This window comes from Oncorhynchus tshawytscha, linkage group LG09 (assembly GCF_018296145.1).
Source record: "Oncorhynchus tshawytscha isolate Ot180627B linkage group LG09, Otsh_v2.0, whole genome shotgun sequence".
NCBI classification, from domain to species: domain Eukaryota; kingdom Metazoa; phylum Chordata; class Actinopteri; order Salmoniformes; family Salmonidae; genus Oncorhynchus; species Oncorhynchus tshawytscha.
In genome coordinates this window covers 68,114,202-68,402,559 of record NC_056437.1, presented here as the reverse complement: position 1 = coordinate 68,402,559, position 288,358 = coordinate 68,114,202, and the positions used below count along the sequence as shown (strand labels likewise).

General features: G+C 42.1%; 1 protein-coding gene across 1 annotated transcript; it reads right to left on the bottom strand.

Annotated features, from left to right (window-relative positions):
- Positions 1–116,054: 116,054 nt before the first annotated feature.
- crhr1 (corticotropin releasing hormone receptor 1) lies at positions 116,055–266,474 on the bottom strand. Its single transcript, XM_024432904.2, has 14 exons — positions 265,148–266,474; positions 232,537–232,624; positions 221,671–221,724; positions 211,901–212,020; positions 189,644–189,726; positions 172,121–172,227; positions 153,313–153,433; positions 144,473–144,626; positions 144,297–144,357; positions 142,943–143,015; positions 140,598–140,683; positions 133,598–133,736; positions 133,342–133,383; positions 116,055–120,207 (listed from the first exon to the last, which is right to left on the bottom strand). Exons 1-14 carry the CDS (start codon positions 265,169–265,171, stop codon positions 120,067–120,069), a joined length of 1,293 nt encoding a protein of 430 aa, XP_024288672.1. The 5' UTR covers positions 265,172–266,474; the 3' UTR covers positions 116,055–120,066.
- Positions 266,475–288,358: the final 21,884 nt, after the last annotated feature.

Below are 288,358 nucleotides of genomic sequence, written 5' to 3'. Positions count from 1 at the left end.
TCAACTCTTTTATGATGACTTTGAGACTGCTAATCCATTGGGATCAAAAATGGGTATTCACAAGTTGGGGGGTATAAACTTTACTTTGAGAAATTTTACCCCAAATGTTTATTACATTTTGGTAAATATTCACTTATGTGCACTCTTCCATATCCAGGACCTTAACTTATAGATTTGATTCCATTCTTGAGCCAATAGTAAGCGATTTGAAAGTGCTTGAGACTGAGGGGATTGAAGTTCCCTTCTTCAGTGGTCGTATACATGGCAGTATCGTCCAAGTAACTGGAGATAATCTTGGTATACATTGCCTGTTTGGTTTTGTGGAATCTTTTAGTGCTGGTTTTTGTTGAGGTTTTTGCCTCACCGAGAAAGTGGATTTTCAAACTGTTCTCTGAGGATGATCCAAGAGTGACTTTACGAACAAAACACATGCACTCAGACCATTGTCAAACTATTCAGTCAAACCCAACACTACCTCATGTGTACGGTGTGAAGTATGCCTACTTACTGAACTCTCTGCAGTGCTTCAATACGACAGACACTTTTTCCGTTGATATAAGGCATGACATTTTTAGAAGGAGTTGCACAATTTGAGGTAAAACTTGTCTTACAGTAAGATGATAAATACTGGCAGCTACTTCTGTTACTACTACTACTACACATTGTAAATATTGACTATCTGTCTGAAGCAGTTAATTGCTGAACATCATAGGCTTTTCAAGTATCTGTTTCCTGACAGAAATCTGTTTACCGAAACACCACTTCACGATACAATATCCTCATTGTATAAGGAATATTGGGCCCATTCTTCACTCGTGTATGCGCTACAAGCGCTACAAGGCAAAACATAATTGTAGAGTTTTAAGAATGTCACTATGAACTTAGCCAAGGAACACCAAAATCACATGGCATATGGCACGTTCAGCCAGGATAGACTAGCTTCAGATCAAGGCTTAATGACCTGAAAGAAGGCCATGAGATCGCTGCCAAGTTGAATGTCTCAGTGTGCACAAATGTTTTGTCCGTTAAATGGGTAAAGCCCCATGGTATAGAATATAGTCTTGATTTGGTCATATGTGGTGAAGTAGCCATTGAAATGGCAGTATTTTACAAGATTACGGCTATTGTTCTGAAAGAGGAAAATGTTGTTTTGGGTTGGGTCAGCTCTTGAAGCATTATGTTTTGATCATTTGCATGCATTTACAGTTGTTTTGAAGCAAAGTCCACCATTCAAGGTATTTCATGTAAATGACATCATGTACCACAAACCTTTTAATTTGCTCATGTCATATGGAGCAATGGATTTTCTTGACTACATTGTCCCCTACTGTGACTTGATAACAGTTTAAGCCAGGGCTGAGATTTATGGATAGGTTGTGAGAAACATATTTGAATGTTGAAACAGCTTTGCTTGAGTTTATTGTGAAATTCCAAGTGATTTTACAAAACATAATTTATTTACTCTTCCCCCATGTAAATGGAAATTAACACTGAATAATAAACACATTGTTACTCTAATGGGAGATCAACACTAGTGAGTGTCACTATAACACTCAAAGTGTTGATTACCTCTTTGTGTTACATTTTATCAATGCCGGCCAGGTGTTGATTTAACACTTTCAAATTTACTGTGTAGTACTTTTAGGTGTCAGGGAACATGTATGGAGTAAAAAGTACATGATTTTCTTTAGGAATGTAGTAAAGTAAAAGTTGTCAAAAATAGTAAAGTACAGATACCCCCAAAAACGACTTATGTAGTACTTTAAAGTATTTTTGCTTGATTTCTTTATACTACTGATAATGGAGGAAGCGAGGAAACCTTTCTTTTTGAAAATCTGAACACAAAACATTCACCACAGGATGTATCAAAGAAACAAATGAGTTAAAAATGAAAGAGAACATGAAGGAAACCATAAAACTATCACATTTTGTCAAATGGAATGACTGTGCCAGTTAAACAAGCAAGCTCACCTCCCACACGGCGTCCATTGAGCCATCAAAGAAGAGAGGGGGAAGAAAACATGGATTGAGTGTGGATTGTTTATGGATCGGGGAAAAACACAGGCAGGGGGTGAGCTGAACAAAAACATGCATGGCACCATCCGCTTCCATGATGCATTCAGATGCTCCCCGTGACTGACTGACATGCACGTGCACATGCAGATTCACACGGCATGTCTTTCTCTCCACACATTCTAATCCAACGCAGGGGACCTCTCTTCCCTTTAACATTTTTCATTGTCAGTTGGTTTAACAAAATATAAAAATTAAGTTTTGCCCTCTGGGGGAGCTTGCCCATTCTCCATCTGCCCAGGGTGCACTTGTTACATTTTGGATGTTAAAAAATATGTAATGAAAATAAGAAACCACGTGTTCAAGGGATGGCTGCCAAAAGGAGTTTTAACATTATGCAGTTAACCACCTTATTGAATGTAATGATGCTTTCCCTCAACTTCCCCCTCAGCATCTTACATTCTCTTAGAAAAAAAGATTCCAAAAGGGTTCTTCAACTATCCCTGTAGGAGAACCCTTTTGGTTCCAGGGAGAATTCTTTTGGGTTCCACATAGAACCCTTTTGGGTTCCATGTAGAACCATCTGTGGAAAGGGTCCTACATGGAACCCAAAAGGGTTCTATCTGGAACCAAAAATGGTTCTTCAAAGGATTCTCCTATATGGACAGCAGAAGAACACTTAGGTTCAGATAGTTCCTTTTCTAAGAGTGTACAAGCACAACACATTCATTTTCATTAGTGGGCACTTTGCAGATCACTGCTCTGACACACCTGGGTCTCCTTATGGCCTGTTAGAGAGTCTATGGACAGCACTCTGACAATGCTGCCCTCATTCCTCAGGTGCTCTGGGACACACACACACACACACACACACACACACACACACACACACACACACACACACACACACACCGGGCTGTGATGTTCTTTGTGTGTATCTATGGACAGCACTCTGACAATGCTGCCCTCATTCCTCATGTGCTCTGGGAGAGGGAGAAGACAGTATATCTCAGCTTCCCTATCAAATCTGAAAATTTCAAGTAATCTTAAATTAAATGATAAAATATACAGACTACAAATTCAAATAGGCTTTTAACCAAATTACCATATGACCACGTATTCACCCTGCACACTCTAATTGACAGACAAACAAAACAAAACCAAGGCAAAGGGTTCTCGTGCTTTGTTGATTAAAAAAAATCTTTAGAGTCAATTTGGCATGAGGGTCTGCTATACAAATTGATGGAAAGTGGTGTTCGGGGAAAAACATGCGGGAAAAACATGTAAACATTTCTTTACACAGGGCCGGGGATAAGATAGTGGGGCTTAAGCTGTATCCCTCTCTTCAAAATATATATCAACAAATTGGCGAGGGCACTTGAACAGTCTGCAGCACCCGGCCTCACCATACTAGAATTTGAAGTTAAATGTCTACTGTTTGCTGATGATCTGGTGCTTCTGTCCCCAACCAAGGAGGGCCTTCAGCAGCCCCTAGATCTTCTGCAGAGATACTGTCAGACCTGGGCAGTGACAGTACATTTCAGTAAGACATCAAATTACAGATATACTCATCATAAAGATTGTTGAAAAATACAAGTTTATACATAGGATTAAAGATAAACGTTTTGTTAATCCAGCCGCTGTGTCAGATTTCAAAAAGGCTTTACGGCGAAAGCACACCACGCATATATGTTATGTCAGCTCCTAGCCACAAAAAACCATACAGCCATTTTCCAACGAAGGAGAGGTGTCACAAAAGTCAGAAATGGCGTTAAAATGAATCACTTACCTTTGATGATCTTCATCTGGTGGCACTACCAGGTCTCCATGTTAGACAATAAATGTTTGTTTTGTTCGATAATGTCTCTCTCTATGTCCAAAAACCTTCACAGAAACATGTCAAACGATGTTTAAAATCAATCCTCAGGTTGTTTTTGACATAAATAATCAATAACATTTAAACCGGACATAAGCTTCGTCAATAGAAAAGGAGAAACAAGAAAGGCGCGCTCCCGATCACGCGCTGGACTCATGTCTGGAAATGTCCACTGTCCACTCATTGAAAGTGCTGTATCTCCCTCATTTTTCAGAGTAAAAGCCTGAAATAATGCCTAAAGACTGGCCACATGTAGAAGAAGCCATAGAGATCGTGAACTGGGTTTTCGCATGCCATATCAGTTCTGTTATACTCACAGACATTATTTTAACAGTTTTGGAAAATTTAGAGTGTTCTATCCAAATCTACTAATTACAGTGGAACAAAAAAGTATTTAGTCAGCCACCAATTGTGCAAGTTCACCCACTTAAAAATATGAGAGAGGCCTGTAATTTTCATCATAGGTACACTTCAACTATGACAGACAACATGAGTAAAAAAAATCCAGAAAATCTCCACCTCTTTCTTTCAGACATTTAAGAGTGCTCCCACCTTTGACCTGTGCTAATGAGTCCTATGGGTGGGTCTCGTCTGCAGTCACTCTTGAATGCACCACTGATGGCTCATGTAGAGTGTCTTCATATTAACGCCGCAGCACAGATCAATGATGTTGTACATTGTTGAGAAGCGTTGTCAGCGTGTTGTCGTTGAGCGCTGTGGCAAACATCCCCACCAAGTCAATTACATTGTCAGTGTTTCCCTGTACCATGGCTCTCTCAAATATTTGCACACACACAAGGATCAGGGGATTTTTGGTCTGTTGCGGTGACCGTATTACCGCCACACCGGCAGTTATGACTGCAGGCAAACTCTACTTTAAATTTAGTCATGGTAATCTCCTTTTATGCACTCTGGACATGCGTTGGTAGTACCCAACTCTCTAAGACTGTCAGGTCATTAATGGCCTGGTACTCAGCACTCTGTTGTCACTCTCTCACTCCAACATCATTGCAAATTAAGTCAAAAATCACATTTAACACTAGTCAAAACAGTATCATGCTTTTAAAACTCAGCTCACTGTGATTGATAATTTTGAAGAAACTGAGTGGAAAACATGGTTGTTGTGGATATTGTTTCAAAGCCAAACATAACGAAATGGACAGCGCTTTCTAAGGTGATGATTAATTCAAAACACCTAAAGGCATATTAAAGCTTATATCAGGTATGAAGGTAAGACCCAGATGCAGACACGTCAAATTAACAATGGTTTAATAATCCAACAGGAGCAGGCAATAGACAGGTCAAGGCAGGCAGGGGTCAATAAACCAGAGGTGAGGCAACGATACCAGACGGCAGGCAGGCTCAGGGTGGGCAGAGGTCAATAATCCAGAGGTGGGGCAAAGGTTCTGGCAGGCTCAGGGTCAGGCTGAGTGGTCAGGCAGGCGGGCTCAGAGTCAGCACAGGCAAGGGTCAAACCAGGAGGGCGAGAAAAAGAGAGACTGGGAAAAGCAGGGGCTGAGAACAAAAACGCTGTGTGCCTTGACAAACAAGACAAACTGGCAACAGACAAACAGAGAACACAGGTATAAATACATAAGGGATAATGGGGAAGATGGGCGACACCTGGAGTGGGGTGGAGACAATCACAAAGACAGGTAAAACAGATCAAGGTGTGACCGCTTATGCATACGCATAACTGAATTACCACATATTACACATGGCAGAAAAAAACTGATTTAAGATGTCTTTGGTACATAATTGGTCTAGTCTACACTCAAAATTAAACAAATTCTAGTAATTGCCTTTGAGTGTGGACTGTATTATTATGCATGCTGGATGGACTGATACCTCATGCTACACTCCAAACTTTCTATAGAGTCTGGGAGAAAACGTATAGGCCTAGGCGATGCTGTTGGTTCAGGGATTGTGCAGGGTGGATTACAGAGTTAGTTGTATTTGATTTTTAATAGCCTAGTAATGGGGAATTGTAATCTCTGACATTTCCATCTCCTCCTCTATCTCCTTCATTCCTTTCTCAAGTGCATAGAGAGAGGGGCTGTCAACAGTTTAATGAAATATGTTTTAGTTGTGAAAACATGTTACTATAGACATTCCCAAACAGATTTCACTTGGTTTCTAAAATGAAGCACTGGGTAGCTGCAGGAACAAGGGTTGGAGAGCCCATGGCCTACAGAGTTTGTGCTGAATATCACCTGTCGAGTAGCGAGAGGCTGCAAGCTCCTCAAACAGTGGTTGATGCGTGGAGTGAAATAGGTGAAGTGTTATTATAAGCCCAGATATTTCTATATGCAATCCCGTGTGAATGCAGAGTGTTGATGGTTGCCACTGAAAAGATGAGGATCCCAGCTGCTACTATATTTATTTCTCAGCTGCTAATATTAAGCAAATGCTCTTCTATAAAACTCTCTAAACTGCTGGAAAGCGCCTCGATTCGCTATTTGAGTGAATACAGATGATGTCTTGTCTTTTCCCCCTGCCCCTGTTCCTTCACATTTGATAATGGGCCATTCTAAATCAAAACTAATTTTACATATTAGAAAAGACTAAATTAAATTGAGAATAGCGTGATAGGTGAAAATATGTGTTCACTTGATGAGAACCGCACATGCAGCCTGAGGCAAGGAACAGTGTAAGCTTTTTTTTGTGACTTTTTCCAATGATCAATATCCTATAATCGCATCATGCAGCTCATAAATGTTTTGATTTCTAAGACATTCTAAGGTTTGTATCATTCACAACTAAAGTTGCCAAATAACTCAACATCTAGCATATAGAACCTGTTTCAAATGATCACTTTTAAGCTCAACATAGCTACTTCGTATGGGCACTCGCTCCTGAATGGAAAAAATATACTTTATATTTTATTCAGCTAAGTTCAATTATATTCTTCTTACTATATTATCATACATACTCTTAGAAAAAAAGGTTCTGGATACAACAAAAAAGGGTTATATTGCTTGCTTCATATATGGCACCCTTTTTGTAGTTTTTTTTGATTAGAACCCTAGAGGTTATTTTTCACTCTACCAAAATTGGTTTCAAAATAGAACCCTTGGGTTCCAGTCATGTGCATGACAATAACCGTATGACAAAATGCCATGACCACCACAGCCCTAGTCACGGTTTGTCTTACTTACATTCGCCCTTTGGCTGCCTCTGTCTGACTAAAGCCTCTGTCTCAATTGGAATCTGAATATGAGTTGTGCCAAGTCAGTGTAGTCTGTAAAGGTGTTTAAGCTGGGAGGGGTGCTGAAAGGCGATGAAGGGCTCACCTCTGAGAGGAAGACGTTTTTTTGAAAAGGGAGAAGCGTTTTGGAATCCAGAAGAATCCTGTCTTTTGCAACTGTTTGTTCAACTGCTGCTTCTCTGAAGTGCATGCTGTGCGTTAGACAGGTGCACAGATATATCATTATACTCATACTTGTCGTCGCATCATCAAATCAATTATTCACTCTTTATTTGAACATCTTCCAACAACCCTGCATGAACAATTTCGATAATTGCAGCAAATCTTTTTAACAGCATGGTTTGTTGCAATTTGGAGAGCTAGCATGGACCCTCTGTGCTATGCACAATGCAGAGCTGACACCTTCAGCACATGCAACTGTGAAGGCACTTAAATCATACAAATAACATCCCTGTCACAACAAACACAACAAAGGATGTTTCTCGCTACTGTAGGGACGAAACAACACCTACTGGGGAACTGCCTTCAGAAAAACAGCTGGTTGAGTCTCATAAAATAAACACTATTTAACCATAAACTAACTTTACACACACACTGGTGAAATGTCCCCACTTGTACAAATTTGCCTCCGGTTCCCATAAGGATAGTAAAACCAAAAGCGCACACACACGTTAAGGCTGTCGAAGTGGAACTGAGTGTCACAGTGACTGTTTGGCATTTCCTACCCACCTGTATATCTAGCCAATCAACACAGTAGGTGGCTAACTTTACCTAGGCTAGGGGTTAAGATTATGGGTTAGATAACATGCTAGCTCAGTAGTAAAAGGGTTAAGTTTAGGGTTAGAAGTTAGGTTAAAGGGTTCAAGTTATGGTTGGGTGAAGGGTTAGCTAACATGATAAAGAGTTGCAAAAGAGCTAGAAAAGAAGTAAGTAGTTGCAAAGTTAGTTAACTAAATGTGTCCATGATTAGATTTAAACACGTTTGCGTTACAAGCATACCCTCCCTACTATAGTTTGTCTGAAGTAACCTACTGTCTTTATCTGTGATTGAAATTCACTGTATTTAAAATAGTGTACTGCCCCCAATTTTTAAAAACTTTTGTGTGCCTGTCACCAATTTCCAATAAGCAATTCATGCCTTTTTCACAAAACTCTGTGATACTGGGTTGGGACAAGCCTCCTGAAGTTTGACATACAAACAAAGATGCCCACAGATACAGATGTCAAGGTTTTTACACTTGGTTAAACTTGAGAATTTCGTGGGAAACTGGAAATATTTTTTTGGGTTGTAAAGAAAACCACAAAATCCAGAATTCATAGTGATTTCAGGACGTGGAGGACCTCCCCCTGGAGGTGTATGTGAGAAATATCAAAATCTCTGTTTGTAGCCAGCACTTTCAGCCAGATGATTTTGAAACGGAACTGAAGCCTCAATTCACAGGGTTGCTATGTTGTCGAACGTTGAAAAGTGATGCTATTCCATCGATTTTCCTCTTCCCTTCAAATTTACTGAAAAAAATATCAACAGTTTTAAAGATTTTACTGAGTTACAGTGCATTCAGAAAGTATTCACACCCCTTTACATTAAAGTCTTATTTTAAAATTGATTTTAGTTTTCTATCATCAATCTACACACAATACCCTATAATGACAAAGCGAAAACAGGCTTTTACAATTTTATTACAAATATAAAACAGAAATACCTTTTTTACATAAGTAAGACCCTTTTGCTATGAGACTCGAAAATTATCTCAGGTGCATCCTGTTTCAGTTGATCATCCTTGAGATGGTTCAAACACTTGGAGTCCACATGTGGTAAATTAAATTGATTGGAAATGATTTGGAAAGGCACACACAATTATCACAATTCCAGTGGGTCAGAAGTTACATACGCTAAGTTGACTGTGCCTTTAAACAGCTTGGAAAATATCAGAAAATGATGTCATGGCTTTAGACGCATCTGATAGGCTAATTGACATAATTTGAGTCCATTGGAGGTGTACCTGTGGATGTATTTCAAGGCCTACCTTCAAACTCAGTGCCTCTTTGCTTGACACCATGGGAAAGTCAAAAGAAATCAGCCAAGACCTCATAAAAAAAATTGTATACCTCCACAAGTTTGGTTCATCCTTGGGAGCAATTTCCAAACGCCTGAAGCTACCACGTTCATCTGTACAAATAATAGTACGCAAGTATAAACACCATGAGACCACACAGCCGTCATAATGCTCAAGAAGGAGACGCGTTCTGTCTCCTAGAGATGAACATACTTTGGTGCGAAAAGTGCAAATCAATCCCAGAACAACAGCAAAGGACCTTGTGAAGATGTGGAGGAAACAGCTACAAAAGTATCTATATCCACAGTAAAACGAGTCCTATATCGACATAACCCGAAAGGCTGCTCAGCAAGGAAAACGCCACTGCTCCATACATCGATAAAAAAAGCCGGACTACGGTTTGCAACTGCACATTGTACTTTTTGGAGAAATGTCCTCTGGTCTGATGAAACAGAAATAGAACTGTTTGGCCATAATGACCATTGTTATATTTGGAGGAAAAAGGGGATGCTTGCAAGGTGAAGAACACCATCCCAACCATGAAGCAAGGGGTGGCAGCATCATGTTGTGGGGGTGCTTTGCTGCAGGAGGGACTGGTGCACTTCACAAAATAGATGGCATCATGAGGCAGGGAAATTATGTAGATATATTGAAGCAACATGTCAAGACATCAGTCAGGAAGTTAAAGCTTGGTCGCAAATGGGTCTTCCAAATTGACAATGACCCCAAGCATACTTCCAAAGTTGTAGCAAAATGGCTTAAGGACAACAAAGTCAAGGTATTGGAGTGGCCATCACAAAGCCCTGACCTCAATCCTATAGAAAATACGTGGGCAGAACTGAAAAAGTGTGTGCGAGCAAGGAGGCCTACAAACACGACTCAGTTACACCAGCTCTGTCAGGAGGAATGGGCCGAAATTCATCAAACGTATTATGGGAAGCTTGTGGAAGGCTATCCGAAATGTTTGACTCAAGTTAAACAATTTAAAGGCAATGCTACCAAATACTAATTGAGTGTATGTAAACTTCTGACCCACAGGGAATGTGATGAAAGAAATAAAAGCTGACCTAATGTTACGGTTTTCTTGCGGTGAAGAAGAGGAGGACCAAAATGCAGCGTGGTAACACGAACAATACAAAACAAGAAACGTAACGCGAAAACCGAAACAGCCTATTTTTTTATAAAAAATAATGTATTACCTTCAATACCATTCATTCTTTACAACTCATAATTTTCATTAATACTCCAATAATGGTATTTTAATTTAACTAAACAAAAACCCCAAACAAAACCTCAGGGGAGCATCTTCCCTCCCCGTCATCCTACAAACTACCTTTCCCTATCTCCCTGTCCCTAATCTATCCCCTTACAAATCTAAATGACACCCAGCCCTAAACCCCCCTTCCACCTCTCCCGAGCAGCATGCTGCCCCCACTTCCTCTCCTCCCTCTTCATCCTCCCCCTCAAATCTCCTTCCACCCTCCTCACTATCCCTTCCACCCCCCAATCTCTCCCTGTCTTCACCATGTTCTGCCTGGCTTCCCACAGCCCCCGTTTAAAGAGACTCATGAGAAGCCAGAGCAGAAACCTGTCCCTATCCGTCCCTCTCGCTCTCCCTACACCTCTCTCTAACCTGGCCCACGTCAATACAAAATTCCCCCTTACCAAACCTAATAACACCCGTGCCCTAGCCCATACTACTCCGGCAAAGGCACAGTCCCAAAATACATGGCACACAGTCTCCTCCCTGCCACAAGAGGATCTTGGACAGGTGGGGGATTGCGCCAAACTATGCCGGTACATGATGGAACATACCGGCAAGCACTTATGGAGGCTCAACCAATTCAGGTCCTTGAGCCTGTTGTCCAGACCCCGCGCCTGCACTCCCTCCCAGACCACTGCCGAGATTCCCACGACAGGCGGCGGACTCCCTGCCTGTCTGACTTCCTCGTACAGGTGCCTGTGATCTAAACCTACTCGGGCAACTTCAACCTCAGGGTGCGCACGCAGCCACTTGGCCGCATGACCAAAGTGCCACGGCAGCTGTTCCACCCGAGGACCCGTGTTAGACCACACCATTACGCTTCTCACCTGATACGAGAAGAACACCCGCAGGAGGTAACCGGACGGGTGTATCACTGGATGAGCAAGCTCCGTTAACAAGAAAGAAACAAAAATTGCGTCCAGCCTGAGTGGGAAATGTGGTACCCCCCTACCTCCCTCCCCGATGGGACAGAGCATGCGTGCCCTGGCGACCCACTCGCACCTGCCACTCCACATGACACAAGCCTCACTAGAGGCCTCCTCAGACAAGCCGGCAATGGGTAGATGTACGCCAAATACAAAAGAGACGGCAACACATCCACCTTTAGGACCAGGACTTTGCCCATAAAAGACAAATACCTAGCCTTCCACATTGCTAGCTTCCTCTGTACCACTGCGATACGCATGTTCCAGTTTAGCGTCGCTGAGCCGGAGGTCTCAAAATGGACCCCGAGAATCCTCAGGGCCCCCTCACAGAGAGATAACCCCCCGGGCACATCCGTTCTACCGCGCCATCTTCCGAAAAACTTGACGGAAGTCTTTGCATGTTCCAGAACTGCTCCCGACGCTCGGGTGAAATCCCCAAAGATGGCAAGGGACCTTGTCAGGCACGAGTCCTTGCACAGCAGCAAGGAAGTGTCGTCGGCGTACTGCGTCATCTTAACACGCAGCCCACCACTTCCAGGGATCAACAAGCCTTCCACCCCTGTGTCTGCCCTAATGGCAGCCCCCAGAGGCTCCATGTACAGAACGAAGAGGAGAGCCGAGAGTGGGCACCCCTGCCTGACCCCAGACGAGAGGTCAAAAACGTCACCCAAGTGACTATTTACACTAACTCGGCACCCCGCTCCGACATATAATGTACGAATCCATCCTATGAACTTCTCCCCAAATCCTAATCGACCTAACATTCTGAATAAAAAGGATCTATTCACGCGATCAAAGGCTTTCGCCTGATCTAGCGCTGCTACCATTAAAGGCAGTCCTCTATCTTCAACCCAAGTGATGGAGTCCCTGATTAACTCTAGGTTCCATCTAATTGAGCGGCCCTCTAACCCGCACGTCTGATCCTCATGGACGACGTAGGGAAGGGCTGTGCGCAACCGGTCTGCTAAAACCATTGCAAGTAGCTTGTAATCTACACACAGCATGATCAACGGCCGCCAGTTGCCAAGGTCTGTTACTTCCCCCTTCTTATATAAAAGTGACAGCACACCAACAGCCATTGATCCCCCGGGACCCCCGTCTCAAGGATGGCCTTCAAGACTTCGAGGACCACTGGTCCAAGTATACCCCAAAACTTGAGATAAAACTCAGCCGGCAGCCCATCCATCCCAGGCACCTTCCCTTTTCCCATCCTCCTAAGAGTGCTCTCAACCTCTTCTAGTGAGATCTGGGCCTCCATCACTTCTCTAATGTCCTCCGGCAACCGCCTGGACAAGTGTTCTAAAAACACATTTCCCTGCTCTACATCTATTTCCCTTTCCTTAAATAAACCTTGGAAATGATCAGTTGTCACCCTGACCATATCCTCTGGTTCTCTAACTATACTACCATTTTCTTCCCTAACACCATGCATTACCTTCCTACTCTGTCTGGCCCTAACCGACTTAAAGAACATAGCAGAACAAGTCTCATTGTGTTCTATAAAGCCACTATGCGCACGCTCCAGGAAAGCTCGAGCCTTCCGCTCCTGCAACTCCCTGAGCTGCGCCTTTAGGGTTGCGGATCTCTCCCAGTCAAACGACCCGCCGAGGTTGCCTGCCTCGTACTCGAGTTCAATTAACCTTTGGATACGATCCACCTCCCTCCTCTCCTCCCTTTTTTCCCTCTTGCAATACCCTATTATAAAAGCCCTAATCCTCACCTTAACTAATTTCCACCACTCTAACACCCTCTCGCACATGGACCGGAGGCCTTCAAGCCTCCAAAAGAAACCAAAAAACCCGTCAACAAAAACCTGCTCCTCCAGCACATCCCGATCTAACTTCCAGTACCCCCTACCAAAGAGGCAGACTGGTGACCCCACCTGCAGGAGCACCCCGTCGTGAGCCGAAAAGAAAACAGGCAACAGCCGCCCAGACAACTTACCCAAAGACCTGGGTACAAAAATATAGTCGAGCCTCCGCGTAACCCCCTGGAGTTGCGCCATGTAGGACCGGCCATTTTCGGAGTAGTGTGCAGGCCACCATCAACCAGACCATGGCAAGCCATTAGCCCGGTGATGGCGCCTGCACTGCTATCCCCCCCTATTCCTAAATCTGTATTAAAATCCCCCCCTATCACTAATTTCCTATTTGTGACACACAGGGGCGCCAGACAGTCCACCATCTCCCTCCTGTCTGCCACCACCTGTGGCCCATACACCACCACTAATCTAAATTTACAATCCCTTATCGTGACATCCACCCCCATAACCCTCCCCTGCATCACCACAAAAGAACCCTCCACTTTTACCTCCCTGTGCCCACACAAAATCCCTACCTCCGATGAGTGCACCCCCCCAATACCCCAAACCGACTCCCCCTTGTCCCACTCCCTCTTAAACCTACTAATATTCCCTCCATCCCTCAGGTGAACCTCCTGTAAAAAACAAAAATCAAACCACACACCCTCCAAATAACTAAAAACCGCCCTCCTCTTAACAAAATCTCTTAAACCCCTTACATTTAAACTAACAAAAGTAAAATTAGACCCCATGAAAGAATAAAATAAAAAAGATGTAATACACTCAAATACTAAACCCAGACAGAAAAAAAACAGGAGACTCACCCGATGCTCCCCTGCTCCATATCTACCGGTGATAACACCATCCGTACTCCCGACGTCTCTTCCTCCATCTCACCAACCCAGGATGCAGGAATAATGTTTGGTTCCGGGGTGCCCTGCACCCTGGGTCTACTCCCACACTCCTCCCCAGCGGTGCAGCTGGTTTGGAAAAGAATAGGGGAGGCTGAGTCCCCAAACAAAAAACTCCCCACCTCCTCCTGTACCCAGTCCTGGGTCTTGTTAGGTGTGTCCCCACCCAACAGAAGTTGAGGGCCTGGGGAAACCAGCAGCAACCCAGAGGTTTCTCCCACCCCCATCGCTCTCTTGGCCATCCCCTCTCTCTCACTGTCAACCAATCGCACCCTCCTCTTCACTCTCTTCTTTGGTGATGGTGGCAGTGGAGAGATACCACCCTCCCCCCCGCCAGCTCCTCCACCATACCCCTCATCTCTTCCACCAGGGCACTTTCCCCCCACTCCACTTGCTCTTCCACCGTCTCCTTCTCCACCACCCCTCCCTCGCTTTCTTCTCTCTCATGCTCCTCCACTCGGTTGCCTTCTTCCGCCGCTTTTCCTGGTTCTCCTACTCCCGTGCCTTCCGTTTCCTTCTCTCTTCCATCCGCCGCTTCTTGCTCCTCCTCCTTCCTTGCGGCCTTCCCCTCTGGACCTGTACTCTGGTCATGAGGCGTGCTTCCTTCCCCTCCTCTTCTTCCCCCATCCCCCGCTCCTGCTCCCCCCCCAGCCGCAGACGCGTATGACCTCTGACGAGCCGGGCACCCCCACCACAGGTGTGCTGACGAGCCACACCCGTGGCACGCCTTAGGCTTGTCACAATCCTTCGCCTCGTGTTCCCCAGATCCACAAAATCTGCATTTTCTTGTGCTGCACGAGGCGAAGATGTGGCCGTAGGCCATACAGCGCCTGCAAAATGGGGGCTGACGTGCATAAAACAATGTCCCCCTGTCAGCCCCTAGGGAGAACATAGCAGGAGGATGGAGGTAGCCACCATGTCCCTTTGGGTCCTCCCTGAGGAGGGCCTGGAAGCCTCTCCTCCCATTCCAAAACCCAAGGGAGTCTTTGAGGTGCCTTGCTGAGGAGATGTTATCCATGTATCTCCCCAGAAAGGCCCTCACCTCTTCGTCCTTAACGTATGGGTTGTAAATGTTGACAGTTACAACCCTAAAGTTGTTCCTCGCCAGGCTTGTTATTTCATAGTGGCTCATCGGCCTCTCACCTCCCACTGCTCTTGCCCTTCTCAGGATATCATCGTGTTTCTCCTCTGTATGTAGTGCCACGTCGTATGCTCCCTCCAATGAGTTGCCCTGGAAACAAAACACGTCCTTCACCGTCAGCTTTAGAATCCCCATCAATATTATCCTTCCAAAAGTTTCCAGTCCTAAAGGCTCCAACTCCTTTTCCTTCCAAGCAAACCGAATCGTGTTGGCCAACCCAATCCCAGGGACCGACCGTGTTGCTGGATTTTGCACCATCTCCGCAAGGAGAATGGCGCACCCGGCTCACGTTCTCTTCTCTTCCAAAACAAGGAAAAAAGAAAATCCAAAGTGACTGAGCCTATACTGGTGCAAACTAACACAGAGACAGGAACAATCACCCACGAAACACTCAAAGAATATGGCTGCCTAAATATGGTTCCCAATCAGAGACAACGATAAACACCTGCCTCTGATTGAGAACCACTCCAGACAGCCATAGACTATTCTAGATAACCCTACTATATCACAATCCCAATACCTACAAAAAAACAAGACTAAACACACCACATAATAAACCCATGTCACACCCTGGCCTGACCAAAATAATAAAGAAAACACAAAATACTAAGACCAGGGCGTGACACCTAAGACAAGGCATTTTTACTAGGATTAAATGTCAGGAGTTGTGAAAAACTGAATTTAAATGTATTTGGCTAAGGTGTATGTAAACTTCCGACTTCAACTGTATAAGGTCCCACAGTTGACAGTGCATGTCAGAGCAAAAACCCATCCATGAGATCAATGGATTTGTCCATAGAGCTCCAAGACAGAATTGTATCGAGGCACAGTTCTGGGAAAGGGTACCAAAACATTTCTGCATTATTGAAGGTCCCCAAGAACACAGTGCCCTCCATCAATTTTAAATGGAATAAGTTTGGAACCACCCAGACTCTTCCTAGAGCTGGCCGCCTGGTGCACAATGAGCAATCGGGGAGAAGGGCCTTGGTCAGGGAGGTGACTCACTCTGACAGAGCTCCAGAGTTCCTCCATGGAGATGGGAGATCCTTCCAGAAGGACAACCATCTATGCAGCACTCAAGTCTGGATTTTATGGTAGAGTGGCCAGACGGAAGCAACTCCTCAGTAAAAGGCACATGACCCAATGGAGTTTTCCAAATGGCACCTAAAGGACACAGACCATGAGAAACAAGATTCTACGGTCTGATGAAACCAAGATTGAACTCTTTGGCCTGAATACCAAACGTATAGTCTGGAGGAAACCTGGCACCATCCTTACGGTGAAGTATGGTGGTGGCAGCATCATGATTTGGGGATGTTTTTCAGTGGCAGGGACTGGGAGACTAGTAAGGGTGGAGGGAAAGATGAACGGAGCAAAGTACAGAGAGGTCCTTGATGAAAACCTGCTCCAGAGCGCTCAGGACCTCAGACTGGGGTGAAGGTTCACCTTCCAACAGGACAACCCTAAGCACACAGCCAAGACAACCCAGGAGTGGCTTTGGGACAAGTCTCTGAATGTCCTCGAGTGGCCCAGCAAGAGCCCGAACTTGATCCCGGTTGAACATCTCTGGAGAGACCTGAAAATAGCTGTGCAGCAACACTCCCCATCCTACCTGACAGAGCTTGAGATGATCTGCAGAGAAGAATGGGAGAAACTCCTCACATACAGGTGTGCCAAGCTTGTAACATCACATGCAAGAACTCGAGGCTGTAATCACTGCCAAAGGTGCTTCAACAAAGTACTGAGTAAAAGGTCTGAATAGTTATGCAGATGTGATTTCTTGTTATTCAGTTGCAAAAACGTGTTTCTTTGTCATGACTTTACTTTCATTAATCTGATGACTTATTTATTTAATCCATTAACTATGTTTAATTTTTAGCCGATTAAAATAATAATGTAACGACAACTCATTAGGAATTTGGGGCACCACGGACGAGGTTGTTTAAGTAGTTACCATCTCCTGAATGAATCTCTAACTGTTATGTTGATAAACAGTCATTTTTATTCATCATTACCTCTTATCATATCATTCTGAATGGTCGTAACCTCATGCATTTGCTAAAATCCCAGCCTTGCTCATTATTAAGTACTACACATGTTTTATTATTTATTTACTTACTAGCTAACTGATTAATTAAATAATAAACTTACACCCTTTACATGAGACAAAGGTCTCTAGTGAACTGACAAAATATGACGGCTTGTTACAACATAGATGGAGTGGGAAAGGCACACTTATCGTCGAGACATATCAGAATGGTTCTCACAGTAACGTTAATCATATAGTTTGCACACAAACTGCCGCCTGTTTGGAATGAGAAATCATGAATGTATTTACGTGTGTTTTATCTCTGTCGGAACCAAGCCTTCTTGTAAAGGGTTTGTTTGGGCCTTTCTGCGGCCCACTTGTACATGCTCTGATTGTCCACCAGAGGTCACAATGTCCTTCTTCTTAGTTGTCCGGTCTCCATGGGTGTTCATTCCTCAGGACAGCTACTTAGCTGTACCAGTGATCTCCTCTCTTCATAGTCAAAGTTCCAAACCACTTTACACGCACAGCTGCAGACTGGCAGCTTGGATTAATTAGCTAACGACATGCCATTGGAACACAGGAGTGATGGATGCTGATAATGGGCCTCTGTACGCCTATGTAGATATTCCATTAAAAAAAAAAATCTGCCGTTTCCAGCTACAATGGTCATTTACAACATTAACAATTACCTACACTGTATCTCTGATCAATTTGTTGTTATTTTAATGGACAAAAAAAATATTTTCTTTAAAAAAACAAGGACATTTCTATGTGACTTCAAACTTTTGAACAGTAGTGTAGGTTTGAATGTTTTTTGGGGGGGACCCCAGTGATTTTACCCATGCACCGCTACTAGATTCCATGGCACATGGATTATGAACTGATACGTTGGATTCAAAACGGACCATTTTTCAATTAAAATGATTAACCAAAGTTCTTGCAACCAATATAATGTTGTATCGGTTGCAAGAATTATTGAAACATGTTCTTAGAACGTTATTTAATTACTTTCAAGTAACGTATAATTTCAGTTCTCAGAACGTTAATAAAACCTCCAAGGAATACTCTCAGGGAACTATAGTAAAATGTTCTCAGAACCTCCCTGCAACCTAAAAATGTACATTCCCAGAAAAGGCAACATTTTCACTTCCGTTTTCAGAACATTTAAAAAAACATTCAGTTTTACCAGTCACCAATCTTACGGCTTTGTTCCCAGAACTAATGGAAAAACAAACTTCCAATGTTCCAAATGTGCTAGCTGGGCAGCATGCTCGGCCAATTACAATTTAGAGCCGGACATGGACAGGTGCTGTTGCCGGGTAGACTCTTTCATTGTTTAAACGTTCTCTCTCTCTGAGGGCCTTTTTCACCTTTTGAGTAAGGATCTTAGTGATTTCATTACAGGTGCCAATTCACATTCTAGATTTTATACACTGTGGTGTTTCTAGAACATGTATAGTGTCATATGGGATAAATTAGGAGTATGAGGCAGGAGGGTGTTGTCTGTGTCAGTGGCTCTCTTGAATCGTGTCTCTTCTGTGTTACACCACATTCACTGTATACCTTGGAAATACATGTTATACTGTACATGTGCTATGAGCATAACCAGGTTTGTAAAACCATGCAGAAATGCTGTTATCGTTCCTTCATATTACTTAACATTAGCAAGAGGTGTAGAACAGTGATGTTGGTATCATGTTAAGTTGGACCCCTGTAAGAATTCATCACTCTGCATTTTTAAATACCAAACCCCTTCCTGTGAGTTAGTGTTATTTAATTACAGAGAACAAAAATGACAGAGCATTTCTCAACACTAGGGCAATATCATTAAGATGGCGCCGGAGGGGATGGCTTTATGGGCTCTTAACCAACCCTACTATTTTGTTAGCTCTTTTGCACATACTGTTGCTACTACCCTCTCTTATGACCAAAAGAGCTTCTGGACATCAGAACAGCGATTACTCATCTTGAACTGGAAAAATCATTTTTCTTAAATGAGTCGGACGAGAGGGATTTACTCCAAACACCCGAACAGGCCCTCATCACCGTCTTTTGAAGGAGAAAGAGACGGAGGTATCATGGAAGGAGATTGGGATGCCTTGTGAGGATCCGGTGACAAGTGGCTAATCTGCCTTTGCCATTGGTACTATTGGCCAAAGTACAATCGCTGGATAATAAAGTGGACAAACTACAGTCACGTATATCCTACCAACGGGACATTAAAAACTGTATCTTATGTTTCACTGAGGCGTGGCTGAACAATGACATGAAAAACATACAGCTGGTGGGTTATACAATGTATCGGCAGGATAGAAGAGCAGCCTCTGGTAAGACAAGGGGTGCCGGACTATGTATATTTGTAAACAACAGCTGGTGCAAGATATCTAAGGAAGTCTCAAGGTTTTTCCGCCTGAGGATATAGTATCTCATGATAAGCTGTAGACTACACTATCTACCTAGAGAGTTTTTGTCTATATTCTTCATAGCTGTCTATTTACCGCCACAATCCGATGCTGGAACTAAGACTGCACTCAATGAGCTATGTACGCCCATAAGCAAACTGGAAAACGTTCTAACCCGGAAGCTTGTAAGAAATGTCACTATGCCCTCCGACGAACCATCAAACAGACAAAGCATCAATACAGGACTAAGATCGAATCGTACTACACCGGCTCTGACACTTGTCGGATGTGGCAGGGCATGCAAACTATAACAGACAACTAAGGGAAGCACAGCCAAGAGCTGCCCAGTGACACAAGCCTACCAGATGAGCTAAATTACTTCTATGCTAACTTTGAGGCAAGTAACACTGAAACATGCATGAGAACTTCAGCTGTTCCGGACGACTGTAAGATCACGCTCTCTGCAGTCGATGTGAGTAAGACCTTTAAACAGGTCAACATTCACAAGGCCTCAGGGCCAGATGGATTACCAGGATGTGTACTGGTGGCAAGTATCTTCTCTGACGTTTTCAACCTCTCCCTGTCGGAGTCTGTAATACCAACATGTATCAAGAAGGCCACCATAGTCCCTGTGCCCTAGAACACTACACATGTGCCCCAGATGGATTACCAGGATGTGTACTCCGAGCATGCGCTGACCAAGTGGCAAGTATCTTCTCTGACGTTTTCAACCTCTTCCTGTCGGAGTCTGTAATACCAACATGTATCAAGAAGGCCACCATAGTCCCTGTGCCCTAGAACACTAAGGTAACCTGCCTAAATGACTACCGACCTGTAGCACTCACGTCTGTGGCCATGAAGTACTTTGAAAGGCTGGTCATGGCTCACATCAACACCATTATCCCAGAAACCCTAGACCCACTCCAATTTGCATACCGCCCCAACAGATCCACAGATGATGCAGTCTCTATTGCACTCTACACTGCCCTTTCACACCTGGACAAAATGAACACCCACACCTTGCGTGCTGCCGCAGAATTCTATGGCACGTTATTTAATTGTCAGCCATTGTTGCCATTAATGCTAGTTAGTGCTAGTTTGACCAGCAGCGGGCATCTTTGAGAAGCATTTGACAGTCTTCAATATTGGCTGTACCAGAGAATTTAACATCTTAAGGATCCACACCTAAAATGACATACCCAAATCTAACTGCCTGTAGCTTAGGACCTGAAGCAAGGATATGCATATTATTGATATCATTTGAAAGGAAACACTTTGAAGTTTGTGGAAATGTGAAATTAATGTAGGAGAACAACACATTAGACCTGGTAATAGATAATACAAAGAAAACAACATAGGCCCATGTGCACCTTGATATTGGGGTTGCACCACGGGGCCATGCCTAATGGGGAAAGAGGCACGGTAGTATGGCACACCCCAACGGGGAAAGGGGGGATGGAGCTGGTCGGGCGCAACCCAGGCGACATGGAGATGCAGGGATCTGAGCTCGGGTGAATGCCGACGCCACCCTTCCGGCCCAAAACCCAGCTCAGAGGGAATGGAGAAGCGGAAGGCGTGGGCTCCCTACCCTACCCAGTCCTCAGAGAGTCATAGATAACCCTCTACATACACATTTCTTTACCGAATCTCTAAATGAAAATACTGTCAGATCCACAAAATGTCCTTGCACAGTAGTAGATCTAATTAAATTTGGAGAATTCTGAATGAATATCTAAGGAGCTTTTATACAATTATAATGCAGGGTAAAATAGTTGACTGAAATAGTTGACTACACGCAGGTAGGCTATTGGGGGGGGATTTTCACACAGTAGCCAGGCTATTAAACTAATCCAACAGAACGGCTCTCAGAACTCATTAACACGCGTTACTGTGTGTGTTTCGATATTCTCTCTCTCTCTCACTCTCACACACACACACACACACACACACACACACACACACACACACACACACACACACACGCACACACACACACACACACACACAAACTTGCTGTCTTGACTTGTGAATGCTCGGCAATGAAAAGCCAACTAACATTTACTCCAACACTCGAAAAAGGTTCCTTGAGTATCCTTTAGGGGTTCTTCAAATTGAAACTTTGGGGGAACCCCTATAAATTCTTCAAAGAACCATTGAAAAATATTATTCAAAGCACCACTTATAATGGTTCCTCGAAGAACCTTTTTGAGGCAAATTTTTTATAATAATTATACAAATATTGACAATATTGATTTAAATATTGAATTGTTTATTTAGTGGCACAACAAATGTGAATTAATATTTACAAAGTAAGTTACCAAACAAAACACATGACAAATTTGCAAAAATAAAAGTAACCTTTATTTAACTGGGCAAGTCAGTTAAGAACACATTTTTATTTACAATGATGTTCTACTCCGGCAAACCCAGATGACGATGGGCCAGTTGTGTTCCGCTCTATGGGGCTCCCAATCACGGCCGGATGTGATACAGCCTGGATTCAAAGCAGGGACTGTAGTGATGCCTCTTGCACTGAGATGCAGCCCCTTAGACCGCTGCGCCATTTGGGAGCCATGACCAATAAATATATTTATTTTCTTCAGAACATTAACCATGTGTGTTCTCTTGTTTTGTACTGTTCTGTAGTTTCAACCCAATGATTTGTCTGACAAACAAATACATTTGCGTCCTGCAGGCCCAGGCATGGATCAAAGCTGGCGAGAGTATTTGTATCATTATTTTATTAATGAAAGCATAAAGATGTTGATGAAAAAGCCACATTTGCCTCATTTGCCATCCCAGTTGGTATTCTGTGGAACCATGCATTTTTTCGGTGTGGCCCGTTGTCCAGCCCTTTGTCCACTGATCTCCACGGATGGTTGTCGGAATGGTTTTTGTAAGATCTGTTTCCAACTCACACTGTCAAACACATAGATTCCCTGAACACAGCTCACTCTCCAGATCCCAATCACCTGAATTATGATCACCTGTTCACACAGCTGTATGTCATTTTGTACACCTTCTATTTGGAGGGCTGTTTATTTCCATATTAGTCCTCCTGTGTACCGTAGTTTTGGCCATCCTCACTAACAACATACTTTTGCCTATCTGATATCCTGTCATCAATCTCTTGCCTGATCTCCCGGACTACGTTATAAGCCTTTCCCCCTGCCTGTACTGTTACCTTTTTGGATTCCCTGTGTATGACCTTCTGCCTGTCCATGGACCCTGCTACCTGCCTCCACCTCTGGTCCTTTACTAAATAAACACCTGCTGCACCCTGCACTTGAAACCAGCACTCTGTCTCCCATCATACTCATTACAGTTATATGCTCGGTAAAAACACATTCACGTTTTAAGTACACAATCATCGATTTTATTACACAGTATGCCTACACATTGATAGGCTATATAAAACAAATGTTTTCATAAAATGCACTGAAACCAAAATACTTTAAGTTTTGGAGATCCTCTCAGCTGCGGCTCATTTTCAAGTCCTCTGTTGGTTACAGTCCTAACCCTGGAACAGGTCGCACCAAAATAAATAAAGTAAAGATCTACAACACCTACGGTAGGCCTACAGTATATACATTTTTTTTTTCATCACTACATGTATTTGTGCCGTTTTTAAACCTGATCGAACTTGTTTGGCATCAACTGAAAACAATTCTCCCCGTAACCCTCCTTCTTGGCAAGAGTCTATTGTCCTGCAAATAGCCCATAATGGGTGGATCGAAGGCTTCTTTTTTATTCCAATGTATTGAACAAATGTATTAATTAGTAATGTACCATTCTCGGCCTGGAAACGTTGTTTGAAGTTCACAATCTCATTTTCAAGTCCTTGTTTAAAAAATAACGACATTTTGGAGTTGATTTTGTTTTCAAGTAACCGAAAGTGAGCAGTTGTAATCGGAATAAAAGGAAAAAGTCTATTGTTCTCACGTTCTGACCTTTATTTCCTTTGTTTAATCATTATTTAGTATGGTCAGGGCGTGAGTTGGGGTGGGCAGTCTGTTTGTTTTTCTATGATTTGGGTATTTCTATGTTTCGGCCTAGTATGGTTCTCAATCAGAGGCAGGTGTCATTAGTCGTCTCTGATTGAGAATCATACTTAGGTAGCCTGGGTTTCACTGTGTGTTTGTGGGTGATTGTTCCTGTCTCTGTGTTTGCACCAGATAGGGCTGTTTTGGGTTTTCACGTTTCTTGTTTTTGTATTCAGTTGTTCATATGTTCATTTACGTATTAAAAGAACCATGGACACTTACCACGGCGCATATTGGTCCTCTGATCCTTTTCGCCTCTCCTCTTCGGAAGAGGAGGAGGAAATCCCTTAGAATTGTCCTGCTAATAGCCCACCCTAGAAACGTTGTTTGCTGAATTCACAGCCTGCTAAGCTTGTTTTCTCTCCCTGTTGTGCGTCACCTCAGGGGTCTACCAGTCGCAGCCAGCATGGGTATTGAACCAGCATCTGAAGCAACAAAGTTTGCACTGCAATGCAGTGTCTTAGACCACTGGCACCACTCGGAAGATGCCACCCACAAAGTTTTTAATGCTGATCAATTGCCTTGCACATAGTATCAAAATACTAAAACACGCATAATTTATACAGCCAACCTAACTAAGAAATACATTTGACGATACAATTCTCCCCCTACCCTCCTTCTTGGAAAGATTCTGTTTTCCTGCTAATAGCCCATATTGGCAATGTACAATGTGACTGGTCGAGAATAGGTTACAGCACTACAGTAAGAGCAAAATAATCCTAACATTTCCACAACCTAATTGTAGTCTAACCAATACCCAAACGGAGATTCAGTGAAAATAAAAATCTCATTGATTTATCAAGACCAGTCCCCATGCTTGTTTCAAAACAGCGCTGTCTTGATCTCTGAATGTTGTCTTTTTCCCCTTCCACTTGCCTCTTCCATTAATTTTGAAAGAGTATTTTCCAGTAAGCATAATCAGTGTTCTAACTCTACTGTGCGCTGGTTTGGAGCAGTGACGCAGGGTACTGTACTAAACCACCAATTACCTCTAAGTCCCGCAGTATAATCTCAAAACTTTTAGTTGAGCAGCCACTGTATGTGAGAACTCTATTCATTGACTGCAGTTCAGCATTCAACACCATAGCAGCCCTCAAAGCTCATCACTAAGCTAAGGACCCTGGGACTAAACACCTCCCTCTGCAACTGGATCCTGGACTTCCTGGTGGGCCGCCCCCAGGTGGTAAGGGCAGGTAACAACACATCCACAATGCTGCTCCTCAACACGGGGGCCCCTCATGGGTGAGTGCTCAGTGCCCTCCTGTACTCCCTGTTCTCTCATGACTGCACGGCCAGGCACGACTCCACCATCATTAAGTTTGCCGATGACACAACAATGGTAGGCCTGATCACCGACAATGATGAGACAGCCTATAGGGAAGAGGTCAGAGTCCTGGCCATGTGGTGCCAGGACAACAACCTCCCCCTCAAAGTAATCAAGACAAAGGAGATGATAGTGGACTACAGGAAAAGCAGGGCCGAGCACGCCCCCATTCTCATAGACGGGGCTGTAGTGGAGAAGGTTGAGAGCTTCAAGTTCCATGGTGTCCACATCACCAACAAACTAACATGGTCCAATCACATTTGACGATACAATTATCCCACTACCTTCCTCCATGGCAAGTCTATTGTCATGCTAATAGCTCATAATGGCGCTGTACAATTTGAACGGTCGGGAGTAGGCTACACCACTACAGTAAGAGCAAAATAATCCTAACATTTCCACACCTTAATTGTAGACTAACCAATACCCAAACAGAGAGTCGGTGAAAATAAAAGACTGATTGATTTGTCAGGAGACTTGGCATGGGTCCTCAGGTCCTCAAAAGGTTCTACAGCTGCACCATCGAGAGCATCCTGACAGGTCGCATCACTGCCTGGTATGGCAACTGCTCGGCCTTCGACTGCAAGGCACTACAGAGGGTAGTGCGTACAGCCTAGTACATCACTGGGGCCAAGCTTCCTGCCATCCAGGACCTCTGTACCAGGCGGTGTCAGAGGAAGGCCCTAAAAACTGTAGAAGTCTCCAGCCACCCTAGTCATGCTTGCCATGCTATTGCATGGCAAGCAGTACCAGAGCACCAAGTCTAGGTCCAAGAGGCTTCTAAACAGCTTCTACCCCCAAGCTATAAGACTCCTGAACATCTAATCAAATGGCTAGCCAGACTATTTGCTTTGTTGCTGCCTCCCCCCCTTTTATGCTGCTGCTGCTCTGTTATTATCTATGCATAGTCACTTCAATAACTCTACCTACATGTACAAATTACCGCGACTAACCTGTGCCCCCACACAATGACTGTACCGGTACCCCCTGTATATAGCCTTTCTATTTTACTGCTGCTCTTTAATTATTTGTTACTTTTATTTCTTTAGGTATTTTTCTTAACTGAATTATTGGTTCAGGGCTTGTATGGAAGCATTTGTTGTATTCGGCACATGTGACAAATAATATTTGATTTGATTAACAGACAACTTGGGGCTTGGATTTATTTTCCTGTTGGGTGTCCATATGAAAAAGAGAACAACCTGATTAATCAAATTACTGCACTGCTAATTTACAACACCTTCCTAACATGGGCCCCATTAGAAACCATGGTTCCTAACTGCTACTGCTGCCTCACATTACCAGAAGCTGTACTTGGACAGTCTGAGAATGTACACAGCCGTGAAATTGCCTTTCTTTGGACTGCGCCGGCATTCTAGCTTGTTAGCAGTGCTAAAACCTGCACTGAACAAGAGCCTGTGGCGGTAATGACTGTCCAATGAGGGCGTACAGGAGGGAATGACCTGCGTGGGAAGATACCCTCAATGGGATTCCTTCAGTGTAGCCCTATATCACAATGCTAACGTCCAATTACACAAACAGATGTAAGATGAGAAGCAAGAGGGAGAGGGGCATCTGTAATTACATGTTCATCGGAGAAGTCAGGGAAATTGTGTGCTGAAGTCGTCCGGTTACTGTGTGTTTTTATAGACTAGAAGAACTTGTGTGCTGTGAGGGACTGGTAATGGCTTTGGCTTTGAAAACAACAACAACAACAACCAGTGGGTTTTTGTTTTGCTCAATCAAAAACATTGAAAATACGATTGACTTTTGCAATGGCCACCTGACAACTTGCTTCTCCCTGGCCTATCCCTTTAGTCCTTCTCCAATCTCTTCACCAGTCCAGCTCTCGATAGCCTGGTTGACAGTCTGTTTAGCTTACATTCGTCTCCAGGCATAAGCGACATAAGCGGTCACTTGGGGCCCGCTGCAGTTTTCTTTTTTTTTTTTTGGGGGGGGGGTCGGGGTCTCAAGAGTTACAATAGTAGAATACACAGGGTCAAATTTATGCATTTGGTTGTGCATCAGCAGTTTCTCTTGTTATGTCAGTCACTGACTGTTACTCAGTGTCAGCAAGTTAGTCTTGTCAGCTATTTAAAGTGGAACTGACAGCGTTTTAACTACTTTGCAGATATGAAACAGACCATCATAACATCAGTCAAAACTATCACATCTCCAGTTCATTCTACAGAACCAGCTTTATAAAGAGGTTTTGACTCAATATTCCATGACATGGAGTAGGTCATTATTGACAGAAGAGATGGATGCAGTTCAATGCATGATTAATAATTCACCAATACATGTATTTATATTCCAACAAATATTGCTATCATGTTGTAAATCACAGCTGGTCTAGTACATTATTTGCTACCTCCAGCCATTTAGGATGAACTGTTTCAGTTTCAATTACTCAATATTTTGGACAAAAACTGATGAATCTGAATACTGGGTGTAACGGTCTGAGTGTAGTGGGTGAGGAGTCAGGCGCAGGAAGCAGAGAGTTCAGAGGAGTGCTATTTTAATGCACTGAGAAACGCTGAACATAAGCCAACCCTCACAAAACACAGGGCGTACTGAACAAACAAATGCCCCAAACAGGGGGACTTAAACTGTCCAGGGAAAACACACAAAATGGGAAAACACAAAACCCATAGACGTGCACACAAGTACACCAAACAGACGATCACAATAATTAATCCCGCACAAGGAACCCTGCGGGCCGGCTGACTAATAAAGCCTTACTACCTAACTCAAAACAGGTGCACACAATCAACACATAAGGAGGGGGAGGAAATAATCAGTAGCAGCTAGTAGGCCGCGACGACGACCGCCGAGCGCCACCCGAACGGGAAGGGAGTGTCCTTCGGTCGGAGTCGTGACAGTACCCCCCTTGACGCGTGGCTCCCACAGCGCGCCGACACCGGCCTCGAGGTCGACCCGGAGGACGAGGTGCAGGGCGATCCGGATGGAGGCGATGGAAATCCCTCAACATTGACGGATCCAAAATGTCCCTGGTGGGTACCCAGCACCTCTCCTCCGGACCGTACCCCTCCCAGTCCACGAGGTACTGCAGGCCCCTCACCCGGCGTCTCGAGTCCAGAATGGCCCGTATCGTATATGCCGGGGACCCCTCGATGTCCAGAGGGGGAGGAGGGACCTCCAGCACCTCACCGTCCTGTACGGGACCAGCTACCACCGGCCTGAGGAGAGACACATGAAACGAGGGGTTAATACGATAATAGGAAGGGAGTTGTAATCGATAACACACCTCATTTATTCTCCCCAGGACTTTGAACGGCCCTACACACTGCGGCCCAAGCTTCCGGCAGGGCACGCGGAGGGGCAGGTTTCGGGTCGAGAGCCAGAGCCTGTCCCCTGGTACAAACACGGGGGCCTCACTGCGGTGGCGGTCAGCACTCCTTTTCTGCCGTCCACTAGCCTGTTGAAGGCATTCCTGGACGGCCCTCCAGGTTTCTTTGGAGCGCTGCACCCATTCCTCCACCGCAGGAGCCTCGGTCTGGCTCGGATGCCACGGTGCCAGGACCGGCTGGTACCCCAACACACACTGAAAGGGGGACACATTAGTAGAGGAGTGGCGTAATGAGTTCTGGGCCATTTCCGCCCAGGGGATGTATCTCGCCCACTCCCCTGGCCGGTCCTGGCAGTACGACCGCAGAAACCTACCCACCTCCTGGTTTACTCTCTCCACCTGCCCATTACTTTCGGGGTGATAACCGGAGGTCAGGCTGACCGAGACCCCCAGACGCTCCATGAACGCCCTCCATACTCGGGACGTGAACTGGGGACCCCGATCAGAAACGATGTCCTCCGGCACCCCGTAGTGCCGGAAGACGTGGGTAAATAATGGCTCCGCAGTCTGTAGGGCTGTTGGGAGACCGGGCAACGGGAGGAGACGGCAGGACTTAGAGAACCGATCCACAATCACCAGAACCGTGGTGTTGCCCTGAGACAGGGGAAGGTCGGTCAGGAAATCTACGGATAGATGTGACCATGGCCGTTGTGGAACGGGGAGGGGTTGTAACTTCCCTCTAGGAAGGTGCCTAGGAGCCTTACTCTGGGCGCATACCGAACAGGAGGAGACATAAACCCTAACGTCCCTAGCCAAGGTAGGCCACCAATACCTCCCCGAAGGCTCCCTACTGTCCTCCTCACCCCAGGGTGACCCGAGGAGGGTAGGACGTGAGCCCACCGAATCAGTTGGTCCCGAACACCAAGCGGCACGTACCTCCGCCCCGCCAGACACTGAGGAGGCGCTGGTTCAGCCCGTAACGCCCGCTCGATGTCCGAGTCCACCTCCCATACCACCGGTGCCATCAGCTTTGAGGCCGGAAGGATGGGAGTAGGTTCGGTGGACCTATCCTCCGTGTCGTAAAAGCGGGACAGTGTGTCCGCCTTTGTAACAGGTTAAAGGAAATATTCATAGCCTGTTATACATTAAAAAGTATTAGTAAGTTCATAGTATGTGAGGATCTTAAAACATCTAAGGTTAAGAAGATGCATTCAGTATTAATTGATAGAGATTGATAACATTCATATAATTGTGTTAAAGTTCAAATCTGTCAAAGGGTACGAATTGTGAGAGTAATGTGTAAACGTTATATTGATTACTTTATTTTGTGGTGCCTAAAAGTGTTCATCTGTCATCTACGAAATGCTCTTAATCTATGAGCCGGAGATCGATTGCTCTGGTCTCCACCCATATTCCTGGGGAAAATCGCGGTCTTTTCTCATTGAACTAAACGCTAAATTGAGAATACAACACCGTATCACTCTCGTGATTATTTCTCCCCTGTTTTCAGGTACTTTATTGATGATAAAAATAGTAATTTAAATGTTATAACTCACTAACATGTCAAGAGTGTTTAAGGTGTGTCTTAGTAACGTCTTGAGGAAGTTAGAGTTAAGTTTGAAGAGAGTAATATTAGCCCTGCTCGGTTGAAGTGAAGAATAGCATCGTACTGAGAGTAGCTGCCATTTTATGTCGATTGTGAATGAACATGTACGTTGTTAATAAGATATTTTGCTGTGTTATTTGTATAATGGGTTTTCTGTTGTTTTGTAATGTGTTACTTTTGTGAAATGATTGAACTAAACGTTGAATTGAGAATACAACACCGTATCACTCTCGTGATTATTTCTCCCCTGTTTTCAGGGGCGTAACACCTTCACGTTCTGGGAGCCCGGTCTATATGATAAAGTGAACCGGAATCGAGTGAAAAACATGGCCCACCTTGCCTGCCGCGGGTTCAGTCTCCTAGCTGCCCGAATATACTCCAGATTTTGGTGGTCGGTCCAGATGAGAAAGGGGTGCTTAGCCCCCTCAAGCCAGTGTCTCCACACCTTCAGATCCCTGACCACCGCTAACAACTCCCGGTCCCCCACATCATAGTTACGCTCCACTGGGCTGAGCTTACTCGAGAAGAAAGCGCAGGGGCGGAGTTTTGGTGGCGTACCCAAGCGCTGTGATAGCACGGCACCCACCCCAGCCTCGGACTCGTCCACCTCCACTATGAATGCTAGAGAGGGGTCCGGATGCGCCAACACGGGTGCATCCGTGAACAGCGCCTTCAACCTGTTGAAAGCTCTGTCCGCCTCTGCTGACCATCGCAACCGCACCGGGCCCCCCTTTAGCAGTGAGGTAATTGGAGCCGCTACCTGGCCAAAACCCCGGATAAACCTCCGGTAGTAGTTGGCAAAACCCAAAAACCGCTGCACCTCTTTTACCGTAGTTGGAGTCAGCCAATTACGCACAGCCTTACTGCGGTCACCCTCCATCTCCACCCCCGAGGTGGAAATGCGATAACCTAGAAAGGAGACGGCTCGTTTGGAGAACACACACTTCTCAGCCTTGACGTATAGGTCATGCTCCAGCAGTCTACCAAGCACCTTGCGTACCAAAGACACATGCGCGGCGTGAGTGGCTGAGTAGATCAGAATGTCATCGATATAAACAACCACTCCCTGACCGTGCAGGTCCCTGAGAATATCGTCTACAAAGGATTGAAAAATGGCTGGAGCATTTTAACCCATACGGCATGACGCAGTACTCATAGTGGCCCGATGTGGTACTAAATGCGGTTTTCCACTCGTCTCCCTTCCGAATACGCACCAGGCTATACGCACTCCTGAGATCCAATTTTGTGAAGAACTCTACTCCCTGAAAGGATTCCACTGCCGTAGCAATGAGAGGTAGTGGGTAGCTGAACCCCACTGTGATGGCATTTAGACCTCTATAATCAATACACGGACGCAATCCTCCCTCCTTTTTCTTCACAAAAAAGAAACTCGAGGAGACGGGTGAAATGGAGGACCGAATGTACCCCTGTCCCAGAGACTCCGTGATATATGTCTCCATAGCCAACGTCTCCTCTTGGGACTCTTGGGTACACGTGACTCTTGGGAAGCGCAGCGTTTACCTGGAGATCTATCGCACAATCCCTTCCCGGTCGATGTGGTGGTAATTTAGTCGCCTTCTTTTTACTAAAAGCGATTGCCAAATCGGCATACTCGGGGGGAATGCACACTGTGGGACCCTGGTCTGGACTTTCCACCGAGGTGGCACCGACGGAAACTCCCAGACACCTTCCAGAACACTCCTCTGACCACCCCTGGAGAACCCCCTGTCTCCACAAAATTTTAGGATTGTGCCGGGCCAGCCAGGGAATCCCTAACACCACAGGAAACACAGGCAAATCAATAATATAGAGACTGATACGCTCCCTATGATTCCCCTGCGCTACCATGTCCAGTGGGATCGTGGTCTCCCTGACCACCCCTGACCCTAATGGCCGGCTATCTAGGGAGTGCACGGGAAAGGGAGAATCTATCGGCACAAGCGGAACACCTAATTTAATAGCAAGTCCGCGATCCATAAAGTTCCGAGCTGCGCCTGAATCGACTAGCGCCCTATGCTGGGAAGAGGGGAAAAAATTAAGAAAAAAAATCAAGACAAACATGTGACCAACAGGGGGTTCTGGGTGAGTTTGGTGCTGACTCACCTGGGGTGATCGAGAAATGTTCCGCCTGCCATCTCGACTCCCAGATGGACCCCCCAGCACCGATCGGCCGTGTGTCCTCTCCGACCACAGTTGGTGCAGAGGGAGCCTCCTCCTCCGGTACCCCTCGACAAAGCCCCTCCCAACTCCATCGGAACAGGAGTGGAGGTGCTGGGTGCTGGAACACACAGGACCCTCTCCGAACGCCCGCGGGCAGCCAGCAGATTGTCCAGTCGGATGGACATGTCAATTAAGCTCATTCAAGGAAAGAGCGGTGTCCCGACACGCTAGCTCCCTGCGGACGTCCTCCCTGAGACTACACCTGTAGTGGTCGATAAGGGCTACAGTGGCTACAGCTAGAGATGCAGGTGTTATTTGGTTAGCTTGCAAGAACTGTGAATCACTTTGCTAGGTAGGTATACTGAACTTGAATAAGTGTTATCCACGGTTAGCATATCTCTTAGTTGTCAATCAAATGTATTTGGCATCGATCACATGGGCAGGCAGTCAAGTTCCCACTCAGTTGTCAAAACTTGGGTTGCAACAAGTATGCATTGGCAGGCAATTCAGTGCAATTCTGACGGCCAACTAAGAGCTGAAAATGTTTGAGAAGGTTTTTCTATTGTTCCATTGTTAGGTTTAAGCTAATTTCGCTCTTGCTAACATTAGTTGTTCATTTTGTTGTTGATTATGATGATGTGCATAGATAATTGAGAGAGAGAGAGATGGTCTACCTATTCATGGTTGTTTGATCAATAGGACTATAAAGTTCCCAAATCCAAGAAGACACCTGTGATATTTACATATTTGAAGAAATCCATTCAGGTGTATTTTGTGACTTTTGGCGAATACTTTCTAATGATCTGAAGTCACACTGTTGCTACTGCAAGGGAATACTTTACACTGTCCAGTTCAAATTGAATGATGGTAGGCCCGTGTGGCAAATGCCATGTTTGCATATAGGCCTACTGCAGCTCTGATTGGTTATGGCTCACCGGCCTAGGTAGAGTCCAATCCTTGACAAGACAGTTTTTATTAGGTTTTATTTTCTGCAGTGCCTATTAATTGTCCAAAGACATGGTCTCTTTCCCACTATAGTATATTGTTATTGCATTTTCACAAATGCCTTAGTATACGTAATTCCCAAGCATTTTATGAAAACGTTAAAATTACTAATTTCTCGCTTGTCAAATAAAAAATGTAAAAAGCAACATATTCTTCGTGGGGGTGTAAATGAATAGATGTCATGTTGCTAAAAAGCTGTCAGTTCCACTTTAAACTTGAAGTAATCATGGCCGAATACTGATCGGGCATGCAAGGCAGGTGGGCCAGGGGCCCTGACCTCCAGGGGACCCCCACTGATTTTGTTATTAAATCTCACTCTGATATCATAAACTCTTGGCAAAATGTATAGACTTGCAGGAAATTAGCTTTAAAACTGCAAAGATTTCTCTCCACCCCATGACAAAATTACTAGAAATCTGTTGTAAAACTGCAATTTCTTTCTCTCTTGCCCATGGCAAAATGTGTACAATTGCAAAAAGATTCCTTCCTTTAGAGGCATTGGACTGTCACTCACGTTACATTTTGGGAACATGCCTCGGCTCGGTTCGACAGCACCACCCATTAATTGGAATGGACAACGACCCTGGCTCTAATTTATTGCCATTGACGTGCGTCCAATGCCAGCCAATGCTGCATGTTCTCCAGCATACAGCAGCAGCTGTCACCCTCTGCGCATGTCACATCAGGCATAATTATAACAACCGCAGCCTGACCCAGTCTTTGGAGTCTGGTTTTAAGCAGACGTGTACAGAGAAGATACATTGTGTAAGGGGTTATATGTGTGTCACTGAAGGAGTTGTCACTGACTATTTCATAATTTGAAAAGGTACAGTAAAGGAAGCAATGGCTCAATGAGCTTTCCAGTACCATGTCTCACTTCCATGCATTTAGGCAGTTGGCTGTCTCACACAAGGTGTGTGTCCATCAGCAGTGTTTTGCTACAGGTTTAGGATGTTCATTTGATTTGTAGCTGAGAATTTTCCTGTGCCTGAAATCAAAATGTGTCTTGTTATTTAGATAAATTCCCTTAAAACCTGCAGGTCTCTTTCTCTCTCGCTCGCTCAAACGCTAAAACACCAGACAGAATAAATGTCCTACTTCTGCAAAAGGAATTTCCTGTTAGGAATGATCACTTAAATGTTTTTTTATTATTATAATAATAATCCTGCAGGATTATAGAACGAAACTAGTAAAATAAGATCCTAAAACATCTGTATGTCGTCTAGTCTCCCTTCACTCATCTCTTAATTATTTATATGATTCAGACCTACTTTAATGACTTGAAGCAATAGTAACATACACCAGAGCAGGGTTTCCCAAGCTTGGTCCTTGGGCCCCCTGGGGTGCCCCAGCACTACACAGTGGTTTCAGAACCAAGTTTGGGCAACCCTGCACTAGACTAGGACTCTACAACCCTGTTCTTGGGGAGCTACCGTCCTGTCTGTTTCCACTCCAACCCCAGTTATAACTAACCTGATTCAGTTTATCAACCAGCTAATTATTAGAATCAGGTGCGCTAGATGAAGGTGAGAAAAAAACTGGTTCGTGCTAAACAGAATACTTGGGACATCCCTACCCTAAATCTAACCTTAACTTACCCTAACCTTAATCATAACCATAAACCATTTTAGATTTCAACTTCAATGGGTTAGGGATGTCCCCAGTGGTGATTTTAGCATGTAAATCTTGGTGGGGCAAAAAGAAAAGTGGGATGCATGCCAGCAAAGCGACTACACTACACAACACAATACTAAACAATACATGAATTGCACTATAATGGTGACCAACGGTGCCCACAAATGACCTATACATAAAGCTGTCCCAACAGCTGTCCCAACATCTTACCAGTGCTACACATGGCAGAGCCTTGTCTGGCAGTGAAACAGTTAATTCAGCCTCATTTACTGCCTTAAAAAACATAGCTAATATGACTGACTTGCTTAAACAAATGTAGTTTCTAATGACAATTGAGATGTACAAACTATGGCATAATGGGATGACAAGTGGATAAGAGGCAATCCGTAATTTCGATTAAGACATTAATGAACGAGCTAGAATGGACTTAGGCAATATAACTATTTGTTTAGCACTTTTGAAACGTGTGTTCTCCCTGTACACCAAGTCAGAACCGTAGGATAAATAAAGGGGGATTTAAGCAGACAATAAAAGCTCTTACAATATTTGATGATTACATTTCTCTAAAACAGGTTATAGGCTAGATGTGCACCACCAAGTCAGAACACTAGTCAAAATGAATCAGGGTAAATCGACCAAATTATTAGGGTGAGGCACATGGTCTACTAACATCTTACTACACAACATACACTCAGTACTGCTTTCTTAGCAACAGTATACATACCTTCCTGGCATATTACAGAATTTATGCAGCAGCATAAAATACATTTTTGGACTCACCTTGTTGTGCTTTGTGGGTCAATGTTGTCATCAAAGTCTGGCATTCTATGGATTAATGGTGCTTTCAAAACAACTAGGAACTGTGAAAAAACAAGATTGAATCATGATAGCATCAATGACCTTCCGGTCGTAGCTCTAGAAAGAGGCCAGATTTACAATTCCGAGTTGGATGACCATTCAAACGTATTTTCCCAGTCAAAGCTTGTTTATTCCCGACTTCCCAGTTGTCTTGAACTCACTGAAGTCAAGTTTTTGCAGTTCCGAGTTAACAGTTGTTTTGAGAGCAGCACAAGTCATGCTTCATTGATAGCATAACCAGTGTTGAATGTTTATCATTTTAACAGCCCCTTAATCCCATATTTGGGACAACACAGCCACTCCATTGAATAGCAGGCTATTAGCCTGTCACTAATTCCTTCCAAATTCATTGTTGAATTTGCAATTTCCAACATGTTGTGTAATGTTTACGTCCAATGGCCGATGAGCACCGATATGTTTTATCTATAATTTCTCTTCTTTATTTGTCTTCATATGACAAGGATTAAAAAGGATTTGCCAGTAGCTTGTCGACTTGATTCATGATGATGACTGCTAGCTAAGATTTTGAAAGTATGATGTTGACATCAGTCCAATCAAAGCTATTATACATATAACGTGATTTGAAGTCATTTTATCTGTGGCCAATGACTTTGCGCCTTCTTGGATGGGCACTTCTAATTTAACTCTATGGCAGCACCCAAGGGGCTAGAAGAGTGTGCAAAGCTGTCAAGGCAAAATGTGGCTATTTTGAAGATTCTCAAATATGTTTAAGACTTTTTTTGGTTACTACACCATTACATATGTGGTATTTCATATTTTTGATGTCTTCACTATTATTCTACAATGTAGAAAATAGGAAAATAAAGAAAAATCCTTGAATGGGTAAGTGTGTCCAAACTTTGACTGGTACTGTAGACAGGTGTGCCTTTCCAAATCATGTCCAATCAATTGAAGTGACCACAGGTGGACTCCAATCAAGTTGTAGAAACATCTCAAGTATGATCCATGGAAACAGGATGCACCTGAGCTAAATTTTGAAACTCATAGCAAAGGGTCTGAATACTTATGTAAATAAGGTATCTGTTTTTTATTTTTAATAAATATCCAAACATTTCTAAAAACCTGTTTTCAATTTGTCACTGTGGGGTATTGTGTGTAGATTGCTGAGGATTTAATTTAATTTCATACATTTTAGAATAAGGCTGTAATGTAACAAAATGTGGAGAGAAAAAAATCAAGGGATCTGAATACTTTCCAAAGGCACTGTAAACTGGGTAAATCAGTTGAAGAATAGTGAAGAAATGAGTAATATACTTTTAGGTCATGTTTTTCAGAATGGAAATGTTTGTCTGTTTTTTTCCTCCAGAAAATGCATTTAGTCCTACCCACTAATTTATTAAACATATCTTAGAATAAAATGAAGTTAAACATTGCAAATGTATTAAATCAGTCTATAAAACATCTGTTTAAGAGTATTGTATTGTGTAATCCACTTGACTCTTTATCTGTAGTACAGGAGGCAATCACTGACAGAGAGAAGGAACACAGAAAGAACAAAGTAATTCCCTGTCCGCATAAATTGAATAATCACTTGAGAGGAAACGTAATAGAGACAGACAATACAAGCGCAGTGAATGCAGGTATCAAAAACACACAGTGATTTCCAAAACAAGCTACAAATTGGCTATGGTTTTATTTTGACAATGCAGGCAAGGTACAATAATTGCTTTCAGAGGGCTTTTGATAGCGAACAAGTCTTGCTTATTGATAGAGGGTCAAGATCAGTGAAATCGAAAATAGACACTGGCTTTATTCAATAAAACATTGCCGTTTGTGTGTGTGTGGTTGTGTGTGTGCATCATTTTAGAATTACAATAAATTCTAAGCTGTAATAAAAGACTAGGCAACCCCCCACACCAAAAAAAGTAACACAATATATAATGAGTCAATCACACTGTGTTGGTTCGATCATTACTGGAGTGAGTTTGGATTGTTGATGCTTAAGTTGAGATGGAGGAATGTCTGGTGTTTTGAACATACTGCGAATCTTACTTACAGACTGAATCCCACGGCTTTGTCGCAGACAGACAGCAGCTCATGATACTGATACACCAGAGGAGCAGCTTGAGGAGCTCATTGGCAAACACTTGTGGTTAGTAAGCCCTGAGCATGCAGGCTAAGTAGCGGCAGAGGATGTTTAGAGAGTCTGACTGTTTTCCCAGGCATATCGACGGGTCCCTTTGACCCTTTCTTCCCAGTGTACATCCATTTCAACCCTCCACTTGCCTCCCTCCGGCCCCTCTGCATCCACTCACTAGCCCGCATCCAACTCAATGCAAGTGAGCTAGGAAGACAGTACTCTGGAGAGCTGCACAGCACTCTCACAAGAGACACTCTGAAAGTGGAGAAGCATTGATGTTTCATAGCAATCTTCTCCCAGAATCGATCTATAGTGACCAAAAGAGACTTGGCTCAGAAAGGACTACCGATTAAAATGCTGAGCTTGAATGGTGGCCGTTTAAATAGAATAGGTAGTATTCAATTCAATTCAAGGGGCTTTATTGGCATGGGAAACATGTGTTAAAATTGCCAAAGCAAGTGAGATAGATAATATACAAAAGTGAAATAAACAATAACAATTAACAGTAAACAATACACATACAGAAGTTTAAAAACAATAAAGACATTACAAATGTCATATTATGTATATATACAGTGTTGTAACAATGTACAAATGGTTATTCTAGAATAGTATTCTATTCTAGTATTCTGGTAGTGAAAGAGAGTCGGAGACACTGTAATCGAGCCCTAAAACATTAAGGTAGTACAGGACAAGAGTGAAAGTGTGTGAAAGCCATCTCATCTAAGAAAAAGGTAATTATAAACACAGTCACTGAATCAATTCATGAAAGGACGCTTTAGGACTCGGGGAGCAACGCCTGAAATCTTGCTGGTCGTTTAAGTGAAAGTATCTAATGGGCTTGTGGTAATGCCATATGAAAAGGTGTCATTTTTTGAAAGCCTACTACCTTTGCACGACAATTCAGACTAAAAGCAGTGGGGTCCCTCAGGGAGGATTTCTGTAGATAACCTCTGCCTGCCTGTACAGCTATGCCACGCTAGGCTACAGCCCCTTAGGTTACATAACACTGTCATCCTGTGTTACACATCGATAATTTGCATTGCAAAACACTCCTCTGTGCTATTGCTCTTCTGTGATAAAGCTAATCAATTACAAGGAGATGCTGATAGGGTATAGATTTTTTTGCATGATAAAGAGACAGAGAGGAGATTAGAACTGCTGAGGTGCATTATCATAAATCAGGAAGTGCACAGTAGACAATAATTGTTATTTGAATAGAGGAAAAGTAAAGTGGCTGATCTGGGTGTGAGTCAATACTGTGCACTTCCGAACACTTCCAATTTTAACTCGCTCCAGTGTTCATTTGAACACTTTTGCTGTATGTATATGTGTTCACTCTCAACAGAGTGAATTTCACACTTTCAAAAGTACTCTACAGTAGAGTGAAATATAATGAAATTGTGTGTGTTGTAAAGCCTATTATGCATATTTCCCAAGGTTAATTTTCTTTGAGTGAATTATAGAATTAACACCCATGACTGTATTTGTTAGTGACACAGACAAGGTGGTTGAATTCTTTCATTTAAAAGGCCTGTGGCATTCACCAGGTGAGTTCCTAGGCAAATGTTATTATTAAAATGAAACTATGACTATATACATAACATATATCACAAGGCCTTACTTTGATGGCATAGTTTTATCCTAACTTAGTGGTGATAGGAAACACCTGGTTTGCAAGTCACACAGTAGAGGTTCTTCAGAGGAGGAAGGGGAAGACCATCCTCCTCAGTGAATTTCATAAAAATAGTAAAACATTGAAAAGTTATCCTTTATAGACAAAACTATAATAAATATATTCACATCAAATAATTTATTAAAACACTGTTTTGCACTGAAGGTCCACAGCTAGCTTCCGTCCTCCTCTCAATACATTGACTTCAATACAACACCTAGGAGAATCTTGGTTCTCACCCCCTTCCATAGACTTCCACAATAATTATGACAACTTCCGGAGGACGTCCTGCAACCTATCAGAGCTCTTGCAGCATGAACTGACATGTTGTCCACCCAATCAAAGGATCAGAGAATGAATCTAGTACTGAAAGCATAAGCTACAGCTAGCTAGCAGTGCATAAAATGTGGTGAGTAGTTGGCTCAAAGAGAGAGAAAGACAATAGTTGAACAGTTTTGAACATGTTAATTTCTTCAAAAATTGAGAAGCAACTTAGCTAGCAAATGCAGCTGGCTAGTTTAGTTACTCAAACACCCAGCTCAAACAGAGGGATGCTATGTTAGCTAGCTGGCTATGACTATCCAACACAACACTGGAACTCTTCCAAGTCAAGGTAAGCTTTTGGTTTTATTAATTTATCTGCACATCTATCACTCCAGTGTGTAATTGCTCAAATTAAATTATTTTGCCACTATGGCTTATTTATTGCCTTACCTCCCTAATCTTACTACATTTGCACACACTGTATATAGAATTCTCTATTGTGTTATTGACTGTACGTTTGTTTATCCCATGTGTAACTCTGTGTTTGTGTCGCACTGCTTTGCTTTATCTTGGCCAGGTCACAGTTGTAAATGAGAACTTGTTCTCAACTGGCCTACCTGGTTAAATAAAGAAATAAAAAATAGCCAAATAAATAAATAACTCTTACAAATGAAGCACAAAGACTTTGGATTGCCATTATTAAGACTTTCTCAATATCAATTTTCAGCCAGACCGCCCAGCCAGCATGAGCCACCTGCAGGCCCGGACCCCACCAGTCTCGTCAATAACATAACTTTCTTCCCATTTTTTTTTTTTGTCTCAATGAAAGGTTTGGAAAACAAAAGTTTTATAAAAAACACATACAGTGCCTTGCGAAAGTATTCGGCCCCCTTGAACTTTGCGACCTTTTGCCACATTTCAGGCTTCAAACATAAAGATATAAAACTGTATTTTTTTGTGAAGAATCAACAACAAGTGGGACACAATAATGAAGTGGAACGACATTTATTGGATATTTCAAACTTTTTTAACAAATCAAAAACTGAAAAATTGGGCGTGCAAAATTATTCAGCCCCCTTAAGTTAATACTTTGTAGCGCCACCTTTTGCTGCGATTACAGCTGTAAGTCGCTTGGGGTATGTCTCTATCAGTTTTGCACATCGAGAGACTGAAATATTTTCCCATTCCTCCTTGCAAAACAGCTCGAGCTCAGTGAGGTTGGATGGAGAGCATTTGTGAACAGCAGTTTTCAGTTCTTTCCACAGATTCTCGATTGGATTCAGGTCTGGACTTTGTCTTGGCCATTCTAACACCTGGATATGTTTATTTTTGAACCATTCCATTGTAGATTTTGCTTTATGTTTTGGATCATTGTCTTGTTGGAAGACAAATCTCCGTCCCAGTCTCAGGTCTTTTGCAGACTCCATCAGGTTTTCTTCCAGAATGGTCCTGTATTTGGCTCCATCCATCTTCCCATCAATTTTAACCATCTTCCCTGTCCCTGTTGGATATTTCAAACTTTTTTAACAAATCAAAAACTGAAAATTTAGGTCAACATTGGATCATTCAGAGATCCTCACTGAACTTCTGGAGTTTGCTGCACTGAAAGTAAAGGGGCTGAATAATTTTGCACGCCCAAATTTTCAGTTTTTGATTTGTTTGTTGCTTGTTTTGTGTCATCGGGAAAAGCCTCTATCACCCTTGATACAGTTTGGAAATCAACTTTAGAGGTCTCTCAGACTGCCTTAAAATAGTTTCCATCTTTGAAGTTTCTTGCTTGTCCAGTGTTTGTTGCACAGACAGAATAAAGTATTGCATCTGCAAAAGTTCACCTCCACGCTGTCACAGATTGGTCATCCCTGGCTACCTGACCCTAATGAGACCCCTGTCACCCTCTGATCCTGCTAAGACATGATGAGCATAGTGTTGTGTGCTGACTGAGCATCATTAACGTGAAGCCTGTAGAGCCGTTTATACCGTGTCAGTGTGAAAAGTAGGGAATTGGCTAGGGAAACTGACAGATCAATAACATTACATTGCTATAATGACTAACAACTCACATTGCGCTGAAAAACTGGCCACCAGTTTCATCATTTGATTCAGGTCAAGTGTGATCGAGGCAAAAATAATAGCTAAAGTTAGTGAGCTAGCTAGCTAGCTAACATTAGCCAACTAGAAAACATCCTACCCAACCGCTATAAGGCATCCACATGGTCATGTCCTCCATGTCCCCAGTGAAAGTTGCACCTATGTGTGACATACATAGACGGGTAACCTAGGATCATGTTTTCATGTTCTAAAAAGTGGAGATAAATTAGTTGTAGAATACTTCTCCTCAGTAATCAATATGCCAGGGTTCTTACACACACAATTGTGAACTCAAGCAATTGTGAATTAATCATCGATTTTAGTCTAATCACCTCTTTTGCTCTTTATTCATATCCTACCTCCTCACCCTTTTTTTCAATAATTTGAGGAAATGTATAATCTCATGCCATGTGGTCAAGCAATCAAGCTTCGCTCGTTACAACTTAATGTTCAATTTGACTGCTTCAGCATCTGACTGAGCCCCCTATCCTTCTCTACCTGCCTGCCATTACTCTTAGAGTTAATACCCTTTTCTAATTACAATGTCCTTTGGGATATCATAATTATAATTTCAAAATTAAATCATCACTCGATTGGCACGCGATGAAAAGGAATGATGCAGATGTGCCAAAGATGAAGTGTACACAGTTTGAATTATTATTAGTGTTACTGATGTTATAGACGGATGTAAAAATAACCCAAACAGACATATTAAAAGTACATTATTCAAAACATATGGTTTAATAAGTATATTTGGAAAGTCTTTATAGGGGCTGTCTTTGAGTATAATGGTAAGTTGTTGATATCGCGCTATACTGAGTATTCGTTAATTTGGAACTTCCAAAATGATATGTTCTTATTACAGACATGTTCCTGTTACGGGCTTTGGTTTTTCCATTTATATTTCGAGGTTGGACGTTAGCACGTGGGGCGGATCAATTAGTGTCACCTTTGTTAGTCACTATGTGTTACACCTGTGCTGGTTTGTCATCTCGTTAGTGGGAAGATGTTTCACCTGTGCTGGCCCAGGTTATATTTAAGAGTGGCTGGCTCAGTGCTCTTGAGAGATGTGGCGGGTTAACACCTTTAGTTGGTGCTCCCTATTTGGTGTGCCCTATTTTCTAGAAAAACATTCCTCTGTCTGATCTTCCCTATTTTCATTTTGCTCCACTTTTTGGTTTGCTTCCTGTCTTTAAGTTTGGCATGGGTTTTTATTTTGTTTGCCTTTTAGTGGGCAAATGTAGTTTGTGCTCATGGTGGATGTCTTTTAGGACCCAGTTGTTGCTAGTCAACGTTCAGTGGACACCCCCATGAGTATCTTTCAGAACCCCTCCTAAAACCCCACTTGTTTTGGTTGTTGTCAGTGACTCTTTGTTAGTTCCATTTTCTGTTTGAGTGACATTTTTGGTTTTCTTGCTGGGGAACACAACAGTTCAGTTGGACTTATCCCAAGATAAATTTGATTATACAATTATCCTGTAACTATTACAATATGTGTTTCATTCTGGGATTGTTTTGCCTCGTTAAAATTTATTTACAAACCTTATTTTTTCCCCTTGGGGACGGTACTGTAGTATTGGGCGGATGGAAGAATGCCTGAGGGAGGTTGGAAGAAATGTGAACAGTTCACATGTAGTGGTTAGCAGTATTGGACACATTAAAATGGGCTCTTATAAGGCCAGAGCAAGAGGTACTCCAATATTTCAATATCTCAGTATCGTTCTAGCTAGATGAGTAATGGACATGGATTTGGCCTCAAAAAACAGTATCAAACAGTTCTGTTGTGCACTTAAACACTCTTGCACGCAGTTCCTTGAAAATCCACTTGATGAAACCATGGTTGAAGAATTCACTCTGACTTCTCCATCTGCCCATTCACTGCCCATAGCCCAGTGACTGGTTCCATGGAGTGCATTGAGCCTCTGGCAGATCTGATAACAGATGGGACCTGGACTGGGTTCACGTTATGATAATAAACAGGGGTTGGAACCAAAGTTATTTTCCAAATGTTTTTGTTCTGAACAGAACCATTATTTTATTTTGTTCCACTTTTCTGACCAGCAACCATTTCTGAACCCGTTTAAACCCCAAAAAGTTATGGTTTTATATTGTTCCTTTTAAAGTCTGAAATATATATTTTTTACATTTAGTTCAGCATGAAATTACTTCACCAATAGACGCTGTCAACAGGTCAATCAAACTCGACCAAAACAATGGAATTGCCATAGAAATGTTATGGGGGAAAAATCCCAACTCTCATTGCTCTGTAGCAAAATTTGCCTACATTTAGGCTATTGTTTATATGTGTATTTCATATTATGTTGAGGTAAAAATTGGAGTATAATGCTTGTATGAATGTCATCCCCAACATGATGTTCATGTCATTGTCACCAATCAAATGCATTACAGTTAAAAAATAACTGGCTACCACCACTGATTTCGGTATGCTAAACCAGCTTGTACTGTATGAACTGGAGTTAGCATTTAGCAGTCACTTCTAAACCTGAAAAGGGATACCTTCTAAATGTTCTGCAGCGATAAAAACAGACACAAATCCAAATCAGACTTAAGTAACCACTTTCTGGCGCTAATTTCAGAATCACGATTGTAATGTCAGTAGGCTACTAGACTATGCTTCGGTTGGGAAGGGCAGGTTGCCTACATGCGCGCGCACACACTGACTGGCAAAGATTTTCAGCTGGCAGGCGGACAGACATTGGAATACATTTCTGAGTGACTAGGGCTGTTGGGTAGACCGTATTACCACCACACCAGGGTCATGAGTCATGAAAGCAATCAAATTTCACGTGACCGGTTAGTCAAGATAATTAGGCTTCTCCAAGCTCTGATGCTGCTGATGGTCATTAATAGCTTACCAAACTTGCTTAACTGCCTGGTACTCAGCACTCACATGTCCATCTAATCACTCTGACATCAATGCAAATGTCATCAAAAATCTAATCAAACACTTAATGAGAGCCCATGACCTCATGTTGCGCAACATTTCTATAGGCTCTGCAATTACGAGCGAAAACAGAGTGATGGCCTCTTAAAAAGAGGCTAGGTCTAATATATTTATTTCCCAAATTTTCCTAATATTAAGCACATTGCTTATCTTTAAGATAGGAGTATAGCCTACCTGGCTGGCATGAAAATGAACCACTGGAAAAGCATCCTCCATTCGCTATTTAAGTGCAGAGATTACGTATTTTTCCGCCCTGTTTCAAGACAAGTGCACAATAATGGTCCATTCTAAATCAAAATGAATTTCACATATATTATTTAGTATATGTAAAGACAATATTAAATCAAGAATAGCCTGATGGGTGACAATATTAGCTAATTTGTGAATTATATATTATCACTTGTGAATGATGCCCAGCTAAAGGCAAGAGACAATGGCTTTTTCAAATCAAGTCTCACACCTCAGGTAGCCTAGCACATAGGCCTATATGTTTGATAAGGTTTGTATCACAACTAAATTGGCCAAATAACTTCTTAAAATGAAGCACATTAATTAACCCGCTTTACAAGGGGTGCAGAGCATAATTGGCATACATAGGTAGTACGTGAGTTTCATGTTTGCACTTTTTGTACTAAAAGCATTACATGCATAATTGCATTTGCGGTCACTTTTGATAATGGTGTTTTCATGCTATGGAACATTCGTGCTTATAGCCTACTGCTTTGTATGCATTGCTGCGCTTATGTGAATAGCCTAATAGTGTATAAACATTTTAAGCTTAACGTTCTGGTCTGTTAAGTCAGCCTCGTTGCATAAAAAAGTTTGTTTGATGCTAGTGGTTGTACTAATTTGGGATCTATTGCATCCCACAACAGTCCCAGACAATGTTTGGAATATAATTTTTTTTGGACAGAATAGGTCAACTTTGTACTATGAGGGATAGTAGATTGACATAGGCTAGTGCTTTTGCTGTTCGTTAGGTTTACTCATCTTGTTGGCTGATGAAAAGTAGATGTGGACAGTTCTTCCAATATCTTCAATATGCACCTTGGGAATTGAATAAGGACACGCAGTTGCGTCTCAGATGTGTCTGTTTTCACTTGTAAGCCTGTGAGAAAGACTCGATCACGTGATGGAGAGCCATGTGAGTGAGATGAGGGGAGCAGGCAGGCATTTTTTTAGGGTGCATTATGGCCACACAAAGGGGATGCCTGTCACGACCTCTGCCGATGTCGGTTCCTCTCCTTGTTCGGGCGGTGTTCGGCGGTCGACGTCACCGGTCTTCTAGCCATCGCCCGATCCATTTTCCATTTGTTTTGTCTTGTTTTCCCACACACCTGGTTTTCATTTCCCTCACTACGTGTTGTGTATTTAACCATCTGTTCCCCCCCCATGTCTTTGTGTGGTATTGTTTGTTGTAAGTGCTTGTGCACACGTTGACTGGTGCGTGTTGGGTTTTGTACCCATGTTGTTATTTTCTTGATGCCGTTGGTTTTGGAAATGAACTGCTCCGGCTATTACCTAGTTCTGCTCTCCTACATCTGACTTCCCTGCCACCAGTTACGCACCCCCTTACAATGCCATAGGGACATTAGAGACATTATCAAGTGCTTCTTAAATTGTGAATGAGAGTCTGACGAACTATATACAGCCTGCGCACATTTTTTATTAATTAATTAATGCCTTTCAAATAACTTTTTTCAAATCATCATGCAGCCTTACTGTCACACCCTGACCATAGTAAGCTGTTAATTCTCTGTGTTTGTTGGGGCGTGATAGTGACTTGGGTGGGTCATCTAGGTGTTTTGTATTTCTATGGTGGCCTGATATGGTTCCCAATCAGTCAGCTGTTTATCGTTGTCTTTGATTGGGGATCACATTTAGGTAGCCATTTCCCCATGGTTATTCGTGGGATCTTGTCTACGAATAGTTGCCTGTGTGCACCAGTAGCTTCACGTTTCGTTTGTTTTGTTTTGCTGAGTTTCAGTTTATTAAAAATATGTGGAACTCTACTTACTCTGCGCCTTGGTCTACTCATTACAACGAGCGTGACAGAAGATCCCACGGACCAAGCAGCGGACCAAGGAGGACTGGACCTTTGAGGAAATCCTGGAGGGAGCAGGACCATGGACAAGGGCTGGGGAGTATCGCCGTCCGAAGGATAGGAGGAGTTAGCTCAATGAAGTAAGCATGAGAGGCAGCCCCAAAACAGTCAGGGTTCAGACCTGAGCCAACTCCCCGTGCTTACCGTGGGGAGCATGTGAACGGTCAGGCACCGTGTTATGCGGTGATGCGCACGGTGTCTCCAGTGTGCATTCACAGCCTGGTGCGTTCTGTTCCAGCTTCCCGCAGTTACCGTGCTAGAGTGGGCATTCAGCCAGGAAGTATTGTGCCGGCTCACTGCTCCTGGTGTCCAGTACGTCTCCTCGGTCCAGCATGTCCTGCAATGGTTCTACGCACGGTGTCGCCAGTGCGCCTTCACAGCCCAGTGCATCCTGTGCCAGCTTCCCGCATTTGCCGGGCTGGAGTGAGCATCCAGTCAGGAAGAGTTGTGCCAGCTCTGCACTCTAGACCTCCAGTGCGCCTCCACAGTCCAGTGCGTCCTGTGCCTCCTCCCCGCACTCACCCTGAGGTGCGTGTCACCAGCCCGGTACCACCAGTGCCGGCACCATGCATCAGGCCTCCAGTGCGCCTCCACAGTCCAGAGCTTCTGACTACAGTTCCCAGTCCAGAGCTTCCGGCGACAGTTCCCAGTCCAGAGCTTCCGGCGACAGGTCCCAGTCCGGAACCTCCAACGACGGTCCACGGTCCGGAACCTCCAACGACGGTCCACGGTCTGGAACCTCCAACGACGGTCCACGGTCCGGAACCTCCAACGACGGTCCGGAACCTCCAACGACGGTCCGCAACCTCCAGAGACGGTTTGCGGTCTGGACCCCCCGGAGGCGGTCCGGAGCCCCCGGCGACGGTCGGTGGTCCGGAGCCTCCGGCGATGCGCCCCGCACCGGAGCCGCCCTCGACGCCCTGTGTCATCCATCGTAAATGCCCACCCGGACCCTCCCCTATTGAGTTTTGCGGTCGGAGTCCGCACCTTTTGGGGGGGTACTGTCACGCCCTGACCATAGTAAGCTGTTTATTCTCTATGTTGGTTGGGGAGTGAGTGACTTGGGTGGGTCATCTAGGTGTTTTGTATTTCTATGGTGGCCTGATATGGTTCAGAGGCAGCTGTTTATCGTTATCTCTGATTGGGGATCATATTTAGGTAGCCATTTACCCATGGTTATTCGTGGGATCTTGTCTACGGATAGTTGCCTGTGTGCACCAGTAGCTTCACGTTTCGTTTGTGCTTGTTTGTTTTGTTTTGCTGAGATTCGGTTTATTAAAAATATGTGGAACTCTACTCACGCTGCACCTTGGTCTACTCATTACGACGAGCATGACACTTCCTCTCTACAAGGGAGCCCTCTGCTATCTCAGCACTGCAGTCCTCTCACGCTTTGGGTGGTGAAACAAGTTGTCTCAAAAATCTATCTTTTGAATGTAAACAGTCAGCTGGCTAGCTTAAAACCAAAATGTCCTTTTTCTAAATCCAAGATTACCAAAATAATTCAATTAAGTTGCTAGAGTTTGTTCCCATAAAAAGGTCAATCCATAAAGATTACAACACATGAAGTGTGTGTGCCCTCAGGCCCCTACTCTCCTACCACATATCTACAACACAGAAGTTTGGAACCACCAAGACTCTTCCTAGAGCTGGACACCCAGCCAAAATTGGTCGGGGAGGTGACCAAGAACCTGATGGTTATGCTGACAGAGCCCTAGAGTTCCTCTGTGGAGATGGGAGAACATTCCAGATGGTCAACCGTCTCTGCAGCCTTCATGGTAGAGTGGCCAGACGGAAGCCAATCCTCAGTAAAAGGTACATGACAGCCCGTTTGGAGTTTTCCAACAGGTACCTAAAGACTCTAAAACCATGAGAAACAAGATTCTCTGGTCTGATGAAACCAGGATGGACTCTTTGGCCTGAATGCCAAGTGTAACGTCTGGAGGAAAACTCAAGCTGTGTGGATGTTTTTTAGAGCCAAGGACTCTAGTCAGGATCGAGGCAAAGATGAATGGAGCAAAGTACAGGGAGATCCTTAATGAAAACCTGCTCCAGAGCCCTCCGGTCCTCAGACTGAGGTGACAGTTCACCTTCCAACAAGACAACGACCCTAAGCACACAGCCAAGACAACACAGGAGTGGCTTCGGGACAATTCTCTGAATGTCTTTGAGTGGTCCAGCCAGAGCCCGCACTTGAACCCGATCGAACATCAACATTCCCCATATAACCTGACAGATCTTGAGAGGATCTGCAGAGAGGAATGGGAGAAACTCCACAAATACTGGTGTGCCAAGCTTGTAGTGTCATACCCACTACTCAAGGCTGTAATCACTGCCAAAGGTGCTTCAAAATCAAATCAAATGTATATATATATAGCCCTTCGTACATCAGCTGATATCTCAAAGTGCTGTACAGAAACCCAGCCTAAAACCCCAAACAGCAAGCAATGCAGGTGTAGAAGCACGTTGGCTAGGAAAAACTCCCTAGAAAGGCCAAAACCTAGGACGAAACCTAGAGAGGATCCAGGTTATGAGGGGGATTATAACAGAACATGGCCAAGATGTTCAAATGTTCATAAATGACCAACATGGTCAAATAATAGGTCTGGGACAGGTAGCACGTCCGGTGAATAGGTCAGGATTCCATAGCCGCAGGCAGAACAGTTGAAACTGGAGCAGCAGCACGGCCAGGTGGACTGGGGACAGCAAGGAGTCATCATGCCAGGTAGTCCTGAGGCATGGTCCTAGGGCTCAGGTCCTCCGAGAGAGAGAAAGAGAGAATTAGAGAGAGCATACTTAAATTCACACAGGACACCAGATAAGACAGGAGAAGTACTCCAGATATAACAAACTGACACTAGCCCCCCGACACAAACTATTTCAGCCTAAATACTGGAGGCTGAGACAGGAGAGGTCAGGAGACACTGTGGCCCCATCCGATGATACCCCCGGACAGGGCCAAACAGGAAGGATATACCCCACCCACTTTTCCAAAGCACAGCCCCCAGACCACTAGAGGGATATCTTCAACCACCAACTTACCATCCTGAGACAAGGCTGAGTATAGCCCACAAAGATTTCCGCCACGGCACAACCCAAGGGGGGGCGCCAACCCAGACAGGAAGATCACATCAGTGACTCAACCCACTCAAGTGACGCACCCCTCCTAGGGACGGCATGAAAGAGCACCAGTAAGCCAGTGACTCAGCCCCTGTAATAGGGTTAAATGCAGAGAATCCCAGTGGAAAAAGGGGAACCGGCCAGGCAGAGACAGCAAGGGCAGTTTGTTGCTCCAGAGCCTTTCCGTTCATCTTCACACGCCTGGTCCAGACTACACTCAATCATATGACCCACTGAGGAGATGAGTCTTCAGTAAAGACTTAAAGGTTGAGCCCAAGTTTGCGTCGCTCACATGAGTAGGCAGACCATTCCATAAAAATGGAGCTCTATAGGAGAAAGCCCTGCCTCCAGCTGTTTGCTTAGAAATTCTAGGGACAATTAGGAGGCCTGCGTCTTGTGACCGTAGCGTACGTGTAGGTATGTACGGCAGGACCAAATCAGAGAGATAGGTAGGAGCAAGCCCATGTAATGCTTTGTAGGTTAGCAGTAAAACCTTGAAATCAGCCCTTGCCTTGACAGGAAGCCAGGTTAGGGAGGCTAGCACTGGAGTAATATGATCACATTTTTGGGTTCTAGTCAGGATTCTAGCAGCCGTATTTAGCACTAACTGAAGTTTATTTAGTGCTTTATCTAGGTACCCGGAAAGTAGAGCATTGCAGTAGTCTAACCTAGAAGTAACAAAAGCATGGATGAATTTTTCTGCATCATTTTTGGACAGAAAGTTTCTGATTTTTGCAATGTTACGTAGATGGAAAAAAGCTGTCCTTGAAACAGTCTTGATATGTTTGTCAAAAGAGAGATCAGGGTAAAGAGTAACGCCGAGGTCCTTCACAGTTTTATTTGAGACGACTGTACAACCATTAAGATTAATTGTCAGATTCAACAGAAGATCTCTTTGTTTCTTGGGACCTAGAACAAGCATCTCTGTTTAAAAGTAGAAAGTTTGCAGCCATCCACTTCCTTAATGTCTGAAACACAGGCTTCTAGCGAGGGCCATTTTGGGGCTTCACCATGTTTTATTGAAATGTACAGCTGTGTGTCATCTGCATAGCAGTGAAAGTTAACATTATGTTTTCGAATTACATCCCCAAGAGGTAAAATATATAGTGAAAACAATAGTGGTCCTAAAACGGAACCTTGAGGAACACCGACATTTACAGTTGATTTGTCAGAGGACAAACCATCCACAGAGACAAACTGATATCTTTCCGACAGATAAGATCTAAACCAGGCCAGAACTTGTCCGTGTAGACCAATTTGGGTTTCCAACAAAGTACTGAGTAAAGGGTTTGATGTTTTTAATTCCATTCCACTCATTCTGCTCCAGGCATTACCATGAGCTAGTCCTCCCCAATTAAGGTATCACCAACCTCCTGTGATGCATGTTTTTTTTCTTTTTCACACACACCAATTCTTACCCAAAAGACCCCTCTTGCACTTAGCCATCCCGGATCCGGGATCGTGAATACAGCCTCAAGCTCATTACCATAACGCAACGTTAACTATTCATGAAAATCGCAAATGAAATGAAATAAATATGCTAGCTCTCAAGCTTAGCCTTTTGTTAACAACACTGTCATCTCAGATTTTCAAAATATGCTTCTCAACCATAGGAAAACAATCATTTGTGTAACAGTAGCTAGCTAGTGTAGCATTTAGCGTTAGCATTAGCGTTAGCATTCAGCAGGCAACATTTTCACAAAAACCAGAAAAGCATTCAAACAAAATAATTTACCTTTTGAAGAACTTCAGATGTTTTCAATGAGGAGACTCTGTTAGATAGCAAATGTTCAGTTTTTCCTGAAAGGTTATTTGTTTAGGAGAAATCGCTCCGTTTGGTGCGTCACGTTTGGCTACCAAAAAAAAACGAAAATCCAGTCATAAAAACGCCTAACTTTTATCCAAATTAACTCCATAATATCGACTGAAACATGGCAAACGTTGTTTAGAACCAGTCCTCAAGGTGTTTTTCACATATCTCTTCGATGATACATCGTTCGTGGAAGTGTGCTTTCTGTCCTGAATCCCAGGAGAAAATGCCCGCAACTGAAGATTACGCACCAATTTAGACAAAGGACACCGGGCGGACCCCTGGAAAATGTAGTCTCTTATGGCCAATCTTCCAATGATATGCCTACAAATACGTCACAATGCTGCAGACATCTTGAAGAAACGACAGAAAGCGCAGGCTCGTTCCTGGTGCATTCACAGCCATATAAGGAGACATTGGAAAACAGCTTCAAAAATTCTGCCCATTTCCTGGTTGAAGTTTCATCTTGGTTTCGCCTGTAGCATGAGTTCTGTGGCACTCACAGATAATATCTTTGCAGTTTTGGAAACCTTAGAGTGTTTTCTTTCCAAAGCTGCCAATTATATGCATAGTCGAGCATCTTTTCGTGACAAAATATTGCGCTTAAAACGGGCACGTTTTTTTATCAATAAAATAAAAGAGCGCCCCCTATATCCAAGAAGTTAAAGTGACTTGTGTAATTTTGACCAATCAATAGAATTTTCACTCTGTGGCACATCATTCATGCCATTGTAACGCTTAATGAGTGAATGGGTGTGTAGTCAGGCGCAGAGAGCAAAGGATGCGAGAAAAAACACGCTTTAATGTCCAAAAAAATCACAGGAACAAAATAGTATACCCAAACACGGGTGTAACTATAAAACAAAATAGTACCCTATTGTGAAATACCAGGACAGCGAGAAAACACTAACCACTCTCACAAATACAGATGAACAAGCCCGCACAAACAGAAGCGGGCTAAACGAACTTAAATAACCCCACCCTAACAACCAAACAAGGAACAGGTGAAACCAATTAGACAAAACCAAACGAACACAGAACAAAGGATCGGTGGCAGCTAGTAGACCGGCGACGACGACCGCCGAGCGCCACCCAAACAAGAAGGGGAGCCACCTTCGGTAATATTCGTGACAGTCATGGTATTGTCATGTGGTCTCCCGATTTTAAATTGGCGGATGGTGAAGTCGATGTGGTTGTTGTTCATATACCGGAAAAGTTGAGCTATCTTGCAATTCCATAAACAATTTCCCCTTAGGTTTACATGCATAACATTTAATTCTATAGCACATGTGGAGACGTTACAAGCTAGCTAAGCAAACTTAATAATTTCAATTAAATGAATGGCTCAAGCTTCCTCTTTAGACGTTAATTTAAAAAATGTCTAACAGAGGCAGAAACACATAGGCTACTTCTGTATGATTTGAGGATAAAACTGCATCTTGGGTGGTGATTGGTGAAACTATGTCTCACGGAGGCGTTATATACTATTCATCAGCTAACACTTAAACTTTACACATGTTAAGGTTTTGGAATAAGTCCTATCAACTTTGAACATGTCTTAAATCTCCTCAATGCTGACATATTCATTTCCTTGCCATAAATCATCCCCCGATGGCTACCGCGCTGTGGAATCATCATGCATGAGGTGTCAGCCAGTCGAATACATGCTGCCTGTATTACACTCATTGATCTCTGGCAAGGTCACACCAACTGCTCACTATCAGATAATAAGGGCTGCCAAATAGCTTTTACATTGTGCTGCTGATATATGGGGATGGATTCACACTAGTCCACTACACTGGGTGCTGGTGGTGTGGAGAAGAGGTGTGATGACTGAGATAAAGGAGTTGGTGGTCGTAGAGGCTATCTGTAGCTAATGAGAAATAGTGGACAACCATGGGGAAAAAAGGGATTGATAAAACGTGGTAAGGCCGTAGTCAGCAGGTCACAAAAATGTAACCCGGAGGGTTTACCTTAAATTGTCTGATGCTTTAACATTGCTAGACACACATATGCGCGCACACACACACACACTAGCTGGATTCCCCAGCCCCACACCCAACACCAAAGTTACTTGGGGTAGCAAAGGCTGTTTCGCCTTTTTAATCTCAGTATCCTCAAACACAGCGGCTCCCGAGAGCCTGTGTAATAAAGTCGAATTGCAGACTCTGGCTTGACTAATCTCTCTGTACCCACTCCACTCCACCCTCCCTGCTAATTGTTATTAGGGGAGCTATGCCAGCCTCAAGGCAGAATCGAACTCTCTCCTTTTATCTAAGATGTTTTTCAATCAGAGGTGAGGAGATGGTCAGTGTGGGATGCCGATGATAACCTGAGAGGCTGTTTCCGTTCCTATTGGGAAGGAGGGAATTAGTTCCATGGATTTGGCAACGGGAACCGGCAACACAAGCAAAATAACCCTCCAGTGTAGCTCTTAACAGAACTGTTTGTACGTTTCTCAGAAGTTGTGGTGAGAAAGTCGGGATGTCAGTGAGGCTCTGCCGTCTCTTTAAGTCACAATTATTGACTTCCTCAATTGATTGGTTGTTTTCTTCTCACTCCTACTGTACTAAGTTGTTTTGAGCATTTGTAATGAGTTGTATGGTCAAGGTTTAAACAAGGAGAATTGAGAGCTGCACTCAAGTGAACTGTTTTCCTCTACTAGCATCCCCATGACAATTTAGCATAATTAGTAAGTAAATAATGTAATTTGTGTTGCTTTACAAAGTTTGAAAAAGCTTCCTGGACTCAAGTTGCTTTCTTTCGTTTGCTTGAGTGCACAAAACTATATTGTTCTGACTCCCTAATTAAAATGTTTTTGACAAGATTATGATACATTAAAAGGTAAGAAATGTCTGCCAACCTGCTCTCTGTGAGAGATCCATAATGGGATGGTGCTGTACAATGTTGTTCGCATCAGTTCACCCTTTCAGGAAAATCAGTGAGTCAAAATTGCTTTGCATCCAATTATATGTTTCTGAGAGAGGTTCAGAAAGGTTGATAATGGACGACAAGCATACGCAATATTTCCATTTCCTTTCCATTTCTTGGAAATATGATTTATTACATTGAAAATGAATAATTCAAGGGATAAGGGAGGAGTGGATGATAGAGTTGAACATCTTTAACATCATTCATCGATCTTCCGCAACCATCCAATCGACCTTGCGCAGTTATGCCTTGAGGTTATAGTATACAGTATCTTCTGACAGTGTGCTTGAGACAGTCGTATATGAGTGCTGTCTCAGCCATTGGTACTTTAGCATGTTTTGTTACTTGGCTGGTTGACAACCAAGATGGCTAAATGTATCATTCCCTGTGACTTTTACACTGAAGAAATGCATGATTTTGTTTGATATCCAAAATGGATGATGACTGCTTCCCTTCACAGTGAATTGAATGGTTCATGAGGGGAAAATAAGATGCTTCAGCCCATCCAACATTATGTAGGGGAAAAGTCTTCTCAGATTGTAAAATGGTTTGGGAAAACAATGCTGGAAATGTTCTGAGGTGAGTTTCCCAAAAGCTATTTGGCACAATCTCTCTCAACAATGCAGCTGCACAGCCGCAAGAGTGTAACAAAAATGGCAAGACAATCATAAATGAACAAAATGATTCAAATGGAGCACTGCACTGGTCTGGGTCTTTGAGAGAAACAAAGTACCACATTAGCAACAAAGATTTTAGGAAACTCAAACTAGTTTTGACCAGCTTGTTTAACACCATATGATCGGTTGGGGGTAAATAGTGTGCACATACAGGTATCTGCCAAAATAATGGAAACAATTGAGTAAATTAGAGTTCTGGCAGCTCTCATGGTGTGGGGTGCATTTTCCTGGCCTGGTTTAGGTCCTCTCATCCCCTTAGAGGGAAAGCTAAATGGCAATAAATACACAGCCATTCTGAGCGATCACCTTCAACCTAAGGTGAATAAATTCTATCCAGATAGGAGTGGTCTCTTCCAGACTGACAAATCATTCAGTGGTCACTGAATGATTTGGTGAGCTTGAAAACTATGTAAACCATATGCCGTGGCCGTCTCAGTTACCAGCTCTCAACCCAATTAAATAATCTGGAGTGGCGCCTGAGAATTTCTTGAGGAAGAATGGTGTCGTATTCCCCCAGTAGAGTTCCAGACAATTGTAGACTCGATGCCAGGGGACATTGAAGCTTTTCTGATGGCTCGTGGTGGCCCAATGCTCTATTAAGACACTATGTTGTTTCCTTTATTTTGGCAGCTACCTGTATGTCAAATGTGATTATATTTCTTAACTGACCATTTGTCACGGCTCTTGTCGTAATGAGGATCGGACCAAAGCGCAGTAAGTGTAAATGATTATATTAGATCACAAAACACTCGAACAAAATAAACAGTACCATGCCTGACCAGTAACACGCTCCCTACGGTAAGCATGAGGAGTTGGCTCAGGTCTGAACCCCGACTGCCACACTCCCCGTGTGCCTCCCCCAAACATTTTTTTTGAGCTGCCTCTCGTGCTTGCCTCGTTGCCGTGACTCCTGGTATCGCCGCCGTTCCTCCCTTGCTGTTTCCATGGCAGGGTCTTGTCCCCTGCCATGCCCATGAGGTCCTCCACTCCCTCTTCTCCTGGGCCCAGGATCCCTGCTCCTCCTGGCCACGCTGCATGGTCCTTTGGTGGTGGGTAGTTCTGTCACAGCTCTCGTTGCAATGAGGATCGGACCAAAGCGCAGCGTGGTAAGTGTTCATGATTTTATTAGATTACAAAACACTCGAACAAAATAAACAAGAGGTAAAACCGAAACAGTTCTGTAAGGTGCATAAACTATACAGAAAATAACTACCCAGAAAACACGTGGGAAAAGGGCTGCCTAAGTATGATTCCCAATCAGAGACAACGATAGACAGCTGTCCCTGATTGAGAACCATACCCAGCCAAAACATAGAAATAAAGAAACTAGAATGCCCACCCTAGTCACACCCTGGCCTAACCAAAATAGAGAATAAAAACCTCTCTATGGCAAGGGTGTGACAACATTTCAATTACTTTATAAATAGGCTTTGTTTGAATATCCTACAAAACTCTCACTTGTCTTCTGATATGAAAGAATAATGGATAAATATAATCGTTTGACCTCATCCAGGCCCTAAGGCTAGGAGGCAGATGAGGACATAGGCAAGGAAACTTCTATAGACAGTTGACCTGGCCCATGGCCGCAGGAAGATATTTTGGGGTGGGGGTGCTGTCGACAGGGGGATCATTTTTGTTGGGACGTTCACATGTGTACAGTTTCCAGCTTTTGAAGCAAGCTTGAAGAGAGATTTGCTATGTGAATTTCATGGTGAAATGTGGAAAAAATCTATTTGATTCCTGGAGCATTTAATATTCAATGGTTATTTGTATGACTTATTGAAAACTGTCTATGAATGGCTGCAATAATACATAGCCTCATTTTCAAAGACCAAAGTAGGCATATCAGATTTGAAGTATATGATTATACTGACAAAATTGGGAATAAGTGGAATAATAAAATAAGTTTGGGGAAAAACAGTAGTTCTTTCTGACAAGCAGAGTAAATACCCTATATTTTAGGGTAAGGCCTGGGTTTGATCCTGGGCTGTATCACAGCCATCCGTGACTGGGAGACACACAAGGCGGTGCACAATTGGCCCAGCGTCGTCTGGGTTAGGGGAGGGTTTTTCCTTGTGCTCTAGTGACTCTTTGCGGTGGGTCGGGCACTTGCAAGCTGACTTCGGTCATCAGTTGTACAGTGTTTCCTCTGACACATTGGTGCGGCTGGCTTCCGGGTTAAGCGAGCAGTGTGTCAAGAAGCAGTGTGGCTTGGCAGGGTTGTGTTTTGGAGGATGCACGGTTCTCGACCTTCACCTCTCCCGAGTCTGTATGGGAGTTGGAGCAATGGGACTAAACTGTAGCTATCAATTTGGATATCACAAAAAACAGGTAAAAGTTAAAAATAAAATAAAATAAAAGATTAATAATTCATTAATAATCAGACTAAATAAAGTAAATAGATAAAATCTTGTAAAGACAAGATGACAAAAATCCATTCATAGTCCCCCCCTCTAGAATGAAACTTTTCTGACAAAATTAATTTCACAGGTACAAATAAGGTCACGCTAAAAAACATGATGTAGGTCTGTCTGCTGCCTTTTCGTTGTCACAGCCTAAATGCCAATCACCAAATGAGGGGCTAATGCAAGTGTGGAATAAATCGACTTTAGTACATGCTGTCAATTGGCTGCATTCTGCAATAGGGATGGGAGTAACAGCAAACTCATTTTGTTGACAACATTGTACATAAAACAGCACTACCGTGCTGCTCATTTTATAATTTTATAAACTCCGAAGAACATTCTCTCTCCATTCAGTGCCACTCTGATCATTTCATTAAAACATGCATCCAATCCCCTTGATCACTTACATAACTAGACCAATCATATGCTTCAATGTGCTGCGGTTCACAGTTCTGTGGCAAAACAGGACAATGATACAGGTTCTGCTCGTGATGTCAAATTGCAGGCGCAGATGCTCCGATTTCTAAACGATTTGGAGCACAGTTGAAAAGTTAACTATACAATGGATTAGTTAGAAAAATGTATGTTTTTTAACTTTTCAAAGGTGTGCTGTAAGAGCTCGAGACGAGAGTCAAATGCGTGTGTCTCAGGGCCAATGTGTGAGAGTTGGCAGTTCTGAGTTTCACATGTGGAATCTCTGTTTTGTCATGTCAAGCTTAAATTTCACACGTGAAACCATATTTCACATGTATTACATTTAGAGTTTACATGTTAACACCACCTTTTCACATGTGAGGAGAAAACAACATGAATAGTAGTTTCACATGTGAGAATCTTGTCCATCTTTGGTTGTTACCCTAGTCTTTGCTTTCACTGACGTTTTGGCACATTCATTCCAGCAACATAGCACCCTGCATCCTACTGCTGGTTTGCCTCTGAAGCTAATTAGGGTTGGTCCTTGGATGGGAGACCAGATGTAGCTGGAAGTGGTGGGGAATTTGTCTTTTCACAGGTGATACAACTGTGTGGAGGGAAAGCCGTCATGGTGTAATAATATGACAGAGCTGTTTATTCTGTGTGAGAGCGAGCCCATTGGAATAGGTGTCCATTGACCAACTCATTACTTCAGTGTATTAAGGTTTCTAAACAGCCTATCATGCTATAATATCGTGTTACTACAGGAAACTGCCAAAATAAAGGAAACACCAACATAGTGTCTTAATTGGACCTTGGGCCACAAGGAGCCGCCAGAACATAGATTCTACAAGTGTCTGGAACTCTATTGGAGGGATACGACACCATTCTTCCATGAGAAATTCTATAATTTGTTTTTTTTGTTGATGGTGGGGGAAACGCTGTTTCGGGCGCCACCCAGAATCTCTCATAAGTGTTTAATTGGGTTGAGATCTGGTGACAGAGACACATCGACACTGCAACTCAATGTCACGTTTCAGGTATTGATGGGGACAGATGCTAATTGACTTGTTTATCTCTGCATCGGGTTCTCTTCCTGGTCCGTTGCTATTTACCCAGACCTATTGTCCTGCTGCATCAGATAAGCTTCTCCAGGCTCGCTGTTTCTTGGAGTCACACGATGACATGTTGTGTGGTCCTCCCACTACGACTCGTGAAAGCATGCAGTTGATTAGGCTACAGACAACTTCACAGGGTGGTGAAAGTGAAAGATGATGAGCTTGATGCTCATTTCCAATAAATATTGAGGGGCTTATTCTGGTGACCGGATGGTCAAGTCAATTTGATGTAAAATGGAAAATGCACGTTTGCGGATTTTCAAATATTTGTATAAATCTGTTGCCAATTGGATGGAAACTTAGCTAGTGATCTTTGAGTTTTTGCATCTTTTACTTTAGGATGAAAATACATTTTTTTTGTTATGAATAATATATTTCACAGCAGTTTAGGTGGTACTATGATTCTCTACACAATAACTGATTGTTTTGTCACAAACTGATATTAGGTGACCGATTCGAATTTCAGTAACCAGAAAATGGCAGCACAATTTCTGCATAATGTATCTTTAAGACTGCAGAACTAGCAATGTACAAGCTTAAACTTAAATCAAACAACACCATTAACTGGCATGGCAATCCATCTAATCAGAGGCTAAAAATTAAAAAAGCCATGCCTCCAAGTCTTCTAATAGGCTACTACCTCTACAATATATTTTGTCAAAATACTTTTTTAATTGTACTTGACAGATACCAAAAACAGTAACATGCATTTAAATGACAAAAAATATATAATACTACAAACATGATACATTATCAGTCATGTAGTGAATCCATGTCTTTCATGTGCATAATATGACAAATAAACAAGCGAACTTGACGCGAGAATTGCAACCAACATCCAACGGGAAGAACTTAACGTGTACTAGGTCATTCCGTGAAATGAGTGCCTTTTGATATGTTAAGTGGAAATGATGCACCAATATTGCCTGTTTTTGAAATGAAGTGCCCTTAAGTATAGATCACATGGAGAACTCAATACATTTGATTTTCAATATGAATAAAGACTTGCTAAAGTGACAATTCAGCAATTTGACATGTCCTTCTGTGCACGTTGTGACTTCTAGGAAGATTTTAAAACACTAAACCCCCCAAAATACTCCCAAGTTCTCAACATTGTAAAGCCCTAGTTATGTTCTTGCTTTGACAGTTATTTCTGAAGATAAATCACTATTTCGCATGAAATAATTAATAATGTCTGTCCCTCATTTTAAGGTCAACCCTGTTTGAACTGAACTTTCATTTTAAATATGGTGATACTATTCTTTTTCAAATATGTATTTCAAAATAAAAATTGAACATCTAGTAGTTAAAACAGTGTAAATCCAGGTGAGCTGGTTTGACTCTTTTTGGCTATTTTCTGGGGTTTTGTGGTAAACTGAGCGTAACATGTTAACACTGTTACTCATAGACAAGTTAGAAATGTTTTAACAATTGACGTTTTTTTTGTGAATCTTGCATTCAATTGCCCATCCTTGTTGCACAAAACAAGGTTCTATTCCCACTGTCACAAGGGGATTTAATGGCTGATTTAACTAGTAATTACCAGACGGAGGGCCATCTACAGTTGAAGTCATACACCTACATACACCTTAGCCAAATACATTAAACTCAGTTATTCACAATTCCTGACATTTAATCCTTGTAAAAATTCGCTGTCTTAGGCCAGTTAGGATCACAACTTTATTTTAAGAATGTGAAATGTTAGAATAATATAGTAGAGATAATTATTTATTTAAGCTTGTATTTCTTTCATCACATTCCCAGCGGCAAAGAAGTTTACATACACACAATAAATATTTGGTAGCATTGCCTTTAAATTGTTGAACTTGGGTCAAACGGTTCAGGTAGCCTCCCACAAGCTTCCCACAATAAGTTGGGTGAATTTTGGCCCATTCCTCCTGACAGAGCTGGTGTCACTGAGTCAGGTGTGGAGGCCTCCTTGCTCGCACAAGCTTTTTCAGTTCTGCCCAGAAATGTTCTATTAGATACAGGTCAGGGCTTTGTGATGGCCACTCTAATACCTTGACTTTGTTGTCCTTAAGCCATTTTCCACAACTTTGGAAGTATGCTTGGGGTCATTGTCCATTTGGAAGACCCATTTGCGACCAACTCTAACTTCCTGACTGATGTCTTGAGACGTTGCTTGAATATATCCGCATAATTTTCATTCCCCATGATGCCATCTATTTTGTGAAGTGCACCAGTCCCTCCTGCAGCAAAGCACCCCAACAACATGATGCTCCCATCCCGTGCTTTACGGTTGGGATGGTGATCTTCAGCTTGCAAGCCTATCCCTTTTTCCTCCAAACACAACGATGGTCATTATGGCTAAACAGTTCTATTTTTGTTTCATCAGAGGACCTGTGGGCCACACCTTCTGCTAGGTTGAATATACCCAGGTTAGGACAAGAGGATTCTATTATCCCATAACTATTTGCATAAATTAGGAAGAATTCTAGACAAAGGCACCAGCGATGCTAGTTTGTAACGGCACTGGTCCCATAAGTCTGTTTATTTCCTAAAGCTTCTGCATTGGAATACGCGGTTGTACCTGCATCTTCAACCTAGACCTCCTGTCCTCCTTTGTTTGGTATCTTAGAGGTTAAATGGCTTCCAACTTCAAGCTGTTCATGGGTAAAAATCTCTGCTACTGAGCCCTTCCATTCCAAAGTGTCAAAGAACATTACTCATCACCCAAAGTTTGACTATTTTATCAGCACCAAAATCGTTAAATGTGGATTAAAGAGTTGCAAAGGGCTGCAGCCGCCAACGTGTCAGGTTGAATTTATCATGGTAGTATTTCACAACTTCAACATGCTCTGCTTTGATCCAAGTAGTTGATGTCAGATCAGTCATGAGGTTTCTGTTCCCTCTCTGTAGGGGATCAAAGAACTAGATGTCCGTGTGAAAAAGCAAATCAAGGATAAATTTTCCTGATAATATATGCTGTAAATGTCACGCCTGCTCCCGCTCTTCCCCCCTGGCGACCCTGGCGCAGTCTTCCCCCTGGAGCCCTCTTCCCCCTGGAGCCCCCTGGCGCCCTCTTCCCCCTGGCGCCCTCTGGCGCCCTCTTCCCCCTGGCGCCCTCTTCCCCCTGGCGCCCTCTTCCCCCTGGCGCCCTCTGGCGCCCTCTTCCCCCTGGCGCCCTCTTCCCCCTGGCGCCCTCTTCCCCCTGGCGCCCTCTTCCACCCTGGCGCCCCCTGGAGCCCTCTCTCCCCCCTGGCGCCCTCTTCCCCCTGGCACCCCCTGGCGCCCTCTCCCTCCCTGGCGCCCTCTTCCCCCCTGGCGCCCCCTGGCGTCCTCTTCTCCCCTGGCGCCAGGCTACCCTGCATTACACATTCTTGTCACCATTTACGCACACCTGCCTCCCTCGTCACGCGCTTCAGCGACATTGGACTCACCTGGACTCACTCAATCCCCTGTTTTTTACCGCCCCTATATTTGTCAGTTCCCCAGCTCTGTTCCCCGCTGCTGTATTGTTTGTCATATGTCCGTGTTACCAGTGTGCTGACGCTGTCCCTGTCTTGTTCTATGTCTGTTCCCGAGTAAATGTCTGACTCCCCGTACCTGCTTCTCCTGTCCGGCATCGGCCCTTACAGTAAATGGGGCTAAATGCAGCAAGATCAATTTAACGCAATGATAATATGAGACATGGCCATGCCATTTACGGGCCTGACTGAGCGGCATCCAGAGTGCCAGCTATGATCTCTGACTATCTGAAAGGAAGTAGATGGCATGTTTTTAGAAAGAGAGAGAGAGCGTGATATACATTCTCATAGAGTTGTCTCTGAGTCAGAGCGGAAAATCATTGAGCATGAAGAAACCCAATTGTTAACACCTGGAAATGAATGTGAATGAGTATGGACCAAAAAAAAGAAAGAAAAGAAATGTATCAATTTATTCACCACCACAGTTACCATAGGCAAAGTTGATTTATTTAATTCAAAATTATGAAGTCAAAGTCACGTGATAAATAAAGTTGTATTAAAATGCTGTTTGTTAGCTAGCTGGGAAAAATATAGGCTACTTTAATTAGCCACTTTACAAGCAAGCCAGCTAACTGTTGCAAATATATATTATTTTGTATTATGGAATGTGCCAAATTGAGCTACAGAACCAGCATGATATTGGCAATTAGCTCATTGTTACTTTTAGTTAATTATTTCAGATGAGGGGAATACAGATGCAGTTTCTTAATTTGATTACGCTGTTGTGGCAGGGATTTTCCTGCACAGCAAGACATGCGAACTTGTAGTGTATTCGAGATGTAAAATACATTTCTTACGTTTGTAATTCCCACTTTAAAATGTAAAAGTCACCCAGTGAAATACTACTTCAGTTAAAGAAATATTTAAAAAAAGATATACTTAAGTATCAAATGTAAATGTATGAATATGCTTAAGTATCAAAAGTATAAATCATTTCAATTTCCTTATATAAACAGACCAGATGGAACCATTTTCTAGTTTTTTACATTTATGGAAAGTCAGGGGCACACTCCAACAATCAGACATAATTTACAAAAGAAGCGTATATGTTCAGTGAGTCCGCCAGATAAGAGGCAGTATGGCTGCCCAGGAATGTTCTAGAGGTGAAAAGGTAGCCTAGTGGTTAGTGCATTGGGCCAGTTGCTGAAAGGTTGCTGGATCAAATCCCTGAGCTGACACAGTTAAATGATGTTGTTCTGCTGCTGAACAAGGCATAACCCATTGTTCCCCAGTAGGCTGTCATTGTAAATAAGTATTTAACTTGGCAAGTCAGTTTAAGTCCAAATTAAGGTTAAGTAAAAAAAATATTTAAGTCCCTGAATTGGACTTTTCCTGTCCAAGGCATTCAAAATGTACTTTTGGGTTTCAAGGAAAATGTATGGAGTAAAAAGGACATAATTTCCTTTAGGAATGTAGTGAAGTTGTCTAAAATATAAATAGTACAGATACCACCAAAAATTACTTAAGTAGTACTTTTTAATATTTTTACTTAAGTACTTTCACCACTGCATTGTACACTGTTCTTCTACATCATAATAATGACATTTTTGCAGAGTGTTTTGTCTTCATTTTGGTAGATCATCTTTATAATAAAAACAAACTCTATTCATAGATTCAGATAACAACAAAAACAGTACAATCCCAACCCCTCATTCCCTCCCTCCCTCCCTCCCTCCCTCCCTCCCTCCCTCCCTCCCTCCCTCCCTCCCTCCCTCCCTCCCTCCCTCCCTCCCTCCCTCCCTCCCTCCCTCCCTCCCTCCCTCCCTCCCTCCCTCCCTCCCTCCCTCCATCCATCCATCCATCATCCATCCATCCAATCCCCTCCCTCCCCCATCCTCTCCATCCCATCCCCTCCCCCATCCATCCCATCCCATCCCCCCCCATCCATCCCATCCCCTCCCTCCCCCATCCATCCCATCCCTCCCCCATCCATCCCATCTCCTCCCTCCAAACCACCCACCCACCAAGGCATCTATAAAAGTAATTAAATAGGAAAAGAACATACAGTAATAGAAACAAAAACAGTGATTTACAAAGATTATCAGCACTAATGGCCACTAGAACGGACATGACTGCTTACCAAGATATGCAAGTTACACTAAGTAAAAGACAGGCTTTCCAAATATTGTATTAATGGGGACCAGTTGAAGTCAAACTTTTGTTGGGACCCATACACAGTGTACCTAAACTTCTCCAGAGGCAGAGATCACATCACCTCCTTAACCCACTGCATAAAGGAGGGCGGCTTTGCAGACTACCAGTGAAAGAGGACAAGGCGGCGAGCTAGCAGCGAGGCTGATGCGTGGTAGCATTCTGGTCTAGGGGAAATACCCCAAAAATGGCAGTGACTGCGTTGGGGCTAACAGTTGAGTTGCACATATGTGAGAATGCCAAAAAATGTGGTCCCAGAGGCCACTCAAAGATTGGCATGACCAAAACATGTGTCCCACAGTCGCTGGACTCTGGTGGCACTTAGGGTCAACATTTGGGTATATTTTTGCCAATCTGTCATTTGAGTAATGAAGACGGTGCAAATCCTTAAACTGAAGAAGCCCATGCCTTGTGCAAAATGTTGACATGTTGATACGCTCAATACCTTGTTGCCATGTATCATCGAGTAGCTCGCCACCCATGTCTTGCTCCCATGCAGAATTTGTATTTGCAAAGGACGGCGGATTAATGTTCTGTATTATGTCGTATAATCTGGAGATTGTGCCCTTCAGACAAGGGTTAAGATCTAAGCACATCTCGACTGGACACTTAGTAGGCTTGAGTGGAAATGAAAGGAAATGTTTTTTGGCAAAGCTGCGAGTTTGTAGATAAAAAAGTGGGTATTGGGAATGTTATGGTTAACCCTCGGAGTATTGAATGAGACTAATTTGTTATTAACAAATGGGTCACAAATAACACCAGACCGTTCCAATGCCAGAACTGGAATGCAGTGTCAATATGCGACGCTGGGAAGAGATGATCAGATGTTAATGGAGAGAAGCCACTTGCTCGTTTAAGGGTAAAGTGATTTCGGAATTGGGACCAGAAGGGAGTTCTTAACAATGGGGTTCAAAACATGGGTACCAAGGTTCATGGGCATTGGGGAGCACAGGAGCGAGACAGGAGAAGTTGGAAGGCTTGACTGTAACTCCGTGATGCCCCAAGTTGGGCCATCCTTGTTTTCAAATGTAGAAACCCAATAAACACATTTAGAAATATTTTCTCCCCAGTAGTTTTGTAATTTTTTTTTCTATATATACCTTTCTCATTCGTGGATTTGACTTATTCCAAATGAAGTTGGAAATGTAGCTGTCCAGTCGTTTAAACATTGACTTGGAGAAAAATTGGAATCATTTGGAATAAGTACAAAAACCTAGGTAGTACAGTCATCTTAACAAAATTCCATGTTACCTGCTAATGAAATGGGAAGAGACGAGAGTTATGTTTAAAGAGAGCCTTAAATGAGCATGTGACCTTAATCCCCAAATAATTAAAGACCTGATGCGCCACCTTAAATGGGAAATTGGCATACCCAATTCCTTCTGCTAACTGATTAATGGGGAGGAGCACACTTTTAATTAGGTTTAACTTATAACCAGAGATGTCCCAAATCCTTGTAGCATGTCTAAAAGAGAGGGCATAGACTCCACAGGGTTAGAGATGTATAAAAGACGATCGTCTGCGTGTAACGACACCTTGTGAGTTATGTTGCCCCTTAAGATAGCAAGAGGCTCAATAGCCATATCAAATAGGAAAGGAGATATACAGCAACCCTGCCTGGCCCCCCTGTGGAGAGGGAAGTAGCTGGTGGTAACCTTGTTGTTGCGAATAGAAGCGACTGGGGACGAGTACAAAATCTTAATCCAGGAAAGGAATGACGGGCTAAACCCAAATCTTTCTAGTACCATAAATAGATATTCCCACTCAACTCAGTCGAAAGCATTTTACAGCATCAAGAGAGATGATGACCTCTGGGTGTAGAGTTGACTGGGCATATTATATGCAATAATTAATCGATTTTAAATAAAGATAATTGTTTGAATAAATGACCAATGAGGCATGTATGTTATATTATTCAAGAATCAATGGGTAAGTATAATTCATTTATAAGTGCAAGAATGGATGTGGCAACTGGGGATTGCCCCTTTAAACAGTGGAAACACCTGGTTAATTTGCTCACCGTCATGCTACCTGTCCCCTGTGTACAAGCTGTTTACGAAATATATCAAATGAGTTGTGAAAACTTGATTAGCTATGTGCAGTGTTTGAAGTCGCTCTGATCAAAGGTCTAACAATAGATTCAACTTTCTCACAACAACAATCATCTGTCTCATCACATACTAGTATCTGGGTTCAAAAGACCCAATTATGCCCAACTTTAAGTTCATTTTATGGCAATGTTAGAGGTCACTTTAGTTGTAATTGTCCTTTAACATTGATTTTGAGTTTGTTTTCCAGCCTACTGCTGTTTGGGCATTTTGGCTGAGGCTGCTGCCCAGTGCTAGTCACAGCATTACAGTCAAGGCCCTGTGCCCAGACCGATCAGCTAGGCTGCTTCGCACTGTTCATCTCAAATCAACTTCTCTCCTTTGTGATTGTTCATTCTCTCATTGCCATACTGCGTCTGCATGAATCTCACACACACACACAAACTACGATAAAGTCAACGAGCAAAACGAATGAGTGAGTTCTTCAAGGTTCTTAATCTCAACCTATTACAGATGTCCTCAGAAACATGCTTTTTCCATTACTCTGAGCATGTTTTTTTGTCCATCTCTCAGTGGAGGTCGACAGTTGTGTGCCTAGAGATGCTTTCTCTTTTCAATAAAAAAAGTTATTCTTGAACAAAGGGATTCAAACTTCCAGTTGAACATGGTCTCATTTGTAAGCTATGTGCTGACAGCATAATCAACAACATTCTCTCTTTTCCAAACCCGTGGGCAAGCCATTTCATACTGCCTCGCTAACTGCCACTTCTAACTTTTATGTGCCCACAACTGTAATGTTGTGCAATGGGAGTTTTGATCTCTTTTATGTCTTTTCATTTGCAGATTTAAAACAATATGGAAGTTGTTTTAATATTGGCTTCATTCATTGTCTGTCCATAGATGCCCGGCAGCGAATCTGCTACTATTCAACATTTTTAGATGTGGGAAAAACAGTCACGGTTCGTGTCTATACGTGGAAATATTTCCATTGAGAGGCATTTGCCCTAAATACAATATTCCCACTGTTTTGTATCTTAGAGATACATTACCATAATGTATTTATGGCATGTTCAGAGACCTTCACTGAGCTGCCATTTTTTTATTTTCCCACAGTGCATTATTCAATTGGATCATAAAGGAAAATCTTTTTTGACATCTTGTCAGTCTTTCGCTATTTTAGGTTTGTTGACACAGAGAAATATATAACAGTATATACTTGATCTAAGCACTTGATACTTGATACTTGATCGAAAGTAAAGTATGGTGTCAGAATACCCACGGCCAACATTCAGAATTCCTAACCAGAGACTGATTTTAAATGATTATAACTTCACACTTGCCACAATATTGTCACCGCAAGGACAGCCATGTTCTTTTAAATGAAAATTGACAGATTTTAAGTGGGGTCAAGCCAAAGAGGATCAAAGTTTTCATCAGAATATCCCTTTTCCACAACCATGTGTTTTCCCTGCCTGTCGAAAGGGAGGAAAAATACTTGTGGTCTTGGAAAACTGTAGACAAGACTCAAGTAACAGGGTTTGAAAGGTACAGCTATCATCCCTGATCTGCAGTGAGTGTTCTCACATAAATTGTCACGTGATTTGTGGAAAGAATGTGTTGACACTTGTCAAATTGTCAGACAATGTCACATGGAGATTCTTGAAATCAACTCCAGTGAAAGTTATTTTATTGTGACTACATTAACTTATGGGTGAGGAATTCAACAGCATCACTCTTGGGCAGACGACAGCGAAGTTATTGAGAGGGAGAAAAAAATAAACTGAGAAAATAATGGAAAGAGAGAAACTAATGAAAAGAGAATTACTGTTTAATAAACAGTTCACATTTTCAACCCTTGCGTTGTCTCAATTGTTTACTCTATTTAAACTTGAATACAAGGCCAGTGTTTCTTTCAAAACACTTTACCTTTTCAATATGACATCACCTACATAAGCACATACACACTGAATCTAGTCCATTCTTTGTGTGCACTCTGTCACACCTTTCGTTGATGATGATAATAATAATAATGCTTTCACATAATAATCATTGGAAACTTTGAAAATGGCTGACATATTAAAGGAAGAATCCACCCAAAAGCAATAATTGCTATAACTTGCAGTGTTAAATAACACTATGTGAGAACAATATTTGAACAAATGTTTAATTTTGTTATGAGGTTGGTAGCGTTGTGGAAATCTGTTGCAGCTCAAGTCGACTACAAAACCAATAATGCAATGCTCTCTGGGCTGGCTGGCTAGCTATAATACCAAAGTCAATATCAGCATGTGAAGTAGCTAGCTATCGATTTGAGTAATCCACTCTTTCAACGTGCAGAGAAAGGAATCCCAAAACTTTGTTAAAACAAGTCATAATACGTTTCTATTTAATCCTCAGGTACCTTAAAATGTAATTAAACTATAATAATTCACAGGAAAAGAAGTATGTAAAATTTGCAAGCCTGAAACCTTGAACAAAATCTGTTGACATCTAGTGGAAGCCATAGGGATTGCAATCTAGGAGCTGGAATTGCATAGGACCCATAGCTTTCCATTGAAAGAGCATGGGCTCTCAAAAAAAAGTGTTTTTCCGGTTGGTTTTTCTTTGGATTTTTGGCTACCATATCAATTGTTATAGTCTCTTACATTATTTTAACATTTCTACAAACTTCAAAGTGTTTCTATCCAATGGTACCAATTATATGCATATACTGGCTTCTGGGCCTGAGTAACAGGCCGTTTACTCTGGGCACGTCAGTCAGACAGGAAGTGGAGAAAAATAGACCCTAGCCTGAAGAAGCTTAGTGCAGTTTGTTTTACAGCTATCAATTTAGGAGTTTACAATCTCTCCATGATCAACCTGAAGATTGTGTGCTTCGCAGAGAGAGTTTGACGCTCGCAACTACACCATGCAATGCACCCTGGAGTAAAGAGTCAGAAAAATAGGAGAAATGTGGTGGACCCTCTGTTGAATTACACATTTCTTGAGGTAGGGATATTGCTAAAATATGATCAATGGCTCATTCGAGAGAAGACAACGTCCCGCATTGTGACATTGACCAGTATTGAAATCTGACATGTATGATAGACGTTTTCACAATCTAAAAGTCATCTTCCTATTAACTTCCAGTGTAGTGAGAGCAGCATTATCACAACGCTAGAGGGGTTATGGCTATTGACATGACTTTTGTCAGTTCCTGTACTTTATTTCCCAGAGTGCTCTCTTCTTCCGGCGATTCTAAAGTGATTTTCACATCTCATTCTGCACATAGCGAGGCTAAGCAGATGGCCTTGTGTTTGTCATTGAGACGCCACTTTTGGCTCCTCTCCCACCTAGGAACGCTTCCAGCATCAGAACTGGCCTGCTCTGCTCTGTCGTCCACAGCTCACAGACCAATTGCAGCCTGACATCACTGATAGGTTCACTGGAGTATAGCAGCATTTGAGATAGTGTAGAGAGCTAGCCACTGTCTTTGTTTATGGCCTCGTGAAATAGTCAAATTCTTCCAGGCACATGGGCTGGGGTTTATTTACCATTTTAATCTCTCATTTTTGTGATGGTTGAGCTGACATGGCTGGTGTGATGGAGGTGATAGGATGACTGACTGCAGTGGAAATGTGCCAACAGCAGTGGATGGGGGATGTTTCACCATGTAGCCACAAGAGAAACAGGGTGAGGGTCTGATTCAAGGCTTGTAGGTGGCTGGTGTGTAAATTAGTTGAGCTCAGAAGGCACTCACACTCAGAGTAGAAGATTAGTAATATATCAGCAGTAACATGCACATTATGTGCCTGAGAGTGAATATATTTGAGCTTCAGTACCTTGATTATCTTTATCGTCTTTCGATCTTCATTGAGAAAATATAATCATCTTTAAGGAGATGGATGTCAAAGGGAAGTAGGAAAGCTGCTGTTTACACTTACTGTTTAGCTGATGAAAGATCAATTACTGTATCTCTAATCAACTCATAACGACCCCTTGGAAATTATATGCTGCTGATTTTTTTTCTCATTTCAAATGCCCCCTTTGACCCTCTAAACATTGTCTAATATTACTCTCATTGGAATTCAGATCATGTCTCGGTGGTTTTAAACACGGACTGGTGACCACCCACATGTCACAATCAGACCTATTACCGTGAAACGTTAAAACACCTCCATTAAGTTATCTTTACCACTGCCTTCATAACACAAGACATCCACAAGAGAGGATTGGGTATCACAACAAATTAGTTTCTGCGTCCCTAAAATGGATTTACTTCCTCCAGGAAGAGTCAACTCTATAAAGGATATCATGACAAATTGCCACTTTTTTCATTTAACTGGTAATTAATCACTGTGAATAAGCAGCTTTGGAGATCTAATATACTTCTCCTGCATTCCTCAGGAAAGAGAGGCTGGGCTCTGGTCAAAGATAGTGCACTATATACTGTAGGGTAGCATTTGGAGCACAGACTGCCTGTGTGCGAGGTGAATAAAATGGCTGACCCGTTGGCTGGAAGGCAGGCTGTTAATTATCCTCCATGTTGGTACTCCCATGGGAGGTTCAGTCCCAGGGTGGGCTCTGACACTGGGTGATAAATTATCACTTAAAATAAAGTATGAATGACTTGAGACAGGTAGGCTAGGAATGACTTGAGACAGGTAGGAGTAGGAATGAAGGAAGACACTTAAAATACAGTGTCTTCAGAAAGTATTCACACCCTTTTACTTTTTCCACGTTTTGTTTTGTTTTGTTTGCCTGACTTTAAAATGGATTCAACTTTGATCTACACTCAATACCCCATAATGTCAAAGTGGAATATTGTTTGTAGGACATTTTTGTAATTAATAAAAGAAAATCTGAAATGTCTTGAGTCAATAATTATTCAACCATTTTGTTATGGCAGGCCTCAATACATTCAGGAGTAAAATGTGCTTAAGTTATTTTGTTAAGTTGCATTGACTCATTCTGTGTTTAATAATAGTGGTTAACATGCTTTTTGAATGACAACATCATCTCTGTACCCCACACATACAATTATCTGTAAGGTCTTTCAATAAAGTAGTGAATTTCAAGCATAGATTCAACCACAAAGAACAGGGAAGTTGTTTAATGCCTCTCAAAGAAGGGCACTGATTGGTAGATGTGTAAAAGAAAAAAAAGAAAAAAGCTGAAGCTGAATATCCATTTGAGCATGGTGACATTATTAATTAGGCTTTGAATGGCGTATCAATACACCCAGTCATTACAAATATACAAGTGTCCTTCCTAACTCAGTTGCCAGAGAGGAAGTAAACTGCTCAGGGATTTCACTATGAGGCCAATGGTGATTTTATAACTGTTACAGAGTGTAATGGTTGTGATATGAGAACCTAGGATGAGGCCACATTATAGTTACTCCACAATACTAACCTAAATGGCAGACTGAAAAGAAGGAAGTCTGTACAGAATAAAAAATATTACAAAACATGCCACATTAAGACATACTGCAAAAACATTACCAAAGAAATACAATTTGTCCTGAATAATATGTAACAGTGTGTTTGGGGCAAATACAATACGTCACTGAGTACCACTTTTCATATTTTCAAGCATGGTGGTGGCTGCATCATGTTATGGGTATGCTTGTCATCTGCAAAGACTAGAGAGTTTGTTTTGATAAAAAGAAATGGCAAATTCTTAGAGGAAAACCTGTTTCAGTCTTCTTTCCAACAGACACTGGGAGACAAATTCAGTTTTTAGCAGGACAATAATCTAGAATACTAGGCCAAATATACACTAGTTTCTTACCAAGACAACATTAAATGTAACTGAGTGGCTTTGTTACAGTTTTGACGCAAATGTGCTTGAAACTCTACGGCAACACTTGAAAATGGCTGTGTAGCAATGATCAACAACTAACTTGACAGAACTTGAAGAATTGTAAAAATAATAGGCACATATTGTACAATCCAGGTGTGCAGAGCTCTTAAACTTACCCAAAAAGACTTGCAGCTGTATTTCTTACATGTATTATCAAGGGTTTTAATACATATTTAATTTTCAATCAATGTGCAACATTTTATAAAATCATGTTTTCCCTTTTTTATTATTGTCAAATGTTTGTTGAAATTCAGGCTGTTACACAAAATGTTTAGTAAGTCAAGGGGTATCAATGCTTTCTGAAGGCACAGTACTCCCTGTTCACCCTTGACTGCGTGGCATCAACTCAATGATCACTTTTTTTTTCTTTTGCATTTTGATCTTTGACTCCTGCATACTTTGTTGACTACAAACTTTCTTTACCCAACCGTGGGACAGACTGTTTGTTCCCACACTCAGGACAATGATTCTCTGTTGGTTACACAGACATTTGGTCTCTCGCTGGCTTTGTATTCATGTTACCTGATGAAATTGCTGTACAATATGATCTTGTTGCGATCTGATGGACATTCAGATGTCATAAATCAGCACTGCAGAGCTCTCCCTGTCCTCTGCCGTGCCTTGATTGCATTACTGTTGATGATATCTGGAAATGTACATGTACACCCTGTTGCTAGTCCCAATTCTGACTTGTGCTCTGATATCTGCTCCCCTGACTTCTGCTCTCGTAAAAGCCTGGGTTTTCTGCACGTTAACACAATAAACTTATTAAGTAAAATGGATAAATTGAAAGTGTGGGTTCACAGCTCCAATCCAGATGTGTTGGTCATTACTGAGACGTGATTAAGATAGTGTTATGAATACTGATGTTAACCATTCTGGTTATAACCTTTTTTAGGTAAGACAGATCTTCCAAAGGTGGGGGAGTGGCAATCTTCACCAAGGATCACCTTCAGTGCTCGGTTGTCTCCACCAAGTTTGTCCCCAAACAACTTGATTTGCTGGTTTTCAGCATTAAACTTTCAAATAGCTCTTTGTTGACTTTTGCTGGGTGCTATTGTCATACATCAGCACCGGCTTGTATCCTACCTGCCCTAAACTCTCTCCTGGCCCCTTACACTAAGTCTGAATTTGTCCTGCTAGGTGACCTAAACTGGGACATGCTTAAACCACCTGGCCAAGTCCTAAAGCAATGGAACTCCCTAAATCTTTCTCAGATTATCACCAATCCCACAAGGTATGACTCCAAACATCAAGAAAAGGCTACTATCCTCACAAATAATCCTGATAGGTATCAGTCTGGTGTTTTCTGTAATACCTTAGTGATCACTGTTTTTCAGCCTGCGTTCGTAATGGCTGCTCAGTGAAACGACCTGTCCTGACTTGTCATAGAAGCTTACTAAAAAACTTTAATGAGCAAGCCTTCCTTCATGAACTGGCCTCTGTAAAATGGTATAGAATCAGCTTTGACCTTCTTTTTTGATATTTCAGTGGTATTGTTAACAAACACTCCCCATAAAGTGAGAATTGAAAACAGGTTCAGCCCCTGGTTCGACTGTGATATTGCAGAGTTACACCACCTCAAGAATTGCATTTGGTGAAAGGCTCGGCACACGCATACTCAAGCTGACTGGCTATCGGTCTGGCAAACTAGAAGTAAGTGCACTCAGGCTAACCGGAAGGCCAAAGTTAATTCCTTTTAAGGAGCAGTTCTCTCTCTGTGAGTCTAACCCCAAGAAGTTCTGCAAAACGGTTAAAGACCTGGAGAATAAACCCTCCTCCTCACAGCTGCCCATGTCCCTTAATGTTGATGTGGTTATTACTGACAAAAAGCATATGGCTGAGCTCTTTAATCACCACTTCATTAAGTCAGGATTCGTATTTGACTCAGACATGCCTCCTTGCCCGTCCAACATTTCCTCATCTCCCACCCCTTCTAATGTGACTATCCCGGATGCTTCTCCCTCTTTTTTCCCCTGTCCCACTACAAAGTTTCTCCCTGCAGGCAATCACTGAGTCTGAGGTGCTAAAGGAGCTCCTTAAACTGGACCCCCCCCAAAAAACACATGGGTCAGATGGTTTAGACTCTTTCTTTTTTAAGGTTGCTGCCCATATCATCGCCAACCCTGTCTCTCCTTTCTGGGGATGTTCCCATTGCTTGGAAGGCAGCCACAGTTTGTTCTTTATTTAAAGGGGGAGATCAAGCTGATCCTAACTGTTATAGACCCATTTCTATTTTGCCCTGTTTATCAAAAGTGTTGGAAAAACTTGTTAATAATCAACTGACTGGCTTTCTTGATGTCTATAGTATTCTCACGGGTATGCAATCTGGTTTCTGCTCAGGTTATGGATGTGTCACTGCAACCTTAAAGGTCCCAAATGATGTCACAATTGCCCTTGATTCGAAGCAATATTGTGTTGCTATTTTATTGACTTGGCCAAAGCTTTTGATAAGGTAGACCATTCCATTCTTGTGAGCCGGCTAAGGAGTATTGGTGTCTCTGAGGGGTTGTTGGCCTGATTTGCTAACTACCTCTCTCAAAGGGTGCAGTGTATAAAGTCAGAAAATCTGCTGTCTCAGCCACTGCCTGTCACCAAGGGAGTACCCCAAGGCTCGATCATAGGCACCACACTCTTCTCAATTTACATCAACAACATAGCTTAGGCATTAGGAAGCTCTCTCATCCATTTATATGCAAATGATGCAGTCTTATACTCAGCTGACCCTCCCCAGATTTTGTGTGAAATGTTCTACAACAAAGCTTTCTTAGTGTCCAACAAGCTTTCTCTATCCTTAACCTCTAGTGACACCCCATCCCGTGAACGGGACCGTTGTCATCATCTGACACTAATTAGCATAACGCAACGGACATAAATCTTCCTAGAAAATCTTCCTATTCATGAAAATCACAAGTGAAATATATTGGAACACAGCTTAGCCTTTTGTTAATCACCCTGTCATCTCAGATTTTCAAAATATGCTTTACGGCCAAAGCTAGACAAGCATTTGTGTATGTTTATCGATAGCCTAGCATAGCATTATGCCTTGCTAGCAGCAGGCAAACTTGTCACGAAAAGCAATCAAATTAAATCGTTTACCTTTTGATGAACTTAGGATGTTTTCACTCACGAGACTCCCAGGTAGATAGCCAAAGTTGATTTTAGACGCCTTGGGTAGAGCGTAAGCTGGTTCATAGCACATTCACAGCTCAATGGGGGCAGCGCTTTCAAAATATGGGGCACTTCCGGATTGGCAACATCAGTACTGTTATACTCACAGACAATATCTAAGTTTTGGCGTTAGAGTTTTTCCCGAAATATTATTTTTATAGGCGAAATAGCTCCGTTTGTTCTTCACATTTGGCTGAGACATCCTGAGGGTTTAGAGCTTGAGGTAGTCACCTCATACAAGTACTTGGAAGAATGGCTAGATGGTGCACTGTCTTTCTCTCAGCACATATCAAAGCTGCAGGCTAAAGTAATCTCTCCTCTTTCACCCCAGCTGCCAAACTAACCCTGATTCAGATGACCATCCTACCCATCAGCAGGTAAGGGTGCTCTCGAGTGGCTAGACGTTCTTTACCATTCGGCCATCAGATTTGCCACCAATGCTCCTTATAGGACACATCACTTGCACTCTATACTCCTCTAAACTGGTCATCTCTGTATATCCATTACAAGACCCACTGGTTGATGCTTATTTATTAAACCCTCTTAGGCCTCACTCCCCCCTATCTGAGATATCTACTGCAGCCCTCGTCTTCAACACCTGTTCTGCCAGTCACATTCTGTTAAAGGTTCCCAAAACACACATCCCTGGGTCGCTCCTCTTTTCAGTTAGCTGCAGCTAGCGACTGGAACGAGCTGCAACAAACACTCAAACTGGACAGTTTTATCCCCAATCTCTTCATTCAAAGACTCAATCATGGACACTCTTCCTGACAGTTGTGGCTGTTTTGTGTGATGTATTGTTGTCTCTACCTTCTTGACCTTTGTGCTGTTGACTGTGCCCAATAATGCTTGTTCCATGTTTTGTGCTGCTACCATGTTATGTTGCTACCATGTTGTTTTTAGGTTGTGTTGCTACCATGCTGTGTTATCATGTGTTTCTGCCTTGCTATGTTGTCTTAGGTCTCTCTTTATGTAGTGTTGTGTTGTCTCTCTTGTTGTGATGTGTGTTTTGTCCTGTATTTATTCATTTTTGTTTAATCCCAGGCCCCCGTCCCCGCAGGAGGCCTTTTGGTAGGCCGTCATTGTAAATAAGAATTTGTTCTTAACTGACTTGCCTTGTTAAATAAAGGTTAAATAAATACATTTAAAAATCATGTTTGCGGATGACACACAGTAGTAGGCCTGATAGCCTACAGGGGGGTGAGGGTGCCAGGAAAAAAAACTCTCCCTCAAAGTTAAAAAAGTGAAGGAGCTGATCGTGGACTTCAGGAGACAGCAGAGGGAGCACGCCCTATCCACATTGACGGGACCGTAGTGGAGAAGGTGAAGCGCTTCACGATCCTCAGCATACATTACGATTTTCAATTGCACAAAAAATCAAACACCCATCAAAATAAAGTTATCATTTAATACAGTTGAAATGTTTACAAATTAGATGTGCTGAAATGAAATGAACGGATTATACTGCTATTATGTCCTGCTATAATTTTTTGCAGTTCTAATTTAGTGCCTTATTGCAAAAAGGATGCATGCTTTGGAATATTTTTAATCTCTATAGGCTTCCTTTTTTCACTCTGTCATTTAGGTTATTATTGTGGAGAAACTACAATGTTGTTGATATGAGTTTTCTCCTATCACAGGTATTAAACTCCATTAACGCTGTGTAATGGTTTTAAAGTCACCATTTAATGACTTTTGTTTGTCAAGTTATGTTCAGAAATCCACAGGAAAGAGCGGTCACGACAACGCAGACGGAAATTACTCTTCATAATATCCACAGAAACATGTCAATCGTTTTTTATAATCATTCCTCAGGTAGTTTTTAAAATATATATTCGATAATATATCAACCGAGTGTGTAGGTTTTTCAATTACAGCGGGAGGAACAATGGCGGCTTTACTCTGTTGCGCAAAAACTCACTCTGAGAGCCCCCACCTATTCACTTACGCAATGTGATCTTTCACGCTCATTTTTCAAAATAAAAGCCTGACACTATGTCTAAAGACTGTTGACACCTTAGGGAAGCCAGAGAAAAAGGAATCTGGTTGATATTCCTTTAAATGGAGGATAGGCATGCAAAGGAACAGAAGGGTTTCAAAATGAATCCTGATTGGATTTTCCTCAGTGTTTCGCCTGCAATATCAGTTATGTTATACTCACAGACAATATTTTGATAGTTTTGGAAACTTTAGAGTGTTTTCTATCCTAATCTGTCAATTATATGCATATTCTAGCATCTGGTCCTGAGAAATAGGCCATTTACTTTGGGAACGTTATTTTTCCAAACATAAAAATAGTGCCCCCTAGCTTCAAGAGGTTAATGGAAGCCTCTCAAATATAATCCAGGTAGAATCAGGAATTTACCCAAGGTAGCTTTTTAGGCCCCTTACTTTTTCAATCTTTACTAATGACATGCGTTTGAGTAACACCAGTGTGTCCATGTACAGTATGTGGATGACTCAACACTATGCACGTCAGCAACACTTGACTGCAAACTTAACAAAGAGTGTGGGTAGCAAGGAATAAGTTATTCCTAAATATTTCTAAAACTAAAAGCATTGTATTTGGGACAAATTGTTCATCTAAACCCTAAACCGCAACGACATCTCATAATGAATAATGTTGAAATTGAGCAAGTTGAGGTAAACTGCTTGGAGTAACCCTGGATTGTAAACTGTCATAGTCAAAACATATTGATACAACAGTAGCTAAGATGGGGAGAAGTCTGTCCATAATAAAGCAGTGCTCTGCCTTCTTAACAACACTATAAACAAAGCAGGTCCTACAGGCCCTAGTTGTCGCACTTAGACTACTGTTCAGTAGTGTGGTCAGGTGCCACAAAGAGGGACTTAGGAAAATTGCAGTTGGCTCAGAACAGGGCAGCACGGCTGGCCCTTAAAAGTACACTGAGAGCTAACATTTAATGACATGCATGTCAATCTCTCATGGCTAAAAGTGGAAGAGAGATTGACTTCACCGAGCTGTACGGTACTGTGAAGAGACACACACAAAGGCATGCATTGTGACATTGTTGTATAGTGGTATCAAACATTTTGTATTATATATGTAGTGTAATAATGTTATTTGATGTATTGTTTTGATGTAATGTTTTATCTTTTGACTTAATGTAATGTAAGTGCTTTAATATGTTTGGACCCCAGGAAGATTAGCTGCTGCCTTGGCCACAGCCAGGAGCTAGCATATATAGCATTGCCCAATTTCATGAATGTAAACAGCTGGACCGATGTCAGCGATGCTGCATTGCAAGCAGAAACTTCCTAAAAACACTGAACTATCCCTTTAATTACTTGTCCCTCAGTGTCACAGCTACAGCGTTCCCTACTGTTCAAAAAATGTACCTTGGGTCTGGACAAACAGAAAATAATCCCATTTGGTTTAAGTGGTGCGTGAAGTGGGCACTTGATTATATGGTAAGGCTGTACATGCCGTTAAAGAGAGAGCACTTAAGGAAATCCAATAATTGGAGGGGAAAGGGATGCAAAGCAGTTAAAACTGATCGAGCTACAGTCTTCCTTAGTAGTTCAAACTGACCGAGCTACAGTCTTCCTTAGTAGTTAAAACTGACCGAGCTACAGTCTTCCTTAGTAGTTAAAACTGACCGAGCTACAGTTTTCCTTAGTAGTTCAAACTGACCGAGCTACAGTCTTCCTTAGTAGTTAAAACTGACCGAGCTACAGTTTTCCTTAGTAGTTCAAACTGACCGAGCTACAGTCTTCCTTAGTAGTTAAAACTGACAAAGCTACAGTCTTCCTTAGTAGTTAAAACTGACAAAGCTACAGTCTCCCTTGTTGGAGGAACTGTTAAAACAGGGATGAAAGGGATCTTTAACTGTGGTGACTGCCTGCTTGCTGGACACTCCAGGCAAGCTTCTGTCCCTGCCATCGCCCACTGTGTCTGGTGAATGATTCCTTGGGCCACCAACTCCTCATCTCAACCCCTAATCTGTTTAGACACCTCAGAAGGGCTACCCCGGTATCCTCTGACTGATTTATTCATCTAAACACACACACACACACACACACACACACACACACACACACACACACACACACACACACACACACACACACACACACACACACACACACACAAAAATTGACCTCTGTCTAACTTCCTCCTCTCAGCTGAACAGTAGTTATTTGGATGCGGAGAGGCTCTTTGGAAAGTAAATGTATTTGAGTTAAACGTAACAGACATGCTGACATTTCCTGACATACTTCCAGTAGCTTATTTCCAAACATATCATACAATTTTGCTCAAAGGTCGCATGTACAGTATCTGTATACAGTGCCTTCAGAAAGTATTCAAAAAAAGTATCACCCCCCCTTGACCTTTTCTACATTTTGTTGTTACAGACTGAATTTAAAATGGATAACATTGAGATTTGTGTCACTGGCATACACAATACCCCATATTGTCAAAGTGGAATGTTTTTATACACTACTGTTCAAAGGTTTGGGGTCACATAGAAATGTCCTTGTTTTTGAAAGAAAAGCACATTTTTTTGTCCATTAAAATAACATAACATTGATCAGAAATACAGTGTAGACATTGTTAACGTTGTAAATGACTATTGTAGCTGGAAAATGCTGATTTTTAATGGAATATCTACATAGGCGTACAAGAGGCCCATTATCAGCAACCATCACTCCTGTGTTCCAATGGCATGTTGTGTTAGCTAATCCAAGTTTATAATTTTAGTTGGCTAATTGTTCATTAGAAAACCATTTTGCAATTATGTTAGCACAGCTGAAAACTGTTGTTCTGATTAAAGAAGCAATAAAACTTGCCTTCTTTAGACTAGTTGAGTATCTGTAGCATCAGCATTTGTGGGTTCGATTACAGGCTCAAAATGACCAGAAACAAAGTACTTTATTCTGAAACTTGTCAGTCAATACTTGTTCTGAGAAATGAAGGCTATTCCATGTGAGAAATTACCAAGAAACAGAAGATCTCATACACCGCTGTGTATTATTCCCTACACAGAACAGTGCAAACTGGCTCTAACCAGAATAGAAAGAGTGGGAGGCTAATATCAAAGAAAAAGCCATATCTCAGACTGGCCAATAAAAATAAAATATTAAGAGCAGCACTGGACAGAGAAACTCTGCCTAGAAGGCCAGCATCCCGGAGTCGCCTCTTCACTGTTGACGTTGAGATTGGTGCCTTGCAGGTACTATTTTTTTTTAAGCTGCCAGTTGAGGACTTGTGAGGCATCTGTTTCTCAAACCATTGAAACATATATTTTTAGATATACTGTAGGCCAACTGTAGGCGACATGAGTCTCACTAGTATTGAGTAATGTGCTGTTAAGTGGTGTAGGTCTTATTTATTTTTATTGAACTTCTACCTTCCCTCAGAGTGGAGTTCTGGGCCGGGAGGCTCGACTCTCGCCCGAGCTCGGATCCCTTCATCTCCATGTCGCCTGGGTTGCGCCTGACCGGCTCCATCCCCTCTTTCCCCATAAGGCACGGCCTCACGGCGCACCCCCAATAGCAAGGTGCAGATGGGCATATTTATATAATGAATATGAATTCAGAGGGCAGAAATTATTAAATAGTAAAGCATTAGAATTTTTAAAATTGTGTATGTTCAATTATTTTTGACCTTGTGGCATTTAAAGTAAGAAGCAATAGGATATGAAGCAATAGCCTACCGGCATGTGGTCAACTATTTCAGCAGACAAGCATGGGGACTGGTCTTGATAAATCAATTATTTTTCTTTTCACTGAATCACCGTTTGGGTATTGGTTAGACTACAATTAGGGTGTGGAAATGTTATGCTCTTAGTACTGTAGCCTACTCCCGACTGGTCACATTGTACAACGCCATATTTTCCTAACAAACCAAGGCTTTTTTTTTCTTGGAATAGAAACACCACAATAATAATCAAATTAATTAAGCTACATTTCTTAATCAATCCCATATATATATATCAATCCCCCGTACAGCCAATATTGAAGACTGTCAAATGCTTCTCAAAGATGCCCTCTGGTGGTCAAACAACAATTAAATAACATGCCATAGAATTCTGCAGCAGCCCACCACGTGAGCTGCAGTATGACCCCACTTTTACAGGAGGAACCACTGTACCTGCTGCTTCCATTTGTTGAGGCAGTATTCTGTAACGTATACACTGGGAGTCAGAATGCAAGAGCAGGTGGCGAGTTTAATAATAAATGGAACATAGCCCAATACAAGAACCACGAGTAGCGTATAGACATGAAACACAGTCAATACTACCTGGGGAATGGACCAAAAGAGGTGACAGATATAGGGGAGGTAATCAGTGAAGTGATGGAGTCCCTATGTGTCTCATGATGAGACACAGGTGCGTGTAATGATGGGTGCCAGGTGCTTGTAAAGATGGTTGCCTGGGAAGGTGGTTAGTAAACCGGCGACGTCGAACCCCGGAGGGGAGCAGCGGGAGTGGACGTGACACTTTCAAAATTAAATTTCACTAAATTAATTTTCATCTTTGAAGTAGTCAACCTTGCATGTTAAATGTAATAATAAAAAGTAAATCAGTCAATTTAATGCTGTCTGCTTTACTTTGAGACAGCGGATGCTTATCACAGGAAAACATCTGCATTTGTTTACAGAGAAGCATGGTTTGGCATGGTTTGACTTAGGGAGGAAAAACTAAGGCAAGAAACGAAACATCGATTTCACAGTCAGTTTAGGGATAATAGTCACAGTATAATACGAACCAGGCCTCCAACTCTAACAGCCAGACTCCCAGGGTTGATTTTATTAACCAAAACATAAAAAGCAACTGCTGCCATAATACCTATTTAGTTTATGCCAGATTTTATTTACCAAATCTGCTGTGAGACACAGGGGTGGCTTCTAATGGCTAGATGGCTGGTCTGGTAAATATCTTGGCATAGTGTGTCCTTGCATTGATATTCTCCACATGGCTGCCTTGGCCTGGTAACTCTTTGATAGCCTGGTTAAACCAGAAAACGCACAGTGTCCAGTCTGGTTTATTCAAAATAGCTAATTGACACTAGTAGTGCACTGGGCAAGGGGAGGTCAAGGTTGACAGGTAGGAGGTAGGCACTCTAAACCAGCTTAAAGGGATAGTTCAGGCAAAATCTATATTTGGGTGAAATTGCTCTTACTTTGAGTTGTGTCTGAAGGCCCATAGTTACAGAATCCACATTATAAACTGGCTGGTTCGAGCCTTGAATGCTGATTGGCTGACAGCCGTGGAAATTCACTCTGTATACCATTGGTATGACAGAACATGTATTTTTACTGCTCTATTACATTGGTAACCAGTTTATAATAGCAGAAGTCATCTCGGGGGGGTTGTGGTATATGGCCAACGTACCATGGCTAAGGGCTTTGTCCAGGCACTCTGTGTTGCGTCACACACAATAATCACAGTAAAATAAGAACCAGGCCTCCAACTCTAACAGCCAGACCCCTGTGGTTGATGTTATTAACCAAAACATAAAAAGCAACTGCTGCCGTAATAGCTATTTAGTTTATGCCAGATTTCTACGTTAAAAGACAACTAAAAAAAACGGCCAATCATTTCAGGTCCAGTACCCTCGTTGGGCCGCCGGTGTGAAAGATTCAGAAGGCTACCGGCATTACACATCTGGCTAAAAGATTACTGTAGCTCTGCTGGAATCACTTTTATAGATAACTTTGACACCTTCTGGAAAGATACTCTACAGGAATGAAGGAGTCTATCCAAATCAACTTGGCTCCTGGGCCCTCATTTATCAATGGTGCGTAGAAAAGCTTCTAAATGAACTCATATGAAGAACATTTTGAATGTTAGCAAATACAAAAAGTTGGTATTCATCAATTGCTCTTATGCTTTATTTACACACACCTGTAGGTATTTTGCCTTGATAAATCAGACACATTCTAAAACCCTGTGCTAGTGCACGTGAAGCTTCATTTACATAAAGAACCGTACTAAATGACCATATATGGTCACAAACTCTCTCTTTATAGCTGCAAGAAATATCACTAATTTCTGTCCGCCAACATGGAGAAATCAAAGAAGACGTAGAAATACAACAAGCCATACTTTTTGGAGCCCTCAGCAATGGCTTGACAAATAAGAGAACAAATATTGCTTGGGAGCAGGTTAGAAATGAAGAAGAAATGGTTTGATTTCAAAGCATATGCAAAAAAAGATCCAGGGCAGTGTGACTCTTCACTGTCAGCTATGGACCAGCGCATTAGCACCATAATTGGAGAGACCCCAGTGTCTGGCATCATTTGTGATGGTGATACTGATGACCCTCTCCCAGACCTTGAAGGAATACCAGACACCATCAATTGTCAAGCTTTATTTTTGCAACCATATTCAGACATGGATCACATCAATATTATTTTTTCTTGATAAATATACACTACCGATCAAAAGTTTGGGGTCACTTAAATGTCATTGTTTTTAAGGAAAATCACATTTTTGTCCTTTAAAATAACATAAAATTGATCAGAAAGACATTGTTGACAACAATGGTGCAGTTAATGTTGTAAATGACTATTGTTGCTGGAAACGGCTTATTTATTTTATGGAATATCTACATACAGTAGACATTTTCACTTAGGGGTGTACTCACTTTTGTTGCCAGCGCTTTAGACATTAATGGCTGTGTGTTGAGTTATTTTGAGGGGACAGCAAATGTACACTGTTATACAAGCTGTAGACTCACTACTTTACATTGTAGCAAAGTGTAATTTCTTCAGTGTTGTCACATGAAAAGAAATACTCAAATATTTACAACAACGTGAGGGGTGTACTCACTTTTGTGATATACTGTAGGAGTACAGAGGCCCATTATCAGCAACCATCACTCCTGTGTTTCAATGGCATCTTGTGTTAGCTAATCCAAGTTTATCATTTTAAAAGGCTAATTGATCATTAGAAAACCCTTTTGCAATTATGTTAGCACCGCTGAAAACTGTTGTCCTGATTAAAGAAGCAATAAAACTGGCCTTCTTTAGACTAGTTGAGTATATGGAGCATCAGCATTTTTGGGTTCGATTACAGGCTCAAAATGGCCAGCAACAAAGACTTTCTTCTGAAACTTCTCAGTCTATTCTTGTTCTGAGAAATGAAGGCTATTCCTTGTGAGAAATTGGCAAGAAACTGAAGATCTCGTACAATGCTGTGCACTACTCCCTTCACAGAACAGTGCAAACTGGCCCTAACCAGAATAGAAAGAATAGTGGGAGGCCCTGGTGCACAACTGAGCAAGAGGACAAGTACATTAGTGTCTATGCTAGTCTTCTAGGCAGAGTTGCAAAGATAAAAACATGTGAAACAATACATTCTGGTGCAATGCAAATGTGTTTTCCTTGTCGATTTGATTACAATATTTGGAAGAACATATACAATGGTTTCAGTTATGATATTGCCACTTGTCCTCAGTGCCAGAGCTATGAGTTGTGGGAAACACTCCCTGTCAGGCATGGGCTCATCGGGTCTGGGTGGATCATTCAGTGGAATGCCATTTTTGATTGCAATGTTGTGGAGCTGCAAGCCTTGACAATGTAGCAAACCTAAAAAGGAATCTGCACATTGTATTGCATTTGAAGGAATGTCATTTCAGAGGCAAACCTTGCTTGGCTGGTATTGCAGTGTGCCTCCTGTCCCAGACAAGCACAGCCAACGCCCTTTCAGTAGGCTTATGGTGCACACCACTGTTCTTGTGTGTGTGTGTGTGTGGGCTTGGTTGTACCTTGCCTCTTGTTGGTTTGTGGGCAGTCATCAGCCATGTTTTTAATGGGTAGCCCCGGCCTCCTGCAGTTCTGAACACAAAATGCAGATATTGTTTCCCAGTAGAGGTCCAACAAGCCATCCATCATCAACAGCTCCTTCCTGGAGGGTAAGACCGACTGAACTGTTCTGCACAATGAATGAATCATTTGGCCACTACATTCAACAAATCCAAATGTGAATCACATGTGACCTGCACATTGACAGAATGGAAACCTTTTCTGTTTACGAAGTTGAATTCGTTCAACAATGATGCTTTTATTGCGATGTGGGTGCAGCCAATTGCTCCAATGACATTGGGAAATCAGCTATGGTATGGAAATCGCTTTTCACTCTGGCCTGTTGCACAGCAGTGTACGGAAACTGTATGTATTGTGGGGTCAATGAAATAATGCCATGAAGGACTGGAGGCAATATTCGGCTCATGGTTGGTTGTGAAATGCCAGACCGATCCACAATGTTCCAGTTGCCAAAAAACCCAGGGTGGAGAGGACTTGGCTATGAAGATCTGTGAAGTTAGGTGCGTTTTTTTACTGACTCTGAAAAACACCAAAAGAAAGATGCCCAGGGTCCCTGCTCATCTGCGTGAACATGCCTTAGGCATGCTGCAAGGAGGCATGAGGACTGCAGATGTGGCCAGGGCAAAATATTGCAAAGCCCGTACTCTGAGACGCCTAATACAGCGCTACAAGGAGACAGGGCGGACAGCTGATCGTCCTCGCAGTGGCAGACCATGTGTAACAACACCTTCACAAGATTGGTACATCCGAACATCACACCTGCAGGACAGGTACAGGACGGCAACAACAACTTCCCGAGTTACACCAGGAACGCACAATCCCTCCAGTACTCAGACTGTCCGCAATAGGCTGAGAGAGGCTGGACTGAGGGCTTGTAGACCTGTTGTAAAGGCAGGTCCTCACCAGACATCACCGGCAACAACGTCGCCTGTGGGCTCAAACCCACCGTCGCTTGACCAGACAGGACTGGCAAAAAGTGCTCTTCAATGACGAGTCGCGGTTTTGTTTCACCAGGGGTGATTGTCAGATTTGCATTTGTCATCAAAGGAATGAGCGTTACACCGAGGCCTGTACTCTGGAGCGGGATCAATTTGGAGGTGGAGGATCCTTCATGATCTGGAGTGGTGTGTCACAGCATCATCGGACTGAGCTTGTTGTCATTTCAGGCACTCTCAACACTGTGCGTTACAGGGAAGACACCCTCCCTCATGTGCTACCCTTTCTGCAGGCTCATCCGGACATGACCCTCCAGCATGACAATGCCACCAGGAAAATATTGCTCATTCTGTGCGTGACTTCATGCAAGACAGGAATGTCAGTGTCCTGCCATGGCCAGCAAAGAATATGGATCTCAATCCCATTGAGCACGTCTGGGACCTGTTGGATCGGAGGGTGAGGGCTAGGGCCATTCCCTGATAGAAATGTCTGGAAACTTGCAGGTGCCTTGGTGGAAGAGTGGGGAAACATCTCACAGCAAGAACTGGCAAATCTGATGCAGTCAATGAGGAGGAGATGCATTGCAGTACTTAATGCTGCTGGTGGCCACACCAGATACTGAGTGTTACTTTTGAAACCCCCCCTTGTTCAGTCCATTCCTGTTTTTCACATGTCAATGGAACTTGTTCAGTTTATGTCTCAGTTGTTGAATCTTGTTATGTTAAGTTTGCTGAAAGTAAACGCATTTGACAGTGAGAGGAAAATGTCATTTTTTTCTGAGTTTAGATTTGTGAAAGTTAGTGTATAAGCTGATGATCCATCATGTATGATAGTCTTGGGAGTGTGTAAACTTAAATTTTGTATTACCATATAATTTTTGTATGTTCTCTATAGTTATGTACTTGAAAATCTATCAATTCGGCACATTTGGGCAGACTTGATACAAAATATTGTACACTATTGAAATGCTTCACTGGATCAATTTGAAACTTTGCATCTAGTGGCCAAAATCTAAATTGCGCCTAAACTGCAATAATACATTATGGCCTTTTCTTGCATTTCTTAGATGAAAAATGCATGTTTTTGTTTGTATTATCATTTACCAGATCTAATGTGTTATTTTCTCCTACATTAATTTCACATTTCCACAAACTTCAAAGTGTTTCCTTTCAATTGGTATCAAGAATATGCATGTCCTTGCTTCAGGTCCTGAGCTACAGGCAATTAGATTTGGGTATGTCATTTTTGGCGAAAATTGAAAAAGTGTCCGATCCTTGAGTGGATTGTTAAGGAAATGAGAAATAATGGATATTTGGAAACGACCAAGTGAGACATACATGGAGGAGACTTAATCAAGCTAGTCGTCTTGACTACTTTCTTTTCTCTTTCTCTCTTGCATCAAAGGTTAAAAAAGTTTTAATAGGAGACAGAATGCGATCGGGTCATCATCTAATTGGCATTCACACAACTCTTATAGATTTTCCACATGATGGGGATATTGGAATTTTAATCAAAGTTTACTGGAGGACAACTTAGTTAAAAATAAGACAAAATAATTTATAACAGTATTTTTCCAGTATAATATAGGTTCAGCAAATCCCCTTACTGTTTGGGATACCTTTAAATGTACCTTCAGAGTTTATTCAATTCAATTTTCATCTGATTCTCAGAATTATGTTTTAAAAGAGGAAGCTAATTATTTTAGGCAGATGTTCTCTTTTCCGTCTCATCCTCTCCCACTGAATGAGGATTACAGAAAGGAATTCTTTCCAACTAATAAAAAAATGGAAAATTAACAAATGTACAGAAACATCAGTGCGAAGGCCAAATTACAGAGGAATAACTGTTGAGGCTATTAAATCCTTTCAGTCTAGATAAACCACAGCGCTTGATGGCATACCGGTAGAGGTATATCAAGCCTTTTTTTCTATACTAAACACTGCATTGTTAGATTGTTTTAACTACTCCTATAGAAATGGTAGTCTGTCAGGTAGTCAGCAGGAAGATCTGATTTTTCTATTGTTAAAACAAGACCCAGATGGCAAACATAAAGACCCAGTCTATCTAAAAAAAACTGGAGGCCCCATACACTTCAACGTTGTGATGCAAAAATACTAGCGAAATGGATAGCACTCAGAATTAAAAGGGTTTTACCAGGTATTGTTCATCCTAATCAGACAGGTTTTTTACATGAACGATACATTGGAGATAATATACGACAACTACTTGAAATAATAGAACATCGTGAAACATCTAAGAAGCCAGGCCTTGTATTTATAGCAGATTTTGAAAATACATTTGATAAAGACTGGCTATCATTTATACATGCCTGGATTTTTTTTCAATTTCGGTAATTCTCTTATAAAAATGGGTTCAAATAATGTATGCCACCCCAGGTGTAAAATAGTAAATAACGGCTACTTCTCAGAGTTTTGAATTGTCAAGAGGAGTTAAACCAGGGTGTCCGCTGTCACCATATCTATTCGTTTTAGCCATCGAAATGCTAGCTATTAAAATCAAATCCAATAACAGCATTAGGGGATTAGAAATCCAAGGCTTAAAAGCAAAGGTGTCCATGTATGCCGATGACTCAAGTTTTATATTAAGACCGCAAGCTAGATCCTTGCAATGTCTCATTGAAGATCTAGATAACTTTTCTGTACTCTCTGGACAAAAATCTAATTATAATTGTACATACAGTATTACGTAATTGGATCTTTAAAAAATACAACTTTTACATTACTCTGCATTTTACCTATACAATGGGCTGACAGTGAAGTAGACATATTGGTATTCATATCACATAAATACATAAATAAGCTCTCCACAATGAATTTCAATAGAAAACTTGTAAAAATAGACACAATCCAGCAACCATGGAGAGGTAAATACCTGTCTATTTATGGAAACATTTCCCTGATTAACTCCTTAGTCATATCTCAGTGTACTCATTTACTTTTGGCACTGCCTACTCCTGATTCATTTTTCAAATCATATGAGCAAAAAATATTTCACTTGATCTGGGATGCTAAACCAGACATACTAAAGCATGCCTATGAATATGAATTGGGTGGGTTGAGATGATTAAATATAATAGCACTAAACCTCTCTCTAAAAGCTTCACTCATTCAAAAGTTTTACTTGAACCCTAAATGGTTCCCAAGTAGATTACTAAAATAAGCTCATCCATTGTTTAAAACGGGCCTTTTTGTCTTTACAGATTGCCATGTCTCATTTACGATCCATTGACAAATTGTCAAAGTCTCTCTTTTTCAAACAAGCACTGCAGAGCTGGCTACAATTTCAATTTCATCCCCCTGAAAAGATAGAACAAATATTATGGCTGAACTCAAATGTGCTGGTTGATAAAATACCTGTATTTATGGGAAAGATGTTAAAGGGTATTTTGTTATTGACTCTACAATTCCAATTTACAATATAACTCCATGAAGGACATAAATTATCTGATGTGTATGGGAAGGTCTGCTCAATCCAAGAGTACAACCAACTGATTACAGCATTAACCAAAAATGGAGGAGGCAGGTGGCAGCAGGAGAAGGTAGGGAACTGGTCTGTCTGCCCAATATCAGGAATAAAAATAGCATAAATAAGAAGGTATACCAGTTTCATTTGAGGACCAGGATGTTGACAACTGTGCCAAACATACTGCAAAATATTTGGGAAGAGATTTTTGATGTACAGGGTGTATGAGTTGATATATAAAACAACGCAAGATTCAAGACTTTGTGCTTATCAGCTAAAATTATTATATAGAATTATTACCACGAACAAAATGTGGAATATTTGGGGCATAAAATCATCAAAGCTCCGCAGATTTTGTTATGAGGATACAGAATCAAGACCAAATATTTTGGTATTGCACTCAGGTAGCCTGTTTCTGGTCTCAGGTTCAGGAATGGCTGAAAATGTATAGCATTGATGTAAAATTGACCCTAGAAATGGCACTGTTAGGAGATTTGGAGATACCAGGTCCGTAAATTACTAATATACTAATACTCTTCGTAAAAGTATTTATCTTCAACACGCAATCTGTAGATTCGATTAGATTGAAATTGTATGTTAAACATCACAGGATAGTTGAAAGATATGTGTTACGTAAAACCCCAAAGAGGGAGGCCAGCAGAAATAGATGGGATGGGCTGAGGGAAGCTGAGGTTTGGGATGTGGAATTGGAGACAAGGGGGAGTGGAGTTGCTGTGCGGGAGACCATCATTCTAAGATGAAAGATTTTTTTTATGTCTAAATAAAACGTAATATAAAGTATGTTTGAATGACACTGGGGGACAGTGTTTTTACAACTAAGGCCAGTTTGCCTGAGGCTGATGTTGTGCAGGTGTTTGTACACATGCATATACACACTCTCATTCAAATAAATGCATACAAGAACACACACATACATGTAATAGTGCCAGACATGCACACAAACATATACAGTTGGCATTGCTGTTATGATTTTGGTTGTCCTTGATGTCCTTTGTTTTTATTTTTGTATATACAGTGGGGAGAACAAGTATTTGATACTCTGCTGATTTTGCAGGTTTTCCTACTTACAAAGCATGTAGAGGTCTGTAATTTTTATCGTAGGTACACCTCAACTGTGAGAGGCGGAATCTAAAACAAAAATCCAGAAAATCACATTGTATGATTTTTAAGTAATTAATTTGCATGACATAAGTATTTGATACATCAGAAAAGCAGAAGTTAATATTTGGTACAGAAACCTTTGTTTGCAATTACAGAGATCATACGTTTCCTGTAGTTCTTGACCAGGTTTGCACACACTGTAGCAGGGATTTTGGCCCACTCCTCCATACAGACCTTCTCCAGATCCTTCAGGTTTCGGGGCTGTCACTGAGCAATACGGACTTTCAGCTCCCTCCAAAGATGTTCTATTGGGTTCAGGTCTGGAGACTTGCTAGGCGACTCCAGGACCTTGGGATGCTTCTTACGGAGCCACTCTTTAGTTGCCCTGCCTGTGTGTTTCGGGTCATTGTCATGCTGGAAGACCCAGCCACGACCCATCTTCAATGCCCTTACTGAGGGAATTAATTGTATTTTTATTCTTGGGGGTGGATCAAAAAACGTGAACCCAAACCCTCCAAGATGCCCCGACTGTTCCCCAATAGCTGTCCCTCAACCATTCGAGACCCCTCCCACAGTCCACCCCCCAAGAATAAAAATACAATTAATTCCCTTCCCCACCCCCAAAGATCCCCCGCAATTCACCAACAACCAAGAGAATGAACTAAAGAGAAAAAAGACAGAAGAAACAGCAAATGAAAAAAAGTAACATATATATATATATATATATATATATACAGTGGGGAGAACAAGTATTTGATACACTGCCGATTTTGCTGGGGATGGGTCTCGAATGGTTGAGGGACAGCTATTGGGGAACAGTGGGGGCATCTTGGAGGGTTTGGGTTCACGTTTTTTGACCTGGTGGGAGATCTGTCAACTTGCCCTTGAGCAGGGCATTGAACCTTGATGCTTCTGTGTGTCGCTCTGAACGGGAGACTGTATATTATATGTTTTATATATTCAATTAAATTATATTTTGTGGTTACAATTTCAGTTTAATCCACCATAAAAGACAAAACAAAAAAAACTATTATTATTAACCCTGTTTTTCACAAGCGGTTTGGCCGGCAGGAATGTTCTTGTCCAAAGAAAATAGGCACGTGGGTTTTTGTTTCTCTAACTCAAAAACATAAATTAATATTTTGGCCTTTATAAATATTATTTTGACCTTTATTCAGATTAAGTCGGTCTCTTTCGGTTATTTGAAAACAAAATATTCAAAATATTTTTTAAACAAAACGGTTATGAATTATTATTAAACATTAATACATTGCAAATTGGGGGATTTTCACACCTACAGTAGCCGGGCCATGAAGAGTCTCTTGTCCTGCTAATAAGAAACATTGTTTGCATGATGGCCTACACCTGCTACTTGTGAAAAAAACAAAATGCCTCCAGCTGTCCATCACTACTGTAAACAATAACACAGCATATTGTTTACATTCTTTATTGCAACCACAATGTTACAAATTATTTGTATCTACCTTTCCAATTACTTTTAGAGTTTGCGATTTACAATTGAAATCATTTTTAGTAAGTCATATGCTACAGTCCAGTTACAGCGTGTTCTGAGCAAGTAGGGGTATGCGTGTAGGACAGAGGAATAGCAATTCTTACACTATTGTTCAGAAGAAACAGAAAATTGTGTTTCAATTCATAAACCAAAAAAATCTCTTCCCAACTATTTTGCAATCTCAATGGCTCTCTGCCAATAAATCAATATAGAGGATTGGAGGATTCTAAATTAATATCCAAGGGGCATTTTTCATTAGGGAAAATCTGATCTGTGAGAACAGACTTTTATATAATTATAATGCAGGGTTAATAAAAATAATAATTGCTTTGTTTAAAAAATAATGATATTTTGGAGATTTTGATTTCAAATAACTGAAAGTGAGTGTCTGTAATCTGGGAAAAAGGCCATTCTTGAACATGGGGTGAGACAGTTTTACCAATTTGTAAATAAAGCCAGTTTGTTATTTTAGAATGATTTATTTCTGTTTTTAGAGGGAGAAAAACCAAAAGACCTTAGATCGCTGTGCCACTCAGGAGGCCCCATCTAAACTTTTTTTAATGCTGATCAATTGCCTTGCACAAAGGATCAAAATACTGAGAGGTGTTTTTGGGACCACATCAAATTGTATTTGTCACATAAACATGGTTAGCAGATGTTAATGCAAATGTAGAGAAATGTTTGTGCTTCTAGTTCCGACCATGCAGTAATATCTAACAAGTAATCTAACAATTTCACAACAACTACCTTATACACATAGTGTAAAGGAATGAATAAGAATATTTACATAAAAATATATGGATGAGCGATGGCCGAATGGCGTAGGCAAGATGCAGTAGATGGTATAAAGTACAGTATATACATTTGAGATGAGTAATGGTGTTACGGATACAGTTATCCTGTGTGTGTATCCTGTGTGTGTGTTTCTTTTCTCTCCTTCTCCCCTCACAGGTGAAAATCATCACTCCCCAATCAGTCAACAATCAACCCTATCACAGTTCCTTCCCCATGGTTTAAAAACCCCATCATTTGTTTGCTCTAGAGCTCAATTCTCTCTGTAAATGCCATGTCTGTAGGTCTCTGTGTTTCACTCTCGCTTTGTGTCTTAACCTCTCTTTTGTTTGAGCACCTCCATAGCACTTTGTCATCACCTGTGAGTATTGTTTTTGGTTATGGTGTTTGTTTGTTGCTGGTGGGAAAAGGGGAAAACCAAGACAAGTCGCCCATGGGCATACACTACCCGTAGGTGAACTTTGTTAAATACACTAGTTAGAACTGGGCGGACCACCCACTGTATTTTTGGTTAGTTAGTTAGCTGTTGTTAAAGTAGGCTAGTCTAGCTTAGGAGTGTTTTTGTATATTTATTGTTTCTTTCCTTGGGTCCAGCTCAGCCCCTTTTCCGTGTGTTTATAAATAAACCTGGAGTTTGACGGTAGATTTCTGTTGTCGTGGTTATTTCGTTCACACTTTTACTTTGTCACAATAATAATTTGCATGAGTTATTTTACGGGTCTCATTACCATCCCCCCTTAGACTGTCGGGCCAAAAGGGATTCGTAACAAATGGGTAGGGTATGTAGACATTATTTAAAGTGGCTAGTGATACATTTATTACATCCAATTTGTATTATTAAATTGGCTAGAGATGAGTCAGTATGATGGCAGCAGCCACTCAATGTTAGTGAGAGAAGCGATTTTCAGTCTCTCGGTCCCCGCTTTGATGCACCTGTACTGACCTCGCCTTCTGGTTGATAGCGCTGTGAACAGGCAGTGGCTCGGGTGGTTGTTGTCCTTGATTATCTTTTAGGCCTTCCTGTGACATCGGGTGCTGTAGGTGTTCTGGAGGAAAGGTAGTTTGCCCCCGGTGATGCATTGTGCAGATCTCACTACCCTCTGGAGAGCCTTACGGTTGTGGGCGGAGCAGTTGCCGTACCAGGTGATGATACAGCCCGACAGGATGCTCTCGATTGTGCATCTGTAAAGGTGTGTGAGTGTTTTTGGTGACAAGCCAAATTTCTTCAGCCTCCTGACATTGAAGAGGCGCCTGTAACGACTGCCGTCGGGGGAAAGAGAGGACCAAGGTGCAGCGTGGTAAGTATTCATTGTAATTTAATAAAGAATGAATACTTAAGCAAAAACAATACACGACAAACGAACAGTCCTGACCAGTGCAACAAAACACAGAACAGAAAATAAACACCCACGAAACCCAGGTGGAAAAAGGCTACCTAAGTATGATTCTCAATCAGATACAACTAACGATACCTGCCTCTGATTGAGAACCATACCTGGCCGAACACAAAAACCAACATAGAAAAACAAACATAGACTGCCCACCCAACTCAAGCCCTGACCATACTAAAACAAAGACAAAACAAAGGAACTAAGGTCAGAACGTGATAGTACTCCCCCCCAAAGGTGCGGACTCCGGCCGCAAAACCTGAACCTATAGGGGAGGGTCTGTGTGGGTGTCTGCCCGCAGTGGCGGCTCTGGAGCGGGACGTGGACCCCTCTTCGCCATCGTTTTTGTCCGTCTCTTCAACTGCCCCCGTGGCCTCTTATGAGCGGCGACCCTCGCCGCCGACCTCGGATTGTGGACCCTCGCCACGGGTCCCGAATGAACGGGAGATTCCGGCAGCGCCGGACAGGCGGGGGTCTCCGGCAGTGCCGGACAGGCGGGAGCCTCAGGAGACTCTATGAGATTTACAATATTTTTTTGCTATACCATACCAAGGTGAGACGGTTCCAGTTTGGAGTAGGAGGACCAGACACTGGTCTATACAATGAAAACTGTTGACACAGCAGGTGCTGTATGCTATGTATTATAGATACCTTTCATACAAATCTTAACCTTGTGACCATTATATGTATCTGTTGTTCATCATGTAGGTTGAGAGGGGTGTATCTTGGCTATAAAATAACTTTGTACTTTTGTGTTGTCACTTTAAATGGTTCATTAGAAATGGTGTATCATTGAAAGTCATTGCTATTGCAAAGCTCTTATTATTAAAGATGTAGTTTAAGTATAACTCTGACTCGTGTGTGAAGTTTGTCTCTCTCCTCATTTGGTAATACTGAAATTAACCACCACAACTTTTAGTTGAGCAACCACTGTAATCAGAACATATCCCAGATGGTTGATGAACAGGGATACCTACTTCATCAACACCACGACCAGCTGGCACAACTGGGGGTGCTAAGGAAGAGGTTCTTTGTAGTCTTCAATCTCTCAAATATGATTGAGAGGCGTTGCCTTCACATAGTGAAGGATACTCTGCCACCAGTCAACCTAGTGAGCCAGCACACCAGTCCACTCAGCAGTCCACCAGGTCAGTGATGCATGTCTGTCCCTCCTGGGTAAATATGATGGAACCCCATCTAATTGCCACAGCTTTCTACTCCAGTGCTCCCACTATTTTGCGCTCCAGATGGGAGTTCCCACCACTGAGAGGTCCAAGGTTGCCACAGTTATTTCTCTGCTGACTGGGCAGGCAATGGAGTGGGCTACAGCCATCTGGGAGAGAGGAGGAGCTGAATTTGTATAAGGGGTTCATGTTATCTTTGAGGTATCTTTGATCATCCACCGAAGGGGGGTGGGCGCTTATTCCATCTACGGCAGGATGACCAGACCGATGCTGAGTACTCACTCACTTTATGGACTGTAGCAGCATCCAGCGGATGGAATGAGCTGGCACTCGAGATGACAACCTCTCCTTGGACACATTCATCGCGCTGAGTAACCTGCTTCTCTCCCTCCCTCAGTAACCACTCTGTATCAAAGACTGAGCCAATGGAGGAGAGGGTCACACACCTCACTGTGGCTGAATGACGTAGATGGATACAGCTGGGGCTCTATCCCTATTGTGGTCAAGGAGGGTAACAGCTTCAGCAATGTCTGGTACGTCCCAACTTGGGATCCATGAGAGCAGAGGGATAGTCACATGATATTCCACCACCTGCTGAAGGTGTGAGTATCCCATCTTCAAAATGTTCTGCCAGACCCTTTTTCGTGTCATTCACACTAGCTGGCTGTCCCTCAGGGACTGTTTCTACAGCGCTAGTGGATTCCGGTGCCGCAGGGAACTTTATTGACCAGATCCTTGTCTCCTCTCTTAATATAACCTCATACCCACTCTCCTCTCTGTTTCCAGTCCAAGCCCTTGATAATTGACCACCAGGATCTGGAACCATCACGCACATCACCACACCACTCACCCTCACCATGGAGTCCATTCATCAGGAGAATATTCCCTTCGTCATGACTAGTGCACCAAATCATCCTCAGCCTCCCATGGCTCCTACGCCATAACCCCACCATCACATGGTCGAGGATAAAAATCCCGGACTGGTCACCCGAATACCAGAGGACCTGCTTTCCTGTTCCATCTCATGTAGTATCCCCTGTAATCTGGGACGTAGATGTGGACATTCGAAACGGAAACCAGAAATGGCTCTGGAACGGAAACCAGCAACCACTACCTGTCCTCCTGAGCACATCTACATTCCCACGGGGATAAGGGAGTGACTATTGACCTGGGCACAAACTAGTCGCCAATGTACATTCTGGAATCACCCATACTATTCAATCTCTCTCTGAGAAGTATTGGCTGCCCACCTAGGTGCATGATGTTATTCGTTACAACTCCTGTTCTGTATGTGCTCAAACTAAGTCCCCCCCAGCAGGGAAGCTCCTTCCCCTTCCCGTGCCTCAGTGTCCCTGGTCTCATCTGTCCATTGACTTTGTTACCGATCTCCCCTCTTCTGACGGATTCACCACCATTCTGGTGGTTGTGGACAGACTTTCAAAACTATGCCTGTTTTTCCCTCTCTCTGGGCTCCCCACAGCTCTCCAGGTCACTGGGGCACTGTTCCAGCAGGTATTCCGGCACTATGGCCTTCCGGAGGACATCGTCTCCGACCGTGGGCCCCAATTCACGTCAAAGTGTGGAGGGCGTTCATGGAGAAACTGGGGGTTATGGTCAGCCTCACTTCCGGGTACCGGCCTCAGTCCAATGGGCAACTAGAGAGGATGAAACAGGAGCTGGGGAAGTTCCTGAGGAGTCACTGCCAGGACCGGCAGGGGGAGTGGGCCCGATTCCTTCCCAGGGCGGAATACAACCAAAATTCATTACGTCACTCCTCCACCGGGTTACTCCCTTCCTGGGTTATCAGCCGGCACTCCGAGCCAGACCAAAGCCCCTGCGGTGGACGAATGGTTCTGGTGCACCAATGAGGTTTGGAGTGAAGCTCATGTGAGGCGCAAGCGCGCTGTCCCATTACCAGAAGAAGCAGGCGGATTGCCACCGCAGTGAGACGCCCGTGTTCCATCATGGTCATCATGTCTGGCTTTCTATCAGGAACCGCCCACTCCGCCTGCCCTGCGAAAAGCTGAGCCCCCGGTTTGTGGGGCCATTTAAGGTTCTCCAGAGGGTCAATGAGGTGACGTATAGCTTACAGCTTCCCAGGAACTACCGTATCTCACGTCACAAACCACTCATTCGCCAAAGCAATTTGATTGTGTTTGAAAAAAACTGGAGAAAATAACAGGACAAATCCCATTTCAACCCTGAAATCAATTAACCATGTTCTACTACATAGTAATTTAGTGACCACTGTATTTCAATGACTTACAAACAGCAATAGAATGAGCCTTTCTATAGAGTTCAGTCCAAAAACATTTGGACTGAATGCTTCACCATAAAATATTTTCTAAATATGTTAGCAAAGTATTGTCAGGACTTAGGGAGAACACAACCATAACAATATTAATATACTATAGTTCCTCCCTGTTTGTGTTGTCAGTATAATCATAACTCCTGTGGTTCAGTTTGGAATTTTAACAGTCCTCTTGTGACTGACATTGGGACCTTTTTCAAATCTATTGTTCATACCACCCCTAACAGAATATCAACAAAGCTTACTTACAGACTCTGGATTCATCTTGTGAGTGAATATTTTAAAATATGAATAATGTGTATGCTGTTTATACCCAGAGTGCCATGCATTGTTTGACATAACAGAACTATATGTCAAAAATCAAATCTTTGAAAGCTTTCCCCGCTAAGTGTTTTGACAACCACATGTTTAATAGCCAACCTCTAACTTCTTACTGCGCTGTTAAGTTATGTAATGTTGTCAAAACTCAGCATTCATTAGAGCCTGCTTGTTTGGTTGGTTACACCGGTTAGGTCATTAATGTCACACGTTTGTCAAAGTATGGATCAGGCTCTGCCGCTAATTGCAAGTGTGGGATTGAATGTATAATTAACACCTGTTTTTAAAGTGATATTAAAAAGTTCATGCACTTTCATCTATCTCATTAAAAATGTTAAATCTGTGGGCGAAGTAGCACTTAGCTAGCTGTCTACCAAACTGAAACGAACAACAGCTTATGTTATAGATACTACAGTCTTCATGTGACAATATGGCACTGTAGAATCACTAATCAAGATGTTGATTTTACCCTGACAAGTCAACTTCATTTTAACAGCTAACATGTAGTTCAGAGGGCCATAAATATTAAAGGCAACAACAGTGCCATCTTCACAGCACCTCCATTTGAAATAAGAAACTCAGTTATGACCTTGTTTTTTAGGACCATAAATCAAGGTAATCATACAGGTAATCCTTGAAACACCTGACTCCACTTGTTTAGCTTTGGCAGCCCTCCATTTTGCACGAGTGCTCACTTTCTTGCCATTTTGTTTATCTATTAAAAAGGAGGATAAATTACATATCACTGGCAAATGTTAAATTGATTCCAGTCTCCTGTGTCTTGTCCATGGTTCACAGTATAACATCTACATTAAGAAGCTTTACTTTGCCATCTTCCTGGTATCTAATTTCAGCATTTTAGATGCTGGCTAAAAACTTTGGAGGTCGTTGTTGTTTGTCATTCGAGCTCCTCCACTATGCCAAGTAACCAATCTAAATAAGGAAGTCAGTCACATTTTTTTATGGTATTGTCTTCCTACCCGGCCTGATGATGAGTCATTTCGCCTTGGCAGGATACTGCTGTCTGCTTTAATACAGCTTTGACTGCAGAAGCTGTTCCTTATATGTAGACAGGAGGCATCATTCATATCTGAATCTAAAACGTAAAATCCACATCTATAACAACATCTATAAGTAATGCATATTTGTATGTACTTACACCCAGTGCCATGGTGAGAGAGGTTATGCATTGAATGATGTCTCATATTTTGTTGACAAACGTTGTCCTGGATATGTGTATTTCCTTATGTAACAAATGATCAATTTATACCAAGTGCATGTTTACCTAGCTGTTCATGTGAGAACCCAAGTTTGCAGTGTAGAAGTGAGTCTATCCTCATTAAACACTGTAAACTGACTTGGAAATAGTTTGCTGGTAAGAGGCATGCAAGAGACTCATTAGCGCACTGTACAGTGGAGGACAATAGTAACGTGGAAAGAACTGTGTGGGAGTAAATTAATTATGTTTGTGGTCTGATAATGGTATGATAACTGTCTGACTAGTTTGAGAAGTTTATGAAACTCATTAACATATAGTAGAGAATAACAGGAGAAACAGCATGTGAACTGAATAAATAATGTAGAAAAAAAACATAGAAAAAAGAAAAATAACTCCAGGTGACTGTGTTAATGAAATGGAGTGTTTTCATAGTAGCCAATCTCTGTTAGAGAAAAGTCCTTGGAGATCTCCCAGCTAGAAGCAGGAAGCAGGCTGGTGGGAGGAGCTATAGGAGGTCAAGCACATTGTCAAGCTCATTGTACACAAAATAGGTGCTGTATCTAGAACCTAAAAGGGTTATTTGGCTGTCCCCATAGGAAAACTCTTTGAAGAACCCTTTTTGGTCCAAGGTAGAACCATTTTGATTCCAGGTAGAACCCTTTACACAGAGGGTTCTTCTACCTGGAATCAGAAAGGGTTCTCCTATGGGGACAGCCAAAGAACCCTTTTTTAAGAACCCTTTTTTCTTAGAGTGTAATGGATGGAATGGAATAAATGGAAATATCAAAGATATGGAAACACATGTTCCCCAGGTCATTGGTGTAAATGAGAATGTGTTCTCAGTCAACTTACCTGGTATAATAAGGGTACATTTAAAAACATTTTTTTAATGTTTGACTCATTTATTTATTTATATACATTTATTTAATTCCAGAGAGAGCCAGCAGCCTTGTGAAGGAGTTGATCGCTGGACATTATTAGTGTGTCACTTGCTGGCGAGATTAAACAGATTTTCTTCTTCTCTTAGTACTGTCGAATAATGGAAGTGACATGAGGGAGGAATCTTCTGGGCCCAGGAGAGGCCACAGTTTAATATAAATTAACTGAAGCATTGCGAGTGTGTGTGTGGGGTTCACTGTTATGTGAAAATATAACATCTGCCTTTCGGTCAAGTTCTCTATCTCTCTCTCCTTTTTCACATCCTCTCTGTGACACACACACACACACATGCCCCCATACGTGGACAATCCCTATCCAATGGTGCATAATAGCCTCTCATCTCTGTGTGCAATGTCAGCCACCATTGTCCATCAAGGAAGTAGACAACTGTAAATAACAACCTCCTGCTGGGAGCCGTATAGTTGTGTCAATGTGTGAGTGTCGGTGCCCAATGCATTTCCGTCCAATCCTAACTACCAACCCCAGGGGTTACAAACCCATCAACCAGTTGGCGGATAGAAAAGAACACCAGGGGGGTGGCAATATTTGTGTTTTGAGTGAAGGCGGTATGGGGATAGACGGGGCACATTATTGCCAAACCAGTCACAGGAGGTTAGGATGTGTTTTGAATTAAATGCAGGTGCGGCTGGATTTTATACTCCTCAGGTGGACATGTTTTAGGTCGGTGAGGATGCGATGGAAGTTGGCACTGATATCAAAGGGGCTCTAGCTGCCCTAATGGTGACTGAGGGGAAGAGGACTGTGTGTGTGGGTGTCTGTATGTGAGTGTGAGTTTGTGGGTGTGTCTGTGTCGAGGTTCACAAATGAGCTCAGCCTATGGACAACATCACTGTCACCGATCTCCTGAGTAAGGCAGGTTGAGGTGTCCTAGAGGGGTGACTCCTCTATCCCTTACCTGTTGGGATGGGCCTGTCTCACTCTAGAATAAATATAGATGGTGTCGGAGGACCATGAATATAGATGCTGATAGCAGAGGGGCTACTATTAATAACAGGACCTTGATCTTTCCCTGGATGGAGATTGTGTAGAAAGAAAAGTGGGGATGTCACGGTAAGTGAACTGTCCTCATTCTTCAAGTGGGGCACACTGTTTGGAAGGCTTACAAACGGAAGGCACACATTTTAGGGGGGCATTAGTCAAATCCATAGGCACCCACTTGTTGATGTGATGGATAATAGAAGTGACAGTATATTAATATGGAGGAAGCAGTGTGTGCCCTGGAGCAATACTTAGTTTACTGGGCGAGTCCACTGAAGTAAACAGGCACTAATAAAGTTGGAAATGACTGATAGTAATGCACCCTCCCAATGGCACACAGCCATGTTCATTGATCCAATGGGGAGGGGTAATGAGGATTACAGGAAGTGACACAATTGCACTTCCTCTCTGGTTGCCCAGGACCCAGGAAGTGCCTTAAGGCAATGTCCTTGCTATTTTGGCACAGCAAGGAGGACAGCAGAAAACCGCTGAGGAGACAATAAATACAGTACTGTCAGACTTCATATTGTCATAGCAGTCCTTAGCAGAATAAAAATATTATGAAGTGGATACAAGCATGAAATTTGGAACAAACATTCCTCAGGTGATACAGTATGAAAACATCTCATAAGAGGTGCCATTTCAAAGTTATTGTGAAAATTCAAAATGGCTGCCACAATAGCTGGTATTTGACCAGAAAAACTGTTATGCAACAGATAAAAGCATGGAATTTGGTACAAACATTCCTCAGATTATAGAAACATATCCTATTAGTGGTGCTCAGTTTTGAATTAAACAGGAAGTGCATTTCAAAATGGCCACCGATGGAGATGGTAATACATCCATAGTTATGTTTAATGACTTTCCATCATCCCGAGTTTGACACTTCCGAGAACAAAGGGGCTCACTTTTGCAGGAGTTCTCTGCAAGCTTTGTCAGTCTCTGGCCCATCCCAAAACTTATGGTGAAGGTTCCGATTGGTCCAGCAGGTATATCTCACTGGTCATCCCCAAAGCCAACACCTGCTTTGGCCACCTTTCCTTCCAGTTCTCTGCTGCCAGTGACTGGAAAGAATTGCAAAAATCGCTGAAGCTGGAGACTTACATTTCCCTCACTAACTTTAAACATCAGCTATCTGATCGCTGCAGCTGTACATAGTCCATCTGTAAATAGCCCAACCAATCTACCTACCTCATCCCCATATTGTTTTTATTTACTTTGCTGTTCTTTTGCACACCAGTATCACTACTTACACACCATCTGCTCATCTATCACTCCAGTGTTAATCTGCTAAATTGTAATTACTTTGCTACTATGGCCTATTTATTGCCTTATCTCCTCATGCCATTTGCACACACTGTATATAGACTTTCTTTTTTTTCTATTGTGTTATTGACTGTACGCTTGTTTATTCCATGTATAACTCTGTGTTGTTGTTTCTGTTGCACTGCTTTGCTTTATCTTGGCCAGGTCACAGTTGTAAATGAGAACTTGTTCTCAACTAGCTTACCTGATTAAATAAAGGTGAAAAAAAAGAAAAGGTTTTCAGACTTGTTGACCAAATGCTGGTTTGGCACACTGCTCGGTCTGAATGGTGCAGCCTGTGTTGGGGGGGATGTTCTCCATTGAGAATGACCTCTTTGAGAAGAGAGCCTTCCTCAGATCATTAAAACAATCTAGGATGATTGTCTAGTCATAGATGGCACAGCTGTATCTCTCAAGTAATGTAAAAGTGGATGAATCCAGATCAAGGGGTTAAAATGGTTCAGCTGCCATGGAAACAAAGGCATCAGTCACCTCTGGAAATGACTTAAATGCACTTCAAGCTGTCTTTTTGCCCTTTCCATTAAATTCTGAGGTTCTATCACAACCTGTGAATGCGTGGAAGCCTCACAAAGCCAAACTTGTGCATTCCAAGCTTCTTGTAGATGCTGTTGATGCAAATATGCTGGTAGGTTTTAACCAAACCAAAAGCAACCCACGGCTTTATGGTAGGATAATCCTTGGTAAGATGGAAGAACAGCCCAGCAAGGAGGACAATGATGTCTGTATCAACTGATCAAATAATAATGGTTTGTGCACCCTTTTGAAGGGTATTTTTACGATGAAGGCATACTCCTGTGTCTGCGTCTTTGTGGTCACATTCAGGAAATGATGTCGGCCAGTTCTTTGAGCTCTCTTTTCCATCTTCAAATCCATTGGCACACACCTTCTGCGTCAACATTTGGAAAAGCTCCTGTTTGTTGTTATGATTTCTGGGAAAGTCAGAGAACTTACATGGAAGCTTGGTTGTCTTCAGACTTTCATTGATTCTCTCTCATTGAGTGTTTCATTTGTATGTCACACATTATCTATTCAATTGCAGTTTTTCAACTTAAGCTCGACACTACTGCAAATGTGGAAACTTGGTGGGTAGGCAAGGACTGGACAATGAGACCTCCATCAATGATTTTGGCATCAAAGGAAGAGAGCACAGGTGGGTAGGAATCTACAGTGATCAGGCCTAGCAGATCAGATTTTTGGGTTTGCATTTCGTTATTTGAATGGGCTGGAGGACATGGGTTATCCTCGCGAGAAAAAAATAAATCTAGGTTTTCATCTCAGAACTTGTTTGCGTTGTAAAGTCGGCTCAAAAGTGTAAAATCACTTTTGAATGCAGTTAGTTGCTTTCCCTCTTTTGTGACTGGCTTTGCTTTAGCATTTTCAAGCAGTGGTACATTATTTCTCTTAATGCTCTGATGGATGGATGTGTTTCTATACACAAGGACTTCCTGGAGATATTTAATATTTTTAAGAAGTGCCTAGTTTCTCAATGGTGCAGACAGTGGCAATAACATCTTTGCTTGCACAATTGTGTGTATCCAAAACCAGTGTCACGCCCTGACCTTAGAGAGCATTTTATTTTTCTATTTTTTTGGTTAGGTCAGGGTGTGATTAGGGTGGGCATTCAAGGTTTTCTGTTTATATGTTTTCTATTTCTTTGTTGTTTTTGCTATGTGTGGCTCCCAATCAGAGGCAGCTGTCTATCGTTGTCTCTGATTGGGGATCTGTCACACACTGACCATTATTTTATTCTGCTGTCTCTCCGTCTCATCCCTACAGGTGCTACCACCTGTCCAGCGCTGCCAGAGTCTCCCGTCTGTCCTGAGCTGCTAGAGTCTCCTGTCTGTCCTGAGCTGCTAGAGTCTCCCGTCTGTCCTGAGCTGTCAGAGCCGCCAGTCAGCCAGGACCTGCCAGAGCCGTCAGCCAGCCAGGACCTGCCAGAGCCGTCAGCCAGCCAGGAGCTGCCAGAGCCGCCAGTCAGCCGGGAGCTGCCAGAGCCGTCAGCCAGCCAGGACCTGCCAGAACCATCAGCCAGCCAGGAGCTGCCAGAGCTGTCCGCCAGCCAGGACCTGCCAGAGCCGTTTAGTTGTTTTTTAGTTTGTTTAGTGTCTGGTTAAAATATAACATGTATTCAATTCACGCTGTGCCTTGGTCTTCTCACTACGACGAACTTGACAGGATCATATATAAGTTGTGATTTTTGGGTTTTGTGGGGAGTTATTTTCTGTTTAGCTGTTTTGTTGTCTGCCAGAACTGTGGTCTTTCGTTTTTTCTGCTTTGTTATTTTGTTGCGGTGTTCAGTTTTATAAAAAAATCATGAACGTTTACCATGCTGCACCTTGGTCTCCTTCTTCAACCCACGAGAGTCGTTACAACCAGAAGCTATGGACATGTATCTAGGAATGGACTCCCCATGCTTGAGATTGTGTTGCACAAGTTGGTCACTTGGCTTTTTAATGTTTGCTGGTGTGATGAACTTTGTTCATGTTGAATATTACAACTACAGTTTGGAACTAGCAACATTTTCCATTGGCTGAATTTTTGGCTAGTTGTCATGTAGTTTTGGTATTTACAAAATGGTTGGAATTTCCCAGCTAGCTCCTCAGCTGATAGGGACATCCTAGGGACGTTACAACGTTTCCTGTTGGTCCTTTACCATTTTCCTTCAGGACGTCCTTTTGTTAGCTGTGTAGTTAGTTTGAATTAATATTAATAATACCATGAAAAAAGATTAACCAGGTGTAAAGGGGGCATTGCTGAAAACATAACTGAAAGTGAGTTGATTAGACAAACAAATGTATTAGCTAGCTACAAAGACTCGTATTATTGATTAGTGTTACGAATTCCCTGCCGGTGACTGTTATCAACACCTCACAACCCTGAGCTGCACACTACACTGCCCATCCCCCATGACCAGAGCTTGAGAGTCTATGGAGTAGCATAAACCTGCCTCTCAAATCCTCTGACCTGTGTGACCTGTGCCCAGCTAGATAGCTAGGGAGGTTAGTAGGGGGCTGTATATCTGCCCATCCTCTTGACTATACAGGTCATACAATACTTGAAGTCTCCATCAAGCAGTGGCAGAGCGCAACATCTCTGTCTTAATTATTTATTGACTAACTAATCAAATCACAGAAATACATGAAAACATACACACAATTAGCTACACATGGGGTATTACATAATACAATGGAAAAAGTCCCTAGCAGACGAAACCGATATGACGGCTTGGTAGACAAAGGAAAGGGGTGGGAACCGCTCAATAGCGGGAAACTGATAGCTACATCCATAGAAATTGCTAATACTTTACATGAACTACCCCTTATTGCAATTTACATATTTATGAGTGTATTTCTTGCTGTCTCTCTCTGTCGGTGCTGGTCCATCTGCTGAAGAGACTCGACAGAAAAGTCTCTGGTTGGGTTCCCCAGAAGTCACATTCTGTCGTAGTTGTTATAATGAATACTTCAGAGTACCATTCGGAAATCTTCTTAGAATCGGGTGCGTTTACCAAACTTAAGTATTTAAACAGCTGCAGTCTGAATATTTATTTGTTCTTTTGTAGACCTCTTCGCCATTTCAACATGGGAATGATCTCCACGTTCTCTGGTCTTGTCTTTTGGTAGAGTCGTAGTTAAACCACTTCACACACCAGTGTCACCCGGCATGTTTTGGTCTTAGAAATTCAAACATATGCAACCTTAGCTTACACCATGGTTTGCGTGGTCTGGTGTGAATTGCATCACGGGGGCTTTTTTGCTTGGGTAGCAAAGGGCTGTCTCATCATGTTTGTGCCCACCTGGGCGTGGTTACTGATTGTGCATAAGTTACCATAAAACAACCAACTCACATTATCTTTTCAAAAGTAGTATTATACTTATTCATCCATCTTACACAACATTCAGAAGTAAACCTGACAGCTGGGAAATGTACACTTTAAGAGATATAGTTATGTGTGTTTCCTGTCCTTCATGAGATCACCACATGAAACACACAAAAGTGTCCACGGACCATTCCCACATTCTTGAGTGAATGTATTAATGTCTTCTATGTTTTTAGTGTATGCAACATGATGGACTGACTGGTTTAAAAGTGCATGATGTGAGAATGTATGTTATGTTATGTGGAAGGTGATGCCAAAGAAAAATGTCCATCCTGGATGGACAATCACATTTTTTTCTATTCTATTTCATTACGACCTCACCTACCATCAATAGCTACCATGACTGAACACAACGCATCAAGACAATTTGAAGGCATTTCTCCATAACTGACGAAGCGGTTCAGGTTCATCTAAAAATGATAGCCTTTAAATGAAATCCATTTAAAGTGCCAACTCATCATGTTTGCGACGCAGATCCTTTCCAGCATCTGAATAAATATTTTTGAGGATTTACTTCAACTTCAACCCCTACACGTCATGCTATTGTCTATAATGTGTTCACTTCATGTGTTTTTAAATCAAAAATAGAACATTCAAAGGAACATTTTTGAGGTTCTCATTCGTCTCCATGAGCTAGTAGTACATGTCATACCCATGTGCTTCATTTTAGGTCATTTGATTTTAAATGACTTTAAAGTCAGCTCTCTGAACTCTGCACAGTGTGTCTTGCTTTCATTACCAATCATTTTACTGTGTTCCCTGGCATCACTGTCTAACAGCCCTGGCAGACAGCAGATGTATTGGGGTGAGGGTGTGCTGGCTCAGCTTGGTGAGAGTATGGCTTAGATTAAATCAGATCAAGCGTTAACCTGCTATGCCTCGTGGGCATAAAGATCCAACAAAGCCTCATTGTTTGTGTGCTTTCTTTCTCTCTCCTCCTCTCTCTCTCTCTCTGTCTTTGTCTCTAGCACTGAGATGCAATGCCTTAGACCGCTGCGCCACTCGGGATCCCAAATGATAGTGGCAATTAGATTTTGATGTGAAAGTTTTTCACATGTGAAAATGCAATTCCATATGTGAGAGTTAGAGTTCAGAAGTCCTCTACAGATTCATGACCTATAATACAGGTCTGCACTTAGAAAAAGAGTGCCATCTGCAATTAATCCCCTATCAATTAATCCGACTTTTGTCTCGTCATTGATTTAATTGACTTATTTAAGCAATTTGAGGGTTTTCCTTATAGTTATCTAATGTTGGTGGGGCATATGACAAATATAATATTTTTTCTTGATTGTATTTTTAGAAACCTGAGATTTCCTTTGAAGTCCAAAGTGTAGGAATACAGGTGAAATCAGTTATTGACACAGACATGGTGGCATTGTCACGTTCTGACCTTAGTTCCTTTATTATGTCATTGTGTTAGTTTGGTCGGGGTGGGTAGTCTATGTTCTTTTTTCTATGTTGTATTTCTGTGTTTGGCCTGGTATGGTTGTCAATCATTGTCTCTGATTGAGAATCATACTTAGGTAGCCTGTTTTCCCCTAATTTGGTTGTGGGTGATTGTTTTCTGTGTCTGTGGTTTCCACACAGAACTGTTTTCAGTTTGTGTAGTGGTCAGGTTTGATAAAAAATATGACGAACACTTACCACGCTGCGTATTGTTCCGATCCTTCCTACTCCTCCTCAGAAGAGGACGAAAACCGTTACAGGCATGGCAAGAAGATGGGAATGCAATGAACCAAGAGGTTGTGAGTTTAAAATCCCAAATAAGCACATGCTGAATAATAAATGATGTATAAATAAACATACACAATGGAGTCATGTGTGTCAAATATGGTCAAATATGTACAAATGTGTGTATCATAAGGACTTGTTGTTGTTTGTGTTTGCAGGTCATCACAAATTGTTATCCCCATGTGAAACTTCATAGAATGTCACTTGAAGTGATCCAAAAACACATGATTTTACACGTGAAATCATGTGTTTTCTTCCACCCCGTAAGGGACACACCCGTCTACACATATCTGCATGTACACTTTAGTCTGACAGAACAACATAGCCACGAACACAGCAGCCAACATTAAGTTTGACTTGGAAATCGTCTCGCTAGAGGTTGAAGATAACATCACTTTCAGGGGTACACACTCTTAGTGTAATCTATTTTCCCTTTCTACATGTCTGCTTTCAGTTAATAGTGCTCTGTGTTATTGAACCCAGACCTCTTCTAAGAAGCTGTACTGTGTTCAGTGAAAGACAATCTTTTGCTCTATAGAATCCCAGTGACCAATGGAGAGATCGCAATGGAAGCAGATGACATAAGTAAGCCCACAGCCCTCGCCTGGGCTGAATAGTTTGTAATAAGTCAAATGAGGATAAAATGTCTCAAGCAAACTTATAAGTAACGACTGTGTGACGTGTTCGTTCGAACAAAAACACACCCACGCAACTTGTAAAGCTCTCACTCGTCATTGGCTTGACCCGTGGCTCTCTCCACTGGGCTGCTGTGAGATAGGTATGTTTACTCAGTTTTCACTCTTCACCTTAGTCAGAGATTATCTCATCCACATTAAACCCTCTGGACTTTGCTGGCGGGGCTGTTTCTGTGTAAAGCATTTGAATTGCAACCACGTGGAGGGATCACAAGCTAAAGGCCTTTCCTTTCAAAACCAAAGTATTGTATCTTTGTAAAGGGGCATGTATGAGTTGCTCTGACTTGGACAAGACTTAAAGCTAGAATCCGCAGTTGAAACAATAACAAAAGGGTTATGAAGCCTCTGTTTTGGTAAAATGCTGAGGGATGGGCCTGGAGAAATGTAACTACTCTAAAATCCATAGACAGAGGTATGGAAGTAAGAACTGACCATCCACAATATCAAAATTATAGTTTTAACCATGTTTTGAGGCTTTACAGTGTTTGTTTTTATGTATGTTGTTCACAAACATTGGAGTAAGCTTATATTTTGGGTTCTGATGGGGTACGACAGTTCAATTGAGCACACGAGGCATTTATACATTATATTCTTCAAGAACCAAAGGGTACATCATTCATTTCTAATTCCAAAAATGGCTGTAGCAACTACGGATTCCAGCTTTAAAGGTGTATGTATGGGTTTGTCAGATCAAGGCTAGTCTGTAAGAATCTCTATTCATCTTCTTCAAATCAAATCAAATCAAATTTTATTTGTCACATACACATGGTTAGCAGATGTTAATGCGAGTGTAGCGAAATGCTTGTACTTCTAGTTCCGACAATTCAGTAATAACCAATAAGTAATCTAACTAACAATTCCAAAACTACTGTCTTATACACAGTGTAAGGGGATAAAGAATATGTACATAAGGATATATGAATGAGTGATGGTACAGAGCAGCATAGGCAAGATACAGTAGATGGTATCGAGTACAGTATATACATATGAGATGAGTATGTAAAAAAAGTGTCATAGTTAAAGTGGCTAGTGATACATGTATTACATAAGGATACAGTCGATGAAATAGAGTACAGTATATACGTATGCATATGAGATGAATAATGTAGGGTAAGTAACATTATATAAGGTAGCATTGTTTAAAGTGGCTAGTGATATATTTACATCATTTCCCATCAATTCCCATTATTAAAGTGGCTGGAGTTGAGTCAGTGTCAGTGTCAGTGTGTTGGCAGCAGCCACTCAATGTTAGTGGTGGCTGTTTAACAGTCTGATGGCCTTGAGATAGAAGCTGTTTTTCAGTCTCTCGGTCCCAGCTTTGATGCACCTGTACTGACCTCGCCTTCTGGATGATAGCGGGGTGAACAGGCAGTGGCTCGGGTGGTTGATGTCCTTGATGATCTTTATGGCCTTCCTGTAACATCGGGTGGTGTAGGTGTCCTGGAGGGCAGGTAGTTTGCCCCCGGTGATGCGTTGTGCAGACCTCACTACCCTCTGGAGAGCCTTACGGTTGAGGGCGGAGCAGTTGCCGTACCAGGCGGTGGTACAGCCCGCCAGGATGCTCTCGATTGTGCATCTGTAGAAGTTTGTGAGTGCTTTTGGTGACAAGCCGAATTTCTTCAGCCTCCTGAGGATGAAGAGGCGCTGCTGCGCCTTCTTCACGATGCTGTCTGTGTGAGTGGACCAATTCAGTTTGTCTGTGATGTGTATGCCGAGGAACTTAAAACTTGCTACCCTCTCCACTACTGTTCCATCGATGTGGATAGGGGGGTGTTCCCTCTGCTGTTTCCTGAAGTCCACAATCATCTCCTTAGTTTTGTTGACGTTGAGTGTGAGGTTATTTTCCTGACACCACACTCCGAGGGCCCTCACCTCCTCCCTGTAGGCCATCTCGTCGTTGTTGGTAATCAAGCCTACCACTGTTGTGTCGTCCGCAAAGAGGAGGAGGAGATGTTGTTGCCTACCCTCACCACCTGGGGGCGGCCCGTCAGGAAGTCCAGTACCCAGTTGCACAGGGCGGGGTCGAGACCCAGGGTCCTGAGCTTGATGACGAGCTTGGAGGGTACTATGGTGTTGAATGCCGAGCTGTAGTCGATGAACAGCATTCTCACATAGGTATTCCTCTTGTCCAGATGGGTTAGGGCAGTGTGTAGTGTGGTTGAGATTGCATCGTCTGTGGACCTATTTGGGCGGTAAGCAAATTGGAGTGGGTCTAGGGTGTCAGGTAGGGTGGAGGTGATATGGTCCTTAACTAGTCTCTCAAAGCACTTCATGATGACGGAAGTGAGGGCTACGGGGCGGTAGTCGTTTAGCTCAGTTACCTTAGCTTTCTTATTCATATGGTGACGATAACAATGAATGTATTGTACATACAGTGACATGTATCTGCCAGTTGTCATGAGAGCACTGACAAATAAAAGGCTTAATGCCACAGAATTCTTTTGACAGTATTTATACAGTATACAGTTGAACTCGAAAGTTTACATACACCTGAGCCAAATACATGTAAACGCAGTTTTTCACAATTCCTGACATTTAACCCTAGTAGAAATACCCTGTCTAAGGTCAGTTAGGATCACCACTTTATTGTGTTGATGTGAAATGTCAGAATAATAGTAGAAAGTGATTTATTTCAGCTTTTACTTCTGTCAGAAGTTTACATACACTCAATTAGTATTTGGTAGCATTGCCTTTGAATTGTTTAACTTGGGTCACACATTTTGGGTAGCCTTCCAAAAGCTTCCCACAATAAATTGGGTTAGGGTTGGGTGAATTTTGGGCCCATTCCTCCTGACAGAGCTGGTGTAACTGAGTCAGGTTTGTTGGCCTCCTTGCTCGCACACGCTTTTTCAGTTCTGCTCACATATTTTCTATAGGCTGGAGGTCAGGGCTTTGTGAAGGCCACTCCAATACCTTGACTTTGTTGTCATTAAGCCATTTTGCCACAACTTTGGAAGTTTGCTTGGGGTCCATTCGGTAGACCCATTTGCGACCAAGCTACAACTTCCTGACTGATGTCTTGAGACCTTGCCTCAATATATCCACATAATCTTCCTGCCTCTTGATGCCATCTATTTTGTGAAGTGCACCAGTCCCTTCTCTAGCAAATCACCCCAACAACATGATGCTGCCACCCCCTTGCTTCACGGTTGGGATGGTGTTCTTAGGCTTACAAGCCTCCCCCTTTTTCCTCCAAACATAACGATGGTCATTGTGGCCAAACAGTTCTATTTTTGTTACATCAGACCAGAGGACATTTCTCCAAAACGTAAGATCTTTGTCCCCATGTGCAGTTTCAAACCGTAGTCTGGCTTTTCTAGTAGTGGCTTCTTCCTTGCTGAGCGGCCTTTCAGGTTATGTCGATATAGGACTCATTTTACCGTGGATTTAAATAATTTTGTACCTGTTTCCTCCAGCATCTTCCCAAGGTCCTTTTCTGTTGTTCTAGGATTGATTTGCACTTTTCGCACCAAAGTACGTTCATCTCTAGGAGACAGAACGCATCTCCTTCCTGAGCGGTATGATGGCTGCTTGGTGCCATGGTGTTTATACTTCATTACTATTGTTTGTACAGATGAACGTGGTACCTTCAGACGTTTGGAAATTGCTCCCAAGGATGAACCACACTTATGGAGGTCTACAATTTTTTTTCTGAGGTCTTTGCTGATTTATTTAGATTTTCCCATGATGTCAAGCAAAGAGGCCCTGAGTTTGAAGGTAGGCCTTGAAATACATCCACAGGTACACCTCCAATTGACTCAAATTATGTCAATTAGCCTATCAGAAGCTTCTAAAGCCATGACATAATTTTCAGGAATTTTCCAAGCTTTTTAAAGGCACAGTCAATTTAGTGTATGTAAACTTCTGACCCACTGGAATTGTGATACAGGGAATTTACAAGATAAATAATCTTGTCTGTAAACAATTGTTGGAAAAATTACTTGTGTCATGCACAAAGTGGATGTCCTAACCGACTTGCCAAAACTATAGTTTGTTAACATTACATTTTTGGAGTGGTTGAAGAATGAGATTTATTGACTCCAACCAAAGTGTATGTATTTCCGATCATTCTGATACATTGCCTTCAGAAAGTATTTACACCCCTTGACTTTTTCCACATTTTGTTGTGTATAAGCCTGAATATATAATTGTTTAAACTGAGATTTTGTGTCACTGGCCTACACATAATACCCAATAATGTTGTGGAAATATGCTTTTACAAATTCATTTAAAATGAAAAGCTGAAATGTCTTTAGTCAATAAGTATTCAACCCCTTTGCAAGCCTAAAGAGATTCAGGAGTAAAAATGTTTGTAACAAGTCACATAATAGGATGCATGGACTCACTCTGTGTACAATAAGTGTTCATGACTTTTGAATGACTACCTCATCTCAGTACCCCACACATATGTTAGGTCCCTCAGCTGAGAAGTGCATTTCAAACCCAGTTTCAGGGAGGTTTTCCAATGCCTCACAAAGAAGGGCACCTTTTGGTAGTTGGGTAAACATAAAAAAAGTAGACATTGAGCATGGTGAAGTAATTAATTACACTTTGACATAAAGCACAGAGTCACTACAAAGATACAGACGTCCTTCCTAACTGATTTGCCGAGAGGAAGGAAACCGCTCAGGTAGTTCACCATGTGTGCTTGTAATTGGCTTGGACTAAAGGAGATTTTTTGGGGGATAAAAGTAAACGGAATAGAGCTACTGTAAAAAATCCTATCGGAAAACCTTTATCAGTCTGTTTTCCAACAGAAGAATTCACATTTCAGCAGGACAATGACCTAAAACACAAGGCCAAATATACACTGAAGTTGCTTACCTAGACGACAATAACTGTTCCTGAGTGGGCTAGTTAAAATTTTGATTTAAATCGGCATGCAACTCTAAGGAAATACTTGAAATTGGCTGTCTGAGCAATAATCAACAGCCAAAGGTGATTCTAACATGTATTGACTCAGGGAGTGGAATACTTACGTAATCAAGATATTAGTGTTGTATTTTTCATATTTGTCTTCCACTTTGAAATTACAGAATATTCTGTGTAGATTGATGTCACCCAGTAAAATACTACTTGAGTAAAAGTCTAAAAGTACTTGGTTTTAAGTATCAAAAGTAAATATATTTTCTAAAGTATTCTTAAGGATTAAAAGTACAAGTAAAAGTTTGAGAAACAGACACCTCACCAGTCCTCAACTGGCAGCTTCATTCAATAGTACCCGCAAACACCAGTCTCAATGTCAACAGTGACAGATTTTTGGGGTTTGTTAAAAAAACACATTTTAATGCACAATTTATGTAGTAGCACTGTTCCATATATCTTGAACTCTCTCCACATATACTTTTTCTCATTAGATTGCTTTTTTTATTAGATTTTTTTTTACAAACTATGTACGATTCCTTAACGCTTTCCAACATTAGAGTTGGACAACAAGTAGAGTCATGAACATAAATACCATTTTTCCTTATTGGACTTTGAAAGAGGAAAGAAGAAGAATTGCAACATTATCAAACATAACAACAAAATTGAAAAAAAATGACATTAAACTACGTGTCGCACCTTTCATCACAAAACCTTAAGTAGACACATTGTGGACATAATTTGATAAATAAATCAATCTATAGTATAGGTAATGTGGGCCTGTGTCCTTCAATAAAAGCTGTACCCTTTAAATAATGTGATAAATATTTAAAAAATCTGTGTGCCTTAGACAGTTAAATAAATACAAATATTTTTGGTTCTTACACCTTCACAACAAAAGACGAACACATTGTAAATACCCGAGAAAGAACACTCACATACATCGCTGTTATAGTAACTATAACTGCATCGAGAGAAATCGGTCAAGACCCCTCTGCACAATTTAAGGAAACAAATCAAACCAAATAAACAATCAAAAAGGAGAATGGGGGGCAGCAGACTTTCTTATTGAAATAAAGAGAGTGGGCAAGAAATAAGAACAGCCTATAGACTAGATAGATGCGCTTGTGCCTTTGGAGGATGTCCGTGACCACAACTATTTTGGTAATGTCAAAGAAAAACAAGAGTACATTTGATTACACTGATGTGGTATGACAGCTGATTACACTAATAGCATATGTGCAAATAACTGGAATTCACGATGAAGCTGTCTGTGTACTGTATACTGGAGCCATTGTCAATGTCGGCATTATATTAAAGAAGTATGAGGACTACGACACACTTTGAGAGACATCGACTCTATATAGAATGATAATAATACTAGCAATAATGACGGCTGCCTCAAGAAACGACTTTCCCTGGATTGACGTCAGTTAGCAAAATGAGAATTTCAAAATCGGAGTCTGACCATGCACCTGTATACATGAAAATATTTTATTAACTAAAATATTCCTGTTTCCTGGAAAAGGAAGGGAAACAGCTGTATTGTCCATTTGCTACAAAATACTGAAATACTGCATTTCATTGAAAAAGTTTTCAATAGGATCTGGTTATTGGTTATGATACCTGGAATATGTGATCAAAATAGAATTACATTCAGTGTTTGGAATACAAGTCTCGGAAATCTGGTAGCAGTGATATAGAACAGGGTTCTTGTAACATTATAACAGAGAACCAACTGGCTTTGGAATTCCAGGGTAAATCATTTTGGTTAAGAGAGAACATATTTTCATGACAGAGGCAGGTACCTGGAATTGGAATGCATAACACTATCATACATTGGCAATTCCATTCCAGGCTAACCTCTAATCTCATGAATGTAATATCGCCATGTATCCTGGCTGTTGAGGAATACATGGTGTGTGTTGGAGGGCAGTAGCATCGCTGGCTGGGTGAGCGAAGAGTTCGTTTTGACATATCAACTGCCAGACATTCTCTCTCTCTCTCTCGCTCTCTCTCTCTCATTTGTTAAACAGCATGACAGGTACATAAACAATGGGATTGTGGAATAAACTGTGCTCTGTTAGATGGGGTTGGACAGTAGTTTTATCACATTTTCCCCATGAAAAATAAATCAGCCTGCCTTCAGCAGACATAGATGAAGCCACATCTGTGATTCTTGTGAAAGTTTCTGTCAGCGATTAGGTTACATCTGCTTGACAATACGTTCTAGAACTATTACTTAAAGCGATCTGTAAACATTGCCAATGAAATCACATATTTTATTCTGACTGCTTTATGCTAATGATCAAAAGGGACCGGGAGGAAAAAAAGATTCAGATCAAACCATTTTTGTTGTCTATAGACATATCTGGCAACAGAGGATTGGCTTTGTTTGACTTTGAAAAATAAACACAGCAGTTTGTTTTCTTTTGATGTTTAAATGTCAGTTAGCGCTTCAGGATGCATTTCAACTGAATACCCACTGGGCACAGAAGTCACTTCAATGTCTAGTTTTAATATTCATTTGGTTGAGTTGTCAACTAACGTGAATTCAACGTGAAATCCACCAAAAATGCCACCCTGTCATTTGATTGGGTGAGAAAAAGACCAAAATCCCATCAATTTAAAAATCCAATCAGTTTCCCACGTTGATTAAACATCACATTGAATTTTTGGGTTGAAATGACGATTCAACCAGTTTTTTTTAAATACTGTTTATAATTGTGTTCCAAATAAGCACAAAAGTCTGTATGAACAAATACAGCACTTTATGCCTTTCAAAGCCTAAAGAAAAACATCAAAACAATCCCTCTTTCTGGTCCCTGGTTGTGAACTATGGCCTGGGGGCGTGGACGCAGGAAGATGTTTTGGAGTGAGGGTGCTTTCACCGTTATACTTTTTTAAATGTAGATTTATCAGGGGTGCTGCAGCAACCTCAATACCCCTATTTCATGTGGCTATGCCCGGGGGAACATTTGAAGTCATCCCAGCAAGTCCCAGTTCCTATCCCTGCCTCTATCTATACCACAAAAGCCCTTTTCATTAAATTCTCAGTTCTTCCATTCACTCGCTCATTCATAGAGATGCTGCACAGCAGGGAACTGTGTCAGGATACAGGCTTTGGTACTATTCTCTCTTTCCTGAATTGTCCCTTGCTCTCAGCTTTCAGTCAAACTAGCTGTGACTTCCCTGCAGATAGAGCTAATGAGCAGACCACGCTAATTAGCAGACCACATGCAAGAGAGAGAGAGGCAGATGAGAAGTCATTGTGGGTGAGGCCATTATAACTCTCACAGTCCTCTCACAGCTCTACCTACTGGGGTGAGCGATCTTAACAACACCAAGTAAAACTTTGGTCTTAATTGGTTTCATCCTATGCTGTGTGGGGTAGTGTGTGGAAGCCAACTGGTTCTCTGAGCCCAGAGATTCAAGCTTCAAGCTCACAAGCTTTTTTGGGAGGGCTCCCACATTAGCCAATGTACAGAACAACAAAAATAAGGGAACTTTTGGGGAGCTGATGATTGTGAATTATTTTGGCTTTTGTACTCATAATTACAATATTTTTCAGCGAGAGAGAGAGAGCGAGGGGGGAATCCTACTGCAAAACATTTGAGACTGGTCCTGTCTAGACAACGTCTATCTGAAGATGCATAACTATATTCCCCTTTGTCAGAACAAACCACAAGAAGTCAGCATTCACTCAATCATCTGCCAGACAGTGTCAATCTTTTCCTAGTTACTTTGACTTATTCATGTGTCATTCAAAAATAAAAAGTTGTGCTATGTGCATGACAATATCTGATAAATGTTCTGGAATTGGAATGATGATCAGATGTGTTATGGTCCTTCATAATGGGTGGTTCAATTTGAAAGGATTTGCAGAATTTCAGCAAAGTATTGTCAGTACCCACTGGGTACAGGCGTCAATTCAATGTCTATTCCATGTTGGTTCAATGTAATTTTGTTGAAATGATGTGGAAACAATGTTGATTCAACCAGTGTGTGTGCCCATTGGGTACCTTCTATGACACAATAGCAATGTAACATATAACCTGTTTGATGGCAAGAAAGAGTTTGAAGAACAAAATGATTTAGTCTGAAGATTTAGTATCGATAAGTTTTGCAAGTTGCAGAGATGAAGCATCCAAAAACATCCACGTTCCTCTCAGACCTTAACATGGCTAGCCCCAAAAAATTATATCAATAATTGGCATTTCTCCCAATCCAGCTTTCAACAACGATATACTAAAGTGGACGTTATCTTATTATTAAAGTCCTGGTAATTTTGGAATTTGAAATAAATAAAAGTGCTTTTTATAAAGGAGTGCTTATTCGGTTGAAAATGAACACCTTTTACAACCTCACGCAACAGACAAAATATATTCAGTTATGTTTCATACTGTAGCCTATGATAAGTCCTCTCCATATGTGTGTGTTTGTATTTGCTTGATCCTCAAAAAAACCTTACCAGGCGTGAAATGCCTTATTGATGTTAAACTGCTGCTCATCCTTCACCCCCCCCCCACCCCCCCAGGTCTGACTATATCTAAGCCAACTTTATGTTTGAGTCCCAGGAAAAGGCTAAGAGGCATGAAAGGGAGGAGAAGAAGTCCTCACAGTTTGAGGAGAGTTATGCTAAATACTTACTTCCTGAAAGAACTGGGCAACACAAGCACAACTGTTTTGTCCTCTAGGTAGATTTGACGGTGTGTACCCAATTTTCACAGTTCATTCCCATTAGTAACAGTGTTGGATGTCACATCACTTTTTTTCCCACTTGCACAATGTCTTGGTTGTTGTTGTAAGGATAATGGGGAAGGCATCCATCTCCAATGGTGGCCTAAGATTTCACATCAGAACATGGTCTCTGTGAAGATAATAATTAATCAGAAAAACAGAAGGAAGGAATGGGAGAATGTTTACTAGAGACAGTAGTCTGGACAGACATGAAATGAATGGTCCATGGCGGTCATTCGCTTTATGATGCAGCGCCAGAAAGCACAGCCAGCTCAAAGTTCAAAAATTGCTCCACAGGAAATAAAAACATGCAAAGGAACAAGAATCAAATTGTTTGTGTCAATGATCTTGAACAGGTCAGTTAGTCCAACAGGGATAATCTATTTGGCACATGCCCCAGTACCATTTTCTTCCCACTTTCTGGATTTTGCAGAATAAAAATCAATAAGAGAACACTGGACTTACTGACAAATGTGATTTTAAAAGTGATTTCAAAAGTCACCTCTCAGCTGAATCCTCCAACACCACAGGGATTGTACCAATTCCCTGTGCTGCCTTTTGGCAAAAAGTCAGCTCTTGACATTACTTAGCTTGGCCATTGTCATCCTGACCGTCTGTAGCTTCCAGAGGGAATGCACTGAGCGAACGTACCTCAATGTATTAGCAGGCGAGAGACTACAGAGGTCACCGCACCCTGGGAGGGGGTATGTGAGGTCTGTGTTTACAGACCAAGTGTACCCTGTGTGAACCATCACGGTAGCTGTTCCCTCGGTTGGTTTGGAGAGAAGAGGGGAAAGCGGTGCTCTGTGGGGGACATGTTGGAGGGGTGGTTGGCGGTGAGAGGTTAGACAGGGGCGTTCAGCCAAAGCAGAGTGTTGCTGGTCCTCAAACAGCCGAGGACTGCTTGATGCTGTGGAAGCTGACCCGCGTGGGAGACGTGGGGATGGACATGGCGCGCGCCACCCTAGCCCTGATTGAATGCTTGTCCTGCCAGCGGTGCCATCTCTTTCTAACTGCAGAACGCACCTGAGAGGATAGCAGAGAGAGAGAGAGACGGAGAAAAAGAGGGAAAATTCAAATTTTGTTTGGTCTGACGAAAGTAACATAACAATTGTATTCACTTTCTTCACAGAAACTATATGAATCGGCAATGTCAGTTTGATTGGATACCACTTACACACTGCTCCAAAAAATGAAGGGAACACTAAAATAACACATCCTAGATCTGAATCAATGAAATATTTTTATTAAATACTTTTTTCTTTACATAGTTGAATGTGCTGACAACGCAATCACACAAAAATTATCAATGGAAATCAAATTTATCAACCCATGGAGGTCTGGATTTTGAGTCACACTCAAAATTAAAGTGGAAAACCACACTACAGGCTGATCCAAATTTGATGTAATGTCCTTAAAACAGTCAAAATGAGGCTCAGTAGTGTGTGTGGCCTCCACGTACCTGTATGACCTCCCTACCACGCCTGGGCATGCTCCTGATGAGGTGGCGGATGGTCTCCTGAGGGATCTCCTCCCAGACCTGGACTAAAGCATCCGCCAACTTCTGGACAGTCTGTGGTGGATGGAGCGAGACATGATGTCCCAGATGTGCTCAACTGGATTCAGATCTGGGGAATGGGCGGGCCAGTCCATAGCATCAATGCCTTCCTCTTACAGGAACTGCTGACACACTCCAGCCACATGCATAGCATTGTCTTGCATTAGGAGGAACCCAGGGCCAACTGCACCAGCATATGGTCTCACAAGGGGTCTGAGGATCTCATCTCGGTACCTAATGGCAGTCAGGCTACCTCTGGCAAGCACATGGAGGGCTGTGCGGCCCCCCAAAGAAATGCCACCCCACACCATGACTGACCCACCTCCAAACCGGTCATGCTGGAGGATGTTGTGGGCAGCAGAACATTCTCCACGGCATCTCCAGACTGTCACGTCTTTCACATGTGCTCAGTGTGAACCTGCTTTCATCTGTGAAGAGCACAGGGCGCCAGTGGAGAATTTGCCAATCTTGGTCTTCTCTGGCAAATGCCAAACGTCCTGCACGGTGTTGGGCTGTAAAGCACAACCCCCACCTGTGGACGTCGGGCCCTCATACCACCCTCATGGAGTCGGTTTCTGACCGTTTTAGCAGACACATGCACATTTGTGGCCTGCTGGGGGTCATTTTGCAGGGCTCCTGCAGTGCTCCTCCTGCTCCTCCTTGCACAAAGGCGGAGGTAGCGGTCATGATGCTGGGTTGTTGCCCTCCTACGGCCTCCTCCACGTCTCCTGATGTACTGGCCTGTCTCCTGTTAGCGCCTCCATGCTCTGGACACTACGCTGACAGACACAGCAAACCTTCTTGCCACAGCTCGCATTGATGTACCATCCTGGATGAGCTGCACTACCTGAGCCACTTGTGTGGGTTATAGACTCCGTCTCATGCTACCTCATGCTCATGCTACCACTAGAGTGAAAGCACTGCCAGCATTCAAAAGTGACCAAAACATCAGCCAGGAAGCATTGGAACTGAGAAGTGGTCTTGCTAATTGCCTATAATTTCCACCTGTTGTCTATTCCATTTGCACAACATGTGAAATTTATTGTCAATCAGTGTTGCTTCCTAAGTGGACAGTTTGATTTCACAGAAGTGTGATTGACTTGGAGTTACATTGTGTTGTTTAAGTGTTCCCTTTATTTTTTTGAGCAGTGTAGTTAACTGCCACGTTAAGTGAGTTTCCATTTAATTGTTTACACCTAATTAAATTGTGATCTCATTTATGCAATTTCCAAATTGTGGTAACCAAGGAGAAGTGGACAGTGTTGGGACAGTGCCATGGGATTAAAAATAAGAGGGAGGTAGAAGCTTTTAAGGCACTGAACTTCTGCCACACCATGAGGACCACCATGTTTTCTCTAATAACAAGTCAGTGACATGACTACTTTCCTTATTTGCTTTTGGATTGTATTAACCTCATTAGAAGCCCAAACTTTGACTGGATGTATCAAAGAATAAGTGTACAGGCCCCTTTCTCACTAATGAGTTAGTTTACAAAAGGAGAAGCGGCACTATGTTCTTTGGCTCCCTGGTTTAAGTGAGCTGAAAGATACAAAATCTAAGTTCTGGTTGTTCCCTTTCTAAACTTATATTCATGAAACGGTGAGCTCCATAGAGCTTCCACATCTTGAATAGCACTCTTTCTTCAGCAGGAAAGTGTTTATTTGATTTGTATCCCTGATTCTACCAAAACACAGGCTTTACGTAAGACGCCGATCACAGTATATTTAATCAAAGCCAACCTGTTTTTTTTCTCACCTGCTTCTAAAGAACTAGAGCAACAAGCAGCTCTATCTTTTCACTTTGTATTATGTCAAACCCTGCAGGCCCCTTTGGAACACTTCACACAGTTGGCTGCGGAATTGAAGGAAATATGTCACAGAGGATGAGGACTGTGTACAGTAGGGGTGTGAACACAGTAAAGACACATTTGGTTATGTCTGCGGAAAGAGTCTTGAGTGTTTAATACAGCATTAGAATAACATACGGTATATTAACGATTATAGATAGAATAGCTTTCTGACAGTTGGATTACACTGTGGGAGTGATTTCATGGATAAAAGGAAAAAGGAATCACTTTCCCGCTCTTTTCTCAGAGACTGGAAGCATTTCACACAAAAGAGGTTTCCATCTAACCTTTTTATTAGAGTAAAGTACATCGGATTAAACATGTAAAGACAAGCCTGTTGGAAACAGCTAATTTGTCGACAAAACTAAATATGTGGGCAAATGTTTTGGTCTGTGAAACAGAATATGCGACAATTGCAGTAGAAAAGCTTTTATCTGCAAATATTGACACAACCATCATTTTGAAGTAAACTTGGATTCACACTATGCTACCTTGTGTGATCCTCCCACTGCGACTTGGCAAAGCATGCACAAATTTAAATAAGTTATGAACTTCACAGGGTGGTGAATGTGCATGGTGATGAGCTTGATGCTGCCACGTCTACTCCCGCTCCACCTCTCATTGTCGCCAATTTTCTCATTATTCCGCAAACCTGTCACCATTGTTACACGCACTGCGCCTCATGAGACACACCCAGACTCCATCACATTCCTGATTACCTCCCTTGTATCAGTCACTCCCTTTGGTTCTTTCCCCAGGCTATATTGTTTTGTGTTTCATGTCTGTATGCTACTCGTGGTTCTTGTTACGTTCCATGATCGTTTATTCATTAAATTCACTCCCTGTACTTGCTTCCCAATTTATTAGCGTTGACGATCCAGAATAGTGCCTCACCAATGGAAGAAACAGGGATTTATTTTTGGCTTTTTTACTGGTGACGTCGGGTCCAAAGGAGGCTGATGACGCAACCAAGGATGGCTCTTTAGGCTTCCATGCCTCAGCTGGCTTGACAGGTTCTCAAGCCTCGGTTGGCTCGTCAGGCTTCAATTGCTGAAGCTACAGGGGAAGCCGCAGCTAGCTCGTCAGGCTTCCGTGACTCAGCCGGCTCGACAGGTTCCCATGCCTCAGCAGAAGCAATCCTGGGCGTCCTGTCGCTGGAGCCACGCGTCAGGGAGAATGTACTGTCACGTCTACTCTCGCTCCCCCTCTACGGCTCTTGTTATCACCAGTTTCCTCATTATTACGCACACTTGTGCCTCATGAGACTCACCTGGACTCCATCACCATCCTGATTACCTCCCCTATATCTGCCACTCCCTTTGGTTCTTTCCCCAGGAGTCATTGTTTCATGTCTGTACGCTACTCGTATTTCTTGTTTTGTTCCATGTTCGTTTATGTATTAAATTCAATCCCTGTACTTGCTTCCCGATTTATTAGTGTAGCCATTACAGATGCTCCTTTCCAATAACTATCGATGGTCTTATTTCGTATGGTGGTGACATGACTAGCCATGATCGGCTGCCAGTTGACAAATAAAAATGATCATGGTCTTATCCATTACCTCCTAATCTACCCTTTGCACTGTATCTGCAAACTGTTGTCTAGCGCTACGTGCCAAGACGAGAATGGGAACATTTGCTGTTTATCGCATACTGTTTGTGCCAAAACCAGCGTCAGAAATAAAACTAGGATGGAAACGCAGAACTTCTGTTTTATTCAGTAAATGAAAAGTTATGACTATGTCACGACACACTGCTTTTTATCTGCAACAAGTCAGTTTGATGGAACTACAGCTCTGGTGGGAAAATGTTCCTTCTTTTATATGTGGATTTTAGAATATCCACATTAAAATCTGTCACAAATTGCATGTAAACCTAGCTTGTGACGCAATATGGATCCATTTAAAAGAAATGCCAACCAAGGCGGAGATTGTGGAATTAGTGAATGCGTATGTGTGAGGTGAGTGTGTGAGGTGAGTGAATGCGTATGACATAAAACCTTCGATTATTTCCTGTGCTTTTCATTCTAATCATGTCTTATATCAGAGTGAGCTCAAATTATTGGGACAGAGACTCTGTACTCCAGCACTTTGGATTTGAAATGATACAATACACAAATATCATAACCCCCCCCCAAGATGCTAACCTCCCCTGTTATTGTAATGATGAGAGGTTAGCATGTCTTGGAGGTATGATATTTGTGCGTCTAACATTCTCACTTGTTTAGGATTATCCGTAATCATGGTAGCATCCACATTAATGTAGAAGTGTTTATAAATATTTTCTGTTATTTACAATAAAAGTGACTCAAAGTTACACATTATTTACCATTCATTTCTATTGGGCACAAAATCATCTGAAACACTACCAAAACAAACATAAAATGCATCAAACTAATTTGTAGCGTCACAAGCTTGAAGTAGTCATTGTGTATGCAATGAATATGGGACCAAATTCGTACATTTTTACTACTTTAATACACTTAAGTGAATTTATCCCTATACTTTTGGTTCCCTAAAATTGAGGGACTATGTACAAAAAGTGCTGTAATTTCTAAATGGTTAACCAGTTATGAATGAAAATACCCTAAATTAAAGCAGACATTCTGCACTTTAATCTCATAGACATTGAATAATTTTTAAATCGAAATTGCTGAAGTACAGGCCAAAATAATAATAGATGTGTCACTGTCCAAATACTTTTGGAGCTCACTGTAAACTGAGTGTACAAAACATTATGAACGCTTTCCTAATATTGAGTTTCTCAGAATTGATCAGAATAGCCTCAATTCATAGTGCTGAGGTAGTGCTGAGCGATTTGTGTTTTTTGAGGTTGTTTCGGTTCCTTTGTAAAAAAAAAAAAATCAACGTTTTCGATTATATATTTTTTTACATTAATGGATCCAGTGGATTTACTGACTGCTAAAACTGAACTTTAAAAAAAAAATGTTCTGTGAACAGAAGTGAAAATTTTGCCTGTTCTGGGAATGTTTATTTATAGGTTGCAGGGAGGTTCTGAGAACGTTTTACTCTGACCACCACTTGGTTTTCATGGGATTCAATACATGTATTGACACACTATGTTTATCAGCTTGTGGGGTCCAGTGGCTTTGACACACACTACAAAAAGACTCTGCCCGGGCTATGGAATATTGAACAAATACACCATAACTACCACCACAACACAGGTATTGCTCAGTCTCTTCACACAGGAGTTTTTACTCAGGACTACACGCTTAGATACCCAACAGATCCAATTTAAAGATAATTTTCTCCCTGCTTAGCACAAGGTGAAGGAGAGCTGTATTAGATAGGAATGCTAAAATACCAGTGATTGAAGTCGGCCGCGGCTGGCTGGTACGGAAAAACCGGCACCTCTTTCTACTCTCTTTCCTACTGCTTGAGTAACGGCACTTCTTCTAGAATATCAGAGTAGAGAAGGCTAGTTAATAACATTTACCTGTGTGTCTGATGTTAGTACTACTCTGGTTCTCCTTATGTTGTAAATAGTGAAAAAAAGCAGAAAAAAAAACTAATCGGTCCTCACTGGCTTTACTTCACAGATCGCTGATGGCTCATGATAACATATGAACACCCGCCGAACTCCACCAGCTGCCCTTTGGATGTAGTCCCATGATACCATCAAGAGCAACGAATTAGCTGCTGCTCGACATTAGCAAGCCGACAGGAGAAACGGAGGTTGATTAGCTAAGCAAACTGCCAGCACACATCTATTGAGTGGCCACTTTTGCCCTAAGTAACTGCGCCTCAATGGGAGATATCTGCCACACTAAGTGGCATCATGCTAACATATTGCACATTGACCTCTACTCAGCATTAGTGTGTAGGCTTCATTTCATTTCGATTATATATTTTTCACATTGATGCACTATGAATTATCTGGGTTGAATCCTGTGATAACACTGAATAAAACAATAAAAGTCCCATGATGGTAGTGACTGCTCATTAATGCTTATCACTTATTAAACATGATTTATTCACTTCGCTTTAATCAAATATTTCAGTTGTTGTGAAGAAAATGTTTTATTTGATGACTTTAATATTTAATTCCAAGTCATTTTCTCATCTCTATAGAGCTGCTGCCTATGCTGTCTGACAAAATCACCTTTTCCTTTCAATTAAGACCTAGAAATCCAGGTGAGGGATGTTCCCTTCTAATTAGTGACCTTAATTCACCAATCAAGCATAAGGGAGGAGCAAAATCCCACAGACACTCGGCCCTCCACTTGATGTAGCTTATTGGCCTGTTGGAAACTATATCTCCCTATTACCCTCATACTCAACTCTGGACCTCGAATCCAGTTCCACTGGATTTTTTTTATTGTTCCCCTCTAATCAGGGACTGATTTAGACCTGGGACACCAGGTGTGTGCATCTCATTATCCGATAGAACAGAAAACCAGCAGGTGCCAGACCTCATATGGTAAGAGTTGAGTACCCCTGTCCTACTCAATGGCACAGTTCAGGCTGCATCTGAATTATCTCTAGATAAACTGTGCAATGTGCGCACAGAAAACAAAACGGAACAAAATGAAATTCAAATAAGTCAATTGGTTGTTTTAAAAAACGAAAAAGAACCAACATTTCGGTAATCACTCAACGCTATCATTAGGGCAAGGACTCTACAAGATTTTGAAAGCGTTCCACAGGGATGCTGGCCTATGTTGACTCCAATGCTTCCCACAGTTGTCAAGTTAGCTGGATGTCCTTTGGGTGATGGACCATTCTTCATATACACCGAAAACTGCTGAGCGTGAAAAACCCAGCTGTGTTGCAGTACTTGACACAAACCTGTGCGCCTGGCACCTATTACCATACCCCTTTCAAAGGCACTTAAATCTTTTGTCTTGCCTATTCACCCTCTGAATGGCACATATACACAATCCATGTCTCATTTGTCTCAATGTTTAACAATCCTTCTTTAACCTGTCTCCTCCCCTCCATCTACGCAGATTGAGGTGAATTTAACAAGTGACATCAATACTGGATCATAGCTTTCACCTGGATTATTTCCCCTGGTCAGTCTGTCATGGAAAGAGCAGGTGTTCATAATATTTTGTACACTCAATGTTTGTGATAACCTACAGTATTTTACTGAATGAAAATGATTCATGATGTGTTAGTCCAACCTTAAAGTATGGGTCGCAGCATCTGTGTGATGCCTCAAAAAGCATCTGGTTTCAAAAATGTAAATGATTTCTTGTATTATAACAGCAACAGTTCCACCCTAGAAAGATATATATGTAAGAGTGTTTTTAATGGAGAAAAATAAACACGAATAGCGATTTGTTTATATTGCAATTGTTCTAGGCATAAGGGCAATGAAATGTACTCATACTTTGGAAGTATGCTTGGAATGTGCTTCCATTTGGAAGACCCATTTGCATACACCTTAGCCAAATACGTTTAAACTTCTTTTTCTTTTTTTTTTTTCTTTTTTTTTACAATTCCTGACATTTAATCCTAGTAATAATTCCCTGTCTTAGGTCAGTTAGGATCTCCACTTTATTTGAAGAATGTGAACTGTCAGAATAATAGTAGAGATAATGATTTATTATAGCTTTCATTTCTTTCAGCACATTCCCAGTGGGCCAGAAGTTTACAAACACTGAATTAGTATTTGGTAGCATTGCCTTTAAATTGTTTAGCTGGGGTCAAACATTTCAGGTAGCTTTCACAAGCTTCCCACAATAAGTTGGGTAAATTTTGGCCCATTCCTCCTGACAGAGCTGGTGTAACTGAGTCAGGATTGTAGGCATTCTTGCTCGCACGCACTTTTTCAGTTCTGCCCACAAATCTTCTATAGGATTGTGGTCAGGGCTTTGTGATGGCCACTCCAATACCTTGACTTTGTTGTCCTTAAGCCATTTTGCCACAACTTTGGAAGTATGCTTGGAATGTGCTTCCATTTGGAAGACCCATTTGCGACCAAGATTTAACTTCCTGATTTAACTTCCTTTAACTGATGTCTTGAGACGTTGCTTCAATATATCCACATAATTTTCCCACCTCATGACGCCATCTATTTTGTGAAGTGCACCAGTCCCTCCTGCAGCAAAGCACCCCCACAACATGATGCTGCCAACCCCATGCTTCACGGTTGGGATGTTGTTCTTCAGCTTGCAAGCCTCCCCCTTTTCCTCCAAACATAACAATGGTCATTATGGCCAAACAGCTCTATTTTTGTTTCATCAGACCAGAGGACATTTCTCCAAAAAGTACAATCTTTGTCCCTATGTGCAGTTGCAAACTGTAGTCTGTTTTTTTTATGGAAGCAGTGGCTTCTTCCTTGCTGAGCAACCTTTCAGGTTATGTCGATATAGGACTCGTTTTACTATGGATATATATACTTTTGTACCTGACATAATTTTCTGGAATTTTCCAAGCTGTTTAAAGACAGTCAACTTAGTGTATGTAAACTTCTGACACAAGGGAATTGTGATACAGTGAAATAATCTGTCTGTAAACAGTTGTTGAAAACATTACTTGTGTAATGTACAAAGTAGATGTCCTAACCGACTTGCAAAACTATAGTTTGTTAAGAAATTTGTGGAGTGGTTGAAAAACAAGTTTTAATGACTCCAACCTAAGTGTATGTAAACTTCCGACTTCAACTGTACGTATAGTTGCATGTTTTCATAAGCTTGGGTTCCAGGAAAACAGAATTTCTCATTTGGGTCCCAGGCTGAAAAGGTTTAAGAACCCTGTGTAAGTCTAATAACAGTATGCAGCTTTGATGTAGCGATTTGCACTACACTATAATTATTCACAGGTTATTGTAGGTGAATGTCAGATCTACTCAAATGTGAGTTTCACATGTATTTCCATAAGGTTGGAGGTGATTACTGTAGTATAGGCTAGGCTGGGAGTTTGGCCTGCTCTTTTTCTTGTGCGTGGGTGTGAAAATGTAACTGGCCTATTGTCCTGACAGGTTTGACAATCTTCTACACAGCCTGCCATGAGTGTGAAATCATTAACATTTCAAAATAGCGAAGGCAATTGTGTAAGGCTAAAGAGTCGCCAGAGAAATGAAGGTTTGAAAAACCACATAATTTCACATGGAAAATCACAGGATTCCAAGTGTGACATTTCCATTTAGTTTTGGAACACTTCACGTGGATTTTCACAAGTGACCACATGTGAAATCATGTGAAACAATATGGTTTTAGGAACACTTCACGTGGATTTTCACAAGTGACCACATGTGAAATCATGTGAAACAATATGGTTTTAGGAACACTTCACGTGATGACATTTCACATTTAGTTTTGGAACACCTGATGATATTTCCTGTGGATTTTCACGTGTGATCACATAACCTTTCACATGTGGAATCATGTGTTGTAGGAACATTTGTTTTTAGTTTCACACTGGTTGTGGGAACAAAGCAATATGCTTACGGACCGGTAGAACTGAACGTTTATTAAGAACGTTTTGCCTGTTCTGGGGACGTTTATTTATAGGTTGTAGGGAGGTTCTGAGAACGTTTTACTCTGACCACCACATGGTTTTCATGGGATTCAATACATGACATTCAATTCAATAGGTTTATCAGCTTGTGGGGTCGAGTGGCTTTGAAACACACTACAAAAAGACATCCGTCCGGACTCTGGAATATTGAACAAATACACCATAGCTATCACCACAATTCAGGTATTGCTCAGTCTTTTCAAACAGGAGTTTTTACTCAGGACTACATGAGTAGATACCCAGCAGATCCAATTTAAAGAGCATTTTCTCCCTGCTAGTGAGGTTAGCACAAGGTGAGTGAATCTTTGTTTTGGCTAGGCTAGGTTTTCCCCTTGCAGCATGCTTTAAGTCTGTCATTAGAGTCAGAGTTGTGTGTATTGCTTCAAGGGGTCTCCCAGCAGCATAGGAGTTATTCAAATAAGATTCTGGAGAGGAGAGAAGGTTAAAACCCTGCTGTTCATCATGATTTCAGTGCAGTTGGTTAGCGTTAATATCAGTTAGGTAATTAACCGAGCTTGCACTGTAAGTGTGAAGGAGAGCTGTATTAGATTAAAGTTGGCCGCGGCTGACTGGTACGGAAAAAGCGGCACCTCTATCTACTCTCTTTCCTACTGCTTGAGTAACGGCACTTCTTCTAGAATATCAGAGTAGAGAAGGCTAGTTAATAACATTTACCTGTGTGTCTGAGGTTAGTACTACTATGGTTCTCCTTATGTAGTAAATGGTGAAAAAAAGCAGAAAAAAAACAATCGGTCCTCTCTGGCTTTACTTCACAGATCACTGATGGTTCATGATAACATATGAACAACCGCCGAACTCCACCATTTGCCCTTTGGATGTAGTCCCATGATTCCATCAAGAGCAATGAATTAGATACTGCTCAACATTAGCAAGCCGACAGGAGAAACAGAGGTTGATTAGCTAAGCAAACTGCCAGCACACGTCTATTGAGTGGCCACTTTTGCCCTAAGTAACTGCACCTCAGTGGGAGATATCTGCCACACTAAGTGGCATCATGCTAACATACTGTACATTGATCTCTTTTCAGCGTTAGTGTAGAGGCTTCACTTCATCCTTCAGGACTCTCCCTGTAATGAGTTAAAATAAATGCATTTATAAACCAAAATACACGGATGAGTTATCCAGGAGACATGACCCGGATAGTCTCCTGTTGAGACAGAATGCTCCAGGGGGAATGGGATACCTGAGGAGGTAACTGCAATGTTTACATCAAGCTGTGTAGCAAGAGTACTTTCACAGCTCTCCCAAGGGTTTTTCAGGTTTTAGGGCAAGCAATTTTTTGTATAACTCCAGACAGATTTAGGTTTCTCACCGGTTAATATTTTATGACAAATCCATTTAGGCATCCTATTCCTTATATAGTGTACTACCTCTTACCATGGTACCATGCAGCCTCTGACATGGGATGTGTATACAGTGGGGCAAAAAAGTAGTTAGTCAGCCACCAATTGTGCAAGTTCTCCCACTTAAAAAGATTAGAGGGGCCTGCGATTTTCATCATAGGTACACTTCAACTATGACAGACAAAATTTGAAAAAAAATCCAGAAAATCACATTGAAGGATTTTTAATGAATTTATTTGCAAATTATGGTGGAAAATAAGTATTTGGTCACCTACAAACAAGCAATATTTCTGTCTCTCTCTGTTTGAACTTGTTATCAGTATAAAAGACACCTGTCCACAACCTCAAACAGTCACACTCCAAACTCCACTATGGCCAAGACCAAAGAGCTGTCAAAGGACACCAGAAACAAAATTGTAGACCTGCACCAGGCTGGGAAGACTGAATCTGCAATAGGTAAGCAGCTTGGTTTGAAGAAATCAACTGTGGGAGCAATTATTAGGAAATGGAAGACATACAAGACCACTGATAATCTCCCTCGATCTGGGGCTCCACGCAAGATCTCACCCCGTGGGGTCAAAATGATCATAAGAACAGTGAGCAAAAATCCCAGAACCACACGGCGGACCTAGTGAATGACCTGCAGAGAGCTGGAACCAAAGTAACAAAGCCTACCATCAGTAACACACTACGCCGCCAGGGACTCAAATCCTGCAGTGCCAGACGTGTCCCCCTGCTTAAGCCAGGTACATGTCCAGGCCCGTCTGAAGTTTGCTAGAGAGCATTTGGATGATCCAGAAGAAGATTGGGAGAATGTCATATGGTCAGATGAAACCAAAATATAACTTTTTGGTAAAAACTCAACTCGTCATGTTAGGAGGACAAAGAATGCTGAGTTGCATCCAAAGAACACCATACCTACTGTGAAGCATGGGGGTGGAAACATCATGCTTTGGGGCTGTTTTTCTGCAAAGGGACCAGGACGACTGATCCGTGTAAAGGAAAGAATGAATGGGGCCATGTATTGTGAGATTTTGAGTGAAAACCTCCTTCCATCAGCAAGGGCATTGAAGATGAAATGTGGCTGGGTCTTTCAGCATGACAATGATCCCCAACACACCACCCGGACAACGAAGGAGTGGCTTTGTAAGAAGCATTTCAAGGTCCTGGAGTGGCCTATCCAGTCTCTAGATCTCAACCCCATAGAAAATCTTTGGAGGGAGTTGAAAGTCTGTGTTGCCCAGCAACAGCCCCAAAACATCACTGCTCTAGAGGAGATCTGCATGGATGAATGGGCCAAAATACCAGCAACAGTGTGTGAAAACCTTGTGAAGACTTACAGAAAACGTTCAACCTCTGTCATTGCCAACAAAGGGTATATAACAAAGTATTGAGATAAACTTTTGTTATTGACCAAATACTTGCTTTCCACCAAAATTTCAAATAAATTCATTAAAAATCCTACAATGTGATATTCTGGGTTTTTTTACCCCTCATTTTGACTGTCATAGTTGAAGTGTACCTATGATGAAAATTACAGGCCTCTCTCATCTTTTTAAGTGGGAGAACTTGCACAATTGGTGGCTGACTAAATACTTTTTTGCCCCACTGTATATGTGTTGGGCCAGGGTGAAGCTCATTGTGATCCTATTAATTCTGCTGTCCAGTGGTGTAAATCTGCATGTCCAAGGTAACCCTGCTGCTTGCCTTACATTTTAGATGACACAATACATTTTTAGCTCTGCATGAAATGGTGCCAAGTGGACATGTTTCTTATAGTCCTGGGAGGAATGAGAGTAGGGTTGGAGGGAGGTATAGTGGGAGGGAGGGATTGGAAAGGAAAACGCATTACGGGTACAGTGTGAGCGGTGGGGGATCATGGGACGAACATGAATCTGCTTACCTCGCTGTTCAGGAAGCAATAAAACACTGACACGAAAAAGCCCTGGAGAACAGAGACAAAGGGAAAGATGGCGAGAGAAGAGAGAGAGTGTTAAACATTGAAGATAGGATGAGCAGTGCGAGCACTACATTGAGCACTACATTGTACTGTAGCCTACATCTATTTTTTTTGTGACACGTTATATGCTTCAGAATGTTTACAGCGTCAAACAAGTTCACAAACCCTCTGTACCACTTTTCATTTGGCCTGGGCATACCTGAAAAGACTCCAGGATGGAGTTGAAGTAGATGAAGACTATTTGGGCGACCTCATCCTCCCCTCCCGGGTTGACGAAAAATAGCATGTAGGTGATGCCCAGGAGAGGCAGCAGCACCAGAGTGGCCTTCACTGCTTTCCTGATGGACACACAGTAACACAAGAGTCATATTATTAAATAAAGACCTGGCCGCCAACTAGAGAGTCAATTAGACACAGACACAGAGCCATACTAAAACACAAATAGATACCTAAAATAGACCTGCCAGACAACTAGTGGGCCAATACTAATTTGCTAATGGCTGCCATGTTTTTTTTCTCCTGTTCTGTGATTTTATGGTTCATGAGAGCACTCACAATACTGTCGTGTGTAGTTTGGATTTATGGTGTCGACATATCTTCAAGGGTAGTGATAATGTTTGTCAAGTTCTTACAATACTTTGATTCCACACTGGGTCTGGGGTTACATATTCAAACCATGGCAGCAGTTTCCAGTTCACATGCATACTGAATTACCTCATAGTCCTTACAGCACTATAACAGGTAGACGAATAACTCCCAATTTGAATTGCTCTGTTAATATATTTATGTTCTTAAACTTGCTGAGTCAGTGGCTGTGTGTTTGTTTCCGTGTGTGTCTGTTTCTGTGTGTCTGTGTTTGTGTGTGTGCGTGTGTGGCATTTATGCCGTGAATGCCTGTGCTCATGCGTATGTGTCATCCTCGGCCGCCCCATGGCGCTCTCACACCTGTGAATGAGTGAGTGGCAGCTGTGCCCATCACTTCCATGCAGAGACCCCCGATGTCAGCTGCTGAAACTGTTACCCAGCGCTGTCAGAGCTAGCATGTTGCCGTACTGCCCTCTCCTCTACACTAACAAATTGAGCACAAAATGAATGTACAATTTCAATTTCTGACATGGCCTAAAGTAATGTGACACGGACACATTCTTTCAATTCATCCATTTCCCAGTGGAAGTGCATTGCTGTGGCGTATACCAGCTATACGGCCCACCAAGGGGTTAATGTATGAGGACAAGGTCATGTTCTAGGTCATAATGGCCTCTCATCCATCAGCATATTATTAATCATCAGTGAAGTGCTGACCAGCAGAGTCCAATAGAGGAGCACTAGCTGAGGCTCAATGGCGCGAGACCCACAAAATGGCACCCTATTCCCTACATAGTGCACTACTTTTGACCAGGGCCGGCCCTGGTTAAAAGTGGTGCACTGTATAGATAATAAGGTGCCATTTGGGACGCAGGCTAAAAGCTGACTGTAAGGGTAACGAACGTAGCCTTTATAATCACATTAGTGAAGCCAAATTGAATTTGCTCAATAAGAAGTTTGATTGACAAATGACTCCATTAGAATAACAATAATGAGATATTTGCTTGGCTACTTTCCAGTCAGATGACCCCATGCAGCGTCTGCCACTCTGGTTTCATTATCCAAGGAATCAGTCAAACGGTCTGATTTTACTGTTCCAAAAAAAGGTGTGAAAATTATTACGGCTTGTGAATAGTCAGCATGGTGTGTTGTGTTAGCTGGTTACAGTAGCTGTGAAGGGTGCGAGGGTTTCTGAAGATACGGGCATGGGCACGCGCACACTCTCCCACCCCACCTGGTTCCATACAAAAATAAATTATTACAATTCAACCAGACAGGTATCGATCATTAGGTTTCTTCCAATGAGGCCATTGATGTTTCCTGGGCGTGTATTAATTAACAGCATATTGATGTCTACTTTACAGCTGGGGCTGGCTCAGCTGAGCCTGGATGCATCCAAAATGGCACCCTAATCCCTACAGTGCCTATAGAAAGTCTAGACCCCCTTGGACTTTTTTCACATTTTGTTGTGCATTCAGACCCCTTTTTTAGGCAAGCCTAAATAAGTTCAGAAGTAAAATTTAGCTTAACAAATAATATAATAAGTTCTATGGACTAATAGGGGTTGATATTATTTTTTATGACCACCCCTTCCTCTGTCCCCCATACATTCAGCATCTGTAATGTCCCTCAGTCAAGTGTTACATTTCAAGCACCTATTCAACTACAAAGACCAGGGAGCTTTTCAAAAGCCTCATAAATAAGGGCAGTGATTGATAAATGGGTAACAACAACAAATGACATATTCAATATCCTTAAGCATGGTCAAGTTAATAATTATGCTGTGGATGATGTATTAAACCTCACAGACACATCAAAGATGCAGTCATCCTTCTGCACTGAGCTGCAGGACAGGAAGGAAACTGCTAAGGGATGTCACCATGAGGCCATTGGTGATGTTAAAACAGCTGCAAAGTTCAATGGCTGTGATGGGAGAAAACGGAGGATGGATCAACAACATTGTAGCGACTCCACAATAATGACCTAAATGACAGACTGTAAAGAAGAATTCAAATACACAAAACAGGCATACAGTATGTATGCAACAAAGCATCAAAGTCATACCAACAACAAAAAAAGACATGGCAAAGGAATGCACTTTTGGCCTCAATGCAAAGCCTTATGTTTGCAGAAAATCCAATACAACACATCACTGAATAACTTCCTCCTTATTTCTAAGCATGGCTGCATCATGGTATGGGTATGCTTGACATCGGCAAAGACTGGGATGGAGCTAAGCAAAACATCCTAGAGGAACACCTGCTTCAGTCTGCTTTCCACCAGACACTGGGAGAGGAGTTCACCTTTCAGCAGGACAATAACCTACAACACAAAGCCAAATCTACACGAGTTGCTTACCAAGAAGACAGTGAATGTTCCTTAGTGGTCAAGTTACAGTTTTGACTTAAATCTGCTTAAAAATCTATGCCAATACCTTAAAATTGCTCTCTAGCCATGATCCCCAACAAATAAAGTAAAATCAAATTGTATTTGTCACATACACATGGTTAGCAGATGTTAATGCGAGTGTAGCGAAATGCTTGTGCTTCTAGTTCCGACAGTGCAGTAATATAACAATACCCCAACAACTACCTAATACACACAAATCTAAAGGGGCGAATGAGAATATGTACATGTAAATATATGTATGAGTATATCAAACTTTTTTTTATATACTCTGAGGACCATTATTAGCATGTTTTAGCTATATAAACGTTAGATTATCAGAACATGCAACAAGGAGGTCTGATTTCATTATTACTGAAACAGGATCCAAGTGGTGTGTGTGTGTGTATATATATATATATATATATATATATATATATATAAAGATCGAGGCCTCTTACACTTTAGTGTTGTGATGCAAAAATTTGAGCTAAATGCTTGGCGCATAGAATTAAAAAGGCCATAAATGGTTTTATAAAAATTGTGATAAATAAAACCATATACCAATTTCATTTAAGGACCAACAAATTGACAGCTGTGCCATTATAAATTGCAAAATATTTGGGAAGAGATTTTCAATGTACTGATTCCATGGCACATAGTTTATGAATTGACATGCAAAACAACGCCGGATTCAAAACTTCAATTTTTTCAATTGAAATGATTATACAAAATTCTTGCAAACAATAGAATGTTATATTTATATGGGGGATACAATCTTCCCAGCTCTGCAGATTTTGCTGCGAGGAGGCAGTCATTAGATCATATATTCCTGTTGTACGGGGAACGAGGAAGAGCTCGGTTTTGTTTGTTGGAAAGTTCTTGGTAGCTACCTAGCTTCTTATGATGGATCCCGGGACGCAGTTGGCATCAGTTGCTGGGACTGCTTGTATCTTTCCAGTGATCCTACCGACCAAGGACGGGTCTGAGGAGCTATTTGGCATCGCAGCTAGCCTAACAAGCTGGATATCAAGCTAGCGAGGTGTTCTTAAACGCAGCCCATGACGGAGTTAGCCATTGTGCCTGGGACCGCGGATTGTCCCGGGTTTGAGGCTGGCTAGATCTCTGCTGTTTTGTTGTTTTCAATTTTCCCCATGACCTGCCCTGTCTGGAACTGCGAGGAGTAACAGCCTAACATATGTTTCTAGCTACCATGACAAATACCAAAGCCAGCGGGAGTACCGTTGAGGACAGTGCCAGTGGTGTCTCTCTATCACATGTGAAGGATCTTTTAAACCTATAACCTATAAGCAGTTGTTACAACAACAATAAAATAGTTTCAAGTGTTTTGTCCAAATACTTGTGGATTCTACTAACAAAAGAATGGACGACCTGACCAGAGAGGTCCAGAACCGGAAGAACAGGTTGCAGTTCTCCCAGGGTCAGCTCGACGAGTTGAAACAGGAGAACGGCAAGATGACAGCAATCTGTAAGTCATTGAGAGAGGACATTTGTGTGAATCCATGATAACAATTTCAGACAAATCAGATCTCGAGGGACAATCAAGGTGAAACAACATGGTTGTTGACGGAATTGCAGAACTCCACATGAGACCTGGATGGAGTCTGAGGACAAAGTGAGGGAAATGAGAAATCTCTGAGAAATTGAAGATGGACCACAGCAAGGTCGATGTGGAGCACTCCCACAGGACTGAAAAACCCACCACCGGCCCAGGTGATAGGTCCAGGCCGATAGTGGTCAAGTTTCTGAGGTTCAAGGACAAGGTAGCTGTTCTGGAAAGAGCCAAGAACTTGAGAGGAACGTATATCTTCCTCAACGAGGACTATCCTGAAGCTGTGCGCCAGAAGAGAAAATAACTGATCCCAACAATGAAAGCTGCCAGAGCGCATGGGTACATTGCGTACATCTGCTACGACAGGCTCATTGTCCACCCTCCCTCCCAGAAGCCTGCAAGGGATGAGAGAGCCAAGCCTATGGGTTCGTGGCCTCAACCCCGCAGCACACACACAAACCAATTGATTCATGGACTGCTGAATGTCCCTGGCGGCGTAGTGTGTTACTGATAGTAGGCTTTGTTACTTTGGTCCCAGCTCTCTGCAGGTCATTCACTAGGTCCCCCCGTGTGGTTCTGGGATTTTTGCTCACCGTTCTTGTGATCATTTTGACCCCGCGTGGTGAGATCTTTAAAATACTTATTTTCCACCACAATTTGCAAATAAATTCATAAAAAATCGTACAATGTGATTTTCTGGATTTGTCTGTCATAGTTGAAGTGTACCTATGATGAAAATAACAGGCCTCTCTCATCTTTTTAAGTGGGAGAACTTGCACAATTGGTGGCTGACTAAATACTTTTTTGCCCCACTGTATCACACCAGACATGTAACCAAAGGTCTTTTCATAGTCCCCAAATCCAGAACAAATTCAAGAAAAAGTACCGTATTATATAGAGCCCTTATTTCATGGAACTTCCTTCCATCTCATATTGTTTCAAAAAACAGATAAAGCAACACCTCATGGCACAACACCTCTCCCCTATTTTGACCTAGATAGTTTGTGTGTGTTCATTGATATGTAGGCTACGTGTGCCTTTTTAAAAATGTTTGGAGTTCTGTCCTTGAGCTGTTCTTGTCTAATGATGTTCTGTATTATGTCATTCTGTATTATGTTTCATGTTTTGTGTGGACCCCAGGAAAAGTAGCTGCTGCTTTTGCAACAGCTAATGGGGATCCTAATAAAATACCAAATTTTGGTACTGTCCATATGTAGCTCGTTTTTGGTCACGGGTCCAGGAAGGGCTGAAGAATTGCGACATTTACCTAGAACTAACGCTGCAGATAGCAATAATGGGTGATTTGAAAAGTCATAGTCAATCAATCAATAATATAATAATTATTTTAGCAAAAAAAGTTATTTCATTTACAATCTGTAGAAACCGTAGTCTGGCTTTTTTTAATGGCGGTTTTGGAGCAGTGGCTTCTTCCTTGCTGAACGGCCTTTCAGGTTATGTCGATATAGGGCTCATTTTTACTGTGGATATAGATACTTTTGTACCTGTTTCTACCAGCATCTTCACAAGGTCCTTTGCTGTTGTTCTGGGATTGATTTGCACTTTTCGCACCAAAGTACGTTCATCTCTAGGAGACAGAACGCGTCTCCTTCCTGAGCGGCATGACGGCTGCGTGGTCCCATGGTGTTTATACTTGTGTACTATTGTTTATACAGATGAACGTGATACCTTCAGGAGTTTGGAAATTGCTCCCAAGGATGAGCCAGACTTGTGGAGGTCTACAATTTTGTTTCTGAGGTCTTGGCTGATTTCTTTTGATTTTCCCATGATGTCAAGCAAAGAGGCACTGAGTTTGAAAGTAGGCCTTGAAATACATCCACAGGTACACCTCCAATTGACTCAAATTATGTCAATTAGCCTATCAGAAGCTTCTAAAGTCATGACATAATTTTCTCGAATTTAGAGGAACTTAAGGCTTTCCACCTTCTCCACTGCTGCCCTTCAATGTGGATAGGGGGTGCTCCCTCTTCTGTTTCCCGAAGTCCACAATCGTCTCCTTTGTTTTGTTGACATTGAGTGAGAGGTTGTTTTTTTGACACCACACTCCGAGGGCCCTCACCTCCTCCCTGTAGGCTGTCTCGTCGATGTTGGTAATCAAGCCTACTACTGTAGTGTCGTCTGCAAACTTGATGATTGAGTTGTAGGCGTGCATGGCAACACAGTCGTGGGTGAACAGGGAGCACAGGTGGGGGCTGAGCACGCACCCTTGTGACACCCCAGTGTTGAGGGTCAGCAAAGTGGAGATGTTGTTTCCTACCTTCACCACGTTGACAGCGCTTGAAGAATGTTGGAAATAACAATGGGCAAATATTGTACAATACGTGTGTACAAAGCGCTTACCCAAGAAGACTCACTGCTGTAACCGCTGCCCAAGGTGTTTGTAACATATATTGACTCAGGGGCATAAATACTTATCTAATCAAGTTATATTAGTATTTTATTTTTCATTATTCCTTAAATATACTTTTTCTTCCACTTTGACGAGTAGATAATAATTACATTTATTTTAATCCCACTTTGCAACACAATAAAATGTGAAGAAATCCAAGGAGGTAGAGCACTACCTATGGGGGCCTGGTTAAAGGTAATGCACTGTAAAAGGTATAGGGGGACATTTGGGGCCCTGGTCCTGGCTCACCTGTACTGTATTGTCTCTGAGGTTGTGGAGGCTCTCAGCTTGGTCATTAGGATTCTCACAATGTTGAAGAGGAATATAAAGTTGATCTGAAAACAGAGAGAAAATAAGAATGTAGGAAGATTTACATTGGTAAGTTATGAGAAAGAAACATTTAATAAAACAATCTTTGTCTGTGCTGGAAATAACTGTCACATGGTTGACATTTTTCTCAATACATTTCAGGCAATTAGAAAAGATGTGTCACAGGCTTGACCTTTCTCTCAGTACATTGCAGTCAATGGGAAAATATGAGTGTAACAGGTTAGACATTTTTCTCAATACATTGCAGTCAATGCGAAAATATGATAGTCACAGGGTTTCAAGTTTTCAGGCTAATATTGGGCTGATACAGTATCTTGACTGTATGTCAAACAAGGAGTAAAAAAAGCCAATATAATGCTTCAGAGCAAGGTCTTAGGATTATTGACTACTGAGGAAAATCAATAAAAATCTATTTTTTACATTAAAATGTAGCGTGCTGGGAGTTACCTCTGTTGCAGATGATTGGTTCATTAGAGTTACCAGCCCAAAAAATTGCTTCGAAGGGTTCAAGCAAGACACATCTCAACATCAAGGAGACTGTGTGAATCAGGCGTTCATGGTCAAATTGATGCAAAGAAACCACTACTAAAGGACAGCAATAATAAGAAGACTTGGTTGGGCAAAAAAACAGTGGAAATCTGTCCTTTGGTCTGATGAGTCCAAATTTGAGATTTGTGGTTCCAACTGCCGTGTATTTCTGAGACGCAGAGTAGGTGAACGGATTATCTCCGCATGTGTGGTTCACACCATGGAGCATGGAGGAGTTCGTGTGAGGGTGCTTTGCTGGTAACACTGTCAGTGATTTATTTAGAATTCAAGGCACACTTAACCAGCATGGCTACCACAGCATTCTCTCGTGATACGCCATCCCATCTGGTTTACGCTTAGTGGGACTATCATTTGTTATTGAACAGGACAATGACCCAACACACCTCCAGGCTGTGTAAAGTCTATTTGACCAAGAAGGAGAGTGATGGAGTGCTGCATCAGATGACCTGGCCTCCACAATCACCTGACCTCAACCCAATTGAGATGGTTTGGGATGAGTTGGACCACAGAGTGAAGGAAAAGCAGCCAACAAGTACTCAGCATATGTGGGAACTCATTCAAGACTGTTGGAAAAGCATTTCAGGTGAAGCTGGTTGAGATAATGCCAAGAGTGTGCAAATCTGACAAAATGTGGCTACTTCGAAGAATCTCAAATATAAAATATGTTTTGATTTGTTTAACACTTTTTTTGTTTACTACATGATTCCAACCAGTGTGTTATTTCATAGTTTTGATGTCTTCACTATTATTCTACAATGTAGAACATAGTAAAAGTAAAGAAAAAACGTTGAATGAGTAGTTGTCCAAACCTTTGACTGGTACTGTATTTTCAATCATGTTCCAACGTTATGTGTGAGTATCTGATTAGTTATCTAGGGAGAAGGCATGAGATAAACAGTCACCTATTTAAACTTTCTGATAATCAAAGGTTAGTGAATCATTTGATCTATATTTATGCTTTTGTGACTGTGAAAAGTGTGCGCTTTTGAATTTGGTGGTCATCTAACATAAATATATGTTGTGTTTTCGCTGTAAAACATTTTAAAAATCGGACACGATGGGTAGATTTAACAAGATGTTTATCTTTCATTTGCTGTATTGGACTTGCTAATGTGTGAAAGTTAAATATTTCTAAAGAATATTTGTTTTTCAGCTGAATGGGAGGGGGTGTTCCCTTTAGGGAACTCCTTGTGCCCCCTAGTCCCAACAGGTTAAGGAGGAAATGAGAGTGTAAAGAGAGTCAAAGTGAGCTAAAACGGTCACAGTTTAGCGTGCTGCCAATCATTTACGATTCATACATATTCCTCATATCATATTCATTCCAACTGACCCAGTCAGTTCTGCATGTGTGTCGTAGGTGTCACACCGTTCAAATAGCTTCACACGATGGTATTACTGCATGTGCGTGAGTGTGTGCGTTGGAAGGCTGCGGTATAAAGTTCACACACCATTGAATGTCAATGACCTTTCTACTGTTTGTCTTGAAGCATTTACTTGACGTCGAAAAACAATTTCTGCTTGAGTGCACAATAATGTTATTTTGTCAGTGTTCCTAACTGTGCGGTGCTGTAAATACAAACACACTTAGAGGGAAGGTGTAAAGGGGAAGAACTTGGATGTAGGAAAACCTGACAAGGACAAGGCTAGAACACTATGTCTATACTAGGAGGAAACATATGGAGAAATGTGAAAAGGATTGTGTAACACTGTCTTACCAGCAACACCAGGATCATTGGGCCCTGGTAGATGTAATCTGTGTACACTCCTGCCTTCTTCCCAAACCAGCACCTGCAATTTAGAACACAGAGAGTTGAGCCAATCATACTGGCAGATGCAGAAGGTCCACCAGTCACATTTTTTCAATGACAAAGCAGACTGCGGGACCTTTGCCAACATTTTTTTTTATAGTTGACTAAAATGAGCATCGGCCACGGCCAATCACAATTGACATCATAGGTAGGTGAGAGGGCTTAGCCTATCAAAGCCAGTACTGGCAGAGAACAAGAGGCCTTTGTAAAGTCCAGCACTCATCTCTAGCAACAGAAAACACCTAAAACAAATAATTTTGTGGAATTACATCCACTTTGCAGTGGGATGAAAAAAGGATGAATAAAGGAAGAGAAGACTCTCTCCGAGGGGATGAGATGCCTCAGATTCACTCATTCTACAGACTCAGTTCAGTGGAGAGAATCATTCATTTGTTCTGTCTTCACCTTGTTGGTATCAGAGCGAGAGAGCAAAACGGCTCATGGTAAAAAAGTTGTTGCCATCCAGTACCTGTCCTGCAGGTGTGATGTTCGGATGTAATGATCTCGTGCGGGTGTTTTTACAAGTGGTCTGCAACTGCGAGGACGATCAATTGTCCTCCCTGTAGTGCTGTCTTAGGCGTCTCACAGTACGGGAATTGCAATTTATTGCCCTGGCCACATCTGCAGTTCACATGCCTCCTTGCAGCATGCCTAAGGCACGTTCACGCAAATGAGCAGGGACCCTGGGCATCTTTCTTTTGGTGTTTTTCATAATGAATCTTGTTTTGGAGACAGCTCTGCACTAGCTGGCACAGCCACAAAGTCCAAAAATCTGATTTTAAACCGAACCCTAACCTTAATCCTAACCTTAACTATACTGCTAGCCCTAATGCCTAACCTTAAATTAAAACTAAAAAGGCAATCTCTGTTTTCATGATTTTTTTGCAATATAGCCAATTTTGACTTTGCAGCTGACCTATCTAAGGGGACCTCGCTCAGTTCTGCCACCAGGGCAAGACTCATGACAATAAATGTCAACCTGCTATTCTGTATGCAGAGAAATGGTTGGTTACAGGTTCACTAAGACTCCCTTAAAATGAGGATGAATTGGTTGTTTAATGACTTGGCAGAAAGCACAATTAAGGAGATGACTGGGCGACATCAATCTCTCATCCACTACAATGATCACTCTGATGGGTCTGAGAGGAGCAAGACACGGACAAGATTGTTGCCTGATTCCAAAGACAAATCGATACCACAGGGACATGAATAGAGAGAGAGAACCCAAGAGAGAATGAGGAAAAAAAATAAATGTGCTTACTTTTCGTTGTCGTAGTAAAGCTTGCCAATGGCCCATGCGATGATGATTGGAAGAGGGATACCTGTAAAACATCACACATCGTCTCTGTTACAGTTGACTTACATTCTTTGTGATGAGTGAAATGAATCCATCAACCCACATCCGTCTTTCCTTTGATGAACTAAGTGTTAACTCACACCACCCGATGCAGATGAACATCCACTTGCGTAGCTTGTCCGTAGAGTAGGTGAGCACGATGGCTGTATGCAGGTAGCAGCCCTCCCCAAACATCCAGAAGAAGTTTGTCACGTGGAAATAGTTATAGGCTGCCGTGACAAGCCGGCACCACAACTTTTATAGAGAGGAAGGAAAGAATAACAAAAAATATTAAGGCTAGTAAAAATGAAAAAAAGTGAGAGCTGTCAAGCCACCACTGGTTCCTTTCCTCACTCCTTAGGGGGTTGTTGCTGATCCAGGCTGCATCTGTAATGGCGCCCTGTAGGCCCTTGTCAAAAGTAGTGCTCTATATAGGGAATAGGGTGCCATTTCGGATGCAGCCCTGGTTCTCTAAAAAAACACTCAATTTTCGAGTGACACTCCACTGTGGAATCCTTATTTAACATATGCAGCTTGTTGAGCTTCTCTGTCATGCTTTGAGTAGTGTCAAAAGGTCTCTCTGAATGTTTCCAATTTGGGACTGGTATATAGGCAGATGTCTGGCAAACAAAGGTCACTGCGGCAGTATAAGAATGGCAAATTTGACCTCCTGCATTACTTGTTAAACTGCATCATAGCTCTCACTTCCCATGGCCTATGATAGTCTGAGTCATCCAACACTGACAATACCTCTCAACAAGTCCAAAGTCTATATAGATCTGCTATCTTAACCTCTCTTGGGTAGGGGACAGTATTTTCACGCCCGGATGAAAAGAGTGCCCAAAGTAAACTGCCTGTTACTCAGGCCCAGATCTGGACAGAAAACACTCTAAAGTTTCTAAAACTGTTAAAATAATATCTGTGACTATAACAGTACTGATATGGCAGGTGAAACCACGAGAACAAACCATCCCCCCACCAAGAAAAATTCAGCCTACCACTATTTTCAATGGCTGTCACCTTTATTATAAGGCGAAGTCCTGCCAGATTACATTTCCTAGGGCTTCCACTACATGTCAACAGTCTTTAGAAAGAGTTTCAGACTGTTTTTTGGAAAAAATGAGCCAGAAATGTTTTTTCTAGGTGGCTCCCATTTTGGTTGTAGTGTTTCCAAGCGTGTGAATGAGAGCGCATTCTTTTGGTATTTTTCTCCGGAAAAGACCATAACGATTCTCCGTCTTAAATTGTATAGTTTATTTACGTATTAGGGTACCTAAGGTTTGATTATAAATGTTGTTTGACTTGTTTGGAAAAGTTTATTAGTAAGGTTTGGGATTCCTTTTGTATGCATTTTGATGGAGGGAAACTGGGTGGATGATTGACTGAAGCGTGCCAGCTAAGCTAAGTTTTTATGGATATTTAAGGACATTATCGAACAAATGGACCATTTGTGATGTAACTGGTACCTTTTGGAGTGCCAACAGAAGAAGATCATCAAATGTAAGGCATTAATTATATCACTATTTTTGACTTTCGTGTCACACCTGCCTGGTTGAAATATGTTTTTCATGGTTTTGTATGCGAGGCGCTGTCCTCAGATAATCGCATGGTGTGCTTTCGGCGCAAAGACTTTTTGAAATCTTACACAGCTGCTGGATTAACTTCTCAGGGATATGTGGGACGGTAGCGTCCCATCTCGCCAACAGCCAGTGAAATTGCAGGGTGTCAAATTCAAAACAACAGAAATCCCATAATTAAAATTCTTAAAACATACAAATATTCTACACCATTTTAAATATAAACTTCTTGTAAATCCAGCCACAGTGTCTGATTTCAAATAGGCTTTACAGCGAAAGCACACCAAACGATTATGTTAGGTCAGCACCTAGTCACAGAAAACCACACAGCTATTTTCCAGCCAAGGAGAGAGATCACAAAAATCAGAAATAACAATTAAATTAATCGTCCCACCTGCCCATAAGACGTTAATTTGATCACTCTGTTGTCGCAGAGAATTTTCCTGTGCAGCAGAAAATTCTAATTGTAGTGTATTCTAGGTTTAGAAAGGGTTCTAAAGTTTGCAATTTACACTTTGAAATGTAAAACTATTTGTCCTAAAGAAACATTTATCAACACCAACAAAAATGTCCATTAATTCAAATCCACATAATAATTCACATTCTCTGCTGCTGCAGGATTATTTTCATGCTGTGAGAAACTGGTAAATTTAAGATAGTACACATCTGTATGCCACTTTTAGCACTTCAACCTCTATCTTTGACAATTACTGAGACCAGGTCATTGAGGGCCACTTGGGAGTTACTTTGGATTGAAAGAGTCAGAGAATGGCACTTGGGGGAGTCTGGACTAGGTGTGGTGAGAGCAAAATTGAAAGATTGTCATAATACTGTAATTGCGTCAAATGGTTGTTTTATGCAACAGAATAGAGGGTTCTTATAACTCTATTGTGTCTGTGTGAACTGAGTGGGCCTCTTGGAGATTTAACACTGACAGAAGATGCATGATGTCTTTGGTTGATAAACCTAAAGAGACCACATTCCATAGCATGAGTTATGTTTCTGTACTGGTGTACCAGGGGGAGATGGCTCCAGTATGGAGTTGGGGGGACAGACCCTGGTCTCTATACAATGAAAATAGTCCCCATAGGAGATGCTGTCTGCTGTGAATTCTAAGCATCTTAACCTTGTGACTCAATCCATACATCTGTTGTTTGTCATGTAGACTGAAGGGGGTGTATCGTTGCTATAAAAGGCCATGGTATCTTTTGTCGTTGGGCTCTCAACGAATCGCTTACGGGTAGTTCGTTGACAACCTCCATTACTGCAGTCATTAAATAATAAAGTTTACTTGTTTTGAAGAAATTGAAAAGTCTCTCCTTTTGATTACAATAATTCCACGACAGTGTCTACAGCTGGGAGATGAGACAGGAGATCTGTCAGTGTTTAATCTCTCTCTCAAGATTGAGGAAAGATGACTCATTGGGTGATGATATCAATTCGGAAAGAGAGGGGAGATGCTCCTCTTTGGCGTTTGTTCAAAAGTAGCAAAGCCCATCTCTGAAGGCCTGTGATGAATATGTTGTCTAAGTGTTTAACTATAGTAGTTTCATGAAAATTCCTTAACATATGTAAGACTAGAGTCTTAGACGAGAACTCCTTATTGTCATGCAGGTCGGGAGTGGCCTTGGTTCACAATCAAAATAAGTAGTTCTTCCAAATCAGGTGTTCCTTATTTACCTCCTTTTCACGACAATAAGAAAAAATGTTCTAATTTAGCATTTGTTCAGGTAGTTATTCATATGGTACCTAGTGAAAAGAAAAGAGTAATGTACTGAGTGGGAAATATCTCTATTCAATATGAAAGTGTCATTGACTCCTTGTCTAGCTTCACAGTCTCACCCCACTTACTTCAAGGACATACCAAAAGACTCCCTGACCCTGGTACTACCCATCAAATCATCAAAGTTGCACAGAAAATGGGACTCTACAGCCAGCAATCTCAGTGTATTTGGGCTAAGATCCCAAGTTACCCTTTCCAATTCCCTCCACTCTACCCCTTGTGTAGTCTAAAGGCATTTCAGGGCAGCTGTCAAATCAGGATCGCAGTTCATTCACAACTCTCCATTTTCTCTAGCCTCTACTCTAATCGACCCATTGAGGGTGAGAGACTCCCAGTCCGATCAGTGAAGTGGGGCCATGGTTGAGTGTGATAGCGTGATATCGCTACCATCCTGACATCCCCGCCACTGACACACGTCTCCTCTATATTCGCAGGGGGAACCCAGTGTACCAAGGACAAGAAAAAACACAAAAATGACAGCTTTCAAAAGTGAAAAATAACTCTCCTGAGGTTCGAGAGTTGCTTTTGACCGATCCAACTCCCGTTTTGAAAATAGAGAATCATCTTTTGAGGCAACAGCTGATAAAAAGGTGAGGGGATGCACTGTACCAAAATTATTGAATGGCTGGAATCAACGCAATTGCGCATTAGCTGACGTGTTCTCAGTTAGGATAAGCCTAGTATGCTGATATTTGTCTTTAACTGCATTCGTTTTTTATAAACAGTATGCTGTAAATAGTATGTAGTACGATTGCAACACAGTTACAGTGCCGCGAAATAGGATTCTTGCATACAAAACTGTTTAACTCAGTGGCATTTAAGGGTTTCAAGCATGAACTGCTCATTTAAAGTCCTACCACATCTCAATTGGGAAAAGGTCTGGATTTTGACGAGGCCATTCCAAAACTTCCAATTTGTTGCTTTTTAACTATTTTCATGACTTGATTGTGTGTTTTGGATCATTGTCTTGCTGCATTGTCTTGCTTCAGCTCACAGACGGATGGCCTGACATTCAGCATTATCTGATACAGCGCAGAATCCATAGTTCCTTTTATTAAGGAAAGTAGTCCAGGTCCTGATGCAGCAAAGCATCCCCAAACCATCACACTACCACTGCCATGCTTGACTGTTGGCATTCGGTTCTTACTGTGGAATGTAATGTTTGGGTTTTAACCAGACATAATGGGACCCATCTCGTTGGACAAGGGACATCTCAGCCGGCCAAACCCTCTCCTAACCCAGACGACGCTGAGCTAATTGTGTGTCGCCTCATGGGTCTCCCGGTTGCAGCCAGGATCAAACCAGGATCTGTAGTGACGCCTCTCGCACTACGATGCAGTGCCTTTTAAATTTTTTATTTTACCTTTATTTAACTAGGCAAGTCAGTTAAGAACAAATTCTTATTTTCAATGACGGCCTAGGAACAGTGGGTTAAAATCAAATCAAATCAAATTTTATTTGTCACATACACATGGTTAGCAGATGTTAATGCCAGTGTAGCGAAATGCTTGTGCTTCTAGTTCCGACAATGCAGTAATAACCAACAAGTAATCTAACTAACAATTCCAAAACTACTGTCTTATACACAGTGTAAGGGGATAAAGAATATGTACATAAGGATATATGAATGAGTGATGGTACAGAGCAGCATAGGCAAGATACAGTAGATGGTATCGAGTACAGTATATACATATGAGATGAGTATGTAAACAAAGTGGCATAGTTAAAGTGGCTAGTGATACATGTATTACATAAGGATGCAGTCGATGATATAGAGTACAGTATATACGTATGCATATGAGATGAATAATGTAGGGTAAGTAACATTATATAAGGTAGCATTGTTTAAAGTGGCTAGTGATATATTTACATCATTTCCCATCAATTCCCATTATTAAAGTGGCTGGAGTTGAGTCAGTGTCAGTGTCAGTGTGTTGGCAGCAGCCACTCAATGTTAGTGGTGGCTGTTTAACAGTCTGATGGCCTTGAGATAGAAGCTGTTTTTCAGTCTCTCGGTCCCAGCTTTGATGCACCTGTACTGACCTCGCCTTCTGGATGATAGCGGGGTGAACAGGCAGTGGCTCGGGTGGTTGATGTCCTTGATGATCTTTATGGCCTTCCTGTAACATCGGGTGGTGTAGGTGTCCTGGAGGGCAGGTAGTTTGCCCCCGGTGATGCGTTGTGCAGACCTCACTACCCTCTGGAGAGCCTTACGGTTGAGGGCGGAGCAGTTGCCGGTGATACAGCCCGCCAGGATGCTCTCGATTGTGCATCTGTAGAAGTTTGAGTGCTTTTGGTGACAAGCCGAATTTCTTCAGCCTCCTGAGGTTGAAGAGGCGCTGCTGCGCCTTCTTCACGATGCTGTCTGTGTGAGTGGACCAATTCAGTTTGTCTGTGATGTGTATGCCGAGGAACTTAAAACTTGCTACCCTCTCCACTACCGTTCCATCGATGTGGATAGGGGGGTGTTCCCTCTGCTGTTTCCTGAAGTCCACAATCATCTCCTTAGTTTTGTTGACGTTGAGTGTGAGGTTATTTTCCTGACACCACACTCCGAGGGCCCTCACCTCCTCCCTGTAGGCCGTCTCGTCGTTATTGGTAATCAAGCCTACCACTGTTGTGTCGTCCGCAAACTTGATGATTGAGTTGGAGGCGTGCGTGGCCACGCAGTCGTGGGTGAACAGGGAGTACAGGAGAGGGCTCAGAACACATCCTTGTGGGGCCCCAGTGTTGAGGATCAGTGGGGAGGAGATGTTGTTGCCTACCCTCACCACCTGGGGGCGGCCCGTCAGGATGTCCAGTACCCAGTTGCACAGGGCGGGGTCGAGACCCAGGGTCTCGAGCTTGATGACGAGCTTGGATGGCACTATGGTGTTGAATGTAATGTATTGTCCTCAAAGCGGGCAAAAAAGTTATTTAGTCTGCCTGGGAGCAAGACACCCTGGTCCGTGACTGGGCTGGATTTCTTCCTGTAGTCCGTGATTGACTGTAGACCCTGCCACATGCCTCTTGTGTCTGAGCCGTTGAATTGAGATTCTACTTTGTCTCTGTACTGACGCTTAGCTTGTTTGATAGCCTTGTGGAGGGAATAGCTGCACTGTTTGTATTTGGTCATGTTACCAGACACCTTGCCCTGATTAAAAGCAGTGGTTCGAGCTTTCAGTTTCACGCGAATGCTGCCATCAATCGACGGTTTCTGGTTAGGGAATGTTTTGATCGTTGCTATGGGAACGACATCTTCAACGCACGTTCTAATGAACTCGCACACCGAATCAGCGTATTCGTCAATATTGTTATCTGACGCAATACGAAACATCTCCCAGTCCACGTGATGGAAGCAGTCTTGGAGTGTGGAGTCAGCTTGGTCGGACCAGCGTTGGACAGACCTCAGTGTGGGAGCCTCTTGTTTTAGTTTCTGTCTGTAGGCAGGGATCAACAAAATGGAGTCGTGGTCAGCTTTTCCGAAAGGGGGGCGGGGCAGGGCCTTATATGCGTCACGGAAGTTAGAGTAACAATGATCCAAGGTCTTTCCACCCCTGGTTGCGCAATCGATATGCTGATAAAATTTAGGGAGTCTTGTTTTCAGATTAGCCTTGTTAAAATCCCCAGCTACAATGAATGCAGCCTCCGGATAAATGGTTTCCAGTTTGCAGAGAGTTAAATAAAGTTCGTTCAGAGCCATCGATGTGTCTGCTTGGGGGGGGATATATACGGCTGTGATTATAATCGAAGAGAATTCTCTTGGTAGATAATGCGGGCTACATTTGATTGTGAGGAATTCTAAATCAGGTGAACAGAAGGATTTGAGTTCCTGTATGTTTCTTTCATCACACCATGTCACGTTAGCCATAAGGCATACGCCCCCGCCCCTCTTCTTACCAGAAAGATGTTTGTCTCTGTCAGCGCGATGCGTGGAGAAACCCGTTGGCTGCACCGCCTCGGATAGCGTCTCTCCAGTGAGCCATGTTTCCGTGAAGCATAGAACGTTACAGTCTCTGATGTCCCTCTGGAATGCTACCCTTGCTCGGATTTCATCAACCTTGTTGTCAAGAGACTGGACATTGGCAAGAATAATGCTAGGGAGTGGTGCACGGTGTGCCCGTCTCCGGAGTATGACCAGAAGACCGCCTCGTTTCCCTCTTTTTCGGAGTCGTTTTTTTGGGTTGCTGCATAGGATCCACTCCGTTGTCCTGTTTGTAAGGCAGAACACAGGATCCGCGTCGCGAAAAACATATTCTTGGTCGTACTGATGGTGAGTTGACGCTGATCTTATATTCAGTAGTTCTTCTCGACTGTATGTAATGAAACCTAAGATGACCTGGGGTACTAATGTAAGAAATAACACGTAAAAAAACAAAAAACTGCATAGTTTCCTAGGAACGCGAAGCGAGGCGGCCATCTCTGTCGGCGCCGGAAGTACACAACCTGCCTTGTTCAAGGACAATTTCTACCTTGTCAGCTCGGAGTTTCGATCTTGAAATCTTTGGGTTACTAATCCAACGCTCTAACCACTAGGCTACCTGCCGCCTAAAATCACTGCGCCACTCTGGAGGCCTCTGGGTTGTTTTGAGCACGCCCAGTTTGTCTTCTTAGGTCAGATATTGACAGTGAAGGTTGGATTCATTCATTTCTGAGGGCTGGGGGGCCGGAGGGGGTGATGAGCTAATTAGAAAAGTACTAGTAAAGTCTAATTGAAAGAGCTGGGAAGGAAAAGAAGCATGTTCTCTTTTCTCTGAGATGAGGGATGTTTGCAGAAGCAATAACATCAAGAGGCAGGCGAGCTGAGGGGCAATTAACAGTGAACCAGGACGACATGATGATACTCCAAAGCCTGTTAGGTAGTTCGGAGTATGTGTGCGTGCGCCCGGACCCTGGATATGTTTTTGAAATGATAGCTGTGACATTGCAATCCAATTTGATCGGAGAGAGGAAAAAGGAGGATGAGTGAAAGTGAAAGTTTGAATGTGTGTGTGTGTGTGTGTTCATTAGTGAGCCTGGAGAGGGGGAAAGTAATAGAAGGAAAGAGTGGGGATTTTTGTATGGGTGTCTGAATGTGTGTGTGTGTGTTTCCTTATCTGCATGAATGTATTGCCCTTCTGTGTTTGTGTTGCCTCACAGTGTATCACAGCAAACTATATACAGGTAACTGCCAAAATAAAGGAAACACTTGAGTTGTTTGAGCTGTTATGGTGTGGGGTGCATTTTCATGGAATGGTTTAGGTCCACTCAAACCCTTAGAGGGCAAGGCAAGTTAAACAGCAATAAATACACAGCCATTCTGAGTGATCAACTTCAGTCTATGGTGTGTAATTTATATCCTGATGACATTGCCCCCATCCCATGGGCACAAGTGGTCACTGAATGGTTTGATGAGCATGAAAACTATGTTTACCATATGTCTTGCCCATCTCAGTCACCAGATTTGAACACTTGCCAAGGCACATTGAAGCGGTTCTAACAGCTTTTGATGGCGCCCTTTTAGGACACTTTATGCTGTTTCCTTTATTTTGGCAGTTACCTGTATGTATATTGCATATAAAGCGGCCTGAAATTGATGTACAATTAACTCCCTTGTACTCACCACATTGCTCTCGTGCACCTCAGGGTTCATGGTAAGCTGTACGACGAACCAAGTGGCGTTCCTCAGGATGAAAGCTGTGATCAGGTTCCAGTGGATGATGTTCCTCAAGCAGCGGATACTCCTGGGGGGGAGAGGAGAATAGAGGAAAAGGTAAGCACGGGTACCTATTCATTATACTGTACAGTGCAACATGGTATCAATGCTATGCATCACATTGTGAATCTTTAAAAAAAAGATGTGTATCAAGGTTCTTGATGCCTAAATCAATACATTGCACTGTAATACTCCTGGTGGTAGAGGAGAGAACAGAAGACAGGTTAAGGGCTGGTGGTATGTAGTATAATTATTGCAGTGTTTGAAGTGAGTGCAGTTTTTCCTTCTTCGGTATAATTATGACATTTTGAGTCGAGCACGCAATTCCTCATGCTATGCAATATAATGTTGGTAATACATATGACGGGATGATGGATAATGGGACCATAATAAAAAGAGGAAAAGTTAAGAGACAGTGGGGAAGTTTGTGTGAGTGTGTTTTGTTTGGATGTGTGTTTTGCATAATTAGTACAGTATGTGCATGGACTATGGCCGTGTGTGTGTGTGCCACAATTGACATATTCCCTACAGTAAGTCTAAAGAGCTAGACAAGGCCCGTTCCCTCAAGCAGGGGGTGTATCACTTTCTCTGTTCTGTTCTAACCACTTTATCCCACCTCCAGTGGCAAAGCAAACCACCTCACAATAATCTCCTAAAACCCTATAGCAGTAGAGTTGGGCAGGCTGATCAATCTTTTCCCCAGGCCTCAGTAGGACCAGCAGGTTCTTCAACCCACAGGAATGACTGATTGAATTGGACCAGCTAATGCATGGTTTATTAGATCAGTCAAGGTTGTAATTCACACAATTGGTGTACAAACGTGGAGGTAATAAGACACCAGGAAAGGAAAGCATCCAGGACCAACCTTCTTAAGAATACATTTCTTTGTAAGTGCCATTTTCTTCCTCAAGCTTAGAATTAAACTACGAAAAGTTGCTAGTCCTCAGTAATGTTATTTTAAATGTTCTTAAGCTTCTTCCTATGTTTCTTCCCATTAAAAAAGTTATGAAGAAATTAGATTCTTGAAAATAATGTTGGATTGGATTTCGTCTTGGAAATGTACTTCATTCCAAGATAGCTATACCCTTGTCTTAAACTCACGGCAGTGAGAGGAAAAAGCTAATGAAAGCAGTTGAACATGTTTAACCCCCCAGAGTCAATGTCAGCCCCCCACAGAAATGTATTTAGCATAATAAAGAAATCCCCATAAAGAACAATCAGTTTAACCTACAGATATCTGTGAAAGGTGACAGAGCTAGAGTGTTCGTCAGACCGTTTTGCTCTCCGATCCCCCCCAAGTGTCTTGGGACTCGTATAAAGTCGGTAAAACCGATCTACCAACTTCTATCTGTAGTGTCTGAACGTTTTGGGCTACACACTAATATCCCTCTGTGGAAAGGTGAGACCATCACGGACACATTTTTGCTCCACATGCCTCACAAGACTCGTCTGAATGTTCTTTTCAAAATTCGTCAAGCTCTTTCAAATTGGTCATTGATCATTTCTAGACAACCATTTTCAAGTATTGCAGTAGATTCTTCAAGCACATTTAAGTCAAACCTGTAGCTCGATAACTCAGGAACATTCACTGTGTTCTTGGTAAACAACTCCAGTGTATATTTTTGGCCTTGTGTTTTAAGTCATTGCCCTGCTGAAAGGTGAATTCATCTCTGTCTGAACCAGGTTTTTATTTGGGATTTTGCCTGTGCTCCATTCCATTCCTTTTTTATCCTGAAAAACTCCCCAATCTGTAAAGATGACAAGCATGCCCATAACATGATGCAGCCACCACGTGCTTGAAAATATGCAGAGTGGTACTGTGTTGTAATGTAATGTAATGTGTTGTACTGGATGTGCCCCAAATATAACACTTTGTATTCAGGACAAAAAGTGAAATGCTTTGCCACATTTTTGGCAATATTACTAGTGCCTTGTTGCAAACAGGATTCACGTTTTGAGATATGTTCTGTTCTGTACATGTTTCTTTATTTTCATTCAGTCATTTAGGTTAGTATTGTGGAGTAACTGCAATGTTGTTGATTCATTCTCTGTTTTCTCTGTGATAACAGGCATTAAGCTCTTAAGCTGATCTAAATTGGAGTGGTTGTGAAATCATTGAGCGGTTTCCTTCCTCTCCGGCAACTGAGCTAGGAAGGACACCTGTATTTTTGAAGTGACTAGGTGTATTGACACACCCTCCAAAGTATAATGAAATGAAAATTCCACCCAAAAACTCGTTTTTACTATTTGTGTAATTTGTCATTGTTGATATAGTCCAAAAATGTTCTGCAAATAACAATAACAATCATGTTAAGATATACAACTTTTAAAATAAAGAAATACAGCTGGTATGATGCATAAACAATGGTATAATGAAACAAATACCAAAATGTTTTTGGGTGGTTTTCCTTTTAATAACTACACCATGTACAAAGGAATTTTCAAATCAAATCAAATTTGATTTATCACGTGCCGAATACAACAGGTGTAGAACTTACAGTGAAATGCTTACTTACAAGCCCTTAACCAACAATGTTTTAAGATTTTTTTTAACAAGTGTAAAGTAAAATATTGAAAAAAATAAATAAAAGTAACAAATAATTAAACAGCAGAAGTAAAATAACAAGCGAGGCTATACACAGGTGGTACCCGTACCGAGTCAATGTACGGGGCACCAGTTAGTTGAGGTAATTGAGGTAATATGTACACGTATATAGAGTAAAAGGGACAATGCATAGATTATAAATAGAGAGTAGCAGCGTAGAAGAGGGGTCTGGGTGGCCCTTTGATTAGTTGTTCAAGAGTAGTATGGCTTGGTGGTAGAAGCTGTTAAGGAGCCTTTTGGACCTTGCCTTGGTGCTCCGGTACCGTTTGCTGTGCGGTAGCAGAGAGAACAGTCTATGACTAGGGTGGCAGGAGTCTTTGATAATTTTTACTGCCTTCCTCTGACACCGCCTGATATAGAGGTCCTGGATGGCAGGAAACTTGGTCCCCGTGATGTACTGGGTTGTACACACTACCCTCTGTAGTGCCTTGTGGTCGGAGAACAAGCAGTTGCCATACCATTCTGTGATGCAACCAGTCTGGATGCTCTTGATGGTGCAGCTGTAGAACCTTTTGAGGAACTGAAAACCCATGACAAATCTTTAAAGTCTCCTGAGGGGGAATAGGATTTGTCGTGCCCTCTTCACGACTGTCTTAGTGTGTTTGGACCATGAAACTTTGTTGATGTGGATACCAAGGAACTCGAAGCTCTCAACCTGTTCCACACCAGCCCCGTCTATGAGAATGGGGACATGCTTGGTCCTCCTTTTCCTGTAGTCCACAATCATCACCTTTGTCTTGATCACATTGAGGGAGAGGTTGTTGTCCTGGCTCCACACGGCCAGGTCTCTGACCTCCTCCCTATAGGCTGTCTCATCATTGTCGGTGATCACTGTTGTGTCATCTGAAAACTTGGTGTTGGAGTTTTGCCTGGTCATGCAGTCATGAGTGAACAGGGAATACTGGAGGGGACTGAGCACACACCGCTGAGGGTCCCCCGTGTTGAGGATTCAGTTGTAGATGGAGGTGTTAAGTCCCAGGGTCCTTAGCTTAGTGATGAGCTTTGAGGGCACTATGGTGTTGAACACTGAGCTGTAGTCAATGAATAGCATTCTCACGTAGGTGTTCCTTTTGTCCAGGTGAGAAAGGGCAGTGTTGAGTACAATAGAGATTACATCATCTATGGATCTGTTGGGGAGGTATGCAAATTGGAGTGGGTCTAGGGTTTCTGGGATAATGGTGTTGATGTGAGCCATGGTGGACATGATAGACCGGATGGCAACCTTATGGCCCCTGGTACGGGACACACGTGCTGGAAGCCCAGGAGGCCCAAGCACGGGTGTACAACAGAGGGACACAAGAAAGAGACTTCCAGCCAGGAGACAAAGGGTTGGTGTTGGTCCACACCTCAGAATGTACGTTTTTGGACCAATGGAAGTCCTTGAAGGTGGGTGAAGTTAACTATAGGGCCAGACAGCCGGGACACAGGCATCTGACCCAGATTTACCATGTGAATTTGCTGTAGAAATGGAATGCACATGATGTACTCGACTCAGACGGCAGGGAGTGGTGATTGAAGGGAGACATCTTTCAGCCCGCTGGCTCCACCCCTGAGCCTTATATGGACTTTCTGCCCCAACGAGGCAAGTCTGTGGGTCATTAAGCCATGGACTGCTTGGGGATGAAAGAGGAAGCGGGCTGCACAAACAGAGAAAGGACTGAGAAGGAAGCCTGTGTTATGGAGTGTGAGACAAGAGGGAATGATCTGTGTGATTACTCATTGTGACCTGGACTGTCTGATTACCCCCACTGTGTACCGAACCAATTTGGCTGAGGACCCGAGTTTTAGGATTACCCCTGGAGAACGGAACGGACAAAGAGAACGGATTGTGGGCTGTGAACTGGTTACTGAATTCTCCCCTTTCCCAAGGTGTGCTCCATAATAAATTCCCCATTCGTATTCTAGTTGAGCTTTATGTGCGTGTTTGGTTATTGAACATGGTGACGCGGAAAGCTCACCCCCTTGAGCCTGCTACAATACACAATAGCACAAATCAAATCACATTTTATTTGTCACATACACATGGTTAGCAGATGTTAATGTGAGTGTAGCGAAATGCTTGTGCTTGTAGTTTCGACAATGCAGTAATAACCAACGAGTAATCTAACCTAACAATTTCACAACAACTACCTTATACACACAAGTGTAAAGGAATGAAGAATATGTACATAAAAATATATGAATGAGTGATGGTACAGAACGGCAATAGGCAAGATGCAGTAGATGGTATCTAGTACAGTTATACACATGAGATGAGTAATGTAGGGTATGTAAACATATAAAAGTGGCATTGTTTAAAGTGGCTAGTGATACATGTATTACATAAAGATGGCAAGGTGCAGTAGATGGTATCTAGTACAGTATATACATATGAGATGAGTAATGTAGGGTATGTGAACATTATATGAAGTGGCATTGTTTAAAGTGGCTAGTGATACATTTTATGCATTTTTTACATTGTTAAAGTGGCTGGAGTTGAGTCAGTATGTTGGCAGCAGCCACTCAATGTTAGTGGTGGCTGTTTAACTGTCTAATGGCCTTGAGATAGAAGCTGTTTTTCAGTCTCTCGGTCCCTGCTTTGATGCACCTGTACTGACCTCGCCTTCTGGATGATAACGGGGTGAACAGGCAGTGGCTCGGGTGGTTGTTGTCCTTGATGATCGTTATGGCCTTCCTGTGACATCGGGTGGTGTTGGTGTCCTGGAGGGCAGGTAGTGTACCCCCGGTGATGCGTTGTGCAGACCTCACTACCCTCTGGAGAGCCTTACGGTTGTGGGCGGAGCAGTTGCCGTACCAGGCGGTGATACAGCCCGACAGGATGCTCTTGATGGTACATCTGTAAAGGTTTGTGAGTGCTTTCTTCAGCCTTCTTCAGCCTCGCTGTCTGTGTGGGTGGACCAATTCAGTTTGTCCGTGATGTGTACGCCGAGGAACTTAACTTACTACCCTCTCAACTACTGTCCCGTCAATGTGGAAAGGGAGGTGCTCCCTCTGCTGTTTCCTCAAGTCCACGATCACCTCCTTTGTTTTGTTGACGTTGAGTGTGAGGTTATTTTCCTGACACCACACTCCGAGGGCCCTCACCTCCTCCCTGTAGGCCGTCTCGTCGTTGTTGGTAATCAAGCCTACCACTGTAGTGTCGTCAGCAAACTTGATGATGGAGTTGGAGGCGTGCATGGCCACTCAGTCGTGGCTGAACAGGAAGTACAGGAGAGGGCTCAGAACGCACCCTTGTGGGGCCCCAGTGTTGAGGATCAGCGGGTTGGGGATGTTGTTACATACCCTCACCACCTGGGGGTGGCCCGTCCAGTACCCAGTCGAGCTTGATGACGAGTTTGGAGGGTACTATGGTGTTAAATGCTGAGCTGTAGTCGATGAACAGCATTCTTACATAGGTATTCCTCTTGTAGAGATGGGTTAGTGCAGTGTGCAGTGTGATGGCGATTGTGTCGTCTGTGAACCTATTGGGGCGGTAAGCAAATTTGAGTGAGTCTTGGGTGGCAGTTAGGGTGGAGGTGAAATGGTCCTTGACTAGTCTCTCAAAGCACTTCATGATGACGGAAGTGAGTGCTACGGGGCGGAAGTCGTTTAGCTCCGTTGCCATGGCTTTCTTGGGAATTGGTTTTGGGATCGTGAAATGGCGGCCATCTCCTTCTGCGCCATTGAAACAATGTTTGCTTTTTTATTTTTACTCAGCTACCAATAGGTGCTCTTCTTTGCAAGGCATTGGAAGAACTCCATGGTCCTTCTGGTTGAATCTGTGTTTGAACTTCAGTGCTCGACTTAAAGACCTTACAGTATGTGTGGGGTACAGAGATGAGGTAGTTGTTCAAAAATCATCTTTGACACTACTATTGAACACAGAGTGAGTCCATGTAACTTATTATGTGACTTCTTAAGCAAATGTTTTCTCCTGAACTTATTTAGTCTTGCCCTAAAAGTGATTGAATGCTTATCGACTCGTGACTTTTCAGCTTTTCAGCTTTTCATTTTTTATTAATTTGTAGAGATGTCGAAAAACACAGTTCCACTTTGACATGATTGGGTATTGTGAGTAGGCCAGTGACAAAATCTAAATTTAGTCCATTTTAAAAATTCTGTTACACAACAAAATGTGAAAAATTAAAGGGATGTGAATACTTTCTGAAAGCAAGTATATGCGCACATGTACGCACACACGCATGCATGGCTGACATGGCTATACCTAGAGGTTCTGACAAAAACAAAGCCCTTTAAGCTTTGAAAAAAACATTTGAATTCTTAAATGATTAATGGCTAATCCACCAGAGACTGTTTGGAGTACAGCCAATGTAGACGTTGTCCTCTACCTTTCCCTCTGTTTATTTTACTCTCACAAGCAATTTCACTAATTCCTCTGACTCTCTCTCTCTCTCTCTCTCGTCTCTCCCCCCGCTGTGCGTCATCTTTCATTTTAACCCTCACCTTCGTTCACCCTCACCTCATTCCTTCTCCCTCTTTCAAAATGACCACTGTAATTTACTCCTCATTTTTTCCCCTATTTCTCTCTGTCCTCAACCTTTATCTCTTCTTCACTCGCTCTCTTTCTGTCATCCCCCCTCGTTTTATTTTTCTCTCTTTCCCCCCCTCTTCTTTTCTCTTCATCAGGCTGGACTAAATTACCGGAGGCAGAGGAGACTGGACCCATATTTCCTTATCCTCCTACTTGTCCCTGAGATCGTATTGCTGGACAAAACCATTTGTTAGGATGGAGTACAACAATTCACAAAAAAAGTAAAGGGTTACTGGCTCAGTTCCCTCCAGACATAACCTTACATGTCTTACTCTTCATTTGTCAGCCAAAGAAAGTATGAAGCTCTAGAAATCTACCTCACTTCTATTTACAGATGCAGCTCATGGAGATCTCAAAGCCTGAACGAGGAGGCCAAATTGCACTCTATTCCCTTTGTTGTGCACTAATTTTGAACATGGGCCCTGGTCAAAAGTATTGGGCTAAAGAGGGAATAGGGTCCCATTTGGGATACAGCCAAAGACTGCGATGCTCTTCTTCAGTAAAACATATTTTGGAGTATGGTTAACTCTAGCTAGTGGGTATGCCGAGTTATACATGTATGTTATGTTTCCAATTAAAGTAGACATTTGAGCAGTCCGGGGGCTGACCGATCAAATCCTATTAAATTAAAGGGACTTAAAAGCAGTCTAGAAGACAAATAATTGAAGTACAGACACTCACATAAACCCAAAATATCTGGTGTGTGTCATACAGGAAATGTCACTTTTAATCTGAAATCAAAACACTAAGGAGGTTGAGGTTTCAGAATGTTTCTTTTTGTAGAGTGTATGTAGACAGTCTCTTGTTGACAGAGTATCTAGGAATGGACAGAGACACACACATACTTTCAAAAGGATTATCTTATATAAAACGCACCTTGAAAGGCACACACACACACATGCACACATGCATACTGTACGCAGCGCCCCTGGTCGTCACAGCTCTCCACAGACAAGTGCCTCAGGGATTGTGTTAGAGTGTGCACATTAATTTATTTTAAAGTGCAGGCTTCAGAGGAACAAATGGGGATATTAGAGGCATCAAACGATTCTTTGATTTATTTGCCTCTGCATATCAATGTATGTAAAAAGGGAAACAGAATGGCCCTGAAGAGGAATGCAATACAGGGCTTGGATGGAGCTCCGTGCTGTGTAAGAGCAAAAGACTGGCCTGAAAATGAACTTCATCATTATTCCTTTCATTTTAATTTGATTAATAATAAGACAATTCATGTAATTTCACAGGGAATTTCAACTTTTGTTATTAGAAAAGTGATAGAGAGGAGGACAAAGTGAAGCGACATTATGAAAAGAACAATAAACACAAACTCAAATTGCGATTCTCTTCTCCAGGCCCTAAACCTATTTGCAGTGTTTCTTGAATGTGCCAGACTGCCCAGCGCACAGTTTATTCATTGGGGAGTATTGACTATAAGCACATGACCAATTTACAGGGTTTACAACAATACGAGGGAGAACAGGATATGATGCTTCAGTAGCTTTTAAGCTATGTCCTGGAAAATGTTCTTGTTACTTACAACCTCATGCTAATCGCATTAGCCTATGTTAGCGCAACAGTCCCGAGTTCTGGACACCGATCCGATCCTAAATAAAGGTTAAAAAAAATATATTTAAAAAAAATCCAGTTCACAGCAATTCTGTGTGACTCAGTCAGTAGAGCATGGCACTTGCAACACCAAGGGTTGAGGGTTAAATATGCCAAATATATGCACGCACGACTGGTTAAAAGCATCTGCTAAATGGGATATATTATATTTTCAGTAAGTCCCCTTTTTGCCTCCAAGAGGATAAAACACTCTCAAATCCTAACAAACCTCTTTCACAAGAGTTTTACAGCGGTAGACATGAACTAGAATGAAAACAGGCACCTCAGTTGTTTCGGGTCTCTAAAACAGGATTTGGTTTTAAAAATGGTCAGAACAGAACATCTCCAGTTGGTTTACCCAAAGGCAGTTTCTAAAAACCAATGCCCTCCAACCTCACTATAGGAGGCAGTCTCTCTCTCTGTCTGTGGGTTGATGTCATCACGCATCAATAGAGTTGACATGACATGACCGCCAAAGATGGACACTGGCGAGATGTCTTCAGGGGAGGGACTGAGGTTCCAAGGTTCTGCCTGCGTCCTAATTGGCACCCTACTCCCTTTATAGTGCACTACTTTTGACTAGGGGTCTGGTCAAAAGTAGTGCACTATATAGGGAATACGGGGCCATTTGGGACACACACTCTATCTATCTCTATTGAGAACATGCCAAGACTGTCAAGCTGTTGCCTAGCTCCATGAATGACAAGAGAAACTCTACGTACTAAATTATCAAACACACCCACACCACCAGCAGTGATGTAGCCCTTATCTAAATGAAGAGAAACAAGCTTCTCTGTATGGGGTCCCAGGCTATATGTGGAGGTTCGGAATGAGGAATTGATACGCACACACACACCAGCCTGGCCTCAGAGCCATATGAAACATACTTTACATATTTCTGAGCACCTGCAAGACTATGATACCTACTAGTAGTCTAGCTACTTCAGACGGAAACAAAAGTAGGGAGGTTGGTCAAGGAGGATGGGTAAGTGTGATGCGCAACTGTCTAGCAACCCAAACGTTGCGTGTTGGAATCGTGTCAGGAAAAACTAGTATTTTAGCTAACCCTTCCACTAACCCTTATTCTAAACTTAACCCAATTCAACCATCCTTCTATGTAAATTCACCTAACCTTTGTCGCTTTAGTTCCCCCAACCTTTAAAGGACACGATCCGAACCTTTGTAGTTAGTTCACCTAACCACCAACGTGAATTCTCCCCGGAATTCTCCTTTGTTGTTAAGACGCAACAAGCAACCTGATTTTAGAGAAATGCGTATAATACTACATGACTTCCAAGACCCTTCCAAGACCTATGACATCATCCAATTGAGCAGACCTGCTGGTGTTTTTACGTCCAACAATGCAAATTATAATATATATATATTTTTTTATATATACTTGGGGGGCCATAATAAAAAACCCAGCGGGGCAACAGTGGGGAACCCAGCTATATGTCCTCTAATTCATATGATATTTTACGACTGCTATTCCATTCATAATGTAATTTAACACAATGTAACATATATTACTAAATGGAGTGTCACAGAATAAAACAAATTTCCCTGAGACCAAGTTACACACACACACACACACACACACACACACACACACACACACACACACACACACACGCACACGCACACGCACACGCACACGCACACGCACACGCACACACACACACGCGCACACGCGCACACGCACACGCACACGCACACACACACACGCACACGCACACACGCACACACGCACACACGCACACACACGCACACACACGCACACACACACACACACACACGCGCGCTTTCTGTTCTCTGGGCTCAGTCCTAGTTCAAATCTCTGGCAACAGAGACCTTGTCAAAATCAGACACAATTCTCATTCTTACTTTCAACTCCAGCATCCAGACTCTAACCACCAAGCATAGCTGAGCAGCAGGGATCTGCAAAATAACAGATTACTTCACAAGAAGTTAAATGAGACTGTGGTGCAGTGCAGTGTTTAAAGCCACACTGGGCTGGGTAAACATGGGGGCATGGCCACAAGTGTGGTAAAACCAAGACCATTCAATCCCAGAGCAGTCCTACCAGAAAATGAGTGTTCAAACCACACCAGAGGCTGCAGCTGAGCTAAGTACCATGTACAGTATATCTAAAGCGGTTTACCTGAAAAGGATATTATGCATATCAACATCCACAACATGCAGTGGCTACATAAGTATTCCCACCTAGAACTCATTAGAGATGTTCTGTTCTAGACTGTGTTCTATTTTTGACATGTTCTATGGGATGTTATATTCTCGTTCATTCTATTCTGTATCGTCTACTACTCTAATACAATACTAGGAACAAGCGCCCTTGAATAATACATTGTCATCGATGTACCCTCTTGGTTAAAGTTCTGATTTTGAAATGGTTAAAATAGATTTCTGGGTGCACTGGAATCCCCTAATAATTTCCTGTTTGTTGTGGTAATAGTAATCAATAGGGAACCCAAGTTCGTGTGTGTGTGTGTGTGTGTGCGCATGTGTATATATGTAACTTTGCAGTGGTGGAAAAGGTACCCAATTGTCATTCTTAAGTAAAAGTAAACATACCGTAATAGAAAATGACTCAAGTAATAGTGAAGGTTACCAAGTAAAACACTACTTGAGTAAAAGTCTAAACGTATTTCATTTGAAACATAATTAAGTATCAATTGTAAATGTAATTGCTAAAATATACGTAAGTATCAAAAGTAAAAGTAAAAGTATAAAACATTTCAAAATCCTTATACTAAGCAAACCAGACGGCATGATTTTCTTGTTTTTTACATTTACGGATCGCCAGCAGCACACTCCAACACTTAGACAAAAATGTACAACAAAGCATTTGTGTTTGGTGAGTTCGCCAGATCAGAAGCAGTAGGGTTGACCAGGGATGTTCTTTTGATAAGTGTGTGAATTTGACCATTTTCCAAGCATTCAAAATGTAATGAATACTTTTGGGTGTCAGGGAAAATGTATGGATTAAAAAGGACATTATTTACTTTAGGAATGTTGTGAAGTAAAAGTAAAATGTGTCACAAATATAAATAGTAAAATAACTACTTAAGAAGTACTTTATAGTATTTTTACTTAAGTTTACTGTAAGTTTGCATGTGAGGCGTAACTTAGTACTTTGTAAAGCTCAATGACATTTTCATTTTGAGTTTGAGTAGCAGTCACCTGCTGTTGAACTATGAAGGGGCTTCCACTGCAACAAGCCGTTTGAAGACACCACCAGGTCAAGCTGAAGCCTCCCATGACCCCTCACCCCAGAGTCCTGCCTCCCAGAGCAGGCACACACGGGTAAACAACACCACCACACATGTGCAGGTCTCATGGGCAGCCGAAAATGTCAACCGAAGCCCCAGCTTGGGTTTGTATTATTAATATATAAAAATATCATATCTGGGCTAACTATTCCCTTGTGTGTTGTGTGGCAGAAATCCAATAATTAAAGGTCAGAGATTCTCTGAATCACTAACTTCTAGCAGAATGAGATGATGAACATGTGAGTTCAGTTTACTCAGCAGAGAGACACAGGGAGTCATCCCTTCCTTGTTTTTTTAAATTTAGGCTTACAGCAAGTTCCAGCCTTGGTAAAAAAAAATAAGAAGAATTATGTCCTTTTTGATATACCACACTTCTGCCATTGTGCATTACCAGATAAAGTGATTCTGAATCAGTATAAATGAGAATTGACTGGTTCTTTCAGTCAATTTCTATTCATGTATATTACATTATACACCATTAACCCAGATCGCAGAAATGAGGTCTGTTCAGCCATTAATAAGTATTATTTCATCCCCCAACGTCAAATACGTTGATGAACAAACATCACGTGTTTACACTAGAGTCAAGTCAGCTATCTGTGTGACTGGTTAGTGCTTCTGCTTGCTCAACTGCAGGCTATTTGACTTGACCTTTTCAGGAGGATGTAACGCTGGAGTGTGTGTGGGGAATGGAAATTGCATCTGTGAGTTGTGTGTGAGAGTTGTGTGTGTGTGTGTGTGTGTGTGTCTGTGTGTGTGAGTACAGGTTACCCATCAAGATAATGTCTTGCCTTAGATGAGTCACTGGGTCTCTCTATAATGACTCGATGACTAAAACTACCTCGTCGTCAAGGTTAGAGAGTACTTGGGTATTGAAGCAAAGTAGCATAATCAATGGTCCCATGTTGTTCCCGAATGCCTTGAAGGTTGTCATAAATTACTCCCATCACCCCAATCATCAAGAAGTCTCTTTATGGAGTTGTAAGGATTAAGGGCATGAGTTCAATCTCCTCAGCCTCTCCCCTTCTCTGGCCATCAGATTTGTCCTTGACGTAGTTGGTACGCAACATTCATTACACCTTTGGAAGGTGCTACAGTTTGAAGTCCTAAACTATGTAATTAGTACTTTGGTCAGGGTAGAATTTGTTTAAAAAGTCGTTAGTGAAGCGAAGTGAAATTAGACAGACACGTGGCTAAGATGCATTAAACCAAATAAAAACTGAACATAGTGCCATTGGCTACATCAGGAAGCCCTTTGAAGCACTAACCAGCAGTGGACTGAAGGCTCTGTTTCATATTTCTGAGCTCTGGGCTCTTGTAAAAAAGAAAGCAGGATCAGGGACCCCACTCCAGGAAAAAAACATGCCACATCGCTGTTAAAACAAGCCTGTTATCGTCCCCTTTAAGTAACCGGAAAAGTGCCTTGGTTTACAATGAGGACATCTCTAAGTTGGGTAGAAGTGTTGTGGTACAGTATCTCTGCAGCTTTTTGCTTTACTTTTCCTTTTTGGTAGCAGAATGTCCCTTTCAACAGGGTGCTGTATTTCTATCAATGATTTGCAGCTTGATTCAATGCTGATGTTAAGTTCATGTTCGGTACCTTGGCAACAAAGGTCTTTAACAACATGTTTGAACGGGAACTCTGCAAAACGGACTCTAATGAAGAGGGCTCAAGCAAAGTTAATAACAAATAAGGCCAAGGTGAAACATTGGCTGGCACTAGGCTAGACAGCTTTTCGCCTGATGCGTTGATGCCAGCCAGTGCCAGGTGAGCTGTGACAATCACTGACAGGCACCACTCCAGCCGTCACGCTAGAATGCGTGCTCTGAAAGTGGGCGAGCAGCTGCTTTGGGATCCAAAGTTCCGCCACGTTTGTTCCAAGTGAGAACACTGGCTTATGTCTTACACTTTATTATATGAATAGTATCACAGTTTTGAGGGAGTTTGTGCTGCTGTACAGCCCAGGGCACTGTGCTGAGTGGATCTTTACTACATGTGATCTCAAGGGCCTAGTGGTACAGTAGGGTTGACAGCAAACCCCTTCCCACATCACCACAGTTCCTCTCATCTTACTGGCTTATCTCTTGGTTAATATCCCTCTCCCCAGGGAGTCCTGTATCTTCACTATGCACATTCTTGAAAGCATCAGCATTTCCCGTTTCATGCTTTAAACCCCCTCCCCACTGTGAACAAACTTGGACAGAGTCATGGGTATTGTGCTGCAAACCAACCTGGTCTCAGAGCATTTTGTATTATTCTGTACATAAATCTGAGACACTCCATTTAGTATGATATGTTACGTTTTGTTACATAAGACAGATGTTTACCTAAGGCAAAAACAAAAGGAAGGTGGCTGGTCGGGGTGGATGGGTAGGCATATAACGGGAATGTCTAGCTACTCAAAGGTTGCGAGTTCAGAAATTATCACAGATAACTTGAGCATTTTGGATAATTAGAAGCATTTTGCTACTTTGCAACTACTTAGCATGTTAGCGAACCCTTACCCTAACCCTTCCCATAACCGTTAACCCTAGTTTAACTCTTTAACTTAACTCCTAAACTTAACCCTAACCCTATCTATCATGGGTCCTCAGATCCTCAAAAGGTTCTACAGCTGCACCATTGAGAGCATCCTGACTGGTTGCATCACTGCCTGGTATGGCAACTGCTCGGCCTAAACAGCAGGATGAAGAGGCACATCACTGGGGCCATGCTTCCTGCCATCCAGGACCTGAGGAGGCCCTAAAAATTGTTGAAGACTCCAGCCTTGTCATAGAATGTTCTCTCTGCTACCGTATGGCAAGCGGTACCGGAGCGCCAAGTCTAGGTCCAAGAGACTTCTAAACAGCTTCTACCCCCAAGCCATAAGACTCCTGAATATCTAATCAATTGGCTACCCAGACTATTTGCATTGCCTCCCCACCCCACCTCACCCTCTTTACACCACTGCTACTTTCTGTTGTTGTCATTCCATGCATAGCCACTTCAATAACTCTACCTACATGTACATACTACCTCAACTAACCGGTGCCCGCTCACATTAACTCTGTACTGGTACCCTCCTGTATATAGTCTCGTTATTGTTGTTTTACTGCTGCTCTTTAATCTCTTATTCTTGTCCATATTTTTTGAAACAGCATTGTTGGTTGGGGGCTCATAAGTAAGCATTTCACTGTTGTATTCGGAACATGTGACTAATACATTTGATTTGAACCCCTAGCCTAGCTAATGTTAGTGAGCTAGCTAACATTAGCCACCTAGCTAGAATTGTTAACATATCATACAGTTAGCTTATTCATAACATATAATACAAATTGTAATTCATAACATATCATACGAAATATGCGATGGACATCCACAAATTAATACATACTATACGAAACTTAGAATATCATAAGCATTTCACTGTTGTATTCGGCGCATGTGACTAATAAGATTTGATTTGAAAAATGGAGTCCTCGGATTTACATACGAAATGCTCTGAGACCCGGTTGTATAAACGCCTGCTCCTTTACCTGTTAACAAAATGAGGGGGGATAGATCAGGCAAAGATACTGGTTAGCTACGTGAATAATGCCTCTGTCGTTTTCACAACAGGGGGTTTTCCATTAGTGGATAACAGCAGTGCTGCTCTGCTTGTCCTTTTCCACTGACGCAGATTCCCCCTGGTGTGTTTCACAGTCCAAATGGCATATCACTGCGTTGGTAACACCCTGCCAGTGCAGTGCTGGGGTCCTGGGTATGTTCGCTGTCGGTGCGTTTCTCAGTTCACTGGGGAGCTGAGGAAAGCTGGCCAGGGGCCATCACTTCACACTGAGACCATGTGTCTCTGAGGTCTGTAGCCTCCTATCCTCTACATCCCCTGTCTCTTCCTCCTGCTGCTACGTCAGTATGGACGGGAATAGAATCCGCCAGGTCCTCCTAGTTCAGGGATCAGTGGAAAGTCAATGATCTAAAGTCGTTGTTTCCCTGATAAATCTTTTCCTCTTTCGTAATCACTTAAGTGTTAAAATAATTGACGAATCATGAAGTTGTGTACAAAGTTTCCAAGTGGTGGCAATTACAAAACTTGTGCACGAGAAATATAACACGAAAGTAATTTAGGGCCGTCCAATTCAACACAATTCGATACATGTCAGCTGAAGCTCCCACGCAAACAACTAAGCCCTCGTCCATACAAAAGCACCTTTACCTCTTTTACACTTATGCGTCTGTATGTTTCAGTGCTCGGCAGTATCTTACCAGATGTCAGCAAGTGTGAATGAAAGGAAGGGTGAAGCAGAAGTGTTCTTCCATGGATGCTTTGTCTACAACTCAAACTCGGCAATACCGTTCACAGTGCATTGGGTGCCTTAACTCAGTGGGGCTTGAACAAGTAGGCATAGCAATGTGTTTACCCTCTTCTTACCGTTGTGTTCCCGGACGGAAAATAACCTCAAGTCATTCAATCTAAACGTGTCCGCACACTAAACCAGGCCTGGGGTGTTCACTGAGTTTGAATAGGAGGTTTAGGACTACCCAAACAAAGTGTAACCGAAGCTTATGTGCAGACACTAAACCTCTTAAAAGTGGTTTCCTTGGCCGAGCTACCCAAACAATGCGCATGCATTGAATGCACTGATACTGTGCAGCAAAGCATTACACGATCAAAGAAGAGCGTATACACTCAGGAGTGACAATGATGTGCATTGTTTTTCAACTGTACAATGCATTCAGGCAGTGAAGCTATTTTGATTCATCTCCGTAATCTGATAATCCTTCAAATTGTATTATCGATTTTGTAATCAGTCCTGAAGAGCAGATTAGAGGGGATATAAAAGGAGGATATATAAAAGAGAAAAACACACCTTTTGACTTTCGATTTTATGCCAAAAGACATTGAAGGCCTATAATCTCTCAAAACGAGGCATGTGAATGAGAAAGTACTCCTTTCAGGGACTTTTCTTCTGCCGTTACAGTACGTACAATGTATGACTCACACAGCTACCATTCTCCTGTGAGAGGTCTATACCCGTGAAGAAGCCAGAGGGGCTTTAGAGCCAACCTTTTGTGTTGTTGTGTGTGTGTATGAAATATTAAAAAGGACAGCTTTATCACAGCCAGATCAAATGAAAAGATAAAACAGGCCGTGATTTCAGCGAGTTCAGCCCATGTGCGGAGAAGGAGTAATGAAGTCTCAGGGTGTGTGTGTGTGTGTGTATGTGTGTGTCCATCTGTTCCTGCTAGCTGTTTTATTTCAGTTCAGCGCAGGCCGGCCTATCTGCTACTTCACAACTTTAGATTTTCCTGTCCTCTATTCTTTACATACATACAGTACGACCAATCCCAATAGCTTTATCACACACCACTCTCCATATCAGCTGAGATGGTCAGAGGTTAATAAACAGGGCACTGATGTCGAAGATGTAACTGTGTTAACCAGATTGAGTGAGCCTAAACAATCTTCCTCTGTTGTCTCAACTCAAATGAGACTTCTTGATGATTGGAGCAATTGAAGCAGTGAGACAGTATCTTGCTGACATTAATCGGACCAGATTAATCGAGGATAATCCAGGATAATCTGTTCTAAACATTTTCTTACACTATATGTTTAATCTCAGAGTCCAGATAATCTGTGTTGGTGTGGCCTTTGAGAAAACACAGACATGCGTGGTTTTTGGCTGACTGACATGTTGGGTTGTTAGTGGCATGCTGTTTGTCACGTATCACTGCCTTCACCACCGCACAGCGCCTTCACTGGTCAACACCTTCCCAAACAGACATAATTTCAGCATCTAGTTTTGGTTTATATTTGGTTGAGTTGTCAACTAACATGAAATCAATGTGAAATAAAAAATAAATAAATCACCATGTCATTGTCATTGGATTGAGGTAAAACAATTTCCTTACGTTGATGACTTTTTTCAAATCCAATCATTTTCCCACGTTGATTCAACGTCATCACATTTTTGGGGTTGAAATTACGTGGAAACAACGTTGACTCAACCAGTTTTTGCCCAGCGGGTGGGCCCTGGGAGTCCAGAATGAGAGTGGATTTGTCCGTGTGTGTGTGTGTGTGTGTGTGTGCGTGTGTGTTCGTGCGTGCGTGCCTGTGTGTGTGAATGTATTTGAATAATAAACGCCACTCCAGCAGGACACACTTCACTAATATGCTGGACAAAACCGAACAAGGCTGCATTACACCTAGGTCAAACCAGCGCTGCATTACATTCACCACCTCATACATCCAACCTTGTCATGAGTCAGAAAATCAATTTAGACATTGATGGGTCATGACAGAGCATGCACTGCAGGGTTGAGGGCCGGGCTGGTGGTACACATAATGACATATCATCCCCCCCCGGTGAGTGACAAGTATCGAGCACAAGAACGTGGATCCTGTCTACTGAGCCATTAAATAACATGAATCTTGGCAGGATTATTATAGAGTATTATGAACTATGGAATAATGGTATTTTCTTCTCGGTTTCATACTGTACTGTTTCATGTTGTATTGGATTGAGTATGAAACACTTAGCCGTAACCAAGGCTATGGGGTTGTGTGGGAGTGACATCAGAACATAGGATGTGTTGAGGAACGTGAAGGAACGTGACAGGCGGTGTCGTGTTATTATCTGTTTCTGTTATGTGATGTGTTGGATATGATGGAGGAATGACTTTAGGAGGAGGACAGTGTTACTCACCTCAGCCTCATAAAGAGGATGAAGGCCACCAGCAGGGCTGCCAGAGAGATACAATGTCCCATGTAGTTTATGATCACCGCTATGTGGTAGTGCAGCTTGCTCTTTTTCTGCAGAAAGGAGGGGGAAAAAAGCCAGATAATACACCCAAAAAATACAGTAATATGCAAACAATAGTGTGGACACACAAATCTATACTTGGCAGTGTACGTCATTGTCAAAGTTAATATAAAATAGCTAATAACTTCATGAGAGAGAGAGTGCACTTATTGCCTACTGTTAGAAACAGTGCAGAATGTATCATCTATGAATCGTATTATGGCAATTGCTTGGCATCCGACTATAAGGCGCTGCAGAGGGTAGCGCGTATGTCCCGAGTACATCATGGGGCCGAGCTTCCTGCCATCCAGGACCTCTATGCCAGGCAGTGTCAGAGGAAGGCCGTAAAAATGTTATAAGAGTGCAGCCACCCAAGTGATAAACTGTTCTTTCTGCTACCGCACAGCAAGTGGTACCGGAGCGCCAAGTCTAGGACCAAAAGGCTCCTAAACAGCTTTTACTCCCAAGCCATTAAGACTGCTAAACAATTAATCAAATGGCTACCTGGACTATTTGCATTGATCCCCTTCTTTTTGTACAGACTCTCTTGCACAGGCTCTATGCACGCTCACTGGACTCTACCCACACACTCACACATACTGCACTGACATTCCAACACACACACACACACACACACACACACACACACACTACGCTGCTGCTACTCTGTTATCTATCCCGATAGCCTAGTCACTTTTACTCCTACCTACATATAACCTAAAATACCTCAACTAGCTCATACCCCTGCACGTAACCCTAACTCGGTACCTGTATTCCTTGTATATAGCCTCGTTGTAATTATTCAAGTTAATATTTCCTTTTTGCCATTTAGCAAATGTTTCTTACTTTAAATATCTGCATTGGGAAAGGGTTCGTAAGTAAGCTTTTCACAGAAAAGTCTACACCTGTTGTACTCGGCGCATGTGACAAATACAATTATATTTGATTATGTGGTCTTTACATATGTCAATAGTTCATGCATTACAGCCTGCGCTCATGAGGTCATCATGTACAGCAGACTTTGCAAAGGATCTATAAAAGTCACAAATTAATTCTCTAAAACCAGTTTACAGTTTTTTTTTACCTATACTTAAGATACTTTTTCTAAACTCTTAACACAGCAACACACCTACATCACACAATTTGCCAAATAGTTCATTTTCTGCTCAGAACCACATTTTGTTCATTAAATACCAACTCTACATTTCAAAATGCAAAGAAACGTTCTTTACATAAACTAACTCAATCAAAACACGACAAATCCGACTCATTATCTAATAATTCTGTCAAAACACTAGCACACGTTTTCTATCCAAGAGGAACTTTTACACAGTTGTCGGAAGTTTACATACTTAGGTTGGAGTCAATAACTCGTTTTTCAACCACTCCACACATTGCTTGTTAAGTTAACAATCTATAGTTTTAGCAAGTCGGTTAGGACATCTACTTTGTGCATGATACAAGACATTTTTCCAACAATTGTTTACAGACAGATTATTTCACTTATAATTCACTGTATCACAATTCCAGTGGGTCAGAAGTTTACATACACTAAGTTGACTGTGCCTTTACACAGCTTGGAATATTCCCCAAAAATATGTCATGTCTTTAGAAGCTTCTGATAGGCTAATTGGCATTTGAGCCAATGGAGGTGTACCTGTGGATGTATTTCAAGGCCTACCTTCAAACTCAGTGCCTCTTTGCTTGACAATATGGGAAAATCAAAAGAAATCAGCCAATACCTCAGAAAAAGAATTGTGGACCTCCACAAGGCTGGTTCACCCTTGGGAGCAATTTCCGAACACCTGAAGGTACCACGTTAGTCTGTACAAAAAATAGTACGTAAGTATAAACACCATGGGACCACGCAGCCGCCATACCGCTCAGGAAGAAGATGCGTTCTGTCTCCTAGAGATGAACGTACTTTGGTGAGAAAAGTGCAAATCATTCCCAGAACAACAGCGAAGAACCTTGAAGATGCTGGTGAAACAGGTACAAAAGTATCTATATCCACAGTAAAACGAGTCCAATATCGACATTACCTGAAAGGTCGGTCAGCAAGAAGTAGCCACTGCTCCAAAACCACCATAAAAAAGCCAGACCACGGTTTCCATGCACATGGGGACAAAGATCGTACTTTTTGGAGAAATGTCCTCTGGTCTGATGAAACAAAAATAGAACTGTTTGGCCATAATGACCATCATGATGTTTGGAGGAAAAAGGGGGAGGCTTGCAAGCTGAAGAACACCATCCCAACCATGAAGCACGGGGGTGGCAGCATCATGTTTTGGGGGTGCTTTGCTGCAGGAGGGACTGGTGCACTTCACAAAATAGATGGCTTCACGAGGAAGGAAAATTATGTGGATGTATTGAAGCAACATCTCAGACACCAGTCAGGAAGTTAAAGCTTGGTCACAAATGGGTCTTCCAAATGGATAATGACCAGAAGCGTACTTCCAAAGTTGTGGCATAATGGCTTAGGACAACAAAGTCAAGGTATTGGAGTGGCCATCACAAAGCCCTGACCTCAATCCTATAGAAAATTTGTGGGCAGAACTGAAAAAGCATGTACGAGCCAGGAGGCCTACTAACCAGTTACACCAGCTCTGTCAGGAGGAATGGGTCAAAATTCACCCAACTTATTGTGGGAAGCTTGTGGAAGGCTACCCAAAATGTTTAACCCAAGTTAAACAATTGAAAGGAAATGCTACCAAACACTAATTGAGTGTATGTCAACTTCTTTTTTTGTTGTTCTTTTTTGGGGGGAATTTTACCCCCCTTCTCCCCAATTTCATGGTATCCAATTGTTAGTAGCTACTATCTTGTCTCATCACTACAACTCCCGTACGGGCTCGGGAGAGACGAAGGTTGAAAGTCATGCGTCCTCCGATACACAATCCAACCAAGCCGCACTGCTTCTTAACACAGCGCGCATCCAACCCGGAGGAAACACCATGCACCTGGCAACCTTGGTTAGCGCACACTGCGCCCGGCCCGCCAACGTGTTTCTTCCCCGCCGATGTGTTTTTGCCAGGATAAACCCTGCCTCATCTACATAAATGATTTAATGTGGGGCTTGATTAGCCTCCAACTCTGTAACTCTCTGAAAAAAAGAACACAGTATGTGTAAATGCTTTTCAGTGTGTCCTACTGTATGTACTGTAACCCATGTTTGCATGTAGAGTAGCATAGTGTAAAACTCACTATAGAACAAGACATTGGATTGACCTCCCAAAAGGAACTGTGTACAACTCTGAGTTTGGTCAGAGTCTGAGCAATGGTAGTCAGGCTGATTCTTTCCACATTGTGAATTACCAGGTTGTCCTCTACAATTCTGGTATGAATCTCTCAATTTTATTGCATTGTCAGCAATGAACAATCCTACAATGGCATGCTCTTTGTCTTCACTGAGGAGTGTTCCTCCCTCCCCAGAGGGAGCAAGACGTCCTTTGGAGGAACAAAAATACAACATATATCTTTGCATTGAGACTGGTGGCCTACAGTTACAGTGTGACATAGCAACAGTAATGATAGAAGAAGCCCTTGTGAAATACATTACTTACCTGTTGGTTTGTTGAAAATTCCGGATAATGGAAGCCCCGGTTGACCGTCTGAATTTAGGCTGGACTCCTTCACCAGCCTCTCTCAGTGATAAACCATGGTCTATGATGGTGGCTCTTATTTCATCAGTGACAACAGATCTTACTCTCCTTTGAACACCACCACACATTCTTACTCCTCTCCCCCTACCTCTCCTTCTTCATTGTCCTGGTCCAGCTACTCGTCTCCCTGGTCCAGCTACTCCTCTCCCTGTTCCAGCTACTCCTCTGCCTGGTCCAGCTACTCCTCTGCCTGGTCCAGCTACTCCTCTGCCTGGTCCAGCTACTCCTCTGCCTGGTCCAGCTACTCCTCTGCCTGGTCCAGCTACTCCTCTGCCTGGTCCAGCTAATCCTCTCCCTTGTCCAGACAGTTTTTTCTCTCCACATTGGTCAAAATCAATCCAAAGAGTCCACTTTTTACTGTGTATGTCCATGTAATTGAAAGAACTTCAACACCTGGCTAAGTCTCTGATTGAGATTAGAATCAGCTGTGGTTGGTCTATTTTACACAATTTAAAGTAAATCAGCTATTTCTCAATGTTTCAATGATCTGTTCATTCAAAAAATCTTATCAGCTGTTTCAATATAGCTTTTGAGCTGCTGCAATTCCAGAAGTAGAGGCTTTAAACATTCGGTCTTCATTTCTGGCACACTGTGTGCAAGCATTTGTGAATAGGGCAAGAAAGATCCATATTTTTGGTATTGGGTAAGCTTGTATGTAAAGAAAATGTAAGCATTTTAGAAACGTGTTAATTGACTAGATATTCTGTGAAAACAACATGAATTGTGTTAATGGTATGGTCCACAACAGATGGATGTTGTGCTAATTTTGTTTAGAGTTTTGAAAATGTGACTACAGATTGGACAAAAGGATATTGGCGATTGTAAAAAAAACTGTAATATGTCTGTCTGTATTATGTACTGTTAGAACAGTCTGGTATTGAATAGATATAGTCAAAGTGCAGAGGTTTCCCATCATTATCTGTGAAAAAGTCCCCTGTATAACTCAACCAGATGGCATTTTATAAGGGACAAGACGATCACTGTTGTCATTAATATCAACGTGCAATGAGTGATATCAAATGTCACATACTGGTCATTTAGTCAATTTCATTGACATCAAACAGGGAAATGATATGTCATTCGTACTTTAAATCACATCTTTACTTTACACCATTTAAACGTTCACATTCTCGTACAGTTAACACCTCTGGGGAAACTGTCTATCTCCTTCTCTACAAACAACAGCCTCCCTGTCTTCTTTCTGGACATGTTGTTCTGTACCTGTTGTCATTACCTCATCACAGAGCACACCTTCTAGTTCTCTCTCCTTTAACATGTTTCTCTCTGTCTCTCTCTCTCTCTCTGTGTGTGTGTGATTTAGCTCGGCCCCACAGTGTTGTTTCCCTCCGTATTCTATCCACCACACTATTGTAATTTTGCAGAACTGGATAGCGGGGAGGTGGGGGGTGGCGGTGGGGACTAAGATCTACTAAGAGACAAAGAAATAAAAACAAACTCCCCCCAGAGACAAATGTGAATTTTTATCCATCCAGATCATCCTGATGGGATTATCTCCTCGGTAATCCCACAATCTAATCTGTCACTTTGATGGATTACCAACAGGCAGCCACTGGCAGATTACGAACGTACGCCTTGATGAGTCATGAGAAAAAATTAAAACTGGAAGCATCCCATTCCCCTACCATCTCACTCACTCACTCACTCACTCACTCCCCCCCCCCCCCCACACACACATATGCATATGCAAATACACACTTAGCCCTGCGTGAAACAGCTGCTAGGATATCTTGATCTTGCAGGTAGGGGAGTCTGTTTTACCTCAGGCTACAACACTGCCAAGAGTATCCTAGAGATTCTTAATCTACACTCTATCCTGTCTGCCATCTCTGCCTGTGTCTCTGTGTCTCTTTCTGTGCTGTGCTATAACTGGGGGGACCCAGCTTTGTCATTCCCATACGAACCAACGACTCCCTTGTATTCTGCATAAAACAGGAACTCTGGGATCTAAGGCAGACAAAATTATTAAACTTTTATAGCGCTATTCATTACATAAAGAATCTCAAAGCGCTTTATAGCAACACAAAAAAGAAAATCATTATAAATGAGACAATGTCAAGAGCGGGTTGGAAAGTTCACGGCTTGAATGGTCATCGGAGGGAAGTGGTCTATGGGGGAAAGCAAGCAAAGGTGGTCTCTGGAAATGGTCTCTAACATGGTGATAGTACTCAATCCTGAGGCATCTCTTTCTCCTTCCTGGCTGAGCAGTAGAGACATTCAGAGCAGCCCCCAAACAAACACAGCGAAGGCAAGCTGTAACTCATCCCATCATACCAACCCATAGTGAAAACAAGTGCCAGGTTTATAAGGATCACTTTACATAGGGTCTCACATATGGTAACGCTGATCCTAATGCTCCGACTGGCAACAGTTTCTTAGAAATATTCATATTCTTGCTGGGTCTGAGGGAAACAGATGTCAGGGAGGGACCCAGAGTGTTTCTGTGGACATCCTCCCTGGCCCCTCTCTCTTTAATTAGGCAATTGGGACAGACCGGATAGTCCTAGCATACGATGTGGTACACAGGCCTGCATCTATCTATCTATCTATCTATCTATCTATCTATCTATCTATCTATCTATCTATCTATCTATCTATCTATCTATCTATCTATCTATCTATCTATCTATCTATCTATCTATCTATCTATCTATCTATCTATACACATCAGCAGGACATGCATGTGTATTGTGTATGTGCCGGTGTGTAAGGACAGACTGTTTTTGTATTTGTTCAAGAGTTAACATGTTTATTGAAACATCGGATGCTGTGAGCCTTGTGTTGTGTGCCTGACCTCCCTGAAACCTGATAAGAACAAGGCTCATATGTTTTGTCACGTAACGCTGGTCCGCAGAGGGGGAGGATAGGGGGAGGCTTTTTGATGGCGGTGCCCAGCCGCCTCCCACTCTTAGAAGCCAGCCTTCCCGCTGGCCAAATCTGTCACCAATTTCCTCCTGCCCTCTTAAAGGAGGCCAGTGAAAGCTCTCCGAGCCAATAAAATAGGACGGGGAGAATGGAGGAGCAACATGCCATGCAGAGCCAAACAGAGGGAGCAGGCTGCATCGCCAGCCTATGAACAGTAGGGATGGCTGGGCCCTCGTCTCATTTCTCCTGACTCCCCTGCCTCTCCTTCTGCTTCAGTGCTGGTTTAGAGAAACAACTATTTTAGTTTGATGTTTATATGAATGACTCCTGATGATGACTAAGATCTGTGATTTATAGAAAACATTTGTGCCATTGGTACACAATGGCATGTGTTATGACTGAGTCAGAGATTTGAGCTGGTACATTCAGTTGGTATTTAGCCATTTGGTCAAATGACTTTTGGCTTTGTACTTTGGAACACAGGGAGCATCTCACTTGTAGAGCTGATATTTTACTGATACATTTGATATCTGCAAGAGGAGATTCCAGCACCTTGAAATTGTAAATGGACATACAGTAGTGATTAGTACAAGTGGGTGAGAGAGAGAAAAAAAGCAGGTTGAAAGGGGTTCCCACTAAAACACATCCATGCAGTTTCCCTTTATTTCTAACGGGGCAGGCTAACAATCCGCAGTATGTGCAAAACGTGATCCTCTCCCCACCTTTTAATGTTTTAGTTCTAAGACAGTGCTCTGATACAGAGGTAGTAGTTATACTCGCAGTTTCATTCGCTCTGTGCCCAACTGTCTTCCCCACTACACTTTGTGAAAAATGTTAAATTCATCCTATCAGCTGTTTCTAGCAGGGCTATCTTGTTCTCGCAGGTGGGGGAGTCTCTTTAATCTCATGCTGCAACACTGCTTAATCTACACTCTCCTGTCTGCTATCTGTGCCTGTGTCTCTCTCTTTCTGTCTGTGCTCTAACTGGGGGGAAATAGCTTTGTCATTCACAAATGAACCAATGAGTACCTTGTATTCTGTATAAAACAGCAACTCTGGGATGTAGGGCAGACATTGGGATGCATTTTTTACTCGGAAATGAGTCCCTCATTGCTCATTTGTCTGCCTCAGCATAACGAGACATGGTGATAGTACTATGTCCTGAGGCATCTCTTTCTCTTTCCTGGCAGAGCAGCAGCATCCCCCTAACGCACAGCGTAGGCAAGATGTAATTCGACAAGATAACTTGCCTGAGCCAGTTGTTGTCCCCCATGAGGAAATAAGGCGGGGGGGGGAGGGGACTATGGATCTGTCTCCGTATGTTCGTCACAGTCGACACCACTGGTGAATGAGGTGTCTTTCAATGGAGATGGAGATCCAATGATCCAAATGACACTGATTGGCCCAGGGGGGGCGCTATAGTAAATCAACTGAATACATTGAACAAGCATGTCACCAGTCCCGTTTGAGCTACATTCATGAAATGTTGAACATATATGCAGCCCTCGATGAAAAGCGTGTTTCCCATAAGGACCTATAAGCATTGCACATTAACAATTTATTTGGAATTTGATGTGTGCTTTGGGTTATTGTCTTCCTGGAAGATCCATTTGCGGCCAACTTTAAGCCTCCTGGCAGAGGCAACAAGATTCTGGGCTAAAATATCCTGGTACTGGGTGAAGTGCATGATGCCATTGACCTTATCAAGGGTCCTCAGGACTAGTGGAAGCAAAATAGCCCCATAACGTCAAAGATCCACCACCATATTTTACAGTAGATATGGGGTTCTTTTCTGCTCATACATTCTCATTTGGACACCAAACCCACCTCTGGTGTGCGTGGCCAAAGAGCTCTATGTTCATGTCATCCAACAAATGCAAACAGCATTAGCACTTGGATGGGAACTGGTGCTTTAGTCAAATGACATGAACATTTGACAGCTCTAGCTCATGACCAGAAAATAACCCCATACCTACATTAACATCTTTATCGGGGGTGTTAATAATTTTGGACCCCATGTATACGCATCTCCTCATGAGAAACAAGCATCCCATAAGGACCTATAAGCTCTGCCCATAAAATGTTCCACAATTTAGACTTGTTGTCCCCCATGACTGTGGGGGGAATATACACTACCGTTCAAAAGTTTGGGGTCACTAGGAAATGTCCATGTTTTTGAAAGAAAAGCAAATTTTTTGCTCATTAAAATAACATCAAATTGATCAGAACTACAGTGTAGACATTGTTAATGTCGTAAATGACTATTGTAGCCCATTATCAGCAACCATCACTCCTGTGTTCCAATGGCACGTTGTGTTAGCTAATCCAAGATTATCATTTTAAAAGGTAAATTGATCATTAGAAAACTGGTCTTTAGACTAGTTGAGTATCTGGAGCATCAGCATTTGTGGGTTCAATTACAGGCTCAAAATGGCCAGAAACAAAGCATTTTCTTCTGAAACTTGTCAGTCTATTCTTGTTCTGAGAAATGAAGGCTATACCATGCGTGAAATTACCAAGAAACTGAAGATCTCGTACAATGCTGTGTACTACTCCCTTCACAGAACAGCACACACTGGCTCTAACCAGAATATAAAGAGCAGTGGAGTCCCCAGTCCATAACTGTGCAAGAGGACAAGTACATTAGTGTAACGGCTGTTGGTGGAAGAAGGTGAGGACCAAAGCGCAGCGTGGTAAATGTTCATCTTGTTTATTTAACTGAACACTGAAAATGAACATAGAATGCCTACCCTAGTCACACTCTGGCCTAACCAAAATAGAGAATAAAAACCTCTATGGCCAGGACGTGACAATTATAGTGTCTGGTTTGAGAAACAGAAGTCCTCAACTGGCAGCTTCATTAAATATTACCCGCAAAACACCAGTCTCAACATCAACAGTGAAGAGGCGACTCCGGGATGCTGGCCTTCTATGCAGAGTTGCAAAGAAAAAGCCATATCTCAGACTGGCCAATAAAAAGAAAAGATTGAGATGGGCAAAAGAACACAGAGACTGGACAGAGGAACCTTTCCTAGAAGGTCAGCGTCCCGGAGTCGCCTCTTCACTGTTGACATTGAGACTGGGTGTTTTGCCGTACCAGGCGGTGATACAGTCCGATAGGACGCTCTCGATTGTGCATCTGTAAAAGCTTGTGAGTGTTTTTGGTGACAAGCCAAATTTCTTCAACCTCCTCCTCTTGTTGCAAACTTGATGATTGAGTTGGAGGCGTGCATGGCCACGCAGACATGGGTGAACAGGGAGTACAGGAGAGGGCTGTGAACGCACCCTTGTGGGGCCCCAATGTTGAGGATCAGCGGGGTGGAGATGTTGTTTCCTACCCTCATCACCTGGGGGCAGCCCGTTAGAAAGTCCAGGACCCAGTTGCACAGGGTGGGGTAGGTCTCGAGCTTAATGACGAGTTTGGAGGGTACTATGGTGTTAAATGCTGAGCTGTAATCGATGAACAGCATTCTTACATAGGTATTCCTCTTGTCCAGATGGGTTAGGGCACTGTCTATTGGAGCGGTAAGCAAATTGGAGTTGGTCTAGGGTGTCTGGTAGGGTGAATGTGATATGATCCTTGACTAGTCTCTCAAAGCATTTCATGATGACGGAAGTGAGTGCTACGGGGCGATACTCGTTTAGCTCAGTTACCTTAGCTTTCTTGGAAACAAGAACAACTAGACTAAAGTCTAAAGGCCAGTTTTACTGCTTCTTTAATCAGAACAACAGTTTTCAGCTGTGCTAACATAATTGCAAAAAGGTTTTCTAATGATCAATTTGCCTTTTAAAATGATAAACTTGGATTAGCTAACACAACGTGACCAATGGAACACAGGAGTGATGGTTGCTGATAATGTGCCTCTGTACGCCTATGTAGATATTTCATTTTTAAAATCAGCTGTTTCCAACTACGATAGTCATTTACAACATTAACAATGTCTACAGTGTATTTCTGATCATTGAGGTTATTTTAGTGGACAAAAAAAATGCTTTTCTTTCAAAAACAAGGACATTTCTAAGTGACCCCAAACTTTTGAACGGTAGTGTATATGTTTTTATAAAATGCTGCAAATCTTCCTTCCTATATGATTTGATGACATTACATAACTGCAAAGTATTTTTTCATGAAACTTTGCACAATGGTGTCTTAAATGTGGCTATGGTGTGCTTGGCCCCAGAATTGTTACTTGCAGCTATATTATTTGATAACTGATATTCAGATTTAGACCAAATAAGTTTAACACCATTTCGCAACAGCTCTGATGACATATTCCTTCCTGTGAAATAAACACATTTCCCCACATGCCACTAAGGTTTTTGTTTTTGCTTTTCTCCTGTAACGCATCTCCCCATCAAGCAGTGGGGTCCGTTCTCTGACATCCCGTCCATTGTGAGCTATCAAGTTTTGATTTCCAGCGAGGGAAAAAAAAATACTTCATTGTTTTAATTCTCTCTCTTATTAATTCATACAACATAAGTTGTAATAATTGTCACTAATTGCCCCAAGGGGGGGCACTGCATCATTTATGGACAACATGTTTACTGTTGCCTTGCTTCTTTGTGCACTTTCTTTCACAGTTGAGCAATTTAAAAAAAACTTTATTTTGTCTTTGGCCCATCTACCGAAGCCCAGAGGGCCTAATTTTCAACCCGAGTTCACATATACAACACGTGAAAAGCATTGGGCCAGTAAGCATTTTATTTCATGTCAAGTCTATGGACCTGAGTGACAAGCAGCCCTCTTTAGAGGCCATGATTGACCTGGGAAAATAGACTCTATGGCTATTTCTATAACCCCTGCCTCTGGGGCTCTGGTGAGAAAGACCTTTTCCTACCTTAACAAAGTGCTTTTTCTTGTTTAAGAGTACAAGTGCCACAGTGGAATGGGATGATGACATGTGCCTGCACTGGTGTTGTTGTAGTACAGCAGAACAGATATGTACTGTATGAAGCAAATAAAAATAGTACAGTTGTGTGTGGTAAAAAAAGGTTGTTTGCGGTGTATGTTTGCAATCATCTATTGGTCGTTTAAACCCGGGGTAGTCAAGTCTTTAGGACATGGCTTCATTCCTTACAACATATGCCACTGGACTAGAATGAAGAACATTTCACAGTAATTCCCCCTTTCTATTACAAATGCATGCAGCGAATGACCAGATACACTACATACATAATTCAAGTCCATGATCATCACATGAAAAGCAAAGTCTATATGACCTCTGGTTCTGCCAAGCTCTTTTAAATCAAAAGAAACCTTAACATGACTCCTAACCCATGAGCTCTCTCCTACGGCGGGGGGGCCTAGCCCAGAGAAATGAAACTTAAAAGCAGTGAACTAGCTATGTATTCCAGGGTCAAAGCTCATCATATCTGTTCCTCACTATTTTAGTCTGTAAAGTCATAGGAGTGCAGCATTCACTCGGCTGCCTTCTAATGAGGAAATAACCCCAAAACATCCAGCCTGAGCAGGAGGAGACTTACCACAGAGAAAATGAGTACATAAACCAACAGCTGGACATGATTTTAATGAAATCAGCACTCTAGCGACAACAGCAATTCCTCCTTAAACAACCATTACCAACTGAGCAACCACGATATAAACTATGGTGAATCATAAGCCAAATGCTCTCAAGGGTTGCTGGGATTTCAAGGAATGCAGGTTTGTGATTGGACCAAGAAGATTGTAGCCCATTGTCAGCTATAAGCTTTGCGGACCGGAAGAAGCCCTAGAAAGCAGTTACTCAGCCCCCTCCTGCTGTGCTGGTATACGGAACAAATGGTGAGATCAAATTGAACATTTTGTAACCACACTGAAGTGGTTGACTCATCTTGTCAGTAGCCCACTGTGCTGTAAGTGGGTTAAAATGTTCTACAGGTGGAAAGGGCAAATGATCATTTACAACACGATCCATAAAAACAAATACCTTGCTTTTGTACTCTCCTGCTCTGAGATGAGGCTAGTTTTTTCTTTGCTCCTCTCTGCATTCTGTCTTTCCCTAAAGGTGATATTAAATGCTGATGCTAGCAACACTGGCAGCAGTTGGCTTGTATTCCTTCGACAAAACCTAGTCATATAGGTTTCTACCACTATTTATGCAACCGGTGTTAAAACCCAACACTTAAAAGTGTTCAAATTCAACTGTTACTGCATACCTCGTAAAATGTGTGAATTGCTGGCATAAACAGCTCCAACAAAAGAACCACTGTAGTCAGATATAGTGAAGGCCAAAAAAAGATTAATATAGTTAACCTTTTCCCTACTTGATTTAAAAAAGATTTGTAAGCAAAAGCTACACCCTAAAGGGTTGCACACTTTCTGAATATCAGTAAAGGTCACTAGAACTACTTTTAATTAAGTGCATCGGGACCTTTGTGTCTGCAAGGTGACACTGTTTTAATACAGTAGCACTGCTTTGCCACTGTCCTCAGTCTTTGAAAAACCCTGCCATTGATTCCCATACTGTTTTTAATTGTCCTTATACCACAAGGTTTGATTTTGTAAACGCACAGAACCAACCTTCCCCATGCTTGGATCTGGATGAGCCAAACCACAAAGCAGTGGGTGTCTGTCGACAGGGTGCTCCCCTGTGTGAGTGGACTTATTAATTTGCATGTGTATGTCCCTCAGGAAACAGATGGTGGGGGGGAAGAGAGCAGGCAGTGTGCAGCCGTCTGCCCAGTGGCAAGGGGGTCCTCAACAACCTTAGATGACTCACGTGTTCGCCTGTTAACAATACTGCTAGCTAGCAGCTGTCTGCTTGCCAATGGCAATCACAATCAATCTGTGTCATTGGTTTCGGGAAGGGAGATAATTTGTTTATTATATGACTCATAGTCCTGTAAGTGATGCATATACTATAACTGTCCGACTCATTCAAATGAAGGTTGATGTTTTTTCAGGGAATGGAAAGGAAGGCAAAACGGTCACAGGTCAAATGTGGGGTTAAAAAGTATTTCAGAGAAAAATGTCAATGTACAGCCAGTGTTATTATAAGGGAATCTAATTGACCTGTTTACAATAAGTGGTACAGTCATTGGAATAGCTTGATGTGAGAAAATTCACAGAAAATGTGTTTTTAGCTCACATTGTACATTAGGTGTAACAAGTGCTCAGGAGACCAAGTATACAGTACTACCTCACACTAACTTTCCTTCCCTCCAACCAGATCACTTCCATTACACTCCATAATGATCTGGTCGATGTAAACAACCACTTATGCATTGTTAAATACAAGCTACAAATAAGATAACAAGCCTATACATAATTCAAGCTCTCTCCCACTCTCTTATCCTCCCAAAACAACCCATGATACATATTTTAACTGGCAGTTGGCATGTATGGCCCATAGTAGGCCCGCTTACTTGCCTGTCCGTAAAGGCTAGAATCAGTGCGGGTCCTACTGGCACCCCAGGACCCACAACAACAATAGGACTCCATTAACGTGTGATGGAGGGTAGAGGGAAAGGTACTAAGCATCCTATCCCATAAAAAGTGTTCCATTAACTGTGTCTGACTCAATAGAGCTACATAAGGTGCTTGTTGGAGATGGAAGAAAAGTGGTTAGGTAAAAGCCCTGTTGTCTTGAGGACTGAGATATAAAGGTATGACTCTGTATGACTGGTAGATTCTGCTGTGAATGACAAAGCTGAGCTGGGCCCTATCCGAACGATTTCGATGGAGTACAGTTGCTTCAGTAGGCATTCACTTGTGATGGCTTAGTCATCCAGCATCAACAGGAAGCTCATGGACAACAAAAAGCAAACTGAAGAGATGAAGCAAGCGACACCCACTCTATAACACAATCATCAGTCCTGGTATTTTAAAGAAAATGTGTGCTGAAAGAGCACATCGTGGTGCTGGTGGGATTTTGGTTGTACCGCAGAATGTTTCTATTGGCAGGAGGTAGCCTCAAGATTAGAGAATAGGGCCAGTAACCTGAGGGTAGCCACCCGCTTCAAATACCAAAGCCGACGGAAAAAATCTGGTGAATGTGAGGGTTGCTTGCATCAGTATCGGAGGTGCTACAGTCGTTGTGCCCTTGAGCAAGGTACTTACAGTAGAAGCTTTATTTTTTATGAAAATTATGTTATAGGAAGGGTTCAGACACCTTTTATTGTCATTCCACTTGTTTATGAGAAACCCAAACAGCAAATCAATTCATCATCCTCGTTGTGTAGTATGGGGGCCCTGAAAAAACATGAACAAACACTCGAAAGTAAAATCTCTGTATAGTGATGCAGATGTTTAGATGTTGTACACATGAAATTGTGTCATTCTGAACATTATCCGCAACATTATATTCCCTTTTGTGCAACTCGAGCTGTTTAGCTTATCCAGCTGTTCCATTCTCTGTGTAGCTTGCTACTACACATAACTGGCAAAATCAAAGAAACACCAACAGCCGCCAGAACAACTTCAATGCGCCTTGACATAGATTCTGCAGACTCTGGAAATTCCTGTGTTGTAGTTGCTTTCAATACACGTTGTACCCCTAATTTACTCAAGTGTTTCCTTTGTTTTAGCAGTTACTTCTAGAATGGATGGAGAGGAATCTTTTGAGTCACAGTAAAAGGGAGTATAATATTGGGGATAAAGTTCGGAATTAAACAATTTCACAACATCTAATGTTCTGCTTCCCTATACTGAGAGCTGTTTTTGGAGCCTTTGTTCATAATTTGCTATTTGAGGTAAGTTTCTCAAAAATGCGGCTTCCGGTTGAGCAATGTAGAAGAAGTCGCACAATGTCTCGGCTCCGACAACTTTTGCAAATAATCCGCACTTCTCATGACCTCAAGTCATTTTAATTACCCAGTAATAAAGTGCATCTAAGTTAGCATGAGCAAACCAGTAACACTCTTTGGAAAATCAACGGAAAAAACTTCACATTCCACCAAATCAACTTCAGCTTCATCACAATTCCAGTGGATCAGAAGTTTACATACACTAAGTTGACAGTGCCTTGAAATAGCTTGGAAAATTCCAGAAAAGGATGTCATGGATTTAGAAGCTTCTGGTAGGCGAATTGACATCAATTGAGTCAATTAGAGGTGTACCTGTGGATATATGTCACGTTCTGACCATAGTTCTGTTATTTTATTCTTTGTTTTAGTATGGTCAGGGCGTGAATTGGGGTGGGCAGTCTGTTTGTTTTTCTATGTTGGTTTTTGTGTTCGGCCTAGTATGGTTCTCAATCAGAGGCAGGTGTCGTTAGTTGTCTCTGAGAATCATACTTAGGTAGCCTGGTTTCAATTTTGGTTTGTGGGTGTTTGTTTCCGTGTGAGTGTTTGGGCCACACGGTACTATTTAGGTTTTGTATATTTCCTGTTTAGTGTTTGTCATTCACCTTACGGGACTGTTCATTTGTTGCTTATTGTTTTTTTTCAGTGTTCATTTTGCTTCATTAATTTATGGACACTTACCACGCTGCGTTTTGGTCCTCCGATCCTTCTTGCTACTCCTCCTCAGAAGATATACTTTGGTGCGAAAAGTGCAAATCAATCCCAGAACAACAGCAAAGGACCATGTGAAGGTGCTGGAGGAAACAGGTACAAAAGTATCTATATCCACAGTAAAACGAGTCCTATATCGACGTAACCTGAAAGGCCGCTCAGCAAGGAAAAAGCCACTGCTCCAAAACCACCATAAACAAACAGACTACGGTTTGCAACTGCACATGGGGATTAAGATCGTACTTTTTGGAGAAATGTCCTCTGGTTTGATGAAACAAAAATGGAACTGTTTGGCCGTAATGACCATTGTTATGTTTGGAGGAAAAAGGGGGAGGCTTGCAAGCTGAAGAACACCATCCAACCTGTGAAGCATGGGAGTGGCAGCATCATGTTGTGGGGGTGCTTTGCTGCAGGAGGGACTGGTGCACTTCACAAAGTAGATAATATCATGAGGAAAGAAAATGATGTGGATATATTGAAGAAACATCTCAAGACATGAGTCAGGAAGTTAAAGTGTGGTCACAAATGGGTCTTCCAAATGGACAATGACTCCAAGCATACTTCCAAAGTTGTGGCAAAATGGCTTAAGGACAACAAAGTCAAGGTATTGGAGTGGCCATCACAATTCCCTGACCGCAATCCCATAGAACATTTGTGGGCAGAACTGTAAAAAAAAGCATGTGAGAGCAAGGAGGCCTAGAAACCTGACTCAGTGTTACACCAGCTCTGTCAGGAGGAATGGGCCAAAATTTGCCCAGTTTATTGTGGGAAGGCTACCCGAAACGTTTTACGCAAGTTAAACAATTTAAAGCCAATGCTACCAAATACTACTTAAGTGTATGTAAACTTCTGACTCACTTGGAATGTGATGAAAGAAATAAAAGCTGAAAGAAATAATTTGCTATACTATTATTCTGACATTTCACATTCTTAAAATAAAGCAGTGATCCTAACTGACCTAAGGCAGGGAATTTTTACTAGGATTAAATGTCAGGAATTGTGAAACTGAGTTTAAATATATTTGGCTAAGGTGTATGTAAACTTCCGACTTCAACTGTATGTCCAATTAAAAAAATACATATACATTTTTTTTTTTTAAGTTTCTCAAAACCGTTACATTTACATACAAAATAGATATGTGGTTGTAAAAATGAAAACTTCCTCTTTAACTAACTCCCACAATGCTTTAGGGATGCTGCTCTTTGTCTGACCCTGTGCTGCCTCCAGACTGTCATGTGTGTGTTTCTGTTTGAGGGATACTGAGAATTTCTCTGCAAATAGATAGTGAAGATATTTTCAGCAGTGCTTGTATCCTTAGAAGAAGAATGGAAGAATATATATTTTACTATCCATTACAGAGGCTCAGTATTCTCAGAGTTAAACAGTTACCTTTCCATACACCAATAACAATGCTACATACAGTACATACCTCATTGAGAATCTCTTGACACTGGGTGTAGTTGCCTTTCACTGCCCAGGACCCGTTGGAAAGGCATTCTCTGTACACATTGTCTGTGGAAATTAAGGATTGGAAAACCATGTTATGAAAGTTAGCAAACATGCACCATTTCTCCTTTCATACAAGCGACTAAAATTAACCAAAACCTTAAACTCAGATTCTGCAAAAACCACGCAGGGTGGCTGTAATTTATGCAGCTTAGAGTGCTGATAGACCCAGATAGAGAACACATGATCCAGTCTTGACAATGTTGCACCCCAAACCCATTTCCAAATAACTATTTGAACTCTTGACAGTGCAGCCGCTTTTTTTATGCTCTAAAATAATAATAAAAAATACAACAAAGTGGAGCAAAGAAACCCCTCAAAGCTGAGAGGTGTCTTTGTTTGATTTCAGGTACACATGCTACATGCACACAGTGGAGGTATGTGACACAAGAAGTAAGCAAGAGACAAACAGAGAAGCAAAGCCACAGACTTCTAAAAGACTCTCCGCTGTGTTCCCAAGGTTGTGACAGAGTAAGTGACGGAGTGTCGGAGACAGCAAAAGACAGATCAAAAGCAGTCAGGCCTAGAGAGATGCCCTGCGGTACACCACACTTTACATGTTTGACATTAGAGAAGCTTCCATTAAGCTGAACCATCATAATATTACCTGACAAACTGCAAGAAATTAAGCATCATGCCGTTACCCCAAGACAGGTCTAATTGGTTGTTCTTAAGTTGATTGACATAGAGTAGGTGGCATGCCATGCTCTCAATATGTTACATTATGTTACATCATATGAATCCTACAGACAAAATACAAAACATATCAAATGTAAGCATGACCTAAGGCCATAAGATTTTGTATACTTCCTGCTATGCTCTCAACATGAGGATCTGTACAAACACGAAGTAATGGGATTGAAAAAAACACATTTTGATAGACTTGGTGAATCATTACAAAAAGTACGGAAAATAAAAATGAAATCCAAAACTATAATTAAATGAGAGAAGTGTGATGACATGATATATCACTAATGACACTCTTGATGTGGTATATACATAAAAAAAAGAATAAATATTTGACAATATCAGATATCAAAATATCAAAAGACAATTGTTGTTGTTGGTGCAGGGGTTCTGTATTACAGTAGATAGTTACAACCTTGTTTGTCTACATGTACAGATACACAGTATACTGTTTGAGATCAATGTTTGCGGTTAAACAACATTGTTGGTAAGTCATTGACATTCCGTTCATATCATGGTCTCTCCTTGGCATTGTTGATTGATTTATTGACCATTATGTGTAATCTTTATTTAACTAGGCAAGGCAGTAGGCTGAATTGATTGACCTGTTCTGATCAGTGGGAGTTGGGGGGTAATACAAACATTAATTAACACACGCTCCTGCATTTATTGATCATTGACAACATTTTAACTTGCATAGTCTGTATCACCAAATACTAATACCCGTTGGACCAACCTATGCTTTTGTGGCTAGCATTACATCATGACTGTCTGCCATGCGCACCACGATAGATGGTTGACAGTATTCATTATGTAATTAAGAATACACACGGTTCAGTCTTTGAACTGGGCTGGAGGTTGGGTTGCGTAGTACTGAACATATGGCATGCTATGGATATGACATACAGTACATACTGTATGTGATAGAGAATGAGACAGTACAAACGCACACAAACACACATATACACACACACTGCAGAAAGCAAGGGATGGATGGTCTTCTGAAACAAACCGCTGACAATACATTTCTGCCCAACTGCTCTGGCCCTCCATGTGAATGATACTCTCCCACTTGAGTTGCCCCTATTGTGGGGTTCTGCTGTAGGGGGAATTGAGGAAGGCCTCAAATCAATACCTTTAAGGCTGAGTAGCTATTATCAGTGTGATTCAATCATTCCCACTGCAGCTGAGAGTGGCTGGCCCTGCACCGAGCAAGGACCTCTTCCTCACTCTACACTGAACTTTGAGCTATAGTACACTTTCTCTGAAGGTGTAAGAATGCCATACCACTGTCCATGGAAATAAGCTTTCTTGGAAAGATTGAGGCAAGGACATTGAACTTAGAGGAGAAGATTACATTTAGTCATGGATGACAATATCCACAAAAACGATATTGTTTTCATGTTTTTGACTTTGAAAATCAATCACAGTGACCTTTTTCTAAGCCGCCCATCCCAAGGGTTTCTCTTCCTTTTAGCTTTGTTTGAAGATGAGGTCGCTAGGAATTAATGGTGCACCATGGGGAATAAGTGTGGCCCCTGTGTCTGGATCCCATCAAGCTATGATGTCCAGAATCAAGTCAATGTGACCTTGAACTCAGGCTAACTCACTCACAGCAACACCCCTGCGGCTAAGGATTTACACCCATCAGTCCCTGTATTGATCAAAACCCACTAATATCATAAATAAAAACTCCCAATAGAATGCTGGAGTTTGGTGGAGCGGTAACACTGCAGAGATCGGGAACCCAGGTCCGGAACTTCCTTCCTCAAGATAGAGTCTAGAAGGGTCAGTAAATTCCAGGTCTGGAATTTCTACACTTCATATCCTCCCTCATCTGTCTCCACCTCTCCTTCAAACTGTCTGAATAAGTATAAACATATATCAAATATAAAAAAGGAGAATGGAATTCCATGAGTAAAAGTAGAACTCCAGCTGAGAGCTAGACTTAAATTGGAAAGAAAGAGAAGGAAAGATTTAAAGTCTGGATCTGCATTCTGCATTTTCCGACAGAGTCAATATCTGCCCTGAAGAAGAGGTTCCCATGTACCCCCTCCTGACTATAATTTAAACAATACAAAGGCCAGTGCAAAATCCAGACGTCCAGGAAACCACCTTGAGATGGTCCGACACTAATTTTCAGTACATAGCAATTCCAAAGATCAATCATGCTTAAACTCCAATTATAAACACATACAGTTGACACATTACCATTTATTGACTTCGGGGTGCCTGTGATTTGCCACAGTCTTCTTCTCATTCAGTGTGATCTCATTCTCACTTTCCCTCTCTCTGCCCACCCGACCGCCACGGAGACCCCCATGGGTATTAGATACTCACTGTCAGCCTTCTACACTACAATTCATCTAAATCTAGCTGAATCCCATGGAAGCCCCCGCCAGAAGCTTAGCATTCTCTCTCGCCCCCTCAAACGGGATGGGTATGTTGTGTTCCGCTCTGATGCTCAGCCGTCGGAAGTCATCGCTACAGCCGGCATGTCTTAAGTGGGCTTAATCGACGAGCTGCCAAGCTATGTAGTCAGCATGGCAACGCAGAACAGCGAATACTGTCTACCATTATTTGAGGAATTATCTTTGTACAGGGGAGAATATATCTGGTGAATATGAATGGGGTTCAATCTTCACCTTCTGAAGAGCTCTAAGAATTCTAACAAGCAAGTGGGAAGCCCAGTTATATAGTTATCTGATCTGAACACCTACAGTCAGTAAACCCAGCCACAAAGGAGATGGATGTGAAGAATGATCAGGAGTCGGGCCCAATTAAACGGTTTAATTCCAGACTACATCTAGGGGTGTGAAACACTAATATCAGGGATGAAACATCTGAAGCTGTATGAAAAGATAATACCAATGTAACCTATCTGGGAAGACAGCTACAGCTCTGAAAATATGATACAGCACCATGTATGAAGGAAACTTTCAGCAAACGTTCAGCCAAACTTTTTGCCAAAGTTGTCCAGCTTCAGGCTAGCTTGTACCCTTCCATCATCCACGCTTGGGTTATCCATAATGACACTGAGTCAAGAGAGAAGCAATTGCCGGGTAGTCAAGGACTTTGGCCATCAGTTGTCTCAGCTCTTCCCTCCAACTGTCTGTTTCCTAGCAGGTATAAGCTCCATTGAACACAGACGGTAATGTGACGAGTACAGTTCCAGTCAATCACTCTAGCTTGGACCAGAGGGACTAGGGAAGGACCCAAAACAGCTTCTGTTAACTTCTTTGGGCTGGGGGGAGTATTGAGTAGCTTGGATGAATAAGGTGCCCAGAGTAAACTGTCTGCTACTCAGGCCCAGTTGCAAATATATGCATATTATTAGTAGATTTGGATAGAAAACACTCTGAAGTTTCTAAAACTGTTTGAATGATGTGTGTGAGTATAACAGAACTCACATGGCAGGCAAAAACCTGAGAAACAATCCAACCCGGAAGTGGGAAATCTGAGGTTTGTAGGTGCTCAACTCATTGCCTATCGAAGATACAGTGGGATATTGGTCATATTGCACTTCTTAAGGCTTCCACTAGATGTCAACAGTCTTTAGAACCTTGTTTGATGCTTTTACTGTGAGGTGTGGGCAAATGAGTGGGGAATGAGTCAGAGGTCTGCCAGAGAGCCACGAGCTGGTGACACGCGTTCACGTGAGAGTTAGCTTGAGTTCCATTGCATTTCTGAAGACAAAGGAATTCTCCGGTTGGAACATTATTGAAGATTTATGTTAACAACATCCTAAAGATTGATTCTATACATCGTTTGACATGTTTCTACGGACTGTAACAGAACTTTTTGACTTTTCGTCGACTGATCGTGCGTCTTAAATTTGGAAGTCTGGGCTAAACGCGTGAACAAAAAGGAGGTATTTGAACATAAATGATGGACATTATCGAACAAAACAAACATTTATTGTGGAACTGGGATTCCTGGAAGTGCATTATGATGAAGATCATCAAAGGTAAGTGAATATTTATAATGCTATTTCTGACTTCTGTTGACTACACAACATGGCGGATATCTGTTTGGGGTGTTTTGGTCTCTGAGCACCGTACTCAGATTATAGCATGGTGTGCTTTTTCTGTAAAGTTAAAAAAAAAATCTGAGCAGATTGGGGGCAGACAGAATGTAGAGGTGGAATGCAACCGAGCAGTGACAGGAGAGTTGGTCTGAGTTGTTGAGGGGTGAGGGTGGTGGTGTACAAGGCTGGAGAACTCACTCTACTGACTGTCAATATAACAAGGGGGGAAATACAGAGAGAGGGGGGGCCATATGGAGTGTGTGCGGGTGTGAGAGACAGACAGTATAGGCATCGCTGTAGGCCAAATGGACAAGTTATAGAAGAGACCTGCGAGACTGGGAGGAAGAGCGAGAGTCCAGGAGATAACATCTTTCCACCTCTTACTTTCCAATTTATGTCCATCACTCCACTGGAGTTCTCCTTGTCTCGTTAGATTTTTAACTTCTTGACTTGAATCCTTCCTGGACTATTTCTGTCCTTTTCCTCCTAATCTCTTTTCTCCCTGCTTACAGGTTGCGCTGATATTGATCACATGTACACAACTCAATGACTGTTGTAATTGTTCCTGTCATCATTTCCCCTCATTTCCTTTCTCTCCCTCTCCGTCCACCTATAGTTGGTAGTTCTATTGATTAGTCATATAAAATCCAAGAGCTTCCTTAATTGCTCCTGTCAAACCGTGAAAGAGCTCTCAGTGATCACACACACACGCAAATGCACATGCACTCGTACACACACACACGCACGCATATGCACACACACTCACATGCACACGCACACACTCACACATGCATATGCACACACACTCACTCACACACACATGCAACACACTCCTGACAAAGTGGTGGGCGGAAGGCAGAACCATGGATCGATTAGTTAGTTAGAATACGGCGATGTGAATTGGCAGGAGAATGATTCTAAGTAACTTAACATGAGTCATCATGTAGCTTAAGTAATTTGATTTGCAATGACACTGATGGGTAATCAAGACATTTATGAACTTGTAATTACAGTGATCATGAACATCAATAAGCGTTCATGACCGTCAATAAATATTGAGTGTGTGATTACAATTTTTGTGGAGCTGGTGGTGGATCTTCTTACGTTTCTGCAATGAAGATTGAGATTGAGATTTTTCCAGGATTGCCATGGCTCATTTAAAGATAAACCACGATTAAGCCTTTTTTAATCGCACAACTCAATGATCAACTTTTAGTAACAAAACAGCCTGAGACAATTGGTCCACTTTTGAGGTCTGACTAACTTTGATCTTGGGGTGAAATGTTCATTTAACAGATGTTTGATAATGTGTGGTTGACATTACAAAAAAGGGCCAGACCATTGCATGTGTCCAGATATATACCTTTGCTAATCTAATACATCACCTAAAGTGTGGTGTGGGACCATTTAAAATCACAGAGAAGCAGTTCCCAGCAGTTCAACATCGTTTTATTATTGTCAGCATATTTCATAAATTCAAATCTGTGTCGGGGGGGCATTTTCACAGAGTACTTTCGGATGGGGAACAGACTGGGATAATTGCTCCATTTTTAGAGTTTAAAGTCCCTTCCTTCAAATCAATTGTAATAAAATCTGCTCTGACCGTCTGACAATACTGCTGGATGAGCTAAATGGCGTTTGCGCTGGCTTCAGACCAATGTTGATTCACTCGGGAGATAGTTCATTGTTCTAAAAATCCACTGGACAATTATATCACAAATCGTATGGATTAAAATATTTGCAAAATGTACAGTACCAGTCAAAAGTTTGGAGACACCTACTCATTCAAGGGTTTCCTTTATTTTGACTATTTTCTACATTGTAGAATAATAGTGAATACATCAACACTTTGAAATAACACATATGGAATCATATAGTAACAAGAAAAGGGTTCAACAAATAAAAATATATTTTATATTCTTCAAAGTAGCCACCCTTTTCCTTGATAACAGCTTTGCACGCTCTTGGCAGTCTCTCAACTAGCTTCACCTGGAATGCATTTCCAGCAGTCTTAAAGGGGTTCCCACACATGCTGAGCACTTGTTGCCTGCTTTTCCTTCACTCTGCGGTCCAACTCATCCCAAACCACCTCAATTAGGTTGAGGTCGGCTGATTGTGGAGGGCAAGTCATCTGATGCAGCACTCCATCACTCTCCTTCTTGGTAAAATAGACCTTATACAGCCTGGATGTGTGTTGGGTCATTGTTCTGTTGAAAAACAAATGATAATCCCACTAAGCACAAACCAGATGGGATAACATTTCGTTGTAGAATGCTGTGGTAAACATGCTGGTTAAGTGTGCCTTGAATTCTAAATAAACCACAGACAGTGTCACTGGCAATGCACCTCCTCCTACATACTTCACAATGGGAACCACACATGCAGAGATCATCCGTTCCCCTGCTCTGCGTCTCACAAAGACACGGCGGTTGGAACCAAATTTCAAACTTGGACTCAGACCAAAGGACAGATTTTCACCAGTCTAATGTCCATTTCTTTTGTTTCTTGGCCCAAGCAAGTCTCTTCTTCTTATTTGTGTCCTTTGGTAGTTGTTTCTTTGCAGCAATTAGACCATGAAGGCCTGATTCACGTAGTCTCTTCTGAACAGTTGATGTTGAGATGTTTGGAAACACTGACATTTACTTGTTAAATGAATATCCCTTTGGATTGTGTGCGATGACAGAAGAGAGGAAGGACTATCATCTTGAAAAAGGTCTCTGTCCTAAATGTCCACACCAACATGCAGATGTAATACTAATGTGTGGGAGTTATCTTTTCTACAATGAAAGTGAAGGACTAGAGAAATGAAATCAAAGAATAGGATGTAAAGGATAGATCATGCAATAAATCATGTCTCTTAGGTCAGGTTGTGACATATGGATTAACACTTTGCTGTTTCTCACACTGTAATGTAACCTTCTGGAGTGGTGTATTTCTCTTATTTTAATGTAACCTTCTAGAGTGGTGTATTTCTCATTCTGTAATGTAACCTTCTAGAGTGATGTGTTATCTAATTTACATGGCCCTTTCATCCTTTTCCTGGGGCCTAAGTGGACAGAGAAAGAGTAATGGGGCCTATGGTGGTACTGCGGGTAGTTTTGTGTGTCCTCCACTTCCCTATCATCACTCGTCTTTAATGGTTAGTGACTAATTACTAGAGGGAATATCACATAAATAGGCCTAAGCACTTACTCCAGCAATTAAAAAATCATCAACATTTTTAATCTACAGAATCAGAAGACTTTAATTTATTAAATTGGTGCATCCACACAAAACTAGGATAATTTAACTCTACTGGTCGTTTCTAGAGAAGCACACAAATTAATATGCATTCACACATTGACCCTCTGAGAAAAGGAGGAAATGCTTGTTTCTGATAGTGATTAGATGATTATAGTTGGAATGGGAGCTACATGAAAACAAAATCAATGGCAGTCCTCTTTAACTAACATCAGCTAATTAAACTATCCACGTTGATCTCTCAAGAATTTACTAAATCTTACTTTGTAAATGATTAAAAACAGATTTTGGTGTTGGTTTGAATCTTTTACATGACGTCAAACTGAGAGAGCGAGCAAGAGAGAGAGAGCGAGAGAGAAATACTGAGAACCAGGCATCTGTTACTGCAGTTTCCGTTGACTTTTTAAGTGGGTTTCTCCGAAAATGGATAATGACGGGAGAAATTGGTAAACAGTCCCTTTTCTTAACCAATTGAACATGAGAGCTTTACAAGATCCGTCGTGAAATGTCCCATGACCAACAGCCCGAATCATATTACATTGAATATATACATTAATATTCATTGCTCACCTTTCTATTGCATTTGTTTTTGTACCGCTTCCATGCCTTGACATTATTCAGATTACAATCTGTGAAGGTGTGCCCTGATATTCAGAACTCTCCCTCTCTCAATTGTTTTCCAGTCTGTCCTCTTCTCATCCCGTACCTACTGAAAGAAACACATCCCGAGCTGATATGTTTAGCTAAAAAGTAGAGCATAGGCATACATAATGTACCCCATTTCTGTTTGTCATGCCCGTGACTACATCACTAACTGGTTTCCAAAAGTTTTCTAAACACTACCAGTTCCCTCGGGGTGAATTCAAAACAAAAAAAATAGACCCTGGGGAGAAATATGCCAACAAAAAAAGAGAAATAAAATACAACGGCACTGCACCATTTGACATTATGCATTATTCAAGATTTCAGTTCCAGTCAAATCACTGGCCTGGTGTAAAGAGCCATGGGCAGAATTACCAAGGATTTGAATAAGCAGTGTGAGAATTTCCATTACTGGTGTCCTAATTTACAAAACCTACCTCCCTCTCCGTAGACAAAGAACCCATTAGGAATTCTACAACACGGTGCCCTCCGTAATTATTATTATTTTGGCTCTATACTCCAAAGGTTTGGATGATTTGAAATCAAACAATGACTATGGGGTTAAAGTGCAGAATGTCCACTTTATTTTCAGGGTATCTTCATCTATGTTGGGTGACCCATTTAGAAATTACAGCACTTTTTGTACATAGTCACCCCATTTTAGGAGAGCAAAAGTATTGGGACAAATTCACTCATGTGTAAAGTAAAAAGTAGTAAAAAGTAGAGTATTTGTTCCCATATTCCTAGCATGCAATAACTATATCAAATCAAACTGTATTTGCCACATGCGCCGAATAAAACAAGTGTTGACTTTACTGCGAAATGCTTACTTTACAAGCCCTTAACCAACAGTGCAGTTAAAGAAGCAGATAATATTTATCAAGTAGGCTAAAATAAAAAGTAACACAATAAGAATAACAATAACGAGTCTATATACTGTACAGGGGGCATCGGTACCAAGTCAGTGTGCAGGGGTACAGGCTAGTTGAATCTGTACATGTAGGTGGGGGCAAAGTGACGATGCATAGGTAACAAACAAACAGCGAGTAGCAGCAGTGTACAAGGGGGAGGGGTCAATGTAATTTGTCCAGTGGTGATTTTTATGAACTGTTCAGCAGTCTAATGGCTTGGGGGTAGAAGCTGTTGAGGAGCCTTTTGGTCCTAGACTTGGCGCTCTGCTACCGCTTGCCAAGCGTAGAAGAGAAAACCGCATATAACATGGTTGACTGGAGTCTCTGACAATTTTATGGGCTTTCCTCTGACACCGCCTATTATATACATAGGTCCTTGATGGCAGGAAGCTTAGCACCAGTGATGTACTGGGCCGTTCGCACTACCCTCTGTAGCGCCTTAAGGTCAGAATCCGAGCAGTTGCCATACCAGGTGGTGATGCAACCGGTCAGGATGCTGTCGATGGTGCAGCTGTAGAACTTTTTGAGGAACTGGGGACCCATGCCAAATCTTTTCAGTCTCCTGAGCGGGAAAAGGTTTTGTCGTGCCCTCTTCACGACTGTCTTGGTATGTTTGGACCATGATAGTTCGTTGGTGATGTGGACACCAAGGAACTTGAAACTATTGATCCTCTCCACTACAGCCCTGTCGAAGTTAATGGGGGCCTGATCAGCCCGCCTTTTCCTGTAGTCCACGATCAGCTTATTTGTTGTCCTGGCACCACACTGCCTGTTCTCTGACCTCCTCCCTATAGGCAGTTTCATCATTGTCGGTGATCAGGCCTACCACTGTTGTGTCATCAGCAAACTTAATGATGGTGTTGGAGTCGTGTTTGGCCACGCAGTCGTGGGTGAACAGGGAATACAGGAGGGGACTAAGTACACACCCCTGTAGGTCCCCAGTGTTAAGGATCAGCGTGGCAGATGTGTTGTTGCCTACTCTTACAACCTGGGGGTGGCCCTTCAGGAAGTCCAGGATCCAGTTGCAGAGGGAGGTATTTAGTCCCAGAGTCCTTAGCTTAGTGATGAGCATCGTGGGCACTATGGTGTTGAACACTGAGCTGTAGTCAATGAACAGCATTCTCACGTAGGTGTTCCTTTTGTCCAGGTGAGAAAGGGCAGTGTGGAGTGCGATTGAGATTGCGTTGGGGTGGTATGCGAATTGGAGTCTAGGGAGTCCGGGAGGATGCTGTTGATTTGAGCCATGACCAGCCTTTCAAAGCACTTCATGGCTACCGATGTGAGTGACATCGGCAGCCATGGGGAGGGGGGGTAAATCATTTAGGCAGGTTACCTTCGCTTCTTTGGGCACAGGGACTGTGGTGGTCTGCTTGAAACATGTAGGTATTACAGACTCGGTCAGGGAGAGGTTGAAAATGTCAGTGAAGACACATGACAGTTGGTCCACGCATGCTTTGAGTACAAGTCCTGAAAAACCATCTGTCCCAGCAGTTTTGTGAATGTTTAAAGGTTTTGTTCAAATCGGCTACCTAGAGCGTTATCACACAATCATCCAGAACAGCTGGTGCTTTCATGCATGCTACAGTTTTGCTTGTCACAAAGCGAGCATTAAAGGCCTTTTGCTCGTCTGGTAGGCTCACGTCACTGGGCAGATCGAGTCTGGGTTTCCCTTTGTAGTCCGTAATAGTTTTCAAACCCTGCCACATCCGACGAGCTTCAGAGACGGTGTAGTAGGATTCAATCTTAATGCTGTATTGACGCTTTGCTTGTTTGATGGTTCGTCTGAGGGCATAGCGGGATTTCTTATAAGTGTCCGGATTAGTCTCCCGCTCCTTGAAAGCAACCGCTCTAGCCTTTATCTCGAAGCGGATGTTGCCTGTAATCCATGGCTTCTGGTTGGGATATGTATGTACAGTCACTGTGGGGATGATGTCATCGATGCACTAATTGATGAAGCCGATGACTGAGGTGGCGTTTTCCTCAAAGCCATTGGATGAATCCCAGAACATATTCCAGTCTGTGCTAGCAAAACAGTCCTGTAGTGTAGCATCCGAGTCATCTGACCACTTCCGTATTGAGCAAGTCACCGGTTCTTCCTGCTTTAGATTTTGCTTGTAAGCAGGAATCAGGAGGATATAATTATGGTCAGATTTGCCAAATGGATATCGGAGGAGAGCTTTGTTTGCATCTCTGTGTGTGGAGTAAAGGTGGTCTAGGATTCCCCCCCTAGTTGCACATGACATGCTGGTAAAAATTTGGTAAAACTGATTTAAGTTTGCCTGCATTAAAGTCCCTGGCCACTAGGAGCGCCACTTCTGAATGATCATTTTCTTCTTTGCTTATAGAGTTGGTTGAGAGCGGTCTTAGTGCCAGCTTCACTTTGTGGTGGTAAATAGTTGGCTACAAATAATACAGATGAAAACTCACTTAGTAGACCGTGTGGTCGACTTATCATTAGGTACTCTACCTCAGGCGAGCAATACATCGAGACTTCTTTAATATTAGACATCGCGAACCAGCTGTTTTTGACAAAAAGACCCCCAACCCCACCCCTCGTCTTACCAGAGGTTGCTTCTCTGTTCTGCCGTTGCATGGAAAATCCCGCCAGTTCTATATTGTCCGTTTCTTCGTTCAGCCACGTCTTGGTGAAACATAAGATGTTACAGATTTTAATGTCCCGTTGGTAGGGTAATCTTAATAGTAGGTCATACATTGTTTTCCAATGATTGCACATTAGCAAGACGAATGGAAGGCATTGGGAGTTTGCTCGGTTGCCTCTGGATTCTCAGAAGGATCCCCGATCTGCGTCCCCTTTTCCGGCGTCTTTTCTTCACGCAAAAGGCGTGGATCTGGGCCTTTTCCAGTGAAAGCAGGATATCCTTCTTGTCGGACTTGTTAACGGAAAAAGTTTATTCCAGTCCACTGTGAGTAGTCGCGTTTCTGATGTCCAGAAGTTATTTTCGGTCATAAGAGACGGTAGTAGCAACATTATGTACACAATAAGTAAAAAAATAAGTTACACAAAACGCCCAAAAATACAAAATTGCACATTTGGTTGGGAGAATGTAAAACGTCAGCCATGTTCTTTGGCGCCATCTTAAATCAATCTTGTGACTCTATACAAAGCTTTTTGCTTTGGTTGTTTTTCAAAATATTTCGTGCTCAACAAAAATTATATAGGTGTCATAACCAGCCATAAAATAACGCAATATATGTCACAACAGGTCTAAAAATATGTGTTATGACAGTGTTATGACATATGACACGGTTATGACCATGAATCTGGGTGTCAAGCAAATTGTTACCCAATGATCATACCCCCAAGACATGACAACCTCTCACCATTTCAATAACAGGGGAGGTTAGCAATTTCTTGGTGGGTGGGTTGATATTTGTTTGTCTGTAACTTTCTCACTCATCATGGAAGCATCCACATTCATGTTGAAGTTTTTAGAAACATATTATATTCTTATTTACAATAAAAGGGACTCCAAAATGAAACAATCAATTATTTACCATTCATTTCTATTGGGCACAAAATCAACTGAAACGCAACCTAAACAAATAGCAAATGCGTCCAACAAATGTGTAGAGTCACAAGCTTGATGTAGTCATTGCATGCTATGAATATGAGACCAAATACTTAAATGTGCACTACTTTAATAAACATACACTATATATACAAAAATATGTGGACACCCCTTCAAATTAGTGGATTTGGCTATTTCAGCCACACACGTTGCTGACGGGTGTATAAAATCAATCACACCACCATGCAATCTCCATAGGAAACATTGACAGTAGAATGGCCTTACTGAAGAGCTCAGTGACTGTCAACAAGTTTGTTTGTTAAATTTCTGCCCTGCTAGAGCTGCCCCGGTCAACTGTAAGTGCCATTATTGTGAGGTGGAAACTTCTAGGTGCAACGACGACTCAGCCACAAAATGGTAGGCTACACAAGCACTCAGAACGGGATTGCTGAGTGCTGAAGCGCGTAGCGTGTAAAAATGGTCTGTCCTTGGTTGCAACACTCACTACCGAGTTCCAAACTGCCTCTGGATGCAATGTCAGCACAAGAACTGTCAGTTGGGAGCTTTATGAAATGGGTTTCCATGGCCGAGCAGCCGCACAGACGCCTAAGATCACCATGCGCAATGCCTAGCGTTGGCTGGAGTGGTTTAAAGCTCGCCGCCATTGAACTCTGGAGCAGTGGAAACTCGCTCTCTGGAGTATTGACTCACGCTTCAGATGCCAGGAGGATGCTACCTTCCCCAATGCATAGTGCCAACTGTAACATTTGGTGTAGGAGGAATAATGGTTTGGGCTAGGCCCCTTCGTTCAAGTGAAGGGAAATCTTAATTTTAATTAGGGGTACATACATTTTAGACCATTCTGTGCTTCCAACTTTGTGGAAACAGTTTGGGGAAGGCCCTTTCCTGTTTCAGCATGACAATGCCCCCATGAGGTCCATACAGAAATGGTTTGTAGAGATCGGTATGGAAGAACTTGACTGGCCAGCACAGAGCCCTGACCTTAACCCCATTGAAAACAATTTGGATGTATTGGAACACCGATTGAGAACTTGACCTAATCGCTCAACAGTGCTCTCACTCTCTTTCCCTTCTCTCTCCCTCTCTGTCACTGTCTCTCTCTGACTGCTTAACTGCCTTCCTCTATTTTGCTCTCTAAAATGCAAAAGTGTTCATATACACTTGTCATGCCTCCCTCTCCTTGGTGAGGATCAAAAGGACCCACAGCTAGGCAAATGTTTGAGGATAATGTTTGAGGATAATCTCTACAGACCAGACAGCATGGAGCGGTCGATCATGTGCGGAAAGACTACTGTAGCTCTGCTGGAGTCACTTTTATTGGTAACTTTGACACCTTCTGGAAACAGAAGATACTCTACAGGAATGACAGAGTCCATCCAAATCACCTTGGCTCGTGGACTCTGTCCACACATTTCAAGGCTGCGTTGAAACAATGACTGTTCAATGATCCAAGACCAGCTCAGTTAATCCCTACCATTGTGAGAATGAGTCATCATAATTCTGCATCAAATGCAGATGATCTTATGGGCACTGTCAAACACAATATAAGTAATTTAATTTATGTACGCCTAATTTCACCAAATACATCCGTTTATCCTTCAGATATTGTAAGCAGTAATCATGAGCCTATAAACCAGAGTTACACTGTTAGCACTGAGGCGGTGTGCAATCGTAGGAAGACCACTTTATGCAGCTCACCCTGCACTATCAGCTCCAATGTAAACAACATAAGTAAGTCTACCTCTGATAAGCTTCCCAGTAAAGCATTAAAAACAATCAAACAACCCAGAAAAGTGCGAAACAATAGCCCATGTTAACATATGTAGCCTAAGAAACAAGGTCCATGAAGTCAATAACTTGCTTGTAACAGATGACATTCATATTCTGACTATCTCTGAGACTCAGTTTAGGTTCATCACCTAAAGCCCATTCTTGTGGGAAGCTGCTATAGACCCCCAAGTGCAAACAGTCAGTATCTGGATAATGTGTGTGAAATGCTTTATAATGTATGTGATATCAACAGAGAAGTATATTTTCTGGGTGATTTAAATATTGACTGGCTCTCATCAAGCTGCCCACTCAGGAAAAAACTTAACCAGTGCCTGCAAACTGGATCAGGTTGTCAGTCAACCTACCAGGGTAGTTACAAACAGCACAGGAATTAAATCCCCAATATGTATTGATCACATCTTTATTAATGCTGCAGATATTTGCTTTAAAGCAGTATCCAAATCCATAGGATGTAGTGATCACAATATAATAGCCATATCTAGGAAAACCAAAGTTCCAAAGGCTGGGTCTAATATAGTGTATAAGAAGTCATACAATAAGTTTTGTTGTGATTCATATGTTGATGATGTAAAGAATATTTGCTGGTCTGTGGCGTGTAATGAGGAGCAACCAGGCACTGCACTTGAAGCATTTATGAAATTACTTATTCCAGTTACTAACAAGCACGCACCCATTAAGAAAAGGACTGTAAAAACTGTTAAATCTCCTTGGATTGATGAGGAATTAAAAAATTGTATGGTTGAGAGGGATGAGGCAAAAGGTATGGCAAATAAGTCTGTCAGCTCAACTAATTGGCAAACATACTGCAAATTAAGAATTCATGTGACTAAACTAAATAAAAAGAAACTACACCATGAAACAAAGATAAATAATGTTTAAAAAATGACAGTAAAAAGCTTTGGGGCACCTTAGATGAAATTTTTTGGGGAAAAAAGCCAACTCGGCTCCTTCATTCATTGAATCAGATGGCTCATTCATCCCAAAGCCCACTGATATTGCAAACTATTTTAATGACATTTTCATTGGCAAGATAAGCAAACTCCGCAACAAACGCTGACGCTACACATCCAAGTATATTAGACCAAATTATGAAAAGACAGGAATTGTACTTTTGAGTTCCGCAAAGTCAGTGTGGAAGAGGTGAAAAAATTATTGTTGTCCGTCAACAATGACAAACCACCGGGGTCTGACAATCTGGATGGAAAATTACTGAGGATAATAGCAGACGATATTGCCACTTCTATTTGCCACATCTTCAATTTAAGCCTACTAGAGAGCGTGTGCCCTCAGGCCTGGAGGGAAGCAAAAGTCATTCCGCTACCCATGAATAGTAAAGCCCTCTTTACTGGCTCAAATAGCTGACCAATCAGCCTGTTATCAACCCTTAGAAAACTTCTGGAAAAAATTGTGTTTGACCAGATACAATACTATTTCACAGTAAACAAATTGACAACAGAATTCCAGCGTGCTTATAGGGAAGGACACTCAACAAGCAGAGCACTTACACAAATGACTGATGATTGGCTAAGATAAATTGCTGATAAAATAATTGTGGGGGCTGTCTTGTTAGACTTCAGTGCAGCTTTTGACATTATCGATCATAGTCTGCTGCCGGAAAAACTTGTGTCATGGCTTTACAACCCCTGCTATAACATGGATAAAGAGTTACTTGTCTAACATAACACAGAGGGTGTTCTTTAATGGGATCCTATCAAATATAATCCAGTTAGAATCAGGAATTACCTAGGGTAGCTGTTTCAGCCCCTTGCTTTTTAATTTTTTTACTAACGACATGCCACTGACTGAGTAAAGCCAGAGTGTCTATGTATGCGGATGACTCAACACTATACACGTCAGCTACTACAGCGACTGAAATGACTGCAACACTCAACAAAGAGCTGCAGTTAGTTTCAGAGCGGGTGGCAAGGAATAAGTTAGCCCTAAATATTTCTAAAACTAAAAGCATTGTATTTGGAACAAAACACTCACTAAACCTCAACTAAATCTTGTAATAAAATGTTTTGGAAATTGAGTAAGTTGAGATAACTAAACTGCCTGGAGTAATCCTAGATTGTAAACTGTCATGGTCAAAACATATTGACGCAGTATTAGCTAAGATGGGGAGAAGTCTGTCTATAATAATGTGATGCTCTGCCTTCTTTACAACATTATCAACAAGGCTGGTCAAAATCTCCTGGCTGAAAGTGGAGGACTACTTTTATTTATGAGAGGTATTGACATGTTGAATGCACTGAGCTGTCTGTCTAAACTACTGGCACATAGCTCAGACACCCATGCATACCCCACAAGACATGCCACAAGAGGTCTCTTCACAGTCCCCAAGTCCAGAACAGACTATGAGAGGCACACAGTACTACAAAGAGCCATGACTACATTGAACTCCATTGACTACATAGAATCCCACATCAGGTAACTGACGCAAGCAGTAAAATTAGATTTAAAAAACAGATTAAAAAAACACATTGTGGAACAGTGGGGACTGTGAAGCAACACAAACATTGGCCCACACACACACACACATTCATTTATCATCGAATCACAGCCTACTTCAATTTGATGATTTAACAAAAGCGCATTCGCGAAAAAAGCACAATCGTTGTGCAAATGTACCTAACCATAAACATCAACGCCTTTCTTAAAATCAACACACAAGTATATGTAGTTAAAAGATATTCAAGCAGAGGCAGGGTATATGCAGCAGTTTGGGCCGCCTTCCTCGTTTGAACTGTTGAAAGGCCATTTTATTCCTAACAAAGACCGTAATTAATTTGCCAGAATTTTACATAATTATGACATAACATTGAAGGTTGTGCAATGTAACAGTAATATTTAGACTTAGGGTTGCCACCCGTTTGGAACACCAGCAGCAGGCTCGTAAGCATTCATTCAAACAGCAGCTCCAAACAATGCTGCGATGCACAGCGCTGTTTATGACTTCCAGCCTATCAACTCCCGAGATTAGGCTGGCAATACTAAAGTGCCTATAAGAATATCCAATAGTCAAAGGTATAGGAAATACAAATGAAATAGAGAGAAAGAGTTCTATAATTCTTATAATAACTACAACCTAAAGCTTCTTAACTGCTTATATTGAAGACTCATGTTAGAAGGAACTACCAGTTTTCATATGTTCTCATGTTCTGAGCAAGGAACTTAAACGTTAGCTTTTTACACGGCACATATTGCACTTTTACTTTCTTCTCGAACACTTTGTTTTTGCATTATTTAAACCAAATTGAACGTTTCATTATTTATTTGAGGCTAAATTGATTTTATTGATGTATTATATTAAGTTAAAATAAAGTGTGAATTGTTCATTCAGTATTGTTGTAATTGTAATTTATTACAAATATATAAATAAATAAATCAATAAAAGACGATTAATTGGTATCGGCTTTTTTTGGTCCTCCAATAATCGGTACCGGCGTTGACAAATCATAATCGGTCGACCTCTAGTAAACTTCCCCATGAGAACAGAGAGGAGCAGACAGGCCCCTAGATGGGGATAACCTTAGAACACATCTACAATATCACTGAGGTGTACCACACTGGTCGTAAAAGAAGTCCAGTGGAATTTACACCTCCAAAACAAATGTCAACAATAATCATTCCTTGCCATGTGTAGTTTCAACAACAATGCAACTAGTAAAATGCTCTAATCATATGTTCCGTTAACTTCTTGGATATAGGGGGCGCTCTTTTAATTCATGGATAAAAAAACGTGCCCGTTTTAAGCGCAATATTTTGTCACGAAAAGATGCTCGACTATGCATATAATTGGCAGCTTTGGAAAGAAAACATTCTAAGGTTTCCAAAACTGCAAAGATATTATCTGTGAGTGCCACAGAACTCATGCTACAGGCGAAACCAAGATGAAACTTCAACCAGGAAATGGGCAGAATTTTTGAAGCTCTGTTTCCCATTGTCTCCTTATATGGCTGTGAATGCGCCGGGAATGAGCCTGCCCTTTCTGTCGTTTCTCCAAGGTGTCTGCAGCATTGTGACGTATTTGTAGGCATATCATTGGAAGATTGGCCATAAGAGACTACATCTACCAGGGGTCCGCCCGGTGTCCTTTGTCTAAATTGGTGCGTAATCTACAAGCTGCACGCAGTCATCCAGTGATTGAGAGGAGAGAGGAGGCTTTCAAAGAACGATATATCATGAAGAGATAATGTGAAAAACACCTTGAGGATTGATTCTAAACAACGTTTACCATGTTTCAGTCGATATTATGGAGTTAATTTGGAAAAAAGTTCGGCGTTTTGAAGACTGAATTTTCATTTTTTTGGTAGCCAAACGTGACGCACCAAACGGAGCAATTTCTCCTAAACAAATAATCTTTCAGGAAAAACTGAGCATTTGCTATCTAACTGAGAGTCTCCTCATTGAAAACATCTGAAGTTCTTCAAAGGTAATGATTTTATTTGAATGATTTTCTGGTTTTTGTGAAAATGTTGCCTGCTAATGCTAATGCTAAATGCTACGCTAGCTGCGCTAGCTGTTACACAAATGCTTGTTTTGCTATGGTTGAGAAGCATATTTTGAAAATCTGAGATGACAGTGTTGTTAACAAAAGGCTAAGCTTGAGAGCTAGCATATTAATTTCATTTGCGATTTTCATGAATAGTTAACGTTGCGTTATGGTAATGAGCTTGAGGCTGTATTCACGATCCCGGATCCGGGATGGCTCGACTCAAGAAGTTAAGATAACATTTCAGAATAAATCAGTAGGATAACTGGTCCCCTTTAGTACCAGTACCAATCCCGGCACAGTCAGTCCAGGCACAATCAGTCAAAAGGTTAGAGACCTAACAAGTCAAATTGCTATTGATGACAGCGACAGAAGAGATAGTAGTCACTCAGATTGCAACACGTGGAAGGGAATCGCCAAAACACTTTTCTGATGGTTAACACACATGCCTCTACAGTGGCAAGAAAAAGTATGTGAACCCTTCGTAATTATCTGGATTTCTGCATCAATTTGACTTAAAATTTGATCTGATCACAACAATAGACAAACTCAGTGTGCTTAACCTCTTTCAGCTAGGGGGCACTATTTCTATGTTTGGAAAAATAACGTTCCCAATGTAAACGGCCTATTTCTAAGGCTCAAATGCTAGAATATGCATATAATTGACAGATTAGGATAGAAAACACAAAACTGTCAAAATATTGTCTGTGAGTATAACAGAACTGATATTGCAGGCGAAACCTGAGTAAAATCAAACCAGGAAGTGGCTTCTATTTTGAAAGCTCCAAAAGTAAGTGATTCATTTTATTGCTTTTCTGATTTTCGTGACCAAGCTACTTTGATGATAGGTGTTCATAATGTTTCGTCTAGTGATCGATAAACTTACACAAACGCTTGGATTGCTTTCGCTGTAAAGCATATTTTGAAAATCTGACACGTCCAGGTGGATTAACAAAATGCTAAACTGTGTTTTGCTATATTGCACTTGTGATTTCATGAATATAAATATTTTTAGTAATATTATCTGAATGTGGTGCTATGCAATTCAGCAGTTATTGATGACAATAGGTAACACAATAGGTAATGATTGTATCTTTTTGTCTATATTGAAGACATAATTTAAACATTCACAGTGTAGGTTGGAAAAAGCCAGACCCCCCCCAGGATAGGAGAGGGCGGAGTTGGGACGGTTTTAAACTTTCTCTGTATTGCATTGCTGTATGGAGAAGTTAAAACTCCATTTGTTACAAAAGAGAGAGACTGTGCCCCCAAATGTAAACATCAGAAGATTGGACATTGGAACATTAGTTTTGGAATCCAAATGTTTGGAATGGTCGGTGGGGAGCCAAACATTAATCATATCATATCACTTAGCATTTTGTCATGTCATTACGGATCGTATAACAAGATAACTGTATCTTTAAGAGATTTCACAATGTAGATATCAGATTTACATCTAAATGTTGTAATCTTATATGATTAAATATGAAGCTATTTGTGAAAAGATAGCAATGTGATTTTAGCCTTCTAAATGAGATAATTGTTTTTCATATGAACTTTTTCCAAGTCAGCAACCATGCCCATGTGAGCACAGACATTGTGGCAACTTGATTGAACCACCCTGAAAGGCGAGAGCTTGAAATTACTCGCTGAAGAATTAACATATTAGAGCAGAGAATGTGAGGATCATCCACACGTTGAAATGTTTGGAATTTAAATCTCTACAGATGAGACAGCATTGAGCAGTGGCTACATGGCTGACAAATGTTTAAAAACTACAAGACCAGAAAGAAACTCACAAGTGAAGAAGATAAAGACTATACCGGAACATGCAGTCTGCAGCTGTTTTAGTAAACTCGAGCAAAGACCACTGTGTGCAACATCTGGAGGATCCATTCTAGCAAACACTCAGAGACAAAGTAAACTACATCTACAATCTACAGTGGGGCCTCTGGTGGACAAACCAGAGACTTCTGTTGAACTACTCCCCAAAGGCATAGCCGGACCGGGTGATTTCAACAGAGAGACGACAAAGACATACAAGCGTAAATATATACATTGCAATTCTTTTCGAATGAGCGGTGGTTGATGTGCACAGTATTCATTCTCATGAGCATAGCTTCCACATGTATGTACCAGCCCCTTCCCTTTGTCTCTCCCGCTCTCCTTATCTTTCCCCTCCCTTCCCATTGTGTAACCAAATGGTCATATCGGGTTAGTCCACCAGGGAATTTTCATTGCATGATGTTAGTAATCGATAATCTATTTTGTGTGTGTGTTTATATAATTCTGTGTGATTATTTAGTTAGTTAGTAAATAAAAAATTAAGCCAATTTGTGTATCGCTGATTCATCATTTAGGCTAGGGCTTGTGCAGATTTACGAGGTCAAAAATGTTCAGAATGAGACTGATTTGAGGAAATGATTTATTATTGACTGTTATGATATCGAGATATTCTGATATATTCTTGTGTTAATTCAGGAAACGGTGACTCATTAAACAAACTTTTCCTAAGGTGCCCCAAGTTATTGATGAGTGAGTTGTTGCATTATTAATGTAATCACGTAATAATTAAACATAGGTAATTTTTCGATAAATAGCATGTCATCACATGAATGATAGTCACGTCACGACTCACTCTAACATGCACAGATGTACAAAGATTTACTCGGATGTTTGCATTTGCATGCATACGTGTGTGTGTGTGTGTGTGTTTGTGTACTGTATGCGTCTTAAGACAGGCCTGCATAAATAAACAATAGCTGAAAATCGATATACAACTGTGGATATTGGACAGACACGCACAAATAAGCATTGTCAATGGGGCTCTACTCACTGGTGGTGTTGTATTTGACACCATAGAACATCTCTGGACATGGCCGTGACACCCACTCCCCTGCAGTGCTCTTGGGCCAGCAGGTACCGATGGGATCGATGGACATGTTACAGAACAGGCCTGAGTGACAGAGAAAGGATGGAGGGAGATGGAGAGACAGACACATAGAAGAGGATCACAAAAGGAAAGAAAGAGAGAGGACAAGAGAAAAAAAGCCAGCATTACAACCAGTGGACTTGTGTCTGTGATTGTGGATGGACAGAGGTTAAAGAGCGCATTGTCACAGCTGTCTAACAGAAAGTGGATTTGGTAAATTAAGGAACAGGACCTGACCACTGTGACCTGCCTAGCAGTGCTTACAGGTAACTGGACCTGGCGACAGCAGGATCGACCACACACACGCATGGTCACAGACGTCGTAACCATGGCACCAGTCATCAACTGAGCTGCAGCCTCAGGGCGTGTCCAGCTGTATTCAATTATAATGACCCGTAACTTTTCTAATGTTTGAAAATTTAACGTTTTGGAAAGTTGTACCATGTTAACCCATTACATTTGACATTTCCATCCCTCTTATATGAGGCGGTGTTAAACAGTAGGAAGTCACTGCTTTTAGACCACCCCTGAATCTATAAATGCCAACAATTACATGGATAATGTTGATTGAAAGTTTGTTTACAAATAGTTGAAATGTGCAAAGTGCAAACTAGGATTACAGTTGCCATGCTGTAATGTATACTCACAATACAGCTACACTGTTTCTGACTATGTAAGTACCATTTAAATACATGGTTATAGTGCCACCTCATATAAAGTGGGAAGCCAATTTCCTTGTTGATTTTTCCCATCTCTGTAAACGTGGCATTGTAATACAATGCGATGGCAGTCAAGATAGGGCTTGTTGTTGCCTGTGGAAAAATGATGGGTTCAGTTATGATTACAAACATTACAATAACCTATTACATTTAATGATATACTGTACTGTGTCTGAGCAACAATCCGTTTGCACTCAGGTGAAAAGAAAAATCTGAATGGTTTGTCCTCTGGGTTTCGCCTGCTAAATAAGTTATGTTATACTCTCAGACATGATTCAGACTGTTTTCTATCAAAATAATATGCATATCTACTAATAATATGCATATCTTATCTTCTGGGGATGAGTAGCAGGCAGTTGAATTTGGGCATGCATTTCATCCCGACGTGAAAACACTGCCCCCTGTCACCAAGAAGTTAAGAACAAATTATTATCTACAATGACGGCCGATATCGGCTAAACCCTATCCCGGACGATGCTGGGCCAATTATGCGCTGCCCTATGGGACTCCTAATCACGGTCGGTTGTGATACAGCCTGGAATTGAACCAGGGTCTGTAGTGACACCTCTAGCACTGAAATGCAGTGACTTAAACCTCTGTGCCACTCAGGAGCCGTGGCTGCACATCTGACTTACTGCAAATTGAGAAATTATGTGACTTAAGCCAAAACTATAGTTTGTTAACAAGAAATTTGTGGAGTGGTTGAAAAATGAGTTTTAGTGACTCCAACGTAAGTGTATGTAAACTTCTGACTTCATCTGTACACATGTATGTCAGTACATACACACAACAAGTAGGTCACTTGGGGGAGAGGCGTTGTGTCGTGAGGTGTTGCTTTATTTGTTTCTGGAAACCAGGTTTGCTGTTTACTAGTGCTATATACGATGGAAGGGAGTTCCATGAACTCAAGGCTCTGTATAGTACTGTACATTTCCTTTAACTTGTTCTGGATCTGGACCACTCTATTCCGGGCCAGCTGCAGCTTAACTAGGTCTTTCTTTACAGCACTTAACCCTATGACTGGGGAATAATCAACATAACAACTCTCCCCATCGTTACAAACATTGAATCTATATGTTTTGACCATGACAGTTTACAATCTAAGATAACACCAAGTGCCACAACTGTCATTACCAGATCCAGCTGAGGTCTAGTTTTGTACCAAATATAATGCTCTTAGTTTTAGAGAGGTTCAGGGCCAGTTTATTACTGGCCACCCATTCCAAAACAGACTGCAGCTCTTTGTTAAGGATTTCAGTGACTTCATTAGCTGTGGTTGCTGATGCATACAGTATATGGTTGAATCATCAGCATACATGGACTCACATTCTTTGTTTAATGCCAGTGGCAGGTCATTGGTAAAAATATAAAAGAATAGAGGGTACAACGATCATACTTTTTGGAGAAATATCTTCTGGTCTGATGAAACAAAAATAGAACTGTTTGGCCATAATGACCATCATTAAGTTTGGAGGGAAAAGGGGATGGCTTGCAGCATCATGTTGTGGGGGTGATTTGCTGCAGGAGGGACTGGTGCACTTCACAAAATAGATGGCTTCATGAGAAAGGAAAATAATGTGGATATATTGATGTAACATCTCAAGACATCATTCAGGAAGTTAAATTCTTGGTCGCAAATGGGTCTTCCAAATGTACAATGACCCCAAGCATACTTCCAAAGTTGCGGCAAAATGGCTTAAGGACAACAAAGTCAAGGTATTGGAGTGGCAATCACAAAGACCTGACCTCAATCCTATAGAAAATTTGTGGGCAGAACTTAAAAAGTGTGTGCGAGCAACGAGGCCTACAAACCTGACTCAGTTACACCAGCTCTGTCAGGAGGAATGGGCCAACATTCACCCAACTTATTGTGGTAAGCTTATGGAAGGCAACCGGAAATGATTTACGCACATTCAACAATTTAAAGGCAATGCTGCCAAATACTAATTGAGTGTATGTAAACTTCTGACCCACTGGGAATGTGATGAAAGAACTAAAAGCTGAAATAAATAATTCGCTCTACTATTATTCTGACATTTCACATTCTTAAAATAAATGATGACACGTTTGCACACTCTTGGCATTCTCTCAACCAGCTTCATTAGGTAGTCACCTGGAATAGATAAATATTAAAATAGCAGGTATGCCTTGTTAAAAGTACTTTTGTGGAATTTCTTTCCTTCTTAATGCATTTGGGCAAATCAGTTGTGTTGTGACAAGGTAAGGGTGGTATACGTAAGATAGCCGTATTTGAAAAATACCAAGTCCATATTATGGCAAGAAGAGCTCAAATAAGCAAAGAGAAATGAGAGTCCATCATTACTATAAGTAAGACATGAAGGTTAGTCAATGCAGAAAATTTCAAGAACTTTGAACATTTCTTCATTGCAGTCACAAAAACCATCAATTGTTGTGATGAAACTGGTTCTCATGAGCACCGCCACAGGAAAGGAAGAACCAGAGTTACCTCTGCTACAGAGGATAAGTTACCAGCCTCAGAAAGTGCAGCCCAAATAAATGCTTCACAGAGTTCAAGTAACAGACACATCTCAACATCAACCGTTCAGCTGAGACTGCGTGAATCAGGCCTTTATGGTCAAATTGATGAAAAGTAACCACTACGAAAGGAAACCAATTAGAAGAAGAGACATGCTCGTGGCAAGAGTCACAAGCAATGGACATTAGACAGGTGGAAATCTGTCCTTTGGTCTGAAGAGTCCAAATTTTAGATTTTGGTCAGATGAGCCCAAATTTTTGATTTTTGGTTCCAACCATTGTGTCTTTGTGGGACACAAAAAGGTGAAAGGATTATCTCCACATGTGCGGTTCCCACCGTGAAGCATGGACGAGCATGTGTGATAGTGTGTGTGTGTGTGGGGGGGTGCTTTGCTGTTGACACTGTCATTGATTTATTTTGAATTCAAGAAACACTTAACCAGCATGGCTACCACAGCATTCTGCAGCGATACGCCATCCCATCTGGTTTGTGCTTGGTGGGACTATCTTTTGTTTTTCATTGGGACAATGACCCAACACTCCTCCAAGCTGTGTAAGGGCTATTTGACCAAGAAAGAGAGTGATAGAGTGCTCCGTCAGATGACCTGTTCTCCACAATCACCCGACCTCAACCCAATTGATATTGTTTGGGATGAGTTGGACCGCAGAGTGAAGGAAAAGCAGCCAACAAGTGCTCAGCATATGTGGGAACTCCTTCAAGACTGTTGAAAAAGCATTCCAGGTGAAGCTGGTTGAGAAAATACAAAGAGTGTGCAAAGCTGTCATCAAGGCAAAGGGTGGCTACTTTGAAGAATCTCAAATACAAAACATATTTTGATTTGTTTAACACCTTTTGGGTTACTACATGATTCCATATCTGTTATTTTATAGTTTTGATGTCTTCACTATTATTCACTATTACAATGTAGAAAATAGTTCAAATAAAGGAAACCCTGGAATGAGTAGGTGTGTCCAAACCTTTGACTGGTACTGTATGTAAATTGTAAAGTTTTGTGTCTGTAAAGTGTTTTTTTGTTATGTGTCGGACCCCAGTAAGACAAGCTGTCACCATTGGCGTCGGCTAATGAGGATCCTAATCAATCAAATCAAATAGATATTGAAAAGATGTTAAACATGACTTGAAAAAGCAATCAGTTCCATCTCCTACAGAACTCTGTGTAACCCCAGCTGAATGGAATTGAAATGTCTGCTAAAGAGATTATAGTGCATTGAGGTGAAACTGGACCTGTGAAGAGAACAGAAAAGTGTAAGTTTTCATTCACGTCTGAAACAGAGCCTTTCTAGTTGATTTGCATCAGGGCTTGAAGTGGTTGGGGATGTAGACATTGCATTCACTCTATAAAGTGTGTAATTGTCCAAAGCCTTGGTGCTCTCCGTTTCCTCACATCTTTGTGTGGCAGACCTATGCTAACAGATTGTGTTAGTGCCTTGTGTTAATCTGCTTTGCATTGGGTGGATGGCATTTTTACCTTGTAATTGGGAAGGAAGTGGACGAGTGTGTGTGTGTGTGTGTGTGTGTGTGTGTAGAAGAGCTATTAAAGGAGCTGTCAAAGCTCTTGATCGTTTTGACACGGCAGGCAACATTAGTGACCTTTTAGATACACCACATCACAGAAGTTACCACAAACGTCACAAGCCGTGACCGGTCTCCTATTGATTATCCACACAACTGAGTACAGAAGCGGTTTTACAAGAATCCCAAAGATAATTAGATTAATAGTCTTGTAAACCCGACCCTTGTCAACAGCAGTGACTAGGGTCTGCAATTCATGACGGACTCTTTTGGTAGTTCGATAAGGTGGAAAATGATTGTTTCCGGGGTGTTTCCCCTTCAGACAGACAAATCTCCCAACAAATCATGAGGCAAACATGCCAGAACATTACAATTTCATTCCAAAATGTACAAGCAAAACCTTTGCAGTTGTTTAAATGATGGTGGTTGATGCAAACTAGCTCCTTGTGAAATGCACACATTAAAAATAACCTTTGTGATCTTCATCTTGCTAGCCACTATTTTGTGTATGGGGTATGTGGCCAACAAGGCAGTGACGCAGGCAGTTTCTCTATGACAAACTGACATTCTATTATGACAGACATTACGTGTTAACCCGGGAACATTGGATAAATAGTGGGAGGCGACTAGGTTAGCTTTCGTTGTATATAATGTAGTGATTATCTCAGCAATAACCATTTTAGCATACAGTCTTATCAGAGTGATTTACAGTTAGGGTTAGGTTGCAGTTTTCCCCTGTCATGTTTGTTCATTACTACAATGCCTGAGCACAACAGATGATAGCAATATATGTGCATAAAGATGAAAGCATGATAAAATAAGCAAAGATGAGTCACAATCTGTGTGGCCTGCTATGGACCCGTAATCCACCGTGGGTCACTAACGTACTAGCAACAACATCTGTGTTAACGTGCTAGCAACTACACGCTAGTGGAAAACATGCTTACAGGTAGCGGCAAACCTGAACCTGGGGATAATGGGATTAACACCTCACTGCGGCCTTCCATGATGACCACACCAACAACAAAACAGCAACAACAGCAACCACCATACTAGGGATACAGCTGGGCAGGTAACCTTTAGTGACAGCTGCTGCACTACCAGCGAGGCGGCTGTGTCTGTTAGTCAGGTGAGCTGGGAGAGTGGGAGGAGAGAGGGAGAGAATGAGTGAATGAGAGGGAATGGTAGAGGGAGCGAGGTTGAGAGAGTGACACCAACTCAATGAGAGAGAGGGAATGAAAGAGAGAAACGTAGAGAGCAGCAGACTGTGATGAAGAGGTAGGCAGATTGCTCAGGTGGATAGGCTCTGTTTAGCTATAACACCATGTTGAAATAGTAATTGAGGCAAGCCATATCTGGGCTAGGTAGATGTCAGTAACCTTACGGGAAAAAAACACATTAATTTCACATAATCACATATGATTATTGTCATAACATGACAACATGTAAAAGCAACCTGTGATAACACAAAACTAAACGTGAAAACATGACCTCGTGAAATAAATGTGACAATAAATGTGTTTTTCACTTGTGATAGTTAGATTTTCACATGTGAATTTTCCTTACATGTGGAACTGCAAATTTGATTTTAACATGTGAAAATTATATTCCACATGTGAGAATTCAGTTTTCACATGAAAGTACAAATTCGATTTTCAAATGTGAAAATGTGTCAAATGTGAAACTTCATTTAAAATATCATCACGCGACGTGTTCCAAAACTACATGTGAAAGGATATATGATCACATGTGAAAATCCATATATCATCACATTTAAAGTGTTACGAAACCATTATTTAACATGGAATTATGTGATTTTCTGTAAAGGGTTATGGATGGTTAAATGGAGTAAGAGAAGAGAACACATAAGCAAAATAGGAGGTGTCTGTCTGGGTACATTTAGCGTTGTTGGACTACATATACTAGTGATTCGATGAGTCGTAAAGGGAGAAGACCTTCCGATGTTTTTTTCTCCCCAAAGATTTAAAACTTCAGTGAAGACATCCAAGCCTCACTATGTAAATGAATGAGGTAGAGACGCTGGAGGGATTTGAAAACCCAGCACAACCCCAAACACGATTCTGATAAACTAAAATAGAGATAAAACACAAAGTTGTGCAGCTGCAGGCAGTTTAAAACTAATTAGAGCACGTCAGATTGGAGGAGGCAAGCAGACAGCCTTCATACGGCTGATGACATTACTCTGAGCTTTGGTAGAAAAATGTGTTACTTATTAATCAAACAAAGGGGACTCTAATTTGTCCTGCACAACCTTTACAACTACAGGCAGCAATGCAACATGGGCTGCCAAAGAAAAGCCCTAGTGATTGGCTTAGAGAAAATCCTCCCCATCATTTCATGGAGGGGGGTCAAATGTATCTTTATTTTTTCGAAGAGCACAGCGGGATGTGACATTTACTTTAAACAGTAAACCGAATATTTTTAAAAATAGGGCCGTAAAATAAAGTGTAGTGGCTAAATTGTCTAATATAATTGTCCCAATGCAATTTCCATCTTAATAATTTAGCTACAATGGAGAGTGGTGGAAGTATGAAAACAAGCATTTCGCTACACCCGCAATAACATCTGCTAAATATGTGAATGTGACCAATAAAATTGGATTTATTTGATTTGTATAGTTCTGACTCATACAAATCCAATGTCCAGAGTTTGATTCAAATTGGAACGTGTTAATCCATTTATTTGTTGTTATTCTCTTTACAAAAAATTGAAAGACGATTATAACAAAATGTCATGATTGTTATAAGGAGTGGACCAATGTGCAGCTTGATTGGTAGGCGTACATGTTCCTTTGTTAAATGAACACCGAACAAAAACAACAAAATACCAAACGTGAAGCGAAATAATAGTGCTAACAGGCAACTATCCAAAGTCAAGATCCCAATAAGCACAATGGGGAAATGTCTGCCTAAATATGATCCCCAATCAGAGACAACGATAAATAGCTGTCTCTGATTGGGAACCATACCAGGTCAACATAAATCACTAATCACCTAGATGACCCACTCTAGTCTCTATAATTTCCCAACCAACACAGAGAATAAACAGCCCTCTATGGTCAGGGAATGACACAAAATGGATTCTGATCGAAAATGGAAATGAAAACGTCCTTAAATTCAAAATAAGCTAACATATATTGCATGGCCTGGCATTACCAAAACTTTTTTACACATACCTTCAGAACCTGAAGGTTGATTAATGTCTAAAATGTTGCTGTGCATAAGTGCAGCTCTTTGTCAGTTGAGTAACAAAACTAGCCCTAGACATGTTTTCTCTGTATCAAAATTAATAGCAGCTCTTTTGTTTTACATACCGTGAATCATATGCACTGCTCAAAAAATAAAGGGAACATTAAAATAACACATACTAGATCTGAATGAATGAAATATTCTTATTAAATACTTTTTTCTTTACATAGTTGAATGTGCTGACAACAAAATCACACAAAAATTATCAATGGAAATCAAATTTATCAACCCATGGAGGTCTGGATTTGGAGTCACACTCAAAATTAAAGTGGAAAACCACACTACAAGGCTGATCCAACTTTGATGTAATGTCCTTAAAACAAGTCAAAATGAGGCTCAGTAGTGTGTGTGGCCTCCACGTGCCTGATCTCCTGAGGGATCTCCTTCCAGACCTGGACTAAAGCATCCGCCAACTCCTGGATAGTCTGTGGTGCAACTACAGTTGGTGGATGGAGCGAGACATGATGTCCCAGATGTGCTCAATTGGATTCAGGTCTGGGGAACGGGCGGGCCAGTCCATAGCATCAATGCCTTCCTCTTGCAGGAACTGCTGACACACTATAGCCACATGAGGTCTAGCATTGTCTTGCATTAGGAGGAACCCAGGGCCAACCGCACCAGCATACGGTCTCACAAGGGGTCTGAGGATCTCATCTCGGTACCTAATGGCAGTCAGGCTACCTCTGGCGAGCTCATGGAGGGCTGTGCGGCCCCCCAAAGAAATGCCACCCCACACCATGACTGACCCACTGCCAAACCGGTCATGCTGGAGGATGTTGCAGGCAGCAGAACGTTCTCCACGGTGTCTCCAGACTCTGTCACGTCTGTCACATGTGCTCAGTGTGAACCTGCTTTCATCTGTGAAGAGCACAGGGCGCCAGTGGCGAATTTGCCAATCTTGGTGTTCTCTGGCAAATGCCAAACATCCTGTACGGTGTTGGGCTGTAAATCACAACCCCCACCTGTGGACGTCGGGCCCTCATACCACTCTCATGGAGTCTGTTTCTGACCGTTTGTGTAGACACATGCACATGTGTGGCCTGCTGGAGGTCATTTTGCAGGGCTCTGACAGTGCTCCTCCTGCTACTCCTACGGCCTCCTCCACGTCTCCCGATGTACTGGCCTGTCTCCTGGTAGCGCCTCCATGCTCTGGACACTACGCTGACAGACACAGCAAACCTTCTTGCCACAGCTCGCATTGATGTGCCATCCTGGATGAGCTGCACTACCGGAACCACTTGAGTGGGTTGTAGACTCCGTCTCATGCTACCACTAGAATGAAAGCACCACCAGCATTCAAAAGTGACCAAAACATCAGCCAGGAAGCATAGGAACTGATAAGTGGTCTCTGGTCACCACCTGCAGAACCACTCCTTTATTGGGGGTGTCTTGTTAATTGCCTATAATTTCCACCTGTTGTCTATTCCATTTGCACAACAGCATGTGAAATGTATTGTCAATCAATGTTGCTTCCTAAGTGGACAGTTTGGTTTCACAGAAGTGTGATTGATTTGGAGTTACATTGTGTTGTTTAAGTGTTCCCTTTATTTTTTTGAGCAGTATATTTGGCAAAGCATCAAAAAGTGACACACAAACTGATACCAGGCAAAACACACTTACACTTTGGGACCACATGAACATTTCTACTGTACTCACCGGCAGTGACATTGCTGGGCGTGAGGGTCAGATTCCACAGTGCCAACGTACGTGCTGAAACACAAGAGGAAAATCATGTATTAATACACCACTAAAATATACAGGAAACACATGAATAAAACACATGAACAAAACCATGTATAGTCCTATTCAGGTTTGACATGAAGATGGATACGTGTTGGAACAATGGTGACAACAAAGGAAAAAAAGAAGTGAAAAAAAAAGTGGCCAGGGCAATAAATTGCAATGTCCGTACTGTGAGACGCCTAAAACAGCGCTACAGGGAGACAGGATGGACAGCTGATCGTCCTCGCAGTGGGAGACCAAGTGTAACAACACCTGCACAGGACCGGTACATCACACCTGCGGGACAGGTACAGGATGGCAACAACAACTGCCCGAGTTACACCAGGAACGCACAATCCCTCCATCAGTGCTCAGACTTTCCGCAATAGGCTGAGAGAGGCTGGACTGAGAGCTTGTAGACATCCCCAGCAGCATCACCAGACATCCCCGGCAACAACGTCACCTACGGGCACAAACCCACCATTGCTGGACCAGACAGGACTGGCAAAAGTGTTCTTCACTGATGAGTTGTGGTTTTGTCTCATCAGGGGTGATAGTCGGATTTGCGTTTATCGTTGAAGGAATGATCATTAAACCAAGGCCTATACTCTGGAGCGGGATAGATTTGGAGGTGGAGGGTCCATCATGGTCTGGGGCGGTGTGTCACAGCATCATCGGACTGAGCTTGTTGTCATGCAGGCAATATCAATGCTGTGCGTTACAAGGAAGACATCCTCCTCCCTCATGTGGTAACCTTCCTGCAGGCTCATCCTGACATGACCCTCCAGCATGACAATGCCACCAGACATGCTGCTCATTCTGTGCGTGATTTTCTGCAAGACAGGAATGTCAGTGTTCTGCCATGGCCAGCTAAGAGCCTGGATCTCAATCCCATTGAGTACATCTGGGACCTGTTGGATCAGAGGGTGAGGGCTAGGGCCATTACCCCAGAAATGTCCGGGAACTTGCAGGTGCCTTGGTGGAAGAGTAGGGTAACATCTCACAGCAAGAACTGGTAAATCTGGTGCAGTCCACAAGGAGGAGATGCACTGCAGTACTTAATGCAGCTGGTGGCCACACCAGATACTGACTGTTACTTTTGACTTTGACCCCCCCTTTGTTCAGGGACACATTATTCAATTTCTGTTAGTCACATGTCTGTGGAACTTGTTCAGTTTCTGTCTCAGTTGTTGAATCTTGTTATGTTCATACAAATATGTACACATGTTAATAAGTTTGTTTAAAATAAACGCAGTTGACGTTTCTTTTTTTGCTGTGTTTACATGGAAATATTCCCTTTTTCTCTCCGGCGTATGCTTTGATGTACAGTTGCATTATTCAAAAAGTGCAGGGTACATGGCACCCATGGAGCATGTTTTGTTTGAGCCAGGGCCGCATCGCATCTCATCATGAAGGAAACCTAGCACTCATGACTGTCAAATAGTTCCTTCCAAACATAATTCCATGTCCGACAACCGTCTCTTTTCCACTCATTGAACTTAGATCAAAGGACAGTTGGATAGAGGACGCTATCTATGTCAATAAAACATAAATATATATTAAAACATTCATAAAGTACAGGCAGTTTGGGCTGTTTTTTAATAAGGTGATGAAGTCAGAGGCAGTCTCACATGAATGGACAGGCCGTCCTTTCATTTAATCTTAGATCATCCTCAAGTCCTGAGCCGGAATATAGAGGTCACACAGCACACTGTAGTGGCTCAAACACACAACCCATTTCATCCTCAAAACACTTCTAACTGTTTCCATGATTCATCCTGTATCTTTGGTGGATTCATATCCCATTTTGGTAGGGGTCCATGTTCATGTTCAGTATGTGAGACTTGGCCTTGCTAGTAGGCCGTGTAATGTTGATATGATGGTTGATTTACAATGCATTTTCACAGCTCCTAAAGGCCTGTTTCTTCGGCCTTCAGTCTGTTCCCCCTATCTGCCACTGTGGCTGCCATCCACTGACATAAAACAAGTTGGCCCAAGAACATGATTTCAACATAAACGGTTGTGTTATGTGCAGAGAAAGACACACACAGACACACATCCAAGCACTTAGCATGCATGCACACATGCACACACACACCCACTAACCCTCTAACCAATGGACCGCATGTCCACACACTGTGAGGACATGCGGTCTGCTAGTTGGAGGGTAGGTCACACAGACAGCACACACAGAACGTGTGGAACTACATTGATAACACAAGTCCTACAATCCATCTTCAGAATGATTCTATAATAGAGGAATTCCCCAGGGACATACTCACGCGTGATGACTGTGTCCATGCTCCACAAACATTACCATAACATCCTCCCCTTACAGGGAACAGGCTCTGGACATGGCTTGTGACAGTCCATCCATTATAAATAGTTATAATTAGAGAGGCTGCAACCTATTCCCTACACAGTGCACTACTTTTGACCAGAACCCTATCGGCCCTGGTCAAAACTAGTGCACTACATAGGGTGCCATTTGGGACTCAAGCAATCATTCCAGAGAGACTGCAGGCCCCTAGTGATCCTATGCCCTTGGTTCAGGGAGCTTTCAGGTTCAGTGAGCCCCTGCATGGGTAGATGATATGTCAAAGGACCAGGCCAATGAGATAACATGCCCTGCAACCTATACAGGCTCAAAGCCAACACAGTACAAACAGATCCCTGTGATCTCTCTGATACCTTGAAAAACCCATAGAGATACACAGTATTTAATTTGCTTTTCCATCTCAGTAAACAATAATTTCACAGTACTGTATGTATTCAATGGGCACTCTAATAGATCACCCATCTCCCAAGACCAAGTCCCATCTCATGATGGTCTTCTGTACAGGAGCAGAGGTCAATGCCCTCTATTCTACCAGACGGGATCAGTGCGGCTGACTGAACGCAACTGAAGAGGGGTCAGAGTCAGAGTTGTCCTCCAGCTAGTCACCCTATTGTAGCTCTCAGAGTATACCGTTCACACTGGTCTCAAATTCTATCAAGAACTCAAATATCACACAACTACTTGAGAAAGGTGCCACTCTTCAGTGCACTGGTGGTACTGTTTCCTCTAAACCAGCTACCATAACAATTGTCAATAGCCATCCTGCATCCATCTGCTGGCTTGCCTCTGAAGCTAAGCAGGGTTGGTCATGGATGGGGGACCAGATGCTGCTAGAAGTGGTGTTGGAGGGCAAGTAGGAGGCACTCTTTCCTCTGGTCTAAAAGTAAATATCCCCACTACCTCAGGACAGTAATTGGGGACATTGCCCTGTGTAGGGTGCTGTCTTTCAGATGGGACATTGAACAGGTGTCCTGACTCTCTGTGGTCATTAATTATTGTAAGAGTAGGGGTGTTAAACCCAGTGTTCTGGCTATATTCTGTCCCTCATACCATCATGGCCACCCAATTATCCCCAGCTTGTAACTCTTCCCCAGGTTGTTGCTGTGAATGTGTTCTCAGTCAACTCTCCAGGTTATAAAAAAACAGATCCAGCCCTACCACTCACCTAAATACTGTGCTCACGCACCAATAATTATTCCTTGCATTCATTCATGTGAGTGAGTCATCCCACACACACGTTCCAGTGATTCATTTCACCGCTGACTGGCGTAATGCAACTTGACAAGTTTATTGCTCAATTAATAAACTATGACTCATGCAAACTGCAGATGTTAGAAACAGAGCCTAAAACAGTTGCAATCATCTTTTCACACCATTTCAAGTAAAATCAAGCTTTTTGTTCTCAATAACTGTGAAGATTGATGGATAGGCAGGATAGGCAGTGCCGCTCTCTCACTCCCCCACACACTGAAAGCTATTAGTGACTGTGTGATGAGTACAGTATAAGCTATGTAGATAAGAGATCTACCCAGGCAAATCCGGGATAAATACAAATAGGTTAGAATGTAGGAATAACTTACGGTCTTTTCAGAAAGTTGTTGAGGGAGACGTTCAATACAACCAATTCAACAACAACTTGTTGGTGTAATAGCACTGACAAATCATGGCCTTCAGAGGCCCATTAAGGGGAGACAGACATTGATTCATGAAATCTGAGATGAGATGTTGATCACTGTTTGAGCCGCATACTTTCCCAAAGCTTCCCTCTGTTTAACAGGCACAGATATCAGAGATGGATGGAGCCAGAGAGAGAGAGAGGGAGAGAGAGATGAGAGAGAGAGAATGAGACAGAAAAGGAGAGAGAGGGAGAGATGAGAGAGAGAGAGACAGATTACTCTCTTGATAAGGGAGAGAAGGGAGTAAACATCCTCTACTGCAGATAGCAGGATGTCTGGTGGGATGGAACATCAAATCCATAGGAAAACATGCTCTGAATTTTGTGAATGAAATGACAAAGCCTATAGAATAAACAACCTGGTATACAATTATGGGGAGGTGTTCATAACTTACTGGACATATTAAGTTTACACAGCAGCAAGTAATAATACGAGGGGGCCACTGTACATATCCCCATTGAAGTTCTGTTGAATAGTCACCATGGAAACAGAACAACTGCTGCACAACCCCCCCCACCCACAAGTTTGATATGTCAACGTCTATTGACGCCAGCCAGCCATCGCCCTTGATTGCGCTGACTTCTAAACAGCAGTTCTTAGAACAGTTTATTGAAGTGGGCTGAGATGATTGTGTTAAACAAAGTCGATGATTTCTCTCTGCGTTAATAGCTTGTCTATTAGACATCCTCAGTGTTCTTTCTCAGCACTGCAATGACCTTAATCATAAGCCACTATCATCACGTTCCCCCTCTTTTCTCTGCTCATAATAATTTGCCACAGTATCTTCCCTTTGTAGGTCAAAAGGGGGCTCATAAAGGCTATGGATAAAAAAGGATATACATTATTCTTTCTTTTACTAAGCTGCTTAATTGCAACCAAGTAGTGGCTAATGTGCATCTATCTTATCCTTCGATATCCCTTCAAAAGCACTTGTGGCTAATTAAAGAACTGTGTGCGTGCCCATGTTTGCATGCAGTGTTACTGAACCATCGCTCGCTGGTCCAGCTGCCACAAATAGTTAATTGCACACAAGCTAATTTGATCCTTAAAAGGAAGAAGGAAATTGCTTATTGCTGTCACGTTTGTCCTAATGATGAGACCAAGGCGCAGCGTGCGTAGAGTTCCACATAATATTAATAAACTGAAACTCACTGAACAAAACAACCAAACGAACGAACCGTGACACCATACAACTAGCGCTGACAGGCAACTAAACATAGACAAGATCCCACAACACAGAATGAAGAAAATGGCTACCTAAATATGATCCCCAATTAGAGACGACGATAAACAGCTGTCTCTGATTGGGAACCATATCAGGCCAACACAGACATACAAAAACCCCTAGACATACAAAAACCCTAGACATACAAAAACTAGAGTAGCCACCCTAGTCACACCCTGACCTAACCAAAATATATAGAAAAACAGAGATATCTAAGGTCAGGGCGTGACAATTGATTAGTTGAAAATGGCTTCCATCCAATTAGCAGGCTTATTCAAGGGAGACAACATCAATACTGCAGCTTCATCAGCGTTTTTTTTAAACCTTTATTTAACTAGGCAAATACTGAGCTGTATTGTATGCAAACATTTTTTTTAAATTATATTATTTTATACTAATACAATTGTACACGATTTTGTTTAACAAGTAATACAAAACGTGTATATCCCCAAAAGCACAAATCAAAATCGACAAAGAGGTGGTTAATTGGCAACAACATTTTGCAATGGCCATCTCAGTCTCAGAACGTCAAACCCAATAAAAACTGGTAGTTTGAATTTCAGAAGGAAGTCCAAAAGCGCAGACGAGGGATACCAAGGATCTAGAAGGATTTTTGCATGGAGAAGGATTGTGTATGGGGGAATGGTCTAAGCTCCCTCCCAATGTGTTCTCCAACTCATACAACAGCTCGGTGCAGTTATCTGCGCAAGTTGAGGTATTGAAAGGTTTTGAAAACAGTTTTTTTTTAAATATATATTACTTGTTAAACCAAATCTCTTTCTCTGAGCAATTGTATTAGTATAAAATATATATTTTTGGAACATACAATGTAACTTAGTATTTCAATTATTTATTTTATACAGTAATTTTTGCTCATCTTTTCAAGGGTGTCAATAATTTCAGAACCCCACTCTATTTGCATAGTTTATTTGCAACGCTCTAGTCTCGTCAGAAATAAAGGGTATTTCTGTTACATGTACTGTGTGAAATATGTATTTTAATTTCTTCTGAGTATTTTGCATTTTGTATTACACTGGGTTGAACTACACTCAATGTATTTTCGAACAAGATATTTCGAAAGCTGTAATTTGTTTTTTCTAAATATTTCTCTATATCATTTTTTTATACAGCTGTTCACATTTTTGTTGTCCTCTTTCACCCTACAAGTCTGATGGCACTACTGTGTGATGAGAGTTTCTACTAAATGAACAGTGCATTTGGAAAGTATTCAGACCACTTTCCTTTTTCAACATTTTGTTACATTACAGCCTTATTCTGAAATGGATTCAATTACTTTTTCTATCATCAATCTACACACAATACCCCATAATGACAAAGCGAAAACAGATTTTTAGAAATGTTTGCAAATGTATAAGTATTCAGACCCTTTGCTATGAGACTTGAAATTGAGCTCAGGTGCATCCTGTGTGATTTGGAAAAGCACACATCTGTCTATGTAAGGTCCCACAGTAGACAGTGCATGTCTGGGAAAAACCAAGCCATGAAGTCAATGGAATTGCACATAGAGCTCCGAGACAGGATTGTGTCGAGGCACAGATCTGGGGAAGGTGACAAAACATTTCTTCAGAATTGTAGATCCCCCAAAAGACAGTGGCCTCCATCATTCTCAAATGGAAGAAGTTTGGAACACCCAAGACTCTTCCTAGAGCTGGCCATCTGGCCAAAATAAGCATTAGGAGGAGAGGCCTTGGTCGGGGAGGTGAGCAAGAAACTGATGGTTCAAGAACCCCACTAAACTAGGCCAATGACTGTTCCCAGTGTGCTGTGCAGCTGTTCATTTTCATATATACCTCTATATAACTCTATATCCAACCATATTTCTGACCTTTTCCTCTGAAAGAGACACAAAATAACCTATCCTCTGTGGTGGCTGACAATTTCATGTGAAAATGTATGATGAAGGGTTGAGAAAATATAGTTGTCATCCTTTCTCAGTAACTATCTTTGAACAGACTGGGTAAAAGGGAAACAAAGAAATGACCCCAAAAAATCCCATTGAATCCCATTTTAAACACTATCATGGTGAGTGGGAGTTATGGATAATTTCATCTTTGACATGTCTAGATAATGTGCTTGACATGATATCCTCGATGCTCTGACGTTAAAGCTCTTCACTTTTCATGGGCCTCTGTGTAGCCAACTGTATAATCGTGGCCAAAAGTTTTGAGAATTACACAAATATTCATTTTCACAAAGTCTGTTACCTCAGTTTGTATGATGGCAATTTGCATATACTCCACAATGTTATGAAGAGTGATCAGATAAATTGCAATTAATTGCAAAGTCCCTCTTTGCCATGCAAATGAACTGAATCCCCAAAAACATTTCCACTGCATTTCAGCCCTTCCACAAAATGTCCAGCTGACATCATGTCAGGGATTCTCTCGTTAACACATGTGTAAGTGTTGACGAGGACAAGGCTGGAGATCACTCTGTCATGCTGATTGAGTTTGAATAACAGACTGGAAGCTTCAAAAGGAGGGTGGTGCTTGGAATCATTGTTTTTCCTCTGTCATCCATGGTTACCTGCAAGGAAACACGTGCCGCCATCATTGCTTAGCTCAAAAAGGGATTCACAGGCAAGGATATTGCTGCCAGTAAGATTGCCCCTAAATCAACCATTTATCGGATCATCAAGAACTTCAAGGAGAGTGGTTCAGTTGTTGTGAAGAAGGCTTCAGGGCGCCCAAGAAAGTCCAGCAAGCGCAAGGACTGTCTCCTAAAGTTGATTCAGCTGCAGGATCGGGGCACCACCAGTACAGAGCATGCTCAGGGATGGCAGCAGGCAGGTGTGAGTGCATCTGCATGTACAGTACAGTGAGGAGAAGACTTTTGGAGGATGGCCTGGTGTCAAGAAGGGCAGCAAAGAAGCCACTTCTCTCCAGAAAAAAACATCAGGGACAGACTGATATTCTGCAAAAGGAACAGGAATTGGACTGCTGACGACTGGGGTAAAGTCATTTTCTCTGATGAATCCCCTTTCCGATAGATTGGGGCATCCGGAAAAAAAGCTTGTACGGAGAAGACGAGGTGAGCGCTACCATCAGTCCTGTCTCATGCCAACAGTAAAGCATCCTGAGACCATTCATGTGTGGGGTTGCTTCTCAGCCAAGGGAGTGTGCTCACATTTATACCTAAGAATACAGTCATGAATAAAGAATGGTACCAACACATCCTCTGAGAGCAACTTCTCCCAACCATCCAGGAACAGTTTGGTGACAAACAATGCCTTTTCCAGCGTGTTGGAGCACCTTGCCATAAGGCAAAGGTGATAACTAAGTGGCTCGGGAAACAAAACATTGATATTTTGGGTCCATGGCCAGGAAACTCCCCAGACCTTAGTCCCATTGAGAACTTGTGGTCAATCCTCAAGAGGCGGTTGGACAACCAATAACCCACAAATTCTGACAAAGTCCAAGCATTGATTATGCAAGAATGGACAACCATCAGTCAGAATGTGGCCCAGAAGTTAATTGACAGCATGCCAGTGCGGATTGCAGAGGTCTTGAAAAAGAAGGTTCAACACTGCAAATATTTACTCTTTGCATCAACTTCATGTAATTGTCAATAAAAGCCTTTGACACTTATGAAATGCTTGTAATTATACTTCAATATTCCATAGTAACATCTGACAAAAATATCTAAAGACACTGAAGCAGCAGACTTTGTGAAAATTAAAATTTGTGTCATTCTCAAAACTTTGGCCACGACTGTACACCTGTCTGAAGGTTTGTGCTACAGGTCAAACTATCGTTGCATTACAGGCCAAATGAGCCTTGCATCTTGTCAGTCAAACCCTCATAAGAAGCTATAAAGACGGGTCTATGAAGTGTGCTCTATAACATGATATCTATTCCACATGCAGTCTCTGATAACTCAGAGACAATCCATCTTCATAGATCTTATCGGATCTGAGCTCCACCAAATCATGTCCTCAAACACATTGTGTTCACACATACAGCACAGAGCAACTGCTCCACATAATGTTTTGATTGGCCTTTGAAGTGAAAGTGGAGGGTGATGGGTACGAGGTGTGGGGGTGGGAAGGCTAATCCTTATGGAAAAGAGACTGCAATCATCACAGACTACTCCTAGATCGATACGGAGGGTAACTAAGGTGCAACTCTAAGTCCCATCACCATCGCAGACGATTAGACAGTTTTGATAAACTGCTCATGCAATAAGATCCCACAGCCTACGGAAATCTCCTGCCCACACCATTGTCATGTAGTCAAGCAAAACACCCGTCTCAACATCAACAGTGAAGAGACGACTCCAGGAGGCTGGCCTTCTAGGCAGAGTGTCAAAGAAAAAGCCATATCTCAGACTGGCCAATAAAAATAAAAGATTCAAATGGGCAAAAGAACAGACACTGGACAGAGGAACTCTGCCTCGGAAGGCCAGCATCCCGGAGTCGCCTCTTCACTGTTGACGTTGTGACTGGTGTTTTGTGGGTACTATTTAATGAAGAGTCCAGTTGAGGACTTGTGAGGCGTCTGTTTCTCATACTAGACACTCTGACTTGTTTACATAAGACAACATGTCGCCAATGTTATGTTGAAAGAACACTTGGCCCCTAAGCTTATTGAGTTGCAACTTGCTGATGTGTTTGGTAGTAATCACTCGAGTCTGCCACTGTTTTGGGCAAAATTACAAATGGAGACCCTGCTCCCCTTCTCCTACCCCCATCCCTCCTCTGAGGTTTCCTACAAATGACAATATTCAATATAAAAAAATTCTAAACACATTTGCGAGCATCTTGTGTCCCACCGCAATCTACTTTGTAACATGATTCCCTATGAAAGACTGCCAGACAGACACATACTGTACTCGGGTAATAGGTAGTCTCAATGAGCTGCAGGACATCAGTAGTGAGCGTAGTAGCAGCTGACTCGATACTGCAGTGCACCTCTAGTTTCCATGCAAAAAAAATATACTTGAGAAATACTGCACCAGACACCTTTGCTAGATGTCAAATTGAATGACCAAGACCTCCTCTGCAAAAACGTTGATGTTAATGACAGACTTCTTGATTTATCTTAATTCATTCGGACTATTTTGAAGGAAAATGGTTGCTACCATGACTCAAAAGGGACAAATGACAATAACTGCCAGGGTACGATATAGTGAACGTAACACACCCACACCGGACCATACCTCCAAGACCCAAATCTTATTTTTCTTAATGAGCAGCAGAAAAACACATGCAAAATTATTGCTTTCAGCCCTCCATTAAAAAAAAAAAAAACGTTTTGAAAGCTTTGTGTTATTATAGGTGATTGGGACTACAAAGTGCACATGGACTTCTACTGGGAACACATTCTTGCTCAGTTGCCTTGCTGTTGGCCACTGATGCTGTGGACTGACCAATATGACTGTTGTTGCCTATGTACAGTATTCCACCAGTGCCTAGTCAGTGAAGGGGAAACTCAGAATGATTCAACTTCCGATTTAACATGATAGACCATTAAAAATGTTCCGACACCATATTCCCCGCCCACATAGAAAACTGTCCTTAGACGACTGGAGGAGGGCCTCACCAGTGAGATTGGTGGACAGCAGGAGCAGTGTATCACAGGTCAGGTCAGCCGTTGTCCCGGACATCACCACTGCCCAGATGGTCAACACCTGAAAAGGAAAAGAGAAATAAATAAAGAGAAAACAAGTCTAGTCAGTCTGTTTCTGGAACTGGGGTAAAACACATTTATCTAAAAGACAGATGACATAAGTTTAGTACTGATGTGAACTTCACTGTCGACTTGAGACGAGGGAAACATAGGCAGACACTATGTCTAGTGTCCAGCATTAGTCAGCCTACCTCCCACACAAAAAGGCAGAAAATATCCCCAAGTTCCCAATAGAGGATTTCTATGCTGTTCACTGAATAAAAAAATGATGCTAATGTATCACATTCATTGACTATCAGACATACTCCTAGTCACAGCATCGTAAAATACTGCATTCATTTTACATGTTGGTTTTATGCACATATTTTACATTTGTGGCATGAATTGTTCCTGTTATTTATATACATTACTTCACTATATGGTTCCGTGATGTACAGTATAACGAACAACCTGCAGAGTTAAAACCTTCAGGACTTTCCATTGAACCTGAAGTACAAACATTCATGTCAATTATGCATGCATATCACATTATCACATGCACCCTTTCCCTTCTGAGTACCCTGGCCCTCACGAGTGGTGCAGTGGTCTACGGCACTGCATCTCAGTGCTAGAGGCGTCACTACAGACCCCTGGTTCGATTCCAGGTTCTATCACAACCGGCTGTGATTGGGAATCCCATAGGGCGGCGCACAATTGGCTCAGCGTCGTTAGGATTTGGCCGGAGTAGGCTGTCATTGTAAATTAGAATTTGTTTAGTTGCATAGTTAAATAAAGATTCAATCAAAATGTACACACCTAGAGAAAGATATGCAGTAGATACATAAATATCCCTATAGGCCAGGAATCATCAACTAGATTCAGCCGCAGGCCAATTTGTTCTTGAGCGAACGTTCAGGATGCCGGAAGATGATCACACATAATTTATAGACTGCAAATTGTACGCAAGATGCCCAAACGTATATAATAGTTGACAAAAAAATGCTGAAATGTCCCATGGTAAGAATGGCGATGTGTCCCTTTACTAGAGTTCCAGACACTTGCCAAGGTGCATTGAAGCTGTTCTGGTTTGTGGTGGCCCAAAGTTCTATTAAGACACTTTATGTTGGTGATTCCTTTATTTTGGAAGTTACCGGTATCTCTACTATGAGTGGGAATACTTCGGAACAGATTTCCAAAATTAAAATCACTTAGAGCTGATTTGCTGTCCAACAATTAAATTGTAGTTATTTATTTTTAAGTTGGGGGTGGGGGCAAATAAAATCACCTGCGAGCCAAATTGTTGGCGGAATAAATGTGTTGGGGAAAATACATGTTATCCACCCATGCAGGCCGTATTTCATAAACTCAAACCGCCCATTCTTTCCGTGGTCGGTCTCACGTGAAGAGCCTCTAGCGCCATAGGCGCTGAGGCCCTTCGTCGAGGAAAAAGGTATTTCAATGCCCACACACCCAGACAGGGAAGAGGAGAAGAGGCGGTGGCCTGCTGATCTAAGACCCTGCTCCCCTCCTCCTACCCCCATCCCTCCTCTGAGGTTTCCTACAAATGACACTAAATTGATTTGTGACCTACATTTCGTAATATGTTGAAATTGGAATGCAATAATCCATGAAGAGAGGAAGCAAGAATATAAAATAAAAAACACACACAGGGGCCTGGTCTGCCGTAGAGCCAGTACACTCAAAATAGCCTTGACTGCTTGAGAACATTAATGGGGTTTTATGTAACCTCATCTGCTTGCTTGTTTGCTTTGCTTGTGTCCTTGTTGATGAAAAGAGAATTCAGAATTCAGAGTGTGTCACAAGGAGCTGCACTTGAAACATTACTTATCCTCTCAGGGAGCTCTACTTATATGCTCTGTCTCTTAACGGTGATTTATTATCACAACAAAATGGTGCTCTGTGTCAGTAGCATGTTCTGGCATAACCTTCAGCTTAAAAACAGGATGAGCAAGACGTGGAAATGTAGTTCCACTGAATGCATTCTTCCATAGTAATAAACTGGCAGAATATTTGATCAATCAATCTTTACAAAAACGGTGTCAACCTTGATAATGCAATCACACGTTCATTAAAGTACTTCTTGACTGACATTCACATAATTACCATGTTTGGCAACATCTTAGCTGTGGTTCTACAGTAATGCACTCTAATGCCGCATAATGACCACACATCATCACTGCAGCTGGCCAATACAGTACAACATTAATTAATTTCATTCACTCAACTAATTCAGACACTGCCATGTGGTGTGAAGCTGATGCACAGCAGGTATCTTTCACACATGAGGAATATCTTACCAAGCATAACACTTCTGTGCTAAGTAATTCCAACTTTATAATCCATTTGAATAAGTACATGGTTGGTAAAAACAAAGAAAATTAAGTGTGACAGAATGGTGGGGACTTTGTAGTCTTTGTTGTCCCTAAATCCCAAGTCATTGTAGTACCTATATATTCCTAGTCCCTAGAGAGAGAGAGAGAGGTAAATCTGGGTTTGCAAGGAGATACTGTATATCTAGGGGTCATGGGAAGGTTGGCATGGAAATATATCCAGGGGTCATGGGCAGGTTGGCATGGAGACATATCCAGGGGTCATTGACTCATTATGCCCATGTAGTATTCTATACAACTTAATCCTTCTCCTAAGCAAAGTGGGTAGGAGTGAGTTTGTTTGAGTGTGTGCATGCGTGTGTTAAAAAATGTATACTTTTAAAGTGAAGTTGGCAGTTTAAATGTGAAATACTTATCAGCTGGCTTCTGATTAAAAAGTAATAATAAAATCTGCAGATCTCAATTTGGGTGGAGTTAAATGGGAAGTCTCCACTCTTAATATCAAAAGCCTGAGAAAAGAACCTGTCCCATGGGGGATTTTTGCTAAATCAGAAACAGATCTGTGAATCACTCTCAAACCATAATTAGAAATCATGTCTGAGCTAATGAATCCCAATCCACAAGGAGCAAAGAAAGGTATGTCACTCACAAACTGCACCTCTAGCAAGTAGATCTCAAGGCACATGTCATGCATGCATGCGAGCACGAACAAGGGGTTAGAATAGGTGCAGGGAACAGAACTGAAAGCCGGAACAGAAAGTGATCCAAGGAACAGAAATGGAAACGGGAACGAATGTGATCCATACTGTTCTGGAATAGAACTGTTATTTTAAAAGCATAGGAACATTCCAGGCATTTTTTCAGGCATTTTTCTAGTACCACATAAAAAACGCAACAAAGCGCCTATGCAAAGCCCTCACTCTGTCACCCAGATATGTATTCCAGTGTCTTCCTCCAAGCTGAAAATCTTTGCCAGTGTTTGTGTGTGTTCAGGCTACCTGCCCCTCCCCCTCCGAAGTACAGGCTACTGTACTGACGTTACAAGCATGATTCAGGAAATATATTTTAAACTAGTTATCACGTTTCACGTTGGATTCATGAACTACAAAAAGATAAGACTTGTTTTTAATTCTGGTGCCACTCTGCACACACAAGCTTGTTAGCTAGCTCAAAGGACATTCAACCGTTCCTCTATGGAGGCCGCTCCTCCTAGGTATAATTCTGTAGTTCTAATTCAGAGAATCCATGTCATAACAAGATGTCCAGTGCTCCCACAAAATTTCAGACACATCTTGCCCATAGGCTACACTCATGTAAACAACTAGCTTGCCTGCTCTGTCCGCACTGATTTGGCAAAGTCATTTAATGGGCTAAATGTCAAAAACGGTGGATTTCTCAAGTTAAAAAAGGAACAGAAAGGAATGTTATAAACCTGTGCTTTTGTTGTTGTTGCTAGAACCGGTTAAGAACTTTATTTTGCTGGTCGGAACAGTGGAACAGAACAGAAATCATTTTGGTTCCAAACTCTGGCACGAACGCACAACCCCCCCCCCTCAGGTTTCCTCATGGTTCTATGGAAAGTAAAGTTTTCAAATTGCTCCGAGAACGTTAAGAAAACAACAACATAAAAACGACAAAGAATGTTGCTTAAAAAAAAAAGTACATTCCGTTCTTAGCATCAACAAAACTCTCTATCCTTTATCTTGATAAGTGTGTTCAGATGTATTGGTCTTAATGAGTGCTTGCTTCCTTTTAAATGGGGTCTGTTTCAATAGACTAAGATGAAGAGCTTTTTATGCGTAAAAAAACATGGCTTGCTAGCTCCATCCTGGTGGCGCAGTGGACTAATTCCATGTACAGGTATAGAGAATAGAATATTATAGTTTTGAATCTCACTGATGCCTAGTCACAAATCCAAAATGTCCAAATAACCTATCATTTCCTAAAACCTCCCATAAAAACTTCCAAGGAACCAGAGTAAAACATTCTTAGAACCTCCCTGCAACCTAAAAAGAAATGTTCCCAGAACAGGCTAAATGTAATTTTGTTTCACTGTTTTTTTTAACTGTTATTTTTGTATTTCTTTACTTATCTTTTGTTAACCTAATACCTATTTTTTACTTAAAAATTGCACTGTTGGTTAGAGCCTTAAGTAAGCATTTCTCTGTAAGGTCTACACCTGTTGTATTCGGCGCACATGACAAATAACATTTGATGTGATTTAGTTCACTTCTGTTCTCAGAACATTTAAAAAACGTTAAGTTTTAACCGGTCAGGAAACATACTGTATGGCTCCGTTCCCACAACTTCCAAGGAACCAAATGTGCTTGCAGGGATAGCTTTCTCACAGGCTTTGGAAAGTCTGCGTGAGATACCATTGCTTGTATTTGTCTCCCTCGTGAAGGACTGCTCCTTGATCAACCGTAAGGCAAACTTGGGTTTGAACTGACCCTGACTAAGTTACAGTTGTTGCACATCCTCATTTAGAAAAGTTTTATTGGAGTGTTCTATTAGCCACAATCACAGGGTGTGCCCTGTCCCGTCCTGTCCTGCCCTGTCCCGTCCTGTCCTGCCCTGTCCCGTCCTGTCCTTCTCTGTCCCGTCCTGTCCCGTCCTGTCCCGCCCTGTCCTGTCCCGTCCTGTCCCGTCCTGTCCCATCCTGTCCCGTCCCGTCCTGCCCTGTCCTGCCCTGTCCTGCCCCGTCCTGCCCTGTCCCGTCCCGCCCTGTCCCGTCCTGCCCTGTCCCGCCCTGCCCTGTCCTGCCCTGTCCTGTCTTGCCCTGCCCTCTGACTTTTCTGCAGATTTCTTATTGCAGACGGGGTGAAACAAGTGAGGGTCTGTTCAAGTTTGAAAATACTTTGCGCGAATACTGAATACTGTGGTTTAGTTGCCAGAACATCTAACAGAGAAGGTCAAATCAACTTAGACAAAGCAATAAAAAATAGAACTAGAACAATAGAATACATTTTTAGGCGCAATTGTATTGGCAGCAGAGCAGTGTTCATTTTATGAGCAAATCCCCCGACAGTTTAGCCTAAAATTGTAAACAATGAACAATACATGGTAATTCAAACAGGCCACCATAGCCGTGCTCCCAATCGGCAGTTGCCAAAAGGGTTGAAACTAAATCTAATTCTGACTGTCCATAGTCAGTACATGTGATAAACTATTCTTCCTGGTTCCACTTTAAACAAGCTACAACTTTTGTCTTAATGAAGTCTTTACAAACCCGGAATAACACATACATTCATGCCTTATCAATAATCTTCAAAAATGAAAATGTATGTGTCAAAATGCAATTGCTAAAATGAAAGGGTCAACAGGGAAATTGCTCCTGATCTTCCATCGAGTTCCTTTTGACTGTGAATGAAAGTGGATTGTATTGGTGCCAGGCGGACTACCTGACTATCTGTCTAATGGAGTTCACCAGATAACACTGACCCGACTGGCTTTACAACTGATACACTGGCTGGCAGCAGGCCTTCAATCAAGGCAGAGTGACTGCCACAATGTTGTTTTTCATTCTTTCCATTCTTGTTTTCTATTCTTGGGCAGAAAGGGGTAGAATCGATCACAGCCAGTATTGTATCTTAATTTGTATGTTACGGAGGATTTGAGCTCCGGCTTCCTTTAGAGCGCAGGGCATGGCACTCATAACCATTCAGCAATGCACCTGTGTGGTGAGTGAAGCTAGGTTCGTGCCCAGGTCACAGCCCATTAATCAGCCTATCAGGACATGAAAGAACACCTGGAGAGGCAATTTTCACTCCTTTATCCACCACCGATCCCCTTAAAGTGTCTGACATCACTTTGTGGCTTTATCAAAACTTTTCAAGGTCCCACACAATGCAGGTTTCTACAAATATAATACTTGACCACACACACTATAGTGAGTGAATAGAGATACAGGTTTTGAAAAAAATTAAGTGATTCAGTCTTCGCAGAGTATCATAACCCTAAGCTGCCTGAACGACCGCTGGGGTAGAGAAGTCGAGTGCCTGAACTCCCTCCCTCTCTCCACTGTGCTGCACCATGGAAACCCACGACTCTCTCCCAGGCTTCTCAGCATGATTCCTGGCTCTCCTACTTCCCGGAAACCTTTGCTGGTAAATCCAGAAAACAATGTGACAACGCTGGAAGGCAAGTGCATTTTGAACCATGTTTGGACACTGGTTTCAGGGGAGAGATTCTTGGACTAAGTCGAGACAAATAATATGAGTTTATCCCAACTACTTTGGTGTGTGATTCACATAGGTCCTCCTTATATACTAACAAGGTATTAACACGTGACAATGGTATTGACATTGCGCTACATAAAATGGCATTGGCATTACACCACCATGATGCATCTAATGTTTATACTATCCAAAGTTTCAGACAGGGTTCTACATGCCTTGCCAGAAGCCTTTCCATGCGAGTTGAATGGCAATTCATTAAATCCTCTTCAATTAGATAATGCGTGTGTGTGTGTGTGTGTGTGTGTGTGTGTGTGTGTGTGTGTGTATTGGAGATAGTTACTGTGTGTGTGCGCATGTCTGTGTGTGTGCCCATGTATGTGTGTGTCTGTGGTCACTGGCTAAACCACACACAGAGGGTTGTCTGAGTACACCAGTTTTAGCAGCAGCAGCCGTCTGTAAAATTGATAATCCACGTCTAACAATAGGTACCAGGCACCAACAACATGTAATATATACGCTGGGTTCTTACAAATGGCAATACTGTCCTTACACTCTCAATTCTCATCCCCATCCACCACCATTGGCCCAACTCCGTCTTGGAGAGGCTGCGTAACAAGAGGCTTGACAGGCACACAGACACAGACATGGAGCCAGGGGCTGGAGCATGCAATAGGAATGGGTTCACCGCAGCTGACTACAGTCAACAAGAACAACCATCAGAGTTATGATACGTTTGGCAGGTTGGTTCTGAGAACAAATAGAATTGGATGATACAAATAGAGTGGAGATGATCCCTGCTTTGGAACGACTGATATCCAGGGATTGTTGTTCTTCCACTAACTCCTGAGCCCCCAAACACGAGACAGCATCACCCCCTGTCATGATCCCCTTTAACCCTCAGGTTCGAGGAAGGCTGAAATTATTCTGAGAAATAACTATTTTTCTTGTGGAATGTAAGAGGTTGGTTGTTTTCAACAAACCCCTCCCCCCAGAGGCCAGAGTCAGCTCTGTGTGTGTGCCTGTGAAGGCCAAAATGCTACAGAGTCCAAGAGAAAGCGGAGTGGATGTTGGAGAGATATTCATGTGTTAACATTGTATTAGCACTCTAAACCACTAAATGGATATTATGTGTAGTAAAGTGTCTTACTACATCACAAACAACTAGTCCTCCATCATGCTGTGTGATATAATGACAAAAACTACAAGTACCACAAGCATCATCCAAATACCAGACCTTCTGTTATTTTCACCCAATTGGTCAGGCAGAAAATTTAAAGAGCATTATCTATAACTTCAAGCTGCCACAGTCTCTCTCTGATTGGATGACCCAGTCTGGAAAAACAATGGAGTATGTCCTCAACTGCACACAACCCACAATCTTCCCATTGCTCTTTTCTGTCTGTCCTAGTGCCAGGATTTAGCTTGACAACTGAATTAAGGGTGGAATTTGAAATGCTAGGTGAAGTTAGTAACAAGTGAAAAACTTTTTTTTTTTAAACATTGAAATCAACTTTACACATGGGAAGATTATGTTACCAAGGGCAATGTGTGTATTGCTTTATAAAGAGTGATGGGTGCTTGCTATATGAAATGCTTGTTCTGCAGCTAATGAGAGCCAAACAAACACATAAAACGCACATAAACACACAAACACATGCTCAAGCACACACACACACACACTTAACCAATCTCTTCTGGTGAAATATGTCTTCTTTTTTTTAAATCAACGCTCACAAGTGACGTCCCACCTCTCACAGTATATAATATGATTGAACTCCCTCACGCTAAGCGGCTAGCACATGACTTATTTATACTTCAAATGGATGGGGTGATCGAATTGCTCTTAATTCCCCCCTGCCATAATGAATGGGTTTAAGAGCATTGCTGGCTGCTGTAGTAGTGCTCCTTCTTTCTCTCTCTTTTTGTGTGTGTGGCAGTAGTGATGCGTGAGAGATACAACCCACGCAAAGTGCGCATGGCACGAGTCGAAAAGCATGTCTCCATTAGCTCACTCTCCATTGACACGAGACAATGTAATGCAACATCAATTAACTTCTTCTATAATATAGCTGTCCTCATGTAATCTATTTGAAGAATTTCTTGATGGCAGATATACACTGAGTATACAAAACATTAAGAACACATGCTCTTTCCATGATATAGACTGACCAAGTGAATCCAGGTGAAACCTATGATCCCTTATTGATGTCATTTGTTAAATCCACTGCAATCAGTGTAGATGAAGGGGAGGAGACAGTATAAAGAATTATTTTTAAGCCTTGATACAATTGAGACATGGATTGTGTGTGTGTGCCATTCAGAGGGTGAATGGGAAAGACAAAAGATTTAAGTGCCTTTGACCGGGATATGGTAGTAGGTGCCATGGGCACCAGTTTGTCTTAAGAACTGCAATTCTGCAGTTTTTTTTAACGCTCAACCGTTTCCCGTGTGTATCAAGAATGGTCCACCACCCAAAGGACATCTATCCAACTTGACACAACTCTGGGAAGCATTGGTGTCAACATGGGCCAGCTGTCACGCCCTGGTCTAAGTATTTTGTGTTTTCTTTATTATTTTGGTCAGGCCAGGGTGTGACATGGGTTTATTATGTGGTGTGTTTAGTCTCGTTTTTTTTGTAGGTATTGGGATTGTGGTATAGTGGGGTTTTCTAGAAAAGTCTATGGTTGCCCGAAGTGGTTCTCAATCAGAGGCAGGTGTTTATCGTTGTCTCTGATTGGGAACCATATTTAGGCAGCCATATTCTTTGAGTGTTTCGTGGGTGATTGTTCCTGTCTCTGTGTTAGTTTGCACCAGATTAGGCTGTTTAGGTTTTCATGTTACATTTATTGTTTTTGTACTGTTTGTGTTTCATCTTCATTAAAGATGTATCGAAATAACCACGCTGCATTTTGGTCCTCCTCTCCTTCACCGCAAGAAAACCGTAACACCAGCATCCCTGTGGAAGGCTTTCGACACTTTGTAGAGTCCATGCCCCGATGAATTGAGGCTGTTCCGAGGGCAAAAGGCAATTCAATATTAGGAAGGCGTTCTCAATGTTTTCTAGTATCAGTATACTGCGTTGGTGTTTGTGGCTGTATTCACTTGTGACATGCCCATTTCTGATCCTCCACTTCAAGGAGTACAAGAGCGACCATTTCTTCAGCAGTATCACAGAAACCTTATTAGTGTGGCACTACACAGTAGTTGTGGCATTAAGTTAATATTGCCGAAGACTCAATTTAATTATATTGACATTAATTAATGTGCTATATGACCCACGGCTATGAATACTTTAAATTGCTTCCACCACATTAAGCCTGATTAAAAGGTGACATTTTTTTAAATGAGCAAATACTGCATCGTTTAGTCATGGTCAAAACCAAATCTGATGCCCCGTGTTATATATATGCCTCCCTAGTTTCCATTGCTCAAAACGTATCTGTCAAAAGCAGTATTGGCATTGTACTGTAGTAATTTGGTAGGTCTTTGTCCTTCATCTCATCCAAATACACAGTATACTTCATGCCCTAAAAGTAATTATAAAACTGCTGGTTTGAGGTCAGGCACGTCAAAGGAAATGTGTTAATCAGTTTTTCTACTACAGATGGAGCTTTTGCCTCTTTCCAATATAAATGTAACCTATGAATAATGAGACTGCATTTGTCAGGGTAATTAAAATGTATAACCAACAACTCAAGCCTCATGCATTGAGAATGTACTCCATTTCCATCTGATAGCTAACAAGAAAGCAGCTTTGAAATACAAACAGAACTACTTCCCTTCCCTATTAGAAGTAATTCGCTATTGTTTATACACAGAACTGAGCTCCCAGACCCGGTTTGAACCATACTACCAAATGGTGAAATAGTTCAGTGCTCAGAAGCAGACCAAATCAAAGATGTTTGCCTTCTTTGCATCATTAACCAAAACAAATCAAAATTCAAACAGACATGAAAATAGAGGGGCCAAATGCTAGTTGTTGATAGGTCCTTGGTGATGGCAAAGGGTACTAGTCTTGCGGGTCAGAAATCCAGCTTACTTAACTACTCTGTCGTAATAGTTTACTCACTGCTTTGATGTTTGTCAGAGAGCCATTGACAGCAGAGAGTCTGACATCATACAAACCACTATCATGTCTGATCATATGTGACAAATTGTACTGCCCTGTCACAGTTGAATTGCTACTGATGTGTATGCTGTTAAGGGGGAGCTGGATAGCAGCTCCAATGGCAGACTCCATTATATTGAGATTTAAGTGTCAGGCCGCCAGTACGCATGCTAGCTACAATTAGGCTAGCATGGCAGATAAGCCTGACAAACAGACCCTTAGACACGTCAATGCATCAGGGCCAAGTGACACCATGTTGAATTATAGGCGGTGCCTGAGAGATCTGATTAATGCGCCATCCTACATGATTTTCTATCTTGCTTCGTGCTTCAAAACAACTGGGACAGCATTGGGAAACAAGTGGAACCTTTCACTAATGCAAGGTTCTACGTGCAACCCCTTTACCACTAAAAGGTTCTAAGTACAATATGTTTCACCACCAAAGGGTTCTACCTGGAACCAAAAAGTGTTCTCCTATAGGGACAAAAAATTATATTATTTTCTTAGAGTTTAGGCAAGGGGGATAAATGGAGTCTGTGATGTCTGTGATGCGTGACAAACACATATTTCTTTAGACTTTGATTACACTCAGTGGGTTTTAGGATGAAAGGGGAATTTAACTTTTCATCAACTGTATCATACTCTAAACCAGTGCAAGGCCTTTCTCATAAGAACCTCAGTGCTTACATGGGTCAGTGTTTCACGCATAGGGCAGTTACTTAATCCACTCTAGTGGAAAGTTGCTGATGATGCACCTTAAAGTAAGAGTTATATATTGGCAGCAGCATAAAAAGCAAAGATGAGTATAGCCTCTTCGGACATGAAATGCCCACAGGCTATTTGATAAACAGGGCTTCCTTTTGGTCTACAGTTTTTCTGCTCTGATGCCGGTTAAGGGCATATTATCATTTTAGACGTAACCTTCATGGAGATAAACGTCCCTATCAGCTTTGGTATTGATCTGTCAATCTTACATTGATTCCTATTTTCTCTGTCCACCAATCAGATGCAGTGGCGGTCGGTGCCGTTTAAGATGAGGAAGGATAATTATTATTTTTATGAGCATGGCCTTATTTCTATTACAGCATATTGGATGACTGGCATTCATATTCCATTCACCCAGCTCAATGTAACACTAATAGGTTTAGGCTACTACATGATACTCAAATTTTCCCTATGCCCACCATGAGGTTGCTACAACCTAGCCTATGAATGAAAGTACACTGCTCAAAAAATAAAGGGAACACTAAAATAACATCCTAGATCTGAATGAATGAAATGTTCTTATTAAATACTTTTTTCTTTACATAGTTGAATGTGCCGACAACAAAATCACACAAAAATTATCAAAGGAAATCAAATGTATCAACCCATGGAGGTCTGGATTTGGAGTCACACTCAAAATTAAAGTGGTGTGTGTGTAGCTTCCACGTGCCTGTATGACATCCCTGATGAGGTGGCGGATGGTCTCCTGAGGAATCTCCTCCCAGACCTGGACTAAAGCACCACAATCTGTGGTGCAACTTGACGTTGGTGGATGGAGCAAGACATGATGTCCCAGATGTGCTCAATTGGATTCAGGTCTGGGGAACGGGCGGGCCAGTCCATAGCATCAATGCCTTCCTCTTGCAGGAACTGCTGACACACTCCAGCCACATGAGGTCTAGCATTGTCTTGCATTAGGAGGAACCCAGGGCCAACCGCACCAGCATATGGTCTCACAAGGGGTCTGAGAATCTCATCTCGGTACCTAATGGCAGTCAGGCTACCTCTGGCGAGCACATGGAGGGCTGTGCGGCCCCCCAAAGAAATGCCACCCCACACCATGACTGACCCACCGCCAAACCGGTCATGCTGGAGGATGTTGCAGGCAGCAGAACGTTCTTCACGGCATCTCCAGACTGTCACATTTGTCACGTGTGCTCAGTGTGAACCTGCTTTCATCTGTGAAGAGCACAGGGCGCCAGTGGCGAATTTGCCAATCTTGGTGTTCTCTGGCAAATGCCAAACGTCCTGCACGGTGTTGGGCTGTAAGCACAACCCCCACCTGTGGATGTCAGGCCCTCATACCACCCTCATGGAGTCTGTTTCTGACCGTTTGAGCAGACACATGCACATTTGTGGCCTGCTGGAGGTCATTTTGCATAGCTCTGGCAGTGCTCCTCCTGCTCCTCCTTGCACAAAGGCGGAGGTAGCGGTCCTGCTGCTGGGTTGTTGCCCTCCTACGGCCTGTTGCCCTCCTACTGGCCTGTCTTCTGGTAGCGCCTCCATGCTCTGGACACTACGCTGACAGACACAGCAAACCTTCTTGCCACAGCTCGCATTGATGTGTCATCCTGGATGAGCTGCACTACCTGAGCCACTTGTGTGGGTTGTAGACTCATGCTACCACTAGAGTGAAAGCACCGCCAGCATTCAAAAGTGACCAAAACATCAGCCAGGAAGCATAGGAACTGAGAAGTGGTCTGTGTTTATCACCTGCAGAACCACTCTTTTATTGGGGTTGTCTTGCTAATTGCCTATAATTTCCACCTGTTGTCTATTCCATTTGCACAACAGCATGTGAAATTTATTGTCAATCAGTGTTGCTTCCTAAGTGGACAGTTTGACTTGTGATTGACTTGGAGTTACATTGTATTGTTTAAGTGTTCCCTTTATTTTTTGAGCAGTGTACATTGTTGTCACCATATTAGCTAACGTCATAGTCAACATAGCTACTAGAACTAACACGTGTATACAATGATGCAGTACAGTATAGAGTCAGCAAGCAATTTAGCAGTTGCTCCGGTGGGCCCCGTGGCAATAAATTAATAAGCCTCTTAAATGGTTCTGGTACCGTTTCCGACCAACATTTTCGCTTATAAATTTATCTGTGGTCACCGTAGATCAAAATAGCTTTCATTGAGCGGTAGCCCTGACTCTTCTGCCAGTGTGAAGCAGGGTGTGAAATCTGACACCACTTGAAGCTGGGATGTCCCTCCTACCATTTCTTTCTCTCTTCTGACTGTCCATCAACTCCTTGCTGAACCCTACGTCATAGCCACTAACAACGCATATGCCTGGAATTTTTATGTTTCCCATTGCTCCTCTGAGGAGCCTCCACTGATCAAATGTGGTATCAACAAATCTTCGTCCAATTGGTTTTGGTAGCAACAATGCCCCCTTGCCCTTATTTATCTAAATGGAATTTATACATTTCCTAGAATGGACATTAGGAAACCAGCAATAAAGAGAGTCCCATATGTTGCTATGTACTGTACACTTCAAATCCAAATACATAATTTTCTAATTAGAATGATTTCCCACTCAAAGGATTCCACAAGCTCTTTGTTGAATAAATATCTCAGCTCTACTCCAGCCCAAGATGTAGAAGAGCGAACCGCAGTGATGGTCGCATATGTTGCTTTGTACACATCATACAAATACTTAATACCTCATTTTTGATATGTATACTTGAAATCCAAATACCTAATCTTCCCATTAGAACCCAATCACTTTCCACTCTCAAAGGATTCTCCACTTTAGCCTCTGATATAGAAGAGCACAGATCCTAATAGTCGTCTCCAGCCATACTACTCTGCAATGCCGAATGATGATGTTCGGATGGGGAGAGAGAGAAAGAAACAGTGGAATCCAGTGCAAAACAGCTGTAGAGCTGTAGAGTAGAAGGTAATGGACTTGCAGAAAATTGGTTGGACTTGCAGAAAAACGGCCATGGAGGTCTCCGTCGCCATATGTCTTCCCTCTGGCAGTGGCTGCAGGGCTGCTGGCCCCCCTTATCCCTCCATCCCTCTATCCCTTCTCCCCCAGCCAACCCTCCATCCTTCTCTTTATCTCCAGAGCCAGGGACCGGGCCTTCTTGAAGCTTGACAGCTGGGACAGGGAGTGGAAGTGTGGCCAACGTTGGCCCATGCAAGTGTATGTTGCTGTCACTGTGTGGATCTTTGAGTGGCTGATGACAGGTGCTAGAGACTCACACACACACACACACACACACACACACACACACACACACACACACACACACACACACACACACACACACACACACACCACCTGGCTATGGGCCCCATCGGCCCCATCGGCCCCATCAACCCCAAAACGACCCTTTCCCTCCATTTAGCTTAGTTTCCTCTCTTGGCTCAGCATTTACTCTGTTCTCCATTCATATCAACGTGGTAATGATTGGACAGGATGAGAGGAGGACTACTTGGCTGTGTCTCAAATGGCTCCCTATATAGGCTCCCTATTTCCTATATAGTGCACTACATTTGATCAGAGCCCACAGTGCTATATATAGAGAATAGGGTGCCATTGGGACGCAGACCTTGATAGCCACTACCTCCTCCAGCTGTCGAGAGTAAGGTGCCTCTGGCTACCTTGGTGGCCCATAAGGAGCGGCTGTTTGTGTTAGCTACAGTGTCTAAGCTTCACTTATCTAAAGTGAGCAGGCTGCTCACTGTGAACGAGTCGATAGTCTGGGACCAGCAGGAAAAGGGGCCCTGCTTGACATTCAGCACACCAGCAGCTTTCTAGGCAGAACTTCTGAAATGAATCAAACCGGAAGACGCTGTGGTTACAAAATCTTCTCAAAATATGTTCTAAAAAAAACAACTTGATAATCCCACTTGGGGAGAGAAATCAAATGGCTAAAGGTTGGTGTATTATAACTGAGACTGAGGGCCTTTTGATGGTTGAGTGGCTTGATGGAGTGTTGGATGTGAAGATCACCTGGCAGAGGATGTGGCGGTGAGGTAAAATACAGTAAATTGGACATTTTCCGCAGTCACTGTGGTCTGGCCACACACTTAAATGAGTTTTCCTGCTCTTAGCCTGAGGGCAGATCAAATTTTAACAGCCACTATAAACACCTCCAAAGGGGAAAGAGGAGAGACAAAAGGTGCTTTCAAATTACCACAAGGATTAAAACTTTCTGCCCTGGTCTCAGTCTCCTGACGATGCAGGACATTCCAGTCATTTTAAACAGCCTCTCTCTCTCTCTCTACGTCTCTTTCTCTCTCTCTCTCTCTCTCTCTCTCGTCTCTTTCTGTCTCTCCATCCCTCTCTGTCACTCTCCTAGCACATAATCGAATCTCCATGGTCACTACACAAATCTTCCTCCAGGCTAGCGTTAGGCTTGTGCTAGCCACAGACGTAAGCTGTTAATTCCTCCACGGTGTGTGACAAAGCAGGCGAACTCGACGCGCAAACATGCAACAGTCAGGAGAAGACTTACACTGCATTTATGGATGCGGAACAAGACAGCAGAGTCAACCGCCCGTGAATACATTTTCCATCATGCTCTCTGTGTTGCGTTTTGCAGCCTCAGAGGTGTCTTTTCAAATGGCTCATTTGAGATTCAGATTCGGAAAAGTGTTACTGTCCCATTGCCGAGCAATTTGGCTTTCTCTTTAAAGTTATGAAATACAAATGGGCATGGCACGATGACAAAGAAAAAGTTGCAGCACATATAAAAGACAACAACGTCTACTGCAAAGACGACAAGTTGTGAACGAGCCCATAAAAAGACAGTGTGCAGCACCATTATTTCATTAGGGTTTGCAGCCTCGCCGGCGCTGCGACGTGAGCAATGGGATGCAGAACTTGGTCTGCCTCTACCAGACTTAACAAACAATACATTACAACTAATGGGGGAGAGGGAGCGAAAGAAAAACAACGCGAGTAGACAGTGATGAATGCCTTGTTTGTTCAACTACCAGATATCTCCAAGTTTGTTCAAACCTCCCACATTTCAAACAGAAGCCCCGCAGAGCAGGAAGCACACAGCAATGAAAAAGAATAGCACACAGAAGCCTTTGAGCTTCAGGAGAATGCAAAGGTCTTTGCCTGCTTTGCATCCTGCACTGATGATTGATTTCACAGGCACAGCTAGGGAAGCTAGAATCAATCTAGGATGGCCGTCTTGCAAAAACCAACATTGATATATGGAGGTAAACACTTAAAGAAAAACCAGCTACCTTCACCCTCGCAGCCGGGCTGTATACTGTAATTTGTGTTCATCCACCAACCTGTTTTGAAATTACATGGTAGATAGACAACCAGCACTACAGGTGTCATGGCAAGCTAACAAACTAACTAAGCAGGTGCCATGGCTAACTAACTAACTGGCACAGATGATGGTGGGGACCGTGCTCCGTGGGCGTAAGTAAGGAGGACAGACCCTTGTCACTGTTGCCTGCCAGGCTGCCTGATCTACTTTGATCCCTGGGGCTAGATCCAGCTAGCATACTGTGGTGCTGCAGCCTCAGCAGCACCTCTGTTCCGTTTAAGGCTCTAATGGTGTTTACACATGCAGGGCATTATGACGCTCCACTGTTTACCCTGCCTTATTATCACAGGGGGAGGAGAGAGAGAGGAGAGAGAGAGAGAGAGAGAGAGAGAGAGAGAGAGAGAGAGAGAGAGAGAGAGAGAGAGAGAGAGAGAGAGAGAGAGAGAGAGAGAGAGAGAGAGAGAGAGAGAGAGAGAGAGAGAGAGAGAGAGAGAGAGAGAGAGAGAGAGAGAGAGAATGTGTCGCTTGCATGGGTGGTATAATATGGATTGCATTATATTGATTGTTGGCCACACTTCCACTCCCTATCCCAGCTGTCAAACCATGGGTGTATGTTTGTTTGTGTGTCAGTCAGAGCTTGTGGGGTTTGTAGTGTAGAACTTGTGTGTTGGTGCATATCATGAAAGGCAAGTACGCAAGAACGCTAATACTGTCAAGAGACAGGTGTGTGCTTGCACTCACTTCCGCATCATTAATGGAAGTTATATGTTCGAGTGCTGTGTCGTCAGTACTGTAGGTGTATATTTGTAGGAGGCTGCATGGCATGTATCTATTAATTAATGAGGCAGATTACTTGTTGTGGGTGTTGTGGGTCTCTCTATCCGTATCCATGGGAGCAAGGCCAGGGAACTGTGTGTGTGTGTGTGTGTGTGTGTGTGTGTGTGTGAGTGAGTGAGTGAGAGAGAGAGAGAGAGAGAGAGAGGGATGGCTACTGAGGACACCAGAGCATCAAAGCCCTGAGAGAAAACATGTCTATGGGAGATCCCTATTTCTTCCCATTTTGATACCCTCTGAGGGAGGACTGTCGGATCAATATTTATTTCTGCCTCCCCTATGGGCTGTGGTCAAAAGAAGTGCACTACATAGGGAATAGGGTGCCATTTGGGACAAAGACTAAATATGCATCTCTACTTTGCCTCTTCACTTGCCCTTGCGGTTGTGGTTGATTCTGGGCTGGTATCGCCGCTGTAAGGTTGTTAATTGTGATAAATGAGAATGTCACCAGCTCCTACGGTAGCCCAGCGAGTCAATATATTTTATGCCAGCTCTGGCATGGCACGGAGCTGATGTCTCTGTGGGTAATTAATGGAGGATGCTCAGGCTTGTATCAAGGATGGCGGTAAAAAGGCACAGTGCACCTCTCTCTTGCATACTCCTCTCTCTCCCTACTCTATAATTCTAGTGCAGCCACTTGGGCAGTCTTGTGTGTGTGTATCTGTGTGTGTGTGTGTGTGTGTGTGTGTGTGTGTGTGTGTGTGTGTTTGTGTCCGTGTGTGTGCAGGACTGTGTTGTGCTTGCATATGGGTGCATGTGTATGTTTGGGAATGGAGGTGATTGTACTCGTACATGTTCAAATAAATTAGACGTCGGAATGGTACGTGGATAAGATCCCTTGGTCATGCCCCATACAGACTGATTCTGTCCTTTGTAATTTTGTCTTTCCTCTGGAGAAACTAAACAATGACGTTCATCTGGATAGGTGCAGTCTCTCTGAGACGTTGTGACACGGGGGAGCGAAACATGGAGTCAAGCGCTTCCACTTGACTTCCTGCATATCTCAGGCGCCTCGAGCCTGCGACAGATACCGGGAGACCTGGGATATAAAAAAAAAAAGTCCCCACTCACAGGACAATAAATATGTCACTCTGTCGTAGGAAAGGAGGCCAGTGTTTACAGCCTGACCAAGCATGGGTTATCAGGCCTCTGGACAATCCACAATGCACCATAAACATTACAGCAGAGATGGAGGAGGAGAGAGGGAGAGGGAAAGAAAGAGAGCAAAAGGAAGGGAAGAGTTTGTAGTATAGTGAAGACTTAAGGGCCATTTACATTATCTCTCTTCAACATCAGATTTGTTACTTTTCTGTTTATACTGGCCTTGGATGTTGTGTGGCCAAAGCTACATTCCTGCTTCATATGTGAGCGCAGCTATTAGCATACCGTAAATACCATAGTATATAGACAAACAAAATAAGGATAGCAATTGAAATTATACAGGAGCTTCTCATCTAAACCATATTCCACATAATGTTTTACACTTAATTAATGCAATGATTCAAACATTTGTGGATATTTTCTAAATATATTTCCATTTGGCTGAAGCAAAAACGCTGTAAATAAATGTATATTAAAATTTCCGTTGTAATTGTGTTGATGATTTTCTTGTGCTTATTCTATTTTATATGAATTGTGTCAAATAATTCAGCATCAGCTGCCATCAATACTTTGTAATGTTGAATTTGAAATAAACCATTCTAAATACAGTGCATTCGGTAAGAATTCAGACCCCTTGACTTTTTCCACATTTTGTTACTTACTGCCTTATTCTAAAATTCAATTACACATAATACCGTATAATGAAAAAAGCACAAAAAAAAAATTTTTTAGACTATTTTGCAAATGTATAAAAAACGTCAAACTGAAATATTACATTTACATAAGTATTCACACCCTTTACTCAGTACTTTGTTGAAGCACATTCGGCAGCGATTGCAGCCTTCTTGTGTATGATGCTACTGTACAAGCTTGGCACACCTGTATTTGGGGAGTTTCTCCCATTCTTCTCTGCAGATCCTCTCAAGCTCTGTCAGGTTGGATGGGGAGTGTTGCCACACAGCTATTTTCAGGTCTCTCAGGAGATGTTCGATCGGGTTCAAGTCCGGGCTCTGGCTGGGCCACTCAAGGACATTCAGAGACTTGACCCGAAGCCACTCCTGCGTTGTCTTGGCTGTGTGCTTAGGGTCATTGTCCTGTTGGTTGGTTGAACCTTCGCCCCTGTCTGACATATATAGACAAGTGTGTGCCTTTCCAAATCATGTCCAATCAATGAAATATATCACAGGTGGACTCCAATCAAGTTGTAGAAACATTTAAATGATGATCAATGGAAACCGGATGCACCTGAGCTCAATTTCGAATCCATAGCAAAGGGTCTGAATACTAATGTAAATAAGGTATTTCTGTTTAAAATGTTTAATACATTTGCAAAATGTCAAAAAATCTGTTTTCGCTTTGTCATTATGGGGTATTGTGTGTAGATTGCTGAGGATTTTTTTTTTTGTGATCAATTTTAGAATAAGGCTGTAACGTAACAAAATGTGGAAAAAGTCCAGGTGAATACTTTCCAAAGGCACTGTACACAGTAGAAGTTGGAGTAAATTGGAAAAGCAAGTAACTTAGAAGAACAACAAAAATAACACATTTAACTTGTAAAAGTACCTCTTGTTAGCTACTCCCTATAGTTGTGCAGATTTACACTAAACAAAAATATTCACCCAACATGTAAAGTGTTGATCCCATGTTTCATGAGCTGAAATAAAAAGCCCCAGAAGTTTTGCCAAGACAATCCATCCACCTGACAGGTGTGGCATATCAAGAAGATGATTAAACAGCATGATCATTACACAGGTGCACCTTGTGCTGGGGGCAATAAAAGGCCACTTTAAAATATGCAGTTTTGTCTCACAACACAATGCCACATGTCTCCATTTTTCAGGGAGAATGCAATTGGTATGAGAGCCACCAGAGCTGTTTAGAGCATTTAATGTTCATTTCTCTACCATGAACTGCCTTCAACGTCGTTTTAGAGAATTTGGCCGTACGTCCAGCTGATCTCAAAACCGCAGACCACGTGTAACTATGCCAGCCCAGGACCTCCACATCTGGCTTCTTCACATGTGGCATCGTCTGAGGGGGGAGTAATTCTGTCTGTAATAAAGCCCTTTTGTGGGGAAAAACTCATTCTGATTTGCTGGGCCTGGCTCCCCAGTGGGTGGGCCTATGCCCTCCCACCCCTGCCCAGTCATGTGAAATCCATAGATTAGGGCCTAATTTATTTAAATTGACTGATTTCCTGATACGAACTCGAACTGAGTACAATCTTTGAACTTGTGGCATGTTTCGTTTATATTTTTGTTTCAATATAGTTCACATCAATAACAGTTGAGTGAAAAGGCTTGTTATTTACAGCCTATCGAGACACGGCTATAGTGTCTCTTCGCCCTACATCATAAATATCTCCCGCTTCCTTTCCTAATCAGCTAATTTGTGAGCTGCTTTAAGGCTATGTAATTGCACTGATAATAAGAATACAAAACCTCCACAAATAAACCAATAAACAACACAAGCAGCCAATTCTGTTCTCCAACTACACTCCAGTCCTCCTGATCAAACAAAAGGAAAAAGAAAAACAACATACCCCTTTTGGGAACCGCAAACAATTGCTTTGATGAGTTTGTGTTAGCTTTAAGTGGGAAACCGAGTATGTACTCTGCAAAAACAAAACAATCACACAGTAACTTAATTTAAGTAACTTATCGGAAAAGTCAACCAAACCATGGTTGGCTCTCCAACGCTTTGTTATGGCACCGCCCCCAGTACCTGCTGCTCTCAAACCACCATAGACTGTGCACTTTCATTTAATTATTTTGCAGATTTGAGTGGTCAATTGGCTTGGGTGAAACCCTGATGCAGGTATGGAAATGTGTTGCCTTTGTCCTCCCCTGAGTTAGTTGGGAAAGATTTTTTCTCATAGTTATTCAACCAAAAAACCATAACAAGCTTCAAAGCTGCATGGGACTCAAAGAAATAGTCCCCCTGAATTAGTACAGTGCCTTCAGAAAATATTCATACCCCTTGACTTATTCCAACATTTTTACCACCTGAATTCAAAAATGTATTAAATAGTTTTTTTTTCTCTCAGCTATCTACACAGAAGACCCCATAATAACAAAGTGAAAACATGTTTTTGAAATATAGAAATATCTAATTTACATACACTACCGTTCAAAAGTTTGGGGTCACTTAGGAAAATCACATCTTTTGCCCATTAAAATAACATCAAATTGATCAGAAATACAGTGTAGACATTGTTAATGTTGTAAATGACTATTGTAGCTGGAAACGGATGGAAAATCTACATAGGCGTACAGAGGCCAATTATCAGCAACCATCACTCCTGTGTGCCATTGGCACGTTGTGTTTGGTAATCCAAGTTTATCATTTTAAAAGGCTAATTGGTCATTAGAAAACCCTTTTGCAATTATGTTAGCACAGCTGAAAACTGTTGTTCTGATTAAAGAAGCAATAAAACTACTAGCAATAAAAGTACTTTGTTCTGAAACTCGTCAGTCAATTCTTGTTCTGAGAAAGGAAGGCTATTCCATGCGAAAAATTGCCAAGAAACTGAAGATCTCGTACAACGCTGTGTACTACTCCCTTCACAGAACAGCGCAAACTGGCTCTAACCAGAATAAAAAGAGGAGTGGGATGCCCCGGTGCAGAACCGAGCAAGAGGACAAGGACATTAGAGTGTCTAGTTTGAGAAACAGATGCCTCACAAGTCCTCAACTGGCAGCTTCATTAATTAGTACCCGAAAAGTACCAGTCTCAACATCAACAGTGAAGAGGCGACGTCTGGATGTTGGCCTTCTAGGCAGAGTTGCAAAGAAAAATCCATATCTCAGACTGGCAAATAAAAATAACAAAATAACAGAAGAACTCTGCCTAGAAGGCCAGCATCCTTTTCTTTAAAAAAAAAGAACATTTCTAGGTGTCCACAAAATTTGAACGGTAGTGTAAGTATTCACATCCGAGTCAAAACTTTGTAGAAGCACTTTTGGCGGTAATTACAGCTGTAAGTCTCTAAGAGCTTTGCACACCTGGATTGTACAATATTTTCCCATTATTCTTTTTAAAAATTCTTCAAGCTCTGTCAAGTTGATTGTTGATCATAGTTAGATAGCCATTTTCAAGTCTTCAAGGTAAGGTTCTGTATTTATGTTCTTAGTCAACCTTGTGTTATGTTTAGTTGTGTTCTTGAACGTAGCCCTGTATTTCGCCAACCTGATCCGACCCTTCCTTTCACCCTGGAGGTGGATGCCTCCGAAGTAGGAGTAGGAGCCATACTATCTCAGCGGGTGGGAACATCTCCAAAATCACATCCCTGTGCCTTCTTCTCCGTTATCCCCCGCTGAGAGGAATTACGATGTGGGGAACAGAGAACTCCTCACCATCAAGCTGGCCATCGAGGAGTGGCATCACTGGTTGGAGGGCACACAACATCCCATTCTCGTCCTAACAGATCATCGTAATATGGAATATATCAGAGGGGCCAAGAGCTTAAACTCTAGACAAGCCCGCTGTGCTCCCTTCTTCACACGCTTCCATTTTCATGCTATTTACATCCCTGGAAAGAAAAACGTAAAAGCTGATGTTCTCTCCCGCCAGTTTGACCTTCCGACCAGTAACTCAGACCCTACATCCATTCTTCCTTCCTCTTGCATTATGGGACCGGTACAGTAGGAGGTTCACTCTGCCATACAAGAAGCCCTAACCTCAGACCCGGCTCCTCCTGGGACACGAGCTGGGAGGTGTTATATACCAGCAGCTGTGAGACCCCAACTGATACAATGGTGTCACACGTCCTTGGGGTCAGGACATCTGGGCATTACACGAACCACTGAACTTCTAGCCGTAAATTCTGGTGGTCCTCACTGAAATCCGACCTAAGGGATTACGTACTCTCCTGTCCAGTCTGCGCCCAAACCAAAAGCCCTCGCAATCTCCCTTCTGGTAAGCTTAAACCTTTGCCAATCCCTCACAAACTCTGGTCCCACATAGCTGTTGACTTCATCACAGACCTTCCTGAATCCTCTGGTAACACCACCATCCTTGTCATAGTAGACCGTTTTTCAAAAATGTGTCATCTTACCTAATGCCATGGAATTGGCTGAGTGTATGTTCCAGCAGGTGTTCCGTCTGTATGGGATTCCGGGGGACATCGTCTCTGGGCCCCAGTTTGTCTGCCTCTCCACATGACCGGAGTCAGTATGTGGCCTGGGCCGAATACGCTTAGAACTCACTCATGCATTCATCCCTCCGCCTTACTCCGTTTCAGTGGGTACTTGGTTACCAACCCCCCACGTTTCCCTGGGAGGCGGGGCCTGGTACTGTCCCAGCTGTCGACGACTGGTTTCGGCATAGTGAACGGGTATGAGAGATCGCTCACCGGTATTTGCAGGAAGCCTCCAATACCCAGAAACGCTTTGCCGACAGACGCCGCTGACCTACGCCACTCTTTCACCCCAAACAGCGTGTGTGGCTCTCTACCAGAGACAACTGGCTCTGCCTCCCCTGATAAAAAGTTATGTCCTCGCTTCATTGGTCCCTTCAAGACAACCCATCGCGTCAACCCTGTCAGGTACCACCTCCAATTACCCAGTCAGTACTGTACTTACAGTACTGTAAGGTCAGCCTTGTGTTCTGCTCCGTTGTGTTCTTTAACGTAGCTCTGTCTTTCATTTTTTCATTGATTTGACCTATTTTAGTTACTCGCCTGGACTCGTCAGTTCATTCTGTTAATTTTCTTAGTCAACCTTGTGCTCTGTTTCGTTGTGTTCTTGTGAGATATTGTTCGTTTTGACTCTACTAAGCCTTTTCCTAGCTTGTTTGTGAGAACCAGTTTTAGCCTTTAGTCCTAGTTTTTTTTCACCTGCCTGTTTGCCAACCTATGTATGACCATTGCCTGCCTGTGACCACTATTCCTGCCTTCTGCGAAGATGTAATAAACACCTGCCACACTGAATGTGAATCTACACCTTTAAGTCTACTTTCAAACCGATCAGAATTTCCATTAAACGTGGTTTGGCGTCCAGGGGAATACTTAATCTGGGTCTGCAAAACTGGCCGATAGATTCCTTTTCAGACATTATGAGACTGTTATCCCTTAGACTCTAAGGTGAATAGCCTTTGAGTACTACACTGAAAATAGACTACACAAAAAATAAATGAGTTTGACAGTCTACAACTCAACAATGGCTAGCATTTGAAAAATAAATAAAAGATTACATTTGTCCAGAAATATTTGCTTTATTGCTTTGGTATTCATTTCTTAGCCATGTTTAGTTATGTAAGGACTAGACTGCAAAATCTCTGATTTTCAGTTTCACAATGCTCATGTTTCGAAAATAATCATCTCTGTATTGTTATATCTATGACAACACCCCCATCACCAAACCTTAACAACATGAAGAGTAAACCAATCAGATTCAGATTATGGACGGTCAAAGTAAAGCATGAAGTAAATAGGAAAATAAATAGGAAATAGGAAAATAAAATAGGAATAGATAGATAGAGAGGCAGCGTGTCCGTGTTATTTACATGAGTTTCTGGATGTCCAGTTTAACCAATTAAACTTTAATAGTCAATGCACAGCTTAGAATTATCTTTACATTAGATATCACTGTCTGTGAATCATACCCCTTCAGCCCTCTGCTATGCAATCTCTAACAGTTATCTTCCAATGCTTCAGTGCTGCTTTTTCCAGGGTCAAATAAATAGTGTGGCCCATATCTTATCTATTCAGTATACCTACAAACACCAGTTAAGACCGTGTTACAATATAGCCACGACTGCATCGTCTCTATGTAACCAGGTTATTACACCACCGTCTCCCCAACCACGTCTTTCCACAGCACTGATTGGCCTTATGACTGACACATCAGTTTCTTACAGCACCCCTATGGAAACAAGACAGCGAGGCCTGCGTCCCAAATGGCACCCTATTCCCCACATAGTGCACTACTTCTAATAGCCCAATGGACCCTCTTGGAATAGGGTGCCATTTGGGACGCAGCCAGTGAGTGCTCCTACAGTGTCTTTAAGTGCTTTTATACATGTGTCTGTGAGCATAGCGTGATGTAGAAAAATAAATAACAGCCATGCAAGTCAGCAGATGGATCGCAGTTTGGCTTGCCCGGAATTAGTTCCTTCATTTTTATTAAAGGGTCAATATGGGAACGGTGAATACATTTTGACATTTTAAACGTGGTGGCTGCGTTGTTTTTGTTTGAATCTCAGACTGCCCCTTTAAATACCCAGCTCTCCGAGGTTTCACTTGAAATTGATCAGACCCATTTTCTGAGAATTTTACAGGGCTCATGCTGTAAGGGGCTTAGGGAAAGGAGAAGCAAAGGCTTTTCTGAGCAACTATGATTGTTATCATCCGCATTTGATCTAAAACTGATTACCTTTGGTACGTAATGTCCTGTCCTCCGATTTAGTTATCTTTTTTCATAGAATGAATTTACACAGGAGGCAATCAATATGTAGTTAACCAAAGACTGCAACTACAGGTCCATCTTAAGCCATCAGTCTATGTGACGTGTCGTGACAAATTATTTTGCTTCATACCATTTCCAATTTCTTTTTACACATTGTATTGTTTTGAGGAACTCTGAATGTACACTACCATTCTAAAGTTTGTGGTCACTTAGAAATGTCCTTGTTTTTGAAAGAAAAACACGTATTTTGTGATTTAAGATGGGCAAAAGAACACAGACACTGGACAGAGGATTAGCTAACACAACGTGCCAATGGAACACAGGAGTGATGGTTGCTGATAATGTGCCTTTGTACGCCTATGTAGATATTCTTTTACAAAATCAGCAGTTTCCAGCTACAACAATCATTTACAACATTAACAGTGTCTACACTGTATTTCTGACCCATTTGATGTTATTTTAATGGACAAAAAAAATGCTTTTCATTCAAAAACAAGACATTTCTAAGTGACCCCAAACTTTTGAATGGTAGTGTATGTATTGCAATCCAAATCTAATTTCTACTTTATATCTTTTTTAAAAATCAGGATTTTAGATGTGGTGGTCTAAAGAAGCCTGATATCCTGTGACTCAATAAAAACAAGTGGTTAGAATTTCTCCTCCAGTTGCTTTCTATACCTTGGGACCAATTGCATAGAAGTGGCATAGATTTCTCATGGGCTAGACTAGGAAACATCTACTAAAATCTGCAGCAGAACTCTTGTCATGATGAGTGACATTAAGCTATTCATCAATGTGATAGGTTCAGGGCTGTGCATTACCAGGGTCATATTCATTAGGGGGAATAATTTTCAAAATGGACTGAAACAGGGAGGTACCACTGTACATGAACTTGTCCAATAAGAACACTGAGTAGCAAAACGGTTTGCTACGGTTTGCTACGCTGTGCTCTACTGAACATGACCCTGACCAGATAGAAGAGTGCCCCCCTCTGGCCTTCAACTCATCCCACCTGACCTTAATAGAGAGAACCTGTACTTCTGATAAATGTCCATTCTTGCAGAGTGCAAACACTACATTTTCATGTCCACTGTAATAGACTCCTGTACTGATAGATACACCTGGCAGCCACACCTATAGTATAGCCCAGTATGACATACTGTATAGTGGGATATTGGTTGATTACTGGGCTTCAAACTTTGACTGATTGAAGTTCTCAAGCCTCATCCTATCTGCCGAAATCAGTCCAGTCACCTTGGCTTGGGGAAGGTGGGCTTTAAAACATGTGTGTGCTGGCAACCTAGCTATCATTGATTAATATGTTCAGTTGGAGCTGCTGATGCAAGCGCTTTCAAGGATTTCAGCCTTGCGCTGACAAACACATACTTTATCATCAATGTATAGCCACCTGCTTGGTATAGTGCACTATACAGGGAAAAGTGTAATATTTCAGACGCAGGCCAGATATTCTATAGATTTATAGGTGACGGGAGTCGAGAGAAGGACGCACATTATGCATCTTGAAAGGTCAAACCATAGTGTACAGTAAATGCATGTATTCCATATACAGTGGAAGTTGGAGGTTTACATACACCTTAGCCAAATACATTTAAATTCAGTTTTTCACAACTCCTGACATTTAATCCTAGTAAACATTCCCTATCTTAGATCAGATAGGGTCACCACTTTAGTTTAAGAATGTGAAATGTCAGAATAATAGTAGAGAGAATTATTTATTTCAGCTTTTATTTCTTTCATCACATTCCCAGTGGGTCAGAAGTTTACATACACTCAATTAGTATTTGGTAGCATTGCCTTGAAATTCTTTAACTTGGGTCAAATGTTTTGGGTAGCCTTCCATAAGCTTCCCACAATAAGTTCGGTGAATTTTGGCCCATTCCTCCTGACAGAGCTGGTAACTGAGTCAGGATTGGCCACCTTGCTCGCACACGCTTTTCAGTTCTGCCCACAAATTGTCTATAGGATTGGGGTCAGGGCTTTGTGAGGGCCACTCCAATACCTTGACTTTGTTGTCCTTAAGCCATTTTGCCACAACTTTGCTTGGGGTCATTGTCCATTTGGAAGACCCATTTGCGACCAAGCATTAACTTCTGACTGATGTCTTGAGAGGTTGCTTTAATATATCCACCTACATTTCCTCCCTCGTGATGCCATCTATTTTGTGAAGTGTGCCAGTCCCTCCTGTAGCAAAGCACCCCCACAACATGCTGCTACTCCCGTGCTTCACGGTTGGGATGGTGTTCTTCGGCTAGCAAGCCTCCCCCTTTATCCTTCAAACATAATGATGGTCATTATGGCCAAACAGTTCTATTTTTGTTTCATCAGACAAGAGGACATTTCTCCAAAAAGTACGATCTTTGTCCCCATGTGCAGTTGCAAACCGTAGTCTGGCTTTTTTTATGGCGGTTTTGGAACAGTGGCTTCTTCCTTTCTGAGCGGCCTTTCAGGTAATGTCGTTATAGGACTCGTTTTACTGTGGATATAGATACTTTTGTACCTGTTTCCTCCAGCATATTCACAAGGTCCTTTGCTGTTGTTCTGGGATTGATTTTTACTTTTCGCACCAAAGTACATTCATCACTAGGAGACAGAACGTGTCTCCTTCGTGAGGGGTATGATGGCTGCGTGGTCCCATGTTGTTTATACTTGCTCACTCTTTTTTTGTACAGATGAACGTGGTACCTTCAGGCGTTTGGAAATTGCTCCCAAGGATGAACCAGACTTGTGGAGGTCTACAATTGTTTTTCTGAGTTCTTGGCTGATTTCCTTTGATTTTCTCATGATGTCAAGCAAAGAGGCACTGAGTTTGAAGGTAGGACTTGAAATACATCTACAGGTACACCTCCAATTGACTCAAATGATGTCAATTAGCCTATCAGAAGTTTATAAAGCCATGACATATTTTCTGGAATGTTCCAAACTGTTTAAAGGCACAGTCAACTTAGTGTATGTAAACTTCTGACCCACTGGAATTGTGATACAGTGAATTATAAGTGAAATAATCTGTCTGTAAACAATTGTTGGAAAAATTACTTGTGTCATGCACAAAGTAGATGTCCTAACCAACTTGCCCAAACTATAGTTTGTTAACAAGAAATTTGTGGAGTGGTTGATTTCAATCCGACATCAACTGTAGGTAGTCAATGAGACGCATGGCTGTGGTAAAGGTCCCAGGAACTGTTCATGGTCACACAAATGTATTATATTCCCCAGTGGCAGCTTCTGGTGTGAAGGGAAACCAATCCAAATGGCACCCTGCATTCTACAAAAATATAGTCAACACCTCAGGGGTGTAAAGTACTTAAGTAAAAATACTTTAATGTACTACTTAAAATAGTTTTGGGGGTATCTGTACTTTACTTTGCCATTTATATTTTTTCAACTACTTTTAATTTTACTCCACTACATTCCTAAAAAAAATGAACACACTTTTTACTCCATTCATTTTCCCTGACACCCAAAAGTACTCGTCACATTTCAAATGTTTAGCAGGACAGAAAAACAGTCCAATTCCCACACATCAAGAGAACATCCCTGGTCATCCCTATTGCCTCTTCTGTGGCAGACTCACTAAACACAAATGCTTCAAATGTAAATGCTTCATTTGTAAATGAGTGTTGACAGCAAGAAGCCCAAATAGATTTGACAAAAGAAGAAGAATTTCAAACCCTGATTACATTGGGTTACGATAACCTCTTTATTTATGTGTGGGAATACTTGGGAACAGATTTTCTGAATTTGCAATCTATTTGAGCTGATTTCCTGATGATTTTACAGTCTTTTATGTAAAAATAAATTAATAAATATATTTTATTTTTTCTACGAAAAATTGGGGGGCCAAATAAAATCACCTGGGTGCCGAATTTGGCCCACGGGCCGCCTATTGGGGAACCTTGTTGTATCGTGCTAGCACACACTGTTATTCCTCAAAAGCCAGTTTCCCATCTGTCAGACAAGCAGCCATTGGTATTCAGCTATGTGATATGGTTGGCCGGTAGGATTTCTATCTCTGTAGCTTCTGTGCCCGTAGAAATATAATTACTATAGTATACTAGAATTAACTGGAATTGAATGGGAATATTCGTTCTGTGGTCTGGTCCTTTCCATCTGAGGGCTCTGTGATGAGTTAATTACTTCAGCGAGGACAGACAGACCCAGACTGTGACTAGGGGTACATTGAGATCTCTAATTAAAGAGGTGGACATTGAGATTTTATTGAGGAATAGTTTATATGAGAGGCTGAACAGACTGGAGTCTCACTGACATTCACACCTGATGAAGGGACAAGGATCTGTTTGCCTCTGAAAGAGGGCCCTGTTTAGGACTATCCTTAAAAGTTTGGTAGAGAGGAAAAAATATGTAGGCCTACAGAGTCTTGTCTGCCAGGCAAATTGGGAGTATAAAAATAACATTATGTTGGTGATTCATTCGAAAATGTAAAATGTATAGTTTGGTGGACAGGAAAACAATGTTTACAGAGTCAGACAGTTTGGCAAATGGAGAGTATAAAAATGACATTGTTGATTCACTTTAACATAATCAAATGTACATATCAAGTGAATCATATGAAAATCAAAGACATGGGATGGTTGCTCAGTCAAAACAAAAGTGATCGGATCATTTGCATGTTTTCTAGCTAGATGATTGATCTGCAATCAGATATGCATAGTTGGTTTTAATTTCATTTTCACTTCCTCACTGTCCAGGTTGTCTTTTCTGCTTTAATCAGAATGTCAACCCTCACTGCATTTAAAACTGTCAATCACTTCACCTCATAGCCCAGGGTAGAGTTCCCTAATCTCTCTCCATTGGATAAATGCCAGACTAACCTCAAGCAATATAGGATTTGTGTGATTCACAGGCAGTGGCTGTGTAGAAATGAATCCCCTACTGCATCTGCATGAGTTTGATTCTCAATGCATCAGGGTGTCTATATTGAGACTGTTTTTAATATACTGCACAAAGAAGGTATGATCATATGCATACACCAGATACACAAGTGTCTGTAAGCCAAACATTTTCAGCGTAAACATTAGGTATGCATGGAACAAATTGTGTCAACCTTTCCGTATTTTACTGCTCCTTGTCGTGAGGTATTGCATGGGTAACCCTTGCTTTACACAACAGAACACATGGATCATTTCTGTTCCATGCAGAATTAGAAGTATTTGTATCTCTGCACCGTGTTTCCACTGTATAAGCTTACTTTCTCTATACACTTGTGCAACCTTTTGTAAAGCTGTCAACTCTGCACAGCATAAAGCATTCATTTTGGCCACAAGTTGTGGCAAAGATTTTTATCATAAAGTGAAAACAACGAGAATAAAGAGGCTTGGCATGTGTCGGCGATGTCAATGGTTCGAAGAAGCTTAATTTTAGTGTTTGTATTTTGATTTATGACATCAAAATGCGGTGCGCTATGCGGCGAGGTGCCAAACCTCTCCAACTTCGCGCAATCAAGATTGAAGAATCCCGTACAAGTAGTAGGCCTATGCAAGTGCTGAATAGTTGTTTTGTTGCTGTCGGTGCTTTCAATCTCCGCAGGTCATGTAGGCTATGTGATGTGATGATTGTATAAGAAAACAGACATATTTAATCCTACCGATTTAGATTTGACCCTCACTCAACCGTGTAACGACAATGCGTAATCTTCTCCTGAGTTAGGCGAAATCAGGCGAGCCAAAACAACACCAAAGATTGACTGAAAGACTTAGATTGATCCCAAAAGCTGTGGCCAACAGCCACGTGTCTCCTGCGGATTTAAATGAAATTGAATACCTGCTGAGTCTTATTTGCAATATTTCATGTCTCAGCATTATCAGCGCGTAACTGCGTTTAATTGTATTCTTGAATACAAGCCAAGTGAATGAATCAACAACAAAAAAATGCATATAACAATATTTAGCAATATCCCTTTTAATAATAATAGTTCATAGTGCTAGAGAGCCCCAGTGCCAATATAACTTGCATTTGAAGTAATATTATTCACTAGATATTGTTCTTTGCAGGTGTTGTAAACGGAAAACACACAAACACACTCTTACATTCATCCTTTGCTGCTGCTACTCTTTTCCTTATTTTACTCGTATTATTATCTATCCTGATGCCTAGTCACTTTACCCTGCCCTCGTGTACATATCTACCCCAAAAACCTCGTACCACTGCAAATTGATCTGGTACGCCTACTGGTAGCCTACTCTCTGTATATAGGTCCATTCTTGAGTATTTTATTTTATTCTTCGTGTTACTATTTTATTTGTATTATTAATTTGTAACTCTGCATCGTTGGGAAGGGCTCTTAAGCAAGCCTTTCACGGTAAAGTCTACACCAGTTGTATTCGGCGCATGAGACACATACAATCTGATTTGATTTGATTTGAAAAAACAAAAAAAACAAATCTGTCCCAAGCAGTGAGAGGCAAAAACACAATCTCAGCTGCCAACAAAACCTTTTCTTTTTTTTTTTTTTTAACAACATAGCAGTTAACTGAAAGAACAACAATGATTTAAAAGCATCTCGCATGCACCTGACATACCTGGGGAAGAATTCGCAGCCACATTTTTCTGTGTGTTTATTTGCTGATATCTCCAAACTGCACTCCTGCCTTCCCGCAGTTACCACGAGATGCCTCCGGTACCGGATTAGGGACACTCAATTCTCACAAGAGAGGATATCACACCGCTTTCAGAATGAATCTTGCCCACATGAACAACCAACAGTTACTTATCGTTATGCATTTTCTCAAATATGAAGTCCCAATAAAGTGTTTAAGTAAATGTTCATTTATTTTATAACACAGCCTATAAATTGCCGGTCATTATCTTAACGAGATATGTTTGGTGTTAATCGATGTCAGTCCATTTCAGAGGAAATTCAAACGTCTCTTCGGAAATATTTTTTTGTATAATGTTGATCCGTAGTAGTCTATTTCCTTCTGTATTACACCGCTATATATCCCTGTGAATGGACTTTCCAGGGTACTGCGTTTAGCTTGATTTTAATAATAGCCTACATGTAAATATCTACTGTTCTCCATGTACATAAAACGAACATTAGAGGTTTCGTCCGAAGTATCCAATAATTAATTCCGTGGGCCTATTGAAATTCGGTCAGAGATTGATGTCGGTCGGGTCTCGCCAACTTCAAAGCGTTACAGCCTTTTGCGTCGTCCTTTTTCAATCCCTCTTCATAACAGTCCTCTCATGTATTGTTTTTTTTGTTCGATGTGCGACTGGTCAGGTCCTCCAATATTTATTTTCTCAATGCTAAGGTCTCCAAAATACCATTTAACTTATAATATCTAGTCAACATACACCACAGCATTAATTAAATCTGCCCACTGCGCTCCAAAAAGTGAAAAGGGAAGAGTGCTTCGCAGGCTCAGCTTCAGAAATCGCCTAATATGATGTGTTTGACAAAACTATACCGGTATCCTCTTAACGCAGTGGCGGGCCACAGTCTTTCTCGCGCTTGGGGTGTTTCAGCTCCAATTCCACTTCACTGCAGTTCGACCGGCTGCTTTTAGAATTTGAAATATTTTGTTTGCGGTACTGCTCTCCCAGCCTCCATAGGCAAATAGTACAAACTCCAGCATGCGATCGCATAGACTGTCCTACGTCACTACACACTTTACGGCTCTCCTCTCTTCACTTTAGTTTTTCCTCCTGAGAGCAAATTAGCTTGTATTGCACTTCATCAAAACAACATGTTAGATCTGTTCTCGATGTATGTCCAATGGTACACACCAACTCCAGGGAGCACGAAAATGTATGTCTGTGAAGCTGTAATATGGTTCAATGAAAGCAATAATTTGCCAAATAGGCCCATTGAAGCCCCCTTGAAAGCTCTAGACCCATGTCATATATTGTATAGGAACATGAGGATACATAACTATAACCTAATTTATGCTGGCCACTCAAATAATCCCCTGACCCCTTCCTCCCTCGCTCCATTGTACTGCCTTATCTCTCCTGATGCCCCACCATGCGTATTTATTTTTTTATTTAACCTTTATTTAACTAAGCAAGTCAGTTAAGAACAAATTCTTATTTACAGTGATGCATAGGAGCAGTGGGCTAAGTGCCTTGTTCTGGGGCAGAACGACAGATTTTTACCTTGTCAGCTAGGGGATTTAATCTAGCAACCTTTTGGTTATTGGCCCAACACTTTAACCACTAGGCTACCTGTCATATAGTTCCCTTATGGACATTTCCACATGTTTTGTACATGCAAAATTGTATTTCACGTGTGAAATCATGTAAAACCATGTGGTTTTGGAACACTTTACATGTGATGATATTTCACATGATCACAACCATTCACAAGTGGATTTACATTTTCCCATGATGCCCTGCAACCCACGTACATATTTGACAGATGTATTTATACAGTAATTATTATTCAGCATTTCCTCACCAGGAATTTGACAACCTCTTGGTTCATGACATTCCGATCTTTCTGCTACACCAGCAAGGCAGTGTCAATGACTGATTTCACCTGTATTCCCACACTTTGCGGGGTTATAGTAGATATCAGCTTTGTATAATACATCCAAGAAAAACTATTTGATTTATTAAAGTGATTCAGGAGTAACATTGAAACAGAATAATATGTCCCACCAACATTAGACTATACAGAAAACCCTCAAATTGATGAGATAAGTAAATGAAATAAACAATAGTCAGATAACTGATAACTAAAGTATTGCAGATATGTATTATAGGTACTGAATGTGTAGGGGACTTCTAAGGATGCTACAGACTTTGTGACACAGCAGATAGACCAGCGTAACCCAAATCCAGAGGTCTTTGATTTCAAATCCAAGGTGAGGTCATGTTGAAAACTCAGTACCAAGTGATCATGTCAAATGTAATCATATTGTTATTGATTAAAGTTTTGTACACCTTGTACCATTTCATTATCTCCCTTACAAAAACATATGTGAAATTTACTTTTTCACATTATGAAGCTGAAATTGAGCTGAAATCTACAAATGTGAAAACAAAACAGACATGAGAGGTCAGTTGTTCACATGTAGACCATATGGAGTTCACATGTAACGCCACCTTTTCGTGTGAGAATAACATGTTTTCACCTCACATGTGAATTGCAGATTCACAAGTGGAATTTACATGAAAAACATTCACAGATGAAAAGAACATTTGGAATCTCACGTGAACAATTTCACATGGAATTGTATTTTAACATTCGAAAACTTTGGTCCATAGGGGGGCTAGGCCGGCATCTCTAAAATCTGGGTAAAGGATTGAAAGGAATCTGAGTCTTATTCTGTAAATTTAGCTATTGCTTGCTTTTCTAAAGTCAACCAACCTTGCCAGCAGGCATACCAGCTAACATAGTTAGGCAAGCTAGCTACTCTACTCTTGTAGGTACTTGGCAGGTAACCTGGCAGTTATGAGCGTTGGGCCAGTGACCGAAGGGTGAAAAATCGGTCGATATGGCCTTGAGCAAGGTACTTAACCCTAATTGCTCCTGTAAGTCGCGCTGCTAAATAAATTAAATGCAAATATAAATGTAACTTTGATAGCCTAAAATGGCTACTTGGTACAGTAGCTAGTTATGAAGTTGGGAACCTTTCTGGGCTAGCTAAAGCCAACTTCATTGATAGGTGGCTAGTAGCATTACAGAGAAGAACAAGTATTATATATATATTTTTAAAGTAAACAGAACAAGTCAGTGGGCACATGCCCCTGTACCCCCTATGGGCATGATGCCTCTGCATACACAAAATGCAGTTTGGGCCACAAGCCTACATTATCCTTTATCTCTCCCAGGTAAAGTAAAGGGGCAGGCTTAAATCGTTTCATAGAGGAGCTAGATAGATTGAGATGACAAAGACTTTTTTACAAATAGAGTAGGTCTATCTGACATCTGACATATTGCAGCGCTAATGCAATGATATCCCATGTGATGATGTGACGTATGGCCTGTTCTACGAGGGTATTGGAGATATGGCCTGCTCTACGAGGGTATTGGAGAGCTCACCGAATATAAAGATGGAGACTTGGGGAGAGGAACACTTTTGCTACTTCACTCTCCAATATTAATGGAGGCGCAAACTGAAGAGAAGAGGATATTCAGCCATGGAAACCAGATGCATTTGAATGATTTACTTATGAAAAAGAATGCAGTCCTAGCATTGTTGTCACAGGTGTGAAAAGTGCCTTAATTGCTTGTGCATGCTACCTTGCTTTGAGAACTTGCTAATTGAATGATTGATCCTGTAATTATATCTGCTGACTGTTTCTTTAAATTCCCGACTTTTCTTTAAATTCTGTCCTTTTTTGTTTGAGGTGCGGCTGCCTGGTGGAAGGTGCAAGTAAGAGGGAAGTTTGACATGTGGCTGTTGATTTAAGTTTGGAAGTTGATGACTTTTTAGCGAGTTGAGGTCATTGTTTTATGTTATATACATAAAATGACTGTTTAGTTAGGTTCTGGTGCAGGGTCGCAGGAAACACTGTTTTTGTTTGGTTCCACTGGTCCCGAGGCCCTTGTTAAGGTCAACTGCATCTTTGCCCAGTACGAGGATATTTTAGCACAAAACCTGGTTGCCTCTGCCAGAGGCTGAAACTTCTTCGCAAGTGGATCTTCCAGCAAAACAATAACTCCAAGCACAGTATTGAAAACTGGGTGCCAATAATTGATATTTTAAATTTAAAAAAAAAAACTTTCTCTGAGCAATTGTATTAGTATAAAATAATATAATGTTCAAATTTTTATGAGCATACAGTATAGCTCAGTATTTTTATTTTTTGTCTTTTATCCTAATTTTTTTAATCAAGGGTGACAATAATTGGAGATGACAGTGTATACTGGATGTCCAAAATTGTGGTGGGAAAGACCAAATGTTTTTTTCCTCCAACATAATAGTCATCATAAGAGTACTTCCAGAACCACCTTGTGGAGAACTTAGATACTTAAAATTATTTTATTGCACCACAGTTGGTAGAATATGATATGTTGACTTGTGTGTACTGTAAAGGTCACCATTACCATATAGTACATCTCTGAATCTGCACATTTTGTAATCATGGGACGGAAGCTTGATTGTCTTCTTATATATAGTATTTTCTTACTTTTTTTGAGGGATCCTATTGTGCCCCCCGAACCCTCAAATCATGGGGTGTGATTGCAGCCAGGTCATCTGGGATGCAAGTCAGTATTTGACGTCCATCCCTATTTCAGGAAGTCGGGAGATGATGTGGAAACTGGCCGCTAGGAGCAACAGAAAACTACCTTCAATTAGTTTTCGTTTTTTGCAAAGGCATTGTGGATGGTATTTGTTATTTTTTAGGCTCCCCATTAGCTGCTACAAAAGCATCTGCTGCTTTTCCTGGGGCCCACATGAAACGTGACATAATACATATTATAAACTGGGTGGTTCGAGCCCTGAATGCTGATTGGCTGACAGGCATGGTATATCAGACAGTAAACCATGGGTATGACAAAACATTAATTATTTCTGCTCTAATTAAGTTTTTAACCAGTTTATAATAGCAATAAGGCACCTCCGGAGCTTTTGGTATATGGCCAATATACCACGGCCAAGGGCTGTGTCCAGGCGTTGCGTTGTGAGTAAGAACAGCCCTTAATCGTGGTATATTGGCCTTATATCTTTAGTACAGAACATTATTAGTCAAGGACCGAAATACTAGCCTACATGTCAAACATAGCCTACATATCAGTACACACACACAATATCTAGGTCTAATACATAATACATTGCAAATTACAATGCAAGATATATAACATGTCTGTCTCTCCTCACAGTCCCCTTTCTGCAGTAAGGTCTTCTTTTATCTGTTTTTTTAACTGGTTTTATTGCTAGCTTGAGTTACCTAGGGTGGCAGAGAGTTCCATGTAGTCATAGCTGTATTTAATACTGTGTTTCTCAGCCTCTGTTCTAGACCTGGGGACTTTGAAGAGACCTCTGGTTGCATGTTTTGTGTTGTACCGATGACTGACCGAACTGTGTGCCAACTGCTTGAACAGACACTTCGGTACCTTCAACACATCAATGCCTCGCACAAAGACCAATAGCCATGCTGTCAATCTCTCTTCAACTTTGAGCCAGGAGAGACTGACATGCATGTTACTTCCTCTATGTGCATCTAAGTGCGATATGTGCTGCTTTGTTCTGGACCAACTTACCTGTATTCTTCTTTGCCTCACATGACCATACAGCTGGCCAATAGTCCAGGTGCTACAATACTAGGGCCTGTTGGACCTATGTGGTTGACTGAGATGTCAAGAAGGCAGAGCAACGCCCTGTTATGGACAGACCTCTTTCCATTTTAGTAACCATAGTGTCTATGTGTTTTGACTATGACAGCTTGCTATCTGCTTCTGGTGCCAAAGGATGCATGTTCAATTCCTGCTATAGAAAGTTAATGCCTAAACTTAACCTTAAACACTTATAAATTGGAAGTTTGAGAAACATGGATGAACGTTTAATTCTGACGTGAGTCTGTGAGCTTATTGGTGATTGTGCCACCCCAAATGAAACTCTTGAAAGGCAAATATTACATAAGCTATCTACAGCTTTATGTGCTGGTTTGGTATTTGGTATTTTATTTGGATCCACATTCCCTGTTGCAAAAGCAGCAGCTACTCTTCCTGGGGTCCACACAAAACATGAAACATAATGACATAATACAGAACATCAATAGATAAGAACAGCTCAAGGACAGAACGACATATATATTTTTTAAAGGCACACATAGCCTACATATCAATGCATACACACAAACTATCTAGGTCAAATAGGGGAGAGGCATTGTGCAGCGAGGTGTTGCTTTATCAGTTAAAAAACACAGGTTTGCTGTTTATTTGAGCAATATGAGAGGGAAGGAAGCTCCATGCAATAAGGGCTCTACATAATACTGTACACTTTCTTGAATTTGTTCTGGATTTGGTGACTGTGAAAAGACCCCTGGTGGCATGTCTGGTGGGATTAGTGTGTGTCAGAGCTGTGTGTAAATTGACTATACAAACTTTCTGGGATTTTCAACACATGTTTCTTATAGAAATAAGTGATGCAGTCAGTTTCTCCTCAACTCTTAGCCAAGAGAGACTGGCATGCATAGTATTTATATCAGCCCCCTGATTACAATTAAGAGCAAAATGTGCCGCTCTGTTCTGGGCCAGCTGTAGCTTAACTAGGTCTTTCCTTGCAGCTCTGGACAACACAACTGGACAATAATAAAGATTAGACCAAACTAGAGCCTGCAGAACGTGCTTTTTGGAGTGTGGTGTCAAAAAAGAAGAGCATCTCTTTACAACCATTGAATCTATATGTTTTGACAGTTTATAATCTAATGTAATGCCAAGTAATTTAGTCTTTTCAACTTGTTCATCAACCACACCATTCATTACCAGATTCAGCGGAGGTCTAGCACTTAAGAAATGATTTGTAACAAATACAATGCTCTTAGTTTTAGAGATGGACAAGTTTTCAGGACAAGTTTATTACTGGCCACCCATTCCAAAACAGACTACAACTCTTTGTTAAGGGTTTCAGTGACTTCATTAGCTGTGGTTGCTGATGTGTATATGGTTGAATCATCAGCATACATGGACTCACATTCTTTGTTTAATGCCAGTGGCAGGTCATTGGTAAAAATAGAAAATAGTAGAGGGCCTAGAGAGCTGCCTTGCGGTACACCACACTTTACATGTTTGACATTAGAGAAGCTTCCATTAAAGAAAACCCTTTGTGTTATATTAGATAGATAGCTCTGAATCCACGATATGGCAGAAGTTGAAAAGCCATAGAACATACGTTTTTTCAACAACAGGTTATGGTCAATAATATCAAAGGCTGCAGTGAATGTTATACACACTATGCAGTGTGTGTAAGTGTTAGATATTGCCTATTGTTGTATTGGCTTACTACTCTTATATACAGCGAGTGTACAAAACATTAGGAACACTTTCCATGACAGACAGATCAAATCAAATTTTATTTGTCACATACACATGGTTAGCAGATGTTAATGCGAGTGTAGCGAAATGCTTGTGCTTCTAGTTCCGACAATGTAGTAATAACCAACAAGTAATCTAACTAACAATTCCAAAACTACTGTCTTATACACAGTGTAAGGGGATAAAGAATATGTACATAAGGATATATGAATGAGTGATGGTACAGAGCAGCATAGGCAAGATGGTATCGAGTACAGTATATACATATGAGATGAGTATGTAAACAAAGTGGCATAGTTAAAGTGGCTAGTGATACATGTATTACATAAGGATGCAGTCGATGATATAGAGTACAGTATATACGTATGCATATGAGATGAATAATGTAGGGTAAGTAACATTATATAAGGTAGCGTTGTTTAAAGTGGCTAGTGATATATTTACATCATTTCCCATCAATTCCCATTATTAAAGTGGCTGGAGTTGAGTCAGTGTCAGTGTCAGTGTGTTGGCAGCAGCCACTCAATGTTAGTGGTGGCTGTTTAACAGTCTGATGGCCTTGAGATAGAAGCTGTTTTGCAGTCTCTCGGTCCCAGCTTTGATGCACCTGTACTGACCTCGCCTTCTGGATGATAGCGGGGTGAACAGGCAGTGGCTCAGGTGGTTGATGTCCTTGATGATCTTTATGGCCTTCCTGTAACATCGGGTGGTGTAGGTGTCCTGGAGGGCAGGTAGTTTGTCCCCGGCAGGGGTGTTCCCTCTGCTGTTTCCTGAAGTCCACAATCATCTCCTTAGTTTTGTTGACGTTGAGTGTGAGGTTATTTTCCTGACACCACACTCCGAGAGCCCTCACCTCCTCCCTGTAGGCAGTCTCGTCGTTGTTGGTAATCAAGACTACCACTGTTGTGTCGTCCGCAAACTTGATGATTGAGTTGGAGGCGTGCGTGGCCACGCAGTCGTGGGGGAACAGGGAGTACAGGAGAGGGCTCAGAACGCACCCTTGTGGGGCCCCAGTGTTGAGGATCAGCGGGGAGGAGATGTTGTTGCCTACCCTCACCACCTGGGGGCGGCCCGTCAGGAAGTCCAGTACCCAGTTGCATAGGGCGGGGTCGAGACCCAGGGTCTCGAGCTTGATGACGAGCTTGGAGGGTACTATGGTGTTGAATGCCGAGCTGTAGTCGATGAACAGCATTCTCACATAGGTATTCCTCTTGTCCAGATGGGTTAGGGCAGTGTGCAGTGTGGTTGAGATTGCATCGTCTGTGGACCTATTTGGGCGGTAAGCAAATTGGAGTGGGTCTAGGGTGTCAGGTAGGGTGGAGGTGATATGGTCCTTGACTAGTCTCTCAAAGCACTTCATGATGACGGAAGTGAGTGCTACGGGGCGGTAGTCGTTTAGCTCAGTTACCTTTGCTTTCTTGGGAACAGGAACAATGGTGGCCCTCTTGAAGCATGTGGGAACAGCAGACTGGTATAGGGATTGATTGAATATGTCCGTAAACACACCGGCCAGCTGGTCTGCGCATGCTCTGAGGGCGCGGCTGGGGATGGCGTCTGGGCCTGCAGCCTTGCGAGGGTTAACACGTTTAAATGTCTTACTCACCTCGGCTGCAGTGAAGGAGAGACTGCATGTTTTCGTTTCAGGCCGTGTCAGTGGCACTGTATTGTCCTCAAAGCGGGCAAAAAAGTTATTTAGTCTGCCTGGGAGCAAGACATCCTGGTCCGTGACTGGGCTGGATTTCTTCCTGTAGTCCGTGATTGACTGTAGACCCTGCCACATGCCTCTTGTGTCTGAGCCGTTGAATTGAGATTCTACTTTGTCTCTGTACTGACGCTTAACTTGTTTGATAGCCTTGCGGAGGGAATAGCTGCACTGTTTACATTCGGTCATGTTACCAGACACCTGATTGCCCTGATTGCCATCAAAGGTTTCTGGTTAGGGAATGTTTTAATCGTTGCTATGGGAACGACATATTCAACGCACGTTCTAATGAACTCGCACACCGAATCAGCGTATTTGTCAATATTGTTATCTGACGCAATACGAAACATATCCCAGTCCACGTGATGGAAGCAGTCTTGGAGTGTGGAGTCAGCTTGGTCGGACCAGCGTTGGACAGACCTCAGCGTGGGAGCCTCTTGTTTTAGTTTCTGTCTGTAGGCAGGGATCAACAAAATGGAGTCGTGGTCAGCTTTTCCGAAAGGGGGCGGGGCAGGGCGTCGCGGAAGTTAGAGTAACAATGATCCAAGGTCTTTCCACCCCTGGTTGCGCAATCGATATGCTGATAAAATTTAGGGAGTCTTGTTAAAATCCCCAGCTACAATGAATGCAGCCTCCGGATAAATGGTTTCCAGTTTGCAGAGAGTTAAATAAAGTTCGTTCAGAGCCATCGATGTGTCTGCTTGGGGGGGGATATATACGGCTGTGATTATAATCGAAGAGAATTCTCTTGGTAGATAATGCGGTCTACATTTGATTGTGAGGAATTCTAAATCAGGTGAACAGAAGGATTTGAGTTCCTGTATGTTTCTTTCATCACACCATGTCACGTTAGCCATAAGGCATACGCCCCCCCCTCTTCTTACCAGAAAGATGTTTGTTTCTGTCGGCGCGATGCGTGGAGAAACCCGTTGGCTGCACCGCCTCGGATAGCGTCTCTCCAGTGATCCATGTTTCCGTGAAGCAAAGAACGTTACAGTCTCTGATGTCCCTCTGGAATGCTACCCTTGCTCGGATTTCATCAACCTTGTTGTCAAGAGACTGGACATTGGCAAGAAGAATGCTAGGGAGTGGTGCACGGTGTGCCCGTCTCCGGAGTCTGACCAGAAGACTGCCTCGTTTCCCTCTTTTTCGGAGTCGTTTTTTTGGGTCGCTGCATGGAATCCACTCCGTTGTCCTGTTTGTAAGGCAGAACACAGGAAAACATATTCTTGGTCGTACTGATGGCGAGTTGACGCTGATCTTATATTCAGTAGGTCTTCTCGACTGTATGTAATGAAACCTAAGATGACCTGGGGTACTAATGTAAGAAATAACACGTAAAAAAACAAAAAACTGCATAGTTTCCTAGGAACGCGAAGCGAGGCGGCCATCTCTGTCGGCGCCGGAAGTATCAGGTAAGTCCATCTATAATTGATGTCACTTGTTAAATCCACTGCAATCAGTGTAGATGAAGGGGAGGAGACAGGTTAAACAAGGATTTTTAAGCCTTGACAATTGAGACATGGATTGTGTATGTGTGTCATTCAGAGGGTGAACGGGCAAAACAAAATATTTAAGTGCCTTTAAATGGGCTATGGTAGTAGGTGCCAGGCACATCGGCACCTACTACTACATACCCAACGCTGCTGGGTTTTTCACATTCAACAGTTTCCAGTGTGTATCAAGAATGGTCTTCTGTGTGAAGCATTGGAGTCAACATCAGCCAGCATCCCTGTGGAATGTTATCGACACCTTGTGGAGTCCATGACCCAACGAATTAAGGCTGTTCTGAGGGCAAAAGTGCAACTTAATATTAAATCAAATCAAACTTCATTTGTCACATGCCCTGAATACAACAAGAGTAGACCTTACCGGGAAATGCTTATTTAGAAGCCCTTAACCTACAGTGCATCTCAAGAGTTAAGAAAAGATTTAATAAAAATTATTAAAATAGTAATAAAAAGCAACACAATAAGAATAATGAGGCTATATACTGTGGGTACCGGTACTGAGTCAGTGTGTGGGGATATACAGTAGGTTAGTTGAGGTCATTTGTACATGTAGATATGGGTGAAGTGACTATGCATAGATAATAAACAGCGAGTAGCAGCAGTGTACAAAAGGGGGGGGGGGTAAATCGATGTAAATAGTCAGGTGGAGATTTTATTAATTGTTCAGTAGTCTTATGGCTTGGGGATAGAAGCTGTTGATGAACCTTTTGGTCCTAGACCTGGCGCTCCGGTACCGCATGCTGTGCGGTAGCAGAGAAAACAGTCCATAATTTGGGTGTCTGGAGTCTGACAATTTTATGGGCTTTCCTCAGACACCGCCTATTTTATAGGTCCTGGATGGCAGGAAGCTTGGCCTCAGTGATGTACTGGGTTGTTCGCACTACCCTCTGTAGCGTCTTATGGTCAGATGCCGAGCAGTTGCCATGCCAGGCAGTGATGCAACCGGTCAGGATGCTCTCGATGGTGCAGCTGTAGAACCGTTTGAGGATCTGGGACCCATGCCAAATCTGCCAAATCAGCGCATTCCCGCTGAGTATGCCGATTTGGCTATCGCTTTCAGTAAAAAGAAGGCGACCCAATTACCACCCCATCGACAGGGGGATTGCATGATAAACCTCCAGGTAAACGCTGCACTCCCCAGGAGTCATGTGTATCCTTTATCCCAGGAGGAGACGTTGGCTATGGAAACATATATCACCAAAGCTCTTGGACAGGGGTACATTCGACCCTCCATGTCACCCGTCTCCTCGAGTTTCTTTTTTGTGAAGAAAAAGGATGGTGGTCTGCGTCCGTGTATTGATTATCGAAGTCTAAATTCCATCACGGTGGGTTTTAGTTACCAACTACCTCTCATTGCTACGGCAGTGGAATCATTTCACGGAGCGCAGTTCTTCACGAAACTGGATCTCAGGAGTGCGTATAATCTGGTGCGTATTCGGGAGGGAGATGAGTGGAAAACTGCATTTAGCACTACATCTGGCCATTATGAGTACCTAGTCATGCCATACGGGTTAAAGAATGCTCCAGCTATATTTCAATCCTTCGTGGATGAGATTCTCAGAGACCTGCATGGGCAGGGTGTGGTGGTGTATATTGACGATATTTTGATCTACTCCACTACACGCACTGCGCATGTGTCTCTGGTGCGCAAGGTTCTTAGACGACTGCTGGAGCATGACCTGTACGTGAAGGCGGAGAAATGTGAGTTTTCCAAACGATCCGTTTCCTTCCTGGGTTATCGCATTTCCAGCTCGGGGTTGGTAATGGAGGGTGACCGCGTCAAGGCCGTGCGTAATTGGCCGACTCCAACCACGATAAAGGAGGTGCAGCGGTTCTTAGGGTTTGCCAATTACTACCGGAGGTTTATTCGGGGTTTTGGTCAGGTAGCAGCTCCCATTACCTCACTGCTGAAGGGGGGGCCGGTGCGTTTGCATTCTCGTATCGACCAGGTTCCCTCAACACTAAGGCCGACGCGCTGTCCCGACTCTATGACACTGAGGACCGGTCCATCGATCCTACTCCCATCATTCCGGCAGCTAAGCTGGTGGCACCAGTAGTATGGGAGGTGGACGCGGACATCGAGCGGCGGTAAGGGAGGATCCTGCGCCTCCACAGTGTCCAGAGGGTCGTAGGTACGTGCCGCTCGCTGTTCGTGATCAATTGATTCGATGGGCTCATAGTCTACCCTCGTCGGCTCACCCAGGTATTTCTAGGACAGTGCGAGGTCTTAGGAGGAAGTACTGGTGGCCCACTTTGGTGAGGGATGTGCGATTCTATGTCTCCTCCTGTTCGGTGTGCGCCCAGAGTAAGGCTCCTAGGCACCTGCCACGAGGTAAATTACAACCCCTCCCCGTTCCACAACGGCCGTGGACCCATCTATCGGTGGATTTTCTTACTGACCTTCCCCCCTCTCAGGGTAACACTACGATCCTGGTCGTTGTGGATCGATTCTCTAAGTCCTGCCGTCTTATCCCATTGCCCGGTCTCCCTACGGCCCTACGGAATGCGGAAGCTCTTTTCACCCATGTCTTCCGGCATTACGGGGTGCCCGAGGATATAGTTTCTGATCGGGGCCCCCAGTTTACCTCCCGTGTATGGAGGGCATTTATGGAACGTCTGGGGGTCTCGGTCAGCCTGACCTCAGGGTATCACCCGGAGAGTAATGGTCAGGTGGAGAGAGTGAACCAGGAGGTGGGTAGGTTTCTGCGGTCGTATTGGCAGGACCGGCCAGGGGAGTGGGCGAGATACATTCCCTGGGCAGAAATGGCCCAGAACTCACTAAGCCACTCCTCTACTAACATGTCACCATTTGAGTGCGTGTTGGGGTACCAGCCGGTCCTGGCACCATGGCATCAGAGCCAGACTGAGGCTCCTACGGTGGAGGAGTCGGTGCAGCGCTCTAAGGAGACATGGAGGGCCGTCCAGGAGTCATTACGCCAAGCAAGTGGACGGCAGAAGAAGAGCGCTGACCGTCACCGCAGTGAGGCCCCCGTGTTTGCACCAGGGGACAGGGTCTGGCTCTCGACCCGAAACCTGCCCCTCCGCTTGCCCTGCCGGAAGCTGGGTCCGCAGTGTATAGGGCCATTTAAAGCCCTGAGGAGAATAAACGAGGTTTGTTATCGATTATTACTTCCTTCGTATTATCGCATTAACCCCTCGTTTCATGTGTCTCTTCTCAGGCCGGTGGTAGCTGGTCCCATGCAGGAAGGTGAGGTTCCGGAGGTCCCTCCGCCCCCTCTGGACATCGAGGGGTCCCCGGCGTACAAGATACGAGCTATTCTGGACTCTAGACGCCGGGTGAGGGGCTTGCAGTACCTCGTTGACTGGGAGGGGTACGGTCCGGAGGAGAGGTGCTGGGTCCCGGTGGGGGATATTCTGGATCGACCTATGTTGAGAGAGTTCCATCGCCTCCATCCGGATCGCCCGGCGCCTCGGCCCCCGGGTCGTCCCCGAGGCCGGCGTCGGCGCGTTGCGGGAGCTGCCCATCAGGGGGGTACTGTCATGAATATTACCGAAGGTGGCTCCCCTTCTTGTTCGGGTGGCGCTCGGCGGTCGTCATCGCCGGTCTACTAGCTGCCACCGATCCTTTGTTCTGTGTTCGTTTAGTCATGTCTAATTGGTATCACCTGTTTCTTGTTTGGTTGTTTGGGTGGGGTTATATAAGTTCGTTCAGCCCGCTTCTGTTTGTGCGGGCTTGTTCGTCTGTAGGTGTTAGAGTGATTTATGTTTGTATTTCGGGTATCTCGCTGTCCTTTATTTTCTTATTTTATTACCAGTTTTTGTTCATGTTATTTTTCCCTGGACATTAAAGCGTGTTTTTCACGCATCCTTTTGCTCTCTGCGCCTGACTCCACACCTATTCACTCATTGAACGTTACAGCCATGACCCGCCTTTCAAAGTATTTAATGGATACCAACGTGAGTGCCATGGGTGGTAATCATTTAGGGAGGTTACCTGGTCTGCTTGAAACATGTAGGTATTACAGAGTCAGTCAGGGAGAGGTTGACAATGTCAGTGAAGACAGTTGGTCCGGCATGCTTTGAGTACACGTCCAGAACAGTCTGGCCCAGCGGCTTTGTGAATGTTGACCTGTTTAAAGTTTTCGTTCACAGCGGCTACCGAGAGCGTTATAACACAATCATCCAGAACAGCTGATGCTCTTGTAAGTGCTCCAGTGTTGCTGGCCTCGAAGTGAGCATAAAATGCATTTAGCTCGTCTGGTAGGTTCGCGTCACCAGGCAGCTCGCGTCCGGGTTTCCCTTTGTAGTCCGTAATAGTTTTCAAGCCCTGCCACGTCCGACGAGCGTTAGAGCCAGTGTAGTAGGATTCTATATTAATCTTGTATTGACGCTTTGCTTGTTTGATGGTTCGTCTGAGGGCATCGCGGGATTTCTTATAAGCGTCCGGATTAGTCTCCCATTCCTTAAAAGCAACAGCTCTGGCCTTTAACTCAATGCGCATGTTGCCTGTAATCCATGGCTTCTGGTTAAGATAAGAACGTACAGTCACTGCACTTATTGATGAAGCCAATGATTGAGGTGGTGTACTCCTCAATGCCCCCGGAACATATTCCATGCCATTGGCATGAATCTGACCACTTCCGTATTGAACATATTCCAGTTTTTGTGTGCTAGCAAAACAGCTGTTATTGACAAATGCTGGTAAAGATTTGGTAAAACTGATTTAACACATTAAAGTCCCCACTAGGAGCGCCCTCTGGGTGAGCATCTTCTTTTTATGGCCTTACCAGCAGGTGGTGCTTATAATATAGATGAGTCTCTGTTCTGCCAGTGCATGGAAAATCCTTTAATATTAGACATCGCACACCAGCTCTATATTGTCTGTTCTGCCAGTGCATGGAAAATCCCGCTAGCTCTATATTGTCAGCGTTCGCGTCTCGGTGAAACATAAGATGCTACAGTTTTTAATTTCCCGTTGGTAGGATAATCTTAATCGTAGGTCATCAATTTATTTTCCAATGATTGCACATTAGCAAGAAGAACAAATGGCAGTGGGAGTTTACTTACACTCCTATAGATTCTCAGAAGGCTGGCCGATCTGCGTCCTCTTTTCCTGTGTCTTTTCTTCATGCAAAATGCAGGGGTCTGGGTCTGTTCCAGTGAAAGCAGGATATCCTTCTCGTCGGACTCATTAAAGGAACATTTTCTTCCAGTCTGCGTTGATTAATCGCTGTTTTGATGTCCAAGAGTTATTTTTGATCATAAGAGACGGTAGCAGCAACATTATGTACACAATAAGCAAAACAATAAGTTACACAAAATGCAACAAAAACTAACAAAAGAGCACAATTGGTTAGGAGAATGTAAAACGTCAGCCATGTTCTTCGGCGCCATTCTAATAATTTTGAACTGTGCAAGTACTATGATACAAAGAAACAGCATGACCCTACTGCGCAGGGTCTGCTCCACCATCTAATCCAGTGGTCCCCAAACTGTGGGGCGCGCCCCCGGTCAGCATAAACTCAATCGGGCTTTCAACTTACTCTTGAACGTTGTAATAATAGAAAGCACATTTTGAAAAAGGGTAGTGCTTCAGCAGTTTTCATCTTGTCATGTCAGTCATTGCAGACCTTAGAGAGCTATTTATAACTTGTAAGAAGTATCCAGATCAACTAGCCCGTGTCAGCGATTGTTTTTTAGCTAGGTTTTTTAGCCTATACATTTTATTGTAATGTTTGAGTCACTCAAATATCACATGAACACACAGCCATTCAATGAGACGCATCAACATCTTTTGAGGTGTGGATGTGGAGGAAAGCCTGTAGGATTCATGTCATGTTTAACATTTGGAGGATTCTGGAGGAGGGAAGTGACAACATCACACCTAGTAATTCCTAGGCACTTATCATATCAGTCTTCTCTGTGATGTTTAACCCCTTCAATGTCATTACATCATTGTAGAAAATGAGGCCTCTCGGGATATTACACCACAAATAGCTAATTTAGATTTAATCTGATTGCCCCTTTTCAGCTATGTACCTTTTAGGGCTAAGACTGCATTCACTGTAAACACTGCATAACATAACAAATTAGAGTTGAAATAGAAATTGGAAGCTTAGGAGGTCAAAGTCAGCTTGGGAGCTTGTTTTTTATTATTATATTTATTTGAGGGGAAAAAAACACAATTAAGCCACACATGAAGTGAATGCACGGTAATTAAAATAATCAAGGATAGTTATAATTATCCTTGATTATTTAAACAACATATTTTGAGTTGTGTCCTGTATGATATATTTACCCTCTTGGTTCTCGGTCTTCGGCTGGCAGGCAGGCAGGAAAATACTCATTGATCTACACAGTAATTACATTACTACAAACAATACGCAGGGCTATATCATAGGAACAGATTGTTAAGGCTGTTCAGACCTATGGTCTTGTCATTCTAATTGTGTAGATTGTTTCTTCTTGCCTTCTCCCTGTTTGGTTTCTGTCACCGAACCGCTCATTAGTGAGGAGAAACTGTCCTCTGCGCTCTCCTACTATCCACTAACCTATTGCTGTCTGTGATGTCATGCCTAATTATGTGCATACTTTCTGTATGATGCAAATGAGGGGCGGACTGTGTGGCCGTACCAACCTACACAACTGGCGTTACAAAGATGACTCACTGGCTGAGAGTCATTGTCAGGGACACAATCTTGCCTAAAACAACTCTCCTTCTTTATCTGAGACGCATTCAATTGGAAGCATTTTAGACTGTGTGTGTGTGTGTGTGCTCGTGTGTGCTGTCATGGGAATTAGACACAAAATGTGTCACCTCTATTTCAGAAAAAGTGTTTTTGAAGATGAGAAGGCTAGATGAGAATGTCATGAATAAAGGGTGGATCTTTACTCAGGTGACTGAACCCAACTGAACGGCATTTTCAAACACTTTTAGCACACATGCAGCCTAAATGTGATCTCTTTCCTCTCTTCTATCTAAGCTCCAACAGTTTAATTGGTTGAGGTGTTTTAATCATTTCGATTGGCCAAAGATATCACTGTGTTGTCGGATAGGGGAGAAGAGGAGAGTGGTATGCAGAAGCAGCTGCACGCTTTTAAATAACCATCTAGAAATGTAACTAAAAGCAGAGAAGGGCTGGGATCAGGATGCTTCCTGTGGTTTCTAAGTAGGAAGTCATGAAAGTGGCAGTATCCTAGGGTTGAGTCCCAAATGGCACACTATTGCTTACATAGTAAGTTGAGTCATCTTTGTAGTGCCAGTTGTGTAGGTTGGTACGGTCACACAGTCCGCCCCTCATTTGCATAGTACAGAAAGTACTCACATAATTAGACATGACATATGGGGCATAGGGTTCGATTTAGCAAAGGGCGTAAGTATTTCAGACAAGACCATTCATAAAGTGTACGTTTGAGAAGGATATTCATGACAATGTGGATAATGTTTAGGATGAGGAATGGAATTTATTCTTGATTAAAATATTTCTTTATCTTGAGGAAGATGAAGATGTCATCAAAGTTTACTTCAGAAACAACACTGTTACCCCAAGGCACCACACATCATCTCAGGAGCCTTAATACCTCATTACATGTTTAAATATTTTTAATTAGACCCCAAGCAACTCTCGCTGTGGTTTTAACAAACAACTCATCTCCTCACAAATGTTGGTTTCTTTCAACGTCACAAATGCACTAATATAGCTTGAGAGAAGAAAACATGGAGAAAACCCAGTGCCCACACATGTCTTTTTCTGAACATTTATGTCACAAGGTTGTATTGTTGTACACACACACACACACTGTGTAGTGCATCCACCCAAGGCATGTGTTGCTTACAGTTTTGAACATCATAGGTTATTGCTGAATGAGTCAACACATTAATATTTTCCGTTTTGATGGTTAGCTTTCCTTTTAAATTGAGTTGATAATTTATAATTTTGTAATAATAAGTTTAAACTTGTGGCCAAGTTGACATTGAGGAAGGGGGCAGTAGGCACACCGCACCTTTCTGTAGAAAAGGTACATGTTCTGGTATAGCCTCAATGCCATGTGTGAATGCCTCTGGGCTATATTTAAAGTGATGGCGTCCTTTTTTAGCTCTCTTTTACGACAGTGCCTATCCGTAGGGCATTCCAGTGGGGGTCATGCCAGTGCTGGTGACACGCTCGTTTGGGTAGGGCATGACAGTGCAGTCAGGGTGTCCCTGAAGTGAGTGGGAGGTGGACAGTGATATATGGTGACACTGTGGCAACAGCCAGGGAGGGGTGACTGAGTATGAGTATGTCTGTGACAACAGCAACACACCCTTCACTCTACTCCACCCCTTCCTGAGGGCTAGGCTGTCTGTTAGGTGCCTACGGGCCAGTCTCTGGCTGTGTGACTGACAGAGCCCAGAAACACGGCCGTCTGGTTTGGCGACATTCTGAGCTCTTGTTCACCTGTAGCGTGAAGGAAATCGAGTGCTGTTGTTGAATATGATTTCATTAGTGCCTGTCTGAAAAGTATTCTCATAATGAGTCGCACCTGTATGAATTCATAGGGTTGTGTAGATTTGAGCAGGAAACTTTGTAGACTACTGTATTTATGCTCTGCCCCCTATCTTAAATGGTCCCTACACGCTTAGAAAAAAATGTTGCAAATCGGTTCTTTGCGGAGGGATAGGTTTCTCCCAAGAACCGTTTTGAGCTGAAGATCCCATTTTGGAAGACAAGGGTTCTTTGTAAGGCAACAAGGGTTCTACATTGAACCATATATCATATTTCCCAGCATTCTCTATTGCAAGGTGATTTTCAGAATAGTTTGTTTTAATATCTGTGTTTTTGCATGTACATTGATTGGTTCATTAATTTTGTGCTACAAAAAGATATATAACATACATTTTTCTAAACAAATCCAACCTGTTAGTACAGTCATTGGACTTATTGCAGCAGTTACTGAGATGGTTGTTCCAGTTTATATGATTAAGGTTGTCTCAGCATTAAATCTTTCCTACCCTGGCAGTCATTCTGAATGCAGGCTGTAGGTGATTAAAATGTTCACTTATTGGATATCCTAACTCTGGCTGGATTCCAATCGGAATTACACGTCACTTTGTAAGCCAGCATCATATTGTGACTTGTAGGTATGATGTGGGGCGGGGGAGGGTTCAACTAAGCAAACATATGTCATTGTTTTAAGACAGTCATTTAGCTATTTGATTTTGAATATTAGGACCCCTTTAGGTATAAAAAATCACATCTAATGAAACATTGAATTTGACCTTACTGTATTGACCTATAAAAACACGTACATGCAAAAAAAGGTATGGTAATTTTTTTTATGGCACTAAACTACATCCATACATGCAGTACTTCCATACATTTTTTAAAACTGGAACCGGCTTACCTTAAGACGAGTCTTGTGAGGCGCCCTAGAGCAAAACACTGACATGTACGTGTTTTGTTATAGTCTCATCTTTAGTGTATAGCCCAAACTGTTTGGATGCCTCAGACGTTTTCGTGAGAAGACCATGATCTGAAAAACACTGCTGTAGCTCGGCCACCTTCCACCGCAGTTGCGGAAGGACGCCATTGGCATGTGCTGTAAATTGAGACGCAGCCCATGCAAAAAATATCTCTAGCTTAAACAGGCAGACTTTTCTGGGGATTTTTGTATTATGCTAATTCGATTTCTGCAGTGGCACGGACATCGACTCTAGGGGGAGTTATATTGTGCATGGAGATGGAGAGAAGAATTACAATTGTTTCCATTTCCTCTTATTAATAATTCGACTGACCTGAGGGCAACTGGGAACCAACTGGAAATATTTGGTTTGTCTCCTGCTCAAATTATGAGTACCACACCATACGGTAACCTTTCAGGGTAGGACTGCGACACTTTGTTTGGGAGGGTTGTCTTTCAACAAAGTGGTGGTGATTGATAGTAAAATGTCCTCCCCTTTCCTGGTAAGGTGTCCTTGAGGGATTAAAAAATACAGTTGATGGCCACTCCAATACTTTGACTTTGTTGTCCAATACTTTCACTTTGTTTGGAGGAAAAAGTGGGAGGCTTGCAAGCCGAAGAACACCATCCCAACCGTGAAGCGGGAGTAGCAGCATCATGTTGTGGGGGTGCTTTGCTGCAGGAGGGACTGGTGCACTTCACAAAATAGATGGCGTCATGAGGGTGGAAAATTATGTGGATATATTGAAGCAACATCTCGAGACTCGAGGAAGTTAAAGCTTGGTCGCAAATGGGTCTTCCAAATGGACAATGACCCCAAGCATACTTCCAAAGTTGTGGCAAAATGGCTTAAGGGCAACAAAGTCAAAGTATTGTAGTGGCCATCACAAAGCCCTGACCTTAATCCAAATACTAATTGAGTGTATGTAAACTTCTGACCCACTGGGAATGTGTTTTAAGAAATTAATGCTGATATAAATCCTTCTCTCTACTACTATTCTGACATCTTAAAATAAACTGGTGATCGTAACTAACCTAAGACAGGGAATTTGAACAGGAATAAATGTCAGGAATTGTGAAAAACTGAGTTTAAATGTGTTTGGCTAAGGTGTATGTAGACTTCCGACTTCAACTGTATTTTTTTATCCCTCAAGGACACCTTGCCAGGAAAGGGGAGGACAGTTTACATAGCTGGCCATATATGGATGTTAATTTTTACTTTATGGGCTGGTTATGTCAGCTTCTTCTAACCCATCGCTTTCTACTACATATAATAATACGATTAAATTATATCTTTACATTAGAAACCAAAGTATATCAGAATTCCAGTCATTCCAATAAATGCTCTTGATCTTCAATAATTGGACTTGGAAATATGAACGTATAAATTCTCCAAATTGTTTTACCTGAGAATAACCCCAAAACTAAGGACTTATTAACCAGCCCTACTCTGATGTTTATGAGTTTGTTGTCATGGAGGACTGATTGGGCTCATTGATTCAAGTTGAAAAATAAATGCTCCGCTCATGTAATGGCATGCTTTGAGCACCACTGAAAAGTGCTATTTACATGTGAAAAATGAAAACCATATGCTGCATTTGCTATAGTTCTATTATTTACCTTTTTTTTGGGACACTTTGATATCGTGAAAATTTGCAGCTGTTTAAAAACCTCTTGAGACTAGGGAACAGTGTTTTGATGTTTGGATAAAAAACGTGCCCAAAGAAACACTCTAAGGTTTCCAAAACTGTCAAAATATTGTCTGTGAGCTTAACAGAACTGATATTGCAGGCAAAAACCTGAGGAAAAACCAACCAGGAAGTGCTGTTTTTCTGAAACCTCTCTTTTCCATTGCAAGCTTATCCTCCATTTAATGGGATATAAACCAGATTCCTTTCCCTATGGCTTCCACAAGCTGTGAATAGTCTTTAGACATAGTTTCAGGCTTTTATTCTGAAAAATGAGCGAGAATGATCACATCGCGTCAGTAGCTAGGTGTCCCCAGATTTGTGCATGCGCGAGCACCTGGAGCGAGACCTTTTCTCTCTCTCTCCTATTGAAAAGGCTACCGTCTGGTGAAATATTATCGATTATTTATTGTAAAAACAACCTGAGGATTGATTATAAAAATCGTTTGACATGTTTCTACGAACTTTACGGATACTATTTGGAATTTCCGTCTGCCCGTCGTGACCGCACGAGCCTGTGGATTACTAAACAAAACATACCAACCAAATGGAGGTTTTTGGATATTAAATTAACCTTTAACAAACAAAATGAACATTTATTGTGTAAATGGGAGTCTCATGACTTGCGTTCTCTAATTCCCTCCTTCTCTCTTTCTTTCTCTCTCTCGGAGGACCTGAGCCCTAGGACCATGCCCCAGGACTACCTGACATGATGACTCCTTGCTGTCCCCAGTCCACCTGGCCGTGCTGCTGCTCCAGTTTCAACTGACCTGAGCCCTAGGACCATGCCCCAGGAATACCTGACATGATGACTCCTTGCTGTCCCCAGTCCATCTGACCATGCTGCTGCTCCAGTTTCAACTGTTCTGTCTTATTATTATTTGACCATGCTGGTCATTTATGAACATTTGAACATCTTGGCCATGTTCTGTTATAATCTCCACCCGGCACAGCCAGAAGAGGAATGGCCACCCCACATAGCCTGGTTCCTCTCTAGGTTTCTTCCTAGGTTTTGGCCTTTCTAGGCAGTTTTTCCTAGCCACCGTGCTTCTACACCTGCATTGCTTGCTGTTTGGGGTTTTAGGCTGGGTTTCTGTACAGCACTTTGAGATATCAGCTGATGTACGAAGGGCTATATAAATACATTTGATTTGATTTGATTTGATTCATGAGTGCAAACATATGAAGATCATCAAAGGTAAGCAATTAATTTAATTGCTTTTCTGACTTTCGTGACCAATATACTTTGCTGCTAGCTGTTTGTAATGTTTTGTCTGCTGAGATCTGTCCTCACATAATCACATGGTTTGCTTTCACCGTAAAGCTTTTTTGACACGCCAGGTGGATTAACAACAAGCTAAACTGTGTTTTGGTATATTGCACTTGTGATTTCATGAAAATTAAATATTTTTAGTAATTTAATTTTAATTTGTCGCTCTGCAATTCACCGGATGTTGACGAAAATGATACCGCTAAAGGGATCGGTGCGCCAAGAGGTT

Bases quoted from the DNA above. Each gene is read 5' to 3' on its own strand.
- crhr1 (XM_024432904.2), bottom strand. From the start codon at position 265,171: ATGTGGCTGCGAATTCTTCCCCAG. The intron at 212,021-221,670 runs GTGAGTACAGTA...TCTGTCACTCAG, and splicing joins GCCCAGCAATGTCACTGCCG to GCCTGTTCTGTAACATGTCC. The intron at 143,016-144,296 runs GTAAGCACATTT...TCTAAATTGCAG, and splicing joins CTTTACTACGACAACGAAAA to GTGCTGGTTTGGGAAGAAGG.